At 42.8% G+C, this 288,358-nt stretch overlaps 6 protein-coding genes and 2 long non-coding RNA genes across 11 annotated transcripts in view; 4 read left to right on the top strand and 4 right to left on the bottom strand.

The window, feature by feature from the left end:
* Positions 1-12,891, bottom strand: part of LOC113028707 (uncharacterized) — a 23,888-nt gene extending 10,997 nt beyond the window's left edge. For both annotated transcript variants that reach the window (XR_013911386.1, XM_080306298.1), the window contains exon 1: positions 12,646-12,891. The gene's annotated coding sequence lies outside the window, so the exon portion shown is untranslated. The remainder of the gene's footprint in view (positions 1-12,645) is intronic.
* The window catches only part of LOC113029840 (uncharacterized), a 272,650-nt gene extending 207,642 nt beyond the window's left edge, over positions 1-65,008 (top strand). Inside the window, exon 3 of one of the 2 annotated variants that reach the window (XR_013911387.1) lies at positions 64,213-65,008. The gene's annotated coding sequence lies outside the window, so the exon portion shown is untranslated. Of the gene's footprint in view, positions 1-15,931; positions 15,954-64,212 lie in introns of those variants that run through there. The other variant, XR_013911389.1, reaches the window with a different exon arrangement.
* LOC113028706 (uncharacterized) lies at positions 26,955-36,287 on the top strand. The gene is made up of 3 exons (XM_080306299.1): positions 26,955-27,221; positions 33,541-34,810; positions 35,168-36,287. Exon 2 carries the CDS (start codon positions 33,667-33,669, stop codon positions 34,807-34,809), a length of 1,143 nt encoding a protein of 380 aa, XP_080162425.1. The 5' UTR covers positions 26,955-27,221; positions 33,541-33,666; the 3' UTR covers position 34,810; positions 35,168-36,287.
* A 17,103-nt stretch (positions 65,009-82,111) lies between the features above and the next one.
* Positions 82,112-135,755, bottom strand: plppr4b (phospholipid phosphatase related 4b). The gene is made up of 7 exons (XM_026179590.2): positions 135,436-135,755; positions 106,172-106,357; positions 98,113-98,242; positions 96,278-96,473; positions 87,205-87,262; positions 85,854-86,027; positions 82,112-84,261 (listed from the first exon to the last, which is right to left on the bottom strand). The coding sequence occupies exons 1-7, from the start codon at positions 135,505-135,507 to the stop codon at positions 82,564-82,566; spliced, it is 2,514 nt and encodes an 837-aa protein (XP_026035375.2). The 5' UTR covers positions 135,508-135,755; the 3' UTR covers positions 82,112-82,563.
* A 13,200-nt stretch (positions 135,756-148,955) lies between these two features.
* LOC113028728 (plancitoxin-1-like) lies at positions 148,956-151,872 on the top strand. Its single transcript, XM_080306440.1, has 4 exons — positions 148,956-150,057; positions 150,255-150,419; positions 150,510-150,737; positions 151,283-151,872. Exons 1-4 carry the CDS (start codon positions 149,922-149,924, stop codon positions 151,708-151,710), a joined length of 957 nt encoding a protein of 318 aa, XP_080162566.1. The 5' UTR covers positions 148,956-149,921; the 3' UTR covers positions 151,711-151,872.
* A 2,219-nt stretch (positions 151,873-154,091) lies between these two features.
* Positions 154,092-156,497, bottom strand: LOC113028729 (uncharacterized). Its single transcript, XR_003273264.2, has 3 exons — positions 155,845-156,497; positions 155,541-155,597; positions 154,092-155,313 (listed from the first exon to the last, which is right to left on the bottom strand). It is a non-coding gene; the product is annotated as an uncharacterized LOC113028729 (long non-coding RNA).
* Positions 156,498-173,510: 17,013 nt separating this feature from the next.
* plppr5b (phospholipid phosphatase related 5b) lies at positions 173,511-283,020 on the top strand. Of its 2 annotated transcripts, XM_026179129.2 has the most exons (7): positions 173,511-173,915; positions 200,462-200,594; positions 220,493-220,743; positions 253,227-253,403; positions 254,923-255,057; positions 265,576-265,682; positions 279,327-283,020. In XM_026179129.2, exons 1-7 carry the CDS (start codon positions 173,712-173,714, stop codon positions 279,421-279,423), a joined length of 1,104 nt encoding a protein of 367 aa, XP_026034914.1. In that variant the 5' UTR covers positions 173,511-173,711; the 3' UTR covers positions 279,424-283,020. The 2 variants fall into 2 exon arrangements, with proteins under 2 accessions (XP_026034914.1, XP_026034915.1); XM_026179130.2 differs by lacking the exon at positions 265,576-265,682 and having other exon boundaries at positions 173,516-173,915.
* LOC145431013 (uncharacterized) lies at positions 231,225-233,376 on the bottom strand. Its single transcript, XR_013911384.1, has 2 exons — positions 232,062-233,376; positions 231,225-231,473 (listed from the first exon to the last, which is right to left on the bottom strand). It is a non-coding gene; the product is annotated as an uncharacterized LOC145431013 (long non-coding RNA).
* Positions 283,021-288,358: the final 5,338 nt, after the last annotated feature.

The raw sequence follows: 288,358 nt of genomic DNA, 5'->3' as shown, positions 1-288,358 counted from the left end.
AGCTGATGCAGAGCGCATGAGAGGACTATGCTTTCGGTTTTGTGTGTCATTCAGCTCTATAACTATTGTTTGCAAATGTGGATAAATGTCTGCAGTTAAAATGCTGGCTTAGTAAATAACAACATTGTAAATATATGAATGGTGACAGCGTTTCAAAATAGAATATAAGAATTGTTTGTGTTTAAAACCAACGTTTAGGTAAAGAAGATTTAAGGTGGATTTGAAGGCATAAACAAAAAATAAAAGGGTTACAGTCTGCAAGGGTTGTTAATTCATGAGCTGACTGGATGCAGAGTAAGTGGAGTGGTCATCCTGAGAGGATTGAATGATGCTCTAACTCTGTGGTCAAGTCAGACATAGGCTTTAAGCAACCATGAGCCACTAATAAGCGTGACAGATTAATGAGTATGTGTAAATTGAACTTGTTAAATAGTTTTGATAGGAGTAACTCAATGAGCACGCAATAAAGTGGACTTTTTAGGGGCAGTTTATCACTGACACCATAAAAAGCAACTTAATTAGTAGTTCAATAACAAATTGTAAAGATAACCTTTGTTATTTGATAAGACAGAGAAAATTCAGGTTACATATAGTGAATAAATAAGGAAATGTTAATCTCTGCATCATTCCACACTGAAATTTCAATTGTAGGGGATCATTTGGAGGTGAATTGTGTAGGACACGGGGAGACAGAAGAATCTCCCCATGAGTTTTCAGTGTGCATAGAAATTGAGGAGGCTGAACTGGAAGCCTGCCTGGGTCGTTGTTTTTGTTTATTTGAGGGTCTGCTGGAAGTTTGTGAAAACGACCACCTTGATATGTGGGAGCCTTCTCGGGCAGCGATTTTTTGTTAGACCTGTGGCAGGCTGTGCAACATGGAGAAAGCTTTGACATAATGTCATAAAGGTGATTTCTTGGTTTTAGACTTATTAGTACGGGATGCTTGAGGGTGTGTTGCTGTAAAGTATATAAGGGACGCGCAGCGCCGTTAATGGGTTTAAAATAAATGAAAAAACACTAATCCGAGGAACTATTGGAGAGGTAAGTATACGGAGGTGAGCGCGTTGCGCATAAGGGTTGCTGGTGTCATATATTAACACTTTGAGGGCGAATAATTTTGATTGAGTGTCAACGCTTGAGAACGCGAGGACAGCGTCTAAAGGGCTGGGTTAAACTTTGTGTATCACCGAGCAGGGGAAGAGGAGCCAGTGGTTGCGAGAACAGCGAGACGAAGACTGAAACTGAAAGTTAAGCGTGTCTGGGTGACCTAGACCAAGAAGGTGGAGTCGACCAACGCCATTGGAAGAGGTAAGTCTGTGTTTCAGAGAATGGCTGACAGATCGGGTGCGACACCTAGTAGGAAAAGGGGATGCAAACCTCTGAAGGATCAGCTCGAACAGCTTAAGAAAGCTGTTCGCTTGGCTTCCCCTGGAGTATCAAAATCAGCAGAGAAAGAGTGCCAAGCGATGGAGGTTGAGGTAAGTAAACCTATTATATCCCAACAGAAAGGGCTGGGTGATAAAATACCTCTGAGCTTGGTGTTAAAAACTGAAGGAGAAGTGTATGGACAAATGCATGAGGCCCTACGTGCGTCCATAGAGGCATTAACGGCATTGGAGGTTATAAAGCAGAGAGTAATGCAGGGAGGGCCAGAAGAGGAGAATGAAGACCGTGCGACGTCATCAGAAGAAGACGATGAGGAGGACGAAGATGGAGGAGCTGAACCCCAACCAAGTACAAGCCTAATTTTGAGGAAAAGAAGTGTGAAGAGAGACCAAGCACAGAGACAGCCCATATTTAAGAGCTCAAAGGGGAAAGGAAAGTTGAGGAAGAGTAGAAGAGTGAGTTTTGAACAAGGAGCTCCTGACCCTGGTTTAAGTCTGCCTCTAATAGCAGGTCCAAAGAACGAACCAGTTTATCGCGCCTATAAGGTGAGAGATTTGGAAGCATTGGTTAAACAACTTCCACCAATAACCAAGGGAGAACATTGGGAAGGAGAAGAATTAGCGCTGGGCGACTTTCGCACTTTGGCCGGACGTTGTATGCTGGGTGGTGGGTTAGCAGATGTAGAGCAGATAGCTCAAACAACCAGATATGCAAATGACCTGAAATATCATGAGGTGCAGAGTGACTTAGCAGATGCAGTTCGGGAGAAGGACCCAACTCCTAACTTTGGAGCCATTCCAAAAATTATTTGGGATCCCAAAAAGAAACCCAGAGAGTGTTTAGCTAAAGCAAAGGAACAATGGTTGTTAGGAACAGGAATACATCCGGGGAAGGAGGGCGAAAGTAGAGCGTGGTTTCGTTCGGCAGTGCTGGCAGGGCTGCCCAATCAGGTTGCAGTTGACTTGGAAAAGAACCCAGATTTTGCCGTTGCAGACTCGGTGCAGTGGGAGAGACATGTGACCCACAGACTTCAGCAGGAACAGGATTTGGCAAACAAACAAAAGAAAGAGTTAGATGAAGTACAGGCGCAGCTGCTTAGGCTGCAGCTGGGTGAGGCTCGCGAAAAATATAATGCGAAGAAAAAAGAACCGAAAGAACTAAATAAGACTATAATGGTGGCAAGGCCTCAGCCCGATCCTGTGCCTGACTGGCCAGATCAGGATCCGGGTCTCTACCCTGATGACCGTTGGCCCGCCAATGCACCAAGGCAGCGTCAACCCGTAGGGAATTGGGGGACCGGTGGACCGCAGAGAGGGCGTGGTGGATCCGTGAGGGGAGGACAAAGGGCTCGGAATCCGGGGAATCCTGGCAGAGTGTCTTGGACTGCGTGTCTGAGATGTGGAGCAGAAGGACACTGGGCCCGAGATTGCCCTGAACCGCCGCAGAACTATCAGGGGCGAGGCTATCAACCCCAGGCACAAGGAGGCCCAAGACAAAGAGTTGCTTACAGGGGAGCACATCAGGCTCCAAACCCGAATGCAGCACCAGCCCCCAGTACCCAGTAGCCGACTGGGGCTGGGAGGGGGAGCAATACTGATGGAGCCCGGAGAAACTGTACAGCGTGGGGACGGCAGAACCTATGCTGTCAATGATGATGATCCAGCATTGACACAGCTGGGAAAACAGACTTTGAAGCACCAATATGTGGTGTCCTCACAGGTGCCTGGAAAATCTCATGGGCAGGGACCTGCTTGTGAAACTGGGATCACCTTCAAAGACTCAATATCTAGTCCAGAACTCTGAACAACCCACTGCCGAAATCTACTGGGGGAGGCTAGTGGAAGAAGGCATTTTGAGACATTATCAGCTATGGAAACCCTGGGTAATGAGCCTGGCCGTCTATTCCCCTCCGCGAGATCCTTTCCACGTTACACTCTTTAGGATAGGGAAGATAACGATATCTATTGGGAACAGTTCCAGTCTGATCTTGAGGGACAGACGTGGAATGTGCAAACACATAACATTTATGTTGGACCAGAAGGTGTGGCCGCGGCTGTGAAATTTACTGATGAACAACTGCCTTGGTACAATGTGGGAGAGGATTCAGCCCCTCACATTACATTGGCGGTCCACGAGGGTCATGGGCCAAGAGATCTGGGACCAATGGTCAAGCGGGCGCTGGACAACGCATGCTGGCAAGGCACCCAAATTCCAAATGTCTGGTATGCACCAAAATGTAAAATATATCGCATAACTTGTTTGTCCAACGATGTAGTGATCTTAGAACATAAAGAAATCTCCAGAATACATGGCAGGGAAAGAATGGATCATCCTGATGCAGTAGCTGAGCTCTCAAAATTGCCTGGTACTTTATGGTCCGCAGGGCCCACAGATGTGGGTCTAGCTAACTGTTCGCCTGTCCTGTTCCGGCTGAAGTATGACATACCATTTAACAGACCATAATAGGAGCACAAAACTGAAGACCAAAAGTGGTTCACATGTATTGACCTAGCGAATGCATTCTTTTGTCTCCCACTGCACGAGTCACTCAGAGACATTTTCTCATTCACATACAGAGGCCGCAAATTTAGGTACACACGCCTACCACAAGGCTTTGCACTCTCACCAGGAATTTTTAATCAGGTGTTAAAAGAGGCATTGTCCCCATGTCAACTGCCAGGGGGCTGTAAATTAATACAGTATGTTGATGATCTTCTTATTGCAGCCCCGTCAGCAGCGGCCTGTACGGCAGCATCGCTCGTGGTGTTGAACAGATTGGCGGAGTGTGGCTTCAAAGTGAGCAAAGAAAAACTGCAGTTGGTCCGGCCAGAGGTAACATTCCTGGGCCGGGTGATCGTACACAGATCAGTGGGGTTAATGAACACACACAGAGACCAAATTCTGACACATCCAAAACCAAGAACTGTGAAGGAGTTGCTTTCCTTTCTTGGCTTGACAGGTTACAGCAGGCAGTTCATTCCGAACTATGCGGGTAAAACGGCCCCTTTAAGGGACTTGATCAAGAAAGTTGGTGTTCGAAATCTGAAGGCTGAATTGCCTTGGACGCCGGACACAGAGACAGCGTTCATTTCACTAAAATAGGATTTGTCAAGAGCCACAGATCTGGCCACACCTAACTATGATGAGGCATTTTATCTTGATGTTTCAGAAACAAAGGGAGTTGTGAATGGTGTGTTGTTTCAGAAAAAAGGGGGAGGTAGGGATGTACTTATGTATGTCAGCATAAGATTAAATTCAACAGAAGCAAGGCATCCCACATGCACACAACACGCAGCAGGAGTAGCAAAGATAATTCAGAAAACAGCACATATAGTGAGGGAACACCCACTGAAAGTGCTTACTACACACAGTGTAGTGGCCTATGTGAACTCACAGGCATTCACAATGACTCCACTGACGCAACAAAGGTTCAGCAAAATTTTAGAGGCGCCAAATCTGATATTCACACATGAAGGAATAAATATGGCAGACCTAATGGGGTCAGGAGAACCACATGACTGTATTAAGAAAGCCCAGGTTGAAGGAAAAATCGAGGGACAACAGTCGGCCCAGAGAGCTGAAGTGATAGCCCTAACTCGAGCCCTGAGGTTGGCTAAAAACATGAGAGTGAACATCTACACTGACTCAGCATATGCGTTTGGAGCAGCTCATGTGGAACTGGCTCAGTGGAAGAGAGCCGGGTTCAGAACGGCCACTAATGCACCCATCTGTCACAAAAAGGCCCTGGAGGACCCAGACGAGGTAAGTATTATAAAATGCAAAGGCCACTCACAAGCAGACAGTATGGTGGCAAGAGGAAATCAGAAAGCTGACGAAGCCGCAAAGGAAGCAGCGGGCTACAAAGGACAGAGACAACTGGTGCAGGTAACCCCAGAAGAGGAGGTTAGCACTAACAGCATGGAAGAAGTTAGACAGGCTCAGGAGGAGACATCCCCAGAGGAAAAGGGGGTGTGGGAAAACAAAGGAGCCTGGCAAGATGGCGGTTTGTGGAAGGGGCCAGATGGGCGTCCCGCTTTAACGGCCAAAAATGGCGGAACAAAAGGTGAATGAGGCTCACGGGCTTGGTCACGTGGGAGTGAAACAGATGGAGAGAAATTTGTGCCGATGGTGGCATCCTGATTTGAGAAGGATGATACTGGAAAAGGCCAGAACGTGCCTAATTTGTGGGGCACACAACCCAAAGCCAGCAGTAAAACCTGAAGCTGGTAAGTTTCTCATGCCAGGAAGGCCAGGAGAAGAGGTCGTGATTGATTATACCGACATGATTGATACAGGCCCAGGTGGGGTGAGGTATTTGTTGGTGTGTGTGGATGTTTTGACTGGATGGCCCGAAGCATGGGCGACCAAATGTGAAGACGCGAAAAGCGTGATTAAGTGCTTAATCATTACATTCCAAGGCATGGGTTTCCCAGGAGAATTAGATCAGACAATGGTACTCACTTCAAGAATAAAGATTTGCAAGAGGTAGAGAGGATGAACCTAAATTTGGAAAACAAATTGGCTAAAATTTGTGCGCAGACAGGGCTAAATTGGGTCGCAGCCCTGCCCATTGCTTTGATGACCATAAGATGTTTATGATGATGTTAACTTTGTATTTCAGGTGCAGTTATAACTATTTTATACATATTGCATTTTGTGCTTTTAAAGGAGTTGTGGCTCAAATTTGTCTCTGGAGGGTCACGAGCCTTTGGCTAGCGCTATGATTAGCCAATCTACTGTGAGGATAATATGAGTTCATGAAGGATTGCACACGCTTACAGACACAGAGTTAAGAAACACACATGACAGTATTGATTCCAGGCAAAAGGCCTTAAATTCATTTAGCTTTTAACTGAACTTAAAGAAGGACCAAAGAGGAAGGAAAGCATATATTTTGGTTAAGTCTGATACATTAGAATTAGAAGGTATTGTTACATTAAGGGAGCAAAATGAAATAAAAAGGTTATACCAAAACAGGTGATAACATAGGAAATGTGAGGTTTTAAAATGAAGTTAGTGTTAACACATAGGAGTTGTTTCAAGGCAGCATTTAGCTATGATGAAATGTATACAGGAGTAATTGCTTATATGCTTAAACTTAATTGATTGAAGTGGTTGTTTTCTTTTGGAGTAGATTAACTTGCAGCAGCGACAACTTGTGCATAGGATGTTGATGATCAGATAAGGGAAAGTAGAGCGAGCAACTGGACGTGAAACCAGCGCTTAAAAGAATTTTAAAGTGATGAGTAACGTTGAAGAGTATACATAAATACAAGTCAATAAGTTAAGAAGATAATTAGGATCAGGCTTTTAATTAAAGAGTCCCAGATAGGATAAGTTAGGGAGATGCAAGAAAAGGTGTTTTGTTTCCTTTGCAGAAGACTGATCTCGGCGACCACAGGAGGGGCGAGGATCCTGGAGATCTCGAGGTTCGAGACCACCAGAGAAGGGTCTGCTGAGGACACAATGTATTGTGACCTCTGGTTTTCCAGAGGTCAAAAGGGGGAGTGTCGAGGAGGGAAATTATTTTACTGCTATTGTTAAATAATTGTTATTGCATTAATAATATAATTTGCAGCATGGATATTGCATTCCAAGGTTTAGACAGTGTCTCTTTCAGAAAGACTGAGTTGCAGGCTGACAGGAAGTTGTATGCAGAAAAAAGCAGGAAGTTATTTTGAGCCGCAGGCTAAGACGAGGCTTTAACAATGTAACAGATAGCTTTATCATTTTATATTAAGGTTTTAGTAGAGGTTCTTGATTAAAACATTTATTTAGTAGAAGACATACACATAGTCTCAGTGAGCTTCTGGTCTGGTAAAAGGTCAGAAGTGTAAGAGGTGACACAAAGAGCATGTGAGGTCAACACACACACACACACACACTTTAAATTAGATTTATTTAGAGGAGAGGTTAGTTATGTTTGGCTGTAACTGCAAAATTGTCTTGGTAAAAGAGGAACCGTTTCTTGGTGTCTCGGCAAGAAAGAGGAACAAGACAAGAACTGAAAGGTAGACAGGAAGGGCTAGCCATGAAAATAGAAGATGATTTTCTAGGTGAAAAGTCATGATATTGATCTGATCTATGTATAAAATGTATCTGTGACGTATGAAGGGGCGTCAGTAAATAAACCCTGATGCTATAAAATATCTGTTCATGCTTTGATTAAGTCGAAGACTACTTCCTGTCTGCGTACAGAGTTTTCTTCCCACGCGTGTATTCATTAAAATCATCGTTTGACTTTACCCGGCCGGATCGGTGTGGTTATTCTTCGATCACCTCTTGTACCCTTCCTCAATATTGAATCTTAACAATGTGTGTGTGTATATATACAAATGATCTTCTTATGGCCTCTGACAGTGGACTCATCTCTGTGCTTGTCCTGCTAGACCTCAGTGCAGCGTTCGATACTGTTGATCATAATATCCTATTAGAGCGATTAGAACATGCTGTAGGTATTACAAGTACTGCGCTGCAGTGGTTTGTATCATATCTATCTAATAGACTCCAGTTTGTGCATGTAAATGGAGAGTCCTCTTCACACACTGAGGTTAATTATGGAGTTCCACAGGGTTCAGTGCTAGGACCAATTCTGTTTACATTATACATGCTTCCCTTAGGCAGTATCATTAGAAGACATAGCATACATTTTCACTGCTATGCAGATGACACCCAGCTCTATCTGTCCATGAAGCCAGATAACACACACCAATTAGTTAAATTGCAGGAATGTCTTAAAGACATAAAGACCTGGATGGCCGCTAACTTTCTGCTTCTTAATTCAGATAAAACTGAGGTTATTGTACTCGGCCCTGAAAATCTTAGAAATATGGTATCTAATCAGATTCTTACTCTGGATGGCATTACCTTGGCCTCCAGTAACGCGGTGAGGAACCTTGGAGTCATTTTTGACCAGGACATGTCCTTCAACGCACATATTAAACAAATATGTAAGACTGCTTTCTTCCATTTGCGCAACATCTCTAAAATTAGAAATATCCTGTCTCAGAGTGACGCGGAAAAACTAGTTCATGCATTTATTACTTCCAGGCTGGACTACTGTAATCCATTATTATCAGGATGTCCAAAAAACTCACTGAAAAGCCTTCAGCTAATCCAAAATGCTGCAGCAAGAGTCCTGACAGGGACTAGAAAGAGAGAGCATATTTCTCCTGTTTTGGCTTCCCTTCATTGGCTTCCTGTTAAATCCAGAATTGAATTCAAAATCCTGCTCCTCACATACAAGGTCTTAAATAATCAGGCCCCATCTTATCTTAATGACCTTGTAGTACCATATCACCCTATTAGAGCGCTCCGCTCTCGCTCTGCAGGCCTACTTGTTGTTCCTAGAGTATTTAAAAGTAGAATGGGAGGGAGAGCCTTCAGTTTTCAGGCCCCTCTTCTGTGGAACCAGCTTCCAGTTTGGATTCGGGAGACAGACACTATCTCTACTTTTAAGATTAGGCTTAAAACTTTCCTTTTTTCTAAAGCATATAGTTAGGGCTGGACCAGGTGACCCTGAATCCTCCCTTTGTTATGCTGCAATAGATGTAGGCTGCCGGGGGATTCCCATGATGCATTGAGTTTTTCCTTTCCAGTCACCTTTCTCACTCACTATGTATTAATAGACCTCTCTGCATTGAATCATATCTGTTATTAACCTCTGTCTCTCTTCCACAGCATGTCTTTATCCTGTCTTCCTTCTCTCACCCCAACCGGTCGCAGCAGATGGCCGCCCCTCCCTGAGCCTGGTTCTGCCGGAGGTTTCTTCCTGTTAAAAGGGAGTTTTTCCTTCCCACTGTCGCCAAAGTGCTTGCTCATAGGGGGTCATATGATTGTTGGGTTTTTCTCTGTATCTATGAAGCGCCTTGAGGCGACTTTTGTTGTGATTTGGCGCTATATAAATTGAATTGAAAAAATATATATATATATATATATATATATATATATATATATATATATATATATATATATATATATATATATATATATATATACATACACATACACATACACATATATATATATATATATATATATATATATATATATATATATATATATACACATACATATATATATATATATATATATATATATATATATATATATATATATATATATATACATACATACATATATACACACACACACATATATACACATATACATATACAGTTGTGGTCAAAAGTTTACATACACTTGTAAACAATATAACATAATGGCTCTACCGAGTGTCCCATTATTTCTAAAACTCTGATTTTCCTCTGATAGAGTGATTGGAACAGATACTTCTTTGTCACAAAAAACATTCATGAAGTTTGGTTCTTTAATGACTCTATTATGGGTTAACAGAAAAAAGTGATCACATCTGCTGGGTCAAAAATATACATACAGCAACATGAATTAGCAATTTTGGTGACTTAGAAAGTTGTCAGTGAACTGAGCTTCATAGCATGGCCTCTTAACTTCTTGTGAGTGATTATGAGTGACGACAGCTGGTGACTTCTCTTAGACCAGTTAAATAGGGCTCATTGGATACAAACGCCCACAAATGCTACAATGGGAAAGTCAAAGGAGCTCAGCATGGATCTGAAAAAGTGAATTATTGACTTGAACAAGTCAGGAAAGTCACTTGGGGCCATTTCATAGCAGCTGCATGTCCCAAGAGCAACAGTGCAAACAATTGTTTGTAAGTATAAAGTGCATGGCACTGTTTCGTCACTGCCAAGATCAGGAAGAGAACGCAAGCGATCACCTGCTGCTGAGAGAAAATTGGTCAGGAGGGTAAAGAGTCAACCAAGAATCACCAAAAGGCAGATCTGCCAAGAATTAGAAGCTGCTGGAACACAGGTGTTATTGTCCACAGTTAAACGTGTTTTGCGTCTCCATGGACTGAGAGGCTGCCGTGCAAGAAGGAAGCCCTTGCTCCAAAAGCGGCACCTTAAGACTCGACTGAAGTTTGCTGCTGATCACATGGACAAAGATAAGACCTTCTGGAGGAAAGTTCTGTGGTCAGACTAAACAAAAATCGAGCTTTTTGGCCACAATGCCCAGCGATATGTTTGGAGGAGAAAAGGTGAGGCCTTTGACCCCAAGAACACCATGCCTACAATAAAGCATGGTGGTGGGAGTATTATGCTGTGGGGCTGTTTTGCTGCCAATGGAACTGGTGCTTTACAGAGAGTAAATGGGACAATGAAGAAGGAGGATTACCTTCACATTCTTCAATATAGCCTAAAATCATCAGCATGAAGGTTGGGTCTTGGGTGCAGTTGGGTGTTCCAACAGGACAATGACCCCAAACACACATCAAAAGTGGTAAAGAAATGGCTAAATCAGGCTAGAATAAGGGTTTTAGAATGGCCTTCCCAAAGTCCTGACTTAAACCCCATTGAAAACACGTGGACAATGCTGAAGAAACAAGTCCATGTCAGAAAGCCATCAAATTTAACTGAACTGCACTAATTCTGTCAAGAGGAGTGGTCAAAGATTCCACCAGAAGCTTGTGGATGGCTACCAAAAGCGCCTAATTGAAGTGAAAATGGCTAAGGGACATGTAACCAAATATTAGCACTGCTGTATGTATATTTTTGAACCAGCAGATGTGATCACTTTTTTCTGTTAACCCATAATAAAGTCATTAAAGAACCAAACTTCATGAATGTTTTTTGTGACAAAGAAGTATCTGTTCCAATCACTCTGGCAGCCCCTAATATATATATATATGATGAGTCTGACTACAGGAGGGAGGTTGAACGTCTGGTGTCCTGGTGCAGCCACAACAACCTGGTGCTGAATGCCCAGAAGACAGTGGAGATTATTGTGGACTTCAGGAAGCACACAGCCCCACTCCCCCCCATCATCCTGACTGACACCCCCATCACCTCCGTCATCAAGAAAGCCCAGCAGAGGATGTACTTCCTGAGGCAGCTGAAGAAATTCAACCTGCCAACACGGACGATGATGCAGTTCTACACTGCAATCATCGAGTCCATCCTCACCTCCTCCATCACCGTGTGGTACGCTGGAGCCACTATCAGGGACAAACAGAGACTGCAGCGTGTTGTGCGCTCTGCTGAGAAGGTGATTGGCTGCAGACTCCCATCTCTGCAGGACCTGTACACCTCCAGGACACTGCGGCGTGCAGCTCGGATCTCAGCTGACCCTTCTCACCCTGGACACAGTCGGTTTGACCTGCTCCCCTCAGGCAGGAGGCTCCGGTCCATTCGCACCAGAACCTCTCGCCATAAGAACAGTTTCTTCCCCTCTGCTGTTGGACACATGAACAATAACCATATGACTGTCCCCGCCACTAACACATGACCCTACGCTGTGTCACTGCATCATTCTATGTTTGGCACTGATCACCACCTGCACTCATGTATATATCTTTCTACGCAGCACTTTTTATTCTTATTGTCATGTATATATCTCATGCACATATCTTTCTACATAGCACTTTTAATTCTTACTCTTATTTTTCTATGACAGTATGTTTGCACTGAAGCACCGCAGCAATTTCCTAATGTTGTAAACCTGCTCAACATTTGGCAATAAAACCCTTTCTGATTCTGAGATATATATCTATATATATATCTATATATATATATCTATATATATATCTATATATATATATCTATATATATCTATATATATATATATCTATATATATCTATATATATATATATCTATATATATCTATATATATATATATATATATATATATATATATCTATATATAGATAGATAGATAGATAGATAGATAGATAGATAGATACATACACACACAGCTTCAAACGACGTGTGGACTATTAAATTAGTCGTTGACGTAATCGAGACTAGTTGACTAATCGTGGCAGCCCTAATATATATATATCAATATTTTTCAATACACGTGTCCATATTTATGTCTCCAGATTGTTTGTATAGTGAGCCTTTAAGACTGTACTCTTGGAACAGTTTTTATTTTTGCTGCTTTTGTCTTACACTGTCAAATAAACACAGATTTGCAGCGTTTGTATGTGTGTGCAAAAGCAAATGTGCCAGGCCTCAAAGACAATGGGTGCTTTGCACAACAAAAGCAGGATGTGAATCGAGCATATGACCTGTACAAATCTCAGCAGGGGTGATTAACACCTCGGGACTTTCACCAGAAAATAAAAAAGTCAGAAATTCTAGTAGGTGTTGGGTTCAGGGGATTTCTGCAAATTTGCGCAGGGTTAGTAAATCAAGTGTTGAAGTTAGCTCGGTGCTTACCTTTAGATGAGCCCACAAACCGAGAGAAAGTCCGTGATGAAGCTGCAACTCTTTCTCTCAGCTACGATCCAGGAGACAAGGGTGGGCGGATCGATGCAGATATTTATCCAGACGTTGGTAGTGGTTTTTGATCGGTACGTTAGTTTGTTTCTCTCCTGTAGATTCACTTCTTTACTCGCTGTGGATGAAAAAGCAGCTCTGTCTGGGTGAACACCTCTTCTTATGCGGCAGACGCACTTTGCTCCGCCCCCTTCTTCCTGCCCTGCTGGGATTTGTTACTGTGCCGTCACGTGACTCAGATGCGCTCAGAAGACGCATTTGGACTGCAGAGAGTGAGAAAGAGGAGCAACATGTGGAGATATTTTATGACTGTAATTGAAAATGCTGGAGAACAGATGGAAGGCGTGTCAAGCCACAGGGGACCACAACAAGCTGTAGAGTTCAGCTTATTTTACCTCAGTTAAATGCTTTGACTGAAGTCTCACTGCACACACTCAAACTTAGTGTTTGTGTACACCTTGGTCATTATAACCTGACACTGATCAGTGCTGCTCTGACGATCACACTCACATCCATGTAATCATTTAACTGGGCTGATCTGGAGTTACTGCACAATGCTGAATGTGTCCTTACAGTACAGGGAATAACTCTCTCTGTGTTCCTGTAGAGAAACTCTGGGTTTGTGTGCTGACGAGCATCACTAACAGTAAGATACAAAGACTCACTCATACCTTTCCACACGTGTGACAAATTCAAAAAGCTGCTGAAACCTTTAGAACATCATAAACTACACATTGTTGTCCTCTTTTAGGATGGAAAAGCTTTCAGATTTATTTACTCTTAAAAGGATAAAAGATCTTTTTAAGAATTTTGCATTCAAGACGAGAATGTTTAAATAAGTCATGTAAATGAGAATTTCAAAGTTGGTGGCTGCAGTATATACAAATTGGTGTATCTCAAAAATAAAACTATGAAGACACTCAAAATTAATTTGGAAACTGTTTTATGCAACTTTTTTACATTTACAATTTTGAGGGATGAACCTCTGAAATTTCTTTAACTAGAAATTTGTGTAAAAATACTTCTGTAAACATTTGGGATATAATGGTTGTATTGCTGTATAGCAACTTGAAATACTCCCAGAAATGGCACTACAACATGTAAAAATATAACGATAAGCTCAGGCAGACTTGGTTCTGTGGTAGGTCTAAAGGGTTAAACTGCTTCCTCACATCTGCTTCAAGATTATGAAGGGTTGTAGTAGGAGAAGGTGGTGTGAAATCCTCATAGCTGTGGAGTGAGGGGGGAGCTCCTGTGGGTGAAGTCTTTGATGGTGGTGATGGCTTTTCAGTGTTCCAAGTGACTTCTCAGTAAACAGTACATTTGCACACTGACGGAAAACAGCCCACGGAATGAACAATGGGCTGTAAGGTCAGTTTCTTCATCATTAATATGCAAATCATGACCATTGATCAAATTCCACGAGTACCCTTCACAGAGAGTTGGGGAATGGCTGCAATCCCAGCATTGTAAGATGGTGAAAGATGTACCCTTAGGGTTAGGGGCTCCAGATTGGACCCCCTGCCCTGCAATAATACATACAAAACCCAACAATCCCTTTGGTGACAATGGGAAGGAAAATCTCGCTTTTAACAGGAAGAAATCAGAAATCTCCGACAGAACCAGGTTCAGGTTCTTCTTTCACCCCACAGACGGTTGGGGTGAAAGAAGGAAGACAGGATAAAGACATGCTGTGGAAGACAGACAGAGATTAAGTATGATTGAATGCAGAGAGGTCTGTTAATACATAGTGAGTGAGAAAGGTGACTGGAAAGGAAAAACTCAACACATCATGGGAATCCCCCGGCAGCCTACACCTATTGCAGCATAAATAAGGGAGGATTCAGGGTCACCTGGTCCAGCCCTAACTATATGCTTTAGTAAAAGGGAAAGTTTGAAGCCTAATCTTCAAAGTAGAGAAGTGTAGAGTAGAGAGTGTCTGCCTCACCAATCCCAACTGGAAGCTGGTTCCACAGAAGAGGGGCCTGAAAACTCAAGGCTCTGCCTCCCATTCTACTTTTAAATACTCAAGGAACAACAACTAAGCCCTGTCAGTACTGCAGCATTTTGGATTAACTGGAGGCTTCTCGGGGAGCCAAGACCAAAACCCAAACCCAAAGTGGGTTTTGGTCAGTGATTGTTGATCAATGGTCATGAGAATTTGCATAATTATGATTGTCTGTGAAGGTTCTCAGTCATCCAGGTCATCGTAGTCAAAGGAGCTTGCAAAGAAAAGCGTCTGGACTTCTTCAGTTAAAGAAGTCCAGACGCTTTTCTTTGCAAGCTCCTTTGACCATAATTAAGATTAAGGAACTGACCTCCCAGCCCATCGTTCCTTCAGTGGTCTGGTTTCAGTCATTATGCAAATGTCCTGTTTATAAGATTGAAACCTGCAGTCAGCTGAGACTGAAGAAGTCACCTGGATGAGTGACGACGTTCTCCCACAAAACGCTACGTCCAGATGAACACAATCAACTTTTGGAGATTTATTTTCCTGGATGATTGAGAATGCATCAAGACAATATATTGTGGTGGTTAATGTGCAGCTCTTGGTAATTTGGGAGAATCATGTTTTTAATCATGTTGTGGATTGAATGTTGGGTTTTATTTTATTTTGTCTACAGAAGTTTTTCTCACCTGTGATCGTTCAGATTGATTTGTTGGATTGACTTGAATCACGTGAAGGTTTAAAGCTGCTCCTCCCCCAAAAAGAATAAAGTATAATCATGAAGAATGTAATAATGTCTTCCTGTGTCAAACACAGCTGCAGTCAAAGCCAGGAAGGAAAGCTGGTTAAAACTGTTGAAAGGCCCATCGAGGGAATTCAGATGTTCTGTTCAGTTTTCTTTCTATAGTGAAAGTTCACAGCAACAGTCGTCTTAAACTGCTTCATGTTGTGATCCACTGTATGGTTTATGATGGAGACACTGAGTCTGGTTCAGCTGCTTTGTTGGATTCTGTATGTTAAAGAGTCTGTTTACATGGTGGAGGTGGTGGGGGCTGAAGGTGTTGAAGTGGGTGGGGTAGGGGAGATTATTTATCTCCTTGTGGCAGAAGCCAGTTTGTCTCGTTCGCTACAAAGAATCGGCTTGTAGAGCAAACTTGTTCATGAACTTCACATCACCAGCCTGGGGTTTACAACTAGTGTTAATTGAGGACGTTCGAAGGTTCAGTTTGTTCCACGACTGCATTTCACGACTGCCTGTTTGTATCTCTGTCACTGGAGGACCAACGTGGACCGAGAAGTCAGCGCTCAAAGCTTGGGAAAGTCAGTCTTTTACGCAGACTTCAAACTTAAAAACACACCAGCTCATCCACAGTTAAAGCGTACACTTGTGATCAGTGTGGCAGAGCTTTTACTCACAGTAAGAGCTTACAGAGTCATCTAGTTACCCACTCTGGAATAAAAGCATACAGCTGTGTGGAAAAACTTTCAGCCAGATAGAAAGCCGGTAGTAATATAGCTGTACTTTTTTTTTTTTATTGTTCTCATTTTTCAGAGGGAGACATGCAACATGGGACCTCTCAGACTCGCCAGACTCCCCACCACCATGGTTGCTAATCCAGACCCCACCACCTCCCCCCCCACAGTTGTGCAGGATCCTACAGGATAAGGTCTGTGTGAGGAAACCATTATCGACATCAAGCTTGCAACCAACCACCTGGTGATGTTGGCGCTAAACGCCTTTCTACAGGAAACATGCTACGGATGTCAAACAGCTCATCCCAGTCAACTGCAACACAGCTGCTTGCTCGAATTGCCCGAGTATTACTTTGACACACACTATGATGATGTGATGCTAAGGCTCAAGACATTCCGATTCATCCCCGCCAGACGCCTGTTTGTACGCTCATACACAGTCAATGGGACTGGAACAATTCAGCAGGACTGCAGAACACACCATGACTGAACTGAGATCATCACAACATATAGTATGCACAATTAACGACAACATTGCGCTGCTGTTAGAAGCAAGTAGTTATGCCCGTCAGGTTAAACCAGGCATGCTTCGCATGATTGGTAACTACTGGGCTGGGAGACCCCTGGTTTAATGTATGTTGTTCAGTATTCATTGTCTGTGTGAATGAAATAAAAAGACATGTTAACACCAACATCTTAGTCATTTGTGGCCAACTTTGCTTCCCACACAGAGCGTTTCTGACACTCGGGCGCTGCTTATACAATAGAGAAAAGCAACAATACAGAGTGTTTCTCTGCTCCAAGACATCAGCGGGCCTTTCACACGGTAAGCGTGTCTGTTATACCCAGCGCATAAATGTCTGTATGTCAGTGCTGATTATTCAAACCCCGTTTAAAATGTGACACACATGTTGTCCGAAAACAATTCCTCTAAATTTGCAAAGTTACTGATTTAAAAACATATTTTTGAATTTTTAGTTGCATGTCAAACATATGATAGACTCTTGAGCATGTTTCTATAGCTACATTCACAATGGTATAACCGTGCTAAATAAAAGATGCCCAAGCACCAATGCACTCTAATGCCAGCCTCTGAACTGTATGTTGATAAGTACATGAAGCGTACCTCTACAGCTGAAAACAGTTTGTATCTGCACTCTGAGGGTCTGCTGAATTGTTTTTACAGTTTTTCTCGATTGCTAAAACACATTTCTTGAAACTACGCCTCATATCCTCACAACAGTAAACACAAATCCATAACATCTCACTCAATTTCCCAAACATCCTATTTCCAGGTCAAAATGAAGCTCTACACCCAAAACTATTCACTCCTGCTGAAAAACCAAACTTTGCCCTCAGACATCAAACACAAGCCCTCAAAAACACACACACTACAACAGAGTTTTGCACACTGGTACAATTAATTCAAAACAATAGTTCCAAAACAATTAGGTTGCCTATGGTTCTCCCCTTCAAAACCCTTGTCACACGATAAACACAAAAGCCTTAACCTGCCTCCACCAGGTGGTCGTCTCTGTGTCCTACAAAAATAGAAGCACTCATTACTGTAACTGTCACACATTCATTTTACAGGAAAATAATGGAAACATACAGCCGCTAGGACACATGTCTCAATACTTAGGTCACTTTTGCAAAACTCTTCACACAATTCTCCTAACTGACCCTCAGCTTGGCAAAGCAGTTCATTTCACATTCAAAATGCACTACAACTACCAAAACACTTTATTCAGGTCTCAAATAAACTCATTCTTCCAGAACACTAGCAAAGATTGACAGCCGACAAACACACTTTGTCACCCACAAAACAATGACCTAAAAAACACTAACAACATGTAGCATTACAGTGTTTTCTTGTGTAAAACAAGGACACATCTGTTTATAATTTCAATATATGTTACTGGAATGAATCAGACATCATGCAGAATTCGTTAATATTTGTTTATGTATTTTTATGTTTTTGCACTAAGTAATCCCAAAATACAAGAATTTGTATACACACACCATCCACTGATACACATACAATAGTAATGCTAATCTACTTGGTCTTCTCCATTTGGCCACAGGTTCTCATCCACATCACATCTTATGTCATCCAGGGCGATACACCTAGGAAAGGATCTTCTGGCATGCCTGATCCATCCCTGGCAATCTTCTGCTGATATCTCCAGGCATCCAGCATTCGTTGCATCCAGGAGGGACATTTGATCATGTGGATCAGGGGTGCCCAATCCTGGTCCTCGAGAGCTACCGTCCTGCAGCTTTTAGATGCATCTCTACTGCAACACAGCTGAATCAAATGGTTTGATTACCTCTTCAGCGTGCCATCAAGTTTGGCAAAGGCCTGATAACAAGCCATCATTTGATTCAGGTGTGTCGAAACAAGGACGCATCTTAAAGCTACAGGACAGTAGCTCTCAAGGACTGGGATTGGGCACACCTGATGTGGATGATTGTCGTAAACCTTCCACCGAGGAAAATAATTCCTCTATGGGGTTGAGGAATGGAGAGTAAGGTGGGAGGAAAAGAGACTCCATTCTGGGATGGGCTGCAAACCACTCGGTGACTGCACGGGAGTGATGAAATGCCACATTGTCCCATACAATTATAAATGTTGGCTGATTCCTTTTCTCCGCATCCCTTTCCTCACCTAGCACAACCCGACCATAGAGATCATGCAGGAGCGCAAGGAGCCGTTCAGTGTTGTATGGCCCAATCAGTGGTCTGTGTAGCAGCAGTCCATCAGTGGATATTGCTGCGCACATTGTGATGTTGGCACCCCTCTGGCCCGGGACATTCACTGTGGCGCTCTTCCCAATCACATTCCTCCCTCGTCGCCGTGCTTTGGCCAAGTTGAAACCTGCCTCATCCACCAAGATGAAAATGTGGTGCGTTTGCCTGCCTTCAATCTCCATGACTCTCTAACATAAATCCACAAGGCAAGCTTGTGATTCAGTTCTACTCATGTAGAACTGAATCATTGGCTGCTGCCTGTTCTTTGTGAAGGATGCTGAGCAGCTTTTGAGCCGAGCTCAGACTGCGACACTGTGTCCATCCCAGCAGCAGCAGCAGACGGGACAAGGGCTGGAACTCCAGCTGCAGCAAGTTTTTCAGCTGACTGAATTCCTCGTGTTTAATCAGGTCAAGTGCAGTAACCAAGACTTGCTCCAGGAAGTGCTTTCCACTACTAAGGCACTCAAAGTAGATGGTCTTCCAAATGGATGGACGATCTTTGTGGCAACATAAACTGATGGTAAGTTGCTCTGCTTCAGGCAGAAGCTATTACAGTAGTAAATTTGTAAAATTGTCTTTGTGTGTGTTTGGTTTTGTTCAAAAACAGATCTGTATTTCATTCTGATCTTACCTGGACATACTGGTTCCTGAGTTGCTTGACATGTTCAGAGTTCCTCTCAAAAGGCACAGTGTGCAACTGCTTCATCCTGACCTGATGTTTTTCAGGACTCTAGAAATTGTTGTTACGCTTACACTGTGAATGTTTGCAAAAGTAACGTTGTCTGCCAAGACTCTGTGTCTAATTTCAGTGAGTTTTATCCCATGTTTCTGATGACCAGATCAACAATGGCAGTTTCCTGCACATCAGTGAACATCTGTCCTCTCCATCCTGTGTGAGGTAACCGTTGAGTCCTAAGCAGAAATGGAACAACAATTACACAAAAGCTTATTTACTTCTGAAATGTGCAAATGCCCTGCAGAATACAAGTTACCTGTTGGTTTGCTGGAAAACTCTAACACTAGATGCCACTGTAGAGCGTTGCAGATTTGGCTGCACTCTCTGACCAGCCTCTCATTGAGTGACCATGATTTACTACATGATCAGTTACAGTAGCTCTGATCTCATCTGAGACTACAGCTCTTGATCTTCCTCTTATTCTTCTTCCACCATGCATATGTATTCCTCACCCCTTCCCAGCCACTCTTCTTCCTCTTTCAGCCACTTCTCCATTTCTGGCTGGGTCCATGTTTACGTCACACAACAAACCTATTCAGCAGTCGTCTCCTTTTGTAATGAAATTGAAGGAGTAACACCTGTGTAGATGTTCATCTACAATGAGAATCAGCTGTGGCTGGTTAAACTGCATTTTTAGATTTAAAATATGTTTCAATAAAATATTGCTGTTGGATTTTGCTGTCTTTTTAAGTTTTGCATTGTTTTGACCATAAGTTTAACAGTTTTGAAAACAGTATGTAAGCACATGCAAAATGTCCTGTACGTACAAAGGTTTTTGGCAGTTGTTGCATCTGAGTGAGAAAATAATTCATGAAATTTGAGAGATGTAGTCATTGAATGCATTTTGTGCCAAAACAATGATAACTGGTCCTCAGTTTAGTCCACATAGACTTCTGTTGTGCTCACTGTGTGAGGAGTTTTGTGACCTAAGTATTGAGACATGTGTCCTAGCGTCTGTAAAAAACCTGTAATGATCTCTCTCTCCCTCTCTCTGTGTGTGTGTGTGTGTGTGTGTGCCCTCACAGCAGGAGCTTTTCTCAAACGCATTTCCAATCAGTTTTTTACAAGAAGTGCAGCTCATACAATGGTATAAATGTATTCTTTGGGTTTCTTTATGAATATGAGACTCTAAAGATTTTGAGTTCGTGCATGTTGTGAAACAAGAATCTAAATATTTGTGTCACAATGATTTCTATAAAAGCGTGTTGTTTATGGGGATAATGCAACAAATCTTTTGTGCGTCCTATTAATGATCAATGGTGATTGAAGAGGAACCCATGCTCAGGACATTTTCATGACAAGTGTCAGCGCAGACAACTACTAACGAGAGAACATGTTTTATCATCATAAAGACTGTGATATGAAGCATCGTTAAAGTGTCACTTCAGTAATGTTGACTCATGTTTTTAATAATGACTTTAAAACACTAAACTCTAATTTCTGTGGTTTATTTTAAGTTTACAGAATATAACATGTGGTAAGACGACGAGTTTTACTTCTCACTGTCCGTGTTATGTGTATCTATTTATCATGTATGCTACTTTGCTCTGTGGACTGTAAAATGTTTCATTGTGTTCATGAAATAAACCAGACTTTCACTGTCTGCATCTTTTACTGTTTTTCTGCTTTTGTTCACTCCAAGTTTGACAAACCTGCAGATATCCAGAGTTAACTCACTAACAATGTGGAGCAGTCTCAGTGTATTTAGCTGCTTTTTCCCTGAACACAACCAACTGAGAGAAACGCCTGCAGGCCTCACTTTGGTCATTTGAGCGCTGAAGGAGATTTGTTCCATAGACACCTTATACTAGTGTTTCCTGCATTTAATCCATCACTACTATGTCCTATTTCAATCCAGATTCCTTTTATAGTTTGCAGTGAAATTTGTTAAACCACTGTTTAATGGGACAGAAGTACAAGTCACTCTTTACTAACACATTTGTAGATGAGTTTATTGCTGAACAACACAGCTAGAAGCCTCACACACCGGTTTTTGAAGTTTTGTGTGTAATGGTTGAGTCTATCAAACCCTACCCTTTTCTCCCCAGTATCACAACAGTATGACTCCCAAAGTACACCTTCAGCCCCCACCCCCTCCACCATGTAAACAGACTCTTTAACATACAGAATCCAACAAAGCAGCTGAACCAGACTCAGTGTCTCCATCATAAACCATACAGTGGATCACAACATCAGTTTAAGACGACTGTTGCTGTGAACTTTACCTATAGAAAGAAAACTGAACAGAACATCTGAATTCCCTCGATGCTAAACATTCATTTCAGCCAGATCTACCTGTGCTTTAATGATGGGGCCTCTCAACAGTTTGAACCAGCTTTCCTTCCTGCTTTGACTGCAGCTGTGTTTGACACAGGAAGACATTATTACATTCTTCATGATTATACTTTATTATTTTTGGGGGAGGAGCAGCTTTAAACCTTCACGTGATTCAAGTCAACTCAACAACTCAATCTGAACGATCACAGGTGAGAAAAACGTCTGTAGACAAAATAAAATAAAACCCAACATTCAATCCACAACATGATTAAAAACATGATTCTCCCAAATCACCAAGAGGTGCACATTAACCACCACAATATATCGTCTTGATGCATTCTCAATCATCCAGGTAAGTAAATCTCCAAAAGTTGATTGTGTTCATCTGGACGTAGCGTTTTGTGGGAGAACGTCGTCACTCATCCAGGTGACTTCTTCAGTCTCAGCTGACTGCAGGTTTCAATCTTATAAACAGGACATTTGCATAATGACTGAAACCAGCCCACTGATGGAACGATGGGCTGGAAGGTCAGTTCCTTAATCTTAATTATGGTCAAAGGAGCTTGCAAAGAAAAGCGTCTGGACTTCTTTAACTTGTGAAGTCCAGACACTTTTCTTTGCAAGCTCCTTTGACTACGATGACCAGGATGACTGAGAACCTTCACAGACAATCATAATTATGCAAATTCTCATGACCATTGATCAACAATCACTGACCAAAACCCACTTTGGGTTTTGGTTTTGGTCTTGGCTCCCCGAGAAGCCTCCAGTTAATCCAAAATGCTGCAGTACTGACAGGGCTTAGTTGTTGTTCCTAGAGTATTTAAAAGTAGAATGGGAGGCAGAGCCTTGAGTTTTCAGTGTCACGGCAGAAGACACTTGAGGCTGGCTGGGTTCTCCTAAACCCCCAGCAGAAGACACTTGAGGCTGGCTGGGTTCTCCTAAACCCCCAGCAGACGAAACATGAGGCTGGCTGGGTTCTCCCGAACCCCCAGCAGACGAAACATGAGGCTGGACGGGCTCCTCGGGCCCCCCAGCTGAGATTGACGGCTGAATGGGTCCCTCTGGTCCTCCAGCAGAGGACAGGGGTAGAGGGGCGGACTCACTGGAGCTCTCAGCAGGGGATGACGGCTGAGACTGCTCAGTAAAGTCCTCTAATGAAGCCACTGGTGCTAGCATCTCGACCTCTAGGGGTCCAGAGGTGGCTGGTGACTGGCACCCAGCCTCTGGGGAGGCCCTAGAGGGAGCAACTGTCTCTGAGATGGCCAGTTTAACTGAACCAGTTAAAGTCTGTGTGAAGTGTGTTCCCTGCTTGTAATGAGGCTGTGAGGATAAAGGCTGGGTAAGTGAGTGGACAGGCTGCTGAACTGGTGGCAACTGAGCTACAGGTAGCAAAGTAGTAACAGGTGGTGGAGTGGCTGGCTGAACTGATAAGGCTGATGAATCTCTTGCCAACTGAGCTATTGACTGGGCTATGGACTGTAACATGGTGTCTACTGGGTCTGACTGTGACTGTAATGGAGGTGATGAGTGAGTGGCTGACTGAGTTAGCGACTGCTGGGCAGCTAACCGAGCTACCGGCTGAGCAGCTGACTCAACGAACACAGCCCCGGTATAAACAGTCATATGAACTGGTGAAACAGACAGAGCGTCTTTTCCACTCACCACAGCCGGCAGTTCTGAAGTCCTATTCTCCAGCTGTGGGGCGACGCGCCGACGGCGCGATCGTCGCTTCCTCCCGGGCAAAACCTCCGGCGGGCCGGGCAAAACCTCCGGCGGGCCGGGCAAAACCTCCGGCGGGCCGGGCAAAACCTCCGGCGTCCGGCTGAGTTGGGAAGCGGTAGCGGCTGGTGGGTGTAGGTGAAGTTCGTGAAGGATGAAGTCTTGCACGAGTGGGTGTAGTGAGTCCAATAGCCAGGGATAATCCGTGAGCAGCTGTTGCAGTCTGGCTTCCAGAACATGGAGGAATGCTTCTCCCTCATGCTCTAGCCACAGGTTGATTATTTTTGAAGCGGAGTTCGTGATGAGGTCCCGAAGCTCCGTGGGTGGGGTGAATGCCGCTGGATCCATATCTGGCTGGTCCGTACTGTCACGGCGAGTGAGGTGAGCCGTGTGGAAAATAAAGGAGGATCCAAATGCAGGCAGTCGTGAAGGTGTGAAGGTGGTTTATTGAACATGAAAGTAAATACAAACGGCAAAAGGAGCTAGAACTAAACTATACTGGGATAAACTAAACTACAGAGCACAAACCTTAACGAGAACGACCAGAGGAGAATGATGATGGACAGCAGGGAAACACACAGATGAAGCAGGGTGGAAACCCAGACGGACCAGCAACAACAATGACGGAAGACATGACTTAAATACACAGAGAACCACAGGGGAATTACACACAGGTGGTGGACACAGCTGGGAATAATCAACAAGACGAGACAAAGGTAAAACTGAACACACTCACATGAGACCCAGACCTTCACAATAAAACAGGAAATGAGAACACCACACCAAGACGCAGACCTGACACTGAGAGACAGACAGGAAATGACATATGAAACTAAACCCACATCGTAAACCCAGATAAACAGAAACATGGAACTCTAATAATAGAAATCATAATCATCACCATAACATGACAAGAGAACAAGAACACAATCCCTGATGCAAACTTAAATCAAAACACAATAAACTCAAAATACTGGGTCCAACGGACCCAGAACCGTGACATTCAGGTCCCTCTTCTGTGGAACCAGCTTCCAGTTGGGATTGGTGAGGCAGACACTCTCTACTCTACACTTCTCTACTTTGAAGATTAGGCTTCAAACTTTCCCTTTTACTAAAGCATATAGTTAGGGCTGGACCAGGTGACCCTGAATCCTCCCTTATTTATGCTGCAATAGGTGTAGGCTGCCGGGGGATTCCCATGATGTGTTGAGTTTTTCCTTTCCAGTCACCTTTCTCACTCACTATGTATTAACAGACCTCTCTGCATTCAATCATACTTAATCTCTGTCTGTCTTCCACAGCATGTCTTTATCCTGTCTTCCTTCTTTCACCCCAACCGTCTGTGGGGTGAAAGAAGAACCTGAACCTGGTTCTGTCGGAGATTTCTGATTTCTTCCTGTTAAAAGCGAGATTTTCCTTCCCATTGTCACCAAAGGGATTGTTGGGTTTTGTATGTATTATTGCAGGGCAGGGGGTCCAATCTGGAGCCCCTAACCCTAAGGGTACATCTTTCACCATCTTACAATGCTGGGATTGCAGCCATTCCCCAACTCTCTGTGAAGGGTACTCGTGGAATTTGATCAATGGTCATGATTTGCATATTAATGATGAAGAAACTGACCTTACAGCCCATTGTTCATTCCGTGGGCTGTTTTCCGTCAGTGTGCAAATGTACTGTTTACTGAGAAGTCACTTGGAACACTGAAAACGCCACGTCCAGATGAACAGAATCAATTATGTTGGTACAAACAATTCACCACAAAAAAGACTCAATATTCAGGAAAATTCAGAAGTGCTTTAAACTGTGCAGTAAATATTTATGACAAACTCAAAACAATGTAACTTAAAACATACTGCAAAACAGTGCTGGCTCTCATCTCAGTGGGAGAAATTTTCATGGACATGTGCAGCTAGAATTTTACTTTGGAGGAAATGGGCTCAATGCAATTCTTAAGCATGTGTGCAAATGTCCGATGGATGGATGGACCTTTATTAGTCCCTCGGCTCGGTTCCTCCGGGAAATTCAGTTTCCAGTAGCACAGCACCGACAGAAGTTGCATGTTGCAGATACGCTAAGGGAAATGAGAGTAAGGATATAAGCACAGGGCCCCACTCCACTGACGACCTGCTGCTGGCCAACACCCTCAACGACCTTTACTGCTGGTTTGATGAGACGTCAAGCAGCCTTGACACCTCCACCTTCCCCAACAATAGAGACACTTTGGTCCATCATCCCCCCCACCTCCCCACTCCCACCAGCACAGAGCCATCACCACCATCAAAGACTTCACCCACAGGAGCTCCCCCCTCACTCCACAGCTATGAGGATTTCACACCACCTTCTCCCACTACAACCCTTCATAATCTTGAAGCAGATGTGAGGAAGCAGTTTAACCCTTTAGACCTACCACAGAACCAAGTCTGCCTGAGCTTATCGTTATATTTTTACATGTTGTAGTGCCATTTCTGGGAGTATTTCAAGTTGCTATACAGCAATACAACCATTATATCCCAAATGTTTACAGAAGTATTTTTACACAAATTTCTAGTTAAAGAAATTTCAGAGGTTCATCCCTCAAAATTGTAAATGTAAAAAAGTTGCATAAAACAGTTTCCAAATTAATTTTGAGTGTCTTCATAGTTTTATTTTTGAGATACACCAATTTGTATATACTGCAGCCACCAACTTTGAAATTCTCATTTACATGACTTATTTAAACATTCTCGTCTTGAATGCAAAATTCTTAAAAAGATCTTTTATCCTTTTAAGAGTAAATAAATCTGAAAGCTTTTCCATCCTAAAAGAGGACAACAATGTGTAGTTTATGATGTTCTAAAGGTTTCAGCAGCTTTTTGAATTTGTCACACGTGTGGAAAGGTATGAGTGAGTCTTTGTATCTTACTGTTAGTGATGCTCGTCAGCACACAAACCCAGAGTTTCTCTACAGGAACACAGAGAGAGTTATTCCCTGTACTGTAAGGACACATTCAGCATTGTGCAGTAACTCCAGATCAGCCCAGTTAAATGATTACATGGATGTGAGTGTGATCGTCAGAGCAGCACTGATCAGTGTCAGGTTATAATGACCAAGGTGTACACAAACACTAAGTTTGAGTGTGTGCAGTGAGACTTCAGTCAAAGCATTTAACTGAGGTAAAATAAGCTGAACTCTACAGCTTGTTGTGGTCCCCTGTGGCTTGACACGCCTTCCATCTGTTCTCCAGCATTTTCAATTACAGTCATAAAATATCTCCACATGTTGCTCCTCTTTCTCACTCTCTGCAGTCCAAATGCGTCTTCTGAGCGCATCTGAGTCACGTGACGGCACAGTAACAAATCCCAGCAGGGCAGGAAGAAGGGGGCGGAGCAAAGTGCGTCTGCCGCATAAGAAGAGGTGTTCACCCAGACAGAGCTGCTTTTTCATCCACAGCGAGTAAAGAAGTGAATCTACAGGAGAGAAACAAACTAACGTACCGATCAAAAACCACTACCAACGTCTGGATAAATATCTGCATCGATCCGCCCACCCTTGTCTCCTGGATCGTAGCTGAGAGAAAGAGTTGCAGCTTCATCACGGACTTTCTCTCGGTTTGTGGGCTCATCTAAAGGTAAGCACCGAGCTAACTTCAACACTTGATTTACTAACCCTGCGCAAATTTGCAGAAATCCCCTGAACCCAACACCTACTAGAATTTCTGACTTTTTTATTTTCTGGTGAAAGTCCCGAGGTGTTAATCACCCCTGCTGAGATTTGTACAGGTCATATGCTCGATTCACATCCTGCTTTTGTTGTGCAAAGCACCCATTGTCTTTGAGGCCTGGCACATTTGCTTTTGCACACACATACAAACGCTGCAAATCTGTGTTTATTTGACAGTGTAAGACAAAAGCAGCAAAAATAAAAACTGTTCCAAGAGTACAGTCTTAAAGGCTCACTATACAAACAATCTGGAGACATAAATATGGACACGTGTATTGAAAAATATTGATATATATATATTAGGGCTGCCACGATTAGTCAACTAGTCTCGATTACGTCAACAATCAAATTCGTCAACGACGAATTTAATAGTCCACACGTCGTTTGAAGCTGTATGTGTGTGTGTGTGTGTGTGTGTGTGTGTGTGTGTGTGTATATATATATATATATATATATATATATATATATATATATATATATATATATATATATATATACATATATATATATATATATATACATATATACATATATATATATATATATATATATATATATATACATACCGTATTTTCACAACCATAAGGCGCACTTAAAAGTCTTAGATTTTCTTCAAAAAGTGCGGCGCGCATTGCGCCCTGTGTGTTGTAATGAGGACGTAGTAGAGAACACCATGAGAACGCTAAAGGGTGAAGTGTGTGCGTTGACTTTATCGCACATACCTGTATAAATGAACAGGTATGTGCGTTATGCAGGACATCGTTGTTTTAACATCCCTGAAAATGGCAAAAAGACACACTTACGAAGCACAGTTTAAACTGAAGGCCATCAGCTACGCGGAGGAACATGGAAATCGAGCAGCGGCGAGAGAATTTAAGATTAACGAATCGATGGTTCGCAAATGGAGGAAGCTAGAAAACAAGCTCCGGCAGGTCAAGAAAACGCAGCTGAGTTTCCGCGGACATAAGGCGAGGTGTCCCGAGTTGGAGGAAAGACTCGAGCGGTGGATCATCGAGCAAAGAACGAGCGGGAGAAGCGTTTCGACGGTCACCATTCGGCTAAAAGCACTTTCACTAGCTGAAGAGATGAACATTGAACATTTCCAAGGAGGTCCGTCTTGGTGCTTTCGTTTTATGAAACGGTGTCATTTTTCCATCCGGACCAGGACTACGGTAGCGCAGCAACTTCCAGCGGATTATAAGGAAAAGCTCCTACTGCAGCAAACACATCGGCGACAAACACATCCAGCCCAGCCACATCACAAACATGGACGAGGTCCCGCTCACTTTTGACATCCCGGTGAGTCACACTGTGGAGAAGAAGGGGACCAGCACGGTAGCAATACGCACAACGGGCTATGAAAAGTCTTCTTTTACTGTTGTGCTTGGCTGCCATGCTAATGGACAGAAACTGCCGCCTATGGTGATTTTTAAGCGAAAGACTTTGCCTAAAGAGAAGTTTCCAGCAGGAATCATCATTAAGGCAAATGAAAAGGGCTGGATGGATGAGGAAATGATGAAAGAGTGGCTGAGGGAGGTGTATGTAAGGAGACCAGGTGGTTTTTTCCACGCATCGCTCTTAATCTGTGACTCTATGCGTGCCCATCTCACAGCCGATGTGAAAGAACTAGTGAAACGAATGAACTGTGAGCTTGCTGTCATTCCGGGAGGCCTGACAAAGGAACTCCAACCGCTGGACATCGGTGTGAATCGCCCGTTCAAAGTAAGGCTGCGAGCGGCCTGGGAGCGATGGATGACCGATGGAGACCACAGTTTCACCAAGAGTGGAAGGCAGCGCCGGGCGAGTTATGCCACAATTTGCCAATGGATTGTAGATGCTTGGGCTAACATGTCTGCTGGCACTGTTGTTCGAGCTTTCGCAAAAGCCGACATCATTTCCGAGGAGCCGCACGGCACGGAAAGTGACTCTGACAGTAAAGAAAGTGAACCTGGCATGTTTGATGGAGATTTATGTCCGGTTGGTTAGCCACCACCATTTTGTCAGTCTGTATCTGGAAGTCCCACAGGATCTTAGCTCGGTCATTCTCCACCACCCTTGGGGGCATCTCCCATTTTGACCTCGGGACTTCCAGGTTATACTCGGCACAGATGTTCCTGTACACTATGCCGGCCACCTGGTTATGGCGTTCCATGTATGCCTTGCCTGCTAGCATCTTGCACCCTGCTGTTATGTGCTGGATTGTCTCTGGGGCATCTTTACAGTGGTGCCTGGTCTTGCCTGGTGTGATAGACCCCAGCCTCTATGGATCTTGTACTCAGAGCTTGTTCTTGTGCTGCCATGATTAGTGCCTCTGTGCTGTCTTTCAGTCCAGCTTTGTCCAGCCACTGGTAAGATTTCTGGATATCAGCCACCTCCTCTATCTGCTGGTGGTACATACCGTGCAGGGGCCTGTCCTTCCATGATGGTTCCTCTTCTCCCTCCTCTTTCTTGGGTTTCTGCTGCCTGAGGTATTCACTGAGCACTCGGTCAGTTGGGGCCATCTTTCCAATGTATTCTTGGATGTTCGTTGTCTCATCCTGGACTGTGGTGCTGACACTCACCAGTCCTCGGCCCCCTTCCTTCCGCTTAGCGTACAGCCTCAGGGTGCTGGACTTGGGGTGAAACCCTCCATGCATGGTAAGGAGCTTTCTTGTCTTTATGCCAGTGGCTTCTATCTCCTCCTTTGGCCAGCCTATTACCCCAGCAGGGTACCTGATCACGTGTTGATGGCCCGGATCTTGTTCTTACCATTCAGCTGACTCCTCAGGACTTGCCTGACCCTCTGCAGGTACTTGGTGGTTGCAGCTTTTCTAGCGGCCTCTTCATGGTTCCCATTCGCCTGCGGGATCCCCAGGTACTTGTAACTGTCCTCTGTGTCTGCAATGTTGCCTTCTGGTAGTTCAATCCCCTCAGTTCTGACTACCTTCCCTCTCTTTGTTACCATCCGACTACACTTCTCCAGTCCGAACGACATTCCAATGTCATTGCTGTATAGCCTGGTAGTGTGGATCAGTGAATCGATGTCTCGTTCACTCTTGGCATACAGCTTGATGTCATCCATGTACAGGAGGTGGCTGACAACTGCTCCGTTCCGTAGTCGGTATCCGTAGCCAGTCTTGTTAATGATCTCACTGAGGGGGTTCAGGCCTATGCAGAACAGCAGTGGGGACAGAGCATTTCCTTGATAGATCCCGCACTTGATGGTGACTTGTGCTATGGGCTTGGAGTTGGTGTTGTACGCCACATCCCCATTGAGTTCCTGATGAAGGCTCTTAGGGTCCCATTGATCTTGTACAATTCTAGGCATTCCAGTATGCAGCTGTGGGGCATTGAGTCATGGGCCTTCTTGTAATCAATCCAGGCAGTGCACAGGTTGGTCAGTCTGGTCTTGCAGTCTCGGCTGACTGTTCTGTCTACCAGTAGCTGGTGTTTTGCGCCTCTGGTATTTTTGCCAATTCCTTTCTGTGTCCCACTCATGTATTGACCCATGTGCCTGTTCATCTTAGCCGATATGATGCCTGACAGGAGCTTCCATGTAGTACTGAGGCAGGTTATTAGTCGGTAGTTGGAGGGGACCGGTCCCTTCTTGGGGTCCTTGGGGATCAGGACCATCCGACCTTCGGTTAGCCATTCCGGGTGTCTCTCGTTAACTAGCAGCTGGTTCATTTGTGCTGCCAGACGCTTGTGGAGTGCAGTCAGCTTCTTTAGCCAGTAGGCGTGAACCATGTCGGGCCCTGGTGCTGTCCAACTCTTCATACTGGAGACCCTTTCTTGGATATCTGCCACTGTGATGGTTACTGGACCCTGTTCAGGGAGGTCGCTGTGGTCTGCCCTCAGATCCACTAGCCACTGAGCATTGCCGTTATGGGTTGCGTCCTTCTCCCATATGCTCTTCCAGTATTGCTCCGTCTCCAGCCTTGGTGGTGCTGTTCTCTTATTATTGTTCCCTTGCCACTGAGAGTTCTGTGGAGAACAGCTGGTTTATTCTCCTGCCTTCTATCTCTCTGGTGTACCTCCTCAAGCGGCTGGCCAAGGCTGTGAGTCTTTGCTCGGCAGTTTCCAAGGCCTCAGGTATGGACAGCTGGCTGTATTTCTTATGCACCTTCTTTGTCGCAACTTTCTGCAACTCTGTTAGTTGGCTAACCTCCCTCCGTGCTACTTTGATCTTGCCCTCTAGCCTCCTTCTCCATGGAGGGTACTGCCCCTTGTGGCTGTTCAACTTGTAGCCAAGCATCTCACTGATCACTGCTGCCGTATTGTAGATCAGCTTGTTAGTGTCGGTAATCGTGGTTGTAGGTATTGTCCGTAGTGCTGCATTAACATCATCTAGCAGACCTTCTGAGGTTACTTCATGTAATCTTGGTAACCGGCTACGGGGGATCCAGGTTTCAAGCTCCTATTTTTCAGGTCAGTTCCTCTCGCACTCAACGATCCTTCTCCTATCGCACTTGGGGCTAATCTCGGGTGGGGGTGATGATATCTCCCCCCTGACCTGGCGTCCTGACTCCTCCTTGCCATAGCATGTGTGTTCTGTTGTACCTCATCAATCTCTAGCTGTGATATCAGTCCCTTCTTTCGAATGTTGGAACACTGAGCTACTAGTTGTTTCGCCTTCATTGTGGATGTTGGGTATCGAAGAATCCATAGGTCCGTCATCCTATTCATGTAGCCCCTTCCGCCGGGGTTACTTGCGTAGTAGCATTCCATCAACGCCCTGTTTTCGTCTCTTGCCCACCGATGCCTTCTTGTTCCAGTAGCCCACTTTTCGTCAGGGTGCCCTGGTTCCTCAACACCTGACGCGGACCTTGTTGATCCGGGCGACGTCCGAGCCGGCATGCCTTCATATTTATCTGTCTCACTCATGTCTGCGGTAGGCTCGCTTAGCATAGGGGATCTAGCCTTAGGACCCTTACTGGATACAGACGCCCCAGGCAGGAATGGAACGTGCGATCCTGGGTTCCAAAGGCGTGTAGTCCACTACGCTATACACACACACACACACACTCACTCACTCACTCACTCACTCACTCACTCACTCACTCACTCACTCACTCACACTTGGAATTAAGCACATTTATTTAAAATGAAAAGCATGTTGTATGCAACACATCACAGAATAAATAATTATGAGAAAAAAATGTAAACAGTGACAGTGCAACTCAAGTATTGTTTTCAGTTTATTGTAAACTCTGCCGCTTTGGACAACACAAGGGGCATTAATAAACATCTTTGCTATTTAGTGCACAATATTTGAATAAACTAACAACATCCACCGACATAGAACTGTGGCAGTCAGTGCAACTGAGGTAGGTATTAACATCAAGTCTAAGATGACTCACTTAATGGAGAGAAAAAGTGAGTGGCAGGTTTTTTTTTTTTTTATAAGAAAAGTAGCTTTTCTGCATTATCAGCAGTCAGACTGTTTCTGTTTTCATCTATAATGTGTGACACTGAGCTAAAAAGACTTTCACTTTCCACACTGCTACATGGGGATGAGAGGTATTTACTCGTCTGTTTCTCTGTTTAGAAGTCTCACAAGCACAGTCACAGCTGGGATGACATCAGAGGCTAGTGCGTCGTAGCTGCTCACTTTTTTAGTTAGTTCCTCAAAGGGGGCGAGGATGGCAACAGTCGTCTCCGTAAGAGCCCATTGGTGAGCGGTGAGATAGTCAGGGAGTTCGTGCTCAGAAACGCCCAGAACTCGCTCTTGCTCAATGAGGGACTGGAGCATGTAATGCGTGCTGTTCCAGCGCGTCTGTACGTCCTGCTGCAGTCTCTTTTTTTGGCTGGTTGACCTGTCCCTGAATGTCCTCGAGGCGGGAGTAGGCTAAGGCGGAATGTTTAAAATGCCCAACTATTTTCCGTTCCACTGCTATAGCATCAGCTATGCTCCTCTGTGCTAATAAGCGTGGGTAAATAAGCGTGGGTAAACTCTTTTACATCATGTGCTAATCTCACTGGGCAGGCGTACAGACACTTTGCAGGCCAAATGTCTCTCACCTTTGCCCTAGAAACAAGTCTAATATTTATCTGTGTCTGTACGTGTGTTTGCATTGACCCTCAAAAGACTGAATGCCAACTCTCATGAGCACATTTGCAATGTGTGTATGAAAAGAAGTATAACTACTTATTCAATAAAAGGTCACAAAATACCACTAATAAAAGGCCGGTTAGAATAATGAATTTCCCACAACTCACTGCCTCTGTTTGTATCTCTGTCACTGCAGGACCAACGTGGATCGAGAAGTCAACGCTCTCAGGAGCCCGACAAATTCGTTGAAGAAAGAAGTGGAAGAAAAAAATACAACTGTGACGAGTTTGGGAAAGATTTTACTGTGAAAGCTTCCCTAAAAATGCATCAGGTCATCCACACTGGAGAGAGACCGTTCAGCTGTGACGAGTGTGGAAAGTCTTTTACCCACTCTGGAAGCTTAAAAACACACCAACTCATCCACACTGGAGAGAGACTGTTCAGCTGTGACGAGTGTGGAAAGTCTTTTACCCACTCTCGAAACTTAAAAACACACCAACTGATCCACACTGGAGAGAGACCGTTCAGCTGTGACGAGTGTGGAAAGTCTTTTACCCACTCTCGAAACTTGAAAGCACACCAACTGATCCACACTGGAGAGAGACCGTTCAGCTGTGACGAGTGTGGAAAGTCTTTTACCCAATCTGGAAACTTGAAAGCACACCAACTGATCCACACTGGAGAGAGACCGTTCAGCTGTGACGAGTGTGGAAAGTCTTTTACCCGCTCTGGAAGCTTAAAAACACACCAACTCATCCACACTGGAGAGAGACTGTTCAGCTGTGAGCAGTGTGGAAAGTCTTTTACCCACGCTGGAAGCTTAAAAACACACCAACTGATCCACACTGGAGAGAGACCGTTCAGCTGTGACGAGTGTGGAAAGTCTTTTACCCACTCTGGAAGCTTAAAAATACACCAACTCATCCACACTGGAGAGAGACCGTTCAGCTGTGATGAGTGTGGAAAGTCTTTTACCCACTCTGGAAACTTAAAAACACACCAACTCATCCACACTGGAGAGAGACCGTTCAGCTGTGACGAGTGTGGAAAGTCTTTTACCCACTCTGGAAGCTTAAAAACACACCAACTCATCCACAGTGGAGTTAAAGCGTACAGCTGTGATCAGTGTGGCAGAGCTTTTACTCGCAGTAGCAGCTTACAGAGCCATCTAGTTACCCACTCTGGAATTAAGGCATACAGCTGTGACATTTGTGGAAAAACCTTCAGCCAGATAGGGAGCCGAAATACACACCTACGCATTCACACCAGACATGATGTGTACTGCTGTGAGCAGTGTGGCAAACAGTTTGCTACAAACACAGAGTTACGATGTCACATGTTTACCCACTCTGAGGAGAGACCTTATAAATGTGACCTGTGTGAGAAGACTTTTAAATCTCCACGTTACCTGAAAGCACACCAACAGATCCACACTAGAAAGACTCTACAAGTGCAGCTACTGTGAGGTATGTATTTTTGTTTTTATGTTGTCAGCCCGACTGTTTGAAACAACTCTGCTCATCAAATTGTATTAGCATGTTAGCATGTTAGCATGGAAAGGCAGCTCTGAATGATTATTCAGACTCTGATCACAGGTTTTTAGGGATAGTGTTTGAGAATTGTATTACTGTTATTGTAGCATTAAACTATTAATTTAATGTTTTTACTCTTATGGTTTTTATAGCACATTAAATTGAGCTGAGTGTGACAATGTAAACAGTAAAATGTAATTGGACTTTGGCAGAGATGCTCTTTATCTCAGGCGACGTTCAGGATAAAAATGTTGACGGACTGACTTACACTGTCTTTGTGTCTTTGTTTAGAAGCAGAGCAACACAGATGGATCAAGTTCTCAACCCTGTCATCGCTGCGGGAAAGACTTTTGTTGTGACCTTTGTGGAAAAACTTGAAGTCATTGAAGGACTCTGAAAATATATCAACGTAGACACACTGGAGACGAAATGAACTACTGTAAAGAAAGCACTTCAAAGCACTTCAAACAATATGAAGTCATTCACAGTGGCGTTAAAAAGCATGTCTGCGATCAGTGTAGGTCATCCTTCATCAGTGCACGTCAGCTTGAAAAGCATAAACGAGTCCACACATGAGAGAAACCATACAAGTGCAGACACTGTGACAAAACCTTTTCCCAATCATGTGATCATACTAAGCATGAACGCAGACACATGAAAGAGAACTTCATCTGTGAAAGAGTTTGAGTAATCTCAGTTCATACTCCACTCACAAACGATTCCATGTTACAAATAAACTGTTACGTCTTGATTCCCGCTTTTACGTTAATCTTGTAAACAGTACATTTGCATAACGACTGAAACCGGCCCAATGAGTGAACAATGGGCTGTGAGGTCAGTTTCTTCATCATTAATATGCAAATTCTTATGGCCATTGATCAACAACCACTGATCAATGGCCATGAGTACCATTCACAGAGTAAAAATTTGCATAATGATTATGAAGGAACTGTTTTACTGTTACCAATGTTCAAAAACGTTTACTAAATTAACTCCTCTGTGCAAACATCAGCGTGATGCAGGACTGAAATCACTCCCATCTCTGGATCAAAGTGAATCTGCAGAGACAGAAAGATCCTCTTCTGGTTTCAGGGTCAGACTTAAACCCTTGAGATCAGGCTCCACAGAGTTCAGGTGGAGTCTTCTGTAAAGATCTGATGAGGCACCTATGAATGAAAATGTGCCTCTCGTTACATTTTAAGCTTTCTAAACTGTTCTACTGTAGTGTTTGTGTTGAGTGGTTAGCTTTGTTCCAGCAGTTTGATTAAGAAATCTGTTTCCTGTTAAATTTTTATTGAATGCATTGATCCAGGTGTTCTGCAGTTTTTTTTCAGCTTGTTTGTGTAATGAAATCCTGCAACAGTTAAACCAAAACTTTACATGTTAAATAAAGAAATGGTTTACTGACAAAGAGTTTGAGCCGTGATGTCATTTCCTGTATATCAGAGCAACACCTGAAGTGACCAGTGTTTAAAGTCAGTCAAATTTTGTGTCAGCATGACCTTGTGAAAACTGCTTGGCGATGCTTCACTATGTTATCTGCTCACTGTTGGGGCGTAGAAGGACGAAACTCCCAGGGTGACCAGTGCCAGGAGCTTCCTGATGCAGAGAGTTGAGTGTGGGGGATATAAAGGAGAAGCTGAGGCATCCCAAGGTTAAAGCTGGCATAACTGAACTTTAATGTTTGATGTGTGTTTTGGTTCTCCTGCGTACAGTAATTAATAGCTTGAACACAGCAGAGCTTGATATAAAGACCTTACAACTGAATTGAATTAAATTGGTTATTTAGTAGGTCTAAAGGGATAAACTGCGTCCTCACATCTGCTTCATGAATATGAAGGGTTGTAGTGGGAGAAGGTGGTGTGAAGTCCTCATAGGTGTGAAGTGAGAAGGGGGCTCCTGTGGGTGAAGTCTTTGATAGCGTCGATGGCTCTGTTGTGGGGGGAGTGGGGAAGGTGGGAGGATGAGTGACCAAAGTGTCTCTATTGAGGTGTGAAAGCTGCTCGATGTCTCATCAAACCGGCAGTAAAAGTCATTGAGGGTGTTGGCCAACAGCAAGTCGTCAGTGGAGTGGGGCTGTGTGCTTCCTGAAGTGAAAATCTGGCATTTAAAGATGAATGGGGAAAACTCGCTCACAGCTGACTAATGAACATTTGCATGCATGCTTAAGAACTGCATTGACCACATTTCACCCAAGGTTTAAAATTCTGCCTGCAAATGTCAGAGGTCTGTGTCCATATTTTCTCCAGCATACGGGGGATTCCCATCATAATGAGTCTTTTGGTAAGAGGTGATAAAGAACCTAATCAAAATTTCCATCCAAATTCCCTCCATCTTTGTGAGCTAGTGCATTTCAATTGTTGTTTATGTTATGCACACTCCTCCCTCCTTCTCCCATCTTATTTGTAAAAAATGTATACAAACAGGAAATGTGTTTTTTGTTGACGTCACCACTATATGCCTTTTTGAGCATTGCTATCAAATCTACATTAGTGTCCGACACCACTCTAATTGTCCTCTTTATATAGTGTCTTATTAACAAGTATCGGCATAAATCCTGTCTTTCCAGATTGTATTTTTGTTTCAATGTATCAACACTAATTAAATTTCCATCTTTAATCAAGCTATCAAATGTAGGCAATCCTTTAGCAGACAAACTTTTGAGACATGAGTCCAATTTTTGGGGGGTAATGTCTGAGACATAAGCATACCATTTAAATAATACCAAGTCTTGTTCTAGTTTGAATCCAAATATATATATTGTTAATTAAATGTTAAATAAAAAATATAAAAAGTTGCATTTCCTGCGAAAATGCAGTGTAGTGGAATCTGATGAAAACGGCAGGAAAATCTCCCTTTTAACAGGAAAGCAGAACTCTCAAATAACCAGGAAGGGGCGGCCATCTGTCACAACTGGTTGGGGTGAGAGAAGGAAGACAGGAGAAAAGACAGACAGAGATTAATAACAAGTATGATTCAATGCAGAGAGGTCTATTAACAGTGTTGGGAAGGTTACTTTTAAAATGTATTCCACTACAGATTACAGAACTTTGTTGTCTGGGTCAAGTTTGCTAGCCAGAGACAGAGAGAGGCGTTGAAAGGCTCCAACGGAGCTTATTGTTTGGGAGGAAAACACGAACACAGTGTACAGTCGAGTCTTAATAGCGTACTTTTGGCTGCAGTGATTATTATTGTATTTACATGCTTCCAGCTCGCGTTTCTGCTCTATGACAACTTGTACTTTTCTCCTTTTTCTCCCTCCTCGCTCACAGACACATCACGGGTATGGCAGTCCATTCTCCCTGCAGCACGGACTGCACTGCCCATGAGGCTGCATTCTCTAGAGCTATGCTTGTAACACTCTCTTATTGCCTTCATATTATTTTTAAAAATATTTCTTCACTTCATATGAGATGCGAGATTGAGACACAGGCATTGTATTTTTTCACAGCCCAGTTAAAGGCTTTGGCTGAATTTACACTTCACACATTTTAATATCAAACTTAGTGTTTGTGTACACCTTGGTCATTATAACCTGACACTGATCAGTGCTGCTCTGACGATCACACTCACATCCATGTAATCATTTAACTGGGCTGATCTGGAGTTACTGCACAATGCTGAATGTGTCCTTACAGTACAGGGAATAACTCTCTCTGTGTTCCTGTAGAGAAACTCTGGGTTTGTGTGCTGACGAGCATCACTCACAGTAAGATACAAAGACTCACTCATACATTTCCACACGTGTGACAAATTCAAAAAGCTGCTGAAACCTTTAGAACATCATAAACTACACATTGTTGTCCTCTTTTAGGATGGAAAAGCTTTCAGATTTATTTAGTCTTAAAAGGTAAACCTTGTTTTGCATTTAGGAGAATGTTTCAATAAGTCACACACACGGGAATTACAAAGTCTGAGGCACACCATTAACCTCAAATTTCACTAAACCTAACACTGAAACAATCTTCTGTATGTTGATGTGTGAATGTTATTGCAGTGTCAACTCCTCACGCTGAGTGTTCAGAGGCGAGTCCTCTCATTGTTCCTCAGTAACACAGTTTTCATCAAACAGAGCAGAAATGAACAGACATGAGCGTCTCTTTTCTCGGCTCTGTGTGCACAGCGAGGGACTTCTCTCTGCTGAATTTGTGACAAAATGTTAGTGTGTTTAGTTTTTCAGTTGGGTTTTATTTCAATCATAACAACAGTCTCCTTCAAGTGCTTTACATGGTAAGGTAGACCCTACAACAGGGATCCCCAATCCCCTGACTCTGGTCCAAATCTGGACCCCAAGAAGGTTTTGTCTGGACAGCCAAACATTTTTTCATTTAGTTTGTAGTTGGAGATTTTACTTTCACTTCATCACTTAAATCACTTAAATCACTGCTGCTGTTATTGTGTATTGTGTATTTTGTTGTACAGTTATTTTATTTTCAATTTAATTTATATATTTTATCTTATTATTCAGTTGTCCAAGCATTTCACTACATATCGTACTGTGTATGACTGTGTACGTGACAAATAAAAATTTGAATTTGAATTTGAATTTATTCCTTCCTGTAATCTTGTTTTCTAATTCAAACGTGCTTTTACCATTAAAGACTGCCCCCCCTTTTTTTTAAAACCCGTGTGTATATTTATAGCATCCTCCTTATGCATTTCATGCATGTGTTATTTTCAGACATATGGGGGTTATGTCACCCCCCCCTCCTCCTCATCAGTAATGATCTAGTCCGATATTTACTTGGGCGTGAGCCAATTAACCAATACCTACCTATTATATGTCAGCTGACCTATCTATGAAGTTTTGACTGGTTAATTTGGAATCTTTTTTCTGTTTCCTGTCTTGTATTTAAGCAATTTTTACAATGTTTTACTATGACCCTGATGAAGGCCACAAGCCGAAACGCGTTGGTCAATTATTAAAGTTGTTCATCTTCCCTCAAGTGTTGCTGGAGTTCCTGCTTTTTGAATTCTTTCATCCTCTCCATGCACCTTGGAAACAGGTGAAGTTGTGCCAGAAAAGTTTTGCGGAGATTTTATTCCTGCCATCTGTTGTGGGCAACTCTTGAACAGGCGTGACGCAGCCTGTAAAATAAATAAATAAAAATAAACATTTAAAAAAGTGATAAGCAGATTGAAATATACATGAATGCAGGTGATGATCAGTGCATGGGACCGATGCAGTGAACACAGTATAGGTCATGCGTTTGTGGTGGGAACAGTCTTATGGTTATTGTTCATGTGTCCAACAGCAGAGGGGAAGAAACTGTTCTTATGGCGAGAGGTTCTGGTGCGAATGGACCGGAGCCTCCTGCCTGAGGGGAGCAGGTCAAACAGACTGTGTCCAGGGTGAGAAGGGTCAGCTGAGATCTGGAGGTGTACAGGTCCTGCAGAGATGGGAGTCTGCAGCCAATCACCTTCTCAGCAGAGCGCAAAACACGCTGCAGTCTCTGTTTGTCCCTGATAGTGGCTCCAGCGTACCACACGGTGATGGAGGAGGTGAGGATGGACTCGATGATTGCAGTGTAGAACTGCATCATCGTCCGTGTTGGCAGGTTGAATTTCTTCAGCTGCCTCAGGAAGTACATCCTCTGCTGGGCTTTCTTAATGACGGAGGTGATGGTGGGCTCCCACTTCAGGTCCTGGGTGATGGTGGTATCCAGGAAGTGGAATGAGTCCACAGTGGTGATGAGGGTGTCAGTCAGGATGATGTGGGGGAGTGGGGCTGTGTGCTTCCTGAAGTCCACAATAATTTCCACTGTCATTGTTTAGCACCAGGTTGTTGTGGCTGCACCAGGACACCAGACGTTCAACCTCCATCTTGTAGGCAGACTCATCCCCATCCGAGATGAGTCCAATAACGGTGGTGTCATCTGCAAACTTCACTAGCTTGACAGACTGGTGGTTGGAGGTGCAGCAGTTGGTGTACAGCAGGGGTGGGCAACTCCAGGCCTCGAGGGCTGGTGTCCTGCAGATTGGAGATTTGTCCTTGATCCAACACAGCTGATTCAAATGGCTAAATTCCTTCCTCAATGTATTTTGTAGTTCTCCAGAGGCCTGGTAATAAACGATTCAGGTGTTTTGACCCAGGGTGAGATGTAAAACCTGCAGGACACCGGCCCTCGAGGCCTGGAGTTGCCCACCCTGGAGTACAGGGAGAAGAGCAAAGGACAATTAGTGGATGACTATGGTGGAGGACTCATTTTCACAGGAAGTAAAGTTAATTTATTAAGTGCTTTTCATAGACAGGTAGTCACAAAGCGCTGTACACAAAGATTAAATTAAACAGTCCGATAAATAGCAAATTATATACACAATATAGAGGTTAAATGTAAATTAAAAATGTAAAAAGCATTGGTCAACAGAAAGCTTGTTTAAACAGTAAAGTTTTTAACTGCTTTTCAAAGGATTCCACAGAGTCAACCAAACGTAGTTGTGGAGGTAGACTGTTCCACAGTGTTGGTGCCACAGACTGAAAGGCTCCGTGCACACGGCAACGGCGGCGACGGGCAAACAGTTCTGGAGACCGACCGTGCACACGGCAACAGCGGCGGAGGCAAAACCAATCAGGAGGCTAACCACTTGGAAGGTAGTGGCGGCCACTGAAGGTCGGCTGCGATGCCAGCGGCGGTGACGGGAAAACAGTTCTGGAGGCCGACCACTTGGAAGGCAGTGGCGGCCACTGAGCAGGTCCGGAGGGTGGCCGCGATGCCAGCGGCGGTGACAGACTCTTTCCGGAGGCCGTCCCCAAAGGTCATGACGCCACCTTAGAAGCCCGGAAAATGGCTGGCAGAGACGAGGCGGAACGGGTCGAGCTGGCTCTGACGGCGGCGTGGCAACCACAGGACCAGACGAGGCAAGACCAGACGAGGCAGGACCAGACGAAGGCGGAGCGGAGGCCGGAACAGGCGTGGATGAAGACACGGCTGCGGAACCTGACGGCAGCGGGACGGCTGCGACTGAGCCATGGATAACTGAACTTGAGGTGAAAGTAGTGGTGGTGGAGTTGGTGACTGGGCTACAGGTGGCTGCTGAGCAGGTGACACTGGAAACTGAGCTGAAGGTGGCTGCTGATCAGGTGACACTGGAAACTGAGCTGAAGGTGGCTGCTGATCAGAAAACTGAGGTGAAGGTGGCTGCTGATCAGAAAACTGAGCTGAAGGTGGCTGCTGATCAGAAAACTGAGCTGAAGGTGGCTGCTGTAAAGGTTGTAGTGATGGTGGTTGTGATGGTGACTGAGCTAATCCTCCTGAGCCTTGTGAACACGAGAAAAACTGCTGGAAGGGCTCACCTGAGCCTCCAGCTGACACAGGAACGGGTGCCAGCACCAGCTGAACACCAAACCCTTCCATCCGAGGAACTGAAACGGGTGGAGGGGAACGCTGGGCCCGAGCTACCCTAGGAGCAGAAACAGGAGGAGAGAGAAGCTCAGGAATGGTCTCAAAATGCCCAATATTGTGTTAAGGTTCATAAATATTGGGGATGGAGACAAGAGAAAAACCACAATAACAACACTGGTCTGGTCGGGTTGAGTCAAACGATGATTTTAATGATCACACACGTGGGAGATGGAAACTGTACGCAGACAGCATCAGATCTCAAAATGGTGGAGCATTGCTCAAACTTTTATAGCCTCTGGTGCCTCCACCTTATCATAAAAAGCCTAAACATTCACATGCTTTCTCTCACACAGCGCCTAAGATAAGATAAGATAACCTTTATTAGTCCCACACGTGGGAAATTAGTTTTGTCACAGCAGGAAGTGGACAGTGCAAAAGTTATGAAGCAAAAATTAGAATACGATAAGAATAAATACAGTACACAGCTGTACAGAATAGAATAAAATAATATACTATATACAGTAGAATAAAATAGAATAAAAATATACAATAAGATAAAAATAGAATACAAATGCTATATACAACTGAGTAAAAAAACAACGATGCCAGAAAAGATTATTGCACTTAGTGTTATTGCACATGTGTGGATGTGTGTGTTTGTTCAGTTAAAGTCTTTGTTGTGGAGTCTGACAGCAGTGGGGAGGAAAGACCTGCGAAATCTCTCCGTCCCACACCGTGGGTGCCGCAGTCTCCCACTGAAGGAGCTGCTCAGTGCTGTCACAGTCTGCTGCATGGGGTGGGAGATGTTGTCCAACAGGGATGACAGCTTAGCCACCATTCTCCTGTCACTCACCACCTCCACTGGGTCCAGAGGGCATCCTAGAACAGAGCTGGCCCTTCGGATCACCCTGTTCAGTCTCTTCCTGTCCCCAGCAGAGATGCTGCCGCCCCAGCAGACCACACCATAAAAGATAGCAGAAGCCACCACAGAGTCATAGAAGGTCTTCAGGAGTGGGCCCTCCACTCCAAATGACCTGAGTCTCCGCAGCAAGTACAGCCTGCTCTGCCCTTTCCTGTAGAGGGCGTCTGAGTTATGAGTCCAGTCCAGTCTATTGTTCAGATGAACACCAAGGTACCTGTAGCTGTCCACAGCCTCAATGTCCATACCTTGGATGTTCAGTGGTTGCAGTGGAGAATGCTTGTGCCTGCGGAAGTCTACCACCAGTTCCTTGGTTTTACTGGCATTGATCTGGAGGTAGTTCAGCTGGCACCAGTCCACAAAGTCTTGAGTCAGTCCTCTGTACTCCTTGTCGTCCCCATCAGTGATGAGGCCGACTATTGCAGAGTCATCAGAGAACTTCTGCAGGAAGCACTGGGTGGAGTTGTGGGAGAAGTCTGCAGTGTAGATGGTGAAGAGGAACGGAGCCAGAACCGTTCCCTGTGGGGCCCCCGTACTGCAGACGACCCTGTCCGACACACAGCCCTGAGTCCTCACATACTGTGGTCGGTCGGTGAGGTAGTCCAAAATCCAGGTAGTGAGGTGATGGTCCACTCCAGAGTTCTCCAGCTTGTCCTTCAGAACCGAGGGAAGAATGGTGTTGAAGGCACTGGAGAAATCAAAGAACATGATTCTCACAGTGCTTCCAGCGGTCTCCAGGTGAGTGAGGGAACGATGTAGGAGGTGAATGATGGCATCATCCGCTCCAATGCCAGGCTGGTAGGCAAACTGAAGTGGGTCCAGTGATGAGCTTATTAGGCGCCGAAGCTGAGCCAGGACCAACCGCTCCAGGGTCTTCATCAGGTGGGATGTCAGAGCCACCGGCCTATAGCTGTTGAGGTCCTTGGGGCGTGAAGTCTTTGGCACTGGAACAACACAGGAGGTTTTCCAGAGCTGTGGGACTCTTCCCAACCTCAGGCTCAGGTTGAAGAGGTGCTCCATCACCCCACACAGTTGGTCCGCGCAGGACCTGATGACCCTCGAGCTGATACCATCTGGGCCCGCTGCCTTCTTGCCATTAATCCTCCTCAGTTCCCTCCTAACCTGGGTGGTTGAGAGAGACAGGCTGGAGCCTTGTGTTGAGTGTGTATTGGATGCTGTTGTTGGGGGTGGGGGGGGTGAGCAGGGTGAGTAGAGGAGGTGCGAAGTGTCTGAGGTGGAACAGCAGCAGTGGGGGTGGGTGAGTCTGCAGCCGATGTTGCAGACTGCCTCATGGCTGAATCAAATCTGTTGAAGAAATGATTCAGTTCATTTGCCCATCTCACATCCCTCCCAGGCAGAGAGTTCTGCTGTTTGTGGCCTGAGATGGTTCTGAGGCCTCTCCAGACTTCACCAACGTTGTTTTGCTGAAGCTGTTTCTCCATCTTCTGCCTGTAGCTGTCCTTCCCATTCCTTATCAGTCCCCTCAACTCTCTCTGCACCCTTTTCAACTCCTCTTTGTCTTTGGATTTGAAGGCCCTCCTCTTCTGCTTGAGGACAGCTTTAATTTCTGGGGTAATCCAAGGTTTGTTGTTGGAGAAACACCGTACAGTCCTGGTAGGTACGGTGTTATCCACACAGAAATTAATATAGTCAGTAATGCATGTAGTAAGGCCGTCGATGTCCTCTCCGTGGTCGTCACAGATCACCTCCCACACAGTCGACTCAAAACAGTCCTTAAGAGCCTCCTCGCTCTCCTCTGACCATCTCTGCACTGTGCGGGTGGCTGGTGGCTCCCTGCGCACTAAGGGCTCATACACAGGGACAAGGTGCACCGGGTTGTGGTCAGATTTGCCCAGTGGAGGGAGAGGTGATGAACTGTATGCCTCTTCTGCATTGGCATACAGTAAGTCCAGTGTTTTATTGTCTCTGGTTGAGCAGGTAACATACTGGGTAAAGGTGGGCAGTGTGGAGTCCAGTGAGGCATGATTGAAGTCCCCTGATATTATGAGAAGGGCTCTCGGTGATTGTGTTTGCAGTCTGCTGACCACAGAGTGGAGAGAGTCACAGGCTGCATCCGCGTTGGCCGAGGGGGGGACATACGCTGTTATCGCGATAACATGCGAGAATTCCCGGGGCAGATAGTACGGACGCATGCTAACGGCTAACAGCTCAATGTCTCTGCTGCAGAGTTGTTCTTTCACAGTGATGTGCCCAGGGTTACACCATCTGTCGTTCACAAACACTGTCAGTCCCCCTCCTTTCCTCTTACCGCTCTCTCTCGTCCTGTCCGCTCGCAGCATCTGAAATCCCGGTAGTGTCACGCTCGTGTCCGGAGTTAGCGGTGTTAGCCACGACTCCGTAAGCATCATGATGCTACATTTCCGGTATTCCCTCTGTGACCAGGTTAGCGACGTGAGCTCATCCATCTTATTGGGTAAAGATCTTACGTTTCCAATAATTACAGAAGGAAGAGATGGTCGATAACATCTCCTTCTCGGGCGACGGCGCTCCTTCCCAGCACGACACCCCCGTCTTTGCCTCCTCAGCTCGCTGGGAATGTCGGGTCTGTCCGCCGGCAGTACCGCTGCAGGACGCAGCGCTAACAGCTGATCCTTACTGTAAACAAAGGATCGCTGCTCTGGGTCCCCAGACACGGGTGAAAAAAGTAGAAATAAACTAAGAAAAACGACCAGAACTAGCACAAAACGGTAGAACATGGTTGCAGAGTCTAATTACTGATACGTTAGTTATAAAAAATTACGAGAAGAAAAAGATAAGAAAGAAAGAAACTCAGAATGAGCAGAGCTGCTGTAACAGGCTGCCGCACACGGGGGGCGCCGGAAGCATATAGTCTAAGCTACGACCTTGGCTCCCCGTCTATCTGCTCCTGCTGAGATGGGGCAGAAAACTCCAGCATGTTCTGTTCTCTTCTAATCAAACAAATAAGGCGATGACTTTCTGCAAACAGTATTTCTTATAACTCAGCAGTATAATGCATCATAAAACAATATCATTCATTCACAATAAGTCAGCAGTTTAATGTAATGCAATAGTTATCAGCTTCTTCTAATTCAGGAGAATAATGCAAACTAAAACTACATAATAATTCACAATCTTTAATTAGGGGTATAACATGGCATAAAATAATATTATAATCTAACAATTGCCAACTGGGTCTGGGCATATAGTCTTAGCAGAGTGGGCAACCTCAGAAACATTCAACCGGGACACAGAACAGTCCCTGGGAAGAGCCACGGTCTTAATAGATTGTAGAGAGGTGCAACTAGAGTCCTTAAATGTCCTTGGGGAACAGACAGCCCCTTCCTTCAGAGAGCCTGAGTTACAGCCTGCAATTTCTGTCCCTACCAACTGCCTGCGCCCTTGCTGAAAAGTACATGGCTGAAAGGCTGGCTTAGAAACATTAACCACCTCCCTTTCAGCTGACTTGAAAACAGAACATCAGGCCTAATGAGACATGGGGAACAAAGCTGCACACACCAACATAAGACAAAGACTTTCACAATAAAACAGGAAACATGAATCACAACTCAGAGACATGGACTAGACACAGAGACAGAAAATGACACATGGAACTGAACTATACATGAAACCACAATTCCTAAAACATGGATAATAGAAACATGAAATTCTAATAATAATAATAATAATAATAATCCCCACAACCACAAGAGAACAAGAAAACAATCCATGATGCAAAATTAAACCAAAACATAATAAACTCAAAATACTGGGTCCAACGGACCCAGAACCGTGACACATTCCCACAAAGGTCAGTCTTCTGTTGTAGTTATTACGTAATTTATCATAACATAATTGTTGATGTCTCACATTCTTCACCCAGCATTTCAGTGGCTCCCCTCTGAGCGACGCCTCCGCTGCATTTCCCGCAGGACTGAGAGGAGGAGAGCCACCTTCGTCCCCAAAGCCACTCTGCTTTTTAACTCATTTCCCACACCATAAACATAAACTACTCTACACTCTTTTATACTGCCGACACTTTATTTTTATTTATTTTTTGCATTGTTGATTTGTTTTTCACCGAAGCAGCTAATAAAGCATGATGGAATACAATTTTGCCTCTTTCTTGTAAGATTCTATAATAGAATGAAACAATAATGCGAGTTATAAATAAAGACAATAAATTGAATGAATTACGAAAAACTTATTTTATTCCTATTAGATCTGAAAATGTTGTGTAACACTACAACCTGAAACGACAAATAGATTGTGTTTATGCCTCTCCCTAGGGCCAGCTCCCCCGCTGACCCCAGTAGGCACCCCCGTCCTCCTGCACCCACCAAGGCAAGGGAGCCCAGGCCCATCCAGACCGGGGCCTACGGCAGCAGCATCGCCCAGCCCCTCAGGACCCGGGGCAGCCCACCCGATGACCCCACCGCAGAGGAAACTGTACCCACCCCGACATTCAATCATCTCCCAGACTACACAAGATAATAGACACCCGGGTTAAGTTTATTCTCCACCTCTCCTATGTCTCTCTTTAATTGTGAATACAAATTGATCAAGCCAAGTTCTCAGAGCGTTTCATTTGTCATCCACTCTGCTCCAGTAGTTGAACCTCAGCTATTGGCCCAACACACAGGTAACCATTTAAATCTGTATCCCAAGTGTTGAAAGGGGTGTTACACACAGCAAGAAGGTCCTGAATTCAATTCCAATATCAGGGTCTTTCTGTGTGGAGTTTGCATGTTCTCCCCGTGTTTGCGTGGGTTCCCTCCGGGCACTCCGGCTTCCTCCCACCGTCCAAAGACATGCAGCTTGTGGGGGTAGGTTAATTGGATAATCCAAATTGTCACTAGGTGTGAATGTGCAAATGAATGTGAGTGCAGTCTTGGCAGCCGGGGGTCAGTCCGCCAAGGCCTCCGCTCCTGGCCGCCACCCGGCACACAATGCACCCGACCCCTATGGCGCCTCCTGCGGGTGGTGGGCCTGCGGGAGGATGGGCCCATGTCTCCTCTTCGGGCTGTGCTCCATGTACTAAGGCCCGGCCACCAGACGCTCGCCCTCGGGCACCCTCCCCGGGCCTGGCTCCAGGGCGGGGCCCCAGTAACCCTATCCCGGGCAGGGTAAACTGTTCCCTCGATATCCTTTTCATAAGGGTCTTCTGAATCGCTCTTTGTCTGGTCCCTCACCCAAGACCAATTTGCCATGGGAGACCCTACCAGGGGGCAAAAGCCCCCAGACAACATAGCCCCTAGGATCCCTGGGACACACAAACCCCTCCACCACGATAAGGTAGCGATTCAAGGAGGAATATCTTCTATTAATAATTTATTTTCATTACTCTGCATCCTACTGTCTTTGCACATGCTCATTGTGCTTACTGCAAATGCATGGCCTGCAAAGGTGATGACTCCGAGGCTGCTAGGCTGAGTTTAATATGCAGCACACATATTTTAAGGAGACCAGAAGGCTGACAGTTAAAACTCTATGAAGTGATGCCAAAAAACAGTTTCTCCAAATCTTCACAGTTAAAAGTATTTTGCGTATTTTAATGAATAAAGATGGCGGTTTATAAAATTCACAGTATGTTAGAGATGAGTGATGATACAACAAATTTTAGTGTCTGTCCAATACCAAGTAAATACAGGGCCAGTATTGCTGATACCAATGCCAGTGTAGATATGTCAAATCAAATCAAATCAAATCACTTTTATTGTCACATCGCATGTGCAGGCACACTGGCACAGCACATGTGAGTGAAATTCTTGTGTGCGAGCCCCACAAGCAACAGAGATGTGTAAAACACAACAACACAAACGAGCAAAATACAAGAATGGCCAACCTGAAACTAATAAATATATGTACAATATATAATAGTGTATGCATTTCTGGATGTGTATACTAAATGTTTTTCTACGTGTGTGTGTGTGTGTGTGTGTGTGTGTGTGTGTGTGTGGATACACATTTTTACAAATTAAATAGTAAAAAATAATAAATACAGAGTTGAATATGTGCAAAACAGTGGCATTTATATACAGTGTGTGTAGTGCATAATGTTAAGTTCCAGTAGTGAAGCTGAGGTGTCTATGAAGTGTTCAGCAGTCTGATGGCCTGATGGAAGAAGCTGTCTCTCAGTCTGCTGGTACGGGACCGGATGCTGCAGAACCTCCTTCCTGATGGAAGCAGTCTGAACAGTTTATGGCTGGGGTGACTGGAGTCCTTGATGATCCTCCCCGCTTTCCTCAGGCACCGCTTCCTGTAGATGTCTTGGAGGGAGGGAAGCTCACCTCCAATTATCCGTTCAGAGCACCGCACTACTCGCTGGAGAGCTTTGCAGTTGTAGGCGGTGCTGTTGCCATACCAGGTGGTGATGCATCCAATGAGGATGCTCTCAATGGCACAGTGATAGAAGGTCCTGAGGATGCGGGGGCTCATGCCGAATCTTTTCAGTCTCCTGAGAAAAAAAAAAGGCGCTGCTGCGCCTTCTTCACTGTTTTGTTTGTGTGTACTGACCACGTAAGATCCTCAGCCAGATGTACTCCGAGGAACCGGAAGCTGCTCACTCTCTCCACAGCAGCGCCGTTGATGGTGATGGGGGTGTGTACTTCTCTGCACCTCCGGAAGTCCACTATCAACTCCTTTGTCTTTGCGACGTTGAGGGTGAGATGGTTGTCTTGACACCAGTGGGTCAGGGCGCTGACCTCCTCCCTGTAAGCCGTCTCATCACCGTTGGTGATAAGACCCACCACTGTAGTGTCGTCCGCAAACTTCACAATGATGTTGGAGTTGTTAGTGGCTGTGCAGTCGTAGGTGTAGAGTGAGTACAGCAGAGGGCTCAGTACACACCCCTGTGGAGCACCAGTGTTCAGTGTGATGGGGGATGAGGTGATGCTGCCCAGTCTGACCACTTGGCGTCTGTCAGACAGGAAGCTAAGGATCCAGCTGCAGAGGGAGCTGCTCAGTCCTAGATCCTGCAGTTTCCTGTCCAGCTTCGAGGGAACGATGGTATTGAATGCTGAACTGTAATCTACAAACAGCATTCTCACATACGTGTCTCTCTTCTCCAGGTGTGACAGGGCAGTATGTAGTGTCAGGGCTATGGCATCATCAGTGGACCTGTTGTGGCGGTATGCAAACTGTAGAGGGTCCAGTGAGTCGGGTAGTGCAGAGCAGATGAAGTCCCTGACCAGCTTCTCGAAGCATTTGCTCACGATGGGGGTCAGGGCTACAGGTCGCCAGTCGTTTAATGAGGAGATGGTGGAGGATTTGGGTACAGGGACGATGGTGGCCATTTTGAAGCAGGCTGGGACTACAGACAGAGAGAGGGAAAGGTTGAAGATGTGTGTGAACACTCCAGCCAGCTGAGCCGCGCATGACTTGAGGACGCGGCCGGGAATCCCGTCCGGACCAGTAGCTTTGCGCGCGTTCACCTTCCTGAAGCACTTCCGCACATCCTCCTCAGACACAGTGTGCGCACTGACGTCATCCGCGGTGCGCACACTGTCCGGTCTCATGGTGTTCGCTGTGTCGAATCTAGCGTAGAATACGTTTAGATCCTCACACAGAGAGGCCGTGGTCTGCGGTGTGCTGGGTTTCCCTCTAAAGTCTGTGATCGTGTTTAGTCCCTGCCACATACTCCGAGGGTTGTCAAACTGTTGCTCCACCCTGTCCCTGTACTCACGTTTGGCTGCTTTGATCGTCTTCCGGAGTTGGTAATGTGCGTGTTTGTGTCTGTGTAGCCCATGACAAAGAGGTTTCAGAATATTTCACATTTCTGAAAATTCAGAGTCTGACAGTGACTTTGAAGAAGAGGATGAGGTTGAGCACCATTTAGTAACAAAACGAAGACGAGTACCCCATCTGCAGCCAGCTCAGGACCAGAACAAGCCCACCAGACAGCAAGTGAAGAAATATGGATGTCAATAACTGGTGAAATTGAATGGTCTTCTTGCCCAAGAAATGAGCCACCCTGCAGAGCTGCTACTGTGATAAGCCAGGGCCAACACGGCTGACAGTTACTCATGTGCAGGACATCAAGTCTTCATTTGAGCTTTTCATCCCAGATTCCATGCAGAAAATTATTCTGGATTGCAGTAATCTAGAAGGACAGTGTGTTTTTGGAGAGAGATGGAAAGAGATGGACCAAATTCATCTAAGAACCCCAAAGGCCTACTTTGGGGTTCTTATCCTTGCAGGAGTTTTCAGGTCCAAAGGGGAATCCACAGAATCCCTGTGGGATGCAGAAACCGGCAAGAACCTTTCCGTGCATCAACGTCTCTGGAAAACTTCCACAAAATTTCCAGGATTATCCGTTTTGATAACCGAGACGACAGACCAGCTCGACGGCAGAGAGGCAAGCTAGCTGCCATCAGGACAGTGTGGAATCCCCCAACAGCTCATTCAAAAACTGGTCCAGCTGGGGCTCAACACCTCACTGTGCAACTGCCTGTTGGATTTCCTCACCGGAAGACCTCAAGCAGTACGGGTTGGCAGTAATACATCCAGCACCATCATTTTAAACACGGGGGCCCCGCAGGGATGTGTGCTGAGCCCCCTCCTCTTCACTCTGCTGACCCATGACTGCACACCATCATACAGCTCCAACCTCTTCATCAAGTTTGCGGACGACACAACGGTGGTGGGTCTCATTAGCAACAGGGATGAGACCGACTACAGAAGTGAGGTGAGACGCCTGGCCACGTGGTGTGCTGACAACAATCTCTCTCTGAATGTGGAGAAGACGAAGGAGATTGTTGTGGACTTCAGGAGAATGCACACCCAACATGCTCCTCTGACCATTGACGGAGCGTCTGTGGAGAGAGTGAGCAGCACCAAGTTCTTGGGTGTGCACATCACAGAGGATCTCTCCTGGACGTACAACACCACAGCACTGGCCAAGAAATCACAGCAGCGTCTCTTCTTTCTCCGCAAACTAAGAAGAGCAGGAGCACCAGCCCCCATCATGTACACTTTCTACAGAGGCACCATCGAGAGCATCCTGTCGAGCTGCATCACTGTGTGGTTTGGAGCCTGCAATGCGTCCTGTCATAGAACCCTCCAACGCATAGTGAGAGCTGCAGAGAGGATCATTGGTGTCTCTCTCCCCTCCCTCCAGGACATTTACAGCACCCGTCTCACTAAAAAAGCCCTTTGCATAGCGGCTGATCCCACACACCCAATGCAAAGCTTCTTCAAGCTGCTGCCGTCGGGGAGGAGACTGCGGAGTCTCCAGGCCAGGACCAGCAGGCTGAAGGACAGCTTCATCCATCAGGCTGTCAGGAAGCTTAACTCCCTCCCGATTCTGCCCCCTCTCCCCTCTCTCCTCCACGGTCTCACTGAACTCTGTCACACACACACAAACACACACACTCTCTGACTCACTCACTGGCCTGCACCAGTTACCAGTCACTTTGTGGAGCATTGGACTGCCATTACCTCATAAGACTTTGTTGTTACACTTTCTCTTACCGTACACTACTAAATCTCCATTTGCACTATTTGCCTATTTGCACTACTCTGCCTGGTTTACACTCAATGTCACTTACCCATTATATTGTATATTGTATAGCTTTCTTGTTATATGTAAAATTGTATTTATTCAAATTTTTACTTTTTAATTATTTTACTTGCATTTTTTAAATCACTTTTATATTTAAATATATTTAAATGTTCATTTGCTATTTATCTAGGGATTGAAGAGTAACGCAATTTCTATTCTCCGTATGTCCTGTACATGTGGCAGAATCGACAAATAAAGTTGACTTTGACTTTTGACTTTGAATAAGTGTGTGCACCACCTCCCCCTGTTTTACAACCCTGGACTAATGTCACCATTGATGAGCAGCTGATCCCATTTAGCTGTGAAACATATTGCTTCACGAGTAAATGTGTTGTGTCTTTCCGCTCACTCCACTTGATTATAACTGATTAATTTTTATAACATTTTATAAAAAAACAAAACAAAAAAAACCGAGAAGCACATTGATTGATTGAGCATGCATCAAGAAGATTTTTCCTGCAGTTACCTGTGAAATAATATGGCATGCTGTATGGTAACTGTTATGATTCAGACATCAGTACTTAACTCTTACCTTCAGGCTCTCATTAATAATGAGATGAACACAAGCATTCATACATCGTTTCCTAGGGGCTTGTTTTGCTGATGACTGTTGCATCTGTCCGTGTCTAACCTCTAGTTTCTTCTCTCTCTCCATGAGCGCCTCCTTCTGGCTGCTGATGTATTCAGTGAGCATGCCGCTTGTCCTCCAGCACTGTGGACAGCTGATGTTCCTCTGGATAAGTTCTGTCTTAACATTTATTGGTCGGCTCTGAGTCTTTGGGGGGAAGACTTCTATAACATAGCAGAGATAATCCTCCTTAGGACCCGGCCTTTGCGGTCAACGTGGGCTGGGTCAGGGTGCACAATCAGAGTCTTGTCCATACATTCTGACTTTTTAACGGAAAAAATGTCACAATCAGTCAGAAAGTCTATTCTTTCTACTGAATGAATGTCCATAGAACGAACCGCCTTCACCTCACTTCTCTCAGCCGTGAGAGAAAAACAGTCCCCATTACTATTTACAGGTGAAGCAATAGGGGTAAAGTCAACATCACTCACCATTGCCTGCTGTTCTGACGAATGGGCTCTGGCTGTAGTGTGGAATGACGGCGGAGGCGTCGCTTCCTGCTGGATGGCACTGGTGACAATTGAGAAATGACGTCCTCGTCCTCATCTTGCGATGACATCTGGTGGCTTAGCTCACCCGCCAAGCAGGAGGCGGGTGAGCTAAGCGGCAAGTAGTGGAACTCTGTGGCCGCGGTGTGGAAACGCCTCCCGCGGCGATTGCTGCTGTGCAGCGGACGACTCTGCGGCGAGCTTCCTTCCACCATCCAAAGACATGCCCCACTATGTGTAAAACAACATTTGACACACATGTGATGCCATTACATATGTATATAACTAAGTAACACAGAGTTGAGATTGTTAAAATATGTAAACAATACTTAAAATTAGAAGAAATTTCCATCCCAGAACTGATGTAACTAAACAGAGATCCTAGTTTCAAATCCCAGCAGGGATTTTTTTTTGTTTTGCGATCTTTATGTGTTCAGCATGCTGAGGAGTGACAGAAAGGATGAGGAATCATCCTAAAAATCAGTTTTCATATCTGTGTAGGTGGAAATTATTGGAGGACAACTGGGTTATGGAACTACTGTGCTCAAATCTATCCGGTAAAACGTTTATGAGTAAATTTGATCTCTAACCACAAATCACCATCTAGAAGTTGATTAGATTTACTGGAGACCTGTTCAGTCCTTTATCATTAACTAGACATGTTTTGGATAGATTCAAAATTTAGCATTGGTTGAATCTTTAAATGGTCTCTTTTATTTTCAAACTAAGTCAGTTTTCAGTGGGTGACTTTGAGTTTCCAGTTGAGCTGCATGTTTTGGATAGCTGGAAAAGTAGCTTTTACTTATAGAGCTCGTGCGAAATAAATAAATCAAGTTTTACTCTCATATCGTCCAGCTTTCTGATTAGTTGTCTTCTTTCAATATCATACTTCTGACAATGCAATACAACATATCTTTCCTGTTCCCTACTGCAGTCACACTCCCCTGTACAGTTTTTTCCTATTGAACGTAATGTGCTATTAAAACCAGTGTGTCTGAATCTAAATCGAGATATAACCGTCTAATCTCCTGTTTCTTCCTGTACTTCATGTCTCCCACTTTCCTTTGGATTTTGTAAAACCATCGCCCTTTCCTCTCTTCCCTCCATTGCTTTTGCCACCTTTCCTTCATTTTGTGTTCTATTCTACTCTTAATCTCCGTCCTACTAGCACTAATAATCATATCTATTACTCCTCTTTCTCACTCTCTGCAGCTCTGTGCCTGCAGATGAGTCACGTGACTGCACAGTAACAAGTCACAGCAGGACAAGAAGAAGGGAAAAGTGAGTCTACCGCATAAGAAGAGGTGTTTGCACAGGCAGAGCTGCTTTTTCATCCACAGTGAGTAAAGTAGTGAACTCAGAGGAGCGAAACAAACTATTAGTGATGGCCAAATGAAGCTTTCTGAAGCTTGCATTGAAAAACGCTTTATTACTCGAAGCTTTTCAACACAGTCCTCTCTGGTGACATCTGGTGGCCAAAAATATGAAGAGCAGCTTGAATCCACACAATAAAACCAACTGCTTCATTATGACTGCCCACTCTACAGAGCGGTGTCCTGTCTGATACGGGCCGCCGTTGTGTTGCTTCTAACGTGTTAAAAACGTGTTAAAAAATGTGGTTTATTTGTTTAATAAATAATTTTGACGAGTAAACTCTCCTTGTTCAAACATGCACCATGGCGTGGTCTTTCTTTGCTTTTCACTTCTTGATGTTGGTAAATACAATAATTGGAAAACACCACGTTACATATAATATTCATATAATAATGTACAACACATTATGGAGTATGCTTCTGCTGTGAGGTCCTGCCTCCATGCAGGTATGCAATTAATCGCAAGATGGGTGTATTTATCAATAATATTACATTGGGGAAATTTTCCTATACATATTTCTGACCTGGGGTAGAATTGATTGTGAAAAGGAAAATGCTTATGAACTTGCAAATTAAATACATGATGCTTTTAAGGTAGCCCTTTTTTAAATTTTTTTTTAAGAAGCGAATTTGTTCCACTGTGCGATGGCCGAAACTGTTCCTTTTTGTGGAGATCATTTCTCCTGCATTAAGGGAAATCCCTTCACGTGGCACAGAGGAGGCTGCAGTGCAGAGAAACTGGTAGAGATGCAGTTATACAGTCTACCAGGGCCCCACAAACTATCAGCTAAAGAGAATAAATACATTAAATTGCTGCACATTTGGCAGACTAACATTTTAACATTAATTAAACAATAAAATATATATTTTTTTAACATTAAATGTAACGAGTCAAATGGAAGTTTTTCTAAAGTTATTTGATGATATTTATGTTATGAAAAACAGATTTTTGACATTTTGAGTTTTTCCCATTTAATTCATCCTGATCAATTGGGTTTTATCCCCAATAGACTTTCTTTCTCAAATACTAGATGTCTCTTAAATGCAATGTACTCAACAACACTGCCCAATTCTGCTGTGATTTCACTTGATGCCCAGGTGGAGTTATTTGTTTGCTACTCTTGACAAATTTGGATTTGGGCCGAAATTTTTGAATATGGTTAAGTTGCTTTACGCTTGCCCTCGTTCCTCGGTCCTTACCAACCATGAGAGGTCGCTCCCGTTCCTCTTACACCGTGGGACCAAGCAGGGTTGTTGCCTCCCTGCAACGCTTTTTGCTTTAGCTCTTGAGCCGTTGGCCATTGCCATATCTCTGGTATAAATTGTGGCACATCAGAGTACACCATAGGTGTTGGGTCTAAACTCAGACCCCGCTGTATCCAGGACTTATTCCCATGAACGAAAAACAAAGCAACAGTGTTCGATCGATTTCTTGCGCAAGGGAGGCCTCTCATCTGTGACCAGCACGTTGAAATGACCACAATGGTGGCCTCCTCTCGCTGCCTTTTATTGACAAACTTCAAACAATAGTTTACAAAACACCTCCCCTTGCAACCCCCCTTTGGTTACAAAGACAAGGCACTGTATATAAATGTATACACTGAGTGTGTGTGTGTGTGTGTTATGTGAGAATGTGTGTGTGTGTGTGTTATGTGAGAATGTGTGTGTGTGTGTGTGTGTGTGTGTGTTATGTGAGAATGTGAGAATGTGTGTGTGAGACCTCCTGCTGACCAAAGGGTCATAAACCCAGGAAGCTTACATCAAAAGAAACAGATCTTTCAGATAGGATGTATCTACAATAAAACCTCCCCCAGCACAGTGGCTGGAGAGGTGGTCAGGATCAAAGGAATGGCTTTGATCCTACTGCTTAAACTAAGACTATACAAATTTAAGAAACACAATGGCAACATTCAACAATTAGACTTAACAATAGGTCTTTATGCAGATGATATAATATTGGCTCTTTCAGACTTAAAGGTCTCCCTTCCACCACTTCTTAAACTGATTGACACCTTTGGCCACTTATCAGGGTTCACCATAAATTGGAAGAAGTTTCCTGTCTAGTTTGCCCTTTAAGGTCTCCCATGATTATATTTCATACCTGGGTATTAACATCCCTAGGAACTCAAAACTCCTCTTCAGGCTTAATTATTCGGTGCTAACTGATGAGCTCAAGTGTATGATAGATAAATGGAAACTTCTCCCACTTTCAGTGATTGGCGGTATCAATATAATTAAAATGATTGTGCACCCTAAATTCACGTACCTATTCCAGAACGTTCCCGTTTTTCTCAGGTATTTCTTTTTCAAAGGGCTGGATGCCATTATCATGCCTTTTATTTGGGCCTACAAGCCCCCCAACATCTCAAAGTCTCACTTGCAAAAGCCCACGGACGAGGGAGGTCTGGGCCTTCCAGTTTATAAACATTATTACTGGGCCTGTAACGCCAGAGCCTGGGTCTTCTGGAATCAGCCTATAGCTGATGATGCTGTGGAAGGCGGGCCCAGCCCTAAATGGCTCGAAATGGAGCCTCGCACCGCTATCGAGCACACTGGAGCATCCTTGCCAACCATCTTATTTTCAAAACCGGTTATTAAAAGTATACCATTATGTGATAACTTTATTCTTTGAAACTCTATAAAAATATTGAATCAAATCAAGAGAATCCTGAACCTCCCGAAAATGGCAACTTTTGTCCTGATCTGCCACAATCCTAGTTTTAAGCCTAGTACAATGGATTCTGCTTTCAAACAATGGCCTGTTAAAGGGTTAACTGCTATAAAGGATCTTTATATTGACAATCATTTTGCCTCTTTTGCTCAACTTCAGACCAAGTACAACCTCCCTACAAGTCATTTTTTTCGATACTTACAAATTAGGAATTATGTCAAGCAAGCATTCTCTAATTTAGGTAACATCCCCGTACAGCATGTCTTTCACAATTTAATGAACAAACCTCCCACCTCAAAGCACTTGATCTCTCGGCTTGTTAATCTTTTTTCTTCAGCAGCCCCCTCTCGCCATATTAAAGAGACTTGGACAAGGGACACTTGTTTGGTTATCTCTGACCATGCATGGGCAAAAGTGTTAAGCCGGATAAAACTATGCTCTGTTAACGCCCGGCTTCAGTTAATTCAATTTAAGGTAGTCCATAGGCTGCACTATTCCAAAACCAAATTGAACATTGGACATTTCCCTCAAATGTGATAAATGCAAACTTGTGGACGGTACTCTTGGCCACCTTTTTTGGTCCTGCTCTACACTTACAGCCTCATGGACTAGTATTTTTAGTTTCTATAGCATTGTTTACAATCGGCAACTGTATCCTGACTGTCTTATGGTAATCCTGGGCTGCTCCAGCAACTCCTTGGCAGTTCCCTTTGCTGTGCAACAGGCCTTAATGTTTGGTATGGTTATTGCCAAATGTCTAATTCTAAAGGAGTGGAAATCGGCCTCCCCTCCCTGCTTCAAGAGGTGGCGCGAGGAGATGGTCTCCTTTTTATACCTGGAAGAAATTTGGTTTTCTACATCTGATTCCATGGAGAAGTTCAGGAAGATATGAGGTCCCTTTATAGATCACATTAAGAAGGGCAGTCCACGCCCTGGGTCCTGACTACGTTGTTTTAACTATTATCATTCTGAGCTGTTGCCCATAACTGTTATGAATCGGCTCCTCCTAATGATCTCTGGATTCAATCTTCAATGTGGATTGAATTTACTGGATTATTGTGTGACATGTATACCATTTGCTTTTTTCTTTTCCGCTGTTCTTAATAAGTGCTGGCCACGTATCCTGTTGTTGGGTCTGTTGCCCTTTTTTTTCTTTTTTTGTCCTGTTTTTGGTTTTGATTTTCTTTTTGTTGTCTTTATTGTCTGGGTTCCTCTGTCCCGCTGTTTGTGACTGTGTTATTTTTTTTGTTTTTGGAAACTTAAAAAAATAAAAAAAATAAAAAATTATTCGTAGATGACCGTTAGATTAGTTTGACGCTGCCGACACTTTCATGTGACCCAATTAGGAAACTTTGGGTTAACTCAGAGAGCTGAGGATATCGTGGATATGCTGACCTCGCTCCGTGGTGTACAGTGCTGCTTACCCTCATGATTAATATTCACAATAAAAATATTAGCCAAACATCATGAAGTCTGTATGTGTTTCAAATACAGGCCCTTTACCATTTCACAGTGTCGAACAAACCTGGTACAGTTAAACCCAACAGTATGTGACGGAAACACCAACGTTATCTATCTTAATAAAGTTTATGAGTTTATACACAGGTCACGAAGATTATTGAACAAAAACCCAAAGATCAGATGTTAATCGGATTAATTTTCTCTCTCTCCTCCTTAAACATGTTTTTAATGTTAGTAATAATTCAGAATTGGCGACTGAAACACGTATGACACATACGAACATCAGGAAATAAAACCCCGATAAATATAACCTCAGGAAATGAAGTCAGTGACAGCGGGGGTTGTAGCTGTTCAGTACTGCGCTTTGTCAGTGGTAATAACAGGTCGAGCAGTTGCGAGGCGAACGGGTCTATCCTACGCTTTGCCGTGAGACTGGGCTGGACAGACGTCTCCGAACTCATCGAAGCACTTTTGCAAAGAGGCTCCATCTTTACAAACTGACCGGATAGCTGAAGATTAAACCGTTACATTCTTGGTTAAAAAAATATTAAAATTGTATTTGGTGACACACAAACAGGGTTTTTCCAAGTACAGTTCTGTTAGTTTCCACATGCCGGTTGTTAACGCCTTCTAAAAACAATGGCCACCAGGCCAAAGCAACGGTTATGACTCGATCAGCGTTAACCCCACCCCGAGTTTGATGAGTGAGGCTGACAGATAAAATTATTTCATGTTGAGAGCTGAAGGAGTCAAGTCTGCCAAAATGAATTAGATAAATACACCATTAAATCATTAAAATGAGTCAATAATCAATCAATTAATTAAATGTGTCATAAATATTTAATACATTTATTATTTCTCAATTTAATTAACTATTTCCATATTATTATTTCTTTTTCTTTCTGTTAAACTAATCCTAAAGTAATAATGGTATTTCTATATATGATATTTATATAGAGATCCTCCAGCTTCAAACTATATTACCCTTCCAGGACCTAAAGCACCCCTCCAACAGCCAAACCCATCTCTTCTCTGATTGGATTGTTACATTTGTGATTGACATGACATTGACCAATCAGCTGAAAGGAAGAAAAATCGGGTCAAAATTTGTACTTGTAAGTTGAAATCCCCACACAGGCAGGAAACCTGAGCGCAGAGTTTTACACGAAGTTTTTTGCTCTGTACCTGTAAGCAGACCTTAACAAAAAAAATTGTAACTCATGTAAATATTTTTTGCAAACACACAAATTCTCATCTGTAGATGCACAAACATAAAACTTTAACATATTTTGGTTTACAAGGTTACACAACACGCATTTGATTTACAAGTATAAATTATCTATGATCACAATTTGAGCCCATAGAAGTGGTTCAGCTCCTCCACAAGCGCCACGTTACCCTCAGTCAGGGTTTCTAGTTGGTTAAGTGCTGAACGTCCTGCCATACTGGTCTTGAGTTGTTATTGCTGAAGTAGTCTTCCTCTTGTACGCTGCCTTGGCCTCTCTGATAACTGTTCTCAGCTCAGATCTGGCTGCACTGTACTGCATAACATCACTGGATCTGAAAGTGGGGTCACGCTGCTTCAGCAGGACCTGGACCTCTAGTCATCAAGGGTTTCTGGTTGGAATACACCCGGAGACGTTTGTCTAAGGTCTCCCCCGTGTTGCACATTTAATATGCTGTTTAAATCTGGGGAATACTGACCTTAAATCAGTGTGGTTGAAGTCCCCAGCTATGATGTGCACTGCGTCAGGATGGAGTTCTGCTGACTGCTTATTGTCTTGTGGAGCTCCTCCACGGCTGAGTTAGCATTAGCATCGGGTGGTACATACACGGCTGTTACCATGAGAACAGTAAACTTGCGAGGTATGTAGAAGGGTCTGCACTTCACAGTCAAATATCTTTGTGTTTTTGGACCAGCTGTCATTGGTGTAGATGCATAAACCCCTCCTTTGTTCTTACCGGGGTGGCCGTTCCTGTCGTGACAGAGGACCGGAATTGATGGCTGCAGCCAAGTCTCTGTGAGTAGTACAACGCTGCTGTCCCGTACACACTTGTTGACTGCAATCTGTAACCTCAGTTCATCGGTTTTGTTGGTTATGAACCTGACGTTGGAGAGGAAGATATTCGGGAGCGGTGGCTAAATCGTTGTTTCTTTATCCGTGCGGGCGGCCCCGCCCTAAAGCCATGCTTTTGCCTCCTTTGTTTACGTTTCCTATTTGGCTTGCCGCTGGGAAGGAGTTCTTATTATGTCCTCCGGAAGTGGTGATAGTCCGACGTAATATTCCTTGCACAGCGCAAGCCCAAACTCAGAAGGTCCTGACAACTGTAAGTGGAAAAGGTAAGTGTCCTCCAAAAAAGAAGTCAGCATTGACCATCGACCATTATTAATGATAATGTCGTGCTTTCAGCCCTGTGTTTTTATTCATTGACTCTGTTTCCTAACTGTGGCTTCCATTCTCTACTACTTTGCAAACACAAGATACAACCCCCCCCCCCCAAAAAAAAAACCATATAAACTAGGATATCGTGGTTTTTGTGGACCCTGATGTAAACTGATGTTATTACACAGCTGTACTCTCACTACCTCTAAATTCATTCGTTTTGGGAGAATTTGGCAAGCACTCAAATGTCTACAGGAAACTTATAATGACATCTTGGTGTTCATATAACTTAGACCTTTTATTTAGGTCTGGCAGAGAGCGCTTGGAGCATGAAGCCATAGAAAAGCAATGGTGGACAAGAAAGGGGGGGCCGTTATGCATGATGGGCCGTCTCAAAAATTAAATGTTTTGCTTAAAACCATTTGGATATTTGTCTCCGACCCTGTTACCACCCCCTCTGCTAGGCGACAGGTGGGGGAGAAACATAGACAAGCCCTCTAACGAAATCAGAGTAAATAAGGGGTTTTATTGCAAACGTTAAACTGAAAACCGACAGGGCTGTTCAACAGACCACCGGGCAAACAATTAATACACAAATACACAAAGAGAAGAACAGGCAAGAATAAAAGCTAAGGGTTAACTAAGGAGAACCAGCAAACACAAGACTCTAATATAACTAAGGTCAGTTGTATATTAGGGGTTACAAACACAGTTCAAATGGTAGGCAGACGAGGAGGACACTGCATGCTCACGTCAGAACAGTAGTTCCCCGTAGTGTGAGGGATCTTCAGCCTTTTATACCTACCAGGCAGCCAATCGTCCGCGTGGTCTGGCACACTTTAATCTGCATAAAAGAAGGCCGGCACAGGTCTCCCAGTAACCAATCACCCACGACTCACTTGGATTTGCATGAACAAAAAAAGGCAGTCTCACTCCCTCCAAGGCCCAGGGCTGTAACAGACCCCACAGATGTTACATTGCCACAAAAGCCTGTCTGGTGGTATGCATAACTTAATTTCATCTTGAAGCGACATGCATGTATGGCTGTAATGGGTACGTTATCATTCAAAAATCAGGTATAGGAAGCAAATGGGATAAATAGGGCTGTCCTGGTACCAACAACATTTCAACTGCTGAACAGAAGTCACGCAGCCGAGGCTCTTTGTTATCTTTTCCTCCTAGTCTCAGCAGACCTAATGTAGAAAACAACATATTCTATCTTTAAATTATTACACAGGCATTTTATCCTTTTGAGTGAAGCAGCTTTTGCATATCCTGTGTGTACTTTTAAATTATTGAGTTTACATTTTTTAATTATTAACCATTTACTTGACAGTTTGGTTTGAAACCCTTCTGCAGTACGTTAGATTTTATACAAATGAACTCTTCAAAAGCTTTAGTGCACAAAATGCATCCTTTTTTATCCAGTGAAATAGTAAATGGACTGGTACATTCAAAGTGCTTCTTACTGCAAAATCAGGTTCACCAAATTGCTTATTTATGCTTTCTGGTCTGACTGGTTTTATTCTGCTTTTCTTTCTCTCTTCTTCTACCCTTCTCTATTAATGATTTCTCAGGCGGAACCAGGAAGTATATCAAAAAGAAGTCTGCCAGACTGTATCTGTGAACATGGTGACAACCAGGCCACTTTGGGCTTAGGTCTGTTTAGAACATTTTGCTTACCTGTAATCTCTGTGGCCATGGCCATCTGACAATGCTGTGATTGCAGCCATTCCCCAACTCTCTGTGAATGGTACTCATGGCCATTGATCAGTGGTTGTTGATCAGTGGTTGTTGATCAATGGTCATGAGACAACATCTTCAACCTTTCCCTCTCTCTGTCTGTAGTCCCAGCCTGCTTCAAAATGGCCACCATCGTCCCTGTACCCAAATCCTCCACCATCTCCTCATTGAACGACTGGCGACCTGTAGCCCTGACCCCCATCATGAGCAAATGCTTCGAGAAGCTGGTCAGGGACTTCATCCGCTCTGCACTACCCGACTCACTGGCCCTCTACAGTTTGCATACCGCCACAACAGGTCCACTGATGATGCCATAGCCCTGACACTACATACTGCCCTGTCACACCTGGAGAAGAGAGACACGTATGTGAGAATGCTGTTTGTAGATTACAGTTCAGCATTCAATACCATCGTTCCCTCGAAGCTGGACAGGAAACTGCAGGATCTAGGACTGAGCAGCTCCCTCTGCAGCTGGATCCTTAGCTTCCTGTCTGACAGACGCCAGGTGGTCAGACTGGGCAGCATCACCTCATCCCCCATCACACTGAACACTGGTGCTCCACAGGGGTGTGTACTGAGCCCTCTCCTGTACTCACTCTACACCTACGACTGCACAGCCACTAACAACTCCAACATCATTGTGAAGTTTGCGGACGACACTACAGTGGTGGGTCTTATCACCAACGGTGATGAGACGGCTTACAGGGAGGAGGTCAGCGCCCTGACCCACTGGTGTCAAGACAACCATCTCACCCTCAACGTCGCAAAGACAAAGGAGTTGATAGTGGACTTCCGGAGGTGCAGAGAAGTACACACCCCCATCACCATCAACGGCGCTGCTGTGGAGAGAGTGAGCAGCTTCCGGTTCCTTGGAGTACATCTGGCTGAGGATCTTACGTGGTCAGTACACACAAACAAAACAGTGAAGAAGGCGCAGCAGCGCCTCTTCTTTCTCAGGAGACTGAAAAGATTCGGCATGAGCCCCCGCATCCTCAGGACCTTCTATCACTGTGCCATTGAGAGCATCCTCACTGGATGCATCACCACCTGGTATGGCAACAGCACCGCCTACAACTGCAAAGCTCTCCAGCGAGTAGTGCGGTGCTCTGAACGGATAATTGGAGGTGAGCTTCCCTCCCTCCAAGACATCTACAGGAAGCGCTGCCTGAGGAAAGCGGGGAGGATCATCAAGGACTCCAGTCACCCCAGCCATAAACTGTTCAGACTGCTTCCATCAGGAAGGAGGTTCTGCAGCATCCGGTCCCGTACCAGCAGACTGAGAGACATCTTCTTCCATCAGGCCATCAGACTGCTGAACACGTCATAGACACCTCAGCTTCACTACTGGAACTTCAACATTATGCACTCCACACTGTATATAAATGCCACTGTTTTGCACATATTCAACTCTGTATATTTTATATATTTTATTTATTATTTTTTACTATTTAATTTGTAAAAATGTGTATATACACACACACACACACACACACACACACGCAGAAAAACACATTTAGTATACACATCCAGAAATGCATATAGTGTATGCATATATATATATTGTACATATATTTATTAGTTTCAGATTTAGCCATTCTTGTATTTTGCTTGTTTTACATTATTGTATTCTGCACAACTCTGTTGCTTGTGAAGCTCGCACACAAGAATTTCACTCACATGTGCTGTACCAATGTACCTGCACATGTGATGTGACAATAAAAGTGATTTGATTTGGTTTGAATTTGCATAATTATGATGAAGGAACTGACCTCCCAGCCCATTGTTCCTTCAGTGGGCTGGTTTCAGACATTATGTAAATGTACTGTTTATAAGATTGGGGAAACCTGCAGTCAGCTGAGACTGAAGTCACCTGGATGAGTGACGAAACGTTTCTCCCACAAAACGCTACGTCCAGATGAACAGAATCAACTTTTGGAGATTTACTTTCCTGGATGATTGAGAATGCATCAAGATGTGGCCATTGTAGTTGTTTACATGGAAGACTTGCATGAAACTTGTCTGTTTAGAAGGTTTGTCACCTGTGCCATGTGGATTCTGGAGCTCAGCTACCCTCTGGCAGCACTGATGCAGCAAAACCACTCGCTTACCTTTTTATCCACCTATCCATCCGTCCGTCTTTATAAAACACTTTAAAACAACCACAGGTGATACGAAGTGCTGTATACTGGAACTAAATACAAATATATAAGACCTAAATAAAAAAACAAATTTTATAAAAAAAAAAGGTCAAATAATTAAAAGAAAAAGTAAAAAAAGTCTAAGCCAAAGAATAAAACTGGGTTTTAAGATGTGTATTAAAAGTGGACAGCAAAGATGCCTCTATAACGTGCAATGGCAAGTTATTCCATAATTTAGGAGCAATTATCTCCTCTGACCATTCTCCTAGATCTCGGCACTTCCAGGAGCAGCTGGCCAGCTAACCTGAGAGGGTGTGTAGGGCTGAAGAACCTCAGGAATTAAGGCGGTGTGATGATTCGGCTGTTCAGCAGGCAGGAAAAGGGACTTGCAGGAATATGACTTTAAATAAATAATAATTAAATATAAATAAATATACCCAGCCTCGGATAAAGCGGATGAAGATGGATGGATGGATGGATAAATATATTCACTTAAATATGATCATAAAACTCTTGGTCCCTTTCATTTTACACTGTTAGGGTAGAGTCAGTGCTTCGTTATCCAATCCGTTCCAGTCGTTCACAGTGATCGGCCACATTACTGAAAATCCACGTTTTCAGTGCTACTTTACGCTCTACTGCATCTACACCGGGGGACGCGCTAGCGTACATGCTGCACACAGAAAGACAAGAAAGTAAGCCTTCATCACTCCTGGTAGTAACAGTTAGTTAGCTCCAGCTAACAGCAGCAAGTCCCATGTAATTAATGAACCAAGTGCTTTATTTTGATAAACCTAGCTAGCACACTAAGTTAAATTGTTAGCATAATGTTGATTTGTGTCACTTGTTTTAGCTTTGAAAAATGGAGCTGAGCTCATTCAGGTATGGTTGTCATCAGTGGACATTATAATAATACACTAATAATAATAACTCGTCCATCCCTATGAACCTGTAGGAGTCAGGGCAGAAGAGCACAGAGAGTTAGAGGGGAGAGAGTTAAGTAAGATAGTAATTTAGTCATTTTTTTCAGGGCTTTAAACTTAGAAGTACCTGACTCCGTGGTATAATTCTCAAACACGCACCCTAAAGCAGATGACTCGTAAGCTGGAGAGGAAATGGTGTGTCACAAATTTAGAGGATCATCATTTAGCCTGGAGAAATAGTTTGCTGCTTTATAAGAAAGCCCTCCGCAAAGCCAGAACATCTTACTATTCATCACTGATTGAAGAAAATAAGAACAACCCCAGGTTTCTCTTCAGCTCTGTAGCCAGGCTGACAAACAGTCAGAGCTCTGTTGAGCCAACCATCCCTTTAACCTTAACTAGTAATGACTTCATGAACTTCTTCACAAATAAAATTTTTATCATTAGAGAAAAAATTACCAATAATCATCCCACAGATGTAATATTATCTACAGCTACTCTTAGTACCATTGATGTTAAGTTAGACTCTTTTTCTCCAATTGATCTTTCTGAGTTAACTTCAATAATTACTTCCTCCAAACCATCAACGTGTCTTTTAGACCCCATTCCTACAAAACTGCTCAAAGAAGTCCTGCCATTAATTAATTCTTCAATCTTAAATATGATCGAATATGAATAAATATGAGTAACGTGTTACTTGTAATGCGTTACTGTAATCTGATTACTTTTTCAAGTAACGAGTAAAGTAAGGCTCCTCCTTGAATCGCTACCTTATCGTGGTGGAGGGGTTTGTGTGTCCCAGGGATCCCAGGGGCTATGTTGTCTGGGGGCTTTTGCCCCCTGGTAGGGTCTCCCATGGCAAATTGGTCTTGGGTGAGGGACCAGACAAAGAGCGATTCAGAAGACCCTTATGAAAAGGATATCGAGGGAACAGTTTACCCTGCTCGGGATAGGGTTACCGGGGCTGGAAGGTGCTACACCTGGAGACTCTGTTGTCCTGCTGGGAGACTTCAATGCTCATGTGGGTAACGACAGTGAGACCTGGAGGGGCGTGATTGGGAGGAACGGCCTCCCTGACCTGAACCCGAGCGGTGCTTTGTTATTGGACTTCTGTGCTAATCACAGTTTGGCCATAACGAACACCCTGTTCGAATATAAGAGTGTCCATAAGTGCACGTGGCACCAGGACGCTCTAGGCCGTAGGTCGATGATCGATTTTGTAATCGTATCACCAGACCTGCGACCATATGTTCTGGACACTCGGGTAAAGAGAGGGGCTGAGCTGTCAACTGATCACCACCTGGTGGTGAGTTGGATCAGGTGGCGGGGGAGGACGCTGGACAGACCTGGTGCACCTAAACGCGTAATGAGGGTGTGCTGGGAACGTCTAGCAGAGGCCCCAGTCCGCGAGATCTTCAACGCACACCTCCGGCAGAGCTTCAACAGCATTCCGAGGGAGACTGGGGACATTGAGTCCGAATGGACCACGTTCAGCGTCTCCATTGCCGAAGCTGCTGCATTGAGCTGCGGCCGCAAGGTGGTTGGTGCCTGCCGTGGTGGTAATCCCCGAACCAAATGGTGGACACCAGAGGTGAAGGGAGCCACCAGGCTGAAGAAGGAGTCTTATCGGGGTTGGTTAGCCTGTAGGACTCCGGAGGCAGCCGACAGGTATCGACAGGCCAAGCGGAATGCGGCTCGGGCAGTGGCTGAAGCAAAAACTCGGGTGTGGGAGGAGTTCGGAGAGGCCATGGAAAAAGACTTTCGGACTGCCTCGAAGAGATTCTGGCAAACCGTCAGGCGTCTCAGGAGGGGAAAGCGGTGCTCTACCTGCACTGTGTTTAGTGCTGGCGGAGCGCTGCTGACGTCGACTGAGAAAATTGTCGGGCGGTGGAAGGAATACTTCGAGGACCTCCTTTATCCCACTGACACGTCTTCCGAGGAGGAAGCAGAGTCTGGGGATGAGGGGAATGACCCGCCAATTTTCGGGGGTGAGGTCACTGAGGCAGTTAAACAACTCCTTGATGGCAGAGCCCCTGGTGTTGATGAGGTCCGCTCCGAGTTCCTGAAGGCTCTGGACGTTGTAGGGCTGTCCTGGTTGGCTGCAATGTTGCGTGGAGATCAGGGGCAGTACCTGTGGACTGGCAGACCGGGGTGGTGGTCCCCATCTTTAAGAAGGGGGACCGGAGGGTGTGTTCCAACTACAGGGGGATCACACTCCTCAGCCTCCCGGGGAAAGTCTATGCCAGGGTGCTGGAAAGGAGAGTTCGTCCGCTAGTCGAACCTCGGATACAGGAGGAACAATGCGGTTTTCGTCCTGGTCGCGGAACACTGGACCAGCTCTTTATCCTCTTGAGGATACTTGAGGGTGCATGGGAGTTTGCCCAACCAGTCTACATGTGTTTTGTGGACTTGGAGAAGGCATTCGACCGTGTCCCTCGGGGTGTCCTGTGGGAGGTGTTGTGGGAGTATGGGGTGTCTGGCCCATTGCTACGGGCCATTCGATCCCTATACAACCGTTGCAAGAGCTTGGTTCGCATTGCCTGCAATAAGTCGGACTCGTTCCCGGTGGGTGATGGGCTCCGCCAGGGCTGCCCTTTGTCGCCGGTTCTGTTCATAATTTTTATGGACAGGATTTCTAGGCGCAGCCAAGTGGCGGAGGGCTTTCGCTTTGGTGGCCTCAGAATCTCATCTCTGATTTTTGCGGATGATGTGGTTCTGTTGGCTTCATCGGGTGAGGGCCTCCAGCTCACACTGGAACGGTTCGCAGCTGAGTGTGAAGCAGCGGGAATGAGGATCAGCACCTCCAAATCTGAGGCCATGGTTCTCAGCCGGAAAAGGGTGGAGTGCCCACTCCGGGTCGGGGATGAGTTCCTGCCCCAAGTGGAGGAGTTCAAGTATCTTGGGGTCTTGTTCACGAGTGATGGGAGAAGGGAGCCGGAGATCGACAGACGGATTGGGGCTGCAGCTGCAGTAATGCGGACGCTGCACCGGTCCGTGGTGGTGAAAAGGGAGCTGAGTGTAAAAGCGAAGCTCTCAATTTACTGGTCAATCTACGTCCCTACCCTCACCTATGGCCACGAGCTGTGGGTAGTGACCGAAAGAACGAGATCGCGGATACAAGCGGCAGAAATGAGCTTCCTCCAAAGGGTGGCTGGTCTCTCCCTCAGAGATAGGGTGAGAAGTTCGGCCATCCGGGAGGGGCTCAGAGTAGAGCAGCTGCTGCTCCACATCGAAAGGAGCCAGCTGAGGTGGTTCGGGCATCTGACAAGGATGCTTCCTGGGCGCCTCCTGGGCGAGGTGTTCCAGGCATGTCCCACCGGGAGGAGGCCCCAGGGCAGACCCAGGACACGCTAGAGAGATTATATCTCTCGGCTGGCCTGGGAACGCCTTGGTATTCCCCCGGATAAGTTGGAGGAGGTGGTTGGGGAGAGGGAGGTCTGGGCCTCTTTACTTAGGCTGCTGCCCCTGCGACCCGGCCTCGGATAAAGCGGATGAAGATGGATGGATGGAGTAAAGTAAGGGATTACTATTGCAAAAACGGTAATTAGATTACCGTTACTTTCCCGTAGGAACGCAGTTACTGCGTTACTAAAACTGTGATTTTTTGTGAGAATGTCTCATGACAGTGACGTAAGCGAGTGTGACGTTCGTGACAACAGCTGTGTGCAGATCAACAGTGGATCATATATCGAGTGCAGGAGAGAGTATCAGCGTGCAGCGTTTAAAGCGTGGAAGTACTGACCTTACTTTGAGTTTGATTCCATAAAAAGTGACAAAAACATTAGTGTCCATCGTGCGTGGGAAGAAAACTTCTTTTTACAGCAAAAAACCCCCTAAACTTCCAAGCAAGCACCGAGTAGCTACGACGTAATGGGAAATTCACAGAGAAACTCGCGGATTCTTCCACTGACCACTGCGGCACACCTGCACCAGGGTAAACCTCCGCGTACCCCCAGTCCTGCTTTACAGGTGAAAATAGAGCAACAGGACCACTGAGTCTTTGATTTTATTTATTTTCTGCTGTGTTTTACTTGCATCTATTTGAAAGACTGAGTGTAAACACAAAAAATATTTTTATTTTATGTGCTGGAATGTGCAGAAAGGTTCAAGGTTCTTTATTTGTCACATGCAAAATAGGTTTAAATGTTAAACAAATTTCTTCAAGTCAGAGAATGTTGCATAGAATTTCATTTTTGCTTGAGGCATAAAGTTAAAAGATTAAAACTGATAAAACAAGTTTAAAAAAAAGAAACTTTTCCATTTGATTACATTTTGTATGATGGATTATGTAGAAAAAGTAGAATTGGGCTAAAAGATCTATCGCTTTATCACCTATTCAGATTGTAAATCATGTTTTTAAAAAGTAACTAAGTAACTAAGTAATTAACCCCAATTTGTCCTAAAAAAATGGTCACACTATTGGTCCTAAGGCCACAAAACGGCCCCGCCCTAAAAAGTGCAATAAAAATATTATATATTCATTTTTTTCCACTTTAAATTGGTCAGTCTTTTAAAACTACTTCTCCCTGAAATATTCATATAAAGTTTTAATTATATTTTCGTTGTTTAAACCCTTTAAATCCCAGTTTAATTACATGAGCGCGCTGTTTTTTTAGCCCTAAAAAACAAAAAAAAATTAATATTTTCAAAAAGAACATTTGAAGTAATATTTGATTGTTATTATAATTAGGCCTTTAGATGGTCCAAAGATTGGCACCAACATTCATTTTGACCTGCCATTATTTTTTTTGCAGGAGCACATTAAAAAAAATGCATCCTAAGGACAATTCCCCAAAAAGTGCTATAAAAACTTTATATATTCATATTTTCTTTCACTTTAAATTGGTCAGTCTTTTAAAACTACTTCTCCCTGAAATATTCATATAAAGTTTTAATTATATTTTCGTTGTTTTAACCCTTTAAATCCCAGTTGTATTACACGAGTGCCCTGTTTTTTTAGCCCCAAAAAACAAAAAAACCCTAAATATTTTCCAAAAAAAACCATTTGAAGTAATATTTGATTGTTATTATAATTAGGCCTTTAGATGGTCCAAAGATTGGCACCAACATTCATTTTGACCTGCCATTATTTTTTTTGCAGGAGCACATTAAAAAAAATGCATCCTAAGGACAATTCCCCAAAAAGTGCTATAAAAACTTTATATATTCATATTTTCTTTCACTTTAAATTGGTCAGTCTTTTAAAACTACTTCTCCCTGAAATATTCATACAAAGTTTTAATTATATTTTCGTTGTTTTAACCCTTTAAATCTCAGTTGTATTACACAAGTGCCCTGTTTTTTTTAGCCCCAAAAGCACACAGCACACACGTCAGATACCACGTGACAACAAATATATAATTATCTGTTGATTAAAAAAAAAAAGAACCCTCTAAAAGCCCTAAGGGCAGAAAATGGTCCCGCCCGAGCAGCGGGCCAAGCTGCTGCTGCACGCCGGGAATGAGTCTCCCTCTCCTGCGGGTCTGTCTCGAGCAGCCCGCTGGAAAGGTGTATTTTGTGAAACAAGGGCGCCACCTGGTGGACAAATAAAAAAATTACAACTCTAAGGCCCCTAGTCCAAAACGAAACTGAAAGTGGAAACATGATGATTACATTAGCGGTAATTATTTTGCAGTGAAAAATAGCGTTTATAATGGGTTTCAATGGGGCACACATCGACCACTTGGCACAATAGTGTAAGTTTATCTGTAGCTTAGCCACTGAACCTAATTTAAGGAAGTCAGACTGAAATTTTAAAATTAAATGTAACCGAACTTTTTTTTGGAAAATCTGGCTATATTCCATTCAAGACAGTGCAAATGGCTTGGATACGAAGAACACAAAAGCCACAAAAAGGTCCCAAGACAATCTACGGGTTTTAATTACTTTTGAAAATAAGTAATCAGTAAAGTAACTGGATTACCTTTTGGGGGAAGTAATCAGTAATTAGTTACTGATTACTTTTTTCAAGTAACTTGACCAACACTGGTTGTGGGTGGCTGTAGCTCAGGTGGCAGAGCAGGTCAGCCACTATTCAGAAGGTCGGTGGTTTGATCCCAGGCTGCACCCTGGCTGCATGCCAAATATCCTTGGGCAAGATACTAACCCCATGTTTGCCTACTGGTGGTGGTCAGAGGGCCCGGTGGCGCCTGTGTCCGGCAGCCTCGCCTCTGTCACTGCGCCCCAGGGCAGCTGTGGCTATAATGTAGCTGCCATCGCCAGTGTGTGAATGTGTGTGTGAATGTGTGTGTGAATGGGTGAATGACTGAATGTAGTGTAAAGCGTCCTATATACAAATGCAGGCCATTTACAAATGCAGGCCATCAAACAGCTAACTGATCATCTGCAGAGGAATGGCTTATTTGAAGAGTTTCAGTCAGGTTTCAGAGCTCAGCACAGCACAGAAACAGCTTTAGTGAAGGTTACAAATGATCTTTTTATGGCCTCTGATAGTGGACTCATCTCTGTGCTTGTCCTGCTAGACCTTAGTGCAGCATTCGATACTGTTGACCATAATATCCTATTAGAGCGATTAGAACATGCTGTAGGTATTACAGGTACTGCGCTGCAGTGGTTTGTATCATATCTATCTAATAGACTCCAGTTTGTGCATGTAAATGGAGAGTCCTCTTCACACACTGAGGTTAATTATGGAGTTCCACAGGGTTCAGTGCTAGGACCAATTCTGTTTACATTATACATTATACAGGCAGTATCATTAGAAGACATTGCATACATTTTCACTGCTATGCAGATGACACCCAGCTCTGTCTGTCCATGAAGCCAGATAACACACACCAATGAGTTAAACTGCCGGAATGTCTTAAAGACATAAAGACCTGGATGGCCGCTAACTTTCTGCTTCTTAATTCAGATAAAACTGAGGTTATTGTACTCGGCCCTGAAAAGCTTAGAAATATGGTATCTAACCAGATTCTTACTCTGGATGGCATTACCTTGGCCTCCAGTAACGCTGTGAGGAACCTTGGAGTCATTTTTGACCAGGACATGTCCTTCAACGCACATATTAAACAAATATGTAAGACTGCGTTCTTCCATTTGCGCAACATCTCTAAAATGAGAAATATCCTGTCTCAGAGTGACGCTGAAAAGCTAGTTCATGCATTTATTACTTCCAGGCTGGACGACTGTAATTCATTATTATCAGGATGTCCAAAAAACTCCCTGAAAAGCCTTCAGCTGATCCAAAATGCTGCAGCAAGAGTCCTGACAGGGACTAGAAAGAGAGAGCAGATTTCTCCTGTTTTGGCTTCCTGTTAAATCCAGAATTCAAAATCCTGCTCCTCACATACAAGGTCTTAAATAATCAGGTCCCATCTTATCTTAATGACCTTGTAGTACCATATCACCCTATTAGAGCGCTCCGCTCTCGCTCTGCAGGCCTACTTGTTGTTCCTAGAGTATTTAAAAGTAGAATGGGAGGCAGAGCCTTCAGTTTTCAGGCCCCTCTTCTGTGGAACCAGCTTCCAGTTTGGATTCAGAAGACAGACACTATCTCTACTTTCAAGATTAGGCTTCAAACTTTGCTTTTTGCTAAAGCATATAGTTAGGTCAAAAACTGACCGTGTGCAACTTTCAAATACTTGCTGGGCATGTCAGTTGTGATCAATTAGTGCAGTTCTTGAGACACTGACTGCCATTTTGGAGTGCCTGCTACCTGCCATAGGATCCCCCATAGCTGTTGGTCTCAGAGCAAAGCTCTACAAGTTCTCAGCAGTCTTTGCACTACTGAGGTTTCACACTTCTGTCTGTAACCGAAGGACTCCACAAGTTCCTGTAGAAAGAGACTTTAGACCTGGCAGAAGCTTTTATCTGCAAACAAGCTGTGTGTGACACACTTAAGGACAAACACTCAGGTGCATTTGCCACAGAGCTGTATGTGAAAACCAAGGCCCTGTGCAACACCCACAGTATCCCTGAACCAGGTGCCAAGACGAGGCAAAAACAGAAGAAAAGGGAGGATTTTGTGCTGGAGGCAACTGTGGGTTCATGCACTGAATGGACAACTCAGTCACATTGGAAAGAGTGTTACTTTTCCCTTGTGTGGATCAGATGGTTTGCAAGCTTCATCAAAGATTTTCCAGTGTAGATGCAGGGCTACTAAAAGGCAACTCTTCTGTTTTCTTTTCATTAAAATTTAAAACATTTAAGGCCAAATAAACTCTAATGTCATCTAACATGCCAAGAGTGGGCATCCTTCTGCCTCAGGGGCAAATAACTTTGGCAGTCATCAGTGTAACGATGACATGAGATTGATGCCTTCTAAGGATGGAACCCAGAGGCAATAAATACTGCAAAAAAAGCAGTGGCCCTAAAATTAAGCCCTGTGGGCCTAAACCAATTAAGTGCAGTGCCACCAATGCCCACTAAATCACTTATCGAAATATTAAAATATTGTGGTCCAGTGTGTCAACGGCAGCAGTTAGGTCAAGCAACACCAGAACAACATGGTTACCAGAATCACATGTTGTTATGGATCTTTAATAATGCAGACTCTGTGCTATGAAGTGTTTTAAAACCTGATTGAAAAACCTCCAGGATGCTGTTATCATCTAGAAAATATTTCAGTTAACAAAATACAATTTTCTCTAAAATGCAGGAAAGAAAAGCAGTTTGGAAATAGCCCTATAATTAGCCAATAGAGTGTGATCGAGGCCAGGTTTCTTAAGCAATGGCTGCAACTACTGCATGTTTGAAATTTGCAGGAACCACACAGCTAATAATGGCAAGAACAGAGTGCTCTGTACTAGGACAGGATCACGGTGGGGGGAGCTGGTGAACCACATCCTCTAAAAGGGAGAAAGTCACAAACTCAAACTGAGTAAAAACAGCAGAGTCAGGAGCCATGGTGATGACAATCTTTTCAAGATTACCTAGCGGTAGTCTTTTGTGTTTGAAATTTGAAATGACACCTTTTTCCATCTGCGTTCTGCTCAGCGACGTTCCCTCTTGGTAGAGCATACTGAGTCTACCCCGTCTTTAATACTCGAATCAATGCTGATCTGAAATCACAACAGGAAATATACTGGTTGGTTTCATTAACAAACATTTATTCAAATAGTTGAGACAGTGCACAGTTTGTCTTCTACCCTGATCATCGTCCTCTGGACACACAGAATCCAGTGGTTGATTTTGTGTGTGAGATGCTAGATCCAATGATTTATGCAATCAACACTTTGTAGTATTTGACTGTAGCACAATATCACAACAAGTGAACTATTATAACTCAGCTGACTGTAAATGCATTTTTCTGTGTAGAATTCATACAGCTGATCACATCAGAAAACATTTATTCACCCAGGGACAACACAAGAGTCTACACACGGAGAGAGTATTCATTCACAGTTCTACCCACTGGATTTACATTTCTACCCGTGTGCTACATTTACTTTACTTTGGATTTGACCTTTGGGACAGCTAAATCAGGAAATAAAGTAACTAAATTTTGTGTAAATATTCATGTCATTTTTCTTTATGGCAAACTTTTATTTTAATTTATTTAAGAGAGTGAGGATAGGATTGCTTTGACCTAAGCTTTACTCTAAAGAATATAATGTGTAATTCTCACCATCGCATCTTTTATATAAAATTTTGTAAACGTGGCAATGTTCAGGTGACATCACACAGGCTGGTTTAATAAATGTCATAGGGGGGGGCAATTCTGATGTTTTCCTTTGAAGGTGTTAAGAGGCTAATGTAAAATTCATTGGTGCACATTCATTGCACAGCTCTGAAAGTGAGAAATGAAATCATTGTGGAAGTGCCACAAAATGTTGTTCTTCTTAAGGCTAATCCTGGCTGACTCAGAATTTAAAGTCCCCACAGACTCCCACATTAAAATGAGTAAGTGACCCACTCACTTCTGGTGCACTCCAAGGTCCAGCACATATATTATGAACAGAAGGTGTATTCTCTTTTCTTGGTACCATTTTCCCTAAATGTAATCTTTACGTTCACTGTTTTCTCAATGACACCCACTTATATGTCTCCTGCAGGCCTCATTCCTCCCCCCACCTTCTCTAATTTTCTTAAGCTCAAAGAGGATAAAACTGAAATCCTTCTCATCTGCACCAAATCCAACCTACTGAAGGCAAATCATTTCATTCTCCCTACTGACAGCTCCGCGATTTCCTGTTCACCTCAGGTAACGAGCCATGGTGTCATCCTAGATAGCTCACTAGCCAATAAATCTCACAACAACGATCTCACCCATTCTGCCTACTTCCATCTACACCACATTAACCGATTACTTTCTTCTCTTTCCACCCAGTCTACGTCCATTCTTGTCCAAAGTCTCGCTACCTCCCGCATTGACTATTGTAATTTTCTCTTACATGGTTTCCCCCAAAAATCCCTCCATAAGCTGCAACTGGTTCAACTGCTTGCTTTATTACCAGAACCCCCTCCTACCAGCACATCAACCCCTTCCTTCAGGAACTTCACGGTAGTATTCAAACTTCTGCTCACCTTCAAGGCCCGTCATAACCTCGCTCCTCCTTTCTGACCTGTTAAGCACTACCTCTTCGCTCACTTTGATCTTCCTCTTTCCAAATTCCTGTGCCTTCTTTCCACCTCAGCACGATGGGAAGCAGAGCATTCAGCTGCTCTGCTCCCAGGCTGTTGAACTCTCTACCCCCTGATATAAGAAGCATTGGTTCTCTCCCCCAGTTTCAACTCAAACCTGCATATTCACTGTGAACTTATTGTTTATTTTATCTTCTTTTTTATTGTTCTTCATTTTGTCATTGTTCTACTATGTGTTTTACCTCTTTTTTAAGCATCCTTGGGTGTCTTGAAAGGTGCTTTTAAATAAAATGTATTATTATCCATCCATCCATCCATCCATTCGCTTCCGCTTATCCTTTTCAGGGTCGCGGGGGGCGCTGTCATAGGGCGAAAGGCGGGGTACACCCTGGACAGGTCGCCAGTCTGTTGCAGGGCCAACACACAGGGACAAACAACCATTCGCACTGACATTCACACTCACATTCACACCTAGTGGCAATTTAGATTATCCAGTTAACCCATCCCCACAAGCTGCATGTCTTTGGATGGTGGGAGGAAGCCGGAGTACCCGGAGAGAACCCACGCAAACACGGGGAGAACATGCAAACTCCACACAGAAAGACCTGATGGTGGAATTGAACTCAGGACCTTCTTGCTGTGCGGCAACAGTGCTACCCACCGTGCTGCCTGTATTATCATTATTATTATTATTATTATTATTATTATTATTATTACAGTCCATTTTTCCAAACTCGCAAAATACTCCTTGAGCAGGAGGAAGTCACAGGTTTTTCAGACCGTGGTTCAATTTTGGGAACTTAATCTTTTCTGTTGTACATAGTTCGGTTTAGGAAAGGTTTATGGTCTTAAGTGTTGTACTTTACCGTAAATATGGAAAAAGATTTAAATGTCATTTTTATGTGGTGCCAATGGGTTCTGAAGATGTGTTCATGTGTTCATATGGGGTGGCTGTAGCTCAGGTGGTAGAGCAGGTCACCGTTAGGAGGGTTAGGTGGTTAAGTGGTTAGGTGGTTCAATCCTAGTCTGCTCCAGTCTGCATGCCAAATATTCAAGATACTAACCCCAGGTTGCTTTCCGATGCATCCATCAGAGTGTGAATGTTAGTTAGACAGCACTAAAAACGTAGAAAAGTGCTTGTATGAATGGGCGTGATTGGGTGAATGAATGAGTTGTACAAAGCATTTTGAGTGCTCAGAGTAGAAAAGCGCTCTATAAAACCAGCCCATTTACCATATGTGATGTGCCTGAATGGCAATGGCTGGTGAGAACCAGTGAGGTTGAGGGTTTTGTCTTTTTGCAGGATTTGGTGCTAAGAAACAACAGGAAAAATATTTGCAAAAAGTGGCACTGCAGTTGTGCTTTTCACTGAAACCTTTCACCCTCATCACAGACTTGTAACCTGTCCACAACGTACCATGGTTGTACAATGGTAACATTCAAACAGTGATAGCAAAGATAGAAATGCCCCTCCATGAACAGCAACCTTACCATGCTATAGGGATTTATTTGTCACAGTGATCCCAGTGTTGCTGGGATTTTTTTTTCTGTGGCAAGGGAACAAAATCCCAGGTCCTGGGTGAGGGGCCAGACTAAGAGTGATTCAGCTGACTGCTGTGACAGGAAAAAAAAACAAGGCCAAGACCAACAAAGGCCCCAGTCCGGTAGATCTTCAACTCCACAGACCAGAACAGTATTCGAAGGGAAGCTGGAACACCAAGATTATGCAGACCATGTTCTGCATCTCATTTGCTGATTTGCAAGATAATTGGTGCCTGTCATGGTGATAATCCCTGAAGCAGATGGTAGAATGTCCACCAAAGTGGAAACTTCTAAGCAGATCTCTGTTTGTTTTTAATCAACAGTCACAATAACCGTGATAATGGGAGAGATTTCAGAATCACCATAAAATACAATTATTGAGAGAATGTGCATACACTGGCTTCTACACAGTATAGAGTATTAAAGAAAAGTACCTGGATTAGTTTTGATAGAAATAAATTGCTCAATGGCACAAAATAAATTTGCAGCGAACATGATGCTGCTCTTGCATTCGTGGAAAGATTGGTCCACACATTTTACACGCTTAGTCATGTAAAATCACATTTTTTATTTTCATCGTGATAATTATGCTGAGGTATTACAATTTTCTTTGAAATTTGTTACACATAGCACCTGTAAATGAGGGTTGGTTTTATATATATATATATATATATATATATATATATATATATATATATATATATATAGGGCTGTTGGGCAATGCTACAAGTGAATCCTGACATCCTGAATGACATCCTGCTGTGGGGGCTCTATAAATTTGACATTTTATTCAATTTTCTTTGTAGTTTTGTTGTGTGTGTGTGTGTGTGTGTGTGTGTGTGTGTGTGTGTGTGTGTGTGTGTGTGTGTGTATACTGTTGTATATCTAATGTGACTAACTTGAAACGTTCCATGCTTTCATAGTAAATATTCCAGTTGTTGGTCACCAATATTTACAAAAAACCCAAAAATCACTAGTCTGGTACCAGGAAAAAAAAAAACATCTTCAAAAGTGATTGTCATTTAGCAAAACACAGATTGTCACCCATTTTATTCATCTATATCTGCTCTTATGTGGATCGAGCATTCATAACATAAAGTACATACAACTTTTACTTTGTGTGTTTCTTTGTTTCTCCAATATAATCCGGTCTTTTAAGTCTGACGTCATTAACCGTGCCTGGGCTCAAACTCTGCTTCAGGCCCCAACGTCAAACAAACACTGCAGCATCACTGAGAGTTAAAAACTGTTTAAATTCTTTCATCTGTAATAAAATGATCAGTGTTCTGCTCTACCAGGTGTAACAATTAAGTTTAACATCCAGGCATCCATGAAAACAGAATTTATTAAATTTAACAGAGTTTGAAGTTAGCAGGAAGTTAGCTCGCTAACTTCCACCTAAACATAATATAGCATGTTCTGACTGAGAGATTTCTGAAACAATTCAAACCTGCAGCTCTGTTATCACTTCCAACATAAATGAAGACAGAAAACTAAACAGCAGTGACGTTTGTAGGGTTACTGAACAATGTTCCCTCTAATGTTTCATGTGTCTGAGCGAACACACAAACTCCCAGAGCGTCCCTTGGACCACTGTGAGCAACAGCAGACGTGTGCACTGTGGTCACGCCAGCATCGAATCCATCCAAGGTTTATTAAAATAATCAAAGCACAGCATTTACATTTATGTTAGACTTTTGTTTTTGTTGTCTTTGCTCACAGGCTTTCGAGCGTTTTCCTTATAAAATGCTGTTTTTAACCTTTTTTCCCGCAGTAAATATAAACAACGACAGTATTCAGGAAGAAACTCTGGTTTTACGCGGCCGATCAACACAATTTAAAAACTGGTATAAAGTCCACACTTTGTCTGTCAGTTGTTCCGTCTGTCCTGCTCACATCTCCAATGGTTGTACACGTTGTCATTAACATGGCTTCACTCCACATCAGCTGCTTTGCTAAAACACCGGCACATAAGGACGCTGTCATAGCCTGTCAACCACGTTGATTAGCTGTGTATATACGAATGTGAATCGCATCATTGGCTGGACTACGGGATAAGGTGGCATCGTTCTAATCCCATACGGGAGCAGCCAGTCACTGACTCACACTGCAAAACAGAATTGTTAAAGTATTAATTTTAATTTCAATTCAGGTTAGATTTTTTTTTGTGTGCAACGCAGATTTTCTGTGCGCAGAGACATGCCAGCAGTGCGCAATTGCGCATGTGCGCAGCTTAGAGGAAACATTGTTATTGAAGTTGGGCTAGCTGGTATATAATGATGTGCTACATGATCACTAGCGACACAGCTACGTTAGCATAGCATAAACACAGTGAAGCTGGAGGATGAACGCTAACTTTTTTCCACTCGATAAAAGTTAACGTGAGTGTTCCTGATGGTTAGGAACAAATGTAATCACATGGCAGGATGCTGTAAACGGACCAAACTTCAGCCAGGAGAACAACTGAGATAATCCATCCACAATACGAGGTTAGTCATTAATATACTGCTGCATGGGCTGGGCTGTAGTTACATCATAAGGTTTTAAAAACTGAGCTTTAAAAGGATTAGCAGTAATAAAAATTGAGAGAGGCCAACAGTGATCACTGACTGTTTTTAAGGGCTTGTTGAGATTAAATAGAACAAGATAGAAAGCATTAAAACATGTTAAAAACACAAGAGCCTTAATAAATTCAGAGTAGTTTGGGCCCAGAAGCAGGATTCATCACGTCATCACCTAAAGACCAGATTTGTAAGGTGTCTCTATCAGTTAACGAGACTGTAATTAAAATTACTTTTAGATGTGTTAAATGCAAAATAACCTCAGAAGTTATAATTCAAATTTTAACAAAGGGTACGTGACATTAAAATTATGGTGCAACACATGCTTTTACACTGCTATAGATCTGTGCCTGAAAATGCATAGGTTTTTTTCCCCTTGTTTTGCTAGGACATTATGGAGAAAGTGGACAGGAAAGCAAGTCGAGAGAAGGGACACGACATGCAGGGACCTGGAGCAGATTCAAACCCAGGCCTGTGCTGTAGCCTTTTAACATGTGGGCCACCTGCTGAAATGGGTGAGCAATTTAGGGACTGTAGACATGGTTTTTATATCCAAACTCTAGGTGCTGAATATTCTGTTACTTTATTGTGAACAAAAAGTTAAAGTGTTTCACTAAAAGCTACAAAGACAATTTAAATCAACCTGCCACGTAGGGAAGGAGACTTGAGGTTAATTGCACTGCCTTTTTAAAAATTTACTAATTACCTCTCAGTATAAAGAAGAAGATTTCACCACTTTGCTGCCTTGTTGTGCTTAGATCTGGGACCCACGTGGAGGTCCAAATATAGGTAGAGGATATAAAGACAAAATTGGGGTTAACGATATACGTTGTACAGTAAACACTTATTTCAGTGCAAGTCACAGCATATTTGACGTCATAGCTACAGAAGGAATGCTAAGCACACTTATGGTTTAAACAGTGTTTTGTTGAATATGTGGAATTTGTACAGAAAAGAGACAGAATATAAAAGTTCTCTCTTTCACATGTCATTCTTTAACGCTTTATGAAATATTACATTTTGCATCTATTGGGATTTTACATTATGTCATGTAGTACGTGAACTGTTTTGGGGGGTGTAGCACCATACACAGTATTTACAGTTCAGAGAACGAAACATTGGTTTTACGGCTATGATACAAGTATTTTTAGTAGTCTGCTACACTTTCATTGTTTCTGCGCTACTTTTTTGTGGATGTTTTTATCCAAAACACTATAAAAAAGGTTCCACTGGCAGAGCATCTACATTACAATAGAGAGTGATCACAAAAGTACACAGTGATTTCTACAACACTTAAAAGGTTGTGCTTTAGTGTAAACACTTACAAAAATCATGCTGACTAAAACCCTTTCTTTTATTTTATTATCATATTTGGGGATTCCTTAAAAATATTGTTGCATCTCATCAGTGCTGAGTTTTTTATTATTTTAGTCCTTGTAAACAGGAGTAATAGATGTTCCCTTGTAGAAAATATTCCGAGCATTATCTGGGCTGTTGGCTCTCTCTGGAATCAGGATGATGTTATTGACTTTTCTTTGTAGTGTGGACTCTCGACTTGAGGTGACTGAAGGGGTTTCTGAAGCACTCTCTCCACCTTCGCCACTGCCACCACCTCCTCCAGACCCAGAAGTGCTTCCATCACCTGGAGTTACCCTTATAGTAGAGAGGCCCTGTGGTTGAACCCTCTGCTCTGACTGCCCAGTTTTCTGCGTGTGAACTGTAATTATGGGTGGGGTGCTAATGGTGGCGGTGGTAGTAACAATGTGATTGGCACGCTTTCTGTCAATAGATCCTTCACGTATTGAGTCAGAGCTTTCTGAGTCTCTGTTCAGATCATTGAGCTCAAAAGACTGCCTCAAACACCCACTTGATGCTCCCCCTACACCAATCGTCTCTGTACCTCCACCAGCTCCAGTGCCGTGATCCAGGGATCGCCACCTCCATGTTCCGCTTCCATCTGTAGATGGAGCTTGGATCACTGGTCTGCTGTTTTCGGGGTGTGCCTCTACTCTGACAATTGCACCAGTGCTCCCTGAAATACTGCCTGATGTGCTGCCCAATGAGCTGGGCCCTGTGGTGTTGGTGGGGTCTTGATCAGTAAGTGCCCTGTAGTGAGCAGTGCCTTGGAAACTCCCTGTGTTGTTGCACGCCATGCTGCTTTCATCTAAGCTTTTGGAATGGGTCTGTAGAAGTCCTTGCTGTTTAGACATAGCAATCACTTGCATGATTCGAGGTTGGAGATTCTGCCCATTTTCATTAGTCCTGCAGGTTGCAGTCTTCTCTGCAGCTCTTTGCCAGGTAGCCTGGATAGTGCTGTTTGTTGTTGACATCCCCTCTTTTCCTCCTCTGCCTCCCACTGTCCTGTCAGAGATGGCATAACTTTCATGACCTTCCTCTGGTATGTGGACCAGTTGAGAAGACCCAGGTCGAGGCTGCATGTTTATCCTAGCTCCTCCAGTGATACCACTACAGTTAGTGGGTAAAGTGGTACTAGCACCTGTGGCCAGTTTGGCCATATATGCATGGGCATCAAAACCACCATTCAGACCCATTGCAGATGGCTCAGAGCTTGATCGGAGCTCCATGCTGCCATGATGGTGTGGATGCTGGGAGGGTGGCCCTGATGACGAGTCTACAGACGAGGAGAATGAATCTGGGACCTGAAGAGAACACTTATGAGTGTTGTTCTTACTTTTCCATTGAGACAAAAGCTGCTTTGAGCGGCTAGAGTCCATGGAGGCATGGTGGAGGGTGGCAGCATGGCGCCTAGCTGCCTCTTCATATGCTGCCATAGCCTGTGGGGTGTGGACCCGAGGGAGAGTGTGACTAAAGGTCATCATGGCATCTTTGCTGTGGGGGCTGTGTGGGGATATCACTTCCACATCTGCACTAGAGCGCTTCAGGCTTCCATCGGGCCTCTGCTGCTGAAGACCTCGGTGAAGCAGACCCTCAGAATGGGAGATGGGGATGGTAGGCTCCCCAGATATGCTAGCTTTCATTTGCAGGTGGTTGAGGACAGCTTCCTGGCTAATATGTGGCAAGGAGCAAGGTGGGCAGTGCACAAGTGCAGGAGGACTGCTGCTGGTCTCCTCACTAGACTGAAAATTTCCAACTGCATACAATCCCTGGCAACAGAGAAACAGAGAAACACTTCTAGGTTCTTTTACTTAAAACCTAATATGATATTAATATGATTTCATGCTTGATACCTGGATTCTGATTTTGGATAGGCTAGTGTAAATTAGGGCTGCCATTATTAGTCGACTAGTCACGATTACGTCGACTATCAAAATCGTCGACGACTGATTTAATAGTCGACGCGTCGTTTGAAGCTTTGTAAGATCACAAAAGACGCAGGAATAAGTAGCAGGATTTAAGAGTGTAATAACGGACTGAAACAGAAGATGGCAGCACTGCATGTACAAGGATGCCAGCTGCCGTTAAACCCCGAAAAAGAAGAAGCTGTGTCCCAGAATTCATAGCGCAGCCCTGCTCAGTTTCCAACAATGGCGGCAGCTACTTAGTTTTAATATTACTCTTATTATTCTTTCTGGGTCACAAAATAAACGTTTAACATATTTTCAGGTGAGAATGTAGCTGTGTAAACCTCAAATATCTGCTCAGTTTATCAAGACACCACATATTTTCAAAAGCGCTCCGACGTTTTCGGAGACGTCTGTTACCCACTAGCTCGATAGCGAGCCGGGGGCGAGGCTAGCTAGAGCCGTGAGAACACCAGACTCCCGGCAAATCATTTTCAAACCCACCGCCGTCTTTCGCTACTCAGGTTAAATATATATGAGTCACTTAGATAACTTAAAAATGTTATTGTTTGGCTTTTTTCAGTATTTTATTTGTTCCTGAGTAAATCGGTTTGGCTGAGATTAAAGTTATAGTTTTTACACAGCTGAATAAACGTCAAGCAGACAGCTGATTATCAGAAGTGTGAGATGCTGAGAATTTACTCCGGTGTCCTGTTATATTTTAGATAGCAAGAGTTTATTAAACTTCACCGAAACAATCTGCAGATTTCATTAAAATTGAATAAACTATCATCTTGTCTTTATTTTTAGTTAGCACAGACCTTAAACACTTAAAGCTGTAAGCTAATGATAGTTATATAAGAGCAGATGCTGCTGGTGCAATAAGCTGTACTTTTACGTTCAATGGATGATGATCTGATTAGTCGACTAATCGCAAAAATAATCGGTGACTAGTCGACTATCAAAATAATCGTTTGTGGCAGCCCTAGTGTAATTTGGGCAGGGCCTTGTAACTACAGTAATACTACCCTTTTTATTACAAGCGATTTCAAGTGTGTGTATAAATTAAGGAAAAACAGAAAATACTTCTCATGGGCCTTCAGGATGGGTCTATTGTTGAACTGGATGGATTCAGGTCCCTTAATCCCACCCATAACACTGTGAACAATTTAGTCGGTTCAATGCTTTATACTACATTGAAAGCCCCAGTCTTTCATGAGACTATTTGATCGAGTGCTTTGATGTGAGAAAAAATCCCACTGGCTTTGGTGATTGTCTAACTCAATTTGAATCCAATTAAATCTCATACATACCTGATAAAATATCTAACCTTGATTTAAATTAAGTTGGTTGAAAACTTAAAAGCAGCCAACACATGTTTCTCCAAACATAAACTTTTATTATGATGAGAACATCTGTACCCATAGTGGCAAAAACCACATCTAATTCCATACCAGATAGACAGCAACAGCACCTCCAAGTAGAAAGCCCAGGTAGACGTCCATTGCATGGTTCTTGTATTGAATAATCCTGGTCAAGCCACAAATGATGGCACTCATAATAAAAGAAAAGACGAGCAGGGGCTTAAGTAGCTTGGATGAGTCCGTCAGAGTGCTGTTGAAATACATCTGCAACATACGGCAAATACAATACTGGTTTTATTTATAGCCTTAAGCTTATTGGTTTTTGTCATATACGCTTAGGGAGGTAGCATACTGTGGGTCTGTCTCAAAATACTACCATTTCCCCCAAACAATAAAAACAAATTTATGGACTGCACAGCTAAGGAATGAGCTGAAGCTATGCTCAGCTGAAGCTGATACAATTGATTTTGAACAATTTCAGCACTTTGTACAATATGTCTCATTCACCAATATAAGTGCATTCTTCCTATGTCTAAATACAACAATTTTCACTTTTGCTGCTCAAAGCATCTTCCATGAGGAGTCTAAGGAGCTCGGAAAGAAAAGTGTCCGGACTTCTTTAAGTTTCCTTGAAGTTGTTTCATCCGAGAAGCTTCTTCAGTTCTAAGAGCAACTGGTGTAAAGGGTCCCAGATTTAAGGTCCATGGGAGTGTCCCCCCATGAACGTCATGGACCCCCTAATGATCCTCTCCCTAATCACATGAGCCAAGGTGTGAAAACGGGTGTAGGTCACAATCAGCCAGGGTTTTGGGTGAGCTCATTGTGAAACCTAGCCCCACCCCATCTTGTGATTTCCTGAGGTCAAATGCTCTAGGATGTGTGCGGAGGGAAGGATCTCAAAACGGGATTATAGATGGCAGACAGTTGGTGTCGTAAGCCCCGCCTCTGTTCAAAGATGGTCGCTCACAGAGGACATAGATGGCTTCTTTCACCCTTCTTTCAAACCATTGGTCTTCTCTGTCCAAAATGTGAACAATGGCGTCCTCAAAAGAGTGACCTTTGTCCTTTAGATGGACAGCTGAGTCTTGTCCCGTCGAGATGGACTTGACTGTCCATCTGCATCTAAAGGACCAAGGTCACTCTTTGTCCAGATCCTTTTCTTTTCAAGCTCCTTAAACTACGATAACCTGGATGACTGAGAACCTTCACAGACATATTCCATAAGGAGAAAAACTCATTTTACATTTTAACTGAAAAGAAAGCCTGTTTGGTTCACAGAGGGTTGAGTTGTTTGTTATGTAACTGATAAAAAAATAAGAAGATAAGTTGAATTGAAGTTTTTTTGTTAAGTCAAATAAACAACGGTATCCTAAGAAGATGTGAGGGACTTCTGCTGTAACACTGGGGATCACCATTTGCACGAGCTCAAAACATCACTCACCGAAACATAGACGGCAGCAAAGGATGCCAGAGTAGCATGCTGTGATGGGAAGGATTTTCTGCAAGAGACAAAAGAACAAAAACAAATTCATCCAAGATTCACCTCAGCAGGAGAGCAGGAGGTAAAAAGAAACACAACTGGCCTGAGATATCAAAAACAAAATCCTACACACTATCTTAGGGACTAAATGACTGAACCAAAACTGAACCTCATTTCATGTGCTCTGCAGTGTTGGGAAGGTTACTTTTAAAATGTATTCCATTACAGATTACAGAATACATGCTCCAAAATGTATTCTGTAACGTATTCCGTTACGTTACTCAATGACAGTAACGTATTCTGAATACTTAGGATTACTTAATATATTATCATGCATTTTACAACAACGTGAATGTACTATTGCTGTGTGATTTATTACTATTACTGAAGGTCCGCGACTCCGAACTGTAGTAAAGGGACCTCTTGTCATGGTTGGCTGTGTGGCAGGTGGGTAAGCAGGAGTGGTGGATCCAAAATGCAGGACTCAGACACAGAAGTTCAACTTAAAGTGCAGCTTTATTGCTGTAAAACCTCTTACTAACTAAACTCACCAAAAGACAAACAAAAACGCTGGTGGACTAAAACACTGAAGCAGAAATACTGAGCTGGAAACAAAAACACTGGTAACACGGAGGGAAAACACACACAGCTTGTTGAGGGTGCGACGCAACACTGACTCAGAGAAACACAGGGACTAAATACACTGGGAAGTAACGAGGAGAATGAGACACAGAAGGAGAGCACAGCTGGGGGAAATTAGAACTGACGAGACAAGCAAAGCAGGACACATTCACATAAGACACGGACCTTCAAAGTAAAACAGGAAGTATCACACAGAGACGCGAACTTGACACAGTGGAGACAGCAACTAAGAAATACAGAGACATAAACCATAAGGCAGAGGACTAAGAACCGAGAGACACAGAGGGGAACCCAAACATGCAGACACAGACTTACACAGAACAGAGGGGACATAGAGAAACATGAAGGGCAAGGGATCGAAACAAGAAACCATAGAAACTCACACCAAGTACAATAATACAAAAATCACAAAGAACTAAGACGCTGGGTCAGGAGACCCAGGACCGTGACACCTCTGACTAATACGGCGGGGTCCCTGTTGGCTCGTAGCCGAAAACTAGCTTTACTTTGTTGTGTGGGTCAACTTTTCTTGACAGAGAGAGGCGTTGAAAGGCTGCTCCAACGGAACTTATTGTTTCGGAGGAAAACACGAACATGGTGTACAGTCGAGTCTTAATAGCTTACTTACAGCTGGGCTCGTCAGGCACTCTTCTTGGCTGCAGTGGTTATTATTATATTTACATGCTTCCAGCTCCCGTTTTTCCTCGATGACAGCTCGTACCTTTCCACTCCCCTTTTTCTCCCTCCTCGCGCTCACAGACCCATAACGTGTATGACAGTCCATTCTCCCTGCAGCACGGACTACACTGCCCATGATGCTGCATTCTTTAGAGCTATGCTTCTAGCATTCTGCCTGTTAGCTTAGCACAACAACAACAACAACGACGACGAAAAGGCGCTCTCTCACCCAGGAAACACACAGTCGCAGAGAGAGAGAGAGAGAGCGTCGCCCTGTAACCATGGCAACCGTAACGCTGCCTAGAACAACAGAACAACAGTCAAACAAATCCAAACAGTCCTGACCCGCGACAAAATGAAACAGGAAAGTACCGCAGTGTAATCCATTTATTTCAACAAAGTAACTGTATTCTGAATACCACCTTTTTAAACGGTAACTGTAACGGAATACAGTTACTCATATTTTGTATTTTAAATACGTAACGGCGGTACATGTATTCCGTTACTCCCCAACACTGGTGCTCTGCAACATTGCAGTCATATGTTTACTAATGAAACACATACAAGCATAGAGACAAGGCTTGCCTAAGGCTACTATTGTTGTAAACTGGCCTATATAAACAAAGCAGAACCAAATTAAGCTAGCGTTATAAACTGCAGAGTGCTACAGAAGGAAAGTGAATCTGTAGCTTTGTTTCTCACTCTGCTCCATCCATGACCTACTTATGACAGCTCCTGATATTAAAGCCTCATGCTAACTCCTGACTCTGCATATGTGCACATTGGTAAGTGTTGGTGCATTTATGGAAACATAGTTGCACAGTTGCAACATCTGTGGTGTCATGCAAATTGCATTAAGGGTTTGAAAACAGATAGCACAGCTTATGTCAGCACTAGAAGTGGGTCAACTCTAGTGCTGACATAACCATTATAATTATACCTGCAATAATCTCATTGTAACACAAGTGTTACAATGTATGCCAAAACTGAGGTTTCAATACAAAACGTAATAAATAATACAAAAGACATGCATAATATTTAAAGCTGGAGTGCAATAATCATTTGAAGCCTCCTTTAAACCAGTCGTAGTAGTAGCGTCCAAAAAGCACCTCTTTGGCTCTTGGAACACATGCAGGAAGGAACAGACCACTGTCTCTCTCAGAGGGGGAGGAAGTCCAGTTGTAAACTTAGAACAACACATACAGCACATACACACAGTTGTGCTGCTTTAAAAGAAATTCTGTCAGATACAATCAGAATCAGAAAGGGTTTTATTGCCAAATGTTGAGCAGGTTTACAACATTAGGAAATTGCTGCGGTGCTTCAGTGCAAACATACTGTCATAAAAATATAAAAATAAGAATAAGAATTAAAAGTGCTAAGTGGATAGATATATACATGATATATACATGAGTGCAGGTGGTGATCAATATTAGAGAGGTTAAATGTTTGTAATGTTCATTCTGTAAAATCTGTCTATTCACCATCTCTTCAGAGAAACTTGTCTCTTCTGCTTCAGCTTTTGTATTTTCTTTCTAATTAACAATCAGAAAATGATACTTCAGCCTTAGGGGACATATACGAAGAAAACCATGGCATCTGAAAATAAAGTACCCGTTGAAAACACATAACATCCTAGAAATTGTGTGGTTGTTTTTTTTGTACATCTTTTGTACAAACAAGTATTTGTTCAAGTTACTTGATTACTGGTAATTGTAATCATGTTGATGACAAATTGATTTTTCCAGTTGGTTTTCCAATTTAAATTGTTTTTTTTCCCTTCTTGTATAATGACTAGGATATCATTTTTCTTGTCATTACTGCTCAGGGCAGTTCTCATGACATAAATGCTGCATTTTGGGGGGAGTTATTCTCTTCTATACCAACTGGTCAGTAAGAAGTAGTGAGCCTGTTTTGAAAATGTAAGGAGTAGAAAATATATATTTATGTAAAATGTAGGGAGCAAAAGGAAAAACGTTTGTGTTTATTGTTCAGTTCTACAAAGCAGATGTGACGAGACTGTGCACCCTTGTAATGTGAGGCCTCCCACTGCTATGTGGTGTCTATAGCTCAGGAGGCAGAGCAGGTCGTCTGCCTTATTAGAAGGTTAGTGGTTGGTAGTTCAATCCCTGCATGCTCCAGTCTGCATACCAAATGTATTTGGCCAAGAAAATAACTACAAGTTGTTCTCTGGTGCATCCATCAGAGTATAAATCTTGCATAGAAAAAAGTGCTTGCATGAATGGGTGAATGAGGCAAAAAGTACTCAGGTGGAGTAGAAAAGCACTTTATAAGAACCAATCCATTTATGCAGTGATACCCCTCCTAACATCTAAAATACTTCTATTTTTTTATAGCTGCATCTTAAAGGACTATGGTTGTCACTAGAGATGGCACGATACCACTTTTTTATGTCCGATACCGATATCATAAATTTGGATATCTGCCGATACCGATATGAATCCGATATAGTGTTTTTTAATCAACAAAACTTTTTTTTTTTAAATATCTTGCTGCATTTTGTATAACTTCATACTCAAGTTTAAAACAACAACTACACTAAAGCTATTCTGTTATACCTGTATGCAAAAAAAATAAATTTCATAGTTCAGCAATACTGATCAATCTAATAAACTTAGACCTACACCATCCTCCCTATTCTGGTATTTTAAAGAGTACTTAGCGTAAATATTAAGCAACCTAACTAATAGGGTTCCAACTCCCAGCAACGCCAAAAATAAATAAATAAAAAATAGGGAACCACCCCTCACGCTCCACCTCATGATGCTTAATCGACGTAATCAACCTTAATTTGATGCAGTGTGACAAAAAAATGCACAGAAATCAATTATTTTTCAAGAAATATTAAATAGATTCAACATCTTTCTTCAACAAAATTGCAGACTGCACAGATGGTACCTTCCCAAAGGAAAAAGTACTATAGCTTACTAGGGTATATATATTAGACTTAATAGTCACTATATACAGTAATTGACTTCTATTCATTTTACATCAAATTAAAACTTTGGGTGTCAGATAATTATTTATTAAAAGCTCGACATTTTAAATGAGAATAAGAAAGAAAAGTATGTCTTTGTGCCCCCTTTTCCCAGTTAATGCCCTATCGGCCCCCCTGGCTAAACTTTGCTAGATCCGCCCCTGCACAGTTACCAGCCGTCAGCTACGTAGAAAAAGATCCTGGTGTAGAAAGTAATATTAAATAAATTCTAACAACAGCTTATCAAGCTTAAACGTGCTGCTGTTGTTCAGCCGCTGGTTTCCTCTTTCTGGTGCAAAGTGGACCAAAAACAAACAAGAGAGACGGACTCGCGACAGAAAAGCCGATCAGCTGATCATTGATCAGTTTCATGATTGAAGTAGCAGCCGGAGAGCGAGAGGCAGTCGCTCGTTAAGCTTAACGTGGGAATGCTTTACAAACATTCAGAGATGGACTTACACACTTGCTTTACTTCTCTCGGGGATAACTTTGTCGGAGATGAAATGCCAGGTTGCTAGCGAAGCTCCACATGCTATCCAGACCACCGACAGGTCCCGCATGCCACAGCCGCTCTATCACGTGATGCATACTGCTCCGACGTGCTAACGTTCTGAGGTGAGTTACGGCGTGTTGCAAGTTTTGCGAGGTGCTTTCGTGATATTTAATGGATCGGATTACATTTTTTATTTTTCTCCGATATCCGATCCAGTAATTTAGGTCAGTATCGGACCGATACCGATACGTAATATCGGATCGGTCCATCTCTAGTTGTCACATTACTAGATATTTAAACTTCATGCCAATGTCTAGGAAAATACTTGATACAGAATACCATTTTTGATACCACAGGGAAGATTATTACCACATCCTGCAACAACAGAAGTTATTATTAATTAGATTGAATTAAAAAGTATTTAATAAAAAAATATGTCAACAATTTCATTGCAGGTTGTGAAGGTGAAATATATTCTAGAACAAGTTGAAATTATTTATTGCAGAAGAAGCACATTATGCAAATGGTAATAATGAATTTGTGTGGTATTACTTATGTTACAGTAAAGAGTGCATTGTGCATTCTTAAAGTCGTACATGTTGAATTGAACTGAGTATGTCGTCTGTTCAAAGCCTCTCCCAGTCAGTGCTGTACATGATGTACATGATGTTATTAGCACTTTAAAGGTGATCATTTAGGACTCTAACAAGTTGATTTGTTTACATTTGGCTATCTTAATTTTTAAGTGAGATGTGCGTTTTGACTTTATATACTTTATGCATATAAGGCAACTGTTTCCTTTTGCAATATTTTTGTGTGACGTGTTTTTCTGTGTTTTAATAAAAGGGGAACAAAGCACATTTAAGTCAGCCTAAGATGATATTTGTTCATTTTCACATCGCCTTACTGAGATAAGGCGAAGTGAAACATGCTTCTTTTACTCCAAAGCACCGGAGCACTCAAAGCTTTACAGAACTTGCCTCATTCACCTATTAACACAAGCACTTTTTCTATGGGTATGGATAAGTATGGTATCGGAAATCATGACCAGAAAAGTCCAGGTTCCATCCATTTTAAGCATGTGAATTACAATGTCTTGTCTTACTTATATTGGAATAAGCATGTACAGATTCCAAAAAGAGGAGGTTGTATCTAATCTAATTTTTTGTCTTGTAATGATTAAACACAGAGTCAATACAGTACAAGTGTAGACAGGGCAGTCACTTGAGACTGTGAGACCAGACTGGCCAACCTGCGCGCTGCATGAATAGACTACAACAAAGCCTATGACTCAGTGCCTCACACATGGATCCTGTAATGCCTTGAACTGTACAAGATCAACAGGAAGGGCCTTCATCAGGAGGATTGGGAAGTGGCGAACAAACTCAGCCAGATCATTACCAAGACTGGCTACGGATACCAAGTATGGAATGGTGGATTCTGTTGTAGCAAATGCACTTAGCCAAGAAAATGGACAGGAACAATAGTCATCATATGAGACTTCAAAAAAAGGGGGTACAACACAAAAACCTGACATCAGAGCAAGATATATAATGGCTTCCCAAAAACTTTTCATTTTCTAGCTAAACCTGAGAACATTCCATCTCTACTGCAAAGGATTCTGGGGAATGCACAACCTTTCACTACCTCACTGACCGCTCACAGTATGTGAGAACTCAGGGCTGTGTGTCGGACAGGGTCGTCTGCAGTACGGGGCCCCACAGGGAACGGTTCTGGCTCCGTTCCTCTTCACCATCTACACTGCAGACTTCTCTCACAACTCCACCCAGTGCTTCCTGCAGAAGTTCTCTGATGACTCTGCAATAGTTGGCCTCATCACTGATGAAAACTGACCTATGGCCTTGTGGACTGGTGTCAGCAGAACTACCTCCAGATCAACACTAGAAAAACCAAGGAGCTGGTGGTAGACTTCCACAGGCACAAACATCCTCCACTGCAACCACTGAACATACAAGGTACATTGAGACTGTGGACAGCTACAGGTACCTTGGTGTTGATCTCACCTAAACTTACAAATTATCATACCATTTTTAAACAAAACAAAAAAAAAAATTATTATTTTATCATCACTCATTCTTACAGACAAATATCATCCAAAGCAACAATATTTTAAGGTCCATATCAGGTTAAAACTTTAATATTTCGGCATTACGTTCAGCCATCTTGGATGGACTTCCTCTATTTTTCTTTTTCCAAAGCACTTAAAACAATATTACACATCAGCCACAAGAGGGAGCTCTAGTGCAGTGTGCAAAACTGTATAATCCAGCGTAACTTCTAAAAGGCAGAACATGGTACATTGTTAAAAAAAAAGAATGCACCGGCCAACTCAGCAACACCAAAAGACCATGATGACCACACAACATGACCTACTCAGTCAAGAAAAATCTTTGGGTAGGGGAAATCAAGATTAACTTGTACTAGAAGGATGGTAAGAGAAAGGTATAGAGATGGAAAAGAACACTCATGATCTGAAGTATATCACAGCATTATTGCATGGGCATGTATGGTACAAGGTGGAACTGTTTCAGTAATATTTCTTGCTGATGTGACTGCTGATAGAAGTAGCAGAATGAGTTGTGAAGTGTACAGGCTCGTACTTTCTTCTCAGTTTCAGTCTTATTCATATTGCAAAAACAGCTCAAGAGTTTCTTAAGGCAAAGAAAGTCATTCACCTGATCATAATTCAAACAAGCATGAAGATAAATCACAGGAAACACAGTATCGTGTGATATTTGTAGCTGGTCATTTAAGGTGGTCATTGGTGGGGCGATCGTGGCTCAAGTGTTGGGAGGTCGCCTTGTAATCGGAAGGTTGCCGGTTCGAGCCCCGGCTTGGACAGTCTCGGTCGTTGTGTCCTTGGGCAAGACACTTCACCTGGTGCCTACTGGTGGTGGTCAGCTACTACAATGTAGCTGCCATCACTGATGGGTGGATGACTGGATGTGTAAAGTGCCATGGGGTCCTTAGGGCTAGTAAAAGTGCTACACAAATACAGGCCATTGACTCTAAAGGTGTTTTATCCAGATCTAAAAAACAATCCATATTTAAAAGCTTTACTTTGAACATTTGATTTTGAAATATGTGACATGTATTGAAATGGCAATACATCTAAACAATTTGTGCAAAACTTGTGTTAAATCCTTTGATTTAAATCACAAGTCCACATTGTTGATGTAAAAGAGCCAAATGACAAAAGTCTTTCAGAGTGGTGACTTTGCCTGTGTTGCTATTAGCGCAGCAGAAATGAAATCCAAACTGAATTTTCATTTGACTTATCTGTGTTTTCCCCTTTGTTCTTTTTTCCTGTTTTCATTAATGTCATGTGTTTGAATTCACTTGTTTCATACACTCTCTCCCTCCCTGGTGTGTAATTAGGCTGTTTTCCTTCCCTCATTCTCTTTAACGAGAGAATGTCTCTTTCTGGCTCTTTCTGGCTCCCTGATCATCTTCCTCTCTCCAGTAGTTTGTTTCTTCTTCTAATGACCTACTTAGTTGCTTCGTGCTTTTCCTGGCATCATTGTCCAGCTTCTGAAGAAGCGTCATCATCCTTCCAGCATACTTTTGCAGAATTGATGATGCATGCAATTGAGTTATTCCCTATAATTTTCTTATAACGGTATTATTGTTGTAATTTGTTGTCATTATCTGTCTTGATGCATGCTCAGTCATCCAGGTAAGTAAGTCATTTTGGGATTGACACTGTTATTATTGTCATTGTTGGTCGTAGTTATTGATTGGGATTATTGGTGGTGATGTTTGGCTTGAACTATAATTATTATTATTGTCATAATTCTCTCCTAATTTGCATTAAACCTGGACTGAATAAAATTAACACCCTCACATTCACTGCACACATTCACAGTCCTGCTGGTATTATTTTTCTTACCAACTCTGTCTTGTCTGTAAGTTTTCCAATCTATCCCTGCTCTGTTCTTTATGTGATATACTTCATAATAATATTAAAAAGAAAAAGCCTTTTTTTCTCTGCTTTATAAGACAATTGTCTTATATTCCCCTCTAAGAGTGCTAATGTACTTTATAGCTAGTGATATAAAGCATCACAAAGAATCACGTTAAATGATTTTTCTTGACTACAAAACTGATCCACTCTTAATTTGTGTGTCGTTTGCGTGAAAGTGTTCAGAATCCAAGTCTTTCAGTGTAAAGTGGAGCATATCGAGTGTTTTTTCTTTCCTTACCTGCCCTGGTTGATTGCTGCAGGGTCACTCCCTGAGCAAATATCTTCCATTATGTATGGGTTCTGTTCACAGCTGACATTTAGGGTGGTGTAATTGGGTTTACACACAGTTAGGAAATATGGTGTTGGGTATCCAGTCATCAGTTGGAGGACGTCTGTGATGAGGGCCGTGGCACAAAGACCGAACGCATGAACTCCTGAGGATAGATGGTGAGATATGTGCTTACCAAGAGGAAAAAGAGTGAGAATATCAGATTTTACAATGTTTAGTTTAAATTGTATGGTTGTATTATTTAGACAAAATAATGTATCGCGGTATAGTCTGACGCTGGATCACTTCACAATCCAGTCCAGTTTAACTCAGCTCAGTTTTTCAATGGTTGCTCTCAACGCCGCACGAATTGTCCAACAATTAATAATAGCAAAAATGAAGGAGGGTAAAATGACAATGAATAATAAATTAACTACACAATTGAGGCTGCAGTCGACAAACAACTTTGCCATAAAATTACCGTGAAGTGTTGTATTATGTATTATATTTTCTTTGTGTGAGTGAGAGAGTATTTATGTGGCCGTGTCATGGATCGCTGTGTGGCAGGCACGAGGAGGACCCAAAATGCAAAACTCACAGACACGGGGATGAACTCAAAAATTACAGCTTTAATGCTGGAGAGGCAGAACGTAGGAAATACAAAACTAAACTGGGAAAACTAAATACAAAGCTCGCCAAGAAACACAGGGAAGAACACACACAACATGAGGGAAAACGCGATACAGAACTGAGGGAGACGCAGACATAAATACACAGAGGGTTAACGAGGGAAGTGGGAGCACATGGGGAACACAGGTGACACTGATAATAATCACGGGACATGGCAGGAGTGAACACAACACTGACGGTAGAGGTGAAACAGGAAGTACAGAGGTTCAGACAGGAGGAGAGAGAGCACGGGGAGAACACCAACATAACGGGCAGGGGAGACACGGAATAAACACGAAAGGGGACGAGGGCTCATGAATACACAGAGGGGCACACAGGGGGTGAGAGTCACAAAGGGAAAGCACTCAGGGAACAACACAACAGGGCAACTCAGGAAACAGAACCTAAACAGGGAACAAAATACAAACATACAAGAAAACTAAGAACACTGGGCCAACATGGCCCAGGACCATGACAGGCCGGATTTATTAAGTGAAGCAAATAGTGTGACACTGCAATGTGGATGATGTGCTAATTTATAAAGTGGATGCATTTGGATGATTTACCATTTGGATGATTTACCATGTAGTAATGACCAAACCAAAAATGGTTTAAAAACAAAGTTTGTGTTTGTTACTTTTGGGTAATGCTGGAATTATATGATTTTGGTTTAGCACTGTGGATGAATGCATCGTCTTTAGAGACTGAATCAGTTTTAATATCCAATGCTAATAAAGCAAAACCAAAACGAAAAGCATGAATCCATTGAGATAATAGTAATTTTACTGTTAGCAGATAAAATGCACACATAGAGGTGGCTGTGGCTCAGAGAGGGTAGAGCAGGTCTGCTAATCAGAGGTTTGATGGTTTGATTCCTTGCTGCTCCACTCGGAATGCCCAAGTACCCTTGGGCACCTCCCAATGTATCGAGAGTGTGCGTAAAATAATTATAAAGCACTTGATGGCATAGAATAAAAAAATGTATATGAATAAATTGGGGAGTCTTGTAAAATTCCCATTTTGAGCTCCCATAAGGAAAAAAGTGTCACCACAAAGGTACTAGAATTCTTAACTGGCTACCATGGACTGCCTTTATGTGACATGAGTAAGTGTGCAGTTTAAAAAAATCAACCTACCAACAAATCGGACGGCTCTGCGTATGAAGGAATTGAAGTTGCAGCCAGCTGCGTTGATGTTAGCCTCACCGCCACCGCCGAGCTTTCTCCGAGACAGACAGCAAAACAGGATGGCCTCTCCAATCATTATCTGTCAACACAACAACTCACCTGTTACGTCTGCTCACAGAGGAGGAGACACTCAGAAAATTCAGACTATAAATCTCTGCCAAAGTGGTTCTGACATAATCAGCCAGTTTGAGAACATGAACAGGAACTGGCTGCTTTATGTGAGCAATGTGCCACAGCTTGTTCTTTGGATTCCACTCAAAGCTCTCGGATAAACCCAGCCACGTAGCTAACACACAAATGCACTCTGCATGGGATTACACATCTTTGCAGAACCAGAAGGATGGAAAAAATAAATATTTAGAGATTATTTAGCATTGGACAGGTGCAAAAGGGAGAGGGAGAGGGGGGCTCCAGTGATGTGCATATTATCAAAACTGACCCTGGACACATGACCCACCCTAAACCAGAGAGAAATGTACACCACATTTTTCTCTTGCAAATTTTTCATACGGGAATTTATGTTTGCAAAGTTTAATTACTTTCCAAGGTGTTTTAAGTTTTATGCTTTTTACAGTGATGATATCTAAAAGTCTATAAAACTTACTGTGAAAGTAACCAACACGTCCAAAGACTCAGAGATGCATAGAAGTAAATTATCCAAATAGGGCTGGGCAAAATGATTATTTTCCTAATCGATGAATCTAGCGATTAATTTTTCGATGCATCGATTAATCTAACGATTCATTTTTCAATCCGATTCGATTTCAATTCGATTAACGATTTTTTCCCCCATTATTTGACTTGTATAGCAATTTCACATTTACTAATTTATGTATATAAATGAAAAACACAAATTTATTCATTTGAAGACCTTTTAATAAAAAAAAATTCAAAATAAAGTTGTAGAGGTCGTACAATCAATACAATAGAGATAGCATTTAACAAGAAATGAAATGTGCAAACATATATAAAATTAAGGAAAAGTTAACAAAACATTTCAAATAAATAGCAACAATGGTGTCTTTAAACAAACAAAATGTAACATTCACTTTGCTTTCTGCCAAAAAGTGCTCTTCATTCACAAAACAAAATCCACAATAACATTGTACTACAATCTTCTGTTTTAAACAAAAAATTAAATGTTTTGCAAAACAAATATAACAAAGGAAATCATAGCAAAAAATTAATAATATACAAACAGCAGAAATGGCGTCTTTGAACAAATAATGAAATGACAAGTTACCCCTAAGTAGGACTCTGTGACCAGACTTGTCCAAGCATCAGTGGTAAGGGAGATTTTGGATGTTTTGGAGGCTTTTTTTTTAGTTCATTCCTTAGTTTCTCCACTGAAGTTTCATACTTTCTCTCCATCATGCTTGTAAAATGACGCTTAGACGGCAGAGTGTAACCTGGCTGGAAAGTGGTCAGCATTTCTTTGAATCCCTCACCCACAGCAAGTGGTCTCTTGTCTTTTAAAATCATAGCTAAGACGCTCTCAGTAAGTACAGCCACCCCCTGGGGGGTGCATGGTATACTTCTTCTCTGACAGTAGTCCTCCAGACTTTTCTGTTTATTCCTGAAATCATAAATCACACACAGCACACAGATGAATTCGAATAATTACAAAATAATCATATGGAAAGCATAATATCAAAATAATTTGATAAGGATCTGGTTGAGATAGATATATACACACATACTGTTATGCCATGTGCTTTCATAGCATAACAGTAAGAGGTTAATGATAATCCCCAATGTTGAACATATGATATGCAGTAATCATGATGGCTGGAAAAGATAACGTTTAAACACCCAGGGCTGATGGCACCTTTACTGGTGCACTGCTTTCTAGTCATTAGATGGCATAACTTTGACCTATAAGATCAAGCTGGAGAAGCATTATGTATAAAAACAGCGTTCAAATAGGATGAAACACATTAAATTTGACAAATCAAGAGTTCATTGTCATTTTGCTTTTGCAAGCACTTTAACAATGTTGTAATAGTGTCCACGACGGCTACGTTTAGCAGGTGGTGCATTATCCTTGTTAACATTTCTCCTGTGGCCAATTCGCTGTCTCACATTTTTGTCTTTCGCCGATTCTGATAATCAGCCTGCGTGCATTCAGACTCATTTCGCCAGCATGGGCCACAAACCAAAAAAACAATAACAACAGCAACTGCTATATGTTACTGCTCAGCAGCTTAAATGAGTTTTGCATTTACGGAGGTTGGGTGTTTATCTCTGTGTCTATGAGTGAGTGTACGTCTACGTGGGGGGGGTCTGGATGAATTAACGGGTAAAAACTAGCGTTAGTAAAAAAGTTGAAAACTTACGGTGGTTTGTCCTTTGCAGAAGCTGCTCCTGGATGCAGTCGTTTGAGGTGCTGGTGCATAGCCGTCGTGCTTTTATGATAGGCTATTTCCACCTTACAAAGTCGGCAAACGACTGAATCACTTCCTTTTCTGTTAAAATATCCCCATACTGTAGAACTGCGTGTTCGGGTGGAGTGATTTAAGTTGACTGCAACTGCCTCACTCATGATTCCGCTACTCGCTGCCGCCATGTCTTTTTTTGAAAGTGACGACGCATCGACGCAGATTTTTTTACGTCGACGTATTTTTTGCGTCGACGTAATCGATTACGTCGACGCGTTGTCCCAGCCCTATATCCAAACCAGGTTTCTACATCAGATTTACACGACTGTGTCTAAATATTATGGCACTGATATTTATATGTGGAACTTTTCTACACTTACTGGCAATTCAGTCATTTTACACTATAAGCTGCACTCACCCATTCAAACACATTCATTCAATACTTTATATTACACACTTTACACCACTTATTGTACCAATATTTATGTAAAAAAAGCATGTTGTATTTTTTTCACTCGATATGACAGCAGTTATTAGTGTCGAGTGTGAAGCAGCGGGAATGAGGATCAGCACCTCCAAATCTGAGGCCATGGTTCTCAGCCGGAAAAAGGTGGAGTGCCCACTCCGGGTTGGGGATGAGTTCCTGCCCCAAGTGGAGGAGTTCAAGTATCTTGGGGTCTTGTTCGCGAGTGATAGGAGAAGTGAGCTGGAGATCGACAGACGAACTGGTGCTGCGGCCGCAGTGATGTGGACGCTGCACCGGTCTGTCATGGTGAAGAAAGAGCTGAGTGTAAAAGCGAAGCTCTCAATTTACCGGTCGATCTACGTCCCTACCCTCACCTATGGCCACGAGCTGTGGGTAATGACGAGAACGAGATCGCGAAAACAAGCGGTGTAAATGAGCTTTCTTCGAAGGGTGGCTGGCCTCTCCCTTAGAGATAGGGTGAGAAGTTCAGCCATCCGGGAGAGGCTCAGAGTAGAGCCGCTGCTCCTCTACATCGAAAGGAGCCAGCTGAGGTGGTTCAGGCATCTGACAAGGATGCCTCCTGGGCGCCTCCTGGGTGAGGTGTTCCGGGCATGTCCCACTGGGAGGAGGCCCCAGGGCAGACCCAGGACACGCTGGAAAGCTTATATCTCTTGGCTGGCCTGGGAACGCTGTTAGATTTGTATTGTTGATTGTCATTTATGCTTAGAAATATTTACTTATATATGCTTAGAGTTTTGTAATTAGTTGTAGATTGGTAGAGGTTTTGATCCTTGATAGTCTGCAAACTTTGTGTGTATTAGACAGCACTTTGGGAGCATGAGAGGTCATACCGTGTCTTATTGTTTTATGGTAGGATTAACGTAGCTACGTCTGTTCTAGTCTAAGTGCTCTTTGTTTAGATGAACTGCAGGACTTCCTCACCGTGTTATCTAGGATGAACCATCTAGGGTGAGGGGGAGGCTACCCTCTTCCTGACCAAGGATGTTTGACCCTTTGATCAGCAACACACACACACACACACACACACACACACACACACACACACACACACACACACACACAGGCAAGGTACTCTTTGTTTGTATGTAGACGTCGTATGTTAATGAACCTATGCATATTCATGTAACCTCAATAAAAAGACAGTGTTACGGGAGGACGGACGAGAGCTACTGGGGTCAAGCGAAGGAACGGCGTTTGTCCGGTTCTCTCCCGTGCACGAGTACCATGAAGAAGTTTGCCTACTTGTGTCTTGCTTAGCAGTGTAATTATATTGTCTTCAACGTTCCAGCGGATGGGTTCAAGCTACAAACCTATCAAACGCCTTGGTGTTCCCCCGGATAAGCTGGAGGAGGTGGCTGGGAAGAGGGAAGTCTGGGCTTCCCTGCTAGGCTGCTGCCCCCGTGACCCGGCGGAAGAAGATGGATGGATAGATGGATGGATGGATGGAGAAACTTTGAAGCCACTTTGAAGCCAAGGATTTTCTGGTAGTGGACAGAATTCAGAACAATGCTGACTCTGCATTCACTAATGCTATCTACCGCCTGACTACCGAGGACAGTGACGTCATCAGCGAGAGACCGGTGACCAGCATCGCGGAGCATGACGTCCGAGCGGCATTGAGGAGAGTGAACACAAGGAAAGCGGCGGGGCCAGACGGCATCACCGGCCGTCTGCTGCGCTGCTGTGCTGACCAGCTAGCAGGTGTGTTCACTTACATCTTCAACGAGTCCCTGGCGAAGTCTGTGGTCCCCACATGCTTCAAAAGATCCACCATCATCCCTGTGCCCAAGAACAGCAAACCCTCATCCCTGAACGATTACCGGCCAGTTGCACTGACCTCAGTAGTAATGAAGGTGTTTGAGAGGCTGCTGAAGAACATCATCTCCTCCTCCATCCCAGACACCACAGATCCGCTGCAGTTCGCCTACAGATCCAACAGATCCACAGAGGATGCCATCGCCCACGTCCTACACACCACTCTCAGCCACGTGGACAAGAAACAGGGTAACTATGTGAGAATGCTATTTGTTGATTACAGTTCAGCGTTTAACACAATAGTGCTCTGCAGACTGTTCACAAAGCTGAGGGATCTGGGACTTAACAGCCGTCTGTGTGCATGGGTGTTGGACTTCCTCACTGGCAGAACTCAGGTGGTGAGGGTGGATAGATGCGTCTCTAACAGCATCACCATCAACACAGGAGCACCTCAGGGATGTGTCCTCTCGCCACTGCTCTACTCCCTCTACACTTCAGACTGTGTGGCCACCCACGGCTCCAACACCCTTGTGAAGTTTGCTGACGACACAGTGGTGTTGGGTGCCATCTCCAACAACGATGAGGCGGCCTACATGGATGAAGTGAAGAATCTGGCATCATGGTGCCAGGACAACCACCTCCAGCTGAACGTCAGCAAGACCAAGGAGCTGGTGGTGGACTTCAGAAGGAGTCAGCACAGAGACTACAAGCCCATTATCATCAATGGAGCTCCAGTGGAGAGGGTGCAGTCCTTCAAGTATCTTGGTGTCCACATCTCCTCAGACCTGACATGGGCTGCCCACATTCAGGTCCAGACCAAAAAGGCTAGGCAGCGCCTGTATCACCTACGACAACTGAGGAAGTTCAGGGTCTCTCCAAAGATCCTCAGGATTTTCTATACAGGCGCTGTGGAGAGCATCCTCACCCAGAACATGACATCGTGGTTTGGGAACAGCTGTGTGAAGGACCAAAAAGCTCTCCAGAGAGTGATCCGTACAGCAGAACGCTGCTGCAGGATTGCTCTCCCCCCGCTTCAGGACACCTACACCAGGAGATGCCGGACTAGAGCAGCGCAGATACTGAAGGACCCGTCCCATCCAGGCAACAAACTGTTCCAACTTCTGCAATCTGGTAGAAGGTTCAGCATCATCCGGGTAAGGACAGAGAGACTCAAGAGGAGCTTCTATCCCCAAGCCATCCATGCCCTAAACACACACACCCGCCCTCTCACATCATCTATAATTGACTGAGACAGGACTCTCCCAGACACTAAACCAAGGCACAATGTACATTTCAAATTCCTTTAATTTTAAATATGTTTATATTGTCTATCCTGTAAAATAGTCAGATTGTCTATTCTTATTTAATTCACTTAATGCACAGAATTCACCTGCTTGCTGCTACTACTGTACATTCACCTAATGTATATACTATATATATAATGTTCTTCCTCTACCCCCCCCCCCCCCCCCCCCCCTTTTGCAAATGTCGAGGAGCGTGTCAGGCTACATTTCACTGTGTGTTATACTTGTTTAACTATGCATGTGACAAATAAAGAACCTTGAGCCTTGAACCTTGAACTCCAATGAACTCAGTGAAGATCTAAGAAGAAAACTTGTAGAATCAAAGTTGGTAAGGTTTCCTGGACCATTTCCAAATAATGTAATTTCAGCTGTTCACAGGCACCCACTAGAGTACGCTGGGCCCTCAGGCCCCCCTCATGAAGTCAGTTTCTGATTCCTTGATCAGAGACAATTTAACATTGTCCTGGGGGTTGTCTCATTGTTGCCACTCTAGCACACATGTTAATTCATGCCTGTTAATTTCATCAACACTTCTGCTACTTAACTGAGGTTTAACTGACATGATCCTTCCTTAAATCTGTTTGAGCATTTTATTATTAGCAGCTTTTACAGCTCTTTATTGATATATTATGTGTTCAAGTTCTGTATTATTTTTTTTTCTGTTAATAATTTTATTCTGCATTTCCCTGAACTTCTTGTTGTCTTAAGATGATTTTTTATTGTATTGTTATTTGTGACTTTAGTTCTTAGTTTTCTGTGACTTCAGCTTTGTTAGATGTCCTCACCCTGTTTTTGGTCATGGTCCCTCATGACATTCTCTTTTTCCTTGTGTCCTTGTTCTTGTTTGTATGTGTTTGTGGGCGGGACTCATCACAGGTTTCCGTCTGTGGCCGAACACACCTGCTCCAATCACCCACCTAATGATCTAATTAAGAAGCCACTACTTAAAGTAGCTGCTGAGACTTTGTATTCACTGGATCATCAAGCTAATCGGTTAGTTAAAACCGTGCTCCTGCTACTCCAGAGCCTCCGGGCTAGAACCAGCAGACTGAGAGACAGCTTCGTCCATCAGGCTGTCAGGAAGCTGAAGTCTCGCCCTGCTCCGTCCCTCTCGACTCTCACGCACATGAACTCCAGACCTGTATCCAGCTCCTCCCTCCGAATCCAACACCGCCCTTTCACTGACTGCCCCACCCCCACTTCCACATGAACTCTGACACTAGTTGGTGTTTTTATCAGGTAGTATTCATTGCATTTTCCAATCGCACCTGTATGCAATCTTAACTTATATTATTGCATTACTGGAATAATCTTCCAGTTGATATTCCCGTGTCTGAATTCATTCAATCTTTTAAATTACGATCAATAACTTATTTATTTAACTTAGCACTGCCGAGTAATTAGCGCTCTGTTTCATCTGGTAGTGTATTTTGCACTTCCTTAAGTGATTTCAATTTTATGTAATTTTAATTTAGTTTCCTACTATTGTATTATTGAGAAGCACTTTGATGTACCTCTGGTCTTTGTGCTACATAAATAAAGTTGTATTGTATTGTAACTGTCGTACATACAGTGGCTTGCAAAAGTATTTCGCCCCCTTGAACTTTCCCACATTTTGTCACATTACAGCCACAAACATGAATCAATTTTATTGGAATTCCACGTGAAAGACCAACACAAAGTGGTGCACACGTGAGAAGTGGAACAAAAATCATACGATTCCAAGCATGTTTTACAAATAAATAACTGCAAAGGTAACTGTAAATAACTTCACTGTAAATAAATGCACTGAGCTGTAATCTCCCGAGTCCTGCACTTGAGTTGTCCAGGTCTGGAGTCTCACTGCCTGTTAGCTTTGACAGTTTTCTCAGAGCTTTTCTGGTAATTTGATTTGTGATAAAGATGACGGACACCCAGAGGAAAAAATGCAGATCTCTTCCCCTTCTTTCTAATTTACATTTTACAATGGTTGTGTGTTTATACTATAAAATCTAAGACTAGAGCACCTCCATAATGACTGCTAAAGGCTATTTTGCACTGTTTCAAGACTTAAAATAAGGCTGTTGTCAAGTGTGAAGCCTTACTGTGATGGCAGGTCCAGCAAAGGCCAGGCTGAGCAACATCAGGAAGGGGATGACCTCGTGGTTAGGGTCAATGTAGGGCAGGCTTAGGCTGCGGTCATGACAGTTGAAGCCAGACTTCACTGGCTTGAACACATCCGTCCACTCCAGGAAGTACAGACTCACCACAGATGAGACCAGGATGGGCAGCTACACACAGACACAACATCAGCAGACAGAGAAAATGAGGCGTTAGTTCAAAGTCATAAACAGCAAGAGCTTCAGCAGATTGCCACTGAATAGCTAAACAGCCAGTCAAAGCTGCAAATGCCCATATGAACCCGTGGGTCAATGAGCACATTAACATTTCATTTCATAATAAGAACAACAACATAGAAAGGTCAGGATGGATGGACGGTTATGCAAGATGGCACGTGGACTTAATTCCTCTTATTAATTACATCCCAACAAACAAAATGACAACCAGGTCTTAAGACAACATTAATTATAACATGTTCAGTTCAATCCCAACTATAAAATAAGGTCAGAGTTATAAATGTGGTATTTACTTTTTCAATTCAGCAAATGGAAGTACTCGCTGTACTGATGTGTAAGCAAAATACTCAACTAGTTACATAAATATCTGCTTTATACAGTGAGCTAGGGACATTGTTTTTAGCAGAACTGTGAAGCTGAGAGGAGGTTTATGTGTGCAAACGGGAGCATACTCGGTTTTCCTTTTGACATTCTTCACCAGAGTTCAACTGCCAGTGCCCAGTACCATAACATCTCCTAGGTGCCCAGCATGGCCCATCTAACCACACTCTGCTTGCCAGATGAGCAGTGGGTTTTACCAAGAAGAAAAACTATAATATGGGAAAAAATATGAAGTACCATATTTGATATTGCTTTAGTGTTTTTTGTTTTCTTTCAGTGCATCTGTTTTATGAAACGCCACCGAGTCAGTCTGAGTGCATTTAGCTGGATTTGAGCAAATAGTGTGAATCAATCTGTGGTGGGGCGTGGTCTGCGTGGTCTTTTAGTGCCCCTCCCGAAAATCTCCCGGAGCCACCATTCTCCCGAATTTCTCCCAAATTTCCACCCAGACAACAAAATTCAAAAAACCATATCGCAGAATTCATAGCGCGGCCCAGCCAATTCCAGTCTCTAACAATGGCAGCAGCAACTTAGTTTTAATATTACTCTTATTTCTCTTTCTGGGTCGCAAAAAAACTTTTAACATATTTTCAGGTGAGAATGTAGCTGTGTAAACTTCAAATATCTGAGCCGACTGACACATCGTCTTCAAACCCCCGCGGTCTTTCGCTACTCGGGTTAAGCATGATATATAAGTCACTTTGATAACTTAAAAATGTTATTGTTTGACTTTTTCAGTGTTTTATTTGTTCGTGAGTAAATCGGTTTGGCTGAGATTAAAGTTATTAGATTAGATTAAATTAAATTTAACTTTATTATTCCCTCGGGAGTAGGGATGGGTATCGTTTAGGTTTTATCCGATACCGGTGCCAAACCGGTACTTTTGAAACGGTGCCGGTGCTTAAAGAATGGAGAACACCAACTTTGTCCAAAAACCTCTCATGTTCAGCTGTTTTTTTGTAAAAAGATAACAATGTTAGCCTTTTCTGCAGCTATGGGGCATATATGGTATCACTCTTGGCTGGAAGCAGTGCTTAAACAATGGAAAAAACACAAACTTTGTCCAAAAACCTCTCATGTTTAACTGTTTTCCACTTTTTCTTTGGTCATTTTAGCCTTTTTGGCCAGGGTGAAGGGAGTATCTGCCATCAAACAAGAAGACAGCTGCATGTAGCTATGATGATGTTTGCTAGTTCACCTTACCTGCATTAATGTAATAACGTGGTTAGCCTACTCAACGTGAATTACACATGAACAACATTAAGCTACTCACGCAGAGAAGAACGGCTGCTGCTGCATCATCATCCTCATCATTTCTGCTACACTGGCAGGGCTAGGGGCCAGGACTCTGCTCTTCATCAAAGGAGCTTGCAAAGAAAAGCGTCTGGACTTCTTTAAGTTACTTGAAGACGTTTCACCTCTCATCCACGGGACCCACACCCAGTTTCACACCTTGGCTCAGGCGATTAGAGGATCATCAGGGGGTCCTTTTGTCCCTCTGTGGGGGGAAACTCCCACTAGGTTTATATCTGGGACTCTCCACCATTTGACCTTAGAACTGAAGAAGCTTCTCGGATGAGAGGTGAAACGTCTTCAAGTAACTTAAAGAAGTCCAGACGCTTTTCTTTGCAAGCTCCTTTGACTACGATGACCTGGATGACTGAGAACCTTCACAGACGACTCTCCTCTTCGTGTTTTTGGGGGATGTTGCTAACTCCGGGTCCGATAACAGGCACCACACCCGCAGTAGATGTGCACGGTGTGAGGTCTCGCAGCAAGCTATCAAATACGGCGCATTTCTCGGCTCTTAAAAAAATGCTATGCGTCGCCAGGTGTTTCATCAGATTCGAGGTGTTACTTCCTTTGACAGTATCACAGTATCAGCTTAAAGCACTTGTTGCTGCTGAGTTTGCATCTTTTGCTGTGAAGTACAGCCAGACTTTTGACCGCTTCGCCTTGGGCATTTTTAATCTGTAGCTCTGCTCTAAAAGAACGTACGTACCTGGGCCCGCCTACTATCCTTGGAAAGGTAAAATGATTGGCTAGAATCTAAAGTGTATGACATCTCAGGAAAAAAAGCACCGAAATAAAGCACCGAAATGTGCGCTGCTTTTCGGTCTGGTTACTACCGTTTATGTCAGAACCGGTACCCATCCCTACTTGGGAGGGTTCCTCTGGGGTTTTCACACAGCTGAATAAACGTCAAACAGAAAATAATTAAACAGAAGAGTTTACGTCAGCGCCCGGTTATATTTTAGATAGCAAGGAGCAGACGGCAGTTTTACTCCACCGAGGGAGCTCGTGACGTACTACCCGGCTTTCTTTAGACCGTGAAGGCCGGGTCCTCAGGTGGAAGCATCCTCTGAATTTGGACACCCCCGCTGTTTCTGGGCCAGCCAATAATAACGGTGACATTTAACGTAGTTTATCCGATAAATAAACTCTGTAAAATGTTTTTACCCCCCCATCCCCCCCAACAGCCCTTATGAATGTCTCCCTAGTATGGCCACAACACCTCACTCTTGGAGCACTTTTTTGCCACATGTATCGCAAACCACGTCTCAGCTGTTTGTGGAGGTAAAATAAGTCCGCACGTGACTACGATTACGCTCAGCCATTGTTGTGAGTGCGCACGCCAAGGGGCTGCGAGGCATTTATACAGCCCTATTTTGCACATGACTGTGAAAGGCGGAAGAGGAAGTAGTTCCTTTGAATGTAGACAATCCGAATGTTATAGTTTCTTTTCCACTGTGTTCTTGTTAATGATAAACTACAAATTTATTCTAAATTACTAAAATATCGATATTTTATGATGAATGAGCCATTACAAGTCATTAAATTGCTTGTCTTATTACTTGGCCCGGAAATTTGAGCATCTAATGTTGCTCTGCTGAGATTTTTGTAATCAAGACATAATAAGAAAGAAATGAAAATCCCAACATTAAACACACAAACTCACAAACAACACTCTGAAGGTATGCTGTGTTAGCAAAACTGAACACACTAACACCAGAACAGGAAGTAAATACAATAGGAAACAAGAGATAAAAAGAGAGACGCAGAGCTGACGCTGGAATGAGGATGTAACTCGATGAGACGTGACACATGAAACGCAGAAGAAATCACAAAATACAAAAGAACTGCAAGAGACTAAACCATGGAAACATTCATCAAAGAATATTAATCATCAAAAACATAAACACTGGGTCGACAGAGCAGGACCAGGACAACCCTTACATGCTCTTTACATGCCTTTCCAGCATTTTTGGTTCAATTTTGACCAAGTACTTACGTGCCTACACACTTCTATTGAGAATGTATAAATGGATGATTAATACCTAATTAATGTTTCAGAGACCTGGAAGAATGTATTGTTTAGCTTTAACAACACGGATTTTTGGATACAAACATCTATTATCAGACAATATTATGTTCTCAATTTATATTGTTTTCAAAGGGTAAGTTGCATAAACATTCTAGAACCATGTATAGCAGCTACAATCATTAAACACTGTCCTCTCTTATGTCCAGAGGCTCAGAGACACGGTGACCAACTGGCTGCAGCCGGAGAGAGAAATGTGACTGTGAGTGTGTGAGAGCAGTTTGTGGACGGGCTGCCTGTGAAGAAGCAGGATTCATTGCTTCTCCTGGACCATCATCATCATCATGGGCCACCACAACCTAGCACATGCAGTAACACCTTCGTGTCTGCTCTCTCTCTTCAGGTCCCAGAGCAGCTATGGACACTGGTTTCCACTCATAGGCAGGAGTGCTGGAAGTGCTGGAACCTCCTAAAAAATGGAAGGACGAAGAATCCACAGTTTGGTGGACAGAAATGAGCCGGGGCCTGAGGCACCAAACTCATCATTCCTGCCTCACCCTGTTGTGAAAAACCTTCCCACACCAGCCTCGACAGTAGATTTTTCAACAGATGACCCCCTGCCCAGCCCTACAGATTACCTGGACATGAAAGATAAATACTTCAGAAGGACTTAGCTGCCATGCTGGAGATGAGAATGATGGAAGAGTCACACAGTGCATAGTGAAGATGGGTCTATTTGCTTCTTTAGAAGAAGAAGGTGTACTTTATTGGTCCCCGTGGGGAAAATCCCTCTCTGCATTTAACCCATTCACTCAGTGAAGCAGTGGGCAGCCACTGGGCACCCGGGGAGCAGTGTGTGGGGATGGTACCTTGCTCAGGGGTACCTCAGGGTAGCTGTTCAGGGGAATCGAACCCCCGACCTTCCGATCATGGGGCCACCACTCTACCTACTGAGCTATCCCTGCCCCCGTGTGCACTACTGCGAGGTGAATGAGGTTGTTGAGCCCTGCTAGTTTTACACCGGTCTGCACAGAGTGCATTCAAACAAGCTGTGATTAGTGTTTGCTGATAAAAAATAAAAAGACTAATCAGAGCTGTGAAAGCGTCCATCTTCCTTTGATGATGCCTATTAAATATAACATGCTGGGTGAATGAATAAAGGAAGCACGATGGATGCAGGAGTCATCCATGTTTGACAGTGAACCACCTCCACACACTGAGCTCATCCCTACGTTCCTCCCGACTCCCATTTTCTCGTCTGTTTTTTCCCGGCCGCTGCCAGCTTCCCTCAGCTTGTGAATATGACAAATATAGGTCAGTGACTCACGTTGCTAACACTGCAGACGAAGCTGCTCCAGGAGAAATACTGTACCCTTCATTCTTCAAAGCCGATTTTAGCGGAATAATTTATGTCACATGGTCTCATTTTGAGAGTGCAGTATGATTTGCACAGGTCAATAGCAGCTAACTGCATTTGAAACATTTCATAGTGTCATGATTCCTTTCAGCTGTGAGGTAACACACATCAATGCTTTTTTTTGGCTCACCTCCATTATTTAAAAGTCTCACAAAGGCGGAATGAATCGTAGAGTTTATTGTAACCAACCCCTGAAATAAGTAAAGTTCACTGTCCTCTATGTAATTAACAAACATTTAATTGAATTTCTCTGTTAATTGCCTAACAAAGTAATTACATGTTTTTCAGATGCTGTGAAACATCGTGAGTTAGATGTATGCCACAAAGGAGAATGCCCTGGTTAGAAGGGATGGTGCTGTTGTTCTGGGTTCTTGCTAAAGCCACGTTGAATTTATTTCATTGTACAGAAATGATCCTCAGTGAATATCAGTAAATGAAGCTGAAAAGGTAAACCAATAGATCACTGAAGAGATTTTCAAACTGAGATAAAAACACTTGGATTAACTGAAGGCTTTTCATGGAGTTTTTAGGACATCCTGATAATAATGAATTACAGTCGTCCAGCCCGGAAGTAATGAGTGCATGTTTTTCCAACATCACTCTGAGACAGGATGTTTCTTATTTTAGAAATATTTCACAAATGGAAGAAAGCAGTACTATGTAGTAAGTAAGTAAGTAAAGTTTATTTATTAAGCGCTTTTCATAGACAGGCCGTCACAGGGCTGTACACAAAGATGAAAACAAACAGAAAGTTAAGTAACAAATTAGACAATATACACAATAAAAAATGTTAAATGTAAATGAAAAATTTAAAATTTAAAAAGCGTTGATCAACAAAAGGCTGATTTAAACAGAAAAGTTTTTAACTGCTTTTTAAAGGATTCCACAGAGTCAACCAAACGTAGTTGTGGTGGTTGACTGTTCCACGGCCTTGGTGCCACAGACTGAAAGACTGAAGGCTATATGTGTTTAATATGTGCGTTGAAGGACATGTCCTGGTCAAAAATGACTCCAAGGTTCCTCACAGTGTTACTGGAGGCCGAGGTAATGCCATCCAGAGTAAGAATCTGCTTAGATACCATATTTCTAAGATTTTCAGGGCCGAGTACAATAACCTCAGTTTTATTTGAATTAAGAAGCAGAAAGTTAGCAGCCATCCAGGTCTTTATGTCTTTAAGACATTCCTGCAGTTTAACTCATTGGTGTGTGTTATCTGGCTTCATGGACAGATAGAGCTGGGTGTCATCTGCATAGCAGTGTAAATGTATGCTATGTCTTCTGATGCATGAGACGGCTGTCAAATTCATTTTACACTGTGGGCCACATACAGTCCACTCTGACCTTAAGTGGGCTGCACCAGTGACATTCTCCTTTCTGTCAGAGGAAAGAACTTACATATTGTTTTTCTACATGATTACAAAAAAGATGCTGTGACAGAGAGAGAAATTTGTCAGTGCGACTCTTTGGAGTTAGATTGGAAGAAATGTGTAAACAGTTCATTGCCCAGACTGTCCAGTTTTGTTTTGTTTTTTAACTGTAGCTATAAAGAAACTGAAATTTCTATAGTAGAGAACCTCTGGTACCGAGGGCATTGGAGTTAAACAGGTTAATTTGTAATTGCTTAATTGCTTTGTGTAGTATGAGTGGCCATAAGGGAAGTTTTTTATCTGTAGGAAAAGCAGTAAAACTGAAGAAAATACAGTTAAAAGTCCAAAATTTCAGCTTCTGTTTGTGTTTGGTGAGCAGTTAATAATTAAAAATGGCTTCAAGCGCACATTCAGGCCTGTGAGACTCAATTAGATAGACACTGAGCCATGGCTCTGTGGTACATGCAGACATCTCTGCATCTCTGCTAATCAAAGACACCTTGTATCTACTTTATTTTATGTAACACTCAATACTGAACTGTAGATTTTAGACTTTTTCAAGGAAATTTTTTGTTCAGTGTTTTCATAAAAACCTTGTTTCTATGCATTTACGAGGGTAAACAAACATGAAGTTTAAGGCCTGGACAGGTTTGGAATTTTCTGTCTTCCACAATGGAAAATGGGTAAAAATAAAAATGGGTGTCAGCTCCTAATTTTATAAATTCTGCCCTCAGCTTTGCCGTCTCCAATATCATTGAAATGCACCCAGATGCTGCTCACTTTATGCTTTCCCTTATTTCTTCACTTTTCCCCAGCATGCTTGCACTTAAATCCGGCTCCTCCATCTCTCAGTATACCTGGAACGTACCACTACACTTGCTGTCTTCGGGATGGGAATTGACAAGAATTTAGCTATTCCAATTCCATTATTGTTATTACTTATTGATTCTCATTGGGTTCTCACTAGCTCCACTTTAAGAGTCAACACCATTAGTAAGCAGCATATCAAAGACATTACATTTGTGGAAATTAATTGCATGTTGTGTGGTCAAATGTTTGTCACTTGGGGTCCTTGGCTAGTTTAGCGTTAGCATGCTATCTGTGCAGATGCTTGCAAAGAGCGAGAGTGTTAGAAGCAGTATGCAGATGTTCCTGTCCTGCATGCAGTTTGCACTTTACTTTTATTTTTATTGCACTAAAGGACAAATGCAAGAACCTATGAGCAGAATCAATAGGCAAGCAGACTAATGATTCCAAGGACTCTCCATGGATTTTCAGCAGGGATTCAGCTCCCACATACAAACATACCATATCCCGGATATAGTTGTGTCATGGGCCACATGTATGTTTGACACCCCTGGCCTAAGGGAAACCTATATAATGTAATGTAACCGTCTCTAAAGCTGTTCAAATAAACCATTCCTCAGATGATCAGTTAGCTGTTTGACAACTACTGTAGGAAGGTTAATGGAGATTGGCCTATAATTAGCTAAGACTGCTGGGTCTAGAGATGCTTTTTGAGTAAAGGTTTAACTACAGCCAGCTTGAAGGCCTGTGGTACATAGCTGATCATTAGAGATAGGTTGATCATATTTAAGATTGAAGAATTAATTAATGGCAGGACTTCTTTGAGCAGTTTTGTAGGAATGGGGTCTAAAAGACAAGTTGATGGTTTGGAGGAAGTAATTATTGAAGTTAACTCAGAAAGATCAATTGGAGAAAAAGAGTCTAACTTAACATCAATGGTACTAAGAGTAGCTGTAGATAATATTACATCTGTGGGATGTTTATGAATAATTTTTTCTCCAATGGTTAAAGTTTTTCTTTAATGCCTCGGCACCCATATCAGTGAGAATCTCACCTGGACCCATAACACATGGCAGATCATCATGAAGGCTCAACAATAAAATTGTGAATTAACCTCCAAACTTCTCAGCAACTTCTACAGATGCACAGTGGAGCGTATCCTGACAAACTCCATCACAGTGTGGTAAATGGCCTGCATTTGTATAGCGCTTTTCTAGTTCATAGGACCCCAAAGCGCTTTGCACTACATTCAGTCATTCACACACTGGCGATAGCAAGCCACCAGGCCCTCTGACCACCACCAGTAGGCAAACATGGGGTTAGTATCTTGCCCAAGGATATTTGGCATGCAGCCAGGATGCAGCCTGGGATCGAACCACCGACCTTCTGATTAGTGGCTGACCTGCTCTGCCATCTGAGCTACAGCCACCCCAGGGAACAGCACCACTCAGGACATTTACAGCACTCGGGTCAGGAAAAGGGCACACAATATCATCAAGGACCGCACCCACCCACAGCACACACTGTTCACACTCCTGCCGGAGTGTAAAAGCAGGGACAGGCATTGGCATGAACACACAGAGTTACAGAGTTTGAACAGTAATTTACTCACATTTGAAAATAAATATTATAATCATTTAAGGTACAGGATTCCATGAGCTGTAACCCATAATGATCAGAATTTTGGACTTGAAGCATATAAAATCCCTTAAAGTTCTTCTGACACAATCCTTCTACTGGCTCGTATGTGTTCCTGGCAGCTCCTTAGTGATTACAGAGATGAGAGCACAGCGTAGAGACGGTGCATTTTGAATAATAGATGTGTAAAAATGGAAAGCAGGCTCCAGTGGGCTTTTCCTGGCAGTTATTTTTGGTGGGTCCTGGGCCAATGGCACCAACAGTCATAGAGCTTTTTGAGTGACTCACTGGTAGTAATTCCAATATATCAGCAGAAAGTTAAAAATGTCATAAAGTGAATTCTGTCACACAAAAGTAGAATGGACACAAAGCCCTTTGGAACCAGCCTCCAGGTTAGAGGGTTAGTGCTGCAGCTGTGATTACATCCTGCTGGGGGCAGATACCCTCTGTAGCACCACCGTCCACATGTGTCAGTGTAGTTACATAAAGGAGGAGGCACTGATTTAGCCTGAAGCTGCTGAGTGATGCATTTACAGTTTGAAGGAATACCAAACTCGCTATAAGAGGATTCAGCATCAAATGTATAACCAAGCTACAGCGCTATGACAAAGTCTTTACCTCCTTCCTGATTTCTCAGCTTTTTGTCAAACTTAAATGTTTAAGAATGTTTAAAGAAAGGTTGAGCCATTTCTTTCCAAGCGTGACTTGGAAAGTGTTATTCACGCCTTTATTACTTCACGTTTGGATTATCGGAATTCTGTTAATAGGGGTTGGGCAGGGCACTTTGTCATGCTTGCAACTAGTGCAAAATGCTGCGGTACGATCTTTAACTGGCAAAAGGAAATTCGTCTGATTTGTTGAAGCCCCACGTCCCCATTCTTTCACTTCGGTCAGCTGAGCAGCTGTTGCTTTCGGTCCCAAAGTCACGGCTAAAACTTAGAGGAGACCGAGCATTTCCTGTTGCAGCGCCAATGCTTTGGAATAGCCTTCCTCTCCATATTAGACAGACTACATCAGTGCCAGTTGTAAAGTTCAGATTAAAAACCTATTTTTATTCCCTGGCTTTTAACTCTGTGGGTAACTGACACTTTTATTAATTTTATTGCTATGTCTGCTTTTTGCTATTTTATTACTATATTTATATTTGTATTGTACAGCACTTTGGTCTCCCAGGTGTGTTTTTACAGTGCTATATAAATAAACGCTGATGATGAGGATGACGATGATGTTTCAGATCATCAAACTAATTTTAATGTTAGACAAAGATAATTCCATAATTGCTCCTGAATTCCTCCTACATGACCGGTTTAATCTAGATGAAACTTCCTAGAGAACCAAAATTCATAACATCTATAAGGTGACTGATTCAAAATTAAAATGTTTACTATAAAATTTTCTTTTTCCATGTATTGGTATATAAAAACTATACTCTCTTGTTAGGCTGTGGCCTATCGATCCTGCCAGGGAAGTCAAACGTACATGTGACCCATGATACAATTATATCCGGCCCGCAGGATAATTTCATATCTCAGTGATTAATGGCCTGCTGGCATGTGAGAGCTGAATCTTCAACCCTGCTGAGAATCTGGACCTGATTTGGGAACAGCACCAAGCAGGACAGACGAGATCTGCAAAGAGTGGTGCGCTCAGCCGAACGCATCATTCAATCAGAGCTCCCTGACCTGCTGTCCATCTACACCAAGCGGTGCAAGTCCAAAGCTAGGAAGATTATGATGGATCTCTCCCATCCCAACAATGGACTCTTCTCACTGTTGAGGTCTGGGAAGCGCTTCCGCTCCCTTAAGGCCAAAACAGAGAGAATGAGGAGGAGCTTCTTCCCCCAGGCTATTCGGGGCCTGAACCAGGTGTAGGACTGGACTCTCCCAAACATGTCACTATAAGACTGGACTCTCACACACGTCACCACACGCACCACCACACATTTCCTATAATCCTATAATTCCTATAATTTATAATCCTTATCTTTATAATCTCTTCTGCTATTTGCACATTCTTTACTGTAAATTCCTAAGTTAATTTGTAAATTTTTGTAGTAAACTGTAAATTGTAAATATTGTAAAACTTTTCTTCTGTCATTTAATGGTCGGGCATTGTACAGCTACAAGCATTTCACCCCCATGTCATACTGTGTATGGTTGTGTGTGTGTGACAAATAAAATTTGAATTTGAATTTGAATTTGAATCCAGGGAGAATCTTTGGAATAGTTGGGCACTTATAGGGCAGATTTGGACATTACTTGTATTTTTAAGGACGAGAGCTAATGGTAAAGTGCAAACTGCATCCAGGACAGAAACAACTGTATTATGCTGCTAACACAACTTAGGCTCTTTGCAAGCACCTGCACAGACAGCATGCTAACGCTAAGCTAGCTAAAAACCAAGAGTTACGCTATGAGCAATATAATGAATTATTGTCTCCTTGGAGTGATTAACTAACGTACTTTGAATAAAAGCATTCTGTGTGATGTGTGTAATACATTTCTTTTTTGAGTAACAACCCAACACTGATCACAACAAAGAGGGGAAATACATCCAACATGCACAAACATTTGACAATACAACATGCAGATATTTGCAGAAATGTCTTTGAGAGTTACCACCATCACTAAGCGGCACTAGTGAGAACCCAGTGACAATCGATAAGTAATATCGATAATGAATCAGACTCACCAAATTCTTATCAATTCCCATCCCTAGTCAATACATCCTTCAGACGAGGAAGAAACCTGTGTGTTCCTTCCCCAGACTTGTACTTATCTTCATTCTCTGGTGTAAAAGTAAACTCTGTAAATCTTAGTCTTTGTCGCTCTGCTTTTGGGTGCATTTTTCCATAATGGCCTCACCACCCTGACAGAAACTACGTGATCAAGACGAATTCAATTCAATTCAATTTTATTTATATAGCGCCAAATCACAACAAAAGTCGCCTCAAGGCGCTTCATAGATACAGAGAAAAACCCAACAATCAGCATGTACATGAGTACATGCTGATTTTATTCATATAAATTGAATATCACATTTTTATGTTGATATGCACGTTCCACGTATATTTTAACCCATCATTACAGGGTCTAAGTTTTAAGAATTGGCAATGTTTAATTTCCTATAATTCTACACCATTGAAAGACGCCACAACAGATGGCAGAGACAGGGGAGTAATCTTTCTGTAAGTTTGCTTATTATATCCCCTATGAGCAACTGCTTTGGCAACAGTGGGAAGCAAAAACTGCCTTTGAACAGGAAGATACCTCCGGCAGAACCAGGCTCAGGGGCGGCCATCTGCCGTAACTGGGTGGGGTGAGGGGAGGAAGACGAGACGAAGACACGCTGTGGAAGAGAGCCAGAGATTAATAATAACTAATGATCACATGCAGAGTTGTATATAAACACATAGTGACTAAAAAAGAAACACTTCAGGCGGACTTCCGGTGATGCCGGTGAAGCAGCAAAACAACAAAGCGCCGCCACACAACACACGAAATAAGGGATGACTGAAGTCAACAGGCTGTTAAACAGCCAGGAGAACAGAAAATCTATATGAAATGACTATGAACAAAAAACAAAGCCGGATCTAATGCTACTGGAAGAACTGCAAAAGCTACGTAAAGAGAACCAAGATGGACACAACCACACAAAGATGTCACTCGAAAGACTGGAACAAGAGGTCACAGATATTAGAGACCAACTCGAAGAGCGAATTGGACCAATAGATGAAAGAACTAGCAGAAGACACAGTTATGCGACACCAGACGGCGCTGTGATTCCTGCTACAAAACAGACTGACACGCAACAACGTGGATTTTTCAGATTCCAGAGGGAAGTGAAGGAAATGATATGATCAAAATTAACCGGAAGCTGGATCACTGAAACTCCCAATGAAGATGGGTATCATCATTGAGAGGGTGCATCCTTCATGTGGTCCTCGACCTAAAGACCCCACGACGCCTCCTAGATCTATCATAGTGAGATGACCATACAGACAGCATGGAGCCAGAGACAAGTCTTTTTCAAAGATACACAAATCTTTTGTGACCACGACTACTCGTCCGACCTACAGAAGAAGAGAACCAGAACATATGAGGTTATCAAGCAACAAGGTGCAGGCGAAATGTCTATACCCAGCAAACCTGAGAATAAAACTGGATGCAGGAGAGAAGACCGCTGCTGAAAGAGCTCAGAGTCAGAACATGGTGCGACATCGAAGACGAGCGGAAGGAAGGTTGGACATGCAACAGGAAGACCCAAAGAGACACAGCGTTGTCAACATCAGACCTAAGAGCCCTCATGCAGGAAGAACTTTAAATGAGTTAAATGCTAGAGTGACTTAAAGGTACGCTGATTGACATGTAGAAAAGGAAAAAAGAAAGAAGACAGAGTATATCTGGATATTTGTTCCTGCCAAAATATAAATGGTAAATGGCCTGTATTTATAATACTAGTCTTTACTTTACTAGTCCCTAAGGACCCCAAAGCGCTTTATATATCCAGTCATCCACCCATTCACACACACATTGGTGATGGCAGCTACATTGTAGCCACAGTCACCCTGGGGAGCACTGACAGACGCGAGGCTGTCGGACACTGGCGCCACCGGGCCCTCTGACCACCACCAGTAGGCAACGGGTGAAGTGTCTCGCCCAAGGACACAACGACCGAGACTGTCCAAGCCGGGGCTTGAACTGGCAACCTTCCAATTCCAAGGCGAACTCCCAACTCTTGAGCCACAATCGCCCCAAAATATAGATGTAAACTGTCACATATTTACAAACATTATGCTTCATAAAGTCCAGGCGGTGGATGTGTAGGATTAATATGAGTGGACCACACTCATTTTTACACAACAGTGGGATATTGGTTATTTGTGCATTAAGCATTTTTTCCCACAGAGAAGGAGGGTCACACTTCTCTGCCCCAGTATAAATGGGGTTGTCCACAATGTGGACGACTGGAAGCGTGGAAGCCCTGTTCTTTTTCCTTCTCTCTGACATGTTACAGACATAGTTTACATTTTCACTTACAGACTAAGCATGTATACATTATACACATGTTAGAACACAAAGGGGAATATGCCATCATGTGGCGAATATGACAGATATGAACTTCGTTAGTTATAACGTAAAAAGAATTAATAACCTAATTAAGGGAAAAAAATCCTCGGACAATTAAAGAGACTGCGGTGCTCTGTAGCTCTCATTCAATAAACTCGCGCATCTGAGACAGAACATCAACCAAGAATATGATGCATCCTGCAGGAGCAGGACGAACAGAGGGGTTGCTGTCCTGTTTAACAAATGTGCTTATTACAGTAATGGAAAGGTTTTTCAGGATGATGAAGGCCGTTATATGATGGTAACTGGAACAACTGGAGGCTTATATGCTCAGAATGAAGATGAAAAAGGTGAAGGACTCTTACTTATGGCGGGGACTCCAACACTTTACCTTTCATTAATGCAAAATCTGACAAAAACCTAAAAATAGAAAAGGATTGGACAAAACATACTCTGGAGGTGTGGACAACAATAAGTAAAAAATTGGGGGGCTCTTTATCTGTCTCAAGTGCCATGCCAGTGAGAGGCAATGTAGAACTGTCCCTGTGTGGACAGTGGATTTAGTAGGTAGCCAATGCAGGCCTTAATACAATAAATCAACTCATTAATGGAACAAGTCATTTAACCAGCTTCAGGAACAATTCCAACTCCCCTCTAAACACGCATATAGATATCTTCAAATAAGACACTACATCCTGAACCACAAAGAAAGAGCTTTGATTGATCCTAACAGCATAGAAGAAAAACATCTCCCAACTAAGGAACATGTTTCTCATAAATACAAAAGCCTTATATGAGTCCTGCCAAAATACAGGACATATTTAGGAGAAATGGGAACTATTGAGTGTTATTATCACTGATAATGTATCGGAAGATCATTATCTGTGCGACTGTTCCTCTGCGTTTAAAACACATCGTAAAGGTTTCCCTCTTTGCTTTCCTCATATTTAACGTCACATCAGCAGCGACATCAGAGGCAACTTTATGTATCTGAAAGCTGTTCCTAAATAGTGCCAAAACTGGCATTTCCAACGTACGTCCCCCAAAATCAAATTAAGCCCGATATCGGCTACGGATGTTAAATTCACGTTATATTTTGGTACCATTGACGGATATTTTCCGTTTATGTTAACATTTAGAGGGACTTCTTTTTACTGTAACTCATTAAATGTACGTCTTTATATCCTTAAACACATATTTCCACACAATTACAACCTAATGCACCATTTGCTCACAAATTCTTAAATGTAAACTTCTTAAAATAATCTGTGCTTTGTAAACAGCAACATTTGTACAATTAATGTTAAATATCCTTATATAGTTCTTGTGCAACCCCTGTCACAAGGAAATAAATGGTAAATGGCCTGTATTTGTATAGCGCTTTACTAGTCCCTAAGGACCCCAAAGCGCGTTACACAACCAGTCATCCACCCATCCACACACACATTCACACACTGGTGATGGCAGCTACATTGTAGCCACAGCCACCCTGGGGCGCACTGACAGAGGCGAATAAGCAGTCAACTAGTCAACTGTGGAGAGAATCTGATTGGAAATTTAAAATCTGATTTTTAATACACCTCTTGTTATCTCCCCATGTTATAAAAAAACCTAAAATATAGAAATATGTCCGAATCCAAGGATTCTGGATAAGAATCAAAGAAGAAACAGAGAAAATCCTTCTAGTTAATTCTCCACTAAATGAGCTATACCTCGAGAGACATACAGTCCAGTCAAAAACTGTATTCTACAGATACTAATGGAAAGAAACAAGCCCACCGTCCATAACAATGGAAACATACTGAAAAGAGTTCACACAAAGGAGTGAATGACAACTGAAAATGACCAGATACCTGGGTGAATGAACAAGAATCCTGGAATGCTGTATTATAAGGTTGTAAATTCCCTTTATGATATCTTATTTTATTGATCTTGGTCTGGGATATGTTTGTTTTTTATGCTCCTTTGTCAGAGAATGTTAACGTTGTGTTTCTGTTGGATTATCACAAAAATGAATGAATAAAAACAAAACAAAGTAACACTTCCAGTGACATCACAGAAGCTAATTTAGCAAAACAGTGGTGCTCCACCAAACAGTGAGAAAAATAAGTGACATTATACATAATAGCAGCAAAAAATAAATACACTCCTACAAAATGACTACAACCATGAGACAATAACTCTGTGTACAGATACTTGGAAAGAAAAGGAAGATAAACAGAGAGCACCAAGCCAGCCTGACCTAATGCTACTCAAAGAGTTGAAAACGCTGCATAAAGTATATCAAGATGGGCATAATTACACAAAAATGTCTTGAGCGGTTACAGATATTAAAGACCAAATTGCTAAACACAAAGGAAGAACAGGACAAATAGAGGAAAGAGCTTGCACAGTCAAAGACAGCGATTTTGCACCATACTAGATTCACCATGATATGGACCTCTCCACAAGCTGCAAGGATCTCCAAATCAGACTGAGATGCAACAACATTAGCATCTTTCAGAGTGAAGATCCTAATGTTTGATGTGAAGACTTTTCCAAGCTCCTTATTCCAGAGTGAAGATATGATCGGATTTGTGAAGCTGCTTCGGTAGAAAGTGACACAACTACCAGAAAAGGACATCAAAATCCAAGGTTTACAAAATGATCAGACAACTCAAAAGAAAAGATGTACAAGTAAAATGTCTGTTAGAGTTTGTATTGTTGATTGTTATTTATGCTTAGAAATATTTAACCATAGATGCTTAGAGGTGTATAATCAATTGTGTAGTGATAAGTTGTGTGATCTTTAACAGGCTACAGAGGCTTGGTGTGCATTCCACACCTACATCCTGGGAGCATGAGAGAGGTCATACCTTCTCTTATTGTTTTATGGTAGGATTAACCTAGCTACGTCTGTTTTAGTCTAAGTGCTTTTCTGTTTAGATGAACTGCTGGACTTCCTCACCGGGGGGGGGGTCTAGTCTACCCTCTTCCTGACCAAGGATGTTTGACCCTTTGATCAGCAACACACACACACACACACACACACACACACACACAGGCAAGGTACTCTTTGTTTGTATGTAGACGTCGTATGTTAATGAACCTATGCATATTCATGTAACCTCAATAAAAGGATAGTGTATGAGAGGACGGACGAGAGCTACTGGGGTCAAGCGAAGGGACGGCGCTCTGTCCAATCTCTCCCGTGCACGAGTACCATGAAGAAGTTTGCCTACTTGCGTCTTGCTTGCAGTGTAATTATATTGTCTTAACGTTCCAGCGAATAGGTTCAAGCTACAAACCTAACAATGTCTGTATCCAGCAAAAGTGCAAATGAAACTGGACACCATCTTTGCAGCACTAACAGAGGCCTCGCTGCAGCTGAAGCAGCTCTGAGCTGAGACGCACTGAGCAGAAAGAGCTGAAGGAAGGCTGGAGGAGCAACGTTAGGACTAGAGGGATACAGTATTAAGGCCCGTTCCAAGAAGAAATATAGAGGTATGCTGAGTGAACTGAAAAAATTAAAAAAAAAAGTATAGGTTGAAAGACACAACAGCAATTGAACCAGTCACTATTTCTGACTATACCCAGCTGTCATCAACATTAATACAGGACTACGGGACCATTTTAGGCTAAATGTTTCATTACTAACAGATACTTGGATTAAACAAGAACTACAAGCTGCTTTACTCGAATACTTTGTTCGATGAAGGTAATGTTTTCTCTTGATGTGGGATGCAAGTAAGGCCACAGTAAGGGGGAAGCTTCTCTCAAAAAAGGCTCAAAAACCAGCAACAACTGGAAAATGAAATTAAAAAGAGAGAGGGAGCATAAGCAATATGGAAAGAAGCTACATTGGGGCGACCGTGGCTCAGGGGGTTGGGAAGCGCATCTGTAACCGGAAGGTCCCGGTTCGATTCCCGGGCTCTCTGTCGTTGTGTCCTTGGGCAAGACACCTTACCCTACTGGTGTTGGCCAGAGGGGCCGATGGCACGATATGGCAGCCTTGCTTCTGTCAGTCTGCCCCAGGGCAGCTGTGGCTACAACTGTAGCTGCCTCCACCAGTGTGTGAATGAATAGTGGCATTGTAAAGCACTTTGGGTGCCTTGAAAAGTGCTATATGAATCCAATCGATTATTATTATTTAAATAGTTATAAGAAACTACACAATAATTAGATGAGTCCCTAACATATAAGGCAGACGGGGTATTGTAACTGAATAGTAAGGAAGGGTTCCTTTCTGAAATTTACTGTTTTGTGGAAAAAAACCAAACAAACTGACAGGGGATTTCTTTAAATCACCCTGTAATTCTTCAGCTAAGACACCTGAGTTAGAAAACACAGAGACTGCAGTCGTTTTTACACATGTGGGCAGCAGCAAACGCACCCTACAACTGCGCCCTGCTGCCTGCGTACTTTTATTTTTATACATGTCTGTGTGTGTGTAAAAGTAACAACGTCACTCTGACTCTGCACAAACCCAAAGCAACGGGTTATTTCCCCTTTCTACATTTGTTCTCAGAAAAAACAGGAAGTGGATTTAGTAGCTGAATAAGTTCATCAGAAAGTTATTAGGTGAAAGATCACATAGACATTTAGATTGCTTAAACAACAGAAAAACACATTTCATAAAGCTGATCAAATTATATAAAAACAAAAATCTCTTGACACAAACACAATAAGTGGCTTAAAAAATACACTTAGTGCATCACGGGCTGCTCCACGGTGTGGGACAGAGATTTCGCAGGTCTTTCCTCCCCACTGCTGTCAGACTCCATAATAAAGACTTTAACTGATCAAGCACACACATCCATACATATGCAATAATACTAAGTGCAATAATCCTTTCTGTCATCGTTGTATTTTTACTCAGTTGTATATAGTATTTGTATTTGTATTCTATTTTTATCTTATTGTATATTTATTTTATTTTATTCTACTGTATATAGTATTTTATTTTATTCTATTCTGTACAGTTGTGTACTGTATTTATTCTTATTGTATTCTAATTTTTGCCTCATAACTTTTGCACTGTCCACTTCCTGCTGTGACAAAACAAATTTCCCACGTGTGGGACTAATAAAGGTTATCTTATCTTATCTTATCTTATCTTATCTTATCTTAAATAGTTGCTTCAAACAGAGTATGTATCCATTCAGTTGTTTGAGGTAAAGTATTGCCAGTCATCTCTGTCAGGTTTCTGTATATACGATTAAAAACCCCTGTTATTCATTGTAATGTGTGGGTTAAGTGTCTGACTTGTAGCAAAATGTTGAAAGTCATGTCTGTGACCTTCAGGATTATCTGATAGAGAGCAGAATTCATGGTTCCATCAGTAGAGGCGAAGCATTCAAGCACTGAAGCAGCAAAGCAGCCCCAAACCATCATGCTACCACCGCCATGTTTGATGCTTCCAGCAAATGTGTTAGTTTTAAGACACTAATGTAATGGGATGTAAGTTCCAAAGTTGAACTTTTTGGAAGTTGTACATTCAAAAAGTTCCACTTTTGTCAATCCACAGAATATTGGCCCAAAAGAGACGAGTCTTTGTGTTCTTTTTGTCAGCAGTGGTTTTCTCCTTTGAACACTGCCATCAATGCCACTTGTCCAGTCTCTTTCTTGTTGTTGAACAAAGAACTTTGACCTTAACTGAGACAAATAGCCTGCAGGTTAATGATGTTTGGATGGTTTTCTTGCCTTCGGATTAGTTGCACTCTTGCAGTAATTTTGGTAGGCTGGCTATATTTTCTCCTTTTATGGATTCTGACTGCCGCTGTGGTTCACGCCTTAGAGATGGCTTTGTAACCCTTTCCAGACGGATAGATGTCAATTACTTATTTTAACAACACATTTGTACATAGATGGAGAGTTCTACCACTGGGCAAACTGGTACTATGGATATTTCTGTCATATTAATTCCCCGTTTCTCAGAGAATAAATAGAAAAGAAAAAACAACATTTTCTAAAGCATCTAAAGCATCTGAAGCACCCAACTTGACACATATTTCAAAAACAGGCTTGGCTGTTGTACAGCATCCAGAGGCAAAGGCTTTTCACACTCAGCTAGAAGACAAACAGAATGAGGGTTACTGGACCATTTTAGTGATAGGCTAGTTTACCCAAGTAATGACTATTTGACTGAATACCTAATGAACACAATTATTTTACAGACAGTGATTAGTGAGTCAACTGAAGGCTCGCAAAGCGACCAGTGCTGTCAGAATGGAAGATTAGCAGAGTGATCGGAGCCAAGACTGTCTTGCATTGCTTATGCTGCCTTTCTCTGAAAAGCCTCGTCTCCTGTGGGATAGCTCAGCCCAGCAGAGATCCTCCATTGGCCTACATATGCAAACACTCGCTGCCAGCCTACTTTGTGTCTCATTGCCCTTTTCTTTTTGTCATATCATAAGTTTTATTTCAAAACTGCAAATAAAATTGATTGTGCCTTGCATTTTTACTCAAAGTCTTATTTAGGAGCCCAGCAAACTCATGACTGAACTACTGCAGAAGCAGTGGTTTCTGGCACAACTTCACCTACTTCCAAGATGCATTAAAAAAAGCCTGTCACCATGACCCTGGTGAAGGGCACGAGATGAAATGTGTCAGTCGAACAACAGAGTTGTTCTTTATCCTACAAGTGTTGCTGAAGCTTTGCTGTGGCTGTCAGCTGTGTTTGTTCTGGCTTAGCTGCAGAAGGAAGAAGTGTGGCTGTGATTTAGCTGAGAATCTCCTCTCCTTAGATAACACATGTAGGCCCACGACATGCACATGGAGGCGGAGCAGTGCACACAGTTCAGTTCAATTCATTTTTAATTACGCAGTGCCAAATCACGGTGCTCTTTATATTGTAAGGTTAGGACCCTACAATAATACAGAGAAAAGCCCAACAATCAAATGATCCCCTCTGAGAAAGCACTTCATGACAGTGAGAAGGAAAAACCGTCTTTAATAAGAAGAAACCTCTGACAGAGGCTCAGGGGCCAGTTTGGGGTAACAGGAGGAGGAGAACATGCTGTCGAAGAGAGAGATTAGCTCTGTAGCTAGAGATGAATAATAACTAATGAGTAGGTAGCTGTGAGAATCTCTAAAGAAAGACTGCTCCTTGGCTGGGTCATAGTATGCACCCAGCAGTATTAGGTATGCATGCAAAAAGTAACTGAACTGTACAAAACAGTGAAGTGCTCTCACTCTTATTGAGGACGACCCACAGTAGCTGGATAGTTGCTACAGTATCCAATCACCAAACTGTGCAGGCAGCATGATTACATTAGTTGCAGCTTCCTTAAACTTTGAGACTCATAGACTAAAAATACCTTCATATATACTTACTTATACTTATATATATACTTTTTCATTTTTGTCTGTGTTCCCGTAAATATTGCTTGGCAATCGCAGTATTACAGGAATCAAACATTAATCTTTTAAAATCCACGAGGCTTAGTGAAACTTCCTGCTAATAATGACTCACGTCACCAGGAGAACATTCAAAACAGGTTGAATCTATTTAGGTTCACAACCCACTTTCAGTTTACTGTCAAATAACATTTGGAATAGAAGTCCACCTGCTGTCAGCTGATGCTAAATAATATCTGAAGCAGAAGAGGAAAAGCAAATCAGATGTGACTGCCAACAACAGTAAACAAAGGAGGTGGAGCTGTTCTTATCGTGACAAGAAAAAGAATATTGCAGCAACTTCAATCAACGAAACTTTGTTCCTCGTCTCCAAGTCTTTTGTCTGTTTTTTGTCTTAACAATAATATTAAGTTCATATGTAGCTTGTACTGATGTCTGTGTCATCTTTGCTTGCACAAACTTCCAGGCCTGTGCTGTTCTCTAACTTTGAGGCTAACAAATGTTAGCTTGAAAAATACCCATAAAAAGGCAACAGTGCTCATAAACTAAAGGCTTGGAAGCTTGAACTGTCCCACTACAGTGTAACATGTTGAGTTATGGACTGTGCAGTCACACCAGTGAGCTGAACCAAACCTCAGCGATATTTACATCTATATAAACGTGTTAATATTCAGTAATCCTCACTGAAATTCTGTAGGAAATATTTAATAAGCACTGTGTCTGTTTGAGCTCAGTGACCTGCCCAGGCTGTTCTCTGCGTCTAGACCCCACACTGGCCCAAGCTGGATAAGCAGTTAAGATGAATGGATGAAGGGCTAAATAGACTGTTTCCACCTCATTCTGCTCTCTGTGTTCCTATTATTAGACCAACAGATGAAGCAAGCTGTTTGAAAGCACGGGGGTGTCAGGTGTGACTGGGTGGCAATGCCAACTGTTTCCATGGCTGATGTACAAGAGCCTCTTGGCAGAATTTGAGGCTGCAGTAAGTCAGGACTAGCTGTGTGAAGTGCACACTTTTAATGGCACATAAAATAAATGTTGGCAGCTTTGCTTCACACATACGCTCAGGACATCTGTCTCAAACAACAAGTTCTGTTTTTAGCCACCGAACCACAAAACCTTGAAAAACATTGTCAGTTTTTAGCATTCTGAAAAACCTTTGGGGCAAACTTAAAAGACCGTGTTAAGCACATGTTAGACTAAAGCCGTGATAAAGCTGACTATGTATTATTATTATCATATATCATTTTTATTGAATGAATATTGAGGGAAATACTTGATAGCATCAAAGCTTAATGAATCCAGATAGTTTGCTGTTTGACATGCAGCCACATAATAGCTTGCTTTGCAGTTTGCAGGCTGAGAAAACAGCGGACGAGGCGCACAGAGTCAGGCTCAGTTTGTCACACAGTGGAAGACAACAGATTCTCTGTTCCTCACATTAAACAAGCTGTAAGACGAATACATGCATGAAGAGCTTCTCCAGCGTTACACAACCAGAATAAACACCACACTGTTCCTCCAAAGCAGGCAACCTCTCCTCTCAGGTGTCCTGGCACACACATCAGGTTCCTGGGGAGCCTGACGAGTGTGATCCATGCTCTAGTTGGAAATAGAGCTGCAACGATTCATCGAGTATTTCGAATAATTTGATAATAAAAAATTCTCGACACAAATTCTTTTCTTCGATGCTTCACTGAAGGCACGGCTCTGTGACGCGCCAGTTTTAAACAGAAACACTGATAACACAACAGCAGCAGACGTGATGACACTTTCACAGTTTAACATGGAGTCGGCGTTTGTTTACGCACCGTGAAGAACGAAGAGGCGGAGCCATTACTGAGACCGTGATCTCAAGCAGAGTGAAGAAAACATGTTTCTAGCCTCCAAAGCAGTCGCGCTGTTACTGTGCTCACCATTAAAACCTTGACTAACGCTAACAGGACTCCTTCATCAGAGCACCTGATCCACCACCGTTTGTTTTACACAGAGAAAATCTGCAGCAAAGCCTCCAGAGCTGCATTAAAACACGCAGATGAACTGTGATTCTCTTATAATTGCACAAAACTGACTCACTCGATTAGCAGTAATGCCCTGCTTACTGTCTGCCCCTCAAATGTTTTTTCCTGGGGTAGAATGATTGTACAATATTCATGTTCAAAAAGAAAGTGGGTGAACAAGGTTCACTTTATTTTAGATTTATTCTAATCCAGCGGTCCCCAACCCCCGGGCCACGGACCGGTCCTGGTCCGTGAGCCATTTAGTACCGGGCCGCGAGAGCTGAGGCTTCGGTGTGAAATATGGTTTTCAGGGCTTTTATCATTAACTCGGTGTCCCTGGGTCTTTTCCCGTCTGTTATGAATAAATCTTCTTCTTTTTTTTGGTTTTATTTTGTTGTACTTATCTGCGACACCTTAAAGGGCGGTGCGTGAAAATATTGTCAGACATAAACCGGTCTGTGGTGCAAAAAAGGTTGGGGACTACTGATCTAATCCACACAGGGTCAGAAGTATACATACAAATATATACATGCATTCAAGCCTTTCAGTAAGTGGTGCTAAAGGATCTACGGTGTCTTCTAACTTGACCAAAGTCTATTAACTGCTCATTATTTACCACAACTACTCGTTTCTCTTTGCAGCGTAGCAAGGATTTAACAACAGTCATTGGACTGACTGGTATTCACAACAAAAGTCAAGTCAAAGAAGCAGAATTACAAATTTACATTAGTTGGTAGGTCTCTTGAAACTCTTCCTAAACAACTGCAGATTCCAACATAATGAGATCAGACAAATGTACATAAGCACACCTTTTCCAGGGTCAAACTGCAAACTGCTCCAAAATCCACTCCTCCAAAGCTCAACTGAACATTTGCCGTTCTAACGATGAGACGAGAATTGAGCTACGTGGCCACAACGGCGAGAGGAGTAAAAGCGAGGCTTTGAAACCTAAGAAAACTGTTCCAGCTGCCGAGCATGCTCTGGCTGTCTCAGAAATTTGAGTGTTATATTTGACAGTTCAATGTCGCTTGACAAACACTCCAAACAACTGTTTTTTTCATCCAAGAAACATTTCTAAACTCAGACTGCTGGTGTCAAAGGCAGAACCTGCTTTTATTTCTTCTCGTTTGGATTATTGTAGTGGTCTTTTTACTTGTTTCAAATCAGCTTTGGATCGCCTTCAGACTGTACAGAACGCTCCAGAATCCAGTTTTGGCTTCTCTTCATTGGTTGTCAGTAAATTTTAGGTTTCATTTTAAAATTGTAGTTTTATCTTTTAGAGCTCTGCACGGTGAGGCTCCCCAGTTTATCTCTGACCTGATGAAACTTCATCCTGAGCACTTAGGTCGTCAGGTCAGAGGTCACTGTTGGTCCTGGGCACCAAGGCTGTGGAGCTCTGTTGTCTTTACGCTGTACAGACTCCATCGACTCTTTAAAAAGCAGCTGAAGACATTTCTATACAAACAAGCTTTTAATTAATGTTTTATATTATTATTTATATTTCTGGTTGTATTGTAACTTTAATGACATATAAATACGTTTAACTCACTTACTGTTTTGCTCCCAGTAGGATCATGCTCTGGGGCTGTTTTGCTCCCAGTGGTACTGGTACATTGCACAAAGTAAACAGGAGGAGGAGGACTGCCTCCAAATTCTTCAACTTCACCTCACATCAACAGCTAGATGTTTTAAGCTTTTGAGCATATGTGAATTAGAGAAACTCCAACATTAACTAAAACGTGTGCTTTCAATTGTTGTTGTTTTAAGTATTAAAGGTGAATGCTGTACAATCAGTCCACCCTGCAAAGACAAGACTTCAAAGAAATCATGTGAAGCTCACATTAACATGACATGCATGCCCATGATCGGTGTACACATCATTCTCACCACAACAATAAGTACGAGGGACTTTGTTCTTTGGGCACAGTAAACTTTCAGCACTGACCTACTTTAAGCCTCCTGCTGTTTGCAAAAATAGAAAAGCAAAAATCCTTCAGTGAGCTGCTTCAGTGATTCTAAAAAGCTCGAGGCTGACTTTCACTGTTCTGCCACATTAACTGCAGTGAGGTCGCACTGCTGTGTGAATGAAAGATTCCCAAAACAAAATCCAGGGAATCCCCTGACAATGTCACTGCTGAGAGAGACGTTCATGGAAATGTTGCAGTCATTCCAGAAATACCTATCACACACTATTAAATGGAGTCATATATTATACATAATGCTGTATAACTGTAGAGCCAAAGGCCAGCAGTGAATTAGGGCATGCATAAAGATAGCAGTGGGGGAATGAGCAACGGCCAACAGAAGCTGCATGCAGCGCTTCAGTGTTTGAAATCATCAGTTCATTTTCATTATCTTGTAACCGACCTTTTAACCTGATTTTCCTGATATAAATGTGTGAAAATAAAAATGCACCGCTACACTGTTGGCCTTCATCTGCTTCTGTCATGGCTGCACTAAATGCACTAATTTGTCACCTAAAAATGGTAAAAAAGAAAGTGCACCCCCTTTGAGTTCTAAGGTTTTACTATCAGGACATAACAAGAAATTACAAAATTTGATAGATTAGGTAAATACAACCTGAGAACAACAACACAAGTGAAATTACACTGTGTCATTTTAACAAAAACTAAGACACAATGCAGGGGACTGTGTGAACAACTCAATACACCATAATCCAGCAGCTTGCAGAACTCTTCCTTTCAAGTAGTTGTTTTCTATTCAGTTCATTTTAATTTTATATATACAGTGCCAAATTATAACAACAGTCGCCTTATATTGTAAGGCAAAGACCCTCCAATAATACAAAGAGAACAGAGAAAGCCCAACAATCATATGACCCCCTATGAGCAGCACTTTGGCAACAGTGGGAAGGAAAAACTCCCTTTTAACAGGAAGAAACCTCCAGCAGAACCAGGCTCAGGGAGGGGCGGGGCCATCTGCTGTGATTGGTTGGGGTGAGAGAAGGAAGACAGGATAAAGACCTGCTGTGGAAGAGAGACAGAGGTTAATAGTAACTAATAATTAATTAAACTAATAATTAAATGCAGAGAGGAGTATAAACACATAGTGAGCAACACTCATTTTGATCCACTGTTCTTTAAAACATTGCTTCGGTTCATTGAGGTCTCTAGTTTATCCACAGCTTTCTTGACTCCTCACCACAGCGTTTGAGGCCTGAACTAACCTCGTAATATCTTGATTCTTTCCATTATCTGATGCCAGTGTGCTTCAGATCGTGGTATTATTCCTGAGAAGTAAAGACTTGCAATTGGCAGGTGTACTTTCTTTTTACTGACTAAACTTTACAGCTTCCTAACATGCACTTATATACTTTTTCCATAATATTCTGCTTAAAGCATTTTTGTGTAGACCCTGCAACTTGAAATTTTGACTCTGATCTCCTTTTGTTACAGTAGGCAGGAGACTAATTCCAGGTCCTTAGACAAAGGTCTTTTTGGTTTAGGGTATATTATACGTCTAATGATTCCCTTAGATGTATACTCACAGCCTAAAAACTATCCAGCAACTAAAATGTTTTCAATTGAGAAGGAGTTAAAACCAGCGTGTTTTCATTTTGTATTTTGGGGGTCGGCTGGAAAAACGAATAGCAGATGGACGATTCTAAGTTGGGCTAAAAACAGCAGCTGAATGTGAGACTGTGCGATGATTTCTGCAAAATCTGATGATTATGATATGTGATTTTTGCTTTTTGAATGATACATATTTCAGAAATGTTGAGGTCTCATAACTGATGCTCATGAACCCAAACATTTAAAATGTAGGGGAGACCGGGGATAGTTGTAACATTTTTGACATTTCTGTCTGTAAATTGGAGCTCGTTTAAGCTAGTGGATTCAAAATGTAATGCAAAGTATTTACATGTCTCTGCTATTAAATAGTGCAGCTATTTTCTCTGCAGCACAATTACCCATTGCATGGTATGGTCTCAAGCACAAAGAGTGAAATGTTACAATTAACCCCATAGTCTGGGTTAGTTGTAACATATCCTGGGGTGAAATGTAACACAATGAAATAAAGGTACTAACAAAACATTAACATGTAATCTTTGTTTATTCAACACATGAATGCACTTAGAGCCCTTTATGTAGCTGTGTGTGTGTGTGTGTGTGTGTGTGTGTGTGTGTGTGTGTGTGTGTGTGTGTGTGTGTGTGTGTGTGTGTGTGACAGAATGCAGAAATCTAGCTTTTGAACATATTCCAACCCCCCAAAAAAGAGAAATTATGGAATTTTCTGCAACTGAATATTTCATTAATTTTGATTGGTCTTCCTTGAGTTTGGCCTCGTTGGCTCAGTGGGCATTATAACCTACAACTCTTGCACCAATTTTGAACATAACAATGAAGCTGAAAAAATGTAGTTGTTCACCAGCATCGCAATTCCATTACTTTTTATCCTGGCTTACCTTGGTGTGGTTTGCAAAGTGCTTCAGAAAGATGAGGAAATCTGTTTCTTGCACCCATCCTGATTTATTTCCACTACCAGTACTTCCTACTGGTCCATCTCTGACACAGTGGTCTGCACAATGTATGTGTGGGAACACAAACAGTGGAGGAATTGTGTTGCCAATGGCATTAACCGCATATACAAAAGCGACCAGTGAACCTCTCTCTGCTGATGTCGTTGCCCCAACTTGTTTAATATAAGTTAAAGTAATAGTGTGGTAAGTTGTAACATCTGCATTATTGTTACAACTGACCCAGACTGTTGCTGTTACAACTGACCCAGACTCCTATAGCCATGAACTAGCTAACATTACAGCCAACGGCTAAAACATTAGCACTAAAGACCTACACAGAATATATCCCCATAGACATACAAATAACACAATTTAGGTTTGATGAGTTTAACTGCAAAGCAGATAATGCTTTCACAAATTGAAATAAAGTAGAAAAACGTACTTTTTGGCATACAAATTACTTTTTTTCATGTTAAATTGTCTGTGTTTGACAAAATGTGCTGATTTTTCACATGTGATAGCAGAACTGAGTTAGGCATGCACAGGATGAGTCACATCATTTGAAACTTAGCTCTGATTGGAGAAATTGGAAGTGTTACAACTATCCCCGGTCTCCCCTAATTTAAAAACATTTGTTTTCGTGGTTTGCATTTTGCTTTCTATTGGATCCAACAGAAAGCAGAAAAAATTAAAAATAAATTAAGAAATGATGCTACGTTGTGATATTGTGTGTATTACCACGGATGATTGTTGAGATGTCAGCGTTTTACTGTGTGAGCAGCTAATATCATACATATTAGAAATATAAAATTCAATAGCTGCAGCTGCACAGCTACTTAAAAAATAGAAAAAAGCAGCAGCCCATTGGCTTTTACTTGACCTATTTTGATAATGAGAACAGGTGGCTGTGCTGAGCACAAGCAGAGGGGGTAAAGGGGGGATGCTGTGCTTTATCACATACTTTAAGTGGATGAAAATCTCGATGAAAACGTGCGCGCCATTTGCTCATCACAGGCTATTGCATTTTAATGCTGACCAATTAGAATTACCTATTTTTATATAGCTTCATATAACGCACCTACTAACAGAGGCTCGTGTGTAATAATGCAGCTCTGATATAAATACGATCAAATCAAATGACATCCTCGCTGTAGCAGGCGTTTGATGGAGGTACAAAGCAAAGCCTGACTCACCTCTACGAAATAGAAGCAGGGCAGCAGGCTAACACTGTCTTTAGTCTGGATCCTCTTCTCTCGTACAGACATGGTCGGCCTCTGAACGTCCAAACAGATCCGAGATGTAACGAGGAAAGAATGGCTGCGCTCCTCCAGGCGTCCTGCTGGAATCAGGAGCGCTCCATACCGCTGTGTATAGCAGTATGCAACAACCGCTCAGTGTTCAGCACGGGGACCCGATGCTCCCTCCAGCGCGACCCTTTATACCTGCTGGTGAGCTGCTGGTGAGCTGCTGGGAGCGCGGTTCTGTGTTTCTTTCCGCTTGCTGTCAGGTAGAGAACAGCGCCTGAGCAACAGAGCGAGAGGAGGAAAGAATGGGGGGGAGAGCGCAGACGCACTGAGGAGGGCTGACGGTGGACCACCAAAGTGGATGTGCATGCAAAAACGTCTGTTTCACATATTCTTATACGTAATATGAATGCTGCTTTGCCACACGCTGCTCACGCTTAGGTGTTATGGCATCATTTGTGGTGATTATGGCGCATAAGCAGCCGTTATCTGTGCGACTGTTCCTCTGCGTTTAAAACACATCGTAAAGGTTTCCCTCTTTGCTTTCCTCATATTTAACGTCACATCAGCAGCGACATCAGAGGCAACTTTATGTATCTGAAAGCTGTTCCTAAATAGTGCCAAAACTGGCATTTCCAACGTACGTCCCCCAAAATCAAATTAAGCCCGATATCGGCTACGGATGTTAAATTCACGTTATATTTTGGTACCATTGACGGATATTTTCCGTTTATGTTAACATTTAGAGGGACTTCTTTTTACTGTAACTCATTAAATGTACGTCTTTATATCCTTAAACACATATTTCCACACAATTACAACCTAATGCACCATTTGCTCACAAATTCTTAAATGTAAACTTCTTAAAATAATCTGTGCTTTGTAAACAGCAACATTTGTACAATTAATGTTAAATATCCTTATATAGTTCTTGAGTTGCAGATATCAGATTTCAGTGTTGATTCAACAGAATTGCCTGATACTGATTTAACTTTGTTTCAATCAGTATTTGATATCTGGGATACTAACGACACCATCCACCTCGTCATAAAACGAGTAAACAGCTAACACGTGAACAAAATAAGTCATCGTTAAAATTTGAGCATTTTTATGTTCCTTGAAATAAATGTTTCTTTATGTGAATACGTTGATATACATTCATTTAAGTGGCTGCGACGTGTTTTCTTCAAACAGGATACCCGACAATCCCAACATTTACCAATATAATAAAAATAATATACTATAGACATAATAACATCCAGAGTGGCTTTAAGGTAGGATCGCTGCCTTGTGGTTGCTGAGCTGATGATACAGTATATGTAGTCAGTTATGGTCAAAGTTTTTTTTTTAAACTCACCTTTTATTCCCAAATGAAATCAGACTGAGCATGTGTGCTAGATTAACACTGTAGGGTCTTTACCTTCAGACAACATTTGTTGACTGCTAAGTGGTGCTAAACTGAACAGCTCCAAAGGTGTTCCTGAAATTTGGGTTTATTAGAACAGAACAGATCTCAGCAGAAGGCTGACAGGACTTTTACCCATAAAATAAACATAAAGTACAGAGAAAAAAACATTTAAATAAAAAGAGATGAGGACAGATTACTACACCAAACCATAAAAACACGTTTACTGGATTTGTTGTGTCAGGGGTGGAACACTTCAAAGAGACCCTGAATCAGTGTCCCCCTAGATTCTCTTCCCTTATTTAAGTCACAGCTCAAAACATACTTGTATGGCTTACTCACTTTAATACAGATGTTGTCAAATCTTGTTTATTGTTTATTGTTTTGCTATTTTAATTTATTTTAATCTATTTTTAATCTACTGCTATATTGATACATTTTTCTCTTTGTAAGGTGAACTTGGGTTTCAGAAAGGCACCCTCAAATATAATGTATTATTATTATTATTATTATTATTATTATTATTATCATGCGGACTGTCATGTATGGAACGCCAGGACTGCCATAATGAATTAATTAAATACACCATTAAATAATTAATTAAATGTGGCAATAATTAATTAAAATTGGAATTAATTAATTAAATAAATAGTTATGACACATGTAATTAATTAATTATTGACACATTTAATTAATTATTTATGTATTTCACATTTTAATTAATTATTGACACATTTAATTAATTAATTATTGACACATTTAATTAATTAATTATCTTCCACAAACCAAGATGGCGGCGCACACAGACGCAGCGGCCCGGAGCTCCTACACTTTTGCACTTTTGGTGGTACTGTGTATTATTTCACACAGTCTGGGGTTACTTCAATACAACAGAGATGATCTACTACAACTAAGCCGTGGAGATCTTCAACTAACATCCGAGTATCTCATCCCCCCGGAGATCGTTAAGCAACCCCCGGGGCTACCCGCAACAGCAAGCCGCAGGAGGAGACGTTGCGAGCGGAGGCAGAAGAGAGGCAAGCGGGGAGGCCTGTGGGCACGGCTAAAGACTAGTCCGTTTAAACCACCACTCCCGATCATATTCCTCTCCAACGCAACGCCCGTTCAATCCGTTACAAACTGGATGAAATACGACTGCAGATCGCCACTCGACGGACTTTTAATAACTGTTCGTGCATGATTTTCACTGAAACCTGGCTGGACAGCGCCATTCCCGATGCGGCTATCGATCTAGCAGGCCGCACCGCCTATCGAGCCGACAGGTCTGCGGACTCGGGTAAGAAGACTGGCGGGGGGCTGTGCATCTATATTAACAACCTTTGGTGCACGAACGTCACGGTAACGGAAAAACTGTGCAGTACAGAGGTAGAACTGTTGGTGTTAAAGTGCCGTCCATTCTATCTCCCTCGGGAATTTTCTGCCGTTTACATCTGCGCTGTTTACATTCCACCAGATGCTAATGCTAAGCTAGCGTTAGCACAATTGAGCAGCAGCATCAATAACAGCCTGGTAGCACACCCGGACAGTGTCTTTATTGCGGCTGGGGATTTTAACCACGCGGACCTGAAATCTGTACTTCACAATTTCCACCGTAATGTGAAGTGTGCTACCAGAGGAGATAGAACGTTGGACCAGGTGTACACCAACATGGCGAATGCGTACAGAGCCCAGGCTTATCCCCACCTGGGTCTGTCAGACCATCTCTCCCTTCTGCTACACCCAATATACACACAAAAGATCAAGAGCACTGGGATTACAACCAAAACCGTGAGAACATGGCCGCAGGACGCTATTCCGATGCTTCAGGACTGTTTCCACTGCACAGACTGGGATGTATTCAAGGTGCAGGACACTGACAATCGTGTCGCATTGGACAGTTACACCTCCACTGTCTTGGACTACATCTGTTTCTGTGTGGACAATGTAACAACTTGGAAACGATTCCGTGTGTTCCCTAATAATCCACCCTGGATGACACACGGAGTTCAACAACTTATTCGAACAAGGAACAACGCTTTCAAATCCGGGGACCAGGAGGCATACAGTGCTGCCAGGGCCAACCTGAGAAGAGGCATCAAGACTGCCAAGCAGCAGCACAGGAGGCGTATCGAGGCCAGGTTTGAGAACAACACAAACCCAAGGCAGGTCTGGGAGGGCATCAGGGCTATCACGGACTACAAAAGAAGAACACCATCACCCTCAGCCGACAGTTCTACTCTGGCTGAGGATCTAAATCTCTTTTATGCCCGTTTTGACAGGGAGAACACCGACCCTGTCCTGTCCCCTCTCCCCTCAACCGACCCTGCTCCGGTCCTGAGCACTCATGAGCTGAGGCGTGTGTTCCGGAGCATTAACACCAGGAAGGCGGCCGGGCCAGATGGAGTGCTGGGCCGGGTGCTAAAAGACTGTGCTGCGGACCTGGCGGACGTCTTCACCTCTATATATAACACCTCGTTGTCCTGTTCACTGGTACCATCCTGTTTCAAAGCAGCAACCATCGTTCCCATCCCAAAACAGTCAAATGTCACATGTCTGAACGATTTCAGACCTGTGGCACTCACCCCCATTCCCGCCAAATGCCTGGAGAGACTGGTCATTAAACACATCAGAGCTGCTTTTCCACCATCCCTGGACTCGCACCAGTTTGCATACAGGGAGAACCGGTCAACCGAGGATGCGATCGCCACAGTGCTGCACACATTACTGAAGCACTTGGAACACAGGAACACCTATGCACGGCTCCTCTTTGTAGACTACAGCTCGGCTTTTAATACCATCCGGCCATACAAACTCCGTCCCAAACTCCACCAACTGGGACTTAACTCCTCTCTGTGCAACTGGATTGTGGACTTCCTCACTAACCGTAGACAGAGTGTCAGAGTGGGTAAGAACACCTCTTCCACCCTTGTGGTCAACACCGGTGCCCCTCAGGGGTGTGTTCTGAGCCCTCTGCTATACACTCTCTTCACCCATGACTGTATTTCCTCCTGCGCGTCCAATCTCATTGTTAAGTTTGCAGATGACACTACAGTGCTCGGACTTGTATCCAACAATGATGAGACAAACTATAGGACAGAGGTGCAACAACTAGAGTCATGGTGCCACGACAATAACTTGGTCTTAAACACCAAAAAGACCAAGGAGATCATTGTAGATTTCCGGAAGAGGGGCCATAACAACCATCTGCCTCTCTTCATTGGCAGTGAGGCGGTGGAGAGGGTGAGCAGTTTTAAATTCTTGGGGGTAACTGTGACCGAGGACCTGTCCTGGGGCAACCATATCACCTCAGTTGTACGGAAGGCCCAACAGCGCCTCTACTACCTGAGGAGACTGCGGAGCGCACACATTCCCAGATCTCTGATGTTGAACTTCTACAACTGTGCCATCAGCAGCGTTCTGACGTATGGATTTCTAGTGTGGTTCCCCAGCTGCACCAAGGCCGATCAGCAAGCACTCCAGTGGGTGGTGAAAGAAGCTGGCAGAATTATTGGAACAAGTCTGCCAGAGATCAGTAATATCTTCCCCACTCGCTGTCTGAGGAGGGTGCACAGTATCCTGCGGGACCAACATCACCCTGCGCGCCACCTTTTCCATCTGCTGCCCTCAGGGAGAAGGTACAGGTCTATACAGGCCAGAACATCCAGACTGGCCAACAGCCTGTATCCACAGGCTGTGAGGCTCCTGAACTCTCTGCCCCCCTCTCACGGACAATAACCATATCCAACTTCTTAATAGCAATGAACTGGTCTGCATTGGTGCATCATATCTTTATTCTCTTCCCCCTCCTGCCCCCCCCCCCCCCTCTTTCTTAAATAGATAACTATCATATCTGATATCATATCTCACAGTACAATAATATTGAATGGGTTGCATTGTTGTATTTTGTCATGTTTCTCAGGTCTTTGTCTGAATTTCTACGAACATTATTGCTAAGGATTGTCTTATTGCATTGGAGTCACACTGGGTTAAATATGTACACTTGGGTTTTAAGGGGTATTTATTATTTTCTTCTTTTTTTTGGGTTGTATGGAAGCCCCAAACGCAATTTCATTGTTCTTGAAAATGACAATAAATAAATAAATACTAAATACACATTTAATTAATTATTTAATGGTGTATTTAATTATTTCATTTTGGCAGTCCTGGCGTCTGGCTCTCATCATGAAATAATTTTATCTGTCAGCCTCACCCATCAAACTCAGGAGGCGGGGTTAACGCTGCCCATGCAGCTTCTCTAACATTTGATTGGTTGCCGTGCAAAGTAAGTCAAAACAGGTCAATCCTAGATAATCGATTGCTTGTGTAGACTTGGGGCAGCCAGGTATCCCAGAATGCAGATCAAATCACAGGCAGCAATGGTGGTGGTGTAGTTTTAAAATACCCCGTTTTTCTGTCACCAGCTACACTTTTAACAGTGTTTTAGCCGCGAATGTCGCGCCGTATGTCTGGTCAGGTTGTCAACATAGAACATGTTTGCAAAAGTGCTCAGATGTTTTCAGAGATTTCACTAGCTCTGCTAACAGTTAGCATGCAGAGTGCACCGAGGGGGTTACGTTAACCGGTTTGTTTACATATTCCACTCTCCGTGTTCCACATGTTGCATTCGCAGATTCTCATTTTCACCGAACGATCGTCTCTTTCCGCCTGGTCTTGTGTCTCTGTGCTTCTGTAACATAAAGAACGAGCTGACATTTTTCTCACGAAACCAGCGATCAGCTCAGCAGACCCTCAGTTTACCTGCATGCATCCTCCTCCTCATCTGTCAGCTGTTTAACACCTGCTGCTAATTCAAGAAACACGCCTACGTTACCTGGTGATAGTCACAGTTTAACTGGGCAGCCGGTGCTCGATATAACGCAATGTCAGCGCATTTTTCTGCACAAGATAAGTAAATATAGTGTTTTCCCCGAGCGCAGAGCTGCTGGAGCTCGTTTCCTTACAGAGCACTTTATAGGCGAACAGCTTCATCAGCGGCTGATGTCCAATCACCGGCACACAGCTTTCAAACCTCAGCTGAGTTTTAGCTCTCAGTGGTTAAACGCTGGACTTCATTCACTCAGGTTCTGTCTGTCGGGTCACGTTTACTTCGCTGTTTTATTTACAACTGAGCAAATCGGTTTGGCTGAGGTTAAAGTTACGTTTCATAACTGCATAGTTTCACAGACGTTTAATGGTTCACTGGCACATGTGTTAGACTGAACTATCATCTAAATATCATCTGTTTTTTAATAGTTATTCAACTGTATTCTAAGCACCAGCTGTCTGTTAGAATGTGATTTTTTTTCTCTCTCTGTTGGCAGAGGTATAAAAATGCGCAGGAAAATCTGACGTGCATGGCGAACTTCACCGACGATATTTAGGGAGGAATAAACACACATCAAACATAAATGAACCATTTGTCTGTCTCCATAATTGAGAGAATTTTCTCTTCTTATGTCAACACTCTCTCTCTCTCTCTCTTTTTTTTTTTTTGCTTTTTCGGTCATGTTATGTTTACCTGTCAAAGGCTTGTTACAAACTATGAAACACATTGTGCAGATTTCTGGATGTTAGAAGAAAACTAATACTGCTCATGAATGAGACTAAAGGCAGGAAGGTGTCCTTTAAAACTAAACATGTTAATAGGACCTCCCTGTTTATATCATAGTTTAAGATATAGCACGTGTATTTCAGTAATAGCCTGCTGAGGCCACTATACGTGCTGGCCTCATATCAAATGTGAAGGCAGACTGAGTCTATGTTTGACGTTTTTTATATCTAATCTTCCTTTTCAAACATTTAAACAGCAGCGAGTCTGCAGCTGAGGGAACACAAACTCAGGTTTGCTCGTTTCTTGGATTCATTTGGTGATTTATTAAATGTATAACTATTATTCTAATCTGCTGCTGAGTCTCTTACACTTTTCTTTATGCTGTATATTTTCACGTCTCTGGAATAGTTGGCAGTTAGATAGTCAGCTGGGAAACTCTGTGTTAACTCATGGAGCTGAGGATATCGTGGATATGCTGACCTCGCTGCGTGGTGTACAGAGCGAGGTCAGCATGATTAATATTCACAATAAAAATATTAGCCGAACATCATGAAGTCTGTATGTGTTTCATAGTGTCGAACAACCTTTGTACAGTTAAAGCCAGCAGTTACTACATGACGGAAACACCAACGTTATCTCTTTTATGTGTTTATACACAGGTCACGCTGATTACTGAACAAAAACCCAAAGATCAGATGTTAAACAGATTTATTTGCTCTCTCTCCTCCTTAAACATGTTTTTAATGTTAGTTATAATTCAGAATTGGCGACTGAAACACGTAGGACACATAAGAACTTCAGGAAATAAAACACCGATAAATATAACCTCAGTAAAAGAAGTCAGCGGGGGTTACTACAGCTGTGTACCGGGGCCTGCGCTTTGTCGGTGGGATTGCTTGCGAGGCGAGCGGGTCTATCCCACGCTTTGCCGTGAGACTGGGCAGACATCTCCGAAATCATCGAAGCACTTTTGCAAAGAGGCTGTATCTTGACAAACCGACCAGACACATGAAGATTAAACCACTACATTCTCGGCTAAAAAAATATTAAAACGGTATTTGGTGACACACAAACAGGGTTTTTCAAAGTTCAGTTCTGTTAGCTTCCACATGCCGGTTGTTGTGTGCTAGAAACAATGGCCACCAGGCCAAAGCAATGGTTTTGACTCGATCAGAGTTAACCCCGCCCCCTGAGTTTGATGGGTGAGGCTGACAGATAAAATTATTTCATGATGAGAGCCAGGCGTCAGGACTGCCAAAATGAAATAAATAAATATATCATTAAATAATTAATTAAATGTGTCAATAATTAATTAATGTGCTGCTGAACTTGGGGAGCCGCTACAACGAGTCTTCAACCTCAGTCTGCGACTGGGGAGAGTGCCCACCCTATGGAAGACGTCCTGCATCGTCCCGGTCCCCAAAAAGAACCGGCCCAATGAGCTGAATGACTTCCGACCGGTGGCACTGACGTCACATCTTATGAAGACTCTAGAGCGGCTCTTCCTCAACCTCCTCCGACCACAGGTACAACATGCCCAGGACCCACTACAGTTTGCATACAAGGCGGGTGTCGGAGTGGAGGATGCCATCCTGTACCTCCTACACAGAGCCCACTCACACCTGGATGGGGGAAAAGGCACGGTCAGGATCCTGCTTCTTGACTTTTCCAGTGCCTTTAATACCATCCGGCCCTGTATGCTTCAAGAAAAACTGAACAGGATGGAGGTGGACCCCTGCCTGGTGGCTTGGATCTCCGACTACCTCACCGACAGACCACAGTACGTCAGGCTGAAGGACATCACGTCTGACACAGTGGTCAGCAGCACAGGAGCACCACAGGGAACTGTGCTGTCCCCTCTTCTCTTCACCCTGTACACCTCTGACTTCTGCTACAACTCTGAATTATGCCATATTCAGAAGTTTGCAGACGACACAAAAAATGAAATTGGATGGTTGTTACATGCATAAGATCCAAACTTGTAATTTGAACTAAATAATTCCATGTTTCTATGGTGAACGTAATTAAATTATGTAGCATCTGCATGAAATTCAGCAACTTAATTTGTCCTTGTTGAGATGACATCATACAATCTAGTAAGAGTGGCTGGATCCAGGCAACTAACCACTCTTACTAGATTGTATGATGTCATCTCAACTGTCCCCTCCCTCCTTTTCCTCCCCATCCCCAGCTACCTCCCTCTTCCCGCTCCACCACACTCACCCACACAGGTAGGGCCTTGGGGTGCGGGTGTGTCACAAGGGTGCAGGGGAGACCCTTCCCCCCCTGTCCCCTTCTGGCCACCTGTGCCTCAATTTTATCTCACAACTTAGACATTCACAATACTCACACTCTCATAACACACACATATATATAGGGCCTTGAGGGTGGGCACGTTAATGGCGTCCAGTGGACGGTCTGTGTACTCAAACCTACCTCTGGCGCTGGTGCCCACCTCTCAATTTTAAATCCATGTAGACATTGAGGGTTCTCGGGAGGGGCCGTGCTAACACCTGCTGCTCTCTGGCAGCAGCACCATGCTCTCCCTTGTTTTAAATGCACTTTAGAACAACACGCAGCAACACTACACCTGAGCGGGAGGAGGGAGGTATGGGGTCTTCACACACCCCTGTTCTCTGCTAGCCATTGGGGCGGGGGGGCTGTGAGGAGATGTTGGCTGTCCGATTGGCCTCCCTGCTGCTGCGGAGCCTGGGACGGTCTGCTTGCCTCCACCCGGGGAGGAAGGGTAACATCTCTTGGGTCTGGGTTCTGTTTCCCCCTCTGGGGGCGAGGGTACCTGGACCCGGGGTATAGAGTATGTTTGGGGAGTGTGATTGTGTGTACATGTCCATTTATGTCAATCCTTACGTTGGGTGAGTGCTGAGTGTTTGTATATGTGTGCATGAGGGTGGGAATGCATGTTTGTGTCTGTGTCTATATGTCAGGTCTCTCCCCTATCTCCCCTCACCACACTCCCTGCCGGTGACTGATGCCCTCAGGGGTCGGTGCATTGGTGGTTCTTGGTGTCCGGGGCTGGGCACTCAGGTATGTACCGGCTCACTCCCGGTGACTACTTGGCGGGGCCTGGCGCCTGTTGCTCGGTCAGGCCTCCTCCGGGGTGCGGGGGGCCCTCGGGCCTCCGGCCTCTGGGCCTGCGGCTCGGTTCACTCTGGCACAGCTGGCTGCCGGCAGAGCCAGCGGGCACGCCGGTGCAGCCCCCTCTAGCTTCTGCTCGGTGGCTACTGGGTGACGCCTCGTCTGGGGATCCTCAGCCCTTCCCATGAGGGTGGCACGATGCCCCTCCAGTGGTCCTCCTTGGGCTCTTATACTCTGGGGCCTCTGGATGTCTGGGGCCTGGATCTCCTCCATGCCTGCTTCATGCCCTGGGGGACGGGCTTTGGCACATTATACACAGTTCAGATTTCCCCTCCTGACCTCTGTCATTGAAAACAAATGGTACAGTGGGGCAAAAAAGTATTTAGTCAGCCACCGATTGTGCAAGTTCCCCCACTTAAAATGATGACAGAGGTCAGTAATTTGCACCAGAGGTACACTTCAACTGTGAGAGACAGAATGTGAAAAAAAAAATTCAGGAATCCACATGGTAGGATTTGTAAAGAATTTATTCGTAAATCAGGGTGGAAAATAAGTATTTGGTCAATAACAAAAATACAACTCAATACTTTGTAACATAACCTTTGTTGGCAATAACAGAGGTCAAACGTTTACTATAGGTCTTTACCAGGTTTGCACACACAGTAGCTGGTATTTTGGCCCATTCCTCCATGCAGATCTTCTCGAGAGCAGTGATGTTTTGGGGCTGTCGCCGAGCAACACGGACTTTCAACTCCCGCCACAGATTTTCTATGGGGTTGAGGTCTGGAGACTGGCTAGGCCACTCCAGGACTTTCAAATGCTTCTTACGGAGCCACTCCTTTGTTGCCCGGGCGGTGTGTTTTGGATCATTGTCATGTTGGAAGACCCAGCCTCGTTTCATCTTCAAAGTTCTCACTGATGGAAGGAGGTTTTGGCTCAAAATCTCACGATACATGGCCCCATTCATTCTGTCCTTAACACGGATCAGTCGTCCTGTCCCCTTGGCAGAAAAACAGCCCCATAGCATGATGTTTCCACCCCCATGCTTCACAGTAGGTATGGTGTTCTTGGGATGCAACTCAGTATTCTTCTTCCTCCAAACACGACGAGTTGAGTTTATACCAAAAAGTTCTACTTTGGTTTCATCTGACCACATGACATTCTCCCAATCCTCTGCTGTATCATCCATGTGCTCTCTGGCAAACTTCAGACGGGCCTGGACATGCACTGGCTTCAGCAGCGGAACACGTCTGGCACTGCGGAATTTGATTCCCTGCCGTTGTAGTGTGTTACTGATGGTGACCTTTGTTACTTTGGTCCCAGCTCTCTGCAGGTCATTCACCAGGTCCCCCCGTGTGGTTCTGGGATCTTTGCTCACCGTTCTCATGATCATTTTGACCCCACGGGATGAGATCTTGCGTGGAGCCCCAGATCGAGGGAGATTATCAGTGGTCTTGTATGTCTTCCATTTTCTGATGATTGCTCCCACAGTTGATTTTTTCACACCAAGCTGCTTGCCTATTGTAGATTCACTCTTCCCAGTCTGGTGCAGGTCTACAATACTTTTCCTGGTGTCCTTCGAAAGCTCTTTGGTCTTGGCCATGGCGGAGTTTGGAGTCTGACTGTTTGAGGCTGTGGACAGGTGTCTTTTATACAGATGATGAGTTCAAACAGGTGCCATTCATACAGGTAATGAGTGGGGGACAGAAAAGCTTCTTACAGAAGACGTTACAGGTCTGTGAGAGCCAGAGATTTTCCTTGTTTGAGGTGACCAAATACTTATTTTCCACCCTAATTTACGAATAAATTCTTTACAAATCCTACCATGTGGATTCATGGATTTTTTTTTCACATTCTGTCTCTCACAGTTGAAGTGTACCTCTGGTGCAAATTACTGACCTCTGTCATCATTTTAAGTGGGGGAACTTGCACAATCGGTGGCTGACTAAATACTTTTTTGCCCCACTGTATATAACCAAGTTTTGTGATTAACTTTTCTTACTGATCAAATACTTATTTTCCACCATAATTAGCAAAAAATTCTTTAGTAATTGGTGTGGCACGGACTCCACACACACACACACACACACACACACACACACACACACACACACACACACACACACACACACACACACACATACACAGGATTTCTGTGATCACAACTCTTTGCGACTTTCAGCTGTTTCACTTTTCAACGTGACAGCACAGGTAACTCCAGGATAGGGATGGGTATCGTTTAGGTTTTATCCGATACCGGTGCCAAACCGGTACTTCTGAAACAGTGCCGGTGCTTAAACGGTGCTCAAACCGGTGCTTAAAGAATGGAGAACACAAAATTGGTCCAAAAACCTCTCATGTTCAGCTGTTTTTTTGTAAAAAGATAACAATGTTAGCCTTTTCTGCAGCTATGGGGCATATATGGTATCACTCTTGGCTGGAAGCAGTGCTTAAACAATGGAAAAAAACACAAACTTTGTCCTAAACCTCTCATGTTTAACCGTTTTCCACTTTTTCTTTGGTCATTTTAGCCTTTTTGGCCAGGGTGAAGGGAGCATCTGGCATCAAACAAGAAGACAGCCGCATGTAGCTACGACGGTGTTTGCTAGTTCACCTTATATGCATTAATGTAATAACGTGGTTAGCCTACTCAACGTAAATTACACACGAACAACATTAAGCTACTCACGCAGAGAAGAACGGCTGCTGCTGCATCATCATCCTCATCATTTCTGCTACACTGGCAGGGCTAGGGGCCAGGACTCTCCTCTTCGGGTTCTTGGGGGATGCTATGCGTCGCCAGGTGATTCATCGGATTCTTGGTGTTACCTCCTTTGACAGTATCACAGTATCAGCTTAAAGCACTTGTTGCTGCTGAGTTTGCATATTTTGCTGTGAAGTACAGCCAGACTTTTGACCGCTTCGCCTTGGACATTTTTAATCTGTAGCTCTGCTCTAAAAGAACGTACGTACCTGGACCCGCCTACTATCCTCGGAAACGTAAAATGATTGGCTAGAATCTAAAGTGTATCACAGCTCAGGAAAAAAAAGCACCGAAATAAAGCACCGAAATGTGCGCTGCTTTTCGGTCTGGTTACTACCGTTTATGTCAGAACCAGTGCCATCATGGCACCGGATACCGGTACCCATCCCTACTCCAGGAGCATCCCCTGCTCTCACGACTCCTCACACTCTTCTCCTCACCTCCTTCATCACTGTACATAAATAGAGCAGAAAGAGCATGATTAATTTTAGTCCACACCTAATTCCTCTGCCACCTCAACGCTGCCCTGAGAGCTCACCATACTGCAGCAGGCCAGAGACCACACCCCCACCTCAATCAGACAATGTGATTTTTTTTGGATTTTCTTTTCTCATTTTGTCTCGCATAGTTGAGGTATACCCAAGATGAAAATTACAGGCCTCTCTAGTCTTTTTAAGTGGGAGAACTTGCACATCTGGTGGCTGACTAAATGCTTTTTTGCCCGACTGTATGTGGCTTAATTTTTTACCTCCCAATAAGAAGTTTTCATTCTTCCTCATGTTGGAAAATGCCACTAAGAGTGTACGGAGAGCATCAAAATATGATACGAAGGGGTTTTTGATCAAACCTCTGCGTAGGCTGATGTTGGGTGAACCGGTGCATCTAACAGGTTAACATTTTCACTTTGGAGTTTGTTTCTTTTCATGTCATGTTTTGTTTGTTTCTCATCAGGTTCATCATTTACAAAGCACCTGGAGAGATTATCCCTGGATCTAACCCTAGAAGATATAACAACAAGATGAACTACTTGTACATTGATTCAGCAAACAGCAAGTCCTACATGCACAATAGACCCGACTACAAGAACCTCAAAGATCCATCTGGTGCCTTGGCCCACACCCTGAGACCAGTCTTGAAGAAAATTAGAAACATGGTGAGACCATTAGTTTGGTCCAGTAATGGTCCTCTACCAAAACACATCATTTAATGCATATGCTGGAAACACTCAATACAGGTACACGTGCAGATTTAAAGTGTGAATGCTGTTTTATCATGATTTTTCATTTTAGCTCCATGAAATGGAGAGAAATAATGATTTGCTTAAATTGTAGGTGCTTAACAGTAGTTCTGACATATCCAGTTGAAACTATTACAAGCGCATGCAAGGGATTGAAGAAAAACAATGGCTGGGTAGTGCTGTCAGTGGACAAGTGAAAAAAACAACATGCCCACTTTAGTCGAAGAGGCAAAAGCGCATCACATGAGACAGCTTCAGGCAACTGAGGAATTTTTATTACCAGGAGAAAAAAATCCACATCCAGAAGCAGGAATTAGATTAGATTCAGTGTTTTCACCATTTCACAAACGTCTATGAGACTGTGCTGTCATGTAGGCCGAGGATGTCTCTTGAAAGTGTTAATGCAGATTTTTTCTTTTTTTTTTTGTATGATTTACAGCTGCCAAACTTTGGATTCATCAGCTACAGTGATCAACCTCCAGGATGTTCCTCACATACCACATTTGGCCACAGTAAAGGTAAAGAAAGCTTCTTTTTACAGACAACACATTGTCAAACATATAAAACAAACACTGGAAAAAGTTTGTTAGACTATTGATCTTATAAAATGACTGAATCATTATTATGAAGGCAGTGAAAGGATTAAAGTGCTTTGAATAAAATGCATCCTATTCCTTATTTTATGACCAGCACTGTAACTGTTTACTGTCCACAGGGGTGATCATGGTGGAAAGAGACAGACCTGGGGTCTGGCTCTTGCACAGCACACCTCAATTCCCCTTCAGAAGAGACCAAAACAATTTCTGGCCTGAATCTGGATTACAACTTGCTCAGACGTTCATCTGTGTAACTTTCAACTATAACCAGTTCATACAGATCGGTAAAAAGTTCGAACTCTGGACATTTCACAATTTAAAGCCCAGAGGCTGATCTAAACCTCACAGTAAAGATCTTGTTTAACTTTTTCCAGGTAAACATCTGCAGTACATCAGAGCTTTTCCATTTGAACATGATATTCCAGATGATTTCCATCAAGAGCTCATAGATGCAACAAAATGGGTTGAAGTTCCCCCATCGAGTGATTACCAAACACTCACATCAAGAGGAGGTCTGAGGTTTTATAGCATTGCTAAACAACAGTTGCAAGAGCCAGGTGAGATGTCTGCATGTTTAAAGGTTAAAGTAATAATCATCCTTTAAATTACACTGTGGAGGTATGGCACAGACGACACAGGAACTCCAGCTTTTCACTCCGACTTTATCCGTCTCCACATAACTTTGCGCCACACACTTGACAACAAACCTCCCAGCAACCTGGGTGTGAGTGGAGCCCCCTAGTTGGCTGCCATAACACCCGTTTTTGTTGGTTAAGCTTTTAATGGTTACAGTGATATTTGTCTGGTCTTAAACCAGACAAATATCATTGGGGATGAGAATGGATGACTTGGAATCTTTAAAGAGAGGACAGGTTTTAGGATCAGCCTAGCTCAATGCCAGTTGACATATATGTATTTACATCCAAATAGAAATTTAGGCGATGATATTTATGCTGCCTATAGCTGCCGACAGCTGCTGCATATCTGAAATCCACGTACTGTTATTCACTTTGTTACTGACGTTATGTCTTCATCAATGGCTGAAATGCAGTGTCTGAGAAGAGAGTGTGAGTGTAAACGGGTTTTAAAAGGTTCAATGTTTCAAAAAGACAGGAAATGCTTTAAATGCTCCTTGATCCTTTTGCAGATGGAGACCTGTACCACACTATTGCCCAGGCAGTTCAGAGTCATGTGTATGTGCAGACGTGGGGCTGCCAGAAAGATCGGGCCGATTCTGACTGCTCAGGCCCCAATCATGTGTACAACATTAAAACTATAAAAAAGGTTCTGGGTCCTGCTAGTACATGGAGTCCTACAAAGGACCATTCAAAGTGGTGTGTGACCAACAGTGAATCCAACAGTGAATGGACCTGTACAGCTGATGTCAACAGGGCTCAAACCCAGTATCAGAGACGAGGCGGGGCGCTGTGCATTGAGAACAGAGACGTAAGAGACAAGTTCTGGGAGTTTGCTAGAGAGTTTGATGAATGTAGTACGACCCCAACCACCATGGACACCAGTGACTGTGAGCCTGACTCAAAAATAATCCACTTGGATCCGTCAGTGACAGGCTGAAAACAGCTCAACTTTACTTCACTGTGGACTTTACCAATCCTGCCGTTAAATATTAAAAACATAAGGAAAAGGAAAGATTCGTAAGTGTTAGTTTAATTATCATTCTGAAAAGATGTGTGACAATATGACAAACAATAAAATAATAAATCTGGATAAAATACATCTGGTTTATGTTATGTTTGTTATGCTTTCACTCATTGTCATTTATTCTGCAGTTGTTGACCCTTTCTGCAGTGCCTCCTGGTGTTTGAATTTCTGCTTCTTTAATTTTCTTTCATACCTAAGAAGATGAATTAATTGCTTAATTAAAAGGATACAAATACAGCTTCAATTAAGTTTATAAGAATAACTTGTGTTTTTGAACAATAACACAGTACTCACTTTGAAACATGCAAAGTCAAAATAAATTAAACACTACATGCACACAAAATAGTGTAATTTATATTTCCCTTTTATTGTTTTTTTCATTTAAAAATTAAGGTTTTCCTAGAAGAAGTTCGTTAACATTTTGCTGATAAGTGAAGATTCTCAGGAGAAACAGAAAAACAGGAGACCACACAGGACTGTGTGAACTTTGTGTGTACATTTGTTTGAAATATTAACGAAATACTGTGTCAACACAAATTTGATTTTCCCAGAAAAAACAGGATAAAAAGGAAAAACTGAAGATCTCTCAGATATTGTATCCCTTACTATTTGCTCCCCATTTTATTGCTTAATAAGCTCAAGGTTTAGTGTACTTGAACTGTAAGAAATAGAATCAATTTCAATTACAATTCCATACAATTGTATTTTATCTTCAATAGAACACAGAAAAACATCAAATGTTTGAACTGAGTAATCATGCCATTTTACATTCGCCTGCTATGAAGCCATGCTGCTGGGATAAATGCAGTATGTGGTTTAGCATCATCATGCTGACACATGAAGGCCTTCCCTAAAAAGGATGTCTGGATCAGAGCATTTCCTGCTCTATAACCTGTACATACTGTTTAACATGTACGCCTTTTCAGATGTGAAAGCTGCTATGGCATTAGGCACTAATGCAGCACCATACCATCAGAGATGCTGTTTTTAGACTGAATCATCTTACTAACCTGTTATCAACTAATCATGTGTAAAATGTTCCAACAGTTCTTTCTTTCTTAGTATTACTTTCTGTTCCAGGGTTCTGTTGCCCCCATCGCAACATTTTTGAGATGTTACGGCAAAAAAGAAAAGAAAAGAAGAAGTTCCAGACATAGTAATTATGCAAAATATAATGTGATTCTCAGACATGTTTTAAAAATACATGAGAATCCTACAAACTGTGGGCCGGTATGCTACTGGAGCACCTGCAGGAAATCCATTTAACATCTGAAAAGTCAGATGTCCTGAGATATGCATAACAACAAATTACCTCTGAGGCAATAACAGAGTGACCAAATTACTGAGAAGAGAGAAAACAGCTGTTTAGGTCAGTTCTGTTTATGTCATGTATTTTTAAGGGACAAAGTCCACGCAAATATTGACTGGTCTGAAAGTTTGAGGATGATAAGCTGTAAACAGAGACCTGTTCCTGTAAATGTCTAATCAAATAAAGAACACGCCAGGTGAACGCTGTTTTCTATTTTTCATGCTATGAGGAGTGTTAAAAAGATGAATCAGACAGAAATGCATTTGCAAGTAGAAGTTTGAGAACACATCGTCTAAATAAAAATTATGTAAACAGAATGTGACTGAAAAAAAAATCAAAGCAAAAGAGTTCTACTGTCTAATGTTTTCATTAGAACCATACATCACTTTCTCTTAACCACCACAGAAGAGAAGAGCTCCTTTCTACACTCAAGCTAAAGCTTTAATAACAACGAGCACCACAATTCGGATAATTTTCTTCGACTTCTCTGGCCCCGATAACATGATCCAGTCCAGGATGCTGAGGGAGAAGCTGGAAGACATGCAGGTGGAGGATACACAGGTCCAGTGGATCAGTGACTTCCTGACAGGCAGACCACTGTTTGTGAGACTGCAGCAACTGAGCACCCTGTTCTGTCCCCTTTCCTCTTCACCATCTGTGACTGTCTCCTCCAGAAATTCTCTGATGACATGGCCAACTCGAGACCGCTTCCTCTCATCTCATGGTACAGAGTGTACACAGTCCTTATCAGACCTAATAAGGTTAAGATATTTTATCAACATATAAATGATTATATATCTCCAAGCATAAATAATTATATGTTTCTAAGCACAAATGACAACCTAAAAAATATCAATTCTAACAATTACAAGTGCTTTTTCTGATGAAGACTTTTTAAAACTGTGAACAGCAGCTAAGTCAATAAGGATCTGTGACTCCTGTGTCCAAAAGTCCTCAGCAGTGGAAACACCACAGTTCAAAGTGCAAACCTTTTTCTCTGCAGTCCTCAAGATGCTCTCAGCTGTTTAGCTTTAGGTAGAGCAGAAAAGTTTTACATAGTTCAATACCACTGAATGTTACATAAGACCCTGAAAACAAGGTGACAGTTGCTTCCCAAGCAAAAACCTCTGCATGTGCTCAGAGACCCTAAATCACAACAAATAAGACAATAATAAGACCAAACATATAAGTGACATAAGAGGCTAGGGAAAGAGCAAGCATGAAGTGAGATGCTGTTTGTGTGTGTACGTGTGTGCACACTTGTTCAAGGTCCCTCTCGTTATGTACCAGTGTGATAAAGTCCTGAATGCAGCCTTCAGTTCTATCTGAGCCTTAAAGAACATACACTCAGCAGCAGAATAGAATCACATATAACTACATTTATACATTTTCTAAATTACCAATTATTACATGCACATTCCTGCAACAATGTGATACAAAATGTGAACTACAGTTGGTGGTTTTAGCATGGAATGGCATAACAAGCAGGCTAGTTTCCAGATTAGGGCATAAGTTAAGTCCTGATTTAACTCAGTAAAAAGTGAATCACATTTGAAGCAGAAAACCCGGGGTTAACCCTGAAGTTACCTGGATATGACAAAATCTCCTCTTATACTAGAGGCCTCTGTTGTCAGGGGTGGAACACTTCAAAAAGACTCTGAATGACTTGGACATTAGGACAGACGCCATAACCACTGAAGAAACTGCAGCCGTGATCAAACTCCTTGAGAATGGCAATGCATTGGGCATGTACATGGTGTCTGCAGAAATGCTGAAGCACATCAGTGCCCCGTCAGCTTATGTTGGTCATCGGCACAAGTGCAAGAAGATTGGCTAAGAGGAGTTACAGTAAAGCTCCCCAAGAAAGGCAACCTGGCGGACTGCAACAACTGAGGAATCACACTATAGCCGAAGACTTCATAAGGCCCTGGACCAGAAATTCCGGGAAGAACAAGCCGGATTCTGCAGTGGCTGGTTGTGCACAGAGCAGAATTTAATCCTGTTCACAATCACCGAACAGACTTTGGAATACCAGCAGCATCTCTCGATTAATTTTGTCGATTTCACATAGACATTTGATAGCGTCATATGGCATCCCTGAACAGTTCATCAAAATATTCTGAACCCTCTACCTTCGATCCAGTTGCTGCGTCCTCACAGAGGATCGCTACATCACCACTGAGACCGATATGAGGAAAGGGTGCATTCTATAAAATAAAATAAAAATATTACTGCATTGTGGTTTAGGTAAAAAAAAAAGAGAAATTAATTCACTTAAATGCGCATTCATGTGAAAATAAATACACTTCCAGACCAAAGCCAAAATTTCCTTTCATGTACAATAGTAAATGGAACAATGCTGCCATCTACTGGGCAAAACTTAATAAGCAGTACTTCTTAAACAGAATTAGCCTGCAGCACAAAATACACATACCTGCAATAACATGGGACATGAGTAACCATGGGTTTCCAGCAACAGGATCCCGCCCAACTATCAAGAGAAATTTCAAATTATTAGACTCGACAGTCTCCTCTAGCTGTTAGCTGCTAGCTCAGCGTGTCCATTTTTCCTACCGTCTAACCCATTAATTGCGAAACAAGATCATAAAACTGAAATCTACTCAGATGCTACTGTATGGGCAGTTCATGCTGTTAATGCTGTCATGTTAACCTCAATGGGGATCTTCAAATATGTTTTAAACTCATGTTCAGTCAGGGCGGACTGAGGAAGAACTTACCACAGCAAAAGCTTCATTGCTACTAAAGGGATAAGCTTAGGGAAAGCCCGTTTACCAGTAGCAGACTTCCACTGCGGATTTTCAAAATAAAAGTTTTAAAATCAAATCTTTCAAAATAAACCCATGGTTGCGATCCCAAGTTTAACAGGAATTTAACCACAACAAAACCATGTTCATTATTTTACATCGTTACACATACTTTCACTTACCTAACATTAACCGACTTCGTCCCTTCCTTACTCCCCGTGCTGCTGCCATCCTTGTCTATAGTCTTATTACTTCCCAGATCAATTATTGCAACTCCCTCTTATTTGGTCTCCCCAATAAGTCCCTCCATAAACTTCAACTTCTTCTTTCTGCAGCTCAGGTCATAACTCATACTCCATTAAGAGACCATATTACCCCAATTCTTCAACAGCTTCACTGGTTGCCCATAGAAGCTCAGATAAACTTTAAATATTAAATTCTCACGTTTAAGTGCATCCATAACCTTGCCCCTCCTTATCTGTGTGATCTGCTTCAAATAACCTCTGTTTCCTGCTCTCTCAGATCTTCATCTGCCACTCATCTTGTTGTTCCTTCTGCTCATCTTGTCTTTCAGTTGCTCTGCTCCTCGGCTCAGGAACTCACTTCCTCCAGTTATAAGAAATATAGATTCCGTTCCCTTATTTAAGTCACAGCTCAAAATTATTATTACTATTTATTATTACTCATTATTATTACTATTACTATCATCATCATCATTATTATTATTATTATTATTATTATTATTATTATTATTATTATTATGCAGACTTCTATGGACCAAGATGGCTTTGGGATACCTTGGCGTCCATCAACACGCCAGACGGACCTCAACTTCGCAGATGGCATTGTTTTGTTGGCTGACGTCTGGAAAAACATGAAGACCATGACATGAAAACTTGGAGCAAGAGGCAGCCAAAGTGGGCTTCCGGATTAGCGGGAACCAGGCCAAGGTCATGAGAATTGGTTACGTGACGGCACAGTATCCCACAGGTAGGACAGCAATGTCTGGTGGAGGTGAACCAATTCACCACCCTGGGCAGCATCCTTGCAGGCGACAGAGATGCTGATCATTAGTCGTGTGTCAGATTGTGAAAGCGGGTGCGGTTTTCCAGTGACTCTGGCTGATCTGGTTGATCCCGAAGATCGACCGGGCTACAAAGATCCATCTGCTCAACTCCATCATTATACCTACCGCGATCTGCACTTGTGATACATGGAAAACATCAGCCAAAATCGCCAAAGACTCAATGTGGCTCAACACTCATGTCTAAGACGGATCCTCCCTGTTTCTTACTCGGACCATGTCACCAATGAAGAAGTCCACCGCCGGACTGCCACATGTCCCCTCAATGACATTGTGACTGACCGGCCTTTTGGGGGACAAACACTGTGCCAACTCCCGCACCAACTGCCCAAGATCACCATCCCATGGAACCCACCCCTTGGAAGACACAATCCAGGCCGCCCCCGTACAACATGGCGGAGGACTTTCATCGGTGAGTTACACACCTTAGACAGCCGAAGCTGATCGATTGTGCTGGCGGAGATCTGCCGCCCAATGCAAACAGCAGGACCTAAGTCTAAGTAAGTCTCTGTTGTTAGACTAACAGAACACAAACCATGTGAAACCTCTGGGGACACTAAACAGCTGCAAATTTACTGGGTTTCTTTTTACTGCTGATGTGGTATTATAAATGAGTTTGAGTAAATTAACATTTAGTATTGTCAGAGAAAATCACATTTTCTCAGATTCTAATTTCTAGGATTCTTCTAATCTGAACAGAACAATAGGACACCATATGCTAGTTAGACTCTTTAACAGTGTGTGTATGCTGTTGTTGTAATGAGAGCAGGTTGCATTACAGAGTTACATAATGAGACTCTCAGCAGTGATACTTCAGCTTCTTCCCAGCGTAACATAACTGCTGGCTTGGTAAGCTGACACCACATGCACACTGTGTGAGACTGTGTCACCAGAACTCCTGTTACTGTTGTTGGAACAGATACAAGTTACAGCAAAGGTAATGCTGCCTTCATGTCCAAAGAAAACACCAAACTTTCGACTTTTTTCAGTGAAAACTTTTTGAGTTTGTAATAAACAACATGTTTTGGAGAGGAAAATGAATTTAATACAGGACAGAGTTTGAAAGCCAATAAACATAGATTGCATGTAAATATAGTTTTTTTATGCAGAGTCTTTGAAAGCAATGGTTACAATAAAACATTACTTATCATAAAAGCTATGAATGAGTATGTTTTCATGAAAAAATAAATATAATTGACGTTATCAGTGCACCTTTTATGATTATGGCTCCTCAGCATTCAGCATTATAATTGTTTTATGACATTAGATGCGAAAAAAAAACTTCTATTGATTAAAAAAGTAGAATATAGTTAAGTGGTAACCACCAGAACCACCTCCGTATTATTTTTGATTTAAATGGTAGAAACGCAAAAGGACGACTTTTGCATTAAAACAACATGTTTTTTTGTTTATTTTTCCTTTTTTGTTTGTTTTTGCTATAATATAATGAGCTCATTTATTTTCTTTTTCTACGCATCTCTCTCTTTTAGCTTTTCTGACACGTTAATGCAACATTGATCTCCCCCACGAGCGCTTAAGTAAACCGCGCATGCGTCTCATCACCAGAATCTGCGATCGTGCAGCACTGTGGGTCCCGTTACTAAAAGGAAAATCCCAGGAAGTGTGACGGGATAAGGTGGCTGACGGACCCGGTGGGCCTGGGCGTTGTGTCAGCTGCAGACACCGGACAGCGCTGCGCTCAGACGGTTACCCACAGAGACTCCAGAGAGACTGCGCGAACTCTTGGAGCTGGCCAAGGTACGAGTCTCCGCGTCTGCTGCCGCTGGTCTCCTCCGAGGTGACAGAAAGCTGACGGTTCTGTCGGTATCTGCGACAGCCTTGATAACATCATACTTAACAGATCACACCTGTGTGTTCAAACCAGTAATATTATGTCATCACCGAGACCTGTGGCAGGGATCGATGGGACCTCTTTTATCCACTTTGGATGTCAGTGTCTTCCACTGATGTTTGAGGATGGTGGCTCAGCGCGTTCAGCACTTTTACACAATGCTGAACAAACAAAGTCTCAACTTGGCACATAAAACTTTAACAGTGAACTTTACAAGAAAATGTTATTCAACGCCGTTTCACAAGTTTTTGATGATGGTCGGAAATAATTAGGCATCCATTAGATTATTTATTTAGGTTGTAAAAGCATGTTGAAAGGATGGATATCATACTCAGATATAATTAGGAAACTGTGGCTGATTCATCATTGTATATATTAGTAAATATAAAAATGTAACTTTTGATAATTAAATTCTGTATGACTCATTTTGAAAATTGTACTGTACACTCACCTCTAAAAAGTTTTCTACAGCTCTGTTCAGAGCTTTGACATCATTGCAGAGACTGCAAAAAGAACCGCTGCTGTTTCTTTTTGAGCCATAAACCAGTGAGCTTCCCAGACAGAACTAAGCATGCATTCTGCCAGTGATGGGTCGGTCGAAATGGCTCTCAGAGCCGGATCTTTGAAGTGAACAAGGTTTTTTTTTCTTTCTCCTGCCCTCTCTTTCACTTTTTTTCGCTTCACGTTGCAAATCACCCTTGTGTTTGCGCTGAGCAGAGACTGCAAACAGAGCCTTGCGTTTGCGCCCCTCCCCCCTCTGCTCGGCGCTGAGCTGAGGGGGCGGGGCGGTAGTTACACTCGCAACAGCAGTAGCACACAACAAGAGCAGGAGGGAGAGGGAAAGAAAGAGAGCCGGGAGCAACAAGAGACAACACCGTCACATTGGAAAGGTACAGTAAAGAAAATGAGTGACACCAAGAAAAGAAGCAAAGTCTGGAGCCATTTCAATCTTATTGACAAAACAAAGGCAGAGTGTACAAGAAAAGGATATCATATAGAGCCGGCTCCACAAACAACATGCACAGGCACCTGAGAACTGTCCACCCATCAGTGCAATGGGAAGATAAAACGCAGTCAGTTGAGTGTGATATTAATATTTCTAAATGCCAACCTTTGCCTTAATTAAAGATCTGGGCGTTCTTTTCTTTTTGTCGCTTTTTTTCCATATTTTAATTTATATTTGATTGTGTTGTGGTTTGCAGTGTTTTGTGTTGTTTCACTTTAAATTTGTTTAACAGGAAAAAGCTGAAAATTTAAGTAGTTAAAAGTTAAAATGTATGAAATGTAAATAGTTGGTTTGTGTATTTTATAATTTATTTATTACATTTTATGTGGAGTATATTTACAGTGGCCCCTAGAGACAAAGCAAGTACAAACTCCAAAACGTACAAACTCCAAAACACAACGGAAGTGCTCCAGGATGCTAGGGGCCGTGTTGAGCTTTTACCTAGTGGCTACACAAGCCAGGAAGTACCAACAATTGGATTGGGTGTGTGGTAGTAACAGGTAAATGAGGGTTTTTTTTTAAAATTATTTTAATATATATATATGAGTGTTTGTGTATTAATACAAAAACAATAGACATATGAATTCGATTGTGTAATTTAAGTGATCTAGTAGCTCTGTTTTGGAAGTTTAGTTAATGCTAGAAATGTGTTTTGGAGTTTGTACATGTTTCGTCTCTAGGGGCCCCCATAAAAATTTATGTATAAACATGCATAAAGAAAACCACGTTTTTTTACATTACTAATTCCTTTTGTGCATAATTTTATGTTGTTGTTGATAATTAATTAATTAAAGCAACAAAACAACCTGAAGAGCCGGTTGGGAGCCGAAAGAGCCGGCTGTTTTTAGTGAGCCGAGCTGAAAGAGCCGGCTCTCTAAAAAGAGCCGGAAATCCCATCACTACATTCTACTGGTGGTGGTCAGAGGGCCCGGTGGCGCCAGTGTCCGCAGCCTCGCCTCTGTCAGTGCGCCCCAGGGCAGCTGTGGCTACAATGTAGCTGCCACCACCAGTGTGTGAATGGGTGAATGACTGAATGTAGTATAAAGCGCTTTGGGGTCCTTAGGGACTAGTAAAGCGCTATACAAATGCAGGCCATTCTTGATCTCCATCACACATGATACAAAAAATATAATTTGAGCAATTAACCATTCAATATTTCCTTTTTTCCTGTTTCCTTTAAATATGGATTTTTAAATATGTAACTTAGATATATTTCATGTTTATGTGTGATTGAAATTGAAATACAGCATGCAGGTGCATTGGATTGTGTGGTTTTTATTTAAATTCAGATGCGTTAGGGTTAGGGACCTGAAGGGATGGACATGATCAGCAACAACACTCAGGTTGGCTGTGATGTTTATGCTCAGTTGGTCAGTGTGCCAGTCTACTTCAACATTTGATAGGTTTTGCTTTCATAGATCAGGGCTCTAGACTACCTTTGTGCCATTGGTGCGCCTAACTTTTTTTCTTAGGTGCACCAGCACAAAAGTTAGGTGCACCCAAATTTTTCAACCACATCGCTTAACACCGCAGTTTTACATGTGCACTTTTTGGGGTGGAAATTTGCTGTCCATACAGCCAATATTGATTTGTAAATGATTAACTAACAATCTTGTCAACACAAAGTTCTTCATTGGGGCGCGACCGTGGCTCAGGGGGTTGGGAAGCTCATCTTGTAACTGGAAGGTTGCTGGTTTGATCCCCAGCTCTGTCTGTCTTGGTCTTTGTGTCCTTGGGCAAGACACTTCACTTACTGCCTACTGGTGATGGCCAGAGGGGCCGATGGCGCGATATGGCAGCCTCGCTTCTGTCAGTCTGCCCCAGAGCAGCTGTGGCTACAACTGTAGCTGCCTCCACCAGTGTGTGAATGTGAGAGTGAATGAATAGTGGCATTGTAAAGCGCTTTGAGGGTCTCAAAAAGCGCCATAAAAATACAGTCTATTATTATTTATTTGGAGCACAGTTCTACAAGAAAGATAAGTTACTGAAAAAGTGCTTAAAGTGCGTTGGCACTCTTTGGTAATATTGTAAGCAATGTTAAACTTAATCATCACATCGGCTCCTCTGACGACCTGTTTGCTGCTGCCTGCTGCTGAAAGGCCGTGGGCAGAGGGGACACTTGGGCAGTGCATTTATCACAGCATGTAATGTGTTTTCTGGATACGCTGTGCTTTTTCAGCGTTTCAGTTTAAAACGTATTAGCACCAGTCACAAATGCAGTATTGCCGGCCGCGGTCTGTCCACACCCACAGCAGTAAATGCAGTGCATCATGTTGTCAGCTTTACTGTATCTTAGCCAGGGAAACTGGTCAAGCCGCTCTCTTCCAAATGTATACACTTTCCTTCTTTTACTTTCAGTGGGCTCTGGCTCGGAGTCGATCGTATGTGGCTCATTATGTGATGCTGTCTCCGAACCAGTGTTAGACATAACCTGAGAGGTTGATGGCTGTGTGTCAGAGCCATGAATCAGGCCTTAACAAAAAAGTTATCAATCGTTCTTTTCACCTTTTCTCGTTACCCACAGCTACATCTTCTTCTGTCAGCCACTAGGGCTGGGTATCATCGCTGATTTCTATAATCCATTCACTTCAATTCAATTTTGACTCAGACAGTCAGAAATATCATCATTCTGATCATTTATCAGTACTGACGCTGTGAGACTTCATCAGAGGTGTGAGCATCACAGCAGAGGTCTTTGTGTCAAAGTAACTGTGAATAAAACAGAAAAACAAGAAGCAGATTTTCCTGTTCTGGTTTTTTATAGCAGATGACCTTAAAAATATTCTGCAGTAGAACAAAAACAAAGAAAACCATGAATCAACGTATGAACATTACCTGATGCTGCTGAAGTGAAGCAAAGTTACAGAGGTTTGATTACAGACACAGCTGAGTGTTTTGCAAATTGTCATCATTTTAAAAAGTTTACGTTTCTTCAGTATTGAACAGCAGACTGGTGCGCAATAAGCAAACAAATAATGCAGAAAACAGATTCGAGAAACTGTTCTTGAAGTACATTTTGGTGTGAGCCGTTGACCTTCAGCCCCGACGGCGTGTCTGTGTACGAGAAAGCTGACATCTCACTGACGCGTCAGGTCCACGCTGTGTGTTCACGTCTTTGTCTGGAATCCGTGTACCTGCTCTCATTTACTGTTTTAGCTGTTTGGTGGCTGTTGAAATCGTTTTGTGAGCTTCTGGCGTTTCTGGCAAAATACATTTATATTTAAAAATCGATTCAGGATTTAATGAATCAATATCACATCATTCAAGCTAAAATCCATTTTAATCGGAAAATCGATTGTTGAAACCCCCCCCCCCCGTGCTCACCTCTTTCTATCCGCCTGCACTTTCAAACATACATCGACATCGACAGGAATGTCTGGACCACAGCCAATCAGAGAGGTCCCACCCCTGACTGTCTCTGATTGGTTTAGATCACGACAGGGGCATAATGTGTGTCAGTTGTTGACCACATGGAGGCTTTCCGAGTTGCGGACACTTTTTGTTATCTCTAACGGCTGGTCACACCAGTGCCACCTAGGATTTATTTTAGTCGCACCACTGAGAAATTAGGTCGTATTTTCAACGCAATTTTGGTCGCACTCTAGAGCCCTGATAGATGCTCTTTTGTACACTTGGGTCGTATGAAGTGGTTCTTTGACTTCATGGTCCTTCCTGTTAGCTTGAAGCAGTCTAGTCTTTCTGCTTTGACTGCTTCAATTTTTGCCCAGAGAACTACCACTGTTGGTTTTTTATGAGAGAAGACACATATGCTCAATTTTATCATCAATTTATTCATAGATTTATTATCAAACTGTTAGAAATTAGTTTTACATGGCACCTCGGACCTCTGTGGCTCAGAGACAAAGACTGCTGCACCCAGGCAACCGAACGTTAACATGATTGATTGAAAGGGTGGCCTTAGGTCTGAGCTCACGTGTCTTCCTCTGCACCTCAGTTGACATCTCCTTATATAGAGATCAGCCTTTTGAAGGCAACACTCCCATTTCTATTAAAGTTTTAAGTCAGCCTTGAAGTTTTGTAACTTGGTGCCATCTCTAGAGCAGGCAGACCTCAGAGACTTCTCTCTGTTTGTGTCTGGAAGTATCTGTGTGTAGCAGTCTAAATCATGTTATCAATCTCCGGCTCTCTTCCAAAATTTGCCCCTCTGAAAAACTAGTTCATGCATTTATTACTTCCAGGCTGGACGACTGTAATTCATTATTATCAGGATGTCCAAAAAACTCACTGAAAAGCCTTCAGCTGATCCAAAATGCTGCAGCAAGAGTCCTGACAGGGACTAGAAAGAGAGAGCAGATTTCTCCTGTTTTGGCTTCCCTCCACTGGCTTCCTGTTAAATCCAGAATTCAAAATCCTGCTCCTCACATACAAGGTCCTAAATAATCAGGCCCCATCTTATCTTAATGACCTTGTAGTACCATATCACCCTATTAGAGCACTTCGCTCTCGTTCTGCAGGCCTACTTGTTGTTCCTAGAGTATTGAAAAGTAGAATGGGAGGGAGAGCCTTCAGTTTTCAGGCCCCTCTTCTGTGGAACCAGCTTCCAGTTTGGATTCAGGAGACAGACACTATCTCTACTTTTAAGATTAGGCTTCAAACTTTCCTTTTTGCTAAAGCATATAGTTAGGGCTGGACCAGGTGACCCTGAATCCTCCCTTAGTTATGCTGCAATAGACGTAGGCTGCCGGGGGATTCCCATGATGCATTGAGTTTTTCTTTTCCAGTCACCTTTCTCACTCACTATGTATTAACAGACCTCTCTGCATTGAATCATATCTGTTATTAATCTCTGTCTCTCTTCCACAGCATGTCTTTATCCTGTCTTCCTTCTCTCACCCCAACCAATCGCAGCAGATGGCCCCGCCCCTCCCTGAGCCTGGTTCTGCTGGAAGTTTCTTCCTGTTAAAAGGGAGTTTTTCCTTCCCACTGTTGCCAAAGTGCTGCTCATAGGGGGTCATATGATTGTTGGGTTTTTCTCTGTATATATCATTGTAGGATCTACTGTACAATATAAAGCACCTTGAGGCGACTGTTGTTGTGATTTGGGGCTGTATAAATAACATTGAATTGAATTAAATCCAAAACCAGACTACAGTGCACATCTGTGTACAACACAGGACAAAACACAGACACACAAATTATTGTTAGGATGCCTGGGTCGTTGACCCAGGGTATTTGAGTTTATTATATTATTTACACTTTTTAGTCTTTGGTTTCTTTGAGTTCTGTCTTATGGTTTATGTCTCTGTCTTCTTTAGTTGTTCTGTCTCCCCTATCACCTGTATCCCCTTGTCTAGTTCGCGTCTCTGTGTATCCTTAGTTCCTATATCCCCGTGTTCAGTCAGTGTTTGTGTCTGCCCTGGTCCCACGTCTCTGTTCCCTCTGTAGTGCCTGCATGTGAGTCTGTGTTATGTGTTTCCTGTTTTACTTTGAAGGTCTCTGTCTTATCTCAGTGTGTGTTCAGTTTACGCTTCCTTTTGTCTCGTCAGTTCTGATTTGCCCCAGCTGTGTTTCCCTCCTGTTACCCATTCCCTGATTGCTCCCTCTGTGTACTTAAGCCCTGTGTTTCTCTATGTCGGTGTCGCGATCTACCGTTTATTTTGCTGTGTGTTTTGCCCATCCACCGGTGTTAGTTTATTTTGAGTTTTGTTCCAGTTATGTTATGTTTGCGTTCAGCATTAAAGCTGTTTTGGTTTAAGTTCTGTCTCCGGAGTCTGCACCTTGGGTCCTATCCCTGTCCGCACACAGCCATCACCTAACAATTATGAGGTATATAGCCTTTACAATAAAAATAAATTCTAACATCAGTCAGTTAATATTAGTGATGGTGAGATGAAGCCTCATGATGAACTGAAGCTTCCCATCCAACTGGTCGACTCATGGTTCGAAGCATTGTGATGATTCATTTGCTCTACTGCGCCATCAAGTGGACAATTCAAGTGAAACGGGCTCAATGATTATAATGATGTGATGTGTAAACCGCTAAACCGAATAAATAAATTGTTTTTCATGGTTATTTATCCCGAATATTGTCTCAGTATGTCTGATACAAAAGAGAAAGTGGAAACTATCAGTACACAGTTTTTGGGATGATTGTGTAACTGCGTAATCATTCTTATGTACATCTCAATAATGACACAAACTAGTGTGTGGCACTTCAAGTTGAATGAATAAAGGAATTACTATTGTTCATGACACCAATAACTGAACTCTAAATATTAGTTATATTTAATATTATACTAATTTTATATTATATTAATTTAATTAATATTTGTGTATAATAAATTGGCAGCTTAACACAGGAATGTACATGGAAACAAAAAGGGAGGGAGTTGTGATGTGAATGTGCTTGTATAACAGTGCTCATGACACTAGGGAAAAGTTTTCATTTGTTTTTATTCAAAAATAGCAGCTTTCCCACAGTGCTGGGCTTAAGACGGTTCCTCTTTTTTGAGAGGATTTCTCCTGCTTTTGAAAATATCCTCTCACAGGGCACAGATGAAGCAGGGGTTGCAAGAAAAACCACAGCAAGTTTATACAAGTTTGGATAAAGAAATTTGTGTCCAGTACTCCAGTAGCTATGTACGTAATCCAATTCCACAACACGATGTGATGAGGGAATCAGCTGTGTTTTGCTGCCCATTTTATTTCGAATCTGGCGCGAACCGGTGAACCAGTTCCCGAATCAGTCACGTGATACGGACTGCCCGCGAGGCCTCGAACGTCACTGCATACGTAATCAACGCAAGCCTCGATACGCGCTTCAGAAAAACGCCCCCGCGATTACCCGACGCGCGATTCGAAGCTTCGACACACAGGACACATCACTAGTTAATATTCTCTCTGCCCAAATGCAAAAATACAAATAAGTTGCTGCCTTGTGATTGGCTGATTAATTTGTGCTAATGAGATGTTCACAGGTATACCTAATGAACTGGACAGTGAATGTGTTACATGAAATGTTTCATTTAGAGATGCTGAGCTCTGTCACTGAGGAGGTCCCTGCATGAGGGGTGCTGATACCCGGGAAGGTCAGTTTGCTCACCAGCTGCTGAGCTTAAGTGAACAATCAGCATTTGGACGTAACTCTTCCAGATGTGCCAAGCTCAGGTGAAGAGCACAGGAAATGGTGTCCTCTGTGGAGAGGTTTGGCCAGTAAGCAAACTTGAATGCGATGAATACATGATGCAGCAAAAGGGATGCTGTGGTCCTTTGCCAGCCTCTCGAAGCACTTCTTCAGGGTGGTAGTCATTACCAAATGTAATGGTGGATTTTTGGGGCAGCTTGAATCAGTGGCAGACTTGAAACACGATGAAACAACATCCTACTCCAGCATGGTGTCCAAAAGGACGTGTGCTGTTGGTGCCTGCGGAACAGTCAGTCTCCTCTGGCTTTTACAGACATCAGCCCGGGTGAAGATCGCCTCTTATTGCAGGGGTGTTCTCATTTATTGCAAATCTGGTGAAGTCAAGTCTAATTTTTTTTAAAGTATATTTAAAAACAACAAGAGTTGACCAAAGTCCTGTGCAACTAAAAAGAATAACACATAGCAGGGGAGCGTAAATAAAAAAGGCAAAGTCAGCAAACTTCAGAAAGGTAATCAGGTGTTTAATTTTAATGACTCAAAAGAGTTTAGAGAAGCTAGAACGGGGTATAAATGGTCTTTTTATGTGCGCCTGTCACATTTCAGACAGGTCAAGAATGCGGAGCCTGTCCAATTCCAAAAGAAAGGCTATTGCAATAATCAAGCTTGGGTGAAATGAAGGCATGAATTACTTTCTCGACGTCAGCAGATGAGAGAGCGTTCTTAGTCTTTGCGAGGACACTCATAGAAAGACAATGTCTGCCTGTCATTTTAAGCCTTTTTTCCTTTGGAACCAGCTCCACATACGTGGAGCTTCACTGAAGCTGTCTGCATGTGTGCCTGTGGGTCTTGTAACCTTTGAAACAGTAATATTTCAAAAAAGTTAGCACAGGTTTATCTCACTTTACTGCATTTAATGGAACTGAAACTAATTGCTGTAGTTTTGGAAACATTCTTGTTGTCTTGATGGCAAAGTTTTGGGCTTTCAACAATCATATTGCAAATTTCACTCTGAAATGCTTTTATCTAGTTCCCAGATACTTTCTCACAGTGGTCAGGTTTCTCCATGGAGTACAGCTGCTCCAGGCTTTAGAACTGTAGATGCAATATGTTGCAATGTTTCTGAAGCTTTGTAATGAAAAAAATTTGAATCATTTCTTCTCTGATCTCGTTTGTCTCTCTTTAGCTGCCCTGGTAAGAAGAGAAGTCAACATGCCTTCAAAACCACCAAGTAGAAAAGAGCGAAAGAAGTGGTTCACCTCTCTGACGGGGGAGGTAAGACGTGTTTCATGAGGTACGAGTAGATGGGATTGATGGATACTTTCACTTGCATCAGAAAACTTTGTTTTAAGTGTTGTCCTATTAAAACAATGAGACTACTCTAACTAGTTTGAGTGCGTGTTGTTCACAATCTCACCAGTGTATGTATGTATGTATGTATGTATGTTTCTATCTATCTATCTATCTATCTATCTATCTATCTATCTATCTATCTATCTATCTATCTATCTATCTATCTATCTATCTATCTATCTATCTATCTATCTATCTTTCTTTCTTTCTTTCTTTCTTTCTTTCTTTCTTTCTTTCTTTGTGGCTACAAAGTGGGTCTTTGGTGTTACAGAATAGTGTTCTGTCACCCTCTGGTGGCAACAGAATCAGATCACACATCTCAGCAATTCGGCAACTGATAGTCTTTGTGAATTTGTATAGAGCTTACTCGTTTGCTTTTATCGGTGTGTTGGGACTCCTTTCAGTAAAACAGAACCCTGTGATTAACTTTGAACAGATTTAGCAGCTTTGATCAGACATTTCTATTTCTTTTTATTTTATTTTATTTTTTTTGCTGTGGAAGAAGTAGTATAGTGAGTTACTTGTACTGGTCATGGACTTATTTAATTATTATAGTTATAATTATAATCTAATAATAATTACAATTATATAATTATAGTATAATTATAATTATATTAATTATAATATAATATAAGGCAGCACGGTGGCACGGTGGGTAGCACTGTTGCCGCACAGCAAGAAGGTCCTGAGTTCAATTCCACCATCAGGCCGGGGTCTTTCTGTGTGGAGTTTGCATGTTCTCCCCGTGTCTGCGTGGGTTCCCTCCGGATACTCCGGCTTCCTCCCACCGTCCAAAGACGTGCATCTTGTGGGGATAGGTTAATTGGATAATCCAAATTGTCACTGGGTGTGAATGTGCGAATGAATGTGAGTGCGAATGGTTGTCTGTCCCTGTGTTGGCCCTGCGACAGACTGGCGACCTGTCCAGGGTGTACCCGCCTCTCGCCCTATGACAGCTGGGATAGGCTCCAGCGCCCCTGAAAAGGATAAGCAGAAGTGAAGCGAATGGATAATATTATTTTTAAGTTTCTGCTTTTGAAGGCAGATAGTAATTAACACAGGTGCGTAAGCCGTGAAACATCTGCTGTCTGAACAGAGAGAACTGTACAGAATAAAGAAAGTGAATACTGCTAACATTTGTATACACAGCAGTCCCTCGCTATAACGCGGTTCACTTTTCGCAGCCTCACTGTTTCGCGGATTTGTTTTCTCTGCAATTTTGCATGATTTTTTTCTTACAGTGCATTGTGTTCTGCATCCTGATTGGCTGTAGACCGTTGTCAGTTAATCTTGTGTCTCCTGTAACAGTCAGATAAGTCAAACTTTACTCAACTCATTCTTCTTGCTTCCTCTACTCCCGTACCATTGATTCATTAATGCTGAATTCTCTGGCAGCTGCTCTATTCCCATGTTCTGGACCTGAAAACAGGGTTTGATCTTTGGTTTCTATAATACTGGACTTATTTTTCTACAAAGGTTTGAACTTTGAAAGTTTAAACAAGAGAGAAAAATGTGAAAATGTTCATGCCTGTCTGAGAAAAGTGTATAGAGTGTGTAGTTTCACAGCCGTAAAACATCTATAATAATTGTAAAAAATAAAGTTGGCTACTTCGTGGATTTCACCTATTTTTAGAATGTAACCCCCGCGATAAACGAGGGACTGCTGTACTTATAAATGTTAGAAGTATACTTAACATTTATATACTTATACTTACTAGGAAAGCTTACTGACCATTAAAGCATCAAATAAAAAGTATAGACCCAGAAAGAACTATGCCCATATCTCTTCTGCTTCCTGAACTCCACAAAGGATGTCATCACTACTCATTGTCCATAACTGGGTGTAAAACAGCAACAATCGAACGTATTGGCCTTTCACTGTGTGGTCTTGTTTAGCTGCTCTCTCTGATGTGAAGTGTTGAAAGGAAGGTGGACAATGATGTCATCATTGAATTTTACAGCATTGGAAAGTGGAAGTGATGTAAAAGAATAGTCTGACAGCCAAACACGTGGGAAAGCAGACAGATGAGTGAAGAAAGTGAACATGATTTGCTGATATACAAAATTCAATTATGCTTTTTGCCAACTGGACTCTGATGGCCCCTCACAGCAGAATGAAATCCAAGCAGTGATAGAAATTACAGCAGAAGAAAAGAAACAGCAGTCTTGCTGTTGTAGGAAGTTCCTTCCTGTTAAAGAACAGATGTATGTTAGCAGCAACATCGCAGAGGCACACGGTCAGACATAACATGAATAAACATGCATCATGATGAGTTAGAAAACTTAGGGAGGGCTCTGGATAGCAAAGGCATAAAGCAAAGCAGAGCCTGAGCCTGCAGTACAGCTCAGGGGCCACTTCAGGGCAGGAGAGAGCAGAGTCTAAGATAAGGCAGATACAGAGCCTGTGATAAGGCAAGGTGTAGGCGAAGGACAGGACATGAGAAAGCCTGCATTACAGCTCAAGGATGCTGATGGATTCCTGATTGAACATAATCTTTACACTAGATTGGCATAGTGCAGATTAGCAATTGGAGTTTAAAAAGAAGTCAAGGAATCAATTTATAGACCAAAATGTATTCAGACTTTTCACTCATCAAAGTAGCCACGGGATATAACAGCTGGACACATCTGTAGTCGTGGCTCATCATCAAAACACTCCACAAATCCTGCCAGTGATTCACTTCCTTATAAACCATTGAATCAGGTACTTTCCATAGTGATTCCCAGTATATTACACAGAAATAAGTTTTCTATTTTTTCATTTGGCTTTTGCTTTGCTCCTGATAAATTGTTTTCAAATATTGTGTATCCAAACTGTGGACATTCCCTTTTTAAACTTTTGTGAAACAATAAAGGTAAAAACCTGCGTATTATTATTATTACATTATTATGAGGCCACACATAAAAAACAACACATGCAGAAGAAAAACATTGACAATCAATACAATCAATATGCACATTAAGAGACACAACACTCAAAACACAGACAGACAGCACAGCAGATACAGACTGCATGGCTACAGTTTGATTTTATGTACACTGCCAAACGTTTTAGGACGCCCCATTTTTTCCAGTTTTTTATTGAAAATTATGCAGTTTAGTGTCTCATTAAGTTTTGTTTCCTTGTGCTTATTAGTTTTTTCTAAACACTGTATAATTTCCTGTTTTAGGATTTGTGTCTAGTTATAGAGGATCATATTAGTTCTCTTTAGTGTTGTAGTGTTCCTGAGACCTGAACCTCCTGAACCTCCTGAGACCTGAACTCTTTCATGGCATGCTTTTCTAATTTCTCTTCACTACTTGGGCTGACTGGGGCCTGATGAATGTAAAAACAAAACATTACCTGATTTTTGTTTCTGAGAAAAATGAGATCCACATATGAGGACATTTGCTGTAAATTTTGATAGAGCAGTGGCAGCATAACGTCCTCGTAAGTGGATATCAGGCCCTTGTAGAGCACAATGTAGTACTTTGGTCCTTCCCAATGAATCATTCAACTCAGCAAAATGAGCAGAAAAAGCCAAGAACTCTAAAACTTGGGCGGAGTTTGATCCTTCTTCATGTGTCTGCTGGAATTTCCAATGGTGGACGTCTTGTGAACTGCTCGTTCCCAGAAGACGAAGCGAACGACACAGAACGTCTCCAGAAATTCCCAGTTTATGCTCTGATCTTAAAAGACGCTGATATCTACCCAGACCACATTATCCTCTCCATCACCGAACGTTCAGCTAATTTAAGGTATTTAAGTTCAGCTTTTAATTTTATGCTATTTTACTTCAGTTGGATTTGTCTTTAGCAAATTCTCACAAGAGCACTCATCTTAGCACAATCCCTTTTAAAGCAGTTAAAGCAATACGTTTTCTTTAAAACTCTGTGTTAGTTAATCACAGTTTACTCAATGCAGTCGTCGTTTTACTAAAGTCAGAGGTCAGAGTGTCCTGTGCATCGCCTCGCAGCATCACAACTCTCAAGTTTCAGTTAGGCCTGTCTTTAGAATCGTTATTACATTTTTGCATTGCTCAACTTAAACACAATTATTTCTACCTGAGTATATTCTGATTGGCACTAAGTATAGTAAACTGTCAGCAAAACCACATGTGAATCATAATCGTGTTTAACCATTACAACATTTAAAACTACTGACAGGTTGGTTGCACAGTTCTGATCTTCTTACTCCCAGAGATGAATATAAAGGTCAGTGATCGATCATGTCCACACCTCAAAATCCAAACATTTTTACTACTCAAATTACATTTGATTATATCCTTGATTAACAATAAAGAATAAAGTTACTATTAGCAAAAGCACACACAGACAAGAGTGCTTTAACACTTTGTAAATCACATATAACACTCGATGGTGAGTCTTATATGATCCACGAGTGTTTGTTGCCTCCATCATGATGGTGTTTTTCTCCTGCTCTGCATCAGGTTTTTAAAGATGACAGATATTTAGTTTGGCTCGTTCAAAGTGGAGATGAGCTCTTTTGTCCAGGAGCGTCTGAGAAAAATAACAATCTTGGCTGATTACAGTTATTTTTTAAAGCCACTACATAATCATAACAATTACACGACTCCCCCCTTACTGAACGGTGTTGCTGATAAGTCTCCGTTTTCTCCTTTTGTTAGCTGTTGAATTTTAAAGTTTATCTGAACAGTTCTGTAAAACAAAAATGCATTCATGTGTTATATGTCATTTTTTATTCATCATATAATTATAAACAGATAAAACACTGACACACCTGTGCTGTTACATGTTGCTACAGCAGACTCCTGTGAAGAAGGCGCCTCCTGTGACTCATAAAGCCAGTGATTTGCACTCTTTCACTAAAGTTCTGAATCTTTCTTTCAGCAGCGCCGACAGGAAGTGACCTGCCATATGTGCCACAGAGAGCATCTGCATCCCTCCAGATGGAGACTCTGCATCATGCACCTTCTTCTCATTCACTTCTATTCATCTCCTCATTTCCCTGAGCACTCATATGACGTCCATGGCCCCTCCCTGCGCATAATCCCGTCTCTCCGTTCTCTCCAGCTGATCCTTTCTCTGCTGCTAAACACACGTCCGGGTTTACGCACACATATGGTTTACACACACACACACCCACACACACACGCACACACATACGCACACCCACACACACACACACACACACGTGGATCACGTCAAGCTTTTAGCCAAGCCTTCTCAGCTCTTACGCGCAGACACACCCTCACACACGTCGCTCGCCCCCACACCTCCCCTTCTGTCTCAGTCAGTGTGCAGCGGCAGCAGCGGAGGGTGGAGGACGTGCTGAACGCAGTCACGGAGGCTTCTGGCGCACAGCCGAGCCGTCATGAGCCGCTCAGCGGAAGTGGACGCCGCTGCGGAGGAGGAGGGGGCTGAATAGAAGAGAGAGAGAGACTGTGTTCTAATTAAATGTCTCACGCTCTCCGTGTGCATCATGCTGTATTTCCAGCTGGTGATCATGGCCGGGACTGTCATGTTGGCCTACTACTTCGAATACACCGACACCTTCACCGTGCACGTGCAGGGCTTCTTCTGCTACGACACCACGTACACCAAACCGTACCTGGGGCCGGAGGACAGCAGCGCCGTCCCACCCGTGCTGCTGTACGCCGCGGTGGCCGGGCTGCCCACGCTGCTGGTGAGTGCACACCTGACCTGGCCGCATCAAGCCTCACTGACACTGATTGTGCTGTCACACTGTCGACGGCTGGCTGCTGCTGTGCTGCTGTAGCTGTACGCTGGAGTCATGCAGTGCAGGATGAAATGCATCAGTGCCGTTTGTTTCTCTGTGGCTGGAGCAGAATAAGAGCCTTTAGAAAGTCACTCTAGCTTATGGGACTTTCAAGATAATCAAGGATTATTAGAATATACACTAATGAGATCTGCCCACTAACGCACACTGATCAGTCTGATTCAGTATTCGTAGTATTCACAGAACGAGATGTAACAAGTTTTTGGTGTTTTCAGCTTCCATGTAGCATGCACCGTCTACAGCTTCATCTTTAGTGCAAATTATAACACAAAATGTGAAAGAAGCGGTTCCCCAAATCATAAAATGCAGCATTTGAGTCATTGTTTTCCATCACTCCAGACTGAAGATTCTTTCATGTTTATTACATCTCATCATAGAATGAATGACCATCGGGCCACCTTTTCTCAGCGTGGGTATTTTATTTATTTACAAATTTAAATGGTGTTATTAATTAGAAGAAAGAAAGCAAACAAAACATTGAACATCATGAAGGTTAGAAATGTTATAACACTCACACCAAGGACAAACGCTCAGTGTTGTGCGTGGACCCGACTTTGATGTTTATGGTGCCGATTTTTTTATCTTATCGTTGCTACTTTTGACTGTTTCAGCCACGTCTGCTGGGATGTCTGAAATAAGCAAAAGCTAAAGCGTAATAAAGAAGCTGAAGTGAGAAATCCCTGTGGAGTCAACAGACTCAAATATAGCAGTTGCTGCAGTTCCTCTCTACCCGCATCACAACCATCAGTGTGATGAACTCTTATCAGCTTATAGCGTTATGTTAGCGTACCTCTTTGGCTGCTGCATGCTCAGCTAGATTGACACTGTAACTCTGTAGTGTACTGACCGCTGATGCTGGAACTGAGGTTGGTAAAAAAAAAGACAAACAAGCTCACCCTGTGAATAACATAGTAAATATAAATAGTTATTTGTTATCTTATGTGCAGAACTTTGTGATTCTGTGTAGAAAGGTGCTATATAAATGAAATTGCATTTATTATTATTTATTTATAGTTTACACAGTCATTTTATCTGTCTTTGAATTACAGACTGGTGTAGCTTTAAGACTAATCTGCTTGATGTTCACTGAGATACAGTATATAACAACATCATAGATGATTATCCCTGTCAGAACTCAGTCAGAAAGTTAAAAGGTGACAATTTTGCGGGTTTATTAAACCTGGGAATCATCTGGGAGAGAAGGAGATGATACATACTTCACTCTTTGATGCTCTCACGTCTCAGATGCAGCTCCTGCAGCTTCCTGCTTGATCTTAACCTTTCCTTAGTATCTGACTCACAGTACACTCTACCGTGCTTCCTGGCTAATTTCCAACGGCTCTCTCATCAGCTTTTCCAATTACAAGCCGACTGTGCACTGAAGTTCAAATGCAAGCCTGAGCAGTGCAGCTTGAATGTTAAGTGCAGTTATTACTGCTGCAGTCGCTGACAGTGCAGGCTGAGCTTACATAGCTCGATACACGCAGGACTGTCTGCAAGCCCCGAACTCTGCTTCAGCTGCTAGCCTACACACACACACACACGCACGCACGCACACACACACACACACACACACACACACACACACACACACACACACACACACACACACACACGCACACACAGACACACACACACACACACACACACACACACACACAGACACACACACGCACACACGCACACACACACACACGCACACACACACATGCACACACACACACACACACACAGACACACACACACACACGCACACACACACACACACGCACACACAGACACACACACACACACACGCACACACACACATGCACACACACACACACACACACACACACACACAGACACACACACACGCACACAAAATGTTTAAAAGGAGTCTGTGATTTTCTGCTATAAAATGTGTGTGTATACAGTGGGGCAAAAAAGTATTTAGTCAGCCACCGATTGTGCAAGTTCCCCCACTTAAAATGATGACAGAGGTCAGTAATTTGCACCAGAGGTACACTTCAACTGTGAGAGACAGAATGTGAAAAAAAAATCCATGAATCCACATGGTAGGATTTGTAAAGAATTTATTCGTAAATCAGGGTGGAAAATAAGTATTTGGTCAATAACAAAAATACAACTCAATACTTTGTAACATAACCTTTGTTGGCAATAACAGAGGTCAAACGTTTACTATAGGTCTTTACCAGGTTTGCACACACAGTAGCTGGTATTTTGGCCCATTCCTCCATGCAGATCTTCTCGAGAGCAGTGATGTTTTGGGGCTGTCGCCGAGCAACACGGACTTTCAACTCCCGCCACAGATTTTCTATGGGGTTGAGGTCTGGAGACTGGCTAGGCCACTCCAGGACTTTCAAATGCTTCTTACGGAGCCACTCCTTTGTTGCCCGGGCGGTGTGTTTTGGATCATTGTCATGTTGGAAGACCCAGCCTCGTTTCATCTTCAAAGTTCTCACTGATGGAAGGAGGTTTTGGCTCAAAATCTCACGATACATGGCCCCATTCATTCTGTCCTTAACACGGATCAGTCGTCCTGTCCCCTTGGCAGAAAAACAGCCCCATAGCATGATGTTTCCACCCCCATGCTTCACAGTAGGTATGGTGTTCTTGGGATGCAACTCAGTATTCTTCTTCCTCCAAACACGACGAGTTGAGTTTATACCAAAAAGTTCTACTTTGGTTTCATCTGACCACATGACATTCTCCCAATCCTCTGCTGTATCATCCATGTGCTCTCTGGCAAACTTCAGACGGGCCTGGACATGCACTGGCTTCAGCAGCGGAACACGTCTGGCACTGCGGGATTTGATTCCCTGCCGTTGTAGTGTGTTACTGATGGTGACCTTTGTTACTTTGGTCCCAGCTCTCTGCAGGTCATTCACCAGGTCCCCCCGTGTGGTTCTGGGATCTTTGCTCACCGTTCTCATGATCATTTTGACCCCACGGGATGAGATCTTGCGTGGAGCCCCAGATCGAGGGAGATTATCAGTGGTCTTGTATGTCTTCCATTTTCTGATGATTGCTCCCACAGTTGATTTTTTCACACCAAGCTGCTTGCCTATTGTAGATTCACTCTTCCCAGTCTGGTGCAGGTCTACAATACTTTTCCTGGTGTCCTTCGAAAGCTCTTTGGTCTTGGCCATGGCGGAGTTTGGAGTCTGACTGTTTGAGGCTGTGGACAGGTGTCTTTTATACAGATGATGAGTTCAAACAGGTGCCATTCATACAGGTAACGAGTGGGGGACAGAAAAGCTTCTTACAGAAGACGTTACAGGTCTGTGAGAGCCAGAGATTTTCCTTGTTTGAGGTGACCAAATACTTATTTTCCACCCTAATTTACGAATAAATTCTTTACAAATCCTACCATGTGAATTCATGGATTTTTTTTTCACATTCTGTCTCTCACAGTTGAAGTGTACCTCTGGTGCAAATTACTGACCTCTGTCATCATTTTAGGTGGTGGAACTTGCACAATCGGTGGCTGACTAAATACTTTTTTGCCCCACTGTATGGATAGGGATTTGTCCTGGTGTGTGGGACTCTAGCATCAGGTTTAAAAAAACACCCAGCACGCCCCTGTGGGCGGTTTATCCTTCAAGCTCGGGTCCTCTACCAGAGGCCTGGGAGCTTGAGGGTCCTGCGCAGTATCTTAGCTGTTCCCAGGACTGCGCTCTTCTGGACAGAGATCTCCGATGTTATTCCCGGGATCTGCTGGAGCCACTCGCCTAGCTTGGGAGTCACCGCACCTAGTGCTCCGATTACCACGGGGACCACCGTTACCTTCACCCTCCACATCCTCTCGAGCTCTTCTCTGAGCCCTTGGTATTTCTCCAGCTTCTCGTGTTCCTTCTTCCTGATATTGCTGTCATTCATTTGGGCAGGGATAGCTCAGTAGGTAAAGTGGTCGCCCCATGATTAGAAGGTCGGCGGTTCGAATCCACTTAACGGCTACCCTGAGGTACCCCTGAGCAAGGTACCGTCCCTACACACTGCTCCCCGGGCGCCTGCTTAGTGGGCTGCCCACTGCTTCACTGAGTGAATGGGTCAAATGCAGAGAAAAACAAGTAATTTCCCCATGGGGATCAATAAAGTATCCATTATTATTATTATTATTCGGAACCGCTACATCGATCACTACGGCCGTCTTCTTCTGTTTGTCTACCACCACTATGTCCGGTTGGTTAGCCACCACCATTTTGTCCGTCTGTATCTGGAAGTCCCACAGGATCTTAGCTCGGTCATTCTCCACCACCCTTGGGGGCATCTCCCATTTTGACCTCGGGACTTCCAGGTTATACTCGGCACAGATGTTCCTGTACACTATGCCGGCCACTTGGTTATGGCGTTCCATGTATGCCTTGCCTGCTAGCATCTTGCACCCTGCTGTTATGTGCTGGATTGTCTCTGGGGCATCTTTACACAGCCTGCACCTGGGGTCTTGCCTGGTGTGATAGACCCCAGCCTCTATGGATCTTGTGCTCAGAGCTTGTTCTTGTGCTGCCATGATTAGTGCCTCCATGCTGTCTTTCAGTCCAGCTTTGTCCAGCCACTGGTAGGATTTCTGGATATCAGCCACCTCCTCTATCTGCCGGTGGTACATACCGTGCAGGGGCCTGTCCTTCCATGATGGTTCCTCGTCTCCCTCCTCTTTCTTGGGTTTCTGCTGCCTGAGGTATTCACTGAGCACTCGGTCAGTTGGGGCCATCTTCCCAATGTATTCTTGGATGTTCGTTGTCTCATCCTGGACTGTGGTGCTGACACTCACCAGTCCCCGGCCCCCTTCCTTCTGCTTAGCGTACAGCCTCAGGGTGCTGGACTTGGGGTGAAACCCTCCATGCATGGTAAGGAGCTTTCTTGTCTTTATGTCAGTGGCTTCTATCTTCTCCTTTGGCCAGCCTATTACCCCAGCAGGGTACCTGATCACGGGCAGGGCGTACGTGTTGATGGCCCGGATCTTGTTCTTACCATTCAGCTGACTCCTCAGGACTTGCCTGACCCTCTGCAGGTACTTGGTGGTTGCAGCTTTTCTAGCGGCCTCTTCATGGTTCCCATTCGCCTGTGGGATCCCCAGGTACTTGTAACTGTCCTCTATGTCTGCAATGTTGCCTTCTGGTAGTTCAATCCCCTCAGTTCTGACTACCTTCCCTCTCTTTGTTACCATCCGGCTACACTTCTCCAGTCCGAACGACATTCCAATGTCATTGCTGTATAGCCTGGTAGTGTGGATCAGTGAATCGATGTCTCGTTCACTCTTGGCATACAGCTTGATGTCATCCATGTACAGGAGGTGGCTGACAACTGCTCCGTTCCGTAGTCGGTATCCGTAGCCAGTCTTGTTAATGATCTCACTGAGGGGGTTCAGGCCTATGCAGAACAGCAGTGGGGACAGAGCATCTCCTTGGTAGATCCCGCACTTGATGGTGACTTGTGCTATGGGCTTGGAGTTGGCCTCTAGTGTTGTACGCCACATCCCCATTGAGTTCCTGATGAAGGCTCTTAGGGTCCCATTGATCTTGTACAATTCTAGGCATTCCAGTATCCAGCTGTGGGGCATTGAGTCATAGGCCTTCTTGTAATCAATCCAGGCAGTGCACAGGTTGGTCAGTCTGGTCTTGCAGTCTCGGCTGATTGTTCTGTCTACCAGTAGCTGGTGTTTTGCGCCTCTGGTATTCTTGCCAATTCCTTTCTGTGTCCCGCTCATGTATTGACCCATGTGCCTGTTCATCTTAGCCGATATGATGCCTGACAGGAGCTTCCATGTAGTACTGAGGCAGGTTATTGGTCGGTAGTTGGAGGGGACCGGTCCCTTCTTGGGGTCCTTGGGGATCAGGACCGTCCGGCCTTCAGTTAGCCATTCCGGGTGTCTCTCGTTAACTAGCAGCTGGTTCATTTGTGCTGCCAGACGCTCGTGGAGTGCAGTCAGCTTCTTCAGCCAGTAGGCGTGAACCATGTCGGGCCCTGGTGCTGTCCAACTCTTCATACTGGAGACCCTTTCTTGGATATCTGCCACTGTGATGGTTACTGGACCCTGTTCAGGGAGGTCGCTGTGGTCTGCCCTCAGATCCTCTAGCCACTGAGCATTGCCGTTATGGGTTGCATCCTTCTCCCATATGCTCTTCCAGTATTGCTCCGTCTCCAGCCTTGGTGGTGCTGTTCTCTTATTGTTCCCTTGCCACTGAGAGTACACCTTTGCTGGTTCTGTGGAGAACAGCTGGTTTATTCTCCTGCCTTCTATCTCTCTGGTGTACCTCCTCAAGCGGCTGGCCAAGGCTGTGAGTCTTTGCTCGGCAGTTTCCAAGGCCTCAGGTATGGACAGCTTGCTGTATTTCTTAGGCACCTTATTTGTCGCACCTTTCTGCAACTCCGTTAGTTGGCTAACCTCCCTCCGTGCTACTTTGATCTTGCCCTCTAGCCTCCTTCTCCATGGAGGGTACTGCCCCTTGTCGCTGTTCATCTTGTAGCCAAGCATCTCACTGATCACTGCTGCCGTATTGTAGATCAGCTTGTTAGTGTCGGTAATCGTGGTTGTAGGTATTGCCCGTAGTGCTGCATTAACATCATCTAGCAGACCTTCTGAGGGTACTTCACGTAATCTTAGTAACCGGCTACGGGGGATCCAGGTTTCAAGCTTGATAGCAGCTGGATAGCGTAGTGGTTAGACTACACGCCTTTGGAACAGAGGATCGCAAGTTCAATTCCTGCCTGGGGCGTCTGTATCCAGTAAGGGTCCTAAGACATGAGCGAGACAGATAAATATGAAGGCATGCTGGCTCGGACGTCACCCGGATCAACAAGGTCCGCGTCAGGTGTTGAGGAACCAGGGCACCCTGACGAAAAGTGGGCTACTGGAACAAGAAGGCATCGGTGGGCAAGAGACGAAAACAGGGCGTTGTTGGAATGCTACTACGCAAGTAACCCCGGCGGAAGGGGCTACATGAATAGGATGAGGGACCTATGGATTCTTCGATACCCAACATCCACAATGACGGCGAAACAACTAGTAGCTCAGTGTTCCAACATTCGAAAGAAGGGACTGCTCTCATAGCTAGAGATTGACGAGGTACAACACAAATATATATATATATATATATATATATATAGCTGGTGTTTTACTTCTCTGGTATTCCTACCAATCCCTTTCTGTGCCCCACTCATGTATTGACTCATGTGCCTGTTCATCTTAGCTGCTATGATGCCTGACAGGAGCTTCCAAGTGGTGCTGAGGCAGGTTATTGGTCGGTAGTAGGTAATTGGAGGGGACGGGTCCCTTCTACGGGTCCTTGAGGATCAGGACTGTCCGGCCTTCAGTTAGCCATTCTGGGTGTCTCTCGTCAAGTAGCAGCTGGTTCATTTGTGCTGCCAGTTGCCCTTGGAGGTGGCCAAAGCTGTGAGTTTTTGTTTGACAGTTTCCAAGGCTTCAGGTATGGACAGGTTCCTGTACTTCTTAGGCACCGTCTTTGTTGCACCTTTCTGCAGCTCCGATGGTTGTCTAGACTCCTTCCTGCTGCCTTGATCTTAGCCTCTAGTCTCCTTTTCCATGGAGGATACTCCTCTTCGTGGCTGTTTGTTCATCTTGTAGCCAAGCATCTCACTGACCACGACTGCCGTAGGGTAGATCAGCTGATTAGTCTCTGTAATGGTCGCAGTAGGTATTGTCTGTAGTGTTTCATTCACATCCTCTACTAGATCTTCAGAGGGTACTTCATGTAATCTTGGTAATGGAGGGTGCAGATTTCAAGCTTCATCATGATTCTGTTTTTCAGATCAATTTTTCTCATACTCAACGACCCTTCTTCCATCGCACTTGGGGCTTGGTACCCAATCTCAGGTGGGGGTGATGATATCTCCCCCTAACCTGTCGTCCTGGCTCCCCCTTGCTGTAGCATTTGTGTTGCAACTCGTCAGTCTCTAGCTGTGAGAGCAGTTCCTTCTTCTGAATGTCTGGATGGAGGTATCAAAGACTCCATAGGTCCCACATCCTATTCATGTAACCCCTTCCCCTGGGGTTACTTGTGAGTAGCATTCCAACAACGCCCTGTTTTCATCTCTTGCCCACTTATGCATCTCCATCTTGTTCCAGTAGCCCACTTCTCATTCTTCTTAGCACTGGGACCAGGCATGTGTTCTCTCTCTGGAGGTGCAGGCTCAGGTTGTATAGGCGTAGGAGTGCTCCACACAGCTGGCTAGCACAGGCCGTCGTCGGGTCCTGCTGCTTTCCCCTCTCTGAGCCTGTCTAGCTCTCTTCTCATTTACGTGGATGTAATGTGCAGGCCAGTCTGGGTGATGGAGATGAAAAAGAAAAGGAAAAAAAAGCAACAGAAACATCAAAGACACTAAAGAACGTTACAAAGACAGAGAACTGCTACAGCAGGCTGCCACTAGAAGGAGCCATCTGTAAACCATCTTTATTTATTTATGAATTTCATTCTGTTTGGTGTCTCTAACAAGAAAAAATCTTTTCAGAAACGTATTGCATAAGTGTAGTTTTCACTCAGAGGAAGGAAACCGGTAATGTTTTTCTATATGAAGGCATTCAACTAATTGATTTTCCTCTACTTGATGCAGATAAATACTATTAATGGGTTCACAGTACATAAGGACAAGCAGATTTGTGTAATGTTAAACTTGTGTGGATGAAGATGCTTCCTCTCAAAATGCACCAGAGGAAAAACAATCAAACAGACTGGAACCTGTTGATTGTGTCAGGCATCAGAAGAAAAAAAGAAAAGCCTCTTTGACAGATCACATGGTATTTGCAACAGCTCAGGTTGTTTATTATGACATTTCCTTTTGTGTTACTTCTCCAGAAGAGAGTAACACAAAAGGAATTTCTGGCCAGGGGAACAGAAAGAAGACAAGGCAAGGCAAGTTTATTTGTATAGCACAATTCAACAACAAGGTGATTCAAAGTGCTTTACAGAGACATTAGAAATAAAAACAAATAAAAAGCATGATTTAAAATTGATTAAAACAAGCAAACAAACAAACTAATTAACAAACAAACAAAACAGTATATAAAATCAAAACAGATAAAATCAGAACAATAGATAAAATCAGTAGTTAAATGTAAGTTTTGAAATTTAAGCTTAAAAGTGTGGATTTGGTGCTTTATTCAAATGCAGCTGAGAATAGGTGAGTCTTCAACCTGGGTTTAAATAAACTTAGTGTTTCAGCTGATCTGAGGCTTTCTGGGAGTTTGTTCCAGATATAAGGAGCATAAAAGCTGAATGCAGCTTCTCCGTGTCTGGTTCTGACTCTGGGAACTGATAAAAGACCGGATCCAGATGACCTGAGGGATCTGGATGGTTCATACTGGGTCAGGAGGTCACTGATGTATTTTGGTCCTAAACCATTCAGAGCTTTATAGACCAGCATCAGAACTTTAAAGTCTATCCTCTGACGGACAGGCAGCCAGTGTAAAGACCTCAGAGCTGGACTGATGTGGTCCACTTTTTTGGTCTTAGTGAGGACTCGAGCAGCAGAGTTCTGAATGAGCTGTAGTTGTCTGACTGATTTTTTAGGTAGACCTGTAAAGATGCTGTTACAGTAATCAAGCCTACTAAAGATGAATGCATGGACTAGTTTTTCCAGGTCCTGTTGAGACATCAGATCTTTTATCCTTGAAATATTCTTGAGGTGATAGTAAGCTGATTTTGTTATTGTCTTAATGTGTTTTTCTAAGTTTAGGTCTGCATCCATCACTACACCCAAATTTCTCGCCTGGTTTGTGGTTTTTAGATGTATAGATTGAAGTTCTCTGGTGACCTGTAATCGTTTTTTCTTTGGCGCCAAAGACTATTACCTCAGTTTGTTTTTGTTTAGCTGGAGAAAATTGTGGCACAGCCAGTCATTAATTTTCTTCAATGCATTTACCAAGAGCCTGTACAGGGCCTCGGTCTCCTGGTGACACTGTGATATATATTTGTGTGTCATCTGCATAGCTATGATAGTTTATTTTGTTGTTCTTTATAATCTGTGCCAGTGGGAGCATGTAGATGTTAAACAGAGGGGGTCCCAAGATGGAACCTTGGGGAACTCCACATGTGATACTTGTCTGCTCAGATGTGAAGTTACCTATTGTTTTCTAAGTATGTTTTGAACCAGTTTAGTACAGTTCCTGAAAGACCTGTCCAGTTCTCCAGTCGTTTGAGTAATATGTTGTGGTCAACTGTATCAAATGCTGCACTGAGATCCAGTAAAACTAAGACTGACATTTTTCCACTGTCTGTATTCAGACATATGTCATTAAACACTTTGGTCAGAGCAGTTTCAGTGCTGTGGTTCTGACTGGAAGACATCATAGCAGTTATTCTGTCTTAAGAAGTAACTGAGCTGTTGAGAAACTGCTTTTTCAATGATCTTACTTAAAAATGGGAGATTTGAGATCGGCCTGTAGTTGTTCATTTGTGTCTTGTCAAGATTGTCCTTTTTCAGTATAGGTTTTATTACAGCAGTTTTTAGTGGTTCTGGAAACACACCTGACATTAAAGAAAAGTTGACGATCTGTAACAGGTCTGACTCTAAAGTCTTTGAGACCTTTTTGAAAAAACTTGTTGGCAGGACATCTAAACAGCAGGAGGAGGAGTTCAGTTGACCTAAGATGTCCTCCAGGTCTTTGCTGTTAATAGGATGAAACTGTTTCATGGTGTTTGAACAGTTTTTTGGTGGACACAGTACAAATTCTGAATCTGCTGTTGATGTACCAATTGCTTGTCTAATTTTTTGGATTGGACAAGGACAGCAGATGATGTTACAATAAATGTTACATTTTGCAAAGCTACCAGTTTGGAAATAACATGCTTATTTGTATAATTCTGGTTCAAATCAGATGAGATTTAGTGGTTTGCAGTAGACTGGTGAGTATATACACGTGATGCTTTTCTGTACTCCCTGATCCATCATGCACACACTTGGATATGCACCCCTCTTTAAAAACACAGCATAAAAAAGATGGGCGTCACTACCATTACTTCATGAAGTGATTTCAGGATTTTGAAGCCTCTGCAGCTTCAGCTGGCACCATCCAGATTCCAGAAACATTATCCTTCCCGCAGCCCCTAGATTGCAGCAATGCAAAGAATGGATGCAAACAGGCCAAACACAGTAATTAAGTAATGTACTGTATTACTTTTAATAAAAGTGTTCTGTGTAATATGTGTAATAGATTACTTTTTTTGAATAATGACCCAACACTGATCACAACGAAGAGAGGAAATCCCTCCAACGTGTATAAACATGCAGTTAATTTGCACAAATGTAATGTCTTAGTGATGCTGGTAGCTCTCAGACTGGAGCTAGTTAGAACACAATGAGAATCAATAAGAGAATTGATAAGGAATCGAATAATGGAATCGGAATCACTAAATTCTCAGCTACTATGTAAAGTGAAACGATAACCTGACAGCTGATCTATTGATCTGTCTTTGCTAAGAAGAGTAGGAAATAATAAACAAAACAAGATGTTTGAGCTTGTCAAAAAGAGGAGAGACAGAGAAGCAAGAAACGTGAGAGATCAGAAATGACAGCATGAAAAGCACAGACAGCGGCTGCAGTCGTTGTTTTTAACACTTGGTTTCACTTCAGTTCTCTTCACTTGTACTAAAGCAGAATGGCCATCCCTGGACTGGAGCACACAATGAACGCACCAGCAGTGCTGGACCATACACCCCACCTAACACGATATCCAGTGTTGTCTTTAATCTTTGTGATTCAATAAACTGAAAGGGTGACTTTGACCCATCTAAGGCAGCAAGAGGTGGCGATCTCCTCCAGGTGGGGCAGGGGGCAGCTAATTGTTTTGTTTTTTTTGGCTAGCTGAACTTCCTGCAAGGCTATGATGCAGTATGTGAGTACACTCTCAATGGTTATTCTGTAGAACGCCACCAGTAGCCTCTGCTTCAGGACCCTCAGAAAGTGTGAGGGGGGAGTGAGTTGGGGGGGCAAGTTTTTTTTTTTTTTTGTTTTTTTTTTGCCTGTCCCGTTTGGCTCTTTTGCATCAGAATTGTTGTCTAAAGGCAAAGAAAGATGCCCAACGGATTTACTTTACCAAACTGACCATCCCAGCCTTGCCGTAATGGTCCATTTGATTCAGCTTTTATTGTTTATTTTATTTTCACTTACTGAATACGGGACAGACTTGACTGGGGGAAAGAAGGGGAGAAAGAAAGAGGGAAAGAGAAACAGCTGAGAAGAGGGACGGGGGAGAAGGGCAAAAGACAAAAACCAACAGAACGGGCAGAGAAAAAAAAATGCATATATCAATCACCTGGATCACCTGCTGAGAAAGAAAAAAGAAAGCAAGCAGAAGAGAACAAGAGTAATAGAATAAACAACATCACAATGATATATGGGAATATGACAGTAAATACTAAATGTTAAACATTATTGTGCAGCACATAAGATCAACAGAACACAGTGTGCTTTGAGGTAGGAGCCAAAAAGGGTGTAGTTTGTGGGCGTGATCACCCGTGTGTACACCTGTGAGCATGGACGCGCTTGTTTTTTGTTTTTTAAAAGGTTCCTTCATGTAATGATCTGCTAGAGGGTGTGGGGGGGCCACAGCCCCGTCCTCCAGGGCGTGAAGCAGGTGTGGAGGAGATCAAAACTCCAGACATCCAGAGGCCCCCAGAACACAAGAGACCAAGGAAGACCAACAGAGGGGCAGCCGCACCACTGTCCCAGAAAGAGCTGAGGAGAGTCCCAGATGAGGGCTCACTCAGCAGCCGCGGAGCAGAAGCCAGGGGGAGTTGCAGTGACGCGCCCGTGAGCTCCGCCGGCAGCCAGCTGCGCCTGAGTGACCGAGCCCCAGGCCGAGAGCCCGGGGGCACCCCACCTCGGAAGTGGCCCGAGCGAGCCCCAGGCTCCAGGCCCCGATAAGCGGCCGCCAAGGAGTGAGCCGGTGTGTACCTGGACGCCCATCCCCGGACACAAAGAACCACCAACGCACCGATGTCTGAGGGGGTCCGCCACTGGCAGGGGAAGTGGTGGTAGGGGGAGATAGGCCTCCAAACCTTGGAGGGCCTGAGATGTCCCCAGAGAGGTGGCGCCTGACACCCAACCTGACATATAGACACAGACATACAGGCACACACAGATACAAACATCCATTCCCACCCTCATGCTCTCATATGCACTTACTCCACACTCAACCAACGTGGAGACAGACATAAAGAGACGTTGTACACACGATCACACTCCCCAAGCGTACTCTACAAACCGGGTCTAGGTGCCCCCGCCCCTGGAGGGGGGAACTGCACCCAGACCCAGGTGGTGTTTCCCTTTTCCCTGCGGTGGGGGGAGGCAGACCGCCCTGACTCCGCAGCAGCAGGAAGGCTCCACACTCCAGACCGCAGTCGGACCGCCAACTCCTCCTCCTAGCCCCCCCGCTCCAGCAGGTCGCAGAGAATGGGGGTGAGAGAAGACTCCAAACCTCCCTCCACCCGCTCATTGTAGTGTTGATGCATGTGTGTTCTAAGGTGCATTTAAAACCCAGGAGGGCATGGAGCTACCTGCCAGAGAGCAGCAGGTAAGCGCATGGTCCCTCCTGCTAGCCCTCAATGTCTACGTGTATTTAAAATTGAGAGGTGGGCAACGATGCCAGGGGTGGGGTGTACACCCTGATGGTACTTTGGACTCCGTGTATCGTGCCCACCCCCAAGATCCTATATGTATGTGTAATGAGAGTGTGAGTAATGTGAATGTCTAAGTTGTGGGATAAAATTGAGGCAGAGGCAGCCAGAAGGGGACGGGGGGGGGGGGGGGGGTAGCCTCCTCTGCACCCTGGTGACATACCCCTACTCCAAGGCCCTGCATGTGTGGGTGGTTGTGGTGGAGCGGGAAGAGGGAGGCAGCTGGAGATGGGGAGGGAAGGAAGGGAGGGGCAAGTGACCCCTCCCTGGGGCCAGCTCCCCCGCTGACCCCAGTAGGCACCCCCATACTCCGCGACCCGCCAGGGAAAGGGGGCCCAGGCCCATCCAGACCGGGCCCAGTGCAGCAGCGCCGCCCGGCCCCACAGAGCCCGGGACAGTCCACCCAACCCCACCACAGAGAAAACTGCACCCACCCCACCATCCACTCATCTTCCAGACTACATAAGACAATAAACACCCAGGCTGAGATCTTTTCTCCAGTCTCTTTGAGAGAGCTTTGCAGATTATTTTAAGGTCTACATTTATAAGGGATATTGGACGATAGCTTGAGGGATATACAGGGTCTTTGCCTGGTTTTAGCAGGAGATTAATGTTTGCAGAATTCATATTTGATGGAAGTCTGCCCTTTTCTTTAATTTCCAACAACGTTCTGTAGAAAACTGGTGCTAGAATCGACCAGAATTCTTTGTAGAATTCTGCAGGAAAGCCATCTGGACCTGGAGCCTTATTATTGTGCATACTTATCAGGGCTTCCTGGAGTTCACCTGGTGTCAGTGGTGAATCCAGTGCCATTGCTTGAGTGTCCAATAATTTTGGAAGAGTTATGTTGTCCAAAAACTGATCAATTTCTTTTTTAGATGGGTTTATTTGTGGTGAATACAACGTTTTATAGAAATCCCTGAAAATGTTGTTTATTTGTATCGGTTCATATATTGTGTTCCCAGATGAATCTTGAACAGCACATATAGTTGTTTTTTCTTTATTTATTTTTAGCTGGTTTGCTAGAAATTGACCGGATTTATTACCATGTTCATAATTTTGTAGGCGTAGTCTTTGTACTAAGAATTTTGGGTTTTTTTTATCAATTATCTCATTTAATTCTAGTTTTGTTTTGCGTATTTTGTTCAATGTTTCCTGATCTTGGTGGGACGCGTAGGCTTCTTCTAGTGATTTGATGTTTTTTTCTAATTCCTGAATATTTTTGTTTTCTTTTTTCTTTTTATGTGATGAGAAAGAAATTATTTTACCTCTCATCACAGCTTTCCCTGCTTCCCATAGAACAGAAGCTGATGTTTCGGGAGTGTCATTATAGTCGAAATATGAAGTCCACTCTTTTTTAAAATATTTAATAAAGTCTTCATCTTTAAGTAGTGATATATTAAATCTCCAGTTTTTTCTTGGCATAGTATTATTCTTGTGCATTAGTGTTAAAGATACAGGAGCATGATCGCTGACAGCTATAGGGTGAATCTCAGTGTCTGAAATGTCGTTCAGCAGTGAGCTGCCGACCAAAAAATTATCCAGACGAGAGTAGGAGTGATGGACATGTGAGAAAAAAGTATATTCCTTACTGGTGGGGTGAAGGGAGCGCCATGCATCGCAAAGACCAAAGTCACTCATATACTGTTTGATTATATTTGTGGACTGCCAATTACGCTGAGTTCCCGCTGTATTGAGCCTATCCATGTCTTCATTTAGTCCAAGGTTGAGGTCGCCTCCAAGAACAAGTGTGCCATCTAAGTGTTCAGAGAGTGCACTGAAAAAACCGTGAAAGAATGAGGGATCATCAACATTTGGACCATATACACTTGCAATACATAGCTTTTTATCACGTATAGATAGTTTAATGATTAAGAATCTGCCCTCTGGATCTATAACTGTATCGAGTACTGTGAAATTAATATTTTTATGTATTAAAATTGCTGCTCCCCTTTGTCTAGAATTATAACAAGCTGAGAACACATTGGGAAACTCAGGTGTTTTAAGTTCATTCGAACCTCTAAGAGGTCTGTGGGTCTCTTGTAATAGGACAACATCCGCCTGTAGTTTTTTGAGTTGGTTAAATATTTTTAACCTCTTTTCTCTGGAGCCAGCTCCATTTATATTCCATGTAATGAACCTCAGTGTACCCATAGATGTTTGTGTATAACTAGGGATGTATGCTGTGTGCGTCGCTTAGACAGGTGGAGAGAATACGTCACTTGTTCATAAATAAAGAGAAGGAGAGAGAGAAAAAATGTGTGGCGAGATGCTCCCTGAGTCTGACTTTGTGTATGCATAGTTACTAATATGAGTAGGCTTGGCTTAAGTGTGTGTGTATCTTATATGACTGTGTGCGCTGTCTGACTGATGTAAATGTGCTGCCGTTGAGCACATGGTGCGTATGTGTCGAAATAAAGGATGTTTGTGGATGAGTGTCAAAGCAGGTGATCGAGGCAGTGAAAGGAATAAAGAAAGAAACCAAGGACAGGGGTGAGCAGCATAAAACCAAGAGGGGGAAAAGAGAGGAGGAAAAAAAAAAAAAAAACGAGAAGAAAAAAAAAACAGAAACAAAACGTAAACATTCCAATTAAATCACTGACGGAGAGTGACGGTGTTAATTCTGCTATGAAATCACACTTTAAGATGCGATTTGATACTGGTAAGTTAAACAGATGTTAATGCAAGTTAGTGTGAGTGGATAGGGAAATGGTGTAGCTGATTCTTATCTGGTGTGAGGTTAATACAGCCACGGAGTGATGTTGGGGTCGCGGTGGAGCTGTCCGTCCACGTACAGCCGGTCCACAGCGATGACAGCGCGGGAGCCCTTCTGGATGAAGCCGCGTCGGATTGGGAAGAGGACCCTGCGTCGTTCCAAGATCTCTTTGGGGAACTGGTCGTTCACGCTGAAGTCCGTTCCTTTTAATTCCCTGCCGCGGCTTTTCACATGTTGCTTTTGTTTGAAGTGGCCGAATTTGGCCACGATAGGACGTGGTCTCCCAGCCGTAGCCCGAATGGGGCCGAGGCGATGTACCCGATCGAAGACGATGTTCTTCACAGTGTCCTCCGGCAGCTTCAGGTGGGTTTTGATGAAGCTTTTTACCGTGGTCTCCGCGTCCTCTCCAGCGGCTTCTGGAATACCAGAAAATACCAGATTATCACGCATGCTACGAGCTTGTAGATCGATAACTGGGGGCAAGTTTTACACGCTGTGGTCTGTTTAAAAGAATTTCACTCGCTGGGCCCACGTCCTCATTTGAGGTTTGACAGCGTTTTAGTAGGTAAAGGTGATGCTTGGACATGAACTGAGCTGTGGTTTGGGGAAGGCCTCGAAGGGGACTGGCGGCGGCTCCCGGGCCTGGCAGATCATCTCCGAGGCAAGCTTTCCCAGATGAATGTGCCTGATCCCATCTGCCGGTGGATCACTGACTTCCTGACGGACAGGAAGCAGCACGTGAGGCTGGGAAAGAATGTCTCGGACTCCCGGACCATCAGCACCGGCTCCCCTCAGGGCTGTGTTCTTTCTCCTCTGCTCTTCTCCCTGTACACCAACTGCTGCACCTCCACCCACCAGTCTGTCAAGCTAATCAAGTTCGCAGATGACACCACCGTTATTGGGCTCATCTCGGACGGGGATGAGTCTGCCTACAGGAGGGAGGTTGAACGTCTGGTGTCCTGGTGCAGCCACAACAACCTGGTGCTGAATGCCCAGAAGACAGTGGAGATTATTGTGGACTTCAGGAAGCACACAGCCCCACTCCCCCCATCATCCTGACTGACACCCCCATCACCTCTGTGGACTCATTCCGCTTCCTGGGTACCACCATCACCCAGGACCTGAAGTGGGAGCCCACCATCACCTCCGTCATCAAGAAAGCCCAGCAGAGGATGTACTTCCTGAGGCAGCTGAAGAAATTCAACCTGCCAACACGGACGATGATGCAATTCTACACCGCAATCATCGAGTCCATCCTCACCTCCTCCATCACCGTGTGGTACGCTGGAGCCACTATCAGGGACAAACAGAGACTGCAGCGTGTTGTGCGCTCTGCTGAGAAGGTGATTGGCTGCAGACTCCCATCTCTGCAGGACCTGTACACCTCCAGGACACTGGGGCATGCAGCTCGGATCTCAGCTGACCCTTCTCACCCTGGACACAGTCTGTTTGACCTGCTCCCCTCAGGCAGGAGGCTCCGGTCCATTCGCACCAGAACCTCTCGCCATAAGAACAGTTTCTTCCCCTCTGCTGTTGGACACATGAACAATAACCATATGACTGTCCCCGCCACTAACACATGACCCTACGCTGTGTCACTGCATCATTCCATGTTTGGCACTGATCACCACCTGCACTCATGTATATATCTTTCTACGTAGCACTTTTAATTCTTATTCTCATGTATATATCTCATGTATATCTCATGCATATATCTTTCTACGTAGCACTTTTAATTCTTATTCTTACTTTTATTTTTTCATGTCTATTTAAGCGCAATTTATGACAGTATGTTTGCACTGAAGCACCGCAGCAATTTCCTAATGTTGTAAACCTGCTCAACATTTGGCAATAAAACCCTTTCTGATTCTGATTCTGATTCTGATTCTGATCCCCATTTACTAAACAGAAATGAGGAAGTTAAAGAATTGAGAACAAGGAGGGAGGGAGGGTGGGGAATGTAAATGAGAATGTACAGCTTGCAGAACTGGGGGAACCTCTGTAGATGACAACCGGAAGGAGCATGTTTGGAGGTGTGGTCCTGCTCCTGAAATTCCGATACATAATCTCCAAGTCTTTAATCCAGGTACAGGCTGAATGTGGGAGCTTCAGGTCCAGCACTCACTGCACTACGATGGCCGGCATACTGAATGCTTACCTGTAACCTATTTACCTGAGTGTTCCAGGAGGGTCAGCGTGGTATGAAGAGTGATGGCAATAGCATCCGCAGTGGAAGGGTCGATCCTGTAGGGGGTTGAATTGTGCTGGGAGGCAGGCCTCTGTGTGCTTCTTACACCTTTTAATCCAGAAACGTAAGTGGACTATCTATTGAAGCAAGGATATTTCCAATATCTGTGACATATCCAGTGTTCTCAGTGTTAAAGGCAGATCTGTAGAGACTGTGACTTGGAAAGTAAAGTGATTTGTTAGTTGTTATTTTCAGTTGTCCCAGCACAGAGTGCTGGCATTCATCTCCATGAAGCCATCCCAGTGAGTTTGCATAGAGGTGTAAGGAACAAACAAGATGTTTTTCCAACACTGATGCTTGTCACAGATCTGGGTAACACTGCTATGTTTGGTGTTGTACAGTCTGGCTTTTAGACAGATTTGCTCTGATGCTCACTGGGCTTAGCCAGAAAGCCCCATGCTCTGCATATCAGCCCAGAGGTGGTGCAGCTGGTTTCATGCTGCACACAGACCCTCAGCCTCCTGTTAATATTACATATTAGACAGGTCGGAATAGTTATTAATAGTTTTTTTGTTTATGTTATTTTTTCTGGTAGTGGTGGTGGGCGGGGGTGTACCATGCCACACAACATGCCATTTACAGCCTACGGTAGTTTGCAACAGCCATTTCTTTTGCATCCATTCCCTTCTTATCCCTGTTGGCGGGAGGGGGATGAAGCAGACCCCCTGGACAGGTCGCCAGTCTGTCGCAGGACTAATGTAACAGAGTCATAAATCACATTGTTATAATTACACAAAATGTATTCTAAACCCCCAAACTGCTCCTATCATACCTGACTTTTAGGACCTCCAAGCCTGTAGTTATGTTCATTATCAGTTAGAGCCCCTCCTTATTGTTTTCTTCTTCTTCTTTGGTGCAATCCTATAAATACAGTGTACCCCTTTTGCCTCTCCCCTTTTTCTACAATTCCCCTGTGGGAGAGGTGGGTGTCATTTCTTTCCAACACCTTAAAAACACACATAATTCATATTTAGCCACCCTGATGTTTCTGATTGCGATGTTAGTTCAGTTATTGTCATTATTAAGCCTGTTTTTGTAAGATGTGATAAGTGTTTAGTATGTGTGTATCATAAATGTGTTTTAGGCTCCATAAATGCTAGCATGAATATATACTCCTTGCTAGCTTGGGAGCTGTGGTGGGTTGAGCTGGAGTGGGCAAATTATTTACTTGGAGGTCTTTCTTTCTTTTACCTTTTTTATCAGGTATGTCGGATTTCATGTTGATGTTTTTGTTTTATCTTATGTCAAATATGTTACGTGTAAATGCATATTTTATGTTTAATGTAAAAATAAATGCCCTTTTTCTACAATTCCCCTGTGGGAGAGGAGCTGGAGTGGGCAAATTATTTACTTGGAGGTCTTTCTTTCTTTTACCTTTTTTATCAGACACAACGCAGAATCACACCGGTTACACTAACACATAGAGACAGACAACCGTTCGGACTCACATTCACACCTATGGGCACTGACGCTCTGACGCTCTGTTCTCTGAAAAAGACCTGTTGTATAATTCTGAAATGTACATTATTTTTCAGTTTTGGGTAACCCTACCCTTTTGTAACCTCTGGCAGTTAAACCAGTTAAGTCACCACTTACCTTTGTACCATCAAGCTATTCATTGGACTTGAACCACTTGAATAGCAAAAAAAAACAGAAAAATGATGGTGTTATAAAACGTTTGACAGGTGGTGTACCTGTCGGACTGAAAACACCTGAATTTTAAGATTTTGACATATCAAACACGGTTGTTTGATATGTTGCAGGCACTTCCAGTTTCATAATGGGGAAAGGCTCTCCTTCTGTTTCTGCACTGGTCCCATGTCCTGCTGTTTGGGTTGAAAATGCAAACTCATCATAGTTTAAAGATTCAATATTAAATCTTAAAGGTTGATTTTAATTTTAATTTCATTCATATAAGTTTTATGCTACTCTTCATGCTGTGCTTGTCCCCACAGAAATATAAATGACTGAATAAGTGAGTGTGTAACCATGCTGTGGTTGCGGTGTGTTTTAGTCTATTAAAAAGGTTCACAGACCCCTGAGCAGCCATAACAATCTCTTTCATAATTCATCTTACAAAGGAACAAAAAGGAAAACACTGTTGCTTATGTTGGAGAGAAAACAAATGTGCTTAAAACTGAGAGAACAGTTGTGTCATTGTTAGGAGACTTGGTTTGGTTGAAGCGACATCTGCTTTGGATAGATTTGGAACTTTTTTCTTCAATATATGAATCTGAGCACATAACTTAGTTTGATGCCAATATTTAGACCTCACTCACCTTTTTTCACTCATTATGTATTTATACACCACTCTGCATTTAATCATTAGTTATTATTTATCTCTAGCCATCTTACTCTGTGTGTCTGTTTTCTGTTAAAAGGAAACGTTTTGAATGCACAACCTTACACATGAAAACACTCCCTGCCCCTGATCAGCACAGCCATCATCATTCTGAACCACACAGGCGTTTCTAAATTCCTGCATGCTTCTATGCCTAAAATATGTCTTAAGAGAGGGTTCTGCAACCTTTTCTATCTCTGTTTTATTATTGGAAAGCACTTTGGTCAACTTTGTTGTTTTTAAAAGTGCTATATACAGTAAATAAAGTTGGATTGGATTGGATTTTCTAGCAAGATGAGCATCAACAGCTCTTCATGCCATGAGTACTTTATCATGCACCGTGGTGGCCAGTCATTGATGGGGCTGCTTGTTTTGGGCCACTGTTCAGAGCCTCCTTTTAAATGACTGCTGTGTACAGATGCATACCACACAGACGAGAGGCTTCAGTGTCTAAAAATGTCCTGGGAATCTCTTGGTGTCAGCATGCTCAAATCTTCTTCAATTTACTAGCTAGGTCTCACTGTTCTGGTAAAATGGATTGCCACTGCAAACCCAATTATTGGCTTGAGAATTGAGACGTATTGAGACGCTGGTTCAGTGTAGGTGGATTCTGTCTTACTGATGAACAGAGCTCAGTGCTTTGATATAGACTGGTGTGAAATTAAATAAGCAAGATTCAAAGAGAAGAGACTGAAAGAAGTGAGCAAGTTCATCCCTGACTGAGGAGCTGCTGAGGTCACCCTGGCCTTGTCAGCATGACTTAACCAATGGCGTATAGCTCTACAGTGAGGACGATAAGGACAGAGAGAGGGCAGAGAGGTGGTTAAGGGACTAAACAAGTAGCACATTGTCACTGTGGACCTGTCAGCTTGTGTTACAGCCAGTGAGAAAGTGGGACAAAGTGCTGCTCAGGCTTTTTGGAAATCAGGCAGCCCCTTAGCCATTTCTTGCCATTCTCAATGATGATCACAGGCAATACACTGGGGTTGCTAAAGGGTCTGGCTAACCCTAGCATGCAAGACTTTTAATAATAACCCCTGAAGTGGTAACTTACGGTAATAACATGTCCATGATCAACAATCTGAAGGTAGAGAGTAAATAGTTCTAACATTAAAAAAAATAAATCATCTGATCCTTACCAGGTAAATGTAGTCAAATAAAACCAGAAGAACACATGAAATAATACACAGTGCCATTATTTATTTAACTAAATGTAAGGAATTCTGGCCCACTGTTTTTCCACAAATGCTTCAGTTGTGTGGCGTTTGTGGTCATTCCTTTATGCACAGCTCTCTTGAGGTCCTACCACAGCATTTCAAGGTCTGGACATTGACTGGGCCTCACCTCTGACTCTAGAATAGTTTGGCATATATAAGAGTTTGTGGTTGACTCAGTGAATGTGGAGTACCAGGTGACCAGCATCTCCACTCATGTCTCATCTGTTCAGAGAACTTTGCTCCAAAAGTCTTGTTTGTTCAGCTTCCCATGGGAACACCTCCAATCATATTTCTTCAGAGTCTTTCTAACTGTACTGTCATGAACTTTAATATTTAATGTGCTAATTACAGCCCACAGGGTCTGAGATGGAGTTCTTGGGATTTCGCAGTTTCTCTTAGCATTGCATGGTGAGCTGAGCTCAGGTGAATTTCTGGGACTTGAACCATCTTTAATTTTCCAACTTGTGAATGGTATTTCTTACTGTAGATTATTCTAAGATAATACTTTAAACTATTTCATAACCTAGATAATTATGCATGGGCTACAAAAATGATGTAGTGGAGATATGATATTGTAGCAGCCTTACTCCGTGTGTAGCACAGCGAGAAGCTTGTTTGTGTTCTTTCCTGATATTCTAATGATGTTTGATTCCTTGGAAAGTGATTCTGTCACTACTTAAAGTGTGCTTGTAGCCGTAAAGCAAAGTGATCCACCCGTGATGCAGTAGTGTGGCCATGTATGCAGAATACATTTAACATTAAACATGAAATCAGATGGAAACTCTAAGGTCTGTCGCAGTCGTGTAAGAACCGTGTTGTAGTCCTGACAGCACACATGTATGTGGGGGACATGTAAGAACAGAGCGGTGCTGAGCATGTGGAGCCTACTCCTCCATGTCTTTTGTTGTTCCTCATAATAAAATGAGTGAAACCATGGCAACAGCACAAGTTTCTCCCATAATAAAAACAGCAGAAGATTTATCCTTTGTCCCTTTTTTACTTGTCACACTGCTTTACTGTGACATTTGCAGCCTAGCAACGGCACCTGATGATATCTGAGATGGCAGTAAAAATGCAAAAATAAATGGACGGATGGAACGTCACCACATTTCTCCCCGGGTACTCCCGCTTCCTCCAACAGTCCAATGACATGCAGTTTGTGGGGATAGGTTAACTGATCAATCTAAATTGCCCAATGGTTGTTTGTGTCTGTGTGTTGGCCCTGCGACAGACTGGCGACCTGTCCAGGGTCTACCCCGCCTCTCACCCTATGACAGCTGGCGTAGGCTCCAGCACCCTCCCGACCCTGAAAAGGATAAGCAGAAGCGAATGGATGGATATATATATATATATATCCATATATATATATATATGGATATATATATATATATACATATATTTGTGCTGTTAGCGTTAATCTCCTTAAAATGACGTTAATGCCATAACCGCATTAACGCGGCAAATCTCGGTTAGCGAGTTAGCGCAGATCGCCCTGTGCTGGGGCTACACATGTTAACGAGCTAACCGTGCTAACGAGTTTATATAGCAGCCACACGCTGCTATATATATATATTTATATTTGTTAATTTGAGTTTATTACAGTTTAGGTTTTAGTTTAGTTTCCCCAGCTTGCCTTGTTTCCCCACCATCTTTAGTACAGCGGCTGAAATGAACATTGCTTTCCCCTCTATTCACTTTTTATGTGTTTATGTATGCAAGAGACCGTATAAGTAACTTTTGATTTTAGGATCACAAATAGTTCTTTCAGATTATATTTGACTATTTAGCATTTGTACATGATCTCTTTCCTTATTGTGTCTTTCTTCATGCCTTCTCCTCCACTACTCTTTCTCCTCTCTCATTTCCACCTCATTGTCTTCCTCTTCAAGCTTCATCTTCTGCACCGAAGTCAGGAGATGAGGCTCTAAAAATAGTATCATTACTACAATGTACTGGCTTGTACATCTTGAGGTTTTAATTACTAACTATACTGGTGTGGTTAAAGGTTTCCATACAGTCACAATGGGCATGAATGTCATGGTAATTTGAGTCTTTTAATGATTTCTTTGAGCTCTTCTCTTTCCAGGAAATCACTTTTTATTGTAAGTTATAAAAACAGGATTGATTGGTCAAAAACTTGGGGGAGAACTTTCGGTCTAGCAGAATCAACATCAAAGTTTTGTACCTTCCGGTGCCAACAACAGTGCCAACAACAGTGCCAACAACAGTCCAGGCAGATCATCCCCCTCAAATTCCTCAGAGAGGGGGAATTCTCCCTGCTGTCTGAGTGCAACGGTCTATTCTACAATGGTAAATGGTAAATGGCCTGTATTTATATAGCGCTTTTACTAGTCCCTAAGGACCCCAAAGCGCTTTACATATCCAGTCATCCATCCACCCATTCACGCACACATTCACACATATACAATACATATATGTGTACAATAAAGGATAAAACAGTGACTTTTAGCCAGCATAGTTTGATCCTCATCATCGTCAGATAGGCTCATGTGGCTCTGTTTGAAAAACAGGCTTTAAAGTGGTCAGTGCAGTGTTACTGAGCACAGTGCAGGCCCTGCATTCTTTTACTGATGTTACGACTATCACGGTGTGCAGTGTATTTCATCCCAGTACATCCCTACCAGTGTCACCATGGAAATACAGCTCCTCATATCAATGATGAGTAGCTGACGTGGTAGGGTCATCACTTCCACTCCACCTGGTGCCAGTCGCGTTGGTGTTGAGTTTTATGTGGTTATATTTTATCAGTTGTCTAATGTAAGAGATCTATCGTGTGGACTCTTTCAGTGGCTCCAGAGTGCGATGCTTTACATTCACCTAATGAGTGAAAGCAGCCTGGTTTGATCCCTGGAGGAACCAAATACACTGCTTAGTTAACTGTCCCAACAGACTGGGAAATAAAGTATTTGCAGGGAAAAACTTGGACATATGAGAGAAAGTGAGTTATGGCGCTATGATTTATGACAGGGGAAGTAAGAAAAAAATTGGCTTGGTTTGTCCCCAGTATACCTTTTTTGCTTTCTTCTGACCAGTGCTTGTGCTAGGTCCTCATCGGGATCAGAGTTTTCTCCAGCACCAGGTCCCACTGACTACTTTGTCCTTTCACATATGTATCTATTACTATTACGCTGCATCGGCTCACTCACAGCATGGCTGTTATGTAATTTCTTCTTCGTCTTCTTCTGTTTTACTGACAACTGGCAACCCATTTAATTAGAGCAGGTAGTTGTACTGCCCTCTAGTGGAAGAGAATGTTATTGTATTGCCCGATACCCACACCGATCGCTTAGATTACTAATCAGGTGGAACCAGATAATCTTCCACGGCACACCTGATCATTTCTCACGGCACACCTATGTGCCGCGGTGCAGTGGTTGGGAAACACTGCCTTAGCTGAAGAGGAGTGACTGCGTCAACCACCGTACCTGTTTTTACTGGTCACCTCGGGTTTCTATCACTTTTCACTGGTTCCCTAAGCCACCGTAGTTTTTGTGTCTAAAAGCTATTATGTTCTCTAGTGGCATGATCTTTCATATTTTTCTCCTCATGAAGAGAAATCCCACATCCAGACCCAAACATGAGTGTGTCTGCTAACAGGAACTGTGTGTTTAATAAAGTGTGATATTACTCGGTGCCACACACATGTCAGTGATTCACTGACTGTTACACTGTTACACTGTTACACTGTTCTTTCATTCCACAAACACACACTGGCTTCTTTTGCATCAGTTACACATTCACCATTCTGCTGCTCACTGGCATCAGTGTCTGAAAACAATAATAAATACAGTTTATTTATAATTAATTTTAATGTTGCATTGAAGCTGCCTGACGTAAACAGCTGTTTAGAAAATTACTTGTTTGAAAGGTTTCCATCCGTCCCTGATTTAGACGTTTGCTCCAGCTCTTCAGACCTCACCCTGGGGACTGGAAGACTTCTATAGTGTAAGGATCAGTGGCCTGCCATGTTTGTCTGTAGCAGCTTTCTTTGGCTAATAGTCAACTTTAGAGAGTTGCATAGAAAGTGGGCTCGGTCCTGTTTTCAAAAGCATACATATTTGCACATAGACAGGCTTGAGTCCTTTTGTGTATTCAGCAGCTGTGTCACTAGTGATGGAGCCCACTGAGAGAGCACTGGTACGAATGACTGACAAAATAACACCACCCACACTAGCAGCACCCACTCACAGGTAAAGTGCTGCTCCTTTCAGTAATCTGTTTTCTTTGTGTATGTGGCCCCTATTTCTCCTAGATCACAGTGACAGAGACTGTGCTGTTTCTGGTCCAGTACACGTCCAAGGAGTTTGACCGTTTAGAGAAGACGGTGGCCACCGGAGACTGCTGTTACCTCAACCCACTGGTACGCAGGACATTCCGCTTCCTCGGTAAGTTTTAGGCGTGTGTATGCTTGTTTCTGTTACTTCACCTGTCAAAGCTGAATGTTTTTCTATAAGTCTGTGAGAAAACTGGCCACATGTGACATTCACATAATAAACTAGTTAGTTGAGTTTGTTGATCAGGTCCTTTGATCAACAAACACACTTTTTCCCACTAAATTGAAAAACTAAGATCGACTACAGGAACAGCACTGATGTTTTGGACGCTAGAAACAACTTTTCTTTCACTCAACCTGAACTAATCGTCTCAGTAAAGCTCCACCTGTTTGCTCTTTGCATTGTGTAACTGTGCCAGCGTCATCATTGCTGCTGCTGTTGGTTTATCAGTGTTTCTGATTAAAACTGGGGGCTCCTGAATACGTTTGTGTTGCAGGTCTGTTTTTAGTGGCAAATGTGGGTGCGTTTGCATTTCCACAGTGACAGTGGTGCTCTACAGAGCCATGCCTTAAACGAAGAGAAAGACCTCTTGGATAAGTATTATTTAAACCATGAAAGGACATTCATTACCTTTAAGTCCAACTACTTGTTCTAGCCTTGCCAGGAGAATATTGTGATCAACCGTAGGGCTGTGCGATATGACCAAAATCTCATATCCCGATATAAGACATCTATCATCCCGATAACGATATAAATCACAAGAATTTAACATTTTCTGTAAATTCTGTGAATCTCAGGCAGATTGACTTGCATTGAAGTGTTTCCAGCTGGGCGTCATGTACCTGGAGTTGAGACTTTTAACCGATGCATGAAACGATACATTTTTAGACATAAGTTGTAACGGCCGTTGTTTTCTTTGTGAGTATTTATTACACGGCGTGCTGCCGGGAAAAGCCTGCTCTAACGTTTGAGTCTAAGGTTTATTTTTTAGCACCCCGATGGCTCTTTTTTGCTTCTCATCCATAAATGCTCTCCATACTCTTTCATGGGATTTAGTTTATTTTGAAAAGTCTCAACAGGATTTTGAGCTTTATTGTAAAAGGTATGCAAAACAAACAAGCAGACGGCGGAGCCACGCCATTTTTTTACCGTCTTGGTTGCTAACGACAACGTGTAAAAACAGGCACTTGTCCGTCCGTAGTGTGGTTATATTAAATATAAGACAAAGAGAGAACAGGTCAGCCCGGCAAGGAAAATCAGTGAGGCCACTGATGATATGGCAGAAATGGGCAAAAAATATTGCAAAAAAAATTCAATATCTCAAAAAGTATAGAAGTTATGAACACCAAAAGTTATAGCCGGCATTAGCAGAAAGAGCAGAATTTTTTAAAGTTTGAACGGTGAAAATCTGATGAAAACTGTGGGAGTAGTTAAGTGCCAAAAAGTGTACGGAAGCAACTGGAATATAGTGGAATAAAGAATAAAGAGAAACAGGATCTCAATAGTGTGGATGCCCTCAAGGGCATCCACACAAATATTGACGTAAACAGTTTCTTTTGCGACACCACGAAACAAACGATAGCATAAAATGAAACGATGGACGTTTTTATATCGTCAGCTGATATATATCGTTATATCGAACAGCCCTAATCAACCGTATCGTTAAGTCAAATAAAACTAGGACCACTGAGCACCCTGAATCAGCAGTTAAAAGGAGGTCATTAAAAACTCTTAATAGCGCTGTCTCGGTACTGTGGCGTGGTTTAAACCCAGATTGGAATTTCTCGCTGATTCCATTAGTCTCTAACAAGGTCAGCAATTTATGAAGGACTATTTTTTCCGAGATTTTCCAATAATGGCGGTTGAGGCTGTGATGCTGTGTTCTTTGACCAGGAGAGATCTTCTGAAATGTGCACACACAGGAACTTGGTGCTGCTTACCCTCTCCACAGCAGCACTGTTGATGGTTAGTGGGGTGTGCAGGGTGTGAGTTCTCCTGAGGTCTGTGGTGATCTCCGTAGTCTTCTCCACATTCAGGGAAAGGTTGTTGTTGCTGCACCACTCAGCCAGATGGTTAACTTCACTCCTCTATGTCTCATCGTTGTTGCTGATGTGACACAGCTGTGTCTGAGGCCAACTTGATGTAGCTGTGTGATGGTGTGCAGTTGAGAAGGGGGCTCAACATACATCGTTGGGAGCCCACGTATTCAGTGTTCTTGAGCTAAAGGTGTTGTTGCCGACCCGTACTATCTGCTGTCTTCCTGTCAGGAAATCCAGCAGCCAGTTACACAGCGAGGTGCTGAGCCCCACCAGATCCAGTTTGTTAATGAGTTGCTGGGGAATGATTGTGTTGAATGCTGAAGTCAATGAACAGCACTCTAACATATGAGTCAGATGTGTGAGGGCTGATTGAAGGCAGTTAAAATTACATCATTGATTTGGCGGTTTGACCCGTATGGACCGGCAGGAATGATTTCCTGTGCCGTTCAGTGGTGCATTTGGGTAAGTTCAGTCTCTCACTGAACACCCTCCTGTGACAGGCCAGGATGTCATAGTGTGGGCGGGAGGTATTGTCCACCATTGTGCTCGCCTTGGACATCATAAGGGAGTCCAGCTCCATCCCCACAACATTGCTGGCTTTCCAGATCAGTTTATCGCGTTTGTTGTGACCATTGGCACCCTCGTCTCCTGGACTGGGGCAGGATGTCTCAGGATGGGCGACGCGGAACACCCACTTCACCTCCAATAACGGGCAGTCCTGGCGGATGTGCACTAGTCGCCCACATCTCCAGCACTCTTGCTCTGATGCTTGTGCTGCTCCGATGAGCTGAGCACAACTTCCATAGCCCTCATGACCTGCAGAGAAACAACAGAGGAGAAGGGGTTAGAGAAGGGGTTAGTATCCATTTCCAGTGGGAGGAAATGGCTAGAGCTCCATAACCACTGGCCGGGCTGGTGATGCCACCGGGTGCCTCTTCCTTTGGGCCAGGACTGGTCAGTTGGTCGCTGCTTGCCCCAGCTGCTCCCATGGTGGTTCCACCCAAGCTGCTTGAGGCTCGCCAGCCAGTGACAGTGAACTCACTCCACTGTTCTGACCGAGACAAACTGCTCCTGGACGACAGTGTCGAGCAGCTGAGGTTTACTTAGGGCTGCAGCTTCCTGGCCGTGGCTTCATGCAGTCACCTCACTTAAGCGAAGGGCTGTCTGCAACCCTATCAAACTTTTCCGGAACCAGCACCAATGGTCTATCCAGTCTAGGATGGTCCATCTAATGTAGGAAGGGTGCCCTTGCTGTTGCGTGGAGGCTCATAACTGCCACCTGGGCCTCCTCCAGTCAGCAAGGAGCCAGAACAAGTGATGAGGTTTTCCAATACTTCTGTCTGCTGCTTGCTCCAGGCATGTACCTCCTCCAACTGCTTCAGATGCACAGCTGCCAGCTCAGACACCATCTGGGCCAGTGCCCCCATCAGCTACACAGGTTGGGGCTCTGTCATGCCAGCCTGGGTTTCAACACCACTGTAAAAAGAACCTGGCACGACCCATACATGGCTTCTTCCAAAACCTTTTTGCAATTTTCAGTGTCTCTCTGGCAGCTTGATTCCCATTGCACTCCTGTTAGCTGCCTCGATCAGCTGCTTTCTTAGACAGACACCAAGATCCCAACATGAGCTGAAGATGTTCATTTGGACTGAGCAGCACGGGCAGGATAAGCAAAGAGGACATCAGAGGGACAGCTCAAAGTTAAAGAGGTTGAGATGGTTTGGAGATGTGCAGAGGAAGGATACTGAATGGTGGACAAAGGATGATGAAGATGGACCTGAAGGGCAGGAGGGGAAGACCTCAGAGGAGGTTCATGGATGTAGTGAAGGAGGACATACAGAGGGATGGCCACTAAAGGATGCAGCGAAAGAGAAGAAGAAGAAGAAGAGCCCATGCGATAATATCCAACTTCAATGCAATATTTTTCTCACACGTCACACAAAAGGGCTAAGGAGAAGATCAGAGTAACAGAGTCAGTGTGTAAGAATCATTCACCGCAGGTTGGCCTCTTCTCTCTGATGGGTAATTGAGAGATGGAGATAAGACTGAGGAGTATTACATAGTTCCTTAGGGATAAATCCACTTGGGGGCCTGGCTTTATCCTTGCATTTACACATTCAGCACACTATTCATGCTGCTCCTTAACATTAACAGTCCTCTCATTGCAGACTAAAGCTCCTTTTATCCCTTTATCTTATATTGGAATTGGTTGTCTTGCATTAAACAGTGCCAGAGTGTATCAGAATAAAGCTCATGTCTTAGTGTTAATTGATGTCAGTTATGAAAGTGCTCCACAGTGACTTTATGATAAAGTTGTCTTTTCCCAGCAACATGGAGAAGAAGGATGAAGAGCTTTAGCTGCAGAGGGGTTTTGTAAAGTAATGAAAGTGTGCCACATTAAGAATCAACACCATCCCCGCTAGAAGAATGACTTTAATGCAGATTCAGAATTGCTTTACCCTAAAACCGAGGCTCTGGCTCGAAGAGGAGAACTGCCACAAAAACAATATTTTATCCAACAAAGGAAAAGCTATTCTAAAAGCAAGAAGGAAGAACTTCATCATTATGAAGCACACGTCATTAGCACAATGTAGAGGCTATAGAACGGAGATAGATAGCTTAACTAAAAGCCTCACTTTAACGCTGTAATTTTCTCTGCTACAAGGTACAAAAGTGTCTTAAGCAAATGGCAGCTCAATTATACAAATAAAACAAGACGAGGATAGTGCTTTGCCCTCTGAAAAACTACTAATCACTGAGCCTGGCAAAAGAAAAAGACAGGCTTGTCAGAGGAAGCAGCAAGGAACTCAACCAAAAGTAAAATAAGATCAAATGAAATATAAATCCATGGAGGGCTGAGAGGGTGAAAATATGACATGCTGTTATTTTGAATTAAGCCTATTTGGTTCCTTTCTCAGCTCAATCTCATAGTAAAATTTAGAACAGCTACACTTGTGAACAGTGAAAATTATAGCACAATCCTATTTCCAAAACAGTTGGAAAATGTAAATAAAAGATTTCCCAATCTCATAAACCCACATCTTAATCAGAGGGCTTGATAGAACTAGAATCCCTAGAATAACTAGCACAATTTTTGAGTGGGTTGGAGGTGGGAGAATATGTCTGTGAAGGTTCTCAGTCAGGTGGGAGAAGCACTCAAACTACTTTGGTGTTTCAGCCCTTATGTGACAATATGATTCTTCATTTAGACTGACATGAACTACCACTTGCCACCAATACGAGACATCATCACTTGTGTAACCCCGATTCATTGGGTGTTTCGGCCGCAAACAACCATCTGCTATCTATGAAGGGAAAATGTACCATAGCAACATCCCAAAAAAGAAAAACAGGAACGAGGAAATGACAACAGGCAGTATGGTGGTTCATGCAGTGAGGACACCCCCACTCTCGTCACAGGCACCTGACTCACCAGAGCCCAAACACCAACACCTATGGTGGTGAGAGAATGACCCATGAACTCAGAGACCCTAAGCAGCCGCAACAATGAAGGTCAAGATCAAGCCACAGTGCACCAGCATGTAGAATCACAAAATGTACAGGAAGGTCTCTACCAGAGCCCACAGCTCATCAACCAAGGTCTAACAGAAAATAGATGGCTCATCCCAGACCCACCATAGCAACATAAAGACTGGAAGGAGCCTGCAGGAGCCGATGTACTGCAAAAAGACCCACAGAGGACACCTGCCAGCACAACCAGGGCGCTGAAGCACAACCCCAGTTGCATGGGCCCACCCAGCCACCCAGCCACCCACCCCCACCACTCCTGCCATCCCCCGATAGAGCAGAAGGTGCCCACCCCAGACAGCCGGATGCAGGGACCAGGCATTGGGCCTGCCAGGAGGACCCCAGCACAAGGCAGAGATAAAGGGAAGAGAAAGGACAGGAGGGGGGGAGTAGGCGGGATCCGCCAATCTCCTGCCTCATCACCTCCAAACGCCAGATTGAATTGAAATTGAAACATCTTTTACATGTGTTAGTGGTTGTAAAGGGCTGTGGGTTGGACATTTTTGTCTTAACTGTGTTCTTTAGTTGTTGTTGTTAAACAGATGACTGGCTGATAGAACCTTACAGAGGTTTTATTTTGAGTTTGTGATTTCAAGGGTTTTCACCAGGCCGTTAAGGTGCAGAAGCTCAAAGGGTTTTTGAGGCAGTTATGGCGTATAACTGAAGCGGTAATAAAGGGGAAGTCTGAAAGTTTCATTCCATCGATTGTGTGCTTCATTCTGGTGAATCCATCTTATGATGTATTTTATTCGGTTAGCTAAATAGTCTAAGGACTGAAAACATTTTGATGCAATCATTAAGGAAAAATTATTAATTTGGAATAAGTGAGTGATAATTTGGGGGAGGTAATTATACCTAGCTTTTGATAGCTCAAAAGTTCAAATCTTGGTCTGCAGGAATCATTGAGTTCTTCATTATTGGAAGTATTATTAGTAATTCATTTTGACCAATCTGATGTTCGTGAAAAATTTGTAATGAGATGAAATATGTCCTTTACTGAATTTGTTGGTTCTTGTAAATACAGTAATATATCATCAGCATATAAATGAATTTTGTGTTCTAATATAGAGGTTTGATTACCTTTGATATTTTTGTGGAATGGCAAGTGGTTCTAAGAAAACTGCGAATTATTCGGGTGAGAGTGGGGATCCTTGTCTTGTCCCTCTCTCCACGCTTAAACATTGAGAGATGATCCCATTAGTGGTGACCTTGGCCTGTGATGGGGTATAGAGAGTGGTTATCTAATAATTAATAATGCTGGGCACCCTTTAATATAGGTGACAGAGATCCTCTGGATTGTTCTGGGAATATGATTCACTTGGGTATGAAACTTGCAGACTGTTGTTTTAGTTGAAGGAATTAGGTTTATTATAGGTCATGTTCAAATTTACCTGCTCTGCCTCGGGGTGTCTAGAGGCAAGAATCAAGCGCACCATGTGCTGAGCATGCAGAGTGGATATACCTAAAGGAGCTGCTGCAGCTGTAACTGAGTTAGTGTGATTGAGTTGTGCCGTAATGAATCAGTAAGTGTTATTCCCTTGGCAAGTTAATTGGCATGATGCTGGTTGTAACTGTTCGTGCATGTTAAAATTATGTGTCTCAGTACATTGATACTATGTTGGTAAGATTATTTAGCACTGAGATAACAGCAGTGGCCATAATCTATTCAATAATTACATCCAGTTGTATCAGGAATTAAGTTAAAGGACTTTTTTGCTGTTTAGTTTAACTGTTGCTAGCTTTGCCATATTCATGCCTTACTATTAGCAACTTGTATGACGTGCTATGAAGCAAATTTATGGTCTACAGTGACCCCTTATGGACACTGGGAGACATCGCTGGTGTCAGATAAATGACGTTATTGTGATTGTGATTACACTTTGATGTAAACAATTCTTCCGTGGGACTTTATTAAAGACAATCAACCCAACATGTTTCTGACTAGTATATCCAGTGTTCCAATATGTCCTCTGCAGGTCGTTTGTGTCACGGTCCTGGGTCGGTGAGCCAGTGCTTTGAGTTTCTTGTGTTTCTGAGTTTTTGTATTATGCTCTTAGTTCTTTGTTGTTATTCTATAGTCTATTGTCTTAGTTTGGCCTTCTTGTATCCTGTTTAGTTCTCTGAGTAGTTAGTAGCTGCCCTCTGTGTCTCTTTGTTGTTGTTCTCTGTGTTTCTTAGTTCCTGTCTCCCCTAGTCTAGTTTGCATCTGTGCTACTTCCTGTTTTACTTTGAAGGTCTGTGTCTCATGTGAGTGTATCCTACTTTGCTCACTTGTCTCGTCAGTTCTGATTTCTCCAGCTGTGCTCCCCTTCTGTGTCTCATTCCCCTCGTTACTTCCCAGTGTATTTGAGCCCTGTGTTTCTCTGTGTCAGTGTTGTGATCTCCGTCATGCTGTGTGTTTCTCCCTGTGTGTGTTTTATTAGATTCTTCTCAGTTTAGGATTTGTATACGTTCTATGTTTAGCAATTAAAGCTGCCATTTGGAGTTCAATCCCGTTTCTAGTGAGTTTGCGTTTGGGTCCAATTCCTGCCTGCACACAGCCGAAACATGACAGTTTGGTTACCATCTGTCCTTAGCTGACTTGAGCTGGTAGTACTTTCTACAATCTAGGTTGTGGATTGACTCAGGAGCTACATTTCCTCCTTTGCCAGAAAAATCCTGTGGCTGGCACCCTAAAAATCTATTTATTTTTTTAAAGGGTAGAAATAAGGTTTTTGCTACTATCATCTAATGGGTCTCAGGGCTGTCAGTTTCTCTTTACAGTAACATTAGTAGCAGCTGTTATTCCAAATTATAAAGTACTCTTTAAAATACACAATCTGGAAATCCCATTTTATGCAGCATGCCTGCCTGTGTCGATTATGGTGCATTTATGCATGACTATGGATAAGTACTTTGGGCAGGCTTGTTGGCACAGTGAGTGAGCACAGATGAATGAATCCCAGAAAGACTGTGCTGTGCTGTGTGGAGTAATGAAGGCTCCACGTCGCCTGTTTGCTTGGGCCTGCCTGAATCTCTGAGCCTCAACGCCAAAAGATTCCTGAGTTGATTTGACTTTTAAGCTGAGGAGTTGCTTTGGGGTGTTAAAAGGTATCAGCACAAAGTGTTAAAAAGTGAAGCAAGATAGAGACCTGTTAGCTCCGCTGTTGTAGTTTTCCACTTTTTTATTTTGGTTATGATACATAAATAGTGTCAAGATATATGACATGTGTCTTCACATTACTGAAAGAGCCACATTTCTGATTAGTCAGTGTCAGCATGAAAGGCTTCCATCTGGGACTGCAGCGAATGCTGAAGCATCTTTCAGCTTGAATTATTCTATAACAACCAACACTTGTTTCCAAAACAAGACGATGCATAATATAGCAAGTTTGGTGATAAAAGTCTGAGTGAACCTCACATTCACACAGATGGGATGGCAGATGGGCAAATGAACAGCTGTGTGTTGTATGGGACATCACCTCCCATCTCTAGCAGTTTGCCTCCTTGAAACATTCATTCACAGCACCTGCTGTAAAACTGATCTAGGCACATGTTACTGACTATAAATCACTGGATCTCTAACTTCACTTTAAACCACACGTGTATCTTCCTTAGCTGTAAAAAGTCCGTATTTGCAACGTTTTTTTGAGATTTTAAAGTGCGATATCAGGGACGAGTCAAATAAAGAAAGAAATTAGGTAAATATGAATCTTAAATACATAAGGAAACAGTAACACTATATTATCTAAGTTGAATGAAGAATAATAAGTACACTCTGACTGGTTGTCCTATGCTTACTACACCTTACACCTACAAAAGGACTGTTGGACTATGGAGACCCATTTGGTCTCAATGGTTTTTGGTCTTTGAGGCTTTGGTGACTTTTTGGCATTTTCCACCTCAGCAGTTGGTGAAACCGCTCGGTGATTTTCCATGGTCTCCATGCTGTGGTTCCTAAATGCTTCCAGGGGGGTTAGGACTCATTATTTACATGCTTGGCTGGATGCTTGACTCAAAACACCTGGATTTAAAGTTTAAGAGATCTATTCCAATATAGCATAGCACAACTAATCTCCTGCAACGATCTCTGTATAAATTTTACATGATTTAAGGAAAGCCTCATATCATGATGATATTTCTGTAGCAACACCATGTGTTAATGTGAACACACGAGACAAACCCAGAGATGTCTGACATTGACAACTGTGTGTCCACCTCTGATAAAGGTTCAGTAAAAAGGGAGCTACTTCAACAAAGCAGTGATCTGTACAATATGTGAGAAAAGTCTTTCTGGTAAATCTGGAAACAGCAAACTTTCATCAATGGAGTGCAGGGAGAGAGAGGACCCAAAAGTAGACACCCTCAGCAGACTGGGCAGGACTCTGAGTGAGCCTTTACTAGCTGATGAATGCCTTAAAAGGAAACCGAAAGCAACTGGAATAACAGCCAGGAAGCATAGGAACTTAGAAAAATGAAGGGAGGATAAGCTGAAGTTTGAGCAAGAGACAAAGAGAGTCTGGGACAATAAATATGACTGAAGTGGAACGGTAACACACACAAGATTAGACTAAATACAGCGATGGAAGAAAAAACTGGGACAGGAGCTAAACTAAGCAGGGACAAAACTAACACACATTTTTCAGTTTTATTGTGCAGCTCCTGATGAGTTGCAAGGTTACTTTAGAAGTTGTTAAACTGAAGTGTTACACAGTTACGTTTGTACTTCTCCATCCATCCATCCATTTTCTTCCACTTAACCCCCGGATAAGCTAAAGAAATGGATGGAAAGATTCCCAGACCAACCGAGACATACAACCTCTCCAGTGTTTCCTTGGTCTGCCCCGGGGCCTCCTTCCAAACAGTGTCCAGGGAAATCATTACTTTCTGCTCACATTTGGCTTGTGCTGTGGCACTATATTACTGCAAATTAGGCAGAGTGCCATCAGTGACAATAGCTTATTTGAAAAGGACACAATAACATTTTCCTTGAAATATTGGGATATTATTTTGAGGCTCTGTCCTCTTGTCAAAGGGGACCATGATGGCACCTTTATTGTGCACCACTGACAGGCAAGATTAGGACCCATAATGCAGAATTCAGCAAGCCAGACACAAGTTTAAAACTTAGCTCTTACTGATGGTGATTCACAGGTAAACAATCCAATCACGGGTCAGGGCAGGAACAAACAAACTGAAAACACAGACTCAAGGAGAGCTTGTGGATGAGAGAGCACACACACACACAACACTAAGTCAAATCCATTTTGGCTGTAACAAGACCAAATGTGGAACAAATGAAGCGCTTTGATGCACTGTACACCTGCGTTTGTAGTGTGATGAAGAAAAACGATGAAGTAGCATCAGTTTCCTCTGTGTTTGTCACAGACCAGCTCACTTTGGTCACCACAGTGGCTCCTGCACGTTTTCTTTGGTATTCTTGCGTCTTTACAAATATTAGAGCGTGCTAGTATTCACACCTGACACATTCCATGTGTTTGCATTTCTGCATGTGTGCCTGAGTGTATCTGTTCATGTGCATAAGTATGCATGCTCGCACATGTTTGTAGCCAACATTTGCATGATGTGAACCAAGCCGTCTTGCAGCTCCATAGCCTTCCCTTAACACTCAGGCCAGGCGTAGCTTTGCATAATGACTCACAGGCTGTGCTGCTCAGGGAAGATTATATTTAGAACACAGCCGAGGGTCGTGGGGCACTTGTGCACTCATCTTCAGGAGTCTGTTTTACCTCTGTTGCTTTGCTTGTTGAACTTTACATTTATAAAGTTCGTGCTCAGCCTACTCTGTAAGTGACATTATGTAAAACAGTCCAGATAACATCAATATTTAAAAGTTTTGAGCCCGTTGGGAGCACACTGCACTGCAGCTTTAACCTTTTTTTTTTAAGTGCACCACTGCTGCTTACAAAGGTATTTTCTTTTCAGCTAAAGTCTCTTGAAGTCTTCCCTAAGCTTCTGGAATTTGATGGAGCAATGTGTAACCTGAAAAAAGCACTGATGTCAGCATCATCTGTAGCTGTTGGGCGGACTGCAGTATTGTTCATGTTTGTGTGCTGCTCACACTCACACGATGAATTAGTATCGGCTAAAACATTGCTCAGACATGGTACTGTTGATTCTGTTCATCTAGACCAGGGCTGCCCAATCCCAGTCCTCGAGAGCTACTATCCTGCAGCTTTTAGATGCATCCCTACTCCAACACAGCTGAATCAAATGAATGGCTTGTTATCAGGCCTTTGCCAAACACGATGGCATGCTGAAGAGGTAATCAAACCATTTGATTCAGCTGTGTTGGAGTAGGGATGCATCTAAAAGCTGCAGGACGGTAGCTCTCGAGGACCAGGATTGGGCACCCCTGATCTAGACGTTGTCAGTGGCTCATCCGAGTGTCACGCGATCATACTCTAAAGACCTCACAGTACCTAATTTTCCTAATAGAGCAATTTGCTCTCAGGCTTACTCATGGTTCCTAGATGGTAAGTGGTTAATGGTTGCTATATAATATTTTTTCTTCTTTACTTCAGCACTTTGAGCGCTCATTGAGATAATTAAATGTAGAATGGGAGGAAGAGCTTTCAGTTTTCTGTGGAACCAGCTTCCAGTTTGGATTTAGGAGACAGACACTATCTCTACTTTCAAGATTAGGCTTTGATTTTTGCTAAAACGTATAGTTAGGGCTGGATCAGGTGACCCCTGCTAGTTACACTGCAATAGGCCTAGGCTGTTAGGGGCTTCCCATGATGCACTGAGTGTTTCTTCTTCACTCTAGACATGGGGTGTCCAACTCAAGGCCTCGAGGGCTGGTGTCCTGCAGGTTTTCGATCTCGCCCTGGGTCAACACACCTGAATTCAATTCAATTCAATTTTATTTATACAGTGCCAAATCACAACAACAGTTGTCTCAAGGCACTTGAAAGTAGAGATAGAGAAAAAGCTGGTTCCACAGAAGACGGGCCTGAAAACCAGCGGCCATCCAGGTCTTTGTCTTTAAGACATTCCTGCAGTTTAACTCATTGGTGTGTGTTATCTGGCTTCATGGACAGATAGAGCTGGGTGTCATCTGCATAGCAGTGTAAATGTATGCTATGTCTTCTAATGATGCTGCCTAAGGGAAGCATGTATAATGTAAACAGAATTGGTCCTAGCACTGAACCCTGTGGAACTCATAATTAACCTCAGTGTGTGAAGAGGACTCTCCATTTACATGAACAAATTGGAGTCTATTAGATATATATGATACAAACCACTGCAGCACAGTACCTGTAATACCTACAGCATGTTCTAATCGCTCTAATAGAATATTATGGTCGACAGTATCGAACGCTGCACTGAGGTCTAGCAGGACAAGGAGGCCTGGAGTTGGACACCTCTACTCTAGACTTTTGATTCCCACTATTGCATGTAATTAACTTTTGTCTAAACTCTCCTGCATTGTGTGTTGTTTGCTGTTTATGGTCTTTCCTTTCTTCGTTTTTTTTCTTCTAACTGGTTGAAGAAGATGCTGCTGCTGTCTGAGCTCCTTGTTTCTGTAGTGTGTGTTATTTGACACACACTGAGATTATTTTCAAACCTTGGGCCTCTTCCCTATTATGTATGTAGTGTTATTCATTCATACAAATAATCATTGTTTTCTATTCAGCTTTTGATGTTTTCTGATCCTTTAGCAGCTTTCCTGCATGTCTTCAGTGAACATTGTTGCTTTTCTTTCCCTTGCCAGTGCAAAGGATTTGTGCACTAATTCTTTCATATCAGACCAGAAGGGCTGATTGTCTTAATAATGCCTGCTGGTGAAGCTTATCAGCAGTTTGAATTGTTTGAATTGGGCTGTTCTCAAAAGCAGCTATAGAAACACAAATAGGAGAGTAAAAGAGCCCTCAGAGAGATTTGTGATATTGTTGCTGCTGTGGAAAAACTCATTTTCAAAGATTAAACGCTGTTTAGAATGTGATATCACCTGAAGCGGGTCGGAAACACAATAAGAAAAACATTATGCTTATGCTATTTATTAGAACTTTATTCAAATTAGAGGACTGTCTCCTTACTGTGCGTTGTAAAGAGTAATTGTGTAGTGAGCAGCCCCTAGTTTGATTTGTCAGAATCAGAATCAGAATCAGAATCAGAAAGGGGTTTATTGCCAAATGTTGAGCAGGTTTACAACATTAGGAAATTGCTGCGGTGCTTCAGTGCAAACATAGTGTCATAAATAGCACTTAAATAGACATGAAAAAATAAAAGTAGGGATAAGAATTAAAAGTGCTACGTAGAAAGATATGTGCATGAGATATACATGAGATATATACATGAGAATAAGAATTAAGAGTGCTACGTTGAAAGATATATACATGAGTGCAGGTGGTGATCAGTGCCAAACATGGAATGATGCAGTGAACACAGCGTAGGGTCATGTGTTAGTGCTGGGAACAGTCATACGGTTATTGTTCATGTGTCCAACAGCAGAGGGGAAGAAACTGTTCTTATGGCGAGAGGTTCTGGTGCGAATGGACCGGAGCCTCCTGCCTGAGGGGAGCAGGTCAAACAGACTGTATCCAGGGTGAGAGGGGTCAGCTGAGATCCGAGCTGCATGCCCCAGTGTCCTGGAGGTGTACAGGTCCTGCAGAGATGGGAGTCTGCAGCCAATCACCTTCTCAGCAGAGCGCACAACACGCTGCAGTCTCTGTTTGTCCCTGATAGTGGCTCCAGCGTACCACACGGTGATGGAGGAGGTGAGGATGGACTCGATGATTGCGGTGTAGAATTGCATCATCGTCCGTGTTGGCAGGTTGAATTTCTTCAGCTGCCTCAGGAAGTACATCCTCTGCTGGGCTTTCTTGATGACGGAGGTGATGGTGGGCTCCCACTTCAGGTCCTGGGTGATGGTGGTACCCAGGAAGCGGAATGAGTCCACAGAGGTGATGGGGGTGTCAGTCAGGATGATGGGGGGAGTGGGGCTGTGTGCTTCCTGAAGTCCACAATAATCTCCACTGTCTTCTGGGCATTCAGCACCAGGTTGTTGTGGCTGCACCAGGACACCAGACGTTCAACCTCCCTCCTGTAGGCAGACTCATCCCCGTCAGAGATGAGCCCAATAACGGTGGTGTCATCTGCGAACTTGATTAGCTTGACAGACTGGTGGGTGGAGGTACAGCAGTTGGTGTACAGGGAGAAGAGCAGAGGAGAAAGAACACAGCCCTGAGGGGAGCCGGTGCTGATGGTCCGGGAGTCCGAGACATTCTTTCCCAGCCTCACATGCTGCTTCCTGTCCGTCAGGAAGTCAGTGATCCACCGGCAGATGGGATCAGGCACATTCATCTGGGAAAGCTTGTGTCGGAGATGGTCTGGAAGGATGGTGTTGAAGGCAGAGCTGAAGTCCACAAACAGGATCCTGGCGTAGGTTCCTGGGGAGTCCAGATGCTGCAGGATGAAGTGTAGGGCCATGTTGATGGCGTCGTCTACAGACCTGTTGGCTCTATATGCAAACTGCAGGGGTCCAGGAGGGGGGTCGTGAGGGTCCTGAGATGGGAGAGAACTAGGCGCTCAAAAGACTTCATGACCACAGATGTCAGAGCCACGGGTCTGTAGTCATTTAGTCCAGTGATCCTAGGTTTCTTGGGGACAGGGATTATGGTGGAGGACTTGAAGCAGGCAGGCACATGACATGCCTGCAGTGAGGAGTTGAAAATGCCAGAAAACACTGGGGCCAGCTCGTTTGCACAGTGTCTGAGGGTGGCAGGAGACACACCGTCTGGGCCGGGAGCTTTCCGAGCATTCAGGTTCTTAAACTGCTTCCTCATTTGTGTTTAATTTAGTGTAGGAACATGAAAGTAGATGTTGGTCTGACTGGACCAGACCTGGCAGATACTGTTTACTTTGCCCTTACTCCTGCATTCTTAGATTCTTTGCTAACTCTAACCCTTTGTTTAGCTTGAACAATGTTTTCCACAAGCCCTCTAACTCAGTTAAAGTCAATGCCTTGAAGGTGTCGTATCTGCTGGTTAGTTGAATTGCCTAGACAAAAAAAAAAGCTGTTCAACATTGGGGAGAAAAACAGGACATATAAGTAGAAGTTGCTAACGTAAATGTTAACGAGCTTCCGTGCTTATGTGTTCTTCAGTACTGACGAATTCTTCGCAATTACTCAACGAGCTCCACGGGGGACAATGAAACTGAAGTTCAGTCTCTGTCCAATAAATACATTTCACAGTTAAATCAACACTTTCACACTGTGTCACACTGCGTATTGCTGTTGCATCTTTGTATTTAACACTGTGTCCAGTATTAGGACTTACTTACAGCTTACTACAGCTGAGCACTCCAAAGTGTTGCTTATGAACTTGGGGGGGATCTGGGAAACTGTGATAACAGTGACTCTGCTGCACATCACACTGCAGCACTTTGGAGATCAAATAAGAGGTGCACTGCCTCACCCGTCCTCACCCTCCGACACACAGATATGCACCAAGAGAGGAGCGACTACACAGAACAAACAAACTATACAGCGGCTCTGCGGCAGATCATGGCATTGTTTGAAGCAGGCATTAGATTTATGCCCTAATAAGCAATTTTGATCATCTCGCTCTGTGTTCCCTACAACAAAGAGGAAGAGGGGGATGGGTTCGCTGTAAGCGCCTCCACATTTTCCACACTCGCTTCAGAAAGTGGGACAGAGTCAAAACGATGCGTTGTGCGGCGAGCACTTGGTGACTGAGTCACATGATGCCTGACAAAACCTATTTGATGCTTATTAAGAAAATGACCTGTCGGCAGTAAGCCTCAGTGGCTCTTGGGGGATGACAAAGGAACAGCAATGAGTCACGCAGTGACATTTAAAACTAGAATCCGTGAAAGAAGAAGAAAGATATGCCACACTAAACTGTTGCAGTGCCGCCTGTCTGTTAATGTCTCGCAGCACACTTCATAGCCTTGGCTGAATTAGTTTTGCAGCAGCACAGACGCTTGACAGTGATTGGAAAAGCTTCTGTGGTTGACCCAGCAACACATCATGGAACCTCATATACATATGTGTGTGTTTTTGTGTGGTAAACACCTCTTTCAGTGTGTGTGTAAGAAGCGATTGTCCGACTCGGTGTCAGTAGGTAATTTAGCGTGTCAGCGGGCTGGGCTCCTGTACGAGGGAAGCTGCTATTTCCGTTAAAGCCCTCCATGCTTGGTTGGTTTGGTTAGGAGCAGCGTGAATGGACAGTGGCACCTGGGTGATGGTCACAGTGGGTGTGTGATGGTGAGCAGCAGGGGATTTTGTTCAAGGCCGGCTGTGTGCAGACTCGCATAGGAGTGAGGAACAGAGGAGATGAACAGGCTGCTTACAGAGGGAATTATTCACACTGAAAGTACAAGTAAGCTGAATGATTTATGTCCTGTCCTTGTTATTTTATGGAGCACTTTGCCAGTGTCGCAACACCATCATTCTGTTGGAAGATAAAGCACAGACAGAAGGGGCAGCACAACAAGGTTACTTGTGCGAATCACACATTTTTCTTATTGCAAATGCCATTTATTATGTTTTGCTGTATAAAAATAGTTTCTATCTCTCATTGTTAAAGTAGTGCTGAGAAACAAAATCATTGTCATTGGGAGCTATAGCATTAGCCAGGATAAATGCCTATCCCACAGAGGCATGTTACAGTGTATATATATGTATGTGTGTATATGTAGGGATGGGTATTGATAAGATTTTCACGATTCCGATTCCATTTTCGATTCTTTATTGATTCTTTTAAAAAGGAGAACACTAAGGTCGATTAGCTTAGAACTTTGTTTTATATCTTCTCTTTGAACAAGAGAAATTTAGGAGTAACATGGCCTTACAAACCCAACAGTGAGATCTTAAGAGATCCAGCCTACGGCTCTTCAATGGGGTGTCACAGGGTCCCCAGGAAAAAAATTTTAAATGTAAAGTAATAAAATAAATTTAAATTTAAAGTTCATGCATTTATTACTTCTTATGGACTACTGTAATTCATTATTATTGGGATGTCCTAAAAACCAACCTTTAGTTAATCCAAAATGCTGCAGCTAGTGTACTGACAGGGACTAGAAAGAGAGAGCAGATTTCTCTTGTATTGGCTTCCCTTCATTGGCTTCCTGTTAAATCCAGAATTGAATTTAAAATTCTTCTCATCATATATAAGGTCTTGAATAATCAGGTCCCAACATATCTTCATGACCTTCAGTTTTCAGGCCCCTCTTCTGTGGAACCAGCTTCCAGTTTGGATTCAGGAGACAGACACTATCTCTACTTTCAAGATTAAGCTTCAAACTTTCCTTTTTGCTAAAGAATATAGTTAGGGCTGGACCAGGTGATGTTGTAATAAACGTACAGTGGGGCAAAAAAGTATTTAGTCAGCCACCGATTGTGCAAGTTCCCCCACCTAAAATGATGACAGAGGTCAGTAATTTGCACCAGAGGTACACTTCAACTGTGAGAGACAGAATGTGAAAAAAAAATCCATGAATCCACATGGTAGGATTTGTAAAGAATTTATTCGTAAATCAGGGTGGAAAATAAGTATTTGGTCAATAACAAAAATACAACTCAATACTTTGTAACATAACCTTTGTTGGCAATAACAGAGGTCAAACGTTTACTATAGGTCTTTACCAGGTTTGCACACACAGTAGCTGGTATTTTGGCCCATTCCTCCATGCAGATCTTCTCGAGAGCAGTGATGTTTTGGGGCTGTCGCCGAGCAACACGGACTTTCAACTCCCGCCACAGATTTTCTATGGGGTTGAGGTCTGGATACTGGCTAGGCCACTCCAGGACTTTCAAATGCTTCTTACGGAGCCACTCCTTTGTTGCCCGGGCGGTGTGTTTTGGATCATTGTCATGTTGGAAGACCCAGCCTCGTTTCATCTTCAAAGTTCTCACTGATGGAAGGAGGTTTTGGCTCAAAATCTCACGATACATGGCCCCATTCATTCTGTCCTTAACACGGATCAGTCGTCCTGTCCCCTTGGCAGAAAAACAGCCCCATAGCATGATGTTTCCACCCCCATGCTTCACAGTAGGTATGGTGTTCTTGGGATGCAACTCAGTATTCTTCTTCCTCCAAACACGACGAGTTGAGTTTATACCAAAAAGTTCTACTTTGGTTTCATCTGACCACATGACATTCTCCCAATCCTCTGCTGTATCATCCATGTGCTCTCTGGCAAACTTCAGACGGGCCTGGACATGCACTGGCTTCAGCAGCGGAACACGTCTGGCGCTGCGGGATTTGATTCCCTGCCGTTGTAGTGTGTTACTGATGGTGACCTTTGTTACTTTGGTCCCAGCTCTCTGCAGGTCATTCACCAGGTCCCCCCGTGTGGTTCTGGGATCTTTGCTCACCGTTCTCATGATCATTTTGACCCCACGGGATGAGATCTTGCGTGGAGCCCCAGATCGTGGGAGATTATCAGTGGTCTTGTATGTCTTCCATTTTCTGATGATTGCTCCCACAGTTGATTTTTTCACACCAAGCTGCTTGCCTATTGTAGATTCACTCTTCCCAGTCTGGTGCAGGTCTACAATACTTTTCCTGGTGTCCTTCGAAAGCTCTTTGGTCTTGGCCATGGCGGAGTTTGGAGTCTGACTGTTTGAGGCTGTGGACAGGTGTCTTTTATACAGATGATGAGTTCAAACAGGTGCCATTCATACAGGTAACGAGTGGGGGACAGAAAAACTTCTTACAGAAGACGTTACAGGTCTGTGAGAGCCAGAGATTTTCCTTGTTTGAGGTGACCAAATACTTATTTTCCACCCTAATTTACGAATAAATTCTTTACAAATCCTACCATGTGGATTCATGGATTTTTTTTTTCACATTCTGTCTCTCACAGTTGAAGTGTACCTCTGGTGAAAATTACTGACCTCTGTCATCATTTTAAGTGGGGGAACTTGCACAATCGGTGGCTGACTAAATACTTTTTTGCCCCACTGTAGGATGCTGGGGGACTCCCATGATGCACTGAGTGTTTCATTCACTATGTGTTTATACACCTCTCTGCATTTAATTATTAGTTATTATTAATCTCTGGCTCTCTTCCACAGCATGTCTTTGTCCTTTCTTCCTCCCTGAACCCTACCCGGTCGCGGCAAATGTCCGTCCCTCCCTCAGCCTGGTTCTGCTGAAGGTGTCTTTCTGTGAAAAGGGAGTTTTGCTCAAAGGGTTCATTTGATTGTTGGGGTTTTCTCTTTTTTTTTTTGTAATGTTGTAGGGTCACCTTACAATATAAAGCGCCTTGAAAAGCTCTTGTTGTGATTTGATGCTATATAAATAAAATTATATTGAGTTGTGTTGAACTGAGGAATATCAAGTTTCACAAAATCTGACGGTATCTCATTAATATTAATTAGCACCTCACTTTTCAGTCTCAGTACTATGTTGCTGCTAACAGCAGCATTTCTCTCGTCAGTCTTAACATTTTTTTGTTTGTTTCCAGGAGTCTACACCTTTGGCCTCTTCACTGTTGACATCTTTGTCAACGCAGGGCAGGTAGTGACAGGAAACCTGGCACCGTACTTCCTGACTGTCTGTAAGCCAAACTACACAGCACTGGGTTGCCAGCAGGCCCTGCGCTACATCAGCCACCAGGAGGCCTGCACAGGAAACCAGGACGACATCCTACGTGCCCGCAAGACTTTCCCATCCAAAGAGGCTGCGCTTAGCGTCTATGCTGCACTCTACCTAGCTGTGAGTTTTTCTTACATCCAGCCATATGTGTTTAGTATAATCCTTTTGTTGTCTCTGATTGTATCACCTCCGTTTTGTTTGCGAGGGAGCTGGCGTTGGTGAGAAAGATGGATGGAAATAGGGTTTGTTTTGTTGTTTTTGCTGCTGGACGTGATAGCCCCGCTCTGCATCCCTGCTTTTGTTTCCGTGTCACCTATCTCTGCACAGTCTGTGTCGCTTGCTGTTCCCAACAGTAACCCACAGGGCGCCTGGTAGTCTCACAATCTCAGGTGGGTTACTGCTATGCAGCAGAATTCATGGTTCCATTTACCACAGCAAGTCTTCTAGGTCCTGAGCCAGCAAAACAGCCCCAGATCATCACAATACCACCACCATATGTTACTGTTGGTATGATGGTCCTTTTGTGAAGAGGTGACTTCCAAAAAGTTCAGCTTTGTCTCGTCAGTCCACAGAATATTTTCCCCAAAAGTCTTGGAGATAATCAAGATGTTTTTTGGCACATGTAACACTGTTGTGTTCTTTTTGGTTAGCAGTGGTTTTCTCTTTGAGCTCTCCCATGGATCCCATTTTGCCCAGTCTCTTTCTTATTGTTGAATCATGACCTCTGACCTTAACTTAGACATGTGAAGCCTGCGGTTCCTTAATTATGTTCTGGGTTCTTTTGTGACCTCCTGGATGATTGGTTGACGTGCTCTTGGAGTAATTTTGGTAGATCAGTCACATTTTATTTATATAGCGCTAAATCACAACGGTTGCCTCAAGGTGCTTGTGTAGTGAGATAGCCACAGGCAGGAATGATTTCCTGTGTTGTTGAGTGGTGCATTTGGGCAATCTTAGTCTTTAAGTAGGGCTGGGCGATATGAACCAAAATTCATATCTCGATATTTTTTAGCAGGATGGCGATATAAGATATATATATCTCGATATTTTTTTAAAGCCATAAGGTACGAACAAAAAGAGAGTTCTTAGTCAAAGCTGTGTCCCAGATGTCACACAGGCACTTTTATTAACATACATAGATGTACATGAAAAAAACTACTCAAAAATAAATTATGAGCATTTATTATATAATAAAAGTGCTCCATAAATAAAACAAAACTGTTGTTTTTGTGCATAACAAAGAGCTCACAATTGTGCAGTCAAAATGTAAACTAAAAGACGCTGAGCATAATAACAGAGACAGATTTCACAGTTCGTGACTGACAGCCTGGAGTTTGAAATCTGCTTCATAACCGTGTCTCTTACAGGTGCCATTTATGGTCCTTATACACACACACAATACGGTAATATTACGCTGAAGCACAGTACGTATCACTTCGTGAGGCTCCTCGGTAGCCGTAATGCTCCGACTATCCATCAAGCCGGTGCAGCTCCGTAGCTTAGCAAAGTCGTACTAAAACATTTTTGACCCTGAACAACTAGAATTCATACATAAGGCGCACTGTCGATTTTTGAGAAAATGAAAGGATTTCAGGCCGTGCATGGCGTTAGCGTGGTTAGCTCGTTAGCGTGGTTAGCTCATTAACACATTGACGCCATTCAGCCCCACGCACGGGGCGATGCGCAGTAACTCGTTAACGGAGATTTGCCGTGCCCATCTTGTCGCTGCCTGCAGGTGAAGCGATGTGGGAGGAGGGGGAGTTGTGTTCAGTGAAGGAGAGGTGAGGTCAAGTAACGTTGCGTAAAGACAAAAGTGGACGAAAGAGAGGCAAACTTGTGGCTCCACAACTATAATTATAACGTAACATAGACTATATCGATATAAAGGATATTGTCACATCTTACATCTCGTATAAAAATATATCGATATTTTTAAAAAACTCGATATATCGCCCAGCCCTATCTTTAAGTGAACATGCCCCTGTGACTGGCTAGCACCTCATGGAGTGGGTGGGAGGCATTTTGCAGCATTGTCCTTATCTTGGAAACCATGAAACAGCATAGAGGATGGCATTGATCACACAGACTCAAAGAATATCCTGAGCATGGTCCGATGTTAAAAGACCTCAGCTACCTTGGCTCTGGCCTGTCCTGCACTGTGCAGTGATGCTTTTTTACCAGTCCAGTTTATTGTTTATCAAACTTACCTCATACAAACACTTTTTTCCATGCTTTTTTGCTCAAGTGCTTTCAGTCTGACATTCACACACATACATACACTGATAGATGCATCGGAGAGCAACTTGGGGTTAGTATGTGACCAAAGAATAGTTGGTCCTGGAGACTGAAGCAGCAACAACAACCTTCCAATTACTAGATGACCTGCTCTACCTCCTACAGCCATCCTGTGTGACTGTTGATTTATCCTTTAAGCAAAGCACAACAATGAAACCTTTTCAAAAAAGCTTCCAATGCTTTCTGATGATCTGATTTGTTTGATTTTCTGTGTCAGAACCAATGTGTACCCAAGTGCCCATAAGTGATCGATGCATGGCTTTGGACGATCACTGCCTGCCTGCATGGTGAGGAGAACAGATTGTCTCTGTTTTATAGGTCATTTAGCACAGGCCAATGTGTGTGTCCAGGACATACATGCAGTTTGCACACACTGACACACACAATACTGCAACTCCAAGAAGATGATGAAAATTATCCCTCTTGTTGTCTTAGTCATTACAGCAATGCCAGGTTCAAACACAGCAATCCAGAGTCTGTTGGATCAGCTGTAATTGCTCCTAGAGCAGGGCGATATGACCAAAAATATTTATCACCATACATTATAACTGACGATATAATTGACACTAGACAAAATACTTTACAACTCCACAACTTTATTAGTGCAAAAAAAACCAACCCATCAATGTATTTTCACTTAAACAAGCAGCTGTTTTTTAAGTGCATTAAAGTTATATAAAAATGTAACACTGCAAATGCAAATTCCTCGCTGACAGTTTAACCAAAAGGCATTTCCAGTGGAAACTGGCCGACATATCCTCAGCATAACCATGTATAATATCCACAAAACTTAAAAAGAGGTTATACACACACAATATGGTAATATTATGTTGAAGCACAGTACGTATCACTCCACGAGGCTCCGCCTACGATAGCCGTAATGCTCCGACAATCCATCAAGCGGTGCGGCTTCGTAGCTTAGCAAAGTCGTACTAAAGCATTTGACAGATTTTCGAGCGCCGTGCACATAAAATCGTTTCGAGGTCAGTAAACACAACCAGAATTCATACATAAGGCACACGGGATTATAAGGGGCACTGACGATTTTCAGAAAAGTCAAAGGATTGATTTCAAGTGTGCCGTATTTTCCAAAAAACACGGTAATAACGACGGCCTGCTAGCATGCTCTACCAAAAATAGTGCTTTGTTGTAGAGCAGGGTGATATGGCCAAAAATATTTATCACGATACATATTTGAAAATTTGTGATAACGATATAACTGATGATATAATTGATGCGGAAAAAAATACAACTCCACAACTTTATTAGCGCAAAAAACAAACAAACATCCATTTATTTTCACTTAAACAAGAAGCTGTTTATGTGCATTAAAGTTATATAAATATTTAACAGTGCAAATGCAAATTCCTTGCTGAAAGTTTAACCAAAAGGCATTTCCAGTAGAAATGGGCTGACATATCCTGAGCATAACCATGTATAATATCCACTGAAGTTAAAAAGAGGTGCTTTGCAACATTAAACCGCCTCACGGTGCGGAATGACGAGGATTTATTGGAGCGGGTGAATGAACAAAGCAGGAACGGCAAGACTGACTAACTGACTGAATAACTGAATACAAACGGGAACGACAATACTGGCAACATCAACATCAATGACACAACAAAGAACTGGTGAAACCAAGGAACTTAAATACACAGGTCGAATGATGACAATGATTGGAAACAGATGAGTACAGGGCTGAACATAATCTGACTAATGACACAAGAGACAAGCTGACATGGGAAAAAACAGGAAATGAGAACATTAATGTGGCAAACTAAACTGAACATCAACAAACTGAAATCACTCAACGACCCAGGAACCTTGACAGTACCCCCCTTCAAAGGCCGGCACCCGATGGCCGAAAGAAAAAAAAAAACAGAACAAAGTTGGCGGACGGGGTCCAGGACGGAGGGACAGAGTCCGAAACAAAACAGTTCGGGGGGGTGGCCACGCGGCCTGCGGCTGAGCCAAAGCAGTTCTGGTGGGCGGCCACGCTGGTGGCAATGGCGACTACTGAGCAGGTCCGGTGGGCGGCCGCAAGGAAGATGGCGGCGAAAAATATCTTGATGATAAAAATATTCTCTAGAATGACAAGACGAAAGTTGAACTTTTTGGGAGGTTTGTTCCTGTTGCATTCAGCATAACACTAACACAACATTTTATAAAAACAATCATCATACTAGCGGTCAAACATGGTGGTGGTAGTGTAATAGTCTGGGGCTGTTTTCCTGCTCCAGAACCTGAATCATTTGTTGTAATTAATGGAAACATGAATCCTGCTCTCTAACAGAAAATCCTGAAGGAAAATGTGGTTAAAGGAATTCAGCAGAGTGGGCCAAATTCCTTTCACAGTGATATAAAAGACACATTTCCTGTTATTGCAACTGCTTGATAACCCCACAACCAGTTATAAGGTGTAGTGGGCAATTACATTTTCCTGGTAACATTTTTAGTTCCAGGTGTTTTTTATTTGACTTTGTTTTCTTTGCCTAATGTTAAAATTTGTTGATCTGAAAAATGTAAGCGTGACACATATGCAAAAACAGAAGACATCAGGAAGGGGCAAATTTATTTTTCCATGAAATTCTCATTACTTGCTTACATTCATAGTAACCAGTTCCAGGCTGTGCTGTTTCAGATAAACAGTGGGTAGTCGTCAAGTTGTGCAAGTGCCAAAATTTGGATTGGGACATTTGTCCTTAATCATCGTTCTAGCAAAAAAATTAATTTTGCTTGAACTTGGCAAAGCTCTAACACAAATAACACTAAAATCTTGTGCATTTGAAACAGGTTCCTGCCACTGTAAGATAGCTAGCATTAGCATTAGCACTGATGAGAATTAATTGGTGTCTCTTTTGATTATCATGTACAGAGATGGGCAGTAACGCGTTACTGTAATCTGATTACTTTTTTCAAGTAACGAGTAAAGTAAGGGATTACTATTGCAAAAACGGTAATTAGATTACCGTTACTTTCCCGTAGGAACGCTGCGTTACTGCGTTACTAAAACCGTGATTTTTTGCCGTGAGTCCCAGATGAGGGCTCACCCAGCAGCCGCGGAGCAGAAGCCAGGGGGAGTTGCAGTGACGCGCCCGTGAGCTCCGCCGGCAGCCAGCTGTGCCTGAGTGACCAAGCCCCAGGCCGAGAGGCCGGGGGAACCCCACCCCCCCACAGGGGCCCGAGCGAGCCCCAGGCTCCAGGCCCCGACAAGCAGCCACCAAGGAGTGAGCCGCTGTATACCTGGACGCCCATCCAGACACAAAGAACCACCAACGCACCGATACCTGAGGGAGTCCGCCACTGGCAGGGGGAGTGGTGGGGGGAGATAGGCCTGCATATCTTGGAGGGCCTGAGATGTCCCCAGAGAGGTGGCGTCTGACACCCAACCTGACATATAGACACAGACATACAGGCACACACAGATACAAACATCCATTCCCACCCTCATGCTCTCATATGCACTTACTCCACACTCAACCAACGTGGAGACAGACATAAAGAGATGCTGCACACACGATCACACTCCCCAAGCATACTCTATACCCCAGGTCTAGGTACCCTTGCCCCTGGAGGGGGAACTGCACCCAGACCCAGGTGGTGTTACCCTTTTCCCTGCAGTGGGGGGAGGCATGAATGTCTAAGTTGTGAGATAAAATTAAGGCACAGGCAGCCAGTAGGGGACGGGGGTGCCTACCCTGCACCCTGGTGACATACCTTTACCCCAAGGCCCTGCATGTGTGGGTGATTGTGGTGGAGCGGGAAGGATTTCTCTCCAGCTGTGACAGACTGTTTGTCTTTTAAAATCTCACTTTTTTACCCAGGAGTGATACTGTACTGTGCTCTGGCATCTTTCTAGGGTTTGTTTTAATATACAAGCGACGGCCAAATTTAAAGATGAGTGCTGTCTGCTTCTTTAGTACTTGATACTCAAGAAGTAGCTACTCAGTTTGTTCCATGTTCTTTATTTGTGAAGTATTTATAATTTCCATAGAGTAACTTCACACACTTACTTTAGTTTCTGTGTCATAGCTTAGCTTAAACTAATTAACATTTATACAAAATCGCGATTTTCTATAAAATATTTATTTTACACATAATATTTCACAAAACTTCTCTAGCATTTCCACAGACACAATAACAGCAGAACACTTTTGCTTGCATAGTCACTGTGTTTATTTAGGATGATTCCCATTGAACACTATAGTACAGTACAATCTGTATATTGTGTGGTCTGCAGTGCCGCTGCAGGGGAGGCAGATGCACCTAAGCGCCATATGCAATCACGCCTCGCAAGCATAAAGAGGCTGGCGGCTGGAAAGCTGAGGTGGAGGCGTCCGGGGGACCGGCTTGGCCTGAGCCGGAGGTTGAAGCACCAGAGGGACATGATCAGCCTGACCCGGTGGAGGTCGAAGCCAGAAACCTACTTGGCTGGAGCTGGCGGTCAGAGCAAGGGAGAGCCCTCCGCAGATAAAGCCTGGGGTCACCGTGCCAGAGTCCAGCATGCTTTCGGGACCTGCCCCATCTCCACCAGAGGCCAGCATGCAGTGGGGTCCTGCACACCGCCTGCCTTTCATGGCACCTGTGAGCCCCAGCTCACGTCCACACCTGCTGTGTGGGTCTGCCGGAGGTTTCTTCCTGTTAAAAGGGAGTTTTTCCTTCCCACTGTCACCAAAGTGCTGCTCATAAGGGGTCATATGATTGTTGGGTTTTTCTCTGTATGTATTATCCTATCCAATATAAAGCACCTTGGGGCGACTGTTGCTGTGATTTGGCGTTGTGTAAGTAAAATTGAATTGAATTGAAACATTGAGCAAAGGCTGTGAATACTTTTGTGCATGTTATATTTTTATTTTTTTAATTTTTAATAAATTTGCAATAATTTTAAGCAAACCTTTTTCACCTTGTCATGCCCTTGGCCTTCAATTTGAAGATGGTACTAGCCTTCCCTCTAAATAATGCTGCAACTTCATTTTGAAGAACTCTAGCTTGAAGTTGCCTTATGGCACAGGCCCTGTCAAATGTGGCATGCTTAGAGCAGACGCTGTCTGATCGCTGTAGCAGGGTCCATGCTCACAGGTGCTACTAAATAGGCACCAATCAGGCACCTGATTGTCAGGGTGTCAGAACAGGGTGCATTCAACTCTGCTGTTTAACCCATCCATCCATCCATCCATTCGCTTCTGCATCTCCTTTTCAGTGTTGCGGGGGGCGCTGGAGCCTATCCCAGCTGTCACAGGGCGCGAGGCGGGGCATACCCTGGACAGGTCGCCAGTCTGTCGCAGGCTGTTTAACCCACAGATGAATTATCTTTACAAATGCAGCACCATTTCAGGGGAAAGAAACAGGCTTTCCAATGGTTTAAGATTTGTTGCCAAGAAGAATTGTTACAACAAATAAATAACTGAGTGAACACAAATTTTCTTACTTTTGGTGGTAAGTTTATATATGTCTGTCCTTCTGTATTGGACACTTTTTAATAGTGTACTTGTCTACCCTCAGAAGAATGCTTTCTGTCTAACATTCACACTCACACCCGAAGAACACATCGTAGAGCAACCTGGGGTTATGCCCAAGTTATTCCTGGGCATGCAGACTGGAGCAGCCAGGTATCAAAACACTAACCTTCTGATTAGTAGGTGGGGTGCGCTGCCTACTGAGCTGCAGTCACCCCTGTACTGTTAACATGATAACATTCCAACCATGGAAGCTACTGAAGCCATACTGGTGTGTAGCTGACACCAGAATGGAAGCAAAGTCAGATTAAGTGGTATCATCCCATTGCAGTGTTGTGTCTAATTTTTCATGCACAAAAAAAGGTCTATTTTTAATAGAGTTCACAGTTAATACTCTCACTCAGATTTCTGGCAGTCTGTTTGATGAATGCTTCAGTAATAACATTAGATATGAAATGCCAAACACAAATGAACAGATCCCCCTAAGTAATAACACAGGAAGCCATTTAAACTTGGCAAGGCAGAGAGATTGATGTCATGTCACACTCTCCATTTTGCTGACAGGCCTCTGCAGACAGCTGTCAATGTCTGTGATTAAAAAGGAAATATAGGGCTTGACAATGAAACACTCACCAAGACACTTCAGAGTAATCAAATAAAGAAGGAAACCTGCACCCAGACACCTAAGTTATATTATACAGGGTGTATGTATTTTACAGTAGAGATAGCAGGTTGGAACGGAGGAACGCTTAGGCTGCTGCCGCCGCGACCCGGCCTCGGATAAAGCGGATGAAGATGGATGGATGGATAGCAGGTTGTTCTGTTGATATAATTATAAAGTTGATAGTATTTTGTGTGATGGAAAATCACCCTAACTCAGTGCAGGACAGGCATACACATTCAGCAGGTAAAATAAGTATTGAAAAAGCTGAAATTTATTTAATACTGCGTACAAAAACAGCTTCAAGACCCCTCCTGTATGAAGAAACTAGTCGCATGCACTGCTCAGGTGTGAATTCGGCCCATTCTTCCACACAAACAGTCAGTAGGCCTCTTCTATGAGATCTGACTGTTAGTTCTTTCCATAGATTTTCAGTTGGATTCAGGTCAAGAAATTTTCTTTCTTGGAAACCAATTCAGAGTTTTCTTGCCTGTGTGTTCGGGATCATTGTCTTGCCGAACCATCCCGATTTCAACTTCATAATCCTGGAAGATGGCATCAGATTTTGATCAAGACCGTCTCTGTACATGTCAGTGCCGTTTCTTAAAAAAACAGCCCCTTACCATGTTGTTCCCACCTCCAGACTTCACTGTTCATATGATGTTTTTGGAGTGATATGCAGCACCTTTTGTTCTCCAAACATGGTGTGTATTATGCCATCCAAAGAGTTCAAGTTTGGCCCGTCTGACTAGACTATGTTAAACAGGCCATTGTGGTTGAGTCCATTACTATTGTTCTCTTTGAAACAATGGTACCTGCTGATTTCAGGAGAACTGTGAAGAGCTACCTTTCTGTAGCTCCCTACAAGTGGTCCTTGGATCTCACACAACTCTTCTGATAATTCTTGTCACTCTGTCTGAAATCTCCTGGAGAGCACCTGGTTGTGGCCAGGTTATGGTGACATTTATTTAATTTGAAATAATCCAAATTCAATTTATCATTCTGCAGTGGATGAGTTAGAAGTAAAATTTGTTGTTAATATCCCAAAACGTTGATTCTGTTCATCTGGAAGTAGGTTTTTCAGTCGAGAAACGTTTCAAGAAAGCTCCAGCCGATCCAGGACAGAAGAACAACTGCCGACTAAGCGAAAACCCACAGTGATCCCTTATGTGTCAGGAATATTGGAATAGTTAAGACACGTTTTCTCTAAAAAAAAAAAAGCCCAAAACACGCTGCACCAAAAACTGGTCCACCCCAAGGATCGGGTCCCCGACACAAACAGAGTAACATAGTGTACGCTGTTAAGTGCAGGAGGATTACCAGGATTTATACATCGAGGAAACCAAACAACCTCTGGTGAAGCGGATGGCACAACACAAAAGAGCTACCTCGTCAGGCCAGGACTCTGCAGTCTATTTACACCTACAGGCCAGTGGACACTCTTTCAATGATGAGGATGTAACATCCTGGACAGGGAGGAACGCTGGTTTGTGGGCGGAGTCAAGGAGGCCATTTACATGAAACGGGAAAGACCATCTCTGAATCGAGGAGGGGGCCTAAGGGTACATCTGTCACCATCTTACAATGCTGTGATTGCAGCCATTCCCCAACTCTCTGTGAAAGGTACTCATGGACATTGATCAGTGGTTGTTGATCAAAAATGTCTTCATTTATCCAGTCATAGAAAAGAACTGCACAACATAGCCTAGCAAAACACCACTCTACTATGCAAATATTTTATACTCAAAGTTGGAAAGCATGAGATTTTTAAAGTCCTGATTAATTAAAAAAAAAAAAAGATGAAGAATAATGAAAGAGAGAGAAATAGAACTGTTTGGTCCATCGTGTGTGTGCGTGGTTAATACACAGCAAATCCAGCATGTCCAAATTAACACTGTCGGATTTGATTTCAACACTATTAAAGTGTCTATATGGGTCCACACCAGAGAGTGTTAATTTAACTCTTTTTGGAGAGTTGGTACGTTAACTCTGATTTAGTGTTAAACACCAAATCTGTCTGGAGTTGATAATTTAACACTTGGTGTTAAGAGTTTATATATTAACTCTCAGAGTATTTTAGTTTAACTACGTAAGAGTTATCTTCTAATTCATTCTAAAAAGCGGGAATTTTACTGTTCTGATCTTCTAGAAATTTCTTTTGGAAATAAACATTTACTAAAAAGATGCAATGGTTTTTGAAAAACATTTATTCTGAACTGTGCACCACAATTTCAAAACATTTTCTGAAAGATGTAACAGTATACATGTTCTCACTTTCATTAGAATTTTGTTTATCAAAAGGTCTGACATGGTAAATGCAAATAACAGCATTCTCATCACTTATTTCTTCAATACAATATGCATGTCCTTCATTCATCCCTTTGTGGAACTTCAACGCACTTCTGCTCTCCCCCATATTCCATCTTCACAAGCATATCCTGTGCGGAGATTGAATAAAAATTAGTTGACACTAATTAACGGCACAAATAATCCAGTAAACAATTGCAGCACAGTAAAAAAAAAAAAAAAAAGGAATCCTCTTTGAGCCATTACTTGTGTAAAGTATTTTCCCAAAAGACAAGGACACAGACAACAGGTAATACTGAACTAAATGTAAAACCTCAACCTTTTTCATTTTTACCCAAACCGTGTGCACAAAACTCTGGAGGGATCTATGCTACCGTAGAATCCAGTCAGGACGTCTGCTACTGCTGTTTGCTCGTTTTTTTTTATGGGCGATCATTTTCAGGCTTCAAGTAGCACCATTATACCAACATTTCACATTCTAGACATTGTTTTAGGTGTATTTGACCAAAAGTTTGACTGAAAATTCACATGCAAGCTTTTTTTCAAGGCTGTGGTATTTGCCTGCAAACAATATCTTTCAGCTAGCTAAAACAGAATATTATGCTATCAGCGAGCAACATGGCTAATGCCTTTCACACAGCTTTGTCTCAACTCCAAAGAGCCACAGAAGTAAAAGCTCATAATAATAATTGAAACAATATTTGAAAAAAATGACTTACCAAGCATGGCAAACAACTCGAATATGTAGAGCAAAATGTTCTGAAACGGCTTCACTTCAGCTTCGATTGAAGCCGTGCTGGGGGCGGAGTCTGTGAATTTACTCTGTTGGTGTCATAGCCCCTCTAGGAGTTCAGAGTTAAGAGGTCAAGAGTTAATGTTTCCATTGTAACACCTCCAGATTTGACATAGAAACACTCATTTTTAACACTCGATTTTAACTACTATCATTTTACACCTCAGAGTTACATTAAAAGAATGTGACTCTGCTTAGAGTAAAATTAACTCAACTTTTGCAAGAAGACTATTAACACCAAAACATTTAACACTTTTGAATTTGCTGTGTAGAAAGTACAGTTAGACCCTTGGAGGCTAACAGATGTGTGTCAGGGGTTGCTGAGTGGATGTGGAGAGAAGGACTCAAACGCAGGACTCACGGTGACGATGCAGGGTGTCCCCTGCTCAGACACCAGCCTTACTAGCCCAAGCTGCAGCTTTATCCCCCTCACTAGCTCAGTCTTTAGCTCAGCATTTAGCCGTACCAACCTCAGCTCAGCCATTAGCCTCACCGACCCCTGTTTATCCATTAGCCTCCTCAGTCCAATCAGTTCACCCTCCTGCTCCTGTCCAGCCTGTAGTCCAGCCCGCTCCCGTCCAGCCTGTTCCTGCCCAGTCCCCTGTAGTCCAGTCTCCTCCTGCCCACCGGACCCGTCTCGTCTCGACTGCCGCCGCCTTCCTCGCGGCCGCCCACCTGAAATGTCTCGTCTCGGCCACGGGCCACGTGGCCGCCCACCTGAACTGTTTTTGTTTCGGACTCCGTCCCTCCGTCCTGGGCCCCCTCCGCCCACCCTGTTCTGGTTTTTCTTTCTTTTGGCCGTCGGGTGCCGGCCTTTGAGGGGGGGGGGTACTGTCAGGGTTTCTGGGTCGTTGACCCAGCATTTTCAGTTCATGTCCACTGTTTATCCTCTGTACGTTCCACTTCCTGTTTTGTGTTACGTTATTGTGAGGGAGGAATGACGAAAACAGGAGATGGCTGGCTGGCTGGCTGGCTGACTGAATGAATGAATGAACGGCTGACTGATCTGGACTTAGAATGCAAACATGGGGCATAGACAGCAGTGACAACATCAATGACGCAACGCCGACCAGGAGAGAACTGAGGACTTAAATATACTGGCTGAACAATGACTGATAGGTGACAGGTGAGTGAGCAGCTGAACACAATTGAACTAACGATGCATGGAATAAGAAATAGAACATAATGCACACAGAGTAACGTAACACAAAACAGGAAGTGGAACGTACAGAGGATAAACAGTGGACATGAACTGAAAATGCTGGGTCAACGACCCAGAAACCCTGACATGCGAGAGTGAAGCTAAACACAGACACGCCTCCTCTCATCTATACGAGTTTGTTTCTCTCTTTCTCTCTACCCATCATTTTCCTGTCTGATCCAAGGGTGATGGTGGCACCAAAACAAGGCCATAATTAGATATTAACATACATATGTTACACGGTTGTTGTCCAGGAAACAGCTCCAGTGTGTATGGGTGCTCAAATATCTTTAGGCTGTCCTCATTTAAGTAACTGGATTCGAAAAAAACAGACTTCTACATTTATTAAAACAAAATACAGTTTAACAGTTTAAAAGAGGTGTGTGAGGGCAGGGTTGGCAACATTTCTGGCTGAAGCCATTCAGATTTGGATCTGTAAGACATGCTACCCAGTCTAGCTCTGCTTAGTATATAGGAAGTCATCCCAGTCAGGAGTACAGCTATTTGACAAAATACATTTTGCAAATGCTTAAGTGACTAAACAGTAAAGTAATGTGTGTCCGTTTTCTGTGGTGGAGTTGTTCCACCTACAGAGCTGCAGGCTGTTGGTGGCATTTCTGCAGACAGAGCATCAGCTCTGGCTAACGGTGCCAGAGGCTCCTCACCTTTGTCCTCCTAAAATGTCAAGTGATTTCTCACACACTTCGAGACTGCACATTTCAAATCAGTTCCCTATAGTATGGTGGTGCACTGCTTAGTATTGTGTGTCGGGGCGCGGTCAGCGGCGCAGCTGCGGTGGAGGAGGACGCACTTGAGCGGCATCCACTCGCCAGCTTAAACGTCTGTACTGGGTCTTGAGCTTTGTTGTTGTTGGTGTGTGTTTGGCTGGTGCCTGAAAAGCTGCAGCCGCGTGTGAACAAGCAACCGTAATGAAGAAAGTATGCCGAAGAGCGGTGAGATGTGGTCGGGTCGTGGATTTGTTACATATTGTCACCTCAGAGAAAGAGGGGTCATGATTCAAGCTCTAGCTGGGGCTGGTTGTGAGGAGTTTGTATATTCTACTTGTACCTCTGAGGTACCCTAGCTTCTTCAACAGTCCAATTATAATCCTATACACTATACATTTATTTAGTACTGACTGAACTGAACTGTAACCAAAGAGCACAAAGTCTGCCAAGGAAATATCTCTTCTTACATCACTACACCACCAGCAGCCTGAACCGTTGACACAAGGCAGGATAGGTCCATACTTTCATAGTGATTATGCCCATTTCTGACCCTACCATTCCACTGTTGTACCAGAAATGGTAGCCTCAGTTTCTTGTTGTTGACTGACACGAGTTGTACACTGTTTGGTCTTCTGTTGCTGTCGCTCATCTGTTTAAGATGCTGTTCCGCATGCATTAGTTTTAACACGTGGTTATTTGAGTTCAGGTCTGGCTATTCCCCTCTGACTTCTGGGATCAGTCCGGCATCTTTGCACACAGAACTGCTGCTCACTGGATCTTTTCTCTTTTTCAGACCGTTCTTTGTAAACTCTGAAGTTGGTATGTAGGAAAATCTGAGTAGCTAAGCCGTTTCTGGAATACTCAGACCAGCATGTCGAACAGCAAAAACTATGTTCGATTATTTAAATCACGTTTATTTAAATAACCTTTTCTCAGTTTTGAACTTCAGGAGACATTTTGACCAGGTCAGCCATTCCTAAATACATTGGATTAAAGGAATGTTCTGACCTACCTCTGGTTCTCACCCCTAGTATGTTGAAGCATTTTAAGACCACATTGTTTTCACACCCTTCTGCAATTAACCCGTTCCAGTTTGTATACTAGTCAAATTGACTGGAAATATGGTGTCTTAGAAAGATGATGTCTAACCAAATACTTACTTTAGACTGCATACTTCGTCCTCCAGTAACACTATAAAGAATCTTGGAATATGTTTTAACCAGGCTGCTTCCTACAGTGTGCAACTGTAAGCACTGCCTTTATTCATTTGAGCAGCTCCCAGTTTGGATTTGGGAGGCAGGCTTAATGTTTACTTCTTCACTCAACTTATTACACACTCTGTGTGTTTTATACACCACCACTGTGTTTAATTATTAGTCATAATTTAACTCTTAGCCTGTCTTCCACCCCTCACCCACAACCCTCCTTAAGCCTGGTTCTGGAGGCGTTGCCATTGGGGGTCATGTGATTGTTAGGTTTAAAATCTCCAGGTTCTTTACCTTACAGTAGAAAGTCCCTTTAGATAATTGCTGTTGTGAACTGCTGCTGTATGAACCACAGATTGTAAAGGTTTCTGAATATTTGTAACAGAAATACAGTGAATTCCTCAGATGGTTTCAATATCATCAGCTGTGTTAAATGTTCAGATTGCTGACCTAGCACTGGTGTAATGATTAAAAATAATGTGGCTTTACAGTCTGTTGTAACTCAGTCAGCAGGCCATATGATATATTATTTACAGCAATTCCTCTGAAGCCCAGATGGTTAGGAGGAAGGGAAGGACAGAAGCTCCAGGCTGTGTCACTCCACTTGATTCTTTCTCTTCAGTTGTGATTAGAGACGGTAAAGCTCGATGTTCACTTCTTTTGTCTGGTTTATGGTTAAATAAGAACAATTGTTGGCCCACCAGAGCAATGTTTCTGAGCTTGTTTCTCTTTGCCCTGCAAATTAGTAGCTGCAGTGGGCTTCACAGGTTCAGATAAGAACCCTGTGCTCAACAATTCATTTTTGAAACATTACATTCTCGACAAGTTTGATCTGTTTTAACCATTGTAACCAGTCCACTGTCTTACATAAAAAGTACTGGCTAAGTAGCAGCTGATGACACTGAAATGTACTGAATCTGTCATGATCCTGGGCCATGTTGGCCCAGCATTCTTAGTTTTCATGTATTTTTGTATTTTGTTCTTTATTTAGGCCATGGTTCCTGGGTTGCTCTGTTAAGTTGTTCCTTATTTGATTTCCTCCTTGTGACTTTTACCCCCTGTGTGCCCCTCTGTATCTGTGAGCCCTCCCCTCCCCTCCTTGTGTTTTATTCCATGTTTCCCCGGCCCGCTATGCCTGTGCTCTCCTGTCTCTCTCCTCCTGTCTGCACCTCTGTGTACTTCCTGTTTTACTTTGACAGTGTCCCGTCAGTGTTGTGTTACTCCTGCCCTGTCTCGTTATGATTATCTGTGTCAGCTGTGTTCCCCGTGTGCTCCCACTTCCCTCGTTAACCCTCTGTGTATTTATGTGCATGTCTCCCTCAGTTCGGTGTCGCGTTGTCAATGTCTCCTCCCCGAACCTGTGTGTTTTTATGTGTTCCCTCGGTCCTCAGTTAGCATTCCCAGTTTAGTTCTGTTTCTTTGTGAAGCCTGCAATAAAGCAGTAATTTTGAGTTCAGCTTTTTGTCTTGCGTTTGGGTCCTCATCTGCCTCCACACAGCCAGTTCATGACAGAATCTGTTATGTAGGAAGAAATGAAAGAGAATTTTGAAGAAAAAAACAAAATTTTCTGTTCCCTACATTGTAGAGGGTGACTTTGCATCCACTAAGCAGTGAAATGAGAGCAGTAAGGGGTTAAACTGAGATTCAGCGGTTGGGTGAACCCTGAGATCAGTTGTAGTGGCTAAACATGGAGAGAAGAACCACAACTTACAATCACTCTAATGTGAGCTCCACGTTAGAGCTGACCTGCTGCTCTCTGTGGATTTACAACACTGAATACAACACGATGTAACAAGATGCTTTTACAAGGCAATTATTATGTCTTTATACTACTTCAGCACACAGAGGAACTGCAGCTGCTGCTGGGCCTTCTGGGGTTGTGGGTCCATGGGGGATGGGAATGATAGCGGAGGCCTTCAGACGGGGGGGAAACGTGACATGACTCAGGGAGAGGTTGAACTGCCAGCTGGTCGTCAAATAATGACGTCCATAGGACCTCTGTGTAAGGGCTATTTATAGTCCAAATTTTATGTATAGGCTCTGTATGGGTAGAGGCCATGTTTTCTGCAGATGATTAGCGAACATCTCCATGATGGCGGTTGCAGCTGCACGGTGGATGTCCCCAGCTTCTCACCGACAGTTTGTAAAATGCATGCACTGACAAAGCGTGTCGAGCACATAGTCTAGGTCATACGTACACACTTGCACAACTTCTCATACTTTCTGTTGCAACGTCTTTCATAGCAGTCTAGCAGTGACAACATTTCCTTTCTCTTACAAAGCTTTTCACAATAAAACAGGATGCCAGCCTCACTAAAACAAGTGCAAATGCGCTTTTAAACGTAACACATTGTGACCCAGAATGTTATATTTTATATTTTAACATGGATTTACACGTTTTGAATATTTCAACACATTTTAATAAATTTCAGTTTTAACCTGGTTACAAACAAATACGTTGATTAATTAAAATAAATAAACCAATTAAAGAAAAGCAGGAAAATGTAAAATAACAGAACACATTTTTATCTCTCCTCACTCTTCTCTGTTTTCTTCTTCTGTCTTCAGCTCTCCTCTCACTCGTTTCCCGACACCCTTTGCTTGTTACCTCACTTATTTGTTTTATTTGGCCATTACTGTCTGTCTCTACTTCCTCTCCTGTATATCTGTTGTGTTTGGCTGTTTCCTCTTTTTTCTTTTTCTTTTTTTTTCTTTTTTTCAGTAGTACTGTTGTTCTGCCAGCACATCTCTAAATACAGGGAAACAAATAGAAAGACAGATTTAACCTATCAGCTCATAATTACATGCAGTCATAGCTGTCTGCTCGGGTTTCACCACACAGGTTAATAAAATGTTGACAGCATAGGAAGAAAACCTCTGAACACTAACAGAAAATCCAAAATAAAGACATCAAGAAGTAGGAAAGCAGACATCTGCACAGTATGACACAACAAAGCACACCACCAACCTGAGGATGCATTCAGTGCATTCTGATTTGAAGGGTTCCTAAGTGAGAGGCGTGCCGCAGAAGTATCTGCATGGTGGCCAGAATAAGATCTGTTCGAATTCTCGAAATTCTAAAGAAAGTTTCAAAGTTTTCATCCTATAGAGGATACTCTGGACCATCCTGAAAGGAGAGGAGAAAACGCCATCCCATAATTCATTGCAACGGAATAAGCAAAGTGGTGCAGAACGTGTAAATGTTCATTGTAACTGCATTTTCTGTTCATGACATAACCTGCTGATATAATTTTTTTTTTTTTTTTTCTTTTTGGCCTGTCCCGTTTGGCTCTTTTGCATCAGAATTGTTGTCTAAAGGCAAAGAAAGATGCCCAACGGATTTACTTTACCAAACTGACCATCCCATCCCAGCCTTGCCGTAATGGTCCATTTGATTCACCTTTTATTGTTTATTTTATTTTCACTTACTGAATACGGGACAGACTTGACTGGGGGAAAGAAGGGGAGAAAGAAAGAGGGAAAGAGAAACAGCTGAGAAGAGGGACGGGGGAGAAGGGCAAAAGACAAAAACCAACAGAACGGGCAGAAAAAGAAAACAAAGAAGAAAAAAAGAAAAAAAATGCATATATCAATCACCTGGGTCACCTGCTGAGAAAGAAAAAAGAAAACAAGCAGAAGAGAACAAGAGTAATAGAATAAACAACATCACAATGATATATGGGAATATGACAGTAAATACTAAATATTAAACATTATTGTGCAGCACATAAGATCAACAGAACACAGTGTGCTTTGAGGTAGGAGCCAAAAAGGGTGTAGTTTGTGGGTGTGATCACCCGTGTGTACACCTGTGAGCATGGACGTGCTTGTTTTTTGTTTTTTTAAAAGGTTCCTTCATGTAATGATCTGCTAGAGGGTGTGGGGGGGCCACAGCCCCGTCCTCCAGGGCATGAAGCAGGTATGGAGGAGATCAAAACTCCAGACATCCAGAGGCCCCCAGAACACAAGAGACCAAGGAAGACCAACAGAGGGGCAGCCGCGCCACTGTCCCAGAAAGAGCCGAGGAGAGTCCCAGATGAGGGCTCACTCAGCAGCCGCGGAGCAGAAGCCAGGGGGAGTTGCAGTGACGCGCCCGTGAGCTCCGCCGGCAGCCAGCTGTGCCTGAGTGACCGAGCCCCAGGCCGAGAGGCCGGGGGCACCCCACCTCCGAAGTGGCCCGAGCGAGCCCCAGGCTCCAGGCCCCGACAAGCAGCCACCAAGGAGTGAGCCGGTGTGTACCTGGACGCCCATCCAGACACAAAGAACCACCAACGCACCGATACCTGAGGGAGTCCGCCACTGGCAGGGGGAGATGCTGATATTATTTTTAACAGCAGCCTGTTAAACTCACAGCTGAACATCACACTGCTGGAATCAAAACTACTTCCTGTTGAGTTGGTACTGCACGAAGAACACAGAAGGCTTTATCAGCCTAAGATCATGATCTATATTAACTGTTAAAGGTATGCTAAGGTTAATCAGTGTTCATTTGTAATGTCCTTAGGATGAGTTTTTACTTCAGTGCAGTTCAACTCGGATAAATGATGAATGGAGGGAATTTTGTGCAGTCACAGAGTCACACAGCAGCTAAATTTAAGAAAATAAGGTTAATTTTATATTCCATGGGAAAGATTTAATATGATAGGCAAATTACTGTGATGTCACAATTGCAGGATGTGATTTACGTGGCTCAAAATCCTGAGCATGATGGAGAACGCTGCTAACCAAAGTAATCCAGAGTGAGCTCAGGTTACGCACGTCTTTCTCTCTGCAAACAGCGAGGCAACTCAGATAAATGAGATGAGGCTGAAGGAAAATCAATATGCTTTTAATATAAGTAACAACTTCTGATAGAAACGACTGAGTAAAGGGTTATTAGGACATCGGGCACAGAGCAAGATTCATCAGGTAGCATTTCTTTACAAGCTCTTGCACCCTGTAAACATGAAATGTGTGTGGAACAGCTGAATAATGTTTTTACATTATTGTCAGATTACAAGCCATCTCAGTTACTATGTTACTGTGCTGTGCGCAACATTCAGGCTTGGACCTGACACAGTAACAGTTGTATTTGTTACACATGCAGCAGAGGGAATACACTGGCTGTGTGCTGAGAAAATGACTTTTCTGCTTTGTTTCATGAAAGCAGCATTACTGAGGAACAGTAAGTGGACTCACCTCGAAACACTCAGAGTGCCAAAGTTTTGGTTTTTGAGCCATCCACGCAAAGTGTGATTATGCACTTGTTCCAATAACATCTTCCCTTCTTGCTAATAGGACAGTTTATTTTCAACTATCAAAAACACAAGAGGCATAAAACTTGGATTTCATGCGATTTGCAGTAAATTGTGTCTTACAGACCTTGTCATTTACATGTGTGTGACTCATTTAAATGATAGTGAAACTTACAAATACATATGTCACATATGTTCACAACTGTCAGTCGCCAAACTAATACTGTGCCTCTTTAATAAATCCGGCATTTTTTTTTACATCTAAAGCAGGTTTTGTGCTGCTGTCGACTTTAGCAAATAAGGCCCTAAGTGTTCCTTCTTCTTTCAAATTCCAGCGATATTTTTCACAGACAATGGAGACACAACATGTGGTGAAGTAAGAAGTGGATTTTGTAGTCCAACTACAGCTTCAATCATGATCATGACTGAAGCATTAATTAATGGCAGGACTTCTTTGAGCAGTTTTGTAGGAATGGGGTCTAAAAGACACGTTGATGGTTTGGAGGAAGTAATTATTGAAGTTAATTCAGAAAGATCAATTGGAGAAAAAGAGTCTAACTTAACATTAATGGTACTAAGAGTAGCTGTAGATAATATTACATCTGTGGGATGATTACTGGTAATTTTTTCTCTAATGATTAAAATGTTATTTGTGAAGAAGTTCATGAAGTCATTACTAGTTAACGTTAAAGGGATGGTTGGCTCAACAGAGCTCTGACTGTTTGTCAGCCTGGCTACAGAGCTGAAGAGAAACCTGGGGTTGTTCTTATTTTCTTCAATCAGTGATGAATAGTAAGATGTTCTGGCTTTGCGGAGGGCTTTCTTATAAAGCAGCAAACTATTTCTCCAGGCTAAATGATGATCCTCTAAATTTGTGACACGCCATTTCCTCTCGAGCCGATGAGTTATCTCAGTGGGCATTTTGACAGTTATACCAGGGAGTCAAGTACTTCTGATTTGAGGCCTCATTTTTCACAGGAACTAAAGTATCCAGAGTCGTACATAGTGAGGAGGTAAAATTATTAAGATGACTGACTTCTGTGGGAGTAGGCTGTGATGCATCAGTGAATGACATTTCACCACTTGTAATTTTTTATGAAATATATTTCATATATTATCTTCAGTGTAGGCCTTGCCATCATGTTTATATTCTTAATGTGAAATAAGCATGAACCACACTGGCTAACTGCTCTGTTCTTGCAGCCAGTTTCCATCTTCAAAGTCAGACACTTCACACTTGTCCAATAAAAACAAGGCGTAACTTTTCTTGACTTTCTTGACGCTTCTCATAACTAATTGTTGCAAAGATCCGTATTAACATTAACAGTCTCCAATTGATCTAAAGCCAAAATACTTTGACTTGAATGACAAAAAAATACAGTCATTGTACCCCAAATATCAGTTATTTAGGCTTCAATTAAATTTTAACAAACTAAAAATGTTAGTTTAATAACATTTAAAATACTAGGTATACCAAAGAATACTCTCAGACAGATTGTTTACAAGGCAACAATGTAAAATACTAATTCACAGAGGAACAAGCTAGTCACACAATGTTGTCTTCCATACCACTGACTACAACTGATTGCACATTCTTAACACCAGAAGGTGGCACTGTGGTTTACAACACCTCTCAAACATTTTCATCCTCTCACGCGGAGAGCAGAACACAAACTGTCTTTCAGCTAAAGGTACACAGCCTAACAATCTTGTTTTTATAGGGTCATGGTCTCGTAGCAGTAGATACATCACATACCCATGAAACATAGCAGTTTACCCCAGTAAAAGTAAAGCGAATTAGAAGATAGAAGATTTTTCACCTCATCTCTGTAAAATGATGCTGTTAAAAATGTCTCTAGCTGATAGTTTAGCAGTTGCTAGGCAACTGGAGCATTGAATTGAAGGCTGGACAATCCCATTTAACAGCCCCTTAGTTTGGGCCTTTGCAGTCTTCAGATCCTTTGAAGGATGCAGCAGGAATTGGGAAGCCACTACAGTAACTTAGTAACACAGAGACAAGACCTCAATACCCTCAAACTCGATAAAAAAAACGAACTAACTAAAAAAACACCACAACCACACACAAACTGTGTTAAGGTTCAAAAGCTGAACTAGCTCAACAGCATTATGAGAGAAAGCAAAACTCAGTGTCGCCCACAATCTCTACCATGTCAATCATAGCCACAAGCTTCAGCCTCATTCCCAGCAACCCTCTGTCCAGCCTTGCCCTCAGTTATCTCCATGATAACACCACTACACAAGCAAAATAAATATAGAAATAAATGTGAAAATAACCCCTAACCAGAAAATTAATTTAAAATAAACAGGGATTGAAACTAAACACTAAAACTCTGTATGCATTTCACCATTGTGGTGAAGGTTATAGTTTGTCACTTTCAGGCTCAGGTTGCTTAGGTAACGGTCTATGTATTTATCACCAGGTCATATGTAAATCACCTATAGTCCTCACTTTCATTGACAGTACCCCACCCACTTCCCGTCACCCATGTTTTTTTCCACACAGTCTTCGGAAGTCGTGGAACATCATTCTCTTTCTATGGTCTTTCATCACTACATCACTGTCTATCACTTCCAGTACGTATGTAGATTAAGACTCAAAATTACCAATGGGAATTAATTCAATTTATTTAAACAGCACCAAATCACAAAAACAGTCACCCAAAGGCACATTATATTGTGAGGTAGACCCTATAATAATACATACAGAGAAAACCCAACAATCATATGACCCCCTATGAGCAGCACTTTGGCGACAGTGGGAAGGAAAAACTCGCTTTTAACAGGAAGAAACCTCCGGCAGAACCAGGCTCAGGGAGGGGCGGGGCCATCTGCTGTGATTGGTTGGGGTGAGAGAAGGAAGACAGGATAAAAGATATGTTGTGGAAGAGAGACAGAGATTAATAACAGGTATGATTCAATGCAGAGAGGTCTGTTAATACATAGTGAGTGAATAAGAAACACTCAATGCATCATGGGAATCCCCCAATTCAATTCAATTCAATTTTATTTATATAGCGCCAAATCACAACATAAGTCACCTCAAGGCGCTTCATAGATACAGAGAAAAAAACCCAACAATCATATGACCCCCTATGAGCAGCACTTTGGCGACAGTGGGAAGGAAAAACTCCCTTTTAACAGGAAGAAACCTCCGGCAGAACCAGGCTCAGGGAGGGGCGGCCATCTGCTGCAACCGGTTGGGGTGAGAGAAGGAAGACAGGATAAAAGACATGCTGTGGAAGAGAGACAGAGGTTAATAACAGATATGATTCAATGCAGAGAGGTCTGTTAATACATAGTGAGTGAGAAAGGTGACTGGAAAGGAAAAACTCAATGCATCATGGGAATCCCCCGGCAGCCTATGTCTATTGCAGCATAGCTAAGGGAGGATCCAGGGTCACCTGGTCCAGCCCTAACTATATGCTTTAGCAAACAGGAAAATTTGAAGCCTAATCTTGAAAGTAGAGATAGTGTCTGTCTCCTGAATCCAAACTGGAAGCTGGTTCGACAGAAGAGGGGCCTGAAAACTGAAGGCTCTGCCTCCCATTCTACTTTTAAATACTCTAGGAACAACAAGTAGGCGTGCAGAGCGAGAGCGAAGTGCTCTAATAGGGTGATATGGTACTACAAGGTCATTGAGATAAGATGGGGCCTGATTATTTAAGACCTTGTATGTGAGGAGCAGGATTTTGAATTCAATTCTGGATTTAACAGGAAGCCAATGAAGGGAAGCCAAAACAGGAGAAATCTGCTCTCTCTTTCTAGTCCCTGTCAGGACTCTTGCTGCAGCATTTTGGATTAGCTGAAGGCTTTTCAGTGAGTTTTTTGGACATCCTGATAATAATGAATTACAGTAGTGCAGCCTGGAAGTAATAAATGCATGAACTAGTTTTTCAGCGTCACTCTGAGACAGGATATTTCTAATTTTAGAGATGTTGCGCAAATGGAAGAAAGCAGTCTTACATATTTGTTTGATATGTGCATTGAAGGACATGTCCTGGTCAAAAATGACTCCAAGGTTCCTCACAGTGTTACTGGAGGCCAAGGTAATGCCATCCAGAGTAAGGATCTGGTTAGATACCATATTTCTAAGCTTTTCAGGGCCGAGTACAATAACCTCAGTTTTATCTGAATTAAGAAGCAGAAAGTTAGCAGCCATCCAGGTCTTTATGTCTTTAAGACATTCCTGCAGTTTAACTCATTGGTGTGTGTTATCTGGCTTCATGGACAGATAGAGCTGGGTGTCATCTGCATAGCAGTGTAAATGTATGCTATGTCTTCTAATGATACTGCCTAAGGGAAGCATGTATAATGTAAAGAGAATTGGTCCTAGCACTGAACCCTGTGGAACTCCATAATTAACCTCAGTGTGTGAAGAGGACTCTCCATTTACATGCACAAACTGGAGTCTATTAGATAGATATGATACAAACCACTGCAGTGCAGTACCTGTAATACCTACAGCATGTTCTAATCGCTCTAATAGGATATTATGGTCAACAGTATCGAACGCTGCACTGAGGTCTAGCAGGACAAGCACAGAGATGAGTCTACTGTCAGAGGCCATAAGAAGATCATTTGTAACCTTCACTAAAGCTGTTTCTGTGCTGTGATGAACTCTGAAACCTGACTGAAACTCTTCAAATAAACCATTCCTCTGCAGATGATCTGTTAGCTGTTTGACAACTACTCTTTCAAGGATGTTTGATATAAAGGAAGGTTGGAGGATTGGCCTATAATTAGCTAAGACTGCTGGGTCTAGAGATGCTTTTTGAGTAAAGGTTTAACTACAGCCAGCTTGAAGGCCTGTGGTACATAGCTGATCATTAGAGATAGGTTGATCATATTTAAGATCGAAGAATTAATTAATGGCAGGACTTCTTTGAGCAGTTTTGTAGGAATGGGGTCTAAAAGACACGTTGATGGCTTGGAGGAAGTAATTATTGAAGTTAACTCAGAAAGATCAATTGGAGAAAAAGAGTCTAACTTAACATCAATGGTACTAAGAGTAGCTGTAGATAATATTACATCTGTGGGATGATTACTGGTCATTTTTTCTCTAATGATAAAAATTTTATTTGTGAAGAAGTTCATGAAGTCATTACTAGTTAACGTTAAAGGGATTGTTGGCTCAACAGAGCTCTGACTGTTTGTCAGCCTGGCTACAGAGCTGAAGAGAAACCTGGGGTTGTTCTTATTTTCTTCAATCAGTGATGAATAGTAAGATGTTCTGGCTTTGTGGAGGGCTTTCTTATAAAGCAGCAAACTATTTCTCCAGGCTAAATGATGATCCTCTAAATTTGTGACACGCCATTTCCTCTCCAGATTACGAGTCATCTGCTTTAGGGTACGTGTTTGAGAATTATACCACGGAGTCAAATACTTCTGATTAGAGACCTTAGTTTTCACAGGAGCTACAGTATCCAGAGTCGTACGTAGTGAGGAGGTGAAATTATTAACAAGATAATCGACCTCTGTTGGGGTAGCGTTCAGATAGCTGCTCTGCTCTATGTTGGTACAGGGCATTGAAGATGATAACAGTGGGTGGATTATATTCTTAAACTCAGTTACAGCGCTTTCAGAAAGACATCTACTGTGATAAAGTCTACTCTCCACTGCTGTGTAATCAATTATTGTAAATGTAAATGTTATCAGGAAATGATCAGACAGGAGAGGGTTTTCCCTGTGTTCCATGTTATGTCTCCCCTGTTGCTGTTAAGTTTGCATGTTTAGAATTCAGTCAGTGTGTTTCCTGTTTTACTTTGTAGGTCCATGCCTCATGTGAGTGTTTCTAGTTTTGCGTCTCTGTCTCGTCCAGCCTGATTGCTCCCCTTCTGTGTCTCATTCCCTCGTTATCCCTCTGTGTATTTAAGCCCTGTGTTTCTCTTTGTCAGTGTCGTAGTCTCCCTCATGGCTGCGTTTCCCTGTGTGTCAGTTTATCCATGCCCCAGTTTAGTTTTGTTATATTTTTGTGCCATTCTGCAATAAAGCAGCTTTTTGAGTTTTATTCCTGCGTGGTAAGTTTTGTGTTTGGGTCCTTCTCCTGCCTGTACACAGCCGAAACATGACACTCAGATTAATTCACTGCGTGTCGTGCCCAGGGCTGGACTGGGACAAAACATCGGCCCGGGCATTTTGACTAGAGACCGGCCCCCCAGGTATTAAAGCCATAAAGCCTTTGAATGAAAACAAACGCTGTGGTGACAGTGATGTACAGTCTTGTTGGTATATGTATGATTTCTATATATATTACATCAGATAAAAACTTTGGTTGTAAGATTCAGATAATTATTTATTAAAACCTAGACATTTTAAATGAGAATAAGAAAGTATGTCTTTGTGCCCCCCCTCTCCCTGTTAATGCCCTACCTGGCCCCCTGGCTAAACTTTGCTAGACCCGCCCCTGCACAGTTACCAGCTGTCAGCTACTTAGAAAAGGATCCTGGTGTTATTTGTCTCTCAGAAACAGTTCATAACTTCCCTTCAACTCATTCATGTCACCTAAAAGGTAAACCTGTTTCTCCATCACCTGTTCAGCTCTGATGATTCAGTAAGGACATCTCCTGGTTTCATCTTCATGTTTCCCTCTCACCACATATCCAAACCAACATCATGACCAGCAGCTTTACAGCTGTGGCTCCAGCAAACATCAGCTGATACTAGAAATTAATATTAAATAAATTCTAACAACAGCTGATCAAGCTTAAACGTGCTGCTGTTGTTTAGCGCGACCTGCACTGTTTTCCTCTTTCTGGCGCAAAGTGGGCGATAAACAAACAAGAGAGACGATCAGCTGATCACTGATCAGTTTCATGATTGAAGAAGAAACTGGAGAGGGAGGGAGAGAGAATGAGAGGAGAAGCAGCTGACAGCATAACGACAGAATAACTCCAGCTTTGTGTCTTTTTCCATTGTAGCTGAAGTCCGAGACAAACTATGTTCCTTTTCAGCTCAATACGAAATGCGTAATATTTTCTCTGAACGCGGGACGATTCCGCTTTTTACGGGACGGTTGGCAACTCTACGAACTACCCAATCAATCAACTACCCAATATTGAATCAATGTTGAACGCTGACATTGATTCGACGCCAAATTTTCAAACACTGTTAATGTTGAAACAGTGTCAGATTCTGATATTGAATCACTGCACCCTTGGTTACTATTGCAACAACAATAACGTCATGATTAAAAATCAGTACTTAACAGGTATTTGTATCAATACTAAACGGCTGCAAATTACAATCAATACTTAAACCTGCAAAAAAGACATGTGTATGATCCACAAATAGGAAACCATTATATGCTGATGTCCATAATAATATCCATATAATATGAAGCATCTGGCATTATGTAATAATAAAAAAAATGACAGACATCTCTGTATCAATAACAAAGTAATTTATTATATTTAAAAAAGCTTCTTTGTTACATGTATTGGTTACAGGACACTTTTTTTTTAAGCTTACTCTGGGATCGAGCTGGATATCAGGCATTCTGCACCCCCCCCAACCTGCTGAGTCAGGTCATCTAGGACACAAACAAACAAAAAGAAGAAGAACAATAGGCCAAGTTAGATCTTAAATATGAATAACCTCTTGTCAATTGTCTTCAGCAGGGAGAAAGCATCTAAACTACTAGGCTGATTAATATGAAAGTCACAAGGCAGAAATCAGCAAACTGCTGCCTCACTTTGATTCTCAAAGAGCCATTAGCTGAAAGGCTCAAAGCCTAATTTTCTAGAGATCAAATGAATAAACCAAACTATTTGCAGTGAAATGCATTTCTATTCCTATTTATTGGATCTTCCAACGATAGCCTGCTGTTGTATATTCAAGCAGAACATACAGGAGAAGGCCATTTTTATGCAGTTTAACCGAATTTGATAATCTCTAAAGTTCTGGGTTACAAATTTCCCAGAACCTTTAAGAACTTACCATTGCTTTATTCACCTTCGGTCATTGCAGTTCATCTCATCTATGTTAAAAGGCTAATCCAGAGGCAATACCCCAGCATCAACAGGTTCAGTGCTGCAGGATTAACCAAAGGCTCTGAACTCTTCACGGAGGGTCCCGACTTCTCTGATCAGCTCTGTTATCATGATTATACGTTTTTGGAAGGCTGAATCTGTTCAAAAGAACAATAACACAAAGAATACTGGCTTGTGATAAACTGGATAAGCATTGTGATGAGAAAAAAAACTATATCCATAAGTGATGGCTTCACATTTTGCATTCAGGTTTAAGTAGTTCAATCTGTTAAAACTGTTTACAATTTAGCCTTTTAACATACAAATGAAATCCTATATAAAATCTCAAAGTAGAATATTTTAGAATTTGCCTCAGACTCTCTGGAATCTAAAAAAGCTAAATATGATATTTAATAGCATAAATTAGTGTTTTGAAGTTAAGATTACAATGAAATTGTGATGCAGCTCATTGTTTCAAAGCATACCGTCGTTAGAGAAGGCACTGAACGCAGACTACAGGGAGTGCAGAATTATTAGGCAAATGAGTGTTTTGTCCACATCATCCTCTTCATGCATGTTGTCTTACTCCAAGCTGTATAGGCTCGAAAGCTTACTACCAATTAAGCATATTAGGTGATGTGCATCTCTGTAATGAGAAGGGGTGTGGTCTAATGACATCAACACCATATATCAGGTGTGCATAATTATTAGGCAACGTCCTTTCCTTTGGCAAAATGGGTCAAAAGAAGGACTTGACAGGCTCAGAAAAGTCAAAAATAGTGAGATATCTTGCAGAGGGATGCAGCAGTCTCAAAATTGCAAAGCTTCTGAAGCGTGATCATCGAACAATCAAGCGTTTCATTCAAAATAGTCAACAGGGTCGCAAGAAGCGTGTGGAAAAACCAAGGCGCAAAATAACTGCCCATGAACTGAGAAAAGTCAAGCGTGCAGCTGCCAAGATGCCACTTGCCACCAGTTTGGCCATATTTCAGAGCTGCAACATCACTGGAGTGCCCAAAAGCACAAGGTGTGCAATACTCAGAGACATGGCCAAGGTAAGAAAGGCTGAAAGACGACCACCACTGAACAAGACACACAAGCTGAAACGTCAAGACTGGGCCAAGAAATATCTCAAGACTGGTTTTTCTAAGGTTTTATGGACTGATGAAATGAGAGTGAGTCTTGATGGGCCAGATGGATGGGCCCGTGGCTGGATTGGTAAAGGGCAGAGAGCTCCAGTCCCACTCAGACGCCAGCAAGGTGGAGGTGGAGTACTGGTTTGGGCTGGTATCATCAAAGATGAGCTTGTGGGGCCTTTTCGGGTTGAGGATGGAGTCAAGCTCAACTCCCAGTCCTACTGCCAGTTTCTGGAAGACACCTTTTTCAAGCAGTGGTACAGGAAGAAGTCTGCATCCTTCAAGAAAAACATGATTTTCATGCAGGACAATGCTGCATCACACGCGTCCAAGTACTCCACAGCGTGGCTGCAAGAAAGGGTATAAAAGAAGAAAAACTAATGACATGGCCTCCTTGTTCACCTGATCTGAACCCCATTGAGAACCTGTGGTCCATCATCAAATGTGAGATTTACAAGGAGGGAAAACAGTACACCTCTCTGAACAGTGTCTGGGAGGCTGTGGTTGCTGCTGCACGCAATGTTGATGGTGAACAGATCAAAACACTGACAGAATCCATGGATGGCAGGCTTTTGAGTGTCCTTGCAAAGAAAGGTGGCTATATTGGTCGCTGATTTGTTTTTGTTTTGTTTTTGAATGTCAGAAATGTATATTTGTGAATGTGGAGATGTTATATTGGTTTCACTGGTAAAAATAAATCATTGAAATGGGTATATATGTTTTTTGTTAAGTTGCCTAATAATTCTGCACAGTAATAGTCACCTGCACACAGATATCCCCCTAAAATAGCTAAAACTAAAAACAAACTAAAAACTACTTCCAAGAACATTCAGCTTTGATATTAATGAGTTTTTTGGGTTCATTGAGAACATGCTTGTTGTTCAATAATAAAATTATTCCTCAAAAATACAACTTGCCTGATAATTCTGTACTCCCTGTATTTGCTGGGGAGGTTGCATAGCTGTGTAGGTTGGCGAAAGGAGCCGGTAGCTGGCCAAGGCATCAGGATGTTTACTAGTAGTGGGTTGGGGGGCAGACTGCAGAGTGGTGGAGGCTGTTTAGAAAAAAAACATAAAATTAAAGATTACATACAACTCGTCTACAAAGGTTCCTGTTCTCACACACACATATATACACACACACTAAACATTACATTATTACGTGGTACTTTCACACATGGTGCCTGGGGAAACCTTTTATTGTGGAGGTTGCTCATCATCAGAGTCTGTAACTGACTCTGATGATGAGCAACCTCCACAATAAAAGGTTTGAAAGGTCTGAAAGAAAACAAAACAAAACATTAGTATTGAACTGCATTGTGTTTTTTGCTTATTTTGCCTTAAGTTATAGTAAAATTTACAACATCACACAAAAATGGTTAAAAACTAACAATAATTTGAAGACACTGATCTGAATTGAGGATATGAAAAAAAAAGCACAATGTCAATAAAAAGAGGAAAAACATGATATTCTACATAAGTTCCAGGTAGGGTATGACATGAAAATGTTTTCTTTGTTCAGCGTTGGTATTTATGCTTTGAAATTTATGTGAAATTTATGCTTTCCTCCTTCTGTTTAAGTCAGCTTTGGTAATATCATACATACGTCAACCTTCAAATAACGAATAACTAAAAATAAACATCAGTTCAATGTCTCCTTGCTATCTGGGTAACCTTATGAATAAAATAAAGTTCACTATCAGTAACATCATAGCACCACCCAGCTGTATAGAAACTCCGTCATGCTAGCTAGTACGGAGTACGTGTTATTGTAACTGACTGTAAAAAGTCAGCACAACGAAAATAAACTCCACCTAAACTTGGTTTATATCTGACCCAGATAGACTGCAGGTCATAACTTCTTACCTGAAGTTCAGTTCACCTGACACTCGGACCTCGGGTGTCTCCTCCTCCTGCCTCCCCCTCCTGCCTCCCCTTCCCTCATCCACCTGCTGGCCTCTGTGGAAGCTCCGCCATAGCCACCACCAAACAACTGACTTATTTTTACACATCTGCCAACGTCTGGCCAATCCATCACCTTTCATTGTTTATACTGTTAGTAAAAAAAAAAAAAAAAAAATCATCGGCCCATAAAAACGAAAAATCACCATCGGCCCACCAGGCAAATGCCCAGCTATGGGCTTGCCATCACTGCCATCAGTTAACCCTTCGTGTGCCAGCTGTGGCACGTGTGCCCAGGGTTGCTGACCCCTGAGTTACACTATGAAGCAAGGCAAGTCTGAGGGGGTCCAACCCTGTACTAATGAAGTGGTAGAGAGTACAGAGGGCCTGGTGGCGCCAGTGTCCGGCAGCCTCGCCTCTGTCAATGCGCCCCAGGGTGGCTGCCATCACCAGTGTGTGAATGTGTGTGTGAATGGGTGGATGACTGGTTGTGTTTGGGGTCCTTAGGGACTAGTAAAGCGCTATACAAATACAGGCCATTTACCATTTACATATCTGTACATAGCATTTTATGTTTGGGGGGCTATGTGGGGCTGCATGGCATCAACGCATTAGCGTGGTTAGCTCGTTAGCGCCGTGCAGCCCCTTGCACAGGGTGATCTGCGGTAATTGGCTAATGGAGATTTGCCGCGTTAATGCGATTATGTTCCATTCTTCATTTTGAGCAAATATTTACCTACAGACAACTTTAAAAGTAAAGAATCTGATTTAGTATTCTTTTTATTAAGTTTGTTTTCAAATACTGACAGAAATATAAACTTTTTTGTTCTGTAGTTTCTTTGTTGTAAATAAATCTCATGGAAAGCCTGTTTATTTCCCCTTAATGGTGCTACATCTGTCAGAAAAAATGCATTTGCATGTCCCACCGGGAGGAGGCCCCGGGGCAGACCCAGGACACGCTGGAGAGATTATATCTCTCGGCTGGCCTGGGAACGCCTTGGTATTCCCCCGGACAAGCTGGAGGAGGTGGCTGGGGAGAGGGAGGTCTGGACCTCTTTGCTTAGGCTGCTACCCCCGCGACCCGACCTCGGATAAGCGGATGAAGATGGATGGATGGATGGATGGTTTTAAATAAATTATGTTGTTTGTGCCCATGAAAAACTTGCCAAATCTTCTGTGGCAATGCCAAACACCTGATACTGCTATTGACTCGTTTTGAGTTTCTCCTAGCCAACTTGCCATAAATCCTGATTGAAGAATAGGATGCCACGTGAGTGTTTCTTCCACATACTACTCAGGCTTTTGTTTGTTAAATGGATAGATTGTTAAATTGCCAGTATGACTTGTTTCTTCAGACTTCAATCAGCTAATCCAATAAACAACATCAAACAAGAGTCAGTAACAGAATAAGCTGTTTGGCATTGGCAGATTTGGCAAGTTTTTCATGGGTGCAGCACACATACTCAACCACCCACTAAGAGGAAATATACAGGCTTTCCCACAAGTATGCTTTACTGTGAAAAAAAAGTTCTTACAAGAAAGAAATGATCAACCAAATACAAACTTCCGTACTTTTTGTTCCATGTTTAGCTGCATTTTGGGATAATATAGAATGGAGTGAAGCCAGTGATGTTACAAGACATTTCTGATGATTTAATGCTTGCTTCTCTCTGTCCTTGTATGTCTCTTTCCCTGCAGATGTATGTGACGTATACCGTGCAGGCAAAAGGCACTCGTCTGGCTAAGCCAGTGTTGTCTCTCGGGCTAATGTGTCTGGCCTTCCTCACTGGTTTGAACCGTGTGGCTGAATACCGCAACCACTGGTCAGATGTCATCGCTGGCTTTATCATTGGCACTGCCATTGCCACTTTCCTGGTGAGACTCATACCCAAAGCTCATGTGTACTGTAAACTGATTGAAATAACTGATTTAAGAAAGTTTTTTATTACTCCTCAGCCATAAAAGGCTGATTGGAGTTTGTGAATGCAATAAAAATAAATAACTAGTCTGTCAAATGGAATAAAGTCTGTTCCTTCAAATATATTTAATTCCTTTACAACTCCAATCTGGAAAGTTAAACATATTAGTGTTTGTAGTATATCAGGGTTGTTTCAAATGGGTGTACATTTGTGTGGGATTAATGGAGACTCCGTCATTTTTAGAAACTTCCACCATGCTGTCAGAAAGGAGCTGATATATAACAAATTTCCCACATGTGGGACTTATAAAGGTTTATCTTACCTTAGGTTTCTCTTACATTGATGCTTTTAAAGCATACATGTTGTTTGATGCTTGAGCTAATGAATGGTAGGTCAGAAAGCCCACACACATGGACCAGTACCTCCTCTTTGACTCCCACCACCCTCTGGAACACTACCTTTCAGTAATCAGGACCCTACACCACCGGGCAGAACATGTTCCCTCTAAGCCTGAAGGGAAGAAGAAGAAGGAATGTAAAGGAAACTCTTAAAACATGCGGTTATCCTAACTGGGCTTTTATCAAGTCAGCAAAGAGGCACAGAAAAGAAGATCAGACACCAGTGAGGGAGGATAAGAAAGACAAACGCAACAACATTGTCATCCCCTATGTAGCCGGTGTATCAGAAAAAAGGAGAGTTTTCTCCAAGCACGAGGTACTCCGAGGTACATCAGACCCAGCAACACACTCAGACACAAACTGGTTCATCCCAAAGACAAAACTCCTAAACACAAACTTAACAACATAGTATATGCTGTGCAGTGCACTGAGGAATGCTCAGACCTCTACATTGGAGAGACCAAACAGCCACTTCACAAGCGCATGGCACAACATAGAAGAGCCATCTCCACGGGTAGACTCGGCAGTCCATCTGCATCTAAAGGTCAAAGGACACTCTTTCGAGGATGCCAATGTTCACATTTTGGACAGAGAGGACAGATGGTTTGAAAGAGGAGTGAAAGAAGCATCTATGTCCACTGTGAGCGACCATCTTTGAACAGAGGCGGTGGTTTACGACACCAACTGTCTGCCATCATTGGCATCGTTGGGGAATAAGTGTGGAGAACAGCCAAACACAAGATCACCCTGGAGGAAAACTCCCCTCCAGCAATCCTGCCCCCTGGAAAATGGTTCAGGTCCTGGGGACACACCGCCACAGAACAGGGGTAATACCTGAGGCTCAGTGGAGACAGCAACCTGGGATGCAGGACTCTCTGAAGCAGGGAATGGAACTAGCATAGGCATGGTGGACCATTACTTTTCTTAAAAGATGCACAGAAAAGAAGACCAGACACCAACTGGGGAGGATCAGAAAGACGAACGCAACAACTATATATTTTGTTGGTACTGTGTGTATGTGCCACATTGGCCATAGAACCATACTAATTTAAAGATGTGTTATATTTGCGCTTGTAGGTGGTGTGTGTGGTCCATAACTTCAAAGGGAAGTTACTACTGAGCGAGGAGTCACTAGTGGAGCAGCGGCCCAATATAGCCATGTTAAACATTGGCCAAGGGGAGAGTCCGCTGGAGAAGTACATCACCTCACAGGTTGGTACTGCCCAACAGAGCACACTGCTAAAATACTTCATCACAATTTCACACTTTAAGAAATTGAAGCTAGTTGTTTAAAAAAAGAAATAAGTTTATAAATCAATGGACAGGAATAAATGTTGGTGTCTTAGTTAAAGACTTGTGTGATCAAGAAATATTACCTCCGAAGTCAAACATCAGCCTCAAATGGGGAAAGGAGAAGTTTAATATGCTAAGGTAACCTTAAGAGTTGTAAAAACTGTCAAGACACAATGTTGGATTATACAAACGCTATAAAAATCTAAAGAGTTAGGCTGTGTGACTTTTAAAGATACCACTTAGATAAAGTCAGGAACTTAAATACAATCATATATGACACCCTGGGTAAATGCTGAACATCAAATCAAGCATGTGTGTTAGATTTTAAATACAGTGATAATGGGACTAGTGTCTTCAACCATCATTGGTAGAACGTTGGAATGTGTGCAAAAGCTGATGCATTTAAATCCACTGTATCTGATGTATGTATTAGTGTAGAAAACATATTTGACTCAGTCTGCATACCAAGCAAAAATACAAGTCATGTGGAGCATGATTCCAATGTTAGGACACTTTGATCTAACTTCTACTACAGTGTTCTGGATCGTACAGTGCCGTGAAAAGTCCCGTAGCTGATCACACATGTTTCAGATCACCAAAGAAATGTATAATATTATACAAAGATAACACAGGTAAATGCAAAAAGCAGTTTGTACAACTGGCCTATATGAAAAAGCACCCCCCCCCCCCCCCCTAAAATTAATAACTGGTTGTGTCACTGATGCATATCAAGCAATTTTCACTTTTTCAAGTAGAGTCTCATAGGCTTGCATACCTGAGCTTCTTTCCATGAATAAATCAATCATCATTTAAAAACATTTTGTATTTACAAAATGTATTTGCATTAAAATAATGCAAACAACATTCTGGCAGCAATGTTTCATCCTATATTGATCTGCCATTTCCATAAGAAATAAATTAATGAAGGAGACAGAATCTAAAAATCTCCACTGAAACTCAGACTGTTGATTTGGTACATCTGGTCTGCTTAATAAGAGTTAAATGTGACATGAGAGGAGTCATCTACAATCACTCTGCAGAGTAAATGCATCAAAGTATCAAATGAAAAACATGTTATACTGCTAACAGTCAGCACACTGTAGTGCAACAGGTCACAGTCACCGATTGGGTGAATTCTGTGTGTGGGTTCGTGGTGCATCAGGCTGCACCAACTGACAGTAAATTTTAATCAGGATGACACAGCTCAAGTGGAAACTATTCCATGAAGTGTGTTACGGGAGCCATCAGAGGCTCTACAGGTTCCTCTTCCCTCTCCACAGTATGGACAACCTTGTGTCACCCCCACATGCAGCACATATACCATATTTCCCTGTCTGTCGTCCACACACCTCCATACATTGTCCCATCAACTTATTAAACCCTGGCCAATCTATTCCCAGAAACAGGGCAAGCGTTTGGGAGCTAGCAGCAGCCTCAATTCTGTGCTTTCTGCCCTTGTACTTCATTTCCACTGGTACTACAGGATATCAGTGAACATCCCCAATGTACACACTTAATATCCACCTACAAATGCCCCTACCAAAGACCCTCTGGGAACCAGGTTCTGTTGACTCAGGGATTGCCTTTACCACCTTGTATTCTTTCTTGAACGCTGGATATCTCTCCTGGATCAAGGGAAGATATCTGAGACCTGGAGACCTGCACCACCTGGCCATCCTGCATGAGCGGGCACTTATTTCCCTTCTACAGCCACACCACTAATCATACCTCACTGCCATGATGCCCATGTTGAAAATCCTGATTAACCATACATAAATGAGTAAAGTTGCGACATTACATAATACATAAAAGTTATTTCATGTAATGATTTTTGAAAACTATTTGCATCATCTCCGTTTATTGTTAACATGCGTACATCAGCAAATGCTAGCTGTATCAAGGGAACCACCAGGACTCCATCACATGACAGTTCAGAAAGTTTATTGAAGTGAGGATTGAAGCCCAACCCAAAGCATAAGAACTTAGTGATGTTTCCACGGGGCACATTTTTCCAAGGGTTCATTCTCTTAAGTATTGGCAGCCAAACCAAGATACCAGGAAAAGGTGAGTGATCACTAGCAGCTGTGTGGAGATAAAGGGCAGGAACGTGGGATGAGGCCCATCCCACCCAATGCAAACTAACAGACATCCATACATTCACACACACGCACTGAGGACTGAGGAACCATGGCATTTCCCCCTCCCAGTGAGAGCCTCCAGGCGACCCACCAATCCTATAATAAAAAAAAATAACATTAAAGGGAAAACATGAAACATCATATAAAAAAAGTTCTCAGCAGTTAAATTGCTGCACCCTCCTCTGTGGTCAGGGGCTCCATGCTGGCTTCTGTCCACTTGCAGCTTATCCTCGACCGGCATTCTTTACTACATCATATCCTAATCCACAGCATGATCAGCACCTTTGGCTGGTGGTTATGCTTAGGTTGAATCTACTGGCAAAAGAGAATCAGCTGAGGTGTTTGGCAGAGTGGAGTTAGGCAAGGTTCATTTACTCAATCACAGCAATCAGTGAATGTTCTGCTCCTCTGTTCCCTAAAGGTTTGCAAACCCCAGGAATTGCTGAAGCTGTATCCTGTTTTGGGGGTACTTCTGAAATTCTGACTCCATGTTCAGACCATGGAAATCAAGAAAATCTGATTTATCCTCTTTTTTTTCTACAAAGAAGAAATCCAGCGGGCGGAGAACAGGGACGGATTATACGAGCAGCTAGTGAGTCTGTGGTACTTTCTCCAAAGCCTCTCGTTCATGTTTTATGAGACTGTACACACATCTTGAAAACAACAGAGCATCAGGAAGCAGATCAATAGAGCAGTCATATGGCCGGTATGGAGGGAGAGAGAGAAAGAGCTGTGTTTACTGAAAATGTCAGCTAGCCCATGATATACACCAGGGACAAAAGACAGATCAGGCAGGTAGACAGGCTAGGAACACAAACTAACTTTAAACAGTTTTGGTGACTACTGAGACTCCAGCCAGAGATACAATTATTGTTCCAATCTATATTTGGGCTATGAGTGCTAAGCCAAGAGCCTTCAAGAACCAGGGGAGTGCTAGGATCATTGAAAAGGAAGAGACTAATTTGGTAGAATGCTCTAGCTCTAACTTGGCACTTTTTTTACTCTACCTGAGCACTCGAAGCAACTTGCCCCATTCACTCATGCACTTCTTCATATGCTTTTTTGTTGTTGTTATAAATATGTGCTTTCTATCTAATATTTATGCTCCAATGGATGCAGCCAGGAAATGAACTACCAACCTTGTGATTACTAGATAACCTCTACTTCCTGAGCTACAGCCACTCCTTTTTTGAACATGATTGCCAGACAAAGCGAGACAGAGACTGATCAATAAAATTCTGTTCGGCGTCTCAGTCACCAAATTCTTGGACTAAATTGGTGCAATTGTTGACAACTAGTTTAGCAGGCACCAAAAGTCTTGGTAGGGAAGTGTCACTGTTTATTTTGCCCACCAGTATCCCAGCAGTTACTGACAGACAACACAGTGGACATCAAACAGGGCTATAGGGTTAAACCACTACCACACCTGGGGAAGTCTAACCACACATTACTGTTTTTGATCCTGGAATGTATCCCACTCATCAAAACTGCTACAAAAATAGCACAAAGACAGTCAAAACTTGGCCAGACGGAGCCTCTTAGCAGTTGTAGGAATGTTTCAGCAAGACATACTGGGATATTTTAGAACACCTGGACCTGGAAGTGTTTTGTGACAGTGTACTATGCTACATCAGCAACTGCATAGACATTGTCACAGAGGATAAACACATTTAAATCCATCCCAACCAGAAGCCCTGGATGATCTGGGAGGTCCAGAGCCTGTTGAAGGAGAGGAACACCGCCTTCAAGTCTGGTGACGCGGCTCTGTACATCAAAGCCTGTGCCAACCAGAAGAGAAGCATCCATGAGGCAAAGTCAGACTACAAGAAAAAGATTGAAGAACACATGGACAGCAATTAAAGCAAGCAGGTCTGGCAGAGGAACTGACCCTCTACTTTGTCCGGTTTGAGGTGGGATCATAAGAGGCAGCTGGATCCTATCCTGATACCATCAAAAGTCCCATTCTCACAGTGGAGGAGCACAATGTGAGGTGCACGCTGCATGCCGTCAAACCTCGGAAGGCAGCTGGATCTGACGGCATCTCACGTACTGAAGGACTGTACAGGCAAACTGGCTGGGGTCTTCGCGAGGATATTCAATCAGTCCCTCTGTTAGTCGGTTGTCCAACCCTGCTTGAAGTTGTCTGTCATCGTCCCTCTGGCCAAAAATCAAACCATCACCAGTTTCAATGACTACAGGCCAGTAGCTTTGACTCCTGTGGTGATGAAGTACTCATCAGGAACCACATTATGTTCTTCATTTCTACCACATTCAATCCATACCAATTTGCCTACAGAGATAATAGGTCTACTGATGTTACTGTGGCCACAGCTCTCCATGCTGTTCTGTCCCATTGGCCACACTCCACTTGCCTTTGGCCAATGAGACCACCTACAGGGATGAGGTGGAGCATCTGACAGTGTGGTGTAGAAAACACAACTTGTTCCTGTACACTGCAAAAACCAAGGGGCCTGTTGTGGACTTCCGCTTTTTGGGAGTCAACATCAGCGAGGATCTGATCTGGGAAATGCACACTGCTGAGGTAATGAAGAAGAGACTGCTTTCTGAGCATTCTCACAAAGAATAACATCCCTGAAAAATGGTGGGTGTCCTTCTATTGCTGCACAGTAGAAAGAATCCTGGCATTTTTTCCAGCTGCACAGTAGCACAGAAGAAAGAGCTCCACAGGGTTATCCAGATATTAGGGCTGCACGATTTTGCATAAAATGAGAATCACGATTTCTTGGCTTAGAATTGAGATCACGATTCTCTCACGATTTTCTTTTCCAGTATAAATATTTATTGCACTTATTAACTGCACATCAACTTCGTAACAGTTGAGACTGAACATAAAAACAATAAATAAACATAAAAACAACAAATGTCTCACATTTTGTCGTTGTACTGCTTGAAATTCCGTCTCCACCGTTGCTCGACACTGCGTGTATAGAGCAGGTAGTGCAACAATAGAAAAATAGTTGCGGGACGGCACTGTGTAGCGTTTGTCTGGGGTGTTGATCGTTTTCCTAAATCCCTCGTTTTGCACAGTGTTGATGGGAGCCATATCTGTGGTCAGGTGATAAGTGATAGCCTCCGTGATGTCTTTGTGCCTGCGGGAGTTCGATGGGTATAGGGAAGCGCTGTATAAGGTTCCCGTTATTGATGTTTGGGTGGTTGACCGGGACGGATTTTCTCCTGTCACTTTCTCGTCATCCCTGACGTGCTCTCCGTTGTTTTTTCCCTGCTAATTTTAGCATCACACGGCACAGCTTCTGTATCACGTGGTATAAGGCTCCGCCCTTGTCATTTGTTGAGCAGGAAGAGTGAGCGCTTGTTTTCATGCAGATTACGTCCCGGATCAAAATGCGGTACAATCGTCGTCGTTTTTTTTTTGTTTTTTTTTTAATCGTTGTCATTTGGAAATGAGATCGCACATAAGTATGAATCGAGATCGTGATTTTCTAACGATTAATCGTGCAGCCCTACCAGATATAGTCAGCCATCTTCTGCTCTCACTTGAAGAACTGCAGAGGTCTCAAGAACATTAATAAAATCCTTTATTAAAGAGACCCAACTTACCCTGGTCATGTACTGTTTGAACATCTACCTTTAGGAGGATACCTAGGTATTTAAAGAAAAATGCACCCTTAGAGAGCAAACGTTTCTTAGGAGGAAAGATGGCCAGAGGTTCTTGTAATCTTCAGGCAGCATTGCATTAAAAACAGGCATGATCCTGTTGTGGATATCACTGCATATCACTGCATTTCCAGAAATCATTGTCTATGGTTCGCTGTGCCATTCAAAGGTTAAAGCTCTGTCACACAAAGAAGAAGCCTTGTTCAAAAATGATGCTAATATTTTTTTATGGTAAATGTTCTATGTTTAATTGTGAAAAGAAGATAGGTTTATGTGATTTTAAAATTATTCTATTATTTGTATTTATATTTTGCACTTTAAAAAAAAGAGTTATGTACAGTGGGGCAAAAAAGTATTGAGTCAGCCACCGATTGTGCAAGTTCCCCCACTTAAAATGATGACAGAGGTCAGTAATTTGCACCAGAGGTACACTTCAACTGTGAGAGACAGAATGTGAAAAAAAATCCATGAATCCACATGGTAGGATTTGTAAAGAATTTATTCGTAAATCAGGGTGGAAAATAAGTATTTGGTCACCTCAAACAAGGAAAATCTCTGGCTCTCACAGACCTGTAACGTCTTCTGTAAGACGCTTTTCTGTCCCCCACTCGTTACCTGTATGAATGGCACCTGTTTGAACTCATCATCTGTATAAAAGACACCTGTCCACAGCCTCAAACAGTCAGACTCCAAACTCCGCCATGGCCAAGACCAAAGAGCTTTCGAAGGACACCAGGAAAAGTATTGTAGACCTGCACCAGACTGGGAAGAGTGAATCTACAATAGGCAAGCAGTTTGGTGTGAAAAAATCAACTGTGGGAGCAATCATCAGAAAATGGAAGACATACAAGACCACTGATAATCTCCCTCGATCTGGGGCTCCACGCAAGATCTCATCCCGTGGGGTCAAAATGATCATGAGAACGGTGAGCAAAGATCCCAGAACCACACGGGGGGACCTGGTGAATGACCTGCAGAGAGCTGGGACCAAAGTAACAAAGGTCACCATCAGTAACACACTACAACGGCAGGGAATCAAATCCCGCAGTGCCAGACGTGTTCCGCTGCTGAAGCCAGTGCATGTCCAGGCCCGTCTGAAGTTTGCCAGAGAGCACATGGATGATACAGCAGAGGATTGGGAGAATGTCATGTGGTCAGATGAAACCAAAGTAGAACTTTTTGGAATAAACTCAACTCGTCGTGTTTGGAGGAAGAAGAATACTGAGTTGCATCCCAAGAACACCATACCTACTGTGAAGCATGGGGGTGGAAACATCATGCTATGGGGCTGTTTTTCTGCCAAGGGGACAGGACGACTGATCCGTGTTAAGGACAGAATGAATGGGGCCATGTATCGTGAGATTTTGAGCCAAAACCTCCTTCCATCAGTGAGAACTTTGAAGATGAAACGAGGCTGGGTCTTCCAACATGACAATGATCCAAAACACACCGCCCGGGCAACAAAGGAGTGGCTCCGTAAGAAGCATTTGAAAGTCCTGGAGTGGCCTAGCCAGTCTCCAGACCTCAACCCCATAGAAAATCTGTGGCGGGAGTTGAAAGTCCGTGTTGCTCGGCGACAGCCCCAAAACATCACTGCTCTCGAGAAGATCTGCATGGAGGAATGGGCCAAAATACCAGCTACTGTGTGTGCAAACCTGGTAAAGACCTATAGTAAACGTTTGACCTCTGTTATTGCCAACAAAGGTTATGTAACAAAGTATTGAGTTGTATTTTTGTTATTGACCAAATACTTATTTTCCACCCTGATTTACGAATAAATTCTTTACAAATCCTACCATGTGGATTCATGGATTTTTTTTTCACATTCTGTCTCTCACAGTTGAAGTGTACCTCTGGTGCAAATTACTGACCTCTGTCATCATTTTAAGTGGGGGAACTTGCACAATCGGTGGCTGACTAAATACTTTTTTGCCCCACTGTATTTGCACACTGATCCCCTTATAGTTGAAGCAAACCCTGCAGTCCCCCATTTTAAAGATAGGAACCACAATCCCAGTGTGTCAATCCAGAGATACTGCCCCATATCTCCACACAACATTGTGGAGGTGTGTCAACCACAACAGCCCTACAACATCCAATCCTCAATTGAAGTCAGAAGCGCTCCAACCACACTATGCACAATATGGATACAGCACCGCTTTACTCTCTGGAGTCACCTGACAGTTTGCCTGAATCACTTTGAGTCACTCCAAAAGTTTCTGTGGCCTCACAAAACTTCCCCCCACCCCGAGTTTCTGCATTAAGTCCTGCCCGAGCAAGGTGCGCTTGGCCTGCTGGTACACATAGGCTGCCTCCGAAGTCCCACAGATTAGCCTTTCTCCACCTGATGCTGCCCTTAATCTGGTTCAGGGGTTACCACCTCAACAGGCACCAACCACCTTGCGGTCGCAGCTCAGTGCAGCAGTACATCAGTAAGGTGCTAAACATGGTCCATGGTCCATTCAGACTCAGTTCAGTCTACATCACAATACTGTTGAAGCTCTGCTGGAGGTGGGAGTTAAAGATGTCTCGGACCAGGGGCTCTGCTAGGCATTCGAAGTGTACCTTCACTGTATGTTTAGATGTGCCAGGTCTGTCCAGCATCCTGCTCCGCCACCTGATCCAACTCACCACCAGGTGGTGATCTGCTGACAGTTCAGTCCCTCTCTTCACCAAAGTATCCCGAACATTCGGCCACAGATCTGATAATAAGAATGCAAAATCAATCAACGACCTGCGGCATGGGGTATCCTGGTGATATGTGCATTCGTGGGAAAACTGTGGTTTGCACAGAAGTCCAATAACAGAACACCGCTTGGGTTCTCACCAAGGGCATCTTCAGACTAGGACAGAGTCAAGCCCCAGACTCACATCCTAACACACTAGCTCAGGCTCTTTCCCCAACAGAAAGGTGACATTCCATATCTCAATCGCAAGCCCTCATGCACCCCAGGGGCTTGGCCACCACAGGGGTTTTGCCCGCAAGGATTTGTGACCTGTAGTTGGGATTGGTCCGCCAGGGGCTCTGCGCTTTGCTGCCTGGCACACGTTGCACCTGATCCCTACAGTGCATTCTGCAGGGGGTGGGCCTATAGGAGGGTGGGCCTATGACCCTTCTGCACCTGACTGGGCCCCATGGGATGAGGCCCAGCCAACAGGCGCTCACCTCCCCAGGCCCATCTCCAAGGCCTGGCACTGGTAACACTATCCCAGGCAGGGCCAACTGTTGTCTTGATGTGACACATATAATCACTGTTTGTCTGGCCCCTCACCCTGGACCCTACCAGGGGGCAAAAGCCCCCCGAACTGGCATCCCAGGGAAACATAAACCCCCTGCACATCCTGTCGTGTTCGGGTCAAATCTGAAAAAACTCATAAACATTGTGTTTTACATCCGATTGCCTCGAGGCCTTATGACGTCCTCCAAACTATGCACTTGAACATATAAAAGTGATGAGCACCTCTTTCGTTGAATTTTGAGTGTTTTAATCAATTGTGTCACACCCGTGGTGTTCCTGGTCTAAGGTCACCGCCATAGAAAATGAATGGGAATCCCCCCCCCCCCCCCCCCCTTTGGCCTCTGACCCCCTGAATGGGTCACTGAATGATAAAATGAAAGACCCACTTTTACGACCTACTAAACAACCCACTGAATGTCCCACTGAATGACCGCTGAACGACTCATTGAACGACCCATTGAACTGAGCTTGGTGGTGAAAAATGTCTCTTATGTTTTTTTAGAGCTGTTAAAACTGACCGGTGAATTGTGACCGGGAACATTAAAGTAAGGGGTGGGGGTGAACACAACCAGAGGGTTAATAGTAACTGATCTTTAATGTCCTCAAATCAAATGAGAGTAGTATATTTTTCGTTTCTTAAAGACACTTAATGAATAATTAAAGGAAAAGCTACCACTTCCAGCACTACTGTCACCAAAACCTGTTACAGTAGTTAACTACTAACTAATTAATTTTTAAACTAATGTTGGAAATTGAAAGCAAAGGGCAGATTTGCAGACAGGTGTGAACAAAAATGCAAAGCTTTAGGTAGGCTATTTTCAGATTCCAGAATTACAGAATCCATTGTAAGGAAACCAAAATACACAGCATTTCTTTAACAGGCAGGGACATGCGGGTTTGATAACAGAAACTGAGACAAAGACTGAGTTGAAGACAACGTTATTTATACACAAAAGGATAATCAGAGAATTGGACAAGGGAGGGTAACAAGGTGCAGCTGAAGATAATCAAATGAGATTTGGGGTGGGGGAGTGGGCAAACCTGACTCATTAGGATAAGACAGAAAACACTGAGGGAACAATATAAACTGTAGTGTAAACTGGAACTAATAAACTAATAAGGCTCAGCATATATGAAAATCTAACAATTAACAAGAACCAAACTAAGAACCAAACAGAGAACATATTAAATAAGGAATTCAAAATCCAGAAATCATAAAATAATCAGCAGCATTGACAGAATTAGTAGATGTTTACACTGTGACCCATTAGTTGTACATTTTGATACACAAACTAGTATCAAAATCGCAATGTTGGATGTTGCCATTTGTTTTGTTTTTTTGTTTGTTTGTTTGTTTTTTTGCCATTTGTTGCCACTTGTTGCCACACAGACACACACTCATGAACACATTGCTGCTGCTGCAGGAGACGGATGATGAAGATGAAGGCTCTTGCAACATTAAGGAGTGCCTCGAGGCCTTCCTGCGCTGGCTGCGAGGTCTCAGCTGGTTCAAGTGGCTCAGGAACAAAAGGCAAATAAATTGCTCTGTGAAGTGATGTGAGCTCTGCCAGATTCAATGTCACACTTCCTTCTGTTCTTTCTTTGCAATATGTCATACAACTGGCTGATATTTTGCTGTAGCTATCGTTCAGTCTGAGTGCTTTCTGTTTTACACCTACAATAAGAGAACTTACTTTTGGCTGCCCCCTGTCACAAGGGGTCACTCTGCATGTTTTATGTGTCTGACTGTATGTTTGGGCTTTTCCTTATGCTACTGTTTGAACTTGGATCTGTTTAGATGCTTCTCCAAATGTGGCCCATACCCACATCTTTCTATGGGCCACTTGGCCTTCTTTGGTCGCTCACTCATATGAAAAGTGTCTGGTGTTTTTTTTCTGTCTTAAATGTTACAAAGTTCTCTGGTACTTATATTTAGAAAAGTTGCATATTGAATCATGTAACACACAATGTTCAGCATTATTATTGCTGACCTCCATAACCCTCATAAATCCCTCTAAATGCTGTTATTGGATTTATTTATAACATAGTGGTTCTTGTGAATAATGTGGTCACAAATATGCAGGATTAAGTACCATAGTAGATATTATACATAAGTGGCTATCCCAAGTACACTGAAAATCATTGTATTACAAAAAATTAGTGGTGTCCCAACAGAAGTTTTCAAGGATTTACAAAGCTGAACCATTTTCAGCCCACAGAAGCTGTTTAAAACTGAAGCATGACAGCAGTCGGAATAATTTACTGAGGAAGAAATTTAGGAGTTGCTACAACCCCAGTTCCAGAAACTTAAAATTAAAAGAAAATAAAAATAGTAGAGTGCGGTGATTTTTTTTAATACCATAAAATACTTCTCAGAGGTATTTTATGGTATTCAATATTTTTGGCCCTGTTGCACATGTGCCAAAAACCAAAAACTTTTGGAGCCCCCATGATCTTCAGGGCTCCCTCAGGCAGCAATTCATTTAAAAGGCACGATTCTGCCATGAATCAGAATCAGAATCAGAAAGGGGTTTATTGCCAAATGTTGAGCAGGTTTACAACATTAGGAAATGCTGCGGTGCTTCAGTGCAAACATAGTGTCATAAATAGCACTTAAATAGACGTGAAAAAATAAAAGAATAAGAATTAAAAGTGCTACGTGGAAAGATATGTGCATGAGATATACATGAGATATATACATGAGAATAAGAATTAAGAGTGCTACGTTGAAAGATATATACATGAGTGCAGGTGGTGATCAGTGCCAAACATGGAATGATGCAGTGAACACAGCGTAGGGTCATGTGTTAGTGGCGGGGACAGTCATATGGTTATTGTTCATGTGTCCAACAGCAGAGGGGAAGAAACTGTTCTTATGGCGAGAGGTTCTGGTGCGAATGGACCGGAGCCTCCTGCCTGAGGGGAGCAGGTCAAACAGACTGTGTCCAGGGTGAGAAGGGTCAGCTGAGATCCGAGCTGCACGCCGCAGTGTCCTGGAGGTGTACAGGTCCTGCAGAGATGGGAGTCTGCAGCCAATCACCTTCTCAGCAGAGCGCACAACACGCTGCAGTCTCTGTTTGTCCCTGATAGTGGCTCCAGCGTACCACACGGTGATGGAGGAGGTGAGGATGGACTCGATGATTGCGGTGTAGAACTGCATCATCGTCTGTGTTGGCAGGTTGAATTTCTTCAGCTGCCTCAGGAAGTACATCCTCTGCTGGGCTTTCTTGATGACGGAGGTGATGGTGGGCTCCCACTTCAGGTCCTGGGTGATGGTGGTACCCAGGAAGCGGAATGAGTCCACAGAGGTGATGGGGGTGTCAGTCAGGATGATGGGGGGGAGTGGGGTTGTGTGCTTCCTGAAGTCCACAATAATCTCCACTGTCTTCTGGGCATTCAGCACCAGGTTGTTGTGGCTGCACCAGGACACCAGACATTCAACCTCCCTCCTGTAGGCAGACTCATCCCCGTCAGAGATGAGCCCAATAACGGTGGTGTCATCTGCAAACTTGATTAGCTTGACAGACTGGTGGGTGGAGGTGCAGCAGTTGGTGTACAGGGAGAAGAGCAGAGGAGAAAGAACACAGCCCTGAGGGGAGCCAGTGCTGATGGTCCGGGAGTCCGAGACATTCTTTCCCAGCCTCACATGCTGCTTCCTGTCCGTCAGGAAGTCAGTGATCCACCGGCAGATGGGATCAGGCACATTCATCTGGGAAAGCTTGTGTCGGAGATGGTCTGGAAGGATGGTGTTGAAGGCAGAGCTGAAGTCCACAAACAGGATCCTGGCGTAGGTTCCTGGGGAGTCCAGATGCTGCAGGATGAAGTGTAGGGCCATGTTGATGGCGTCGTCTACAGACCTGTTGGCTCTATATGCAAACTGCAGGGGGTCCAGGAGGGGGGTCGTGAGGGTCCTGAGATGGGAGAGAACTAGGCGCTCAAAAGACTTCATGACCACAGATGTCAGAGCCACGGGTCTGTAGTCATTTAGTCCAGTGATCCTAGGTTTCTTGGGGACAGGGATTATGGTGGAGGACTTGAAGCAGGCAGGCACATGACATGCCTGCAGTGAGGAGTTGAAAATGCCAGAAAACACTGGGGCCAGCTCGTTTGCACAGTGTCTGAGGGTGGCAGGAGACACACCGTCTGGGCCGTGATGCTGCACAGTGGGAAACATAATCCCAATTCGACTTTTAGAGACATGTTACTGCCTCAAATTGACTGAATGAATAAGGACAACAAGAGAAGTGTGCTTGTCGGTGGGAGAAGGTAATGTCGAGCAGGGGATATGCATCCATCAAGATAGAAATATGCAATATGGTAGAAAATGCAGAAACCAGATAGACGAGAAGCAGGTCAGACGAGGGGCTCCAAAAGCTGGGGGAGCAACCACAGTGCTGCAGGACCGAGCTGAATCATCTGAAACAGGTGAGGAAAACCCTGGGATGGAGAAGGTACCCAAACAGATGACCGAGGCAAACGGCAAAACCTTAATGCTTTGCAGCAACTGTTGGAGGTGATATATATATATATATATATATATTAGAGATGGCACGATACCACTTTTTTATGTCCGATACCGATACCGATATCATAAATTTGGATATCTGCCGATACCGATATGAATCCGATATAGTGTTTTTTAATCAACAAAACTGTTTTTTAAATATCTTGCTGCATTTTGTATAAGTTCATACTCAAGTTTAAAAAAACAACTACACTAAAGCTATTCTGTTATACCTGTATGCAAAAAAAAAAATTTCATATTTCAGCAATACTGATCAATCTAATAAACTTAAACCTACACCATCCTCCCTATTCTGGTATTTTAAAGAGTACTTAGCATAAATATTAAGCAACCTAACTAATAGGGTTCCAACTTCCAGCAACAACAAAAATAAATAAATAGAAAATAGGGAACCACCCCTCACCCTCCACCTCATGATGCTTAATCGACGTAATCAACCTTAATTTGATGCAGTGTGAAAAAAAAAATGCACAGAAATCAATTATTTTTCAAGAAATATTAAATAGATTCAACATCTTTCTTCAACAGAATTGCAGACTGCACAGATGGTACCTTCCCAAAGGAAAAAGTACTATAGCTTACTAGGGTATATATATTAGACTTAATAGTTACTATATACAGTAATGGACTTCTATTCATTTTGCATCAAATTAAAACTTTGGGTGTCAGATAATTATTTATTAAAAGCTCGACATTTTAAATGAGAATAAGAAAGAAAAGTATGTCTTTGTGCCCCCTTTTCCCTGTTAATGCCCTATCGGCCCCCCTGGCTAAACTTTGCTAGATCCGCCCCTGCACAGTTACCAGCGTCAGCTACGTAGAAAAAGATCCTGGAGTAGAAAGTAATATTAAATACATTCTAACAACAGCTGATCAAGCTTAAACGTGCTGCTGTTGTTCAGCCGCTGGTTTCCTCTTTCTGGTGCAAAGTGGGCCAAAAGCAAACCAGAGAGACGGACTCGCGACAGAAAAGCCGATCAGCTGATCGTTAAGCAGTTTCATGATTGAAGTAGCAGCAAGAAGAGGCAGTCGTTTGTTAAGCTTAACGCAGGAATGCTTTACAAACATTCAGAGATGGACTTACACACTTGCTTTACTTCTCTCGGGATAACTTTGTCGGAGATGAAATGCTGGGTTGCTAGCGAAGCTCCAAATGCTATCCAGACCACCGACAGGACAGGTCCCGCATGCCACAGCCGCTCTATCACGTGATGCATACTGCTCCGAGTGCTAACGTTCTGAGGTGAGTTACGGCGTGTTGCAAGTTTTGTGAGGTGCTTTCGTGATATTTAATGGATCGGATTAAATTTTTTATTTTTCTCCGATATCCGATCCAGTAATTTAGGTCAGTATCGGACCGATACCGATACGTAATATCGGATCGGTCCATCTCTAATATATATATATATTTTTTTTAAAATGACATCAGAAACAGCAGTATGCGACATTACGTGATGGCAGAGCTTCAGTTCATCCTTTGTCATTTTTTTTTTTTTTTTTTTTTAATAAATAGGACAGGGGGAATGAATGAGAGAAAGAGGGGGAGAGAAAGAAAGAAAACCAAAGGGGAGAAGAGACGGTGAGAAGGGGGGGGGGAAGAGAGAGAAAAAAAAAAAGAACTCCTGGGTCACCTGTATGGAGAAAAAAAAAACAAACAAAAAAAACAAACAGAGGAGACAGCAAACAACAAAGAGCAACATAATAATAGAGAAAACAAAGCACCATCACAATAAACTAGCTAGTCATAGATATCAATATTTACTAAATAATAAACAATATTGTGCAGCACGCAAGATAGACAGCGCACAGTGTGCTTTGAGGCAGCAGCCAAGAAAGCTTTAGTCCGCGTCTGTGAATACCCATGTGTGCATACCTGTGTGGATCAGCATGCTTGCATTCCAAAGGTTTCTCCATGTAATGATCTGCTAGGGAGTGTGGGGGGGCCACAGCCCCGTCCTCCAGGGTGTGAAGCGGGTATGGAGGAGATCAAAACTCCAGACATCCAGAGGCCCCCAGAACACAAGAGACCATGGAAGACCAACAGAGGGGCAGCCGCGCCACTGTTCCAGTAAGAGCTGAGGAGAGTCCCAGATGAGGGCTCGCCCAGCAGCCGCGGAGCAGAAGCCAGGGGGAGTTGCAGTGACGCGCCCGTGAGCTCCGCCGGCCCCCAGCTGTGCCTGAGTGACCGAGCCCCAGGCCGAGAGGCCGGGGGCACCCCACCTCCAAAGGGGCCCGAGCGAGCCCCAGGCCCCAGGCCCCGACAAGCGGCCGCCAAGGAGTGAGCCGGTGTGTACCCGGACGCCCACCCCCAGACACAAAGAACCACCAACACACCGACACCTGAGGGAGTCCGCCACCGGCAGGGGAAGTGGTGGTGATATATAAGGGAACTGCCAAGAGCAAGCTCAACAGCCTTTGGAAGTTCATCTTCGAGGTCTGCAGAGAGATGTTTGATGAGCTTAGGAGGAGTGAGCCCACAGCCCCAAGGAAAGGCAGAAGAGAGAGAGATGGAACAACTGACCAAAGACTGACGCCAACTCCGTCGCAACTGTAGGAAAGCGGCACACCATGACAAAGCCAGCTTGAAGGAGCTGTGGGACAAGCTCAAACAAAATCACGCCAGGTTGCAGAGAGTGGAGAGAATTGGAAAGAGAAGGACAAAATAAGAGAAAGAGAGAACTAGAGCTTCATCAGGGATCCCTTTGGGCTTGCTTGAGAGTTGCTGGATGAAAAGAGGATTGGCAACCTAATCATCAATAAGGAGGCGCTGGAGTGATACATCAAGAAGCAGGAACTCCAGCAACACTTGAGGGAAGATGAACAACTTTAATAATTGACCAACGCGTTTCGGCTTGTGGCCTTCATCAGGGTCATAGTAAAACATTGTAAAAAATTGCTTAAATATAAGACAGGAAACAGAAAAAAATTCTAATTAACCAGTCAAAACTTCATAGATAGGTCAGCTGAAATACACTCAAAAAATGAAATTGGGTGGTTGTTAAATTTACAAAATTCACTGCACTGCGCTGTCAAAGCACCCAAGAAGGTCTTGGGTTCAAATCTGCAATCTGGCCAAGTTTGCAGTGGGTTCTCTCTGGGTACTCTGGTTTCCTGCCACAGTTAAAGTCATGCAGTAATTAGGGTTAAGTTAATTGGTGTTTCTAAAATATCTGTGAACATGAGGGCAAATGGTTGTCTGTCTCTCTGTGATAGACTGGTGACCTGTCCAGTATTCTGACTCCCACCCTGTCACATCTGGGATAGGTCCCAGCCTCACTGCAACCCTGGTAAAGATAAGAGGACGGATGGAGTGCAAGTTATTATAAATCCATTAACATTTTATGTTAACCAGACTCTAGACTTTGTTGAACACTCCAAAAAAATAACTCTTTAAATGAACTTAATATAAATGGATTAATAAATGGATTTCTATTACGAATAAGCATGTTTTGTTGCACTAACGTCATTTGCATGGGTTGGATCAAATCAATTAAATTAAGTTGGACACAACTGTAGTAAAACAGTTGATTCATCATTAATTAATCAAGTTAGTCCAACTCAAGTACATTAAGTTGGAATAACAGAATTGCATAATGATAAAATAAAGCAATTTAATTACGTGGAAATTCTTTGATTTTTTTTATGTTCATTCAAAGAGTTATTTTTTTGAGTTTGAACTTAGAAAACAAGATTACATCATAACATGGGAACACATTTGTTAAAAGATTCTTATTTATGTCTCTAAAATGTAAAATCTAGACTTAAAATGTGGACTTAAAGTGAGATGTCTAGAACGCTACTCCTTCTTTGGTTAAAATAATAAAAAAAAAAATTTAAAAAAAAGGGGTGTTGTTCATAAAAACTCATTGATAGAAAAGTCCTCATTCATACCTCAGGGGTGCAGACTCTTAAAACAGAATATCCAAAATGCTTGTCTTTTTTCAGATAAAATTTCTATTGGCACCTCTTTGGTTTAGTTTAATGGCTTCTATGCCTAGGAAAAATAATGGTGAATTTGGATGTTTATCATTGAAGTGTCTTGCAACAGGGCTGGTTAAATCATTCCTCTTGATCGAGCTTCTGTGTTTGTTAATTCGATCCTTCAGAGGGTGGGATGCTATATATATTTTATTGCATGGGCACTGTATCATGTAGATTACATTTTTAGTTCTGCATGTGATAAAGCCCTTTATGGCAATGGTTTTGTCACCTATAGGGTCTTTGAATGATTTAACATTTTTGGTGTATTGACAATTAATGCCATGTCCAGAAAGTTAATTTCTTCAGTACTGTAATTGAGGGTGAAACGTAAGCCTGCAAAGTGTCCATTAAGGAATTCTACAAACTTTAGTAATATAGAGACTGGTCCTTTCCAGAGTAGAAACACGTCATCTATATAACGTTTCCAAGACACAATGAATGATAAATAAGGGTTATTTTGGTGATTATATAGAATTTGTTCTTCCAGATGACCAACAAAAAGGCAGGCAAAACTGGGGGCCATTTTGGTTCCCATTGCAGTGCCAGAGATCTGAAGGTATGGTGTGTTGTTAAAAAAGAAATAGTTCCTTTTAAGGACAAAGGCAGCCAGCCTTGTTAGGATGGAACTAGATGGTAGTTTAGTAGACCTAGTCTCAAGGAAATGCACGCTTTTTTTTTTAAAATTATTATCATTTCAACCAAAGAAGGAGTAGCGTTCTAGACATCTCACTTTAAGTCCACATTTTAAGTCTAGATTTTACATTTTAGAGACATAAATAAGGATCTTTTAACAAATGTGTTCCCATGTTATGATGTAATCTTGTTTTCTAAGTTCAAACGTGCTTTTACCATTAAAGACTGTCCTTTTTTTTTTCTTTCTTCTGTGTATATTCATAGCACTCCTTCTAATGCATTTCATGCATGTGTTATTTTCAGGCATATGGGGGTTATGTCACCCCCCTCCTCCTCATCAGTAATGATCTAGTCCGGTATTTACTTGGGCGTGAGCCAATTAACCAATACCTACCTATTATATGTCAGCTGACCTATCTATGAAGTTTTGACTGGTTAATTTGAAATTTTTTCTGTTTCCTGTCTTGTATTTAAGCATTTTTTACAATGTTTTACTATGACCCTGATGAAGGCCACAAGCCGAAACGCGTTGGTCAATTATTAAAGTTGTTCATCTTCCCTCAAGTGTTGCTGGAGTTCCTGCTTTGTGAATTCTTTCATCCTCTCCATGCACCTTGGAAACAGGTGAAGTTGTGCCAGAAAAAGAAGTGGAGGAAAGTTTCACAAGTTTTATAAAAACTGCCCCCAGGTGCCCAGAGCACTGTGGAAGTTGATTTAAAAAAAAAAACAGCCAGGAGGGAGCAACAGGTCCCTTCAAAATTGAAGCAACCTGCACAGGTGCTTCACTGTGGAGTGCTTCACGCCACGATGGCAACAAGGACAACAAGGAATAGCTATAAGATATGTCATCTTATGTTTCTGTACACTATGCCGGCCACTTGGTTATGGCGTTCCATGTATGCCCTGCCTGCTAGCATCTTGCACCCTGCTGTTATGTGCTGGATTGTCTCTGGGGCATCTTTACACAGCCTGCACCTGGGGTCTGGCCAGGTGTGATAGGAACAAGCTCTGAGCACAAGCTCCATAGAGGCTGGGGTCTGTGCTGCCATGATTAGTGCCTCTGTGCTGTCTTTCAATCCAGCTTTGTCCAGCCACTGGTAAGATTTCTGTCAGCCACCTCCTCTATTTGCTGGTGTTACATACTGTGCAGGGGCCTGTCCTTCCATGATGGTTCCTCCTCTTCTTCCTCATTCTTGGGTTTCTGCTGCCTGAGGTATTCACTGAGCACGTAGTCAGTTGGGGCCATCTTCATGATGTATTCGTGGATGTTCGTTGTCTCATCCTGGACCATGGTGCTGACACTCACCAGTCCCTGGCCTCCTTCCTTCCACTTAACGTACAGCCTCAGGGTGCTGGACTTGTAGCCAGTCTTGTCAATGACCTCACTGAGGGGGTTCAGGCCTATGCAGAACAGCAGTGGGGACAGAGCATCTCCTTGGTAGATCGCGCACTTGATGGTGACTTGTGCTATGGGCTTGAAGTTGGCCTCCAGTTTGTCCGCCACATCCCCATTGAGTTCCTGATGAATGATGATCGTCAACTAGTAACTGGTTCATTTGTGCCGCTCAGCACTCATGGAATACAGTCAGCTTCTTCAGCCAGTAGGCGCAAATCATGTGGGTGCCTGGTGCTATCCAACTCTTCATACTGGAGAACCGTTCTTAGATATCTGCCACTGTGATGGTTACTGGACCCTGTTCAGGGAGGTCGCTGTGATCTGCCCTCAGATCCACTAGCCACTGAGCATTGCTGTTATGGGTTGCGTCCTTCTCCCATATGCTCTTCCAGTATTGTTCCGTCTCCAGCCTTGGTGGTGCTGTTCTCATATTGTTACCCTGCCACTGAGAGTATACTTTGGATGGCTCTTTGGAAAACAGATGGTTTATTCTACTGCCTTCGACCTCTCTGGTGTACCTCTTCAAGCGGCTGGCCAAGGCTGTGAGTCGGTGCTTGGCAGTTTCCAAGGCCTCAGGTATGGACAGCTTCCTGTACTTCTTAGGCACCTTCTTTGTCGCACCTTTCTGCAGCGCCGATATTTGGATAACCTCCACCGTGCTACTTTGATCCTAGCCTCTAGTCTCCTTCTCCATGGAGGGTACTGCTTCTTGTGGCTGTTTAACTTGTAGCCAAGCATCTCAGTGATTCAGTGATATATGCTGCTGCATATATATATATATATATATATATATATATATATATATATATATATACACACACACACAGTGGTTCCTCGTTTATCGCTGTAGTTACGTTCTAAAAATAACCCTCGATGGGTCGAATCCACGAAGTCCACTGTTAGAGAATGAAACCAAAAAGGCACCCACGGCTGCCTTTGATGGTGCAAACGTTTCATCGACACTGTTGTGTTTGTTGGGGAGAAAATTTACAAACATGGGCACGTGTTGAAGTGCACTCACTGAGCTTGCTGTGTCTTTTCATTTCCTCTAAGACACTCATTTAAGAGTGAAATATGGAATATACACCACCCCTATCTGATGATTCAGTTCACAATTTCCAGCTGAGAGCTTGCACTTGGCTGCCTGAGAAAGAGCACCAAATCTCACTCTCTCACCTCAGCTATGACAGCCTCTGCGGAAAATTGCCTGCTCTAAAAATAGCACAGTCTAAAGATGCCTGGAAGCTAAACGAGCCACAATAAACTAAATGCCACTGCAGGAAGCAACCTTTGAGTCGCAAAAATGAGACCCACGCTTCTCTCTTCTCTTTTGCTTGAATCTTTAAAGCAGTGACATCACTTTAAGTCTCCAACACAGAGAATAATTTACCTCAAAGATAAATGAGTGGAACAGGCTAATATTTTGTCCTGACCTCTAAATCTACGAAAGCAGATTACCTTTAGTACAGTATACAAGGGGAATCCTAATTTTATTAGAAACCTGACCGGAGAAAACTACCAAATATCTCCTCCAATATAAATGCTCATAGGTCTCTGCAGTCAAGGAGGATAAAAGAGAACCATATTAGCTGTACAGTAGAAATGCATCTGTAGGAATGACTGGCTTAGGCTCTGTGTCATAGTCTACTTTCTTAAAGCTCTCCTGGACAGTAACAAGAAGTCTCAGCAGTAATGTTCTAAGCATATGGAACAGTTTTGTTTTCACACTTCATAACAACCAGTCCTCTGGTATCAGACTGACTTTTGATATAATATTAGTCCAATCCAACTTTATTTATATAGCACTTTAAAAACAACAAAGTTGACCAAAGTGCTTTCCAATAATAAAACAGAGATAGCAGTTAAAAACACTAAGCAGACAAAGAAGCAAATATAAATAACAATAAAATAAATACATGAATAAAAAGAAGATTAAAATAAATCAGTATATATATTAAATAATAAAACATGAGTAAAGTAGACAATAAGATATACAATGAATATGATTAACAAAATAAAAGGATTAAGAGTGACCAACAGCTGACTAAAACTGACTACAGGTTGACTCTGGTACTACTCCTAAAAGCCTTTGAAAAAAGGTGTGTTTTTAAAGTGATTTAAACATTTCAAGAGTTGGTGCATTTAAGTGCAATTCAACCCCACTTTATCTTTAGGTGAAGTCTTTTTTTCCCCAAGCACACCAAACGGGTTTACAAGATAATAGGTCAAAGGTTACCATAGTTGTCATAAGTTTCTTATCCCGACACACTGGGTATCATAATATCCATCCGCATCTTCAAAGGGAAGAAGAAAAGACACATTAGTCTCTTTACATTTAGGCTTTATTTTTCCTGCTTTTAGCATAAAGCAATCCATTCGCTGCGATAATGTCAAGGTGTCTATCAAAACACCTGTTGTCCTAATCTTCTGCCTTTTTTCTTTTCTATTGTTCTTCTCAATAATAAGCTAGCCAATAATGCTGTTTTCCTGGGAGCACTATCCCCCAACCAACCTACTGGTGTATTCAGTTACACAATGAGTGTTTTTTAAATTTGATTCAATTCAATTCTGTTTTATTTATATAACACCAAATAACAACAGTTATATTAATTTTGTAAGGTAAACACTCTACAATAATACACAGAAAACAGAGAAACCTGTAACAATCAGATGACCCTCTATAAGCGAGCACTTTGGCGTCTTTTTGGATATGTTTCAAACCACTGCAGCGTAGTACCTTTAATATCTAAAGCATATGCTAATCACCGTATTAAAATATTATGGCCAACAGTATTAGGATAAGCACAGAGATGAGTCTCTGTTAGAGGCCATAAAAAGATCATTTGTAACCTTCACTAAAGCTGTTTCTGTGCTGTGATGGGCTCTGAAACAGTCCAAAGGAAGGAAGCTGTGGTCTACCATCACTGCACAAATCAAAATATTATTACACTGGTGTGATCCCACCTCTAAAACACAGTGGAATGATACCAGATGTTCATATACAGGCTATATTACGAACATATGGAAATGGTAATTAAAGAACAAGGAGGACAATATTAAAACTCTGAGCTGAAGATATCAGTAAATACATACTGTTTATTCTAATAGGAGCAGCAGCTTTTTTAAAAATTGGTTGGTTTTGGTTTTTGGATTTTTGTATTCACTTGTTGGAGTGACACGTGTTTGAAGTCAGGAAAAGTCAGGAAAGGATAAAATCCCGACTGCTACTGCTAAAAATTAGGAGTTTGGAATTACAGCCCTGTTGCACTAATCTCGTGTCACGTCATGCAAATATACCATCTGTTCTATCAGATCTGCAAGACTGATGGAGAATCATTTATAGAGCAGCATCTCTTTTTGTTTAGATGAGAAACATGTAATTTTGTATATCCACTGTGTTTGATGAGTCTTTAATGCAAAAGAAATTTGCTCTAACAAACCCAGCCTTAAACACAGAAGAGAAAATCATTTAGTCAGAACCACTATAGACAAAAGAAAATAGTTTTTTCCCCAACTATAGAAATGTGTCTTTGGGGACGTAGCTCTGTTCTGGAGAGAGCAGTAGCAAAAGCCTAGCACAGTACACACCAGGCAATGAATGTGGGGGGTGGGTGGGTTGCAAAGCAGTTTGCAGATGTGCAACATTTGTATGCAAGCTAACACAGCTTAAATAGCATGCTGTGTATGGAATTTGGCAATTGAATGTATAGACGGGTATCAGCTGAACCATCAGCTTCTGCAGACTTGCACTGAGCTGTTCTGCACTGTGCACTAAACTGACTTTGTGACCTGCCTGAACTCACCTGACCTTTACAACCACTGTGGCTCATCAGCCTGGATAGCTGAGGTGTGGTTAGCTTAAAGGCGTGGAGGAAAATCATTACTGTAGGAGAAGGTTTAGTTTAACATCTGGATTAATAGTTAGTGAAATCATTTTCCTGACTATGAAAGTCTGAGTTGTGCATCCTTTCCCCTGATTACCTGTGTGGAAAAAAATCATTATGTAGCCGTCCACTTTTTCCGGTGCTCCATAACTAAACATTAGAAAATCCACTTTGCTTGTGGAGAAACTAATTATCTAAATCTAATCTCAACCATCCACTACTTAATCGTTTTAGTGCTTCAGTGGTTCCTAAACAGTGCAGGACTCTATGATACACATTTAGAACCTAATGAGAAGTATTGGAGTGCTGCTTTGATTGGAGTTAATGAGGTCATTTTAAGAGAACAACCTAAACATCCTACACTAGGAAAAGCTTTGCAGGCTCATGAATCAGTCATTTACTAATCATGGTAAATTAATTGCTACTGAAATAACTCTTTTACTCAATTGGAGCTCTCCAATTGCTTCGACACATGGACGCGGTGAGCCAGGGATCAAGCCTTCTGAGTAGTAGACGTCCCACAATGTCAACCACCTAATGAATATGACCCAAAATAAACATGCTTAAATGATCACATATAATGGCTAACTTCACAGGCATTTACTTACATTCAGGTCAAATGCCATTGGTGATGTCTTCTCAGATTTCTACATGTGTATTTAGGAATGCCAAACCAGGTTTATTTTTGAGGCATTCGCCAATTTTTTATGTCTTTTGTCCTGATTTTGTTTTTTTGCTCTTCCTGCCTCTTTATAGAATCACATCGCCTTCGCTGAGGTCACATGATGTGGAATCGGCTGTGCGGCAGACCCACTGGACGTCCACTCTCTTCACCGTCCAATCCAATTATTAAGAGTGCAGCGCTAAACCCATTCTTAGTGTGTGTCTGGTCTGTGGTATGTTGTTCTTTGTTGTCTTTATCAGGCCCCTGATTTAACTCGCAATTTCTTGTACTCAAAGAAAAAAGGTTTCTTCTGCTTCCATCTATGCACTTATTCTGAATCGTTGTTGGACTCTCGCCTCCCAAATGAAGCCAAGCAGACTGGGAGACTAGATGATCATGTGAAGGACTGGACTGGATACAACATCAGTGCTGCTCAAGTCAAGTACATTATTATTTTATATGTGAAAAAGTATTTTTCCAATAAGATGGTTATAAGGAAAAACTCTCTCTTTCTATATTTTATTACTTCCTTGTGTTGCATCACATTTCTAAAGCAATGCTGTGAGTATTAGAATGTAACTACTGAGCCTGTATTTATCAAATTAATCACAGTGAAAATTTCAACTTAAATCAGTGATAGAAAATAAACAGACTAAAGAGGAAAGGTATACTTTACCAATTCTGATTGCATAAACAGAGTTTCTGAGTATTTAAATGGTAAATGGCCTGTATTTATATAGCGCTTTACTAGTCCCTAAGGACCCCAAAGCACTTTACACATCCAGTCATCCACCCATTCACACACACACACACACTGGTGATGGCAGCTACATTGTAGCCACAGCCACCCTGGGGCGCACTGACAGAGGCGAGGCTGCCGGACACTGGCGCCACCGGGCCCTCTGACCACCACCAGCAGGCAACGGGTGAAGTGTCTTGCCCAAGGACACAACGACCGAGACTGTCCAAGCCGGGGCGCAAACCAGCAACCTTCGGATTACAAGGCGAACTCCCAACTCTTGAGCCACGATCACCCGTAAGACAGAAAGCAGCAGTGGTAGACTAGAACAATTGACAGATGCAGCATAAAACTGCTAACGTAGCCCCCACAGTGTCTAAAAAGCAGGGTAATGGTGTTTGGGGGATGTTCTCTCATGCTAGTTTCCAACATTTGGGAAGTCCAGTGTTTTGTTGGACCACACATGAAAATTCTCAGAACTTTGATAAATACAGGCTGAAGTCAAAGGAGCAAATAAGGAAAACTGAAGTGTTTTTCATCATGTCTGACTTCTCCAGCCATCTCACTAAGGGTTTAGGGTACAACAGTCTATGTGTTTATACAGTATACAGTCAGCTGCAACCAATGACAACAATATACACTCTGACTATACTTTGACAAAAGTATTTAGGCTTTCTTAGCTGCACCAGACAATCACCCCTCCCTCTGTTTTTGTTTTGTGTCTGTTTGCCTTCGACTTCGAGACTGCTGCTTTGACTTTCTCCTATAAAAGGTTGTGATATAGTTTTCAAACCTGCCCTCAACACTTGAAAAGTGCCCAGGAGCTGATATACAAAGCAGAAGAGTTCCAAAAAGACTTAGTCCATAACTGACTAAGATGATGAGCAAACTAAATTTTAAGTTATTATTGTTGAATGTTGCCCATACTTTAAAAGTTCCCAAGTTTTTCTTTGTTTCTTGTAATAGTAACCAAATTTAGTATGGTGACTCCATTTATTTCATAGCAAAATCAGCCACCAAAGCAAAAGCAACATGTAATTACAAGATTGGATAAGTAGAAGAAAATGGATGGTAATGATTGATGATTAAGCAGTAAATATTTGGCATTTAGGTTTAATGAATGGCGTGCATCTGCATTAACTGCTTACATCAGAAAAAGACTGTCACATGAAATTTTTGATAAAGACATACTTGAAATGATAAAATATCTAAAGATATCTGTTTTCCTTAACACTACTTTCATCTGTGTTGTCATTGCGGTGTCATTTGTATTGGGACTCGTTCTTCTTTGTAGCAAAACCATTTTGGGCTTTCTTTGGCATTAAAACACACAGAAAATCTTTTGGCCCTTCAAATCTCTATTTTTGTAGTGACAACTAAAGCACTTATTGATGAAGACTGTGAATAAGAATGTTCGCAAAACAGCACTTTAAATCAAGCTATGACTTCCCTCATTGCTAATGAAATGGCCACAAATTTCATAACTGCTTGAAAACAAATCACACAGAATATTTGAGATTTTGAGGAACAAAACCTGCTCAAATGTGTATCAGAAGAGCTGCAACACTGTCCCAGTATGCCAAAAGGTTGATTCTGTTCATCTGGACGTTTTCAGTGGGAGAAACGTTTCATCACTCATCCAAATGACGTCTTCAGTCTCAGCTGACTGCAGGGGTGGGCCAATTTTTTGGCGCAGCGTGTTTTGGGGTTTCAAAGACAAAAAAACTCAAATGTTGTGATACTCCTGACACATAAAGGGTTTTTGCATAGGCAGCGGTTGTCCTTCTCTTTTTTTATTTGTTTGTATTTTATTTGTATTTTTTGTATTTTCCTTCTGATATCTGTACCTGAGCTGAGTTAACGCAAACATTTCCCCGTCGTGGGATCAATAAAGTCTTATCTTATCTTATCTCTCATCTTCTCTACTGGATCATCTGGAGCTTTCTTTAGGAGCCTTTCCAGCTTTGACAAAAGTCCAGCTGGGATAACCACATTTACTCTTCTTGATGTTCTTCTGCCTCCCTGGCTGCTGTGTCAGTGGGGATGGTGTTCGCTCTGTGTTGTAGCGTCCTGATGACTCCCAGTTTGTGCTCCAGTGGATGATGAGAGTCAAACCTTAGATACTGATCCGTATGTGTAGGTTTACGGTACACATCAGCGTTTAGATGTCCCCCATTACTGATATTCCCCAACTCTCATGGCTATTGGTCAGTGGTCTCTGATCAGTGGTTGTTGATCAATGCTCATGAAAATTTGCATATTAATGATCAAGGTACTGACCTCCCAGCCTATTGTTCATTGGTGGGCTGGTTTCAATCATTGTGCAAATGTACTGTTTATAAGATTGGGGAAACCTGCAGTCAGCTGAGACTGAAGACGTCACCTGGATGATGACGAAACGTTTCTCCATCCAGATGAACAAAATCAACCCTTTGGGATTTACTTACCTGGATGATTGAGCATGCATCAAGACTATCCCAGCATATTCAAAACAAAAGAGAACTGTAAAAACGTATATGTTAAAACTACAAAAAATGCTTATATGTATATCCTTTCAGTCATATTGTACATTACTGCTTATCTATTTTCTTATGACTGTGCATTGTGTGTGGGTGCGTTCACAATAGATGTTTATTTTATCTCTCAGATAACTGTTATTGCTTCTTTATCTTATTTAAGTAAAACAGAGTATGTTTCATGTTAATGTTCACAATTACACTTACATTTTTATACTCTCTGTTCTATTTATATTTCAGTTCTACTGTGTATCCCATTCCTTAAATGACCTTTTTCTGACAAGGGTTGCAACCTTTTCTAAACTTGTGATTTTTACCTTTTTCCTCCATGCTGTAGTGATTCTTTACTTCTGGTGGACTACTTTGTATGGATGTCATTGCACCTCTTCTGACCAAGTTATTTTTTTATATTATTCATGTTCTGCTTTTCAAAATTCTATTCAATTCTTTTCAAATTTTAAGTTAAAACTGTGACCTTTTACACTATAGAAGAAGTTGTTTACAGCCTTTGAATAAAAAACACTAAAAGGACTCAAATCCCATCTCTTTTTTCTGTTAGGTCTTAATCGTTCTTAATAAAGTATTAATAATCATACTTGATTAATCATACTTGATTAAGACTTTCCTTCAAAGCTTTAATTTTTAAAGACACTTAACTGATAATTCTTTTTTCATCCAGTCCTTGAATCTGCAAGAAAAAGTGTTTTCAAGCGAATATTAATTATATTCAGAGTTTAACCTCTAGGAAGGCAGGGGGGTGCAGGAAATATGGATGTTCTCTGTCCACTTTCTTCATTTGTCCTTCCTGTGTACATTTTGACTATGTGTGTGCATCAAGGACTTGCTAATGACTAAAGGCATAGGCTACAGGATAGCTTCGGCCTGGGAGGAGTGAGGCAGACTGGGACCTGGCATCACGGCATCCAAGCTGAAGGTGTGACCTCTGTCATGCTGGGCAGTTGGATTTCCGTTGCAAAAGGTACCAGCAGTGAGACTGCTGAGTGATTGATGGGCAGCCGGGACTGAGACAGGAGATTGCTGTTGCAGTATGAAACTGGACAGTGAGATCATGCTGTCATAGCAGTCATGCTGGGAATCGAGAACTGGTTTTTGTAGCGAACCGGTTCCTGGTAGTTGAAATCCTTGGAATCGATAGTCTGCTTCGATCTCACTTACCAGTTCTTGTGCTTGCGCTACAATTTACTGATTTCCGTTATCAGAGGATATCGTTATCAAACATAGTAGGGAAGAGTGGATATTACGTTTATTTTTATTGCACAAAAGCATAATGGTAAAGTGCAAACTGCATCCAGGACAGAAACAACTGTATTAAGCTGCTAAGACAACTTCAGCTCTGTGAAAGTACAGTCAGCACGCTAAAGCTAAGCTAGCCAAAACCCAGAGTGACACTAAAGCTGAGTGAATGTTGATCCCAGCCTAAGAGTAGGAGTATCATATGTGCGTCCTTGTCATATGTATGGACTCAAATTGTGGTCATAAATATTTTGTACTTGTAAACCAGGATTTGTATGTGTAAAAAGAATTTGTGTGTGTGTAAAAAAGATTTGTATGTGGACTTATGTGTGAAACTCTGCACTCACTGTTGTGGAAATGACAGTCTTCACTAGTGGGGATCAGTGTTGCCAACTCCTCAGTAAGGAAAATCTCTATTGGTTGTCCTAAAAGTTGCTAGAAGCCGCTAAATGACATCATCGCCTAATTTGCATAATTGATCATGCTAATCTAATTGTAACCTACGTTGTTGGAGAGAGAAATAACATCGTGGAAGAGACATAAAGTGAGTAAAAAACGTCCTAAATGCATTTAGAGTTTATTTAGAACTACAAATTAAATTTCTTTTAGCAATTATTGTTTTCTTTAATGTCACAATTCCAACCCTGCTCCTTTATCCGGGCTTGGACGACCAAAGATAACCCGAAATAGGCACTCTGGTGGAGTTACTTTGTGTGTGTGTGTGTGTGTGTGTGTGTTTATATGTAGTTTTAAAACTTGTGATCCACAAAACGGCATAAGAGTAAAAGAAGAACTGACTGCGTTACAGTCAGTGCAGGAGCAGCGGCTTCGCTCATGCGCGATTCATTTGCAGTTTGGACGCATAGGTGTGAACATCTCCTGCCCTGATAGCAGCTGGGGGAGGACTGTCCTCCGCCCGTGAGCGCTTTGGCACAGGCGAGGTGCCCACGGCAGCACCCGCTGCTTTTTGAGAGTAGGAGCGATATGCGCTTTCACGTCAAAAAGTCGGCATAAATAAGTCTCCAACAACACCAGAAAAAGTCACCAGATTTGTCGCTTTTCTTTTCTTTTCTTTTTCGCTAAGGGGGTCTGAAAACTCGCTAAATATAGCGACAAAGTCGCTAAGTTGGCAACACTGGTAGGGATAGTTACAAAGCTTTCTTCGTTATGAATTAGAAGATTCATGTTTTTATTGAACATTTGAAGATAAAAAACAAACTCTTGTAGAGAACATAAAGTCAGAGATAGAAACGACAAGGAGCAGGTGCATCTAGTACAGGTAGAGCTGCTGCAAAAACCCACAGAGCCCAGCAGCCAGCGCAACAAATTCTGGATCCTTGGCTTTTAGTTAGCAGTTAGCATTAACAGCACATCCTGCGTCCGATGTCAAAGGACCTTTATGCTGCGCACTGTGACTCACAGCAATGGTCCCGGGTCAGGTCTGACTTTGTGTTAAACTAATCCTAAAGTAATAATGGTATTTCTAACCACTGATATACCACAACTTTATCCTTTCAACATCTACTGACAGTTAGGGGAGCTAACTTTTATCAGATATTAATATAGAGATCCTCCAGCTTCAAACCGTCTTACCCTTCAAGGACCTGCAGTTCAAAAAAGCGCCCCTCCAACAGCCAAACCCATCTGTTCTCCGATTGGATTGTTACATTTGTGATTGACATGATCTGACCAGATGAAAGGAAGAAAAATAGGATCAACATTCATACTTGTAACTTGAAACTTGAGTGCAGTTTCACACGTATTTTTTGGCTAAGTCCACACACAAATCTTTTTTACGCGCACACAAATTCTTTTTACACATAAAAATCCTGATTTACAAGTACAAAATATTTATGAACACAATTTGAGCCCATACATACAGTGGGGCAAAAAAGTATTTAGTCAGCCACCGATTGTGCAAGTTCCCCCACTTAAAATGATGACAGAGGTCAGTAATTTGCACCAGAGGTACACTTCAACTGTGAGAGACAGAATGTGAAAAAAAAAATCCATGAATCCACATGGTAGGATTTGTAAAGAATTTATTGGTAAATCAGGGTGGAAAATAAGTATTTGGTCAATAACAAAAATACAACTCAATACTTTGTAACATAACCTTTGTTGGCAATAACAGAGGTCAAACGTTTACTATAGGTCTTTACCAGGTTTGCACACGCAGTAGCTGGTATTTTGGCCCATTCCTCCATGCAGATCTTCTCGAGAGCAGTGATGTTTTGGGGCTGTCGCCGAGCAACACGGACTTTCAACTCCCGCCACAGATTTTCTATGGGGTTGAGGTCTGGAGACTGGCTAGGCCACTCCAGGACTTTCAAATGCTTCTTACGGAGCCACTCCTTTGTTGCCCGGGCGGTGTGTTTTGGATCATTGTCATGTTGGAAGACCCAGCCTCGTTTCATCTTCAAAGTTCTCACTGATGGAAGGAGGTTTTGGCTCAAAATCTCACGATACATGGCCCCATTCATTCTGTCCTTAACACGGATCAGTCGTCCTGTCCCCTTGGCAGAAAAACAGCCCCATAGCATGATGTTTCCACCCCCATGCTTCACAGTAGGTATGGTGTTCTTGGGATGCAACTCAGTATTCTTCTTCCTCCAAACACGACGAGTTGAGTTTATACCAAAAGTTCTACTTTGGTTTCATCTGACCACATGACATTCTCCCAATCCTCTGCTGTATCATCCATGTGCTCTCTGGCAAACTTCAGACGGGCCTGGACATGCACTGGCTTCAGCAGTGGAACACGTCTGGCACTGCGGGATTTGATTCCCTGCCGTTGTAGTGTGTTACTGATGGTGACCTTTGTTACTTTGGTCCCAGCTCTCTGCAGGTCATTCACCAGGTCCCCCCGTGTGGTTCTGGGATCTTTGCTCACCGTTCTCATGATCATTTTGACCCCACGGGATGAGATCTTGCGTGGAGCCCCAGATCGAGGGAGATTATCAGTGGTCTTGTATGTCTTCCATTTTCTGATGATTGCTCCCACAGTTGATTTTTTTCACACCAAGCTGCTTGCCTTTTTGACAACTGAAGTGAGGGCAACAGGCCTGAAGTCGTTTAGAATTTTTGGACGACTAGATTTAGGGACAGGAACCACGACTGCTTCTTTCCAAAGAGAGGGCACATGTTGTGTTTGCAAGGATTTGTTAAAAATAACCTGAAATATAGGACTGAGTTCATCAGCACAAGATTTAATTAGGCGGCCACTAATATTATCAGGACCCTGGCTCTTGTTCACATTGACTGTATGAAAGGCCTTTTTAACATCGCTGAGTTCAATGATAAAGTGCTGAGTATCTCTCAGTTTCTGTTTCAGTTCCAAAATATCCTCGCTAAAATCAGAAGAACTAAAACGAGCATAAAACATATTTAAAGCATTTGCAAAATCTCTGTCTGAATTAAAACCATCTAAAATGACCTGACTGCTGCTCTGGGGATTTCTCATCTTTTCTCATCTTTTCTAAATGTAAAAACCTCATGAGCTCCGCAAGCCACTGTTCATGTGTGGGAGGACCTTCCTGCTTCCATCTTAAAAGTATAAGGCGCCTTGCGATAAGTGAAGCAAAGGCAATAGAATTCTAATAGCATTTTGGCAAAGTGATGTCTGGAGGTATCACCCCAAAGATAGCCGTTAGAGCAGAAGGATCATATTTAACGTTATACATCTCTGACAGAGTGTTAAATATAGACACCCAATAGTTATGAAGATTGGGGCATGTCCAAAAGGTATGAAGGAGCGTGAATGAGGCAAAAATCCCATCTACAAAAAGGTCTTTGATATTTCTAAGGCCATTACTTTCCCATATTTTAAAGGCAGAGTCCATCATGGAGGGTGGGAACATATGATTTGAGCAGATAGGTGCTTTAATTGACATTAAGTGTAACCCCAACCTTTTCCTACATTGCACCCAGATTCTGAGCGAGTCATACAACAAAGGGTTACGTTTATAGGTGTATAGTTCTAATGGGAGAGCTGAACTCAACAAAGCTGATAGGCAAATTTTGCCACAATTGGATGACTCAATTTGGAGCCAAGCTGGAGTCTCTGTAGTAACATTACTCATCCAGTACAGTATATTACGAATATTTGCTGCCCAATAATAAGACTGAAAGTTTGGCAAGGCTAATCCACCCATTGGCCTAGTCCTCTGAATGAAATCTTTATGAATTCGTGGACTTTTGCCATTCCAAATAAATGCAGAGATATGCTTATTCATTGTTATAAAATACTTATTGGGTAAGTAGCATGGGATACATTGAAATAAGTAAAGGAACTTGGGAAGTATGTTCATTTTGATAGAATTGACGCGGCCAATTAATGACAGTGGTAAATTGTTCCATCTCTGAAGATCTGTCTCAGTATTTTTAAGCAGCGGGACAAAGTTTCTTTCATAAAGATCTTTGTATGAGTGGGTAACCTTAACCCCCAGATAGGTCACATACCCTGATTTAACGTTAAATTGAAAATCTGAAAATGAAATCTTTCTGGCTATAGAGTTGACACAGAGAAGTTCACTTTTATGCAGGTTCAACTTGTAACCTGAAATATTACCAAAACATTCAAAAATGGCAAGAGCACGGGGAAGAGAGCATAAAG

Source organism: Astatotilapia calliptera, chromosome 9, assembly GCF_964374335.1.
Source record: "Astatotilapia calliptera chromosome 9, fAstCal68.1, whole genome shotgun sequence".
Taxonomy (NCBI): domain Eukaryota; kingdom Metazoa; phylum Chordata; class Actinopteri; order Cichliformes; family Cichlidae; genus Astatotilapia; species Astatotilapia calliptera.
This window is presented reverse-complemented; position numbering and strand designations above follow the sequence as displayed.

Bases quoted from the DNA above. Each gene is read 5' to 3' on its own strand.
- LOC113028706 (XM_080306299.1), top strand. From the start codon at position 33,667: ATGCATCAGGTCATCCACACTGGAGAGAGACCGTTCAGCTGTGACGAG.
- plppr5b (XM_026179129.2), top strand. From the start codon at position 173,712: ATGCTGTATTTCCAGCTGGTGATCATGGCCGGGACTGTCATGTTGGCC. The intron at 173,916-200,461 runs GTGAGTGCACAC...TATTTCTCCTAG, and splicing joins CCGGGCTGCCCACGCTGCTG to ATCACAGTGACAGAGACTGT. The intron at 255,058-265,575 runs GTTGGTACTGCC...CTGCTGCTGCAG, and splicing joins AGAAGTACATCACCTCACAG to GAGACGGATGATGAAGATGA.
- LOC113028728 (XM_080306440.1), top strand. From the start codon at position 149,922: ATGTCTCTTGAAAGTGTTAATGCAGATTTTTTCTTTTTTTTTTTGTAT. The intron at 150,420-150,509 runs GTAAAAAGTTCG...AACTTTTTCCAG, and splicing joins TAACCAGTTCATACAGATCG to GTAAACATCTGCAGTACATC. The intron at 150,738-151,282 runs AAATTACACTGT...ATCCTTTTGCAG, and splicing joins TAAAGTAATAATCATCCTTT to ATGGAGACCTGTACCACACT.
- plppr4b (XM_026179590.2), bottom strand. From the start codon at position 135,507: ATGTCTGTACGAGAGAAGAGGATCCAGACTAAAGACAGTGTTAGCCTG. The intron at 98,243-106,171 runs GTAAGGCTTCAC...TTGTGTTGACAG, and splicing joins TTGCTGGACCTGCCATCACA to ATAATGATTGGAGAGGCCAT. The intron at 86,028-87,204 runs GTGAGTGATGTT...CGTATGTTGCAG, and splicing joins TTGCTGCCGTCTATGTTTCG to ATGTATTTCAACAGCACTCT.